This window comes from Tachyglossus aculeatus, chromosome 9 (assembly GCF_015852505.1).
Source record: "Tachyglossus aculeatus isolate mTacAcu1 chromosome 9, mTacAcu1.pri, whole genome shotgun sequence".
NCBI classification, from domain to species: domain Eukaryota; kingdom Metazoa; phylum Chordata; class Mammalia; order Monotremata; family Tachyglossidae; genus Tachyglossus; species Tachyglossus aculeatus.
Genome location: NC_052074.1, coordinates 22,768,734 through 23,033,915, shown reverse-complemented (window position 1 = coordinate 23,033,915; position 265,182 = coordinate 22,768,734). Strand labels below are relative to the sequence as shown.

The window sequence follows — 265,182 nt, the reverse complement described above, 5'->3', positions numbered from 1 at the left end:
TGTGCCCCGGAAGCATGTTTTCAAAGCTTTTCTGATCTGAATAATCCAGGTTTTGTTTTTTAGGTCAATTTTACCATTCCCCCCTTTAAGTTGACTTTCCACCCTCTCATTTCAAGGAACACTTGCTTTGAATAACTGATCGCCGTTGATTTCTGTGTATAAAGCTGGAGATGAAAGAAAACATTTGAGTCTCTCAGAGGCATCAGAACAATGGCACTGGCAAGAGTGGGAAATGGAACTGAGGATTTGGCAGGAGGATAGACATTTCTGCAGAACAGAGGCTTTTTTTGATCCCATCTGCAAGGCTGACGAGTAATTCAATACATAAACATGAGGAAATTTTGTAAAAAAAATTAGATTCCCAGGGGATGTTCCTTTGCTGCTGCTGAAAGTTTCCACTGTAAGCCATTTACCCTGAGGAATGGATGCGGTTCAGCTGGTTCAGTGATTATTCCCATTTTGCTGAGACTCACCGCTGTCTGGGACTTGCTCGAGGGACCTCGGCCCATTCACTGACAGTGAGCCCAGAGGGAAGCTCCCTTGCCTGGTCCTGCAGTGAGTGCCTGTTGACGCCCAAGGATTTGGGATTTCACCAAACTGTCAGGGTACAGTAAGTGTCATGGCATGGCCTCGCCTGGTCCAGTGGACCATTTTGGGATCCCTTGAGCATTGCTGCTTTTTAGTTTGAGATGGAGGCAGGGGCCTGGCTGAACTGAGACCAAGATCTTTTGTTAACAGGATTATAAACTCCTCCTCAAGGGCAGGATTCGCACCTCCCAACTCTTCTGTACTCTTCAGTGATTGAGCCTATTCACTCTTTGTGCTCTCCCAAATGCTAAATACCAACGATTGAGTGAGGGCAACCAGAACTTCCCAAAAGTCTTAGCATTGAAATGTCAAGTCCCCTTGTGGAAGGAACTGAGGGCAGGCAGATGTCAGCTGTATGGCCTAGCGTTGTCTACCGAGACTCAGCCTGCTTGCAGAAATAACTGAATGATGATGGTGATGTTGATGATGATGGTATTTGTTAAGCGCTTACTATGTGCCAACCACTGTTCTAAGCACTGGGATAGATACAAGGTAATCGGGTCGTCCCACATGGGGCTCACAGGCTTCATCCCCATTTTACAGATGAGGTAACTGAGACCCAGAGAAGTGAAGTGACTTGCCCAAAGTCACACAGCTAAGTGGCAGAGGCAGGATTAGAACTCATGACCTGTGACTCCCAAGCCCACGCTCTTTCTACTAACCCAAGGTTGAGTGAAATTTGATGAACTATCATGGAAAATTTTCATATGCTCAATAGACTTGGGGCTACTGAGGCAATAGCTAATTGTTGAACTCTTTCATTCAAAAAGTTCAGTTTTTCTAGGTCTGTTTCCCCTTTAGGTTATAAATTCCTCGAGGGCAGGGACAGTTTTATTTATGGTCTGTCGATTTTCCCCAGGCAACTGGGATGATGCCCTGTACAGAACAGGAGCTCAGTTGATGATGACTAAGAGCAGGATGATGCTAGAAGATTCTGTTCAATATATCAATCGATTGATTGTATTTGTTGAGTGCTACCGTGTGCACTTGGGAGAGTATAGAGTAACGATATAACAGTTGATAGACTTGTTCCCTGCCCACAGCGGGTTTACAGTCCAGAAGGACTGCTCCTGGTTGTCTGGACACATCATCCCCATTGCTGGGCCTGAGGGAAGAGGGATGCTTACAAGATATTTCTTGTCCTCCTGGCAGGGAATATGGAAAGCTGGAGAGGTGTTATGTAATTAGAGATAGAAAAAGTGAGAATCATAACCATAGACCTAGGTCCCAGTGTAATGGGCAGGACATAATACCCAGATGTTACTTTTTTTTTTTTTTAGAAAATAGACCCTGGTGATTTTTGTGGATCCGATATTAATGAGGGCTAAAGTCCTTAAGACAGGTCAATATTATATGCTAAATGGAGCCCTGAGGTTCCCCAAGCAGAAGATCCTATGCCCACAAAATAAACCCTCAGAAATAAATACCACACACTGCTCCAAAGCACCTGATCAGGAGTTTTGTTTTAAGTTGTTGGGTAACCTCTAGGCAGAACTGCCTCCCTGAAAGGTAAGTGTCTATCCAGTTCCTAGGGGAAGTTTTCATTCCTCTGAGGAAAGCTTAGACTTGTGAAATGCCTTGTCCAGGGTCCCAGAGCAAGTTTGAGGGGAAAAACAAGGAAAAGAAGGACAAAAAAATGATAAAAAGTATAGAACAACGGTGCTCTCACTGCAATAGCACGGTTCTATTCCTTCGTCTGCCACATCTCTTTTGTTTCTTTTTACATCCTTGAAAGCTTCTTGTGCCCTCTGCTTAATTGCTCTTTGTTCTCTTCATCAAATTTTCCCATTCCCGATTACGACCTGTCTCCCGCTCTCTTCCTTCCTGCACCCGGCCACTGTTTTGTATCTACAAGTAGCTGTTTCTGAGCGGTGCTTTCAGAGCTGGCCAGAGTGGTGAGGGCGGAGGTAGGACCCTTCTCCTTCGCCCTCTGTAGCAGAGTTTGGGGTGCAGCTGGGGCACTTCCACGAGAAACTCCCAGCTAAAAGTTCAGCTGCCCTGGGCTGGGCAATTTTCCCAGCAATTTTCCCCCAAACTGAACTGTCCAAGATCAAAAGGTAATCCCGGGACAATCCATCAAAGATATTTCCAGCTACCGTACCCCGAGATTATTGGGGCGGATCAATACCACCAACCTCTGTGTTAAAATTCACATTTGCCATTGGCCTGCCCTCTCTCGCCTTAGCCTGTCCCTCCCCACGGTGGCCTATCCCACCCATATGTTCAGGGATGCAGGTGACTAAGGGGAGTATTTCTCACCTGCGGCCCAAACCTGGTCTGATTATACCCCACAGGAAGATAGAGCACCCTTTGCTGTTTCGACCTCGACTTTTTGGCAACCTCAGGGGAGTGGAGTGGTGGGGGGAAGGGGGAGGGAGAGAGATCTCCCTTCTGTGGAATTGACCCTCTTGGCCTTATTCAAGCCTGAGAACTCTCTGTTTAGTTAACAGGAGAGAAATGAGCAGAAGAGGGAGAAATGTGGCTGCTGACCATTTAGGGTCATACCCTCCTGCAATGTACAAACTGTGAGACAGACTCTCCTTCTCCCTCTCTTTGTCCCTTTCCCTCTCCCTCCTCCTCTCCCCGCCCCCCTTCTCTCCCTCTGACCCTTTCTTTTCTCTCTGTTCCTCTCTCATCCACCCCATCTTTCTCTCTCTCTCTCTCTCTTCCCAAGGAATCCCCTCCAGAGAGAAAGCTTTGGCCAAAAAAGTGTAAATAACAACAAGTAGCACAGCTAATGTCCCTAATCCCGAGAGAGAGCGTTTCTGCAAGGAAAACAGATTCTGAGAGCTCCCGGTTCCCGAGAACTGAACAGGGGTGAAGTCAGAGAGAGCAGGGCCTTTGGGCACAGCTACTTCTCCACTGAGCAGCCATCTGTCTGGTGCCTGATCCTCTCAGGTTCTATCCAATACCCTTGGTCGCGTGCACTTGCGTTATTCCTGCTTTCTGTGCGGCTGAGCCCATCACCCTTCAGAGGAAGGTTTGGATTCTAATTCTCTTCAGCCGTGCCCCGGCCCTGAAGCCACCACCTGACCTTAGCCGAGCTTCCCGAAGAGATAGGACTCTCGGCCCACTCCCAACCCTTGCCTTTTCCTTCTTGCTCCCTGAATCTGGAGCGGTGGGATGGGCTGATCCGAAGGCCGTCCAGCCCTGGTGGTTGTCTCCTGTTAGGCCATTCCAAGAAGACCCCCTGGGGACAGATTTGTCACCCTGCCGCCCAGAGACACTAAGGTTAGTGGTACTTCTCAGTTTAAAACCAAAACCAAACCAAAAAACTTGTCCTACACACTTGCGAAGCAGCATGGCCTAGTGGAGAGAGCATGGGCTTGGGAGTCAGAGGACCCGGGTTCTAATTCTGGCTCTGCCACTTGCCTGCTATGTGACCTTGGGCAAGTCCATTAACTCCTCTCTGCCTCAGTTTCCCTGCCTGTAAAATGGGAGTTCAATACCTGTTCTCCCTCCTACTTAGATTGTGAGCCCCGGACTGTGTCTGACCTGATTAACTAGTACCTGTCTCTGTGCTTAGAACAATGCTTGACACAGAGTTAGTGCTTAACAAATACCATAATCATCATTATCATTATTGCTTGGCTGTTTAAGGTGAGTTTAGTTCTGAGCCAACTTGTACTTCCCAAGCACTTAGTACAGTGCTCTGCACACAGTAAGCGCTCAATAAATACGATTGATTGATTGATTGAGCCAGAGTGGTCAGACATTGCCCCCTACAAACTCTCTGGGAGGCAGCGTGCTCAGATGGTTTATAGGGGGCAAACTGCAACCAAAGAACTGTGTAGAGGAACCTTGTATCATTTATAGAAGAGATTTTTATTTCTGATCAATTCTACCCTGACAAACTGGCCACTCTGTTGGGGAAAACACCACCGATTCTCTCCTTGGCACCACCCACGAAGGACCAGTTCAGAGAAGGAGGAGGGAGTGGCAGCTCCAATCCTAAACCTTGTTCCTTTTTCTGTGGGTGCTGGATTTGGAGTGACTGACCCTCTGACCACGAGTCCCCTCTGGGAGGGTAACCCTGGTGTTTGAGAGGAAGAAAGAGAGTTATGGGGACGGAGGACAAGCTTTTTCACTCATGTTTTTGGACTGTGGCTTCTCGCTCGTTCCTGCTACGATTGGTTCAGGAGCTGCTCTAGCTGGGGCAGACCAAACTCTGGCCCGAGTGAAACTGAGGAGCAGACTGGTTTCTTTTTCTTTGCCACAAGCTGAGATCACTAGAATGGCATCTGCACACTGCAGATTTTCCATTGCTGCTGTTCCCCTGCTTGGCAGAATTTCCTTCTCACCTCTCCGATAGTGCTCTGGGCCACAGTGCTCACCATCCTCCTCTTACTCTCTCAACGGGAAATGAAGGCAAAGACAGGAGAACTGACGTACTTGACCTATTGTCTTTCTTCCCAGAAGCTCTGAGCTTTGAAGAGCTTTCCACAAAGGATGAGGTCAGTGTTTCTCTGCCCTCAGTTTTGGAGGAGAACAGATAGAGAGCTCTTTTCCCCACTGCTGAAGGGATGTGCATTCCCCGGGGGCAAAAGGAAGAATCGGGAGTAGGAATAGGATTTATTAAGTGTGGTATTTTGGGTGAAGCACTGTACTAACCTCTGGGAAAGAATACACGGGCAAGAATTAGACCCTCAAGGGGTTCACAATCTAAGAATGAAAGACTGGCACACATAAGGGGAAAAAACCAAGAACACAAAAGGGGTATCGCCTGCTACCTCTCCTTATTCTTGCTGATACTTCCTGTTTGTGGCCAGAGTCTGGTCTTCTCAAACTGTGAGCCCATTGTTGGGTAGGGATCGTCTCTGTTGCCAAATTGTACTTTCCAAGTGCTTAGTACAGTGCCCTGCACACAGTAAGCGCTCAATAAATACGAATGAATGAACAAAACCACACAAAAGATATGGCTAGTATTATTTGATTGCTACTGTCCATCTCTAGTGGTAGTGACTATTGATTATAGGTGTCATGCCATTTGTTGGCCTTTCCCTCTAGACTGTAAGCTCGTTATGGGTTGGGGATGTGTCTTTTTATTGTTGTATTGTACTCTTCCAAGCCCTTACTGCAGTAAGTGCTCAGTAAATATGATTGACTGACTCTCCTAGAACCGTAACTCCCTAGGACACCAGCTTGTCTGCTTACTTGGGGAGGAAGGGGTATCATCTACTACCTCTCTGTATTCTTTCTGACACTTCCTCCTGTTTTGTGGCCAGAGTCTGGTCTTCCTCCTGCAACCTCTCTGCTCTACATGGTTCTCTTCCTGTCTAGGATATGAATATGCGTTGATGTCTCTGTGACATCATCCTTTGCAAATAGCATTTAGTGGCTCAGTAATCAGGATCAATATTAACGGTATTTATCGAGTGCCTTCTGCACTTCTGTTAAGGGTCACCTTGACAGACATAAACTGATGTCCAACTGTATAGACACATCATCATCAATGGCATTTACTGAACACTTACTGTGTTGAGAGCACTGTACTAAGTGCTTGGGAGAGTACAGTATAAAGAGTTCTGCCAACAACAAGCTACACACACAGACATGTGCCACATACAGCCACCCAACATTAGTGACAAAGACCCTGAAGTTTCTTCGAAATCTTTCTCGCATTACTGGCTCTTCAAAATCTGTTCAGACATCGCTCATCTTAGTCAAATATCCTCAGAATTTTAATCTTCAGTCAACCCAGTCATTGTGGGAAATCTGGCAAAAGCAGTCCCAGCAGGACTAAAGTGGAGGAGTAACTTGTGGTATAACTTGCTTCTTCCTCATAAATCAACCAATCAATCAATTGATCCATCAGTTGTATTTATTGAATCCTTACTGTTTTAAAGTAGTTTAGTTGACTGAAGGGTGGACTAAAGGAATTAAGTAACAGAAGACATAACAATTAGCACTTAAAAAGCACAGGCACTGCCCTTCCACTGGTTCAAGGATAAATGAGCATAAAAGAAAATCCAGGATCAACATGTAGTGTCCTTAGATATTTTCCTAAAATTCAATTGTCAGACACTTTAGATTAATTGAAAATTCACTCAGCCTATGCAGTGTCCTTTGTAGTCTGTCTCTCTGGAAGTGTTGTTGGTGCTGCTGCCCCTGTATGGCCATTATAATTAATATTTTAAAATGCTGATATTTGTTAAGCACTTACTATGTACCCTGTACTGTACTAAGGGCTGGGGTCGAACCAAGATAATCAGGTCCCACTGGGGGCTCACAGTCTAAGTAGGAGCGAGAACAGGTATTGAATCTCCATTTTGCAGATGAGGAAACTGAGATACGGAGAAGCAGACAAGTGGCAGAGCTGGGACTGGAACCCAGGTCCTCTGAATCCCAAGCCCACCCTTTTTTCCATTAAGCCACACTGCTGATACTCCTAACTGAATATGGTAGCTGGGTGTCTGGATGTGTTTATGTAGAGGGAATTTCAATCATCTGACAGTTGTACTCTTCTGCCAGCCCAGTTCTCTTCTGCATACGTATTAAACTCTGACCTTGGACAAGGGGAGGCGGGGAAGAGGAAGGGGAAGGGAGTAACAATTGGATGGAGGAACAGAATTGGGCACGGATGTACAAGAGATCCCAGGTCTCTCCCACCGGTGTGCTTCTGGGTCTTGGGATAGATTGCTGGGTTTGAGAAGTTAGGAGGGACTGGAGTAGGCCAAACTTTGGTATAGACAAGGTGGGGTTGGGAGTAAAGGGGTAAAGAAGACTCAAGTCAAAATATTGTGAACACCAGCTACTAAATTTCCTGAAAATCTTGCGAGTGCTTCTTCTCTATGATTTGTGTCTAATTTGAGGGTGAAAACTTCCTGAAATGAAGGTTTGGACTCCAGGGATCAGTGAGACCAAAAACGAAGGAGCGCATTTTTTCCAAGCTGAACAATTGAACGGTGTTCTCAGCCATGCTGCGCAGAAAAAGGAAGTATTTGTGGAGAAAAATGAATGCAGATAAATTAACTCTGGTCATGCTCAGTAGGAATTGGGTACTGACCCTTCAACATTTCCAAATCTATAGATGTTTACTAATCCCCCCCACAAATGCGTACCACTCTGTGCTCACCCGATGTCACAAATTCTGGTCTCCACAAAGGAGAAATTCAAGTATAGCAACACCCTTTCCTACTAGCTCAGAGTCATCTGCATTACCAGTTCCACATCCTTAGGCAGGTCATTATTTCCAAAGCTGCTTCATTAGAAAGTCAGATCACTAACTCACAAACTCACTAACTCACGAACGAACTCTTCTTTCTATTGAAATAATCTTAAGCAAAGAGCCTGAACCTCTCACCTTGGTTCTGACATCTGGTCTTCTGCTAATTCTCTTATATTATACTCTCCCAAGCGCTTAGTACAGTGCTCTGCACACAGTAAGTGCTCAATAAATATGACAATGAATGGATTGATTCTCTCTGGGTTAGGAGCAGTGTTTTTAGGTGTTCTCTACAGCACTTTTGAGTTCTGAGGAGATTCACAAATGCTGCATAGTTTAAAATTGGAAACACTATGCCTTTAAACATGATATTTTTTTACTGAACACAATTTTCAAGTGAAATAAAAATTAATGGATTGTGATATTGAATGATAATAAAAATGAAATAGTAAGGGGAACAAAAAATCATTTTGGCATCAACATAGAAAAAACATTTCCTCATCATTCGGAGCAGGGGTGAAAATACAGAGGGCATGGTTTGCCACATGGAAGGTCTCCACCATAATATTAGTAATAGTTCTAATGACAAAACCCATCCAATGGCCCATTCTTCTTGGATTCTCTTCAAAATCTGTACCGATGCAAACTTTCACATTCTCGCTGTTATTTAGCTTTTGTTTAACCCCAGTATCATAACTCATCAATGGTTATTTCACTTTGGAATTGGAAAAAGAGTTGATTTGGTCCATCCTCTTTTGAAGTATGGCTGAAGGCATTACAGCAAGAGGTTTATTCAAATTGCAGCAGAATTTATTTAGGTTAGAGACCAGTGAGAATAGCTCAGTTGCAAGCCTCGCGAGTCACTGGAACAGGATATCAAGGGAGCCTGTGGAGGCAGAATTGACCTCCACTGGAGGTTGGGGTGCAATCGAGCCCTTCTTGGAGGGCCATTAGAGAGTAGAAGTTTCTTTGATTTGGAGAACTTCGGAGCTAGTGTTACCTCATTCCCACTGCCTGCTGAGCCCAGGCTTAACTGACCTCGATGTCACATTGGGAGAGAAAGTGAAAAGAGCAGCGTGTCCTGATTTACGCTAGGCATGATTCTAGAGCTGTCTTGAAATATAGATGAAATCAGTCCATCATCTGAATTGGCCACTAATGAGCCATGACAACCCAATCCATAATTAAAGAAGGATGATGTGGCTGTCCAGCAGTAAAGGAAGAGAAAAGGGAAATTGCCTTGACAAACTCGTCATCTTCATCAACTGCCCAGAGGTTGGGAGGATGTGTGGCTAGGATGGACAGGAGAGCAGGTTATTTCTTTGAGGCCACAAGCAGGTTGAATAAGTTCATTTCTCTGGAGATCTGCCTTTGTCCTCCTGCTCTTACATGACTCACTGAATCCTTCCCCTTTGCAGATTCATTTTCTTCCTTATTGTGTTTATCCACTCAGATAGGGGCCAGCTACACCATGGCTCCTGAAGCACCTCAATCGAGCAGTTGATCCTATTAGAAATCCAGGGGTTCTGGCTATTTTAGTTGCATCAAGGGGTGAAGACCAGAAAGAAACTACCAGACTAAAGCTCAGCTCATTCACACCCAACCTTGCCTTGGTTTCAAGTTTCCTGTAGCAACTTATGGCCCAAATCTTCTTCTTTATTCTAGGCGGAGGAGCTAAGAGAAGCCCCTAATACTACTAATAATAATTGTGGTATTTGTTAAGCACTTACTATGTATCAGGCACTAAACTAAGCACTGGGGTAGATGCTGGGTTGGACACAGTCCCTGTCCCACATGGGGCTCACAGTCTTAATCCCCATTTTACAGATGAGGCACAGAGAAGTTAAGTGACTCATCCAAGGTCATACAGCAGATAAGTGCCAGAGTCAGGACTAGAACCCAGGTCCTCTGACTTCCAGACCTGTGTTCTTTCCACTAGGCCATACTGCTTCTCCTTCTCAAAAGTGTTTAAACTCCCTCTGTTAACAATTATTTCAAATTAAACCTCTTTAAGATCCACCAGGTGTAAAGATGCGTGGCTCAGTGGAAAAAGCCCGGGCTTTGGAGTCAGAGGTCATGGGTTCAAAACCCGGCTCCACCACTTGTCAGCTGTGTGACTTTGGGAAAGTCACTTCACTTCTCTGGGCCTCAGTTACCTCATCTGTAAAACGGGGATTAAGACTGTGAGCCTCCCGTGGGACAACCTGGTCACCTTGTAACCTCCCCAACACTTAGAACAGTGCTTTGCACATAGTAAGCGCTTAACAAATACCGCCATTATTATTATTATTATTAAAGATATTCCTTTGCTGAACTGTTGCCCTTGCTCTGAATGAGGGTCACAGTTTAAGAGGGAGAACAGGTATTGAATCCCCATTTTATAAATGAGGAAACTGAAGCACAGAGAAGTTAATTGTCTTCCCCAAGGTCACACAGTAGACAACTGGCAGAGCCGGGCTTAGAACTCAGGTCCTCTGAGTCCCAGGCATGTGCTGTTTTCACCAGGCCACACTGCTTTATAAATTACAATTGCTTTGAAGACCCACAGTTTGGTCTGAAGCTTGATATCCCATTGTTATAGTGTCAGAATCCTAAAAAGCCCCTGTTTCTCAAAGGGCAAACTGGTACTCTTGATTCAGTTTTCCACTTCTTGATCTCCCCAAGAATGGTAGCAGAATTTAACCCAGCACACAGCACTGATTTGCTGATGAAAATCTTGGGTTGTCAGTAGGGCTTTTGTGGTGCGGCTGATTGATAACTGTAAAGAGAGCTGCTATGTACCTCTGACCATGCTCTGGAAACCCAGAGATAAGATGACACAACACTACAGACTAACAGTGTGTTGGAAGAAAACTGAGGCGGTCATCAACCAGGGTCTCCTAGCTGCATTGTGTACTGAAAGGCATGTAAGGAACCATTGCATGTGGAGCCAAGGTGATTAATTTAACAATGGAAAGATGGACAGGTGGCACATGGCACATATTTGTCTAATGAGTCACTGCAGATCAGTTATTCCAGGAGATTAATATAGGAGCCAATCAGAGTCACCCGACTCGGTTGTCTCGGGGCTACAAATTGGAGGCTAGAGTTGGTGGAAATCAGCATTTCCACCCAAATTTTGAGAAAAAGTGGGGATCTAGCCACCTGCTCTCTGGGAGGACAGGAATCTGAACAGACAAGTGAGCATTTTAGAAAGTGGGTTTCTAGGGTTCTAAGGATGGATTTAGAGTATATGATTTAGGGCTTTGATTGGGAGGATGCAGTCTTGAATTGAGGACTTGGGATGAAGCAGTGGGGTTTTCTTGTTTCTTATTCAAATTGCAGCAGAATTTATTTAGGTTAGAGATCAGTGAGAATAGCTCAGTTACAAGTCTTGCAAGTCACTGGAACAGGATACCAAGGGAGCCTGTGAAAACAGAATTGAAGAAAACCCTTGTGGCTTTATGTTTCTCCCCCTGCTCACTCTCTCTTTCTTATCTGCTCTCTTCTCCTGTTACTTCCCACCCCATGCTCTTTGTTCCTCCTGAGCCGATCTTAATCTACCTTGTTCTTGACTCTCCCACCTCTTAACCTTTGCTCTTCCCCTCTCTCTTCTTCCTTCAGATTTGCCAGCCACAACACCCTCCTGTAATCCCACCTCTTCCAGGAAGATTTCCTGGATTAATTTTCTAATTCCAAGGTCATGTCACCCCAGCAGCCTCCCAGCTCACTTATTCAGCCAACCATAGAATAGGGAGCAAATTTAAGTTCTCTATAAATTCATTTGTCTGTCTATACTCTTGCTTATCACTAGGTTCCTTCTTGTGTCTTTCCTCCCATTTTCACTATTTGTACACAATTTAGTATCTGCCTATCTCCTCGGTTAGATTGTAAATCTCTTGAGAACAGGAACTGTCTTTTACTTTTATTGTAGTCTCCCAAGGGCTTTGTACAGTGTTTGCACACAGGAGGTGCTTTACATCAGTACTGATGTAAAGGGTGACCCTTTAGTGAGCAGCTCAGGAATTTGTTGATTTAAGACATTAATTCATTCATTCAATCATATTTATTGAGCGCTTACTGTGCGCAGAGCACTGTACTAAGCGTTCCTACCACCTCAATACTTTAACCTTTCCTTATGGGGCCAATTTTCCCCTCCTCTCATCACTTCTTTGTTCTTTTCTGGACCCACTTGATCCTTCGTAAATCACAGAAATTCACAAAAAGGTATGCCTTTCTAGAGCATACGGCAACTTCCGGATGCCTGGAGAACTCAAGATGATGCAAGTAGGTTGCTGAGTTAGAAAGAGTTCCCAGGCAACTGGAAGTGTATTCTGGAACCATAGTGGTCAGGAAATATAGGGAGCGCTGAGAAAGGTGTGTCCGTTTGAGCAGATACAATTAATTCGGGAGGCACTACTAGGTCCTGCATCCCTGAGATGAGAAAGGTGGATGAGTCAGGACTTTGTAGAACCGATTAGGTGAAGAAAGTGGAATCCCAGCACTTCTGAAATCTGGTCTGCAAAATAAGCACAAATTAGTAATTGGGTTAAAAACTACCTATGAATGCATATGGAATATAGATCAAGGGACTCTATTCATATCAAAAGCTACATTCAAGCAGTAGTTCATTAACTTAAGCAGTGAGTCTAGTTTAAATTATATCAGTTTGAACTCATTTAAGCAGTTTTGTTATCGTTTGGCCAGCATTTATTTGTGTTGTGAGTGTCAGGGCCAGGCCCTAGGTATTTTCATTACAGGGACACAGCCCTAATTGCATGTTTCCAGTCCTGTACTCTGCACCTCCACACTTCATACCTTGTACTTTTTATTAGCATGCTTTTGCTAAGCTGAGTGCTCAGATGGGGGGAGGGGGGGGTAATGTGGCAGGAGAGAGAGGGCATTGGGTGAGCTGACTGCGCCGGGAGTCTGTACCCCTGACACCACAGTTACTTTCACCCACACCTTACCCTCCAATTTGTCTATCACTGCACAAGCCAAAAGAGGGCCCACGGAAGTGTCCTTTTATGTCCCAGCTATGTGGCAAGTTTGGCATTCACTACACTTGCAAAAATGAAACTGTGGCTCTATGGAGTGTTATGTAGTAAGTTTTTCATTATCATTGGGAAGAAGCGTGGCTAAAGCACAGGCCTGGGCGCCAGAGGATCTAAGTCTTAATCTCGGCTCTGCCACTTCCCTGCTGTGTGACCTTGAGCAGGTCACAACTTCCTCGTGTCTCAGTTTCCTCAACTGCAAAATGGGGATTCAATAGCTGTTCTCCTTCCTACTTCGATTGTGAGTCCCATGTGGGATAGGGACTGTGTCTGGCTTGATTAACTTGAATCTGCCCCAGTGCTTAGAACAGTACTTGACACATGGTAAGTGCTTAACAAATGCCACAAAAAGAAAAAAAAATATCTAGCAGACAACTGAATAATGAATAATTGAATGGGATTCTATCATGGCCAACTCCTCTATGAAGAAAGATTATCTGAGGGATGGTAACCAGCTAGGTAATCTCCAACTCTAGTGATGAGAGAATGTGGGAACAGTTAAGATTAAGATCTGGATGGATTCCTCAGAGAAGTTGTGAAAAATCCTTTCCCTAAAAATTGATTGAAAGGAAGGTGATTATCCAGACCTCTGCTGTGATTGTGCTTGCTGAGTTCTGCTCAGGGTCAGGGAGAGGATGGGAGACCTCAGAAAAGACTCCTCAAAGCCTTGGATGTCAAAAACTCCACGGCGCCAATGTAGGATTCCGGCTAAGCTCTGGAACAGATTCATTAGCCTGTTCCCATGGGTCAGCCGGGTTTGGGAGCCACACAGATGGAAGTCTCATTGTTCCCTAATCCAGGTGGAATGGGGAGGAAATGGAATGGAGTATTACCATGGCAACCAGATAACGTGGTGTGCAGAAACCTGGGAGAAGGCTCTGGGGGGAGGGCGCAGAGGCTGGGGTGGCGTGTCGGTTTCCAGGAGGCAACTTACTGACTTGGGGGTGGGGAAGAAGTGGTGGGCTGCCATGGGTATGTGCCTGAGTTCCTCGATGCACTGGGAAGACTTAGAGGAGTACCAGGTGAGTGAGCTAGATTGGGAAGCCCGTTGTGTCAGGCAGGGATTGTCTCTCTTTATTGCTGTATTGTACTTTCCAAGCACTTAGTACAGTTCTCTGCACGCAGTAAGCACTCAGTAAATATGATTGAATGAATGAATGATGGTCAAAAATGCTTTCTCTAAAAGGCCACATCCCATCCAGCTTCTTGAGTCCCCTCCCACCAATGAGCAACTTAGGCTTACTTACTCCTGTGTCCACTGGCCCTATAGTTGTTGTTCCCAGCCACTTCCCTTGAGTCCTGTCCTTGTAGTTCCATCACTGTTCCTGCCTTAAATTTTGGGGGACTACCTCTCCCTCTCTTCCCGGATCCCAGTCCTGTGTGCTAATCCTTGAATTTTTGGAGATTTCTCCCTGTCCCCTGACTCCAGGTGGTGTATCCCGGTCCTGCCCCCAGTCTTCACCCAACTCAAGCCCTAATCTTCTCCCTCTCGCCCCATCTTCCTCCTTTAAAAATGCAGCTGTCCTGGCTTCAGATGGCTAGTAGATGTGTAATAGGTTTGAGAGAAGAGTTACTTTCTAGCTGTTTCTTACCACGTGACCGAGATTTGATTTCATCACCTCTTGATGTTTCAGTTTCCATATCTGTGCAATGGGGAGAAATACCCCTCATTTCTGCCTCTCAGAGGCCTGGATAGCCTAAGGGAAAGAAAAGGTAGAATTATAGTTAAGGGTGGGGCAGAGAGAGAGAGAAAAAAACCTGGGGAGAAAATGATCAATCAACATGAGAGTAGACTCAGGGCGGAATCAAGTCAGTAAAGGGAAACCTTAGGGATACATAATAATAATAATAATGGCATTTGTTAAGTGCTTACTATGTGCAAAGCACTGTTCTAAGCGCTGGGAAGGTTACAAGGTGATCAGGTTGTTCCACGGGGGGCTCACAGTCTTAATCCCCATTTTACAGATGAGGTAACTGAAGCACAGAGAAGTTAAGTGACTTGCCCAAAGTCACACAGCTGACAAATGGCCGGAGCTGGGATTTGAACCCATGACCTCTGACTCCATGCACTTTCCACTGAGCCACGCTGCTTCCTGCCATCAGGAAGACTTGTCAGCTTATGTTTCCCTAGGAGATTTCAGTTGCTGTTTTGTTAAACCAGGTTTCTGGTGCAGGTTGAGCTCCCTGAACTATCATGTCCCGTAGACCCCATACCCTAGAGCTGCCCCAGTCTCTCCAGAAAACCTCAAAGCTGGGATGGCCCAGGCTGGTCTTGATTCTTGGTGTTCCCACAGTGGGGACTCCCCCCCAACTAGGGATCCTTGTCCCTCCCCAAGAGAGAGTAGGGGAGCTGGGAGAGGGAGAAACAGTGATGATGATGTTGATGATGATGATGGTATTTGTTAAGCGCTTACTGGGGTAGATACAAGGTCATCAGGTTGTCCCACGTGGGGCTCACAGTCTTCATCCCCATTTTACAGATGAGGTAACTGGGGTCCAGAGAAGTGAAGTGACTTGTGCAAAGTCACACAGCTGACAAGTGGTGGAGTCAGGATTAAAACCCACGACCTCTGACTCCCAAGCCCATGATTTTTCCACTAAGCCACACTGCTTCTCCCATCCCCTTACTGTAGGGGTTCCTCAAGGGTCAGTCCTTGGTCCCCTTCTGTTCTCTATCTACACTCACTCCCTTGGTGAACTCATTCGCTCCCACGGCTTCAACTATCATCTTTACACTGATGACACCCAAATCTACATCTCTGCCCCTGCTCTCTCTCCCTCCCTTCAGGCTCGTGTCTCCTCCTGCCTTCAAGACATCTCCATCTGGATGTCTGCCCGCCATCTAAAACTCAATATGTCCAAGACTGAACTCCTTATCTTCCCTCCCAAACCCTGCCCTCTCCGTGACTTTCCCATCACTATTGACGGCACTACCATCCTTCCCATCTCACAAGTCCGCAACCTTGGTGTCATCCTCGACTCTGCTCTCTTGTTCACCCCTCACATCCAATCTGTCACCAAAAACTGCCAGTTTCACCTCCGCAACATCGCCAAGATCCGCCCTTTCCTCTCCATCCAAACCGCTACCCTGCTCGTTCAATCTCTCATCCTATCCCGACTGGATTACTGCATCAGCCTCCTCTCTGATCTCCCATTCTCCTGTCTTTCCCCACTTCAATTTATACTTCACGCTGCTTCCCAGATTGTCTCTGTGCAGAAACGCTCTGGGCATGTTACTCCCCTCCTCAAAAATCTCCAGTGGCTACCAGTCAACCTACGCATCAGGCAAAAACTTCTCACTCTCGGCTTCAAGGCTGTCCATCACCTCGCCCCCTCCTACCTCACCTCCCTTCTTTCCTTCTCCAGCCCAGCCCGCACCCTCCGCTCCTCTGCCGCTGCTAACCTCCTTACTGTGCCTCGTTCTTGCCTGTCTGGCCGTCAACCCGCAGCCCACGTCCTCCCCCTGGCCTGGAATGCCCTCCCTCTGCACATCCTCCAAGCTAGCTCCCTTCCTCCCTTCAAAGCCCTCCTGAGAGCTCACCTCCTCCAGGAGGCCTTCCCAGACTGAGCCCCCCCGTTCCTCTCCCCCTCCCCACCCCCCTCATCTTACCTCCTTCCCCTCCCCACAGCACCTGTATATATGTTTGTACAGATTTATTACTCTATTTATTTTACTTGTACATATTTACTATTCTATTCATTTTATTTTGTTAGTATGTTTTGTTTTGTTCTCTGTCTCCCCCTTCTAGACTGTGAGCCCACTGTTGGGTAGGGACCGTCTCTACCTGTTCCCAATTGTACTTCCCAAGCGCTTAGTGCAGTGCTTTGCACACAGTAAGTGCTCAATAAATATGATTGAATGAATGAATGAATGATCCACAGCCAATTTTTAGCTTGTGGTCAGCACTGGGATAGGCCGGGTCTGAGCTGGGGGTAACATGACTGTGGTTAATTGCAGGCCCTGACCTTCCTAACCAGAAATGAGATCCTGTGGTGAGTGTAATGTGCTGTCTCTCTGTACCCCTCTCCCCAGTCCCGTTTCCCTAGAGCAACTGCCGATCTGTGAGTGTGCTTGGAGCTCACCCTCCAGGCAGGCTCTAGCCACAGGCAAACCTATGAGAGATTCCTGGTCTCTTCCCTGCACCTGAATGCAGTGTGTCTGAGATGCTCAGAGGTCCTGCTTCTTGTCCCATTATATGTGGAGCTCCGAGGGGGTCAGATTCCTGGAAGAGACCCCATCTGGGGCTGGCAGAGGATTACAACAGGATTGGGGTTGGGAATCCCAGGGGTATAGCAGAGCTAGAAGACACAGTCGGGAGGCAGCGGCAAGGTGAAGCTCAGGAACTGTCTCACTTAGAGAATGTGCATGTGGATGGCACGTTTCTCTTCATCTGAGGGTGAGGCTAGGGTGAAAATAGCTGCCTCGGGCTGTTGATTAATATCCAGCTGGGCTGTGCAAGCTTTTCAAATGACTTTGACTTTTGAGTCCATTAGTGATGAAAGAGTGCAGCAGATATCCATTTAGCACCCATTGATACATATTTGGATGAGCGGAGTGTGCTGCAGCAGAGGGAGATGCATCACAGCTCAGACACTGCTCTATTAATTCTCAGACTGAATGCATTTCTCTTCAGCCTGGCAGAAACCAATCACATGGCTCTGTATTGTCCCTTCTAATGGTCGCCCTGCGGAAAACCTCATGCCCATTTGCCCAGGGGGCCACTTGAGCAGGTGGCACATGACCACTGCCTGAAAACTTGGGTAAAAAGTTTTCATTCTCCTTCCCTTCCTCCACACAGTCCTCGCCTCCAGCCTCCCTAAACTTCCTTTTCCCTCTCCCACTATCGTCCTTCCCCTCAGACCTCCCACTGCAATTGATGAGACCACTAAGGAGAGCGAGAGAGAGAGGGAGAGGAAGAGAGATGATTTTTTTGTCCTAGCCCAAATTCACAGCTGTCTAGAGGTGAGCGCACGTTGAATGAAGAAACAGCCACTGCCACCTGCCAGGCTAGAGTATGCAGCTGCCAATGCTGAGCCAAAGGTTTTCTCTATTTGCTCTCCAGGCCCAATCCAAGGTTCTTAGCAACAGTGGCCAAACTGAAGCTCACAGATCAAATAGAGTTTTCAAAAGAGCAGCTCAGCGCATTGGGGAGTACACACAAGTCAGTTCTGGAGAAGGGGAGGCTCAATTCTGAGATCTAGGATGAGGGTGTCCGGCAAGATCCTCCCCCGCCTCGCAATCGATCAATCAATGGTATTTATTATGAGCAGAGCACCGTACTAAGCAGTTGGGAGAATTCAATTCAACAATTAACAGACACATTCCTTGCTCACAGCAAGCTTACAGTCCAGAGGGGGAGTCAGACATTAATTATTATTATTATTATTATGGCATTAATTAAGCGCTTACTATGTGCAAAGCATTGTTCTAAGCGCTGGGAAGGTTACATCGTGATCAGGTTGTTCCGCGGGGGCTCACAGTCTTAATCCCCATTTTACAGATGAGGTAACTGAGGCCCAGAGAAGTGAAGTGACTTGCCCAAAGTCACACAGCTGATAAGTGGCAGAGCCGGGGTTTGAACCCATGACCTCTGACTCCAAAGCCCAGGCTCTTTTTCCACTGAGCCATGCTGCTTCTCTACTAATAATTTATTTATTAATATAAATAAATAATTTATAATATTTGATTTATCACATATAAGAAATAAATAACCTGGGAATTTTCACTGTTAGCCCAGGAAGGGGTATTCCCCAATCTCTGGTGCTCCCAATCTTAGAGAAGCAGCGTGGCTTAGTAGCAAGAGCTCTGGCTTGGGAGTCAGAGGACATGAGTTCTAATCCCAGCTCGGCCACTTTGCTGTGTGACCTTAGGCAAGCCACTTAACTTCTCTGTGCCACAGTTACCGCATCTGTAAAATGGGGATTAAGACTGTGAGCCCTACGTGGGACAACCCGCTTACCTTGTATCTACACCAGCGCTTAGAACAGTGCTTGGCACATAGTAAGCGCTTAACAAATACCATCATCAGTATTATTATAATTAAAAGGGATCCGTTTCTGACTTCAGGAAAGGAGAAGGCTGCTCTTGTATAAAGTCTGAGGTGAGCTCTTTGTGGTTAGGGATTGTGTACATTGCTTTTTATGTTATTTCCCAAGTGTTTAGTAGAGTGCTTTCTTTCCATTCAGTAGGTACTCCATAAATACCACTGATGGATTGATTGATTGATTGATTGATTGATTGAAGGAAAGATGTCCAGGAAATTGAGAAGCTGATTAAACTACAAAACTGCCTAACGGAGTTTTAGGAAAACTGAACCGGGCAACCCATACCTGCCTTTTTCCTTTTCAGTATCCATGACACCTTCCGCAAGCTGTGTCAGGGGAAGTATTATAAGGAGGCAACATTAACTATAGAACAAGTTAGCTCTTTACCAGCTTTACGGGTAAGTGTGTGGTTCTCCAGAACAGAACCTTCTAACCTGTTTGGGGTTGAGTCCCAGTTCTGGCCATAGACCCTGGGCAGGGTCTTGGGTAACCCTGCAAGTAGGAAACAGGATAACCTGAAGTTCCACAGACCCTGGACCACGATAGCTGTGAACTGTAACACAGAAGCCATCCCCCCACCCCGACCAAGACACTGATGGGGCACGCATTGCCATAGAACACCTCTGCTCCTGACCTTGAATTCTAGGGTGGCTCTATGCATCCCTTTGCCCATTTTCTGCCATCACGCTTGGACCAAGTTTTGGCCTTAGCTCTTCCCAGGGGAGCGACTCAGAGTCGGGAAGGACAAGTTAATTCCAGAGCCTCTCTTGTCCTGAGGCACCGTGGGGCAGACTAGGCCAAACTCTAAGTAATAATAATAATACTAATAATAACTGTGGTATTTGTTAAATTCTGACTTTGTGCCAGACACTGTAATAATTGCTGGATAATCAGGTTGGATACATTCCCTGTCACACCGGGGGCTCACAGTCTAAGTGGAAGGGAGAACAACAGGTTTTCAATCCCCATTTCACACATGAGGAAACTGAAGCACAGCGAAGTTGTTTGCTAAAGGTCACCCAGCAGGCAAAAGGCAGGTCTTCCTTTGTCCTCTCTGATAAAGTGAAAGGGTGGCCAATTATGAATGGGAATGGGAACCCAAAAGCTTTGAGGCAAAGTTGAGGCCTGGCCCCTGAGAAGGAAGGATTCTGGTTTTCATCTTAGGGTGGCCCCAGGGCAGCGAGCAGAGGGGCCGCTCCTCATCAGCTTGTCCGAGACCTGCCCCCAGCCTTTGGGTTCTGGAAAAAGTGACATTCGATTTGTGGTGGAGGTGGCAGGTAATTGCTGGTAGAGGTCGTGGGTATTGCGGTCCCCATCTGAAAACTGAGGAACCAATCTTCTGCTCCTGGTGGCTTTCCCCTAGCCCCTCGTCTCTTCTCTGGGCCAAGCAAGTCCTAGAGTTTGCACCAGTATGCTTAGAATGAGGCCCTTGGACTTAATGATGTGTGAGAAAATGGCAGGGATCTTGGGTTGATATGATCCGGAGGACAGTTATTCTGTGGGCACTTTTGCCCCATTGATGTGGTACTTGGACTGAAATGATTGTGGTATTTGCTAAGCACTTACTATGTGCTATGCACGGTATTTAGTGCTAGGGTAGATACAAGGTAATCGGGTAAGACACAGTCCCTGGCTCATATGGGTTTTACAGCCTAAGAGCAGAGGAGAACAGGTAATGAATTCCAGTTTTACAGATGAGGTGCAGAGCAGTTTTAAGTGACTCACCCAAGATCACAGAGCAGGCAAGTGACAAAGCCAGAATTTAGAACCCACGTCCCCTGACCCCCAGGCCCAAGGTGTTTCCTATTGGCCTCATTTCTTCCCTGATCTTTCACGTCTTGTAAAGAGCCGCCCGCCACCTCCATTCCCTAGGTATTTATTCATTCATTCATTTAATCTTATTTATGGAGCGCTTCCAGTGTGCAGAGCACGGTACTAAGTGTTTGGAAAGTACAATTCAGCAGTAAAGAGAGACAATCCCTGCACACACTAGGCTGGGTATGGTGGGACGCTTAAGGAAATCCTGGGTGATCAGCATTATCTTCATCCGGCCACTGTGCCCTTCCCCCACTGCAGTCAAAGGGAGCCATGAGTCAGACTTGAAAAACTCCCCAGATTACCCTTGAGATTTTAATTAAAATTGGGGAAGTAAATAGCTATAGCTTCCCTGTCAGTTTTGATGGCAGTAACAGAGGTTTTTCTACTTTTCATTCCAAACATTTACATTCGTAGCTGTTCTGAGTGACAGTCTGAATTCATCAGCGTGGAATAAGAGATCATCTCCGTTACCGCTTGTAATAAATACTGTACCTGATCCCAGATTGGCTGCAAATAGGGATGGAGGAAAAGAGAGTCGGCATAGACAGGGAGGCGGGGATCCTGAAATTGGGCAACCAGCCTGGATTTTAGGGCAAGATAGCACAAGGGGAGTGAGCTCCTTGGCGTCTTAAAATGGGGCCCTCTCAGATGTAGCATCCACTCACAATAATAACGATAATTGTGTTTTTGGTTAAGGACTAACTATATGCCAAGTGCGGTGGTAGATGGATCAATCAATCATATTTATTGAGCGCTTACTAAGTGCAGAACACTCTACTAAGTGCTTTGGAGAGTACAGAGCTGATGGACTTGTTCCCTGCCCACAGTGAGCTTGAGGTCTAGAGGGGGAGATAAACATTAATATAAATAAATAAATTATGGATATGTACATGGGTGCAGTGCGGCAAAGGGAGAGGGACTAAAAGGTTCATCCAAATGCAAGGGCAATGCAGAAGGGAGTGGGAGAAGAGAAAGTGAGGTCTCTTGGAGATGTGCTTTTAATTAAGTTTTAAAAGTGAAGAGAGACTATCTGTCGGTTATGAAGAGGGAGGGCATACTACGGCAAAGTGTGTAGACTGGGTTGTAGTAGGAAAGCAGCGAGGTAAGGTAGGAGGGAGCAAGGTGATTGAGTGCTTTAAAGCCAACAGTAAGGAGTTTCTGTTTCATGTAGATATAGTGCAGTCAGATTGGACACAGTCCCTATCGCACATGGGGGACTTACAGTCTACATGGGAGGGAAGTTAGGTATTAAATCTCCATTATACAAATGAGAAAACTGAGACACAAAGAAGTTAGGTGAATTCTCCGAAGCCACACAGCAGGCAAGTGACAGAGCCAGGATTCAAATCCAGATCCTTTGACTCCCAAACCAGTGCTTTTTCCATGAGGCCACCCGGCTTTTAGTAATAATAATAATAACGATGGCATTTATTAAGTGCTTACTATGTGCAAAGCACTGTACTAAGCGCTAGGGAGGTTACAAGGTGATCAGGTTGTCCCATGGGGGGGCTCACAGTCTTAATCCCCTTTTTACAGATGTGGTAACTGAGGCCCAGAGAAGTGAAGTGACTTGCCCAAAGTCACACAGCTGACAATTGGTGGGGTTGGGATTTGAACCCATGACCTCTGACTCTAAAGCCCGAGCTCTTTCCACTGTGCCAGGCTGCTTCTTTGTTCATGCACTCAAACAAAGAGTCTCCTCCTGCTTGATGCCCCTCCGTGTCTCTCCAGGCCCTTAGATGCCAGGAAAGTGTCATTGCTCCTAGAGGACAATCATCTGCCATTTACCGGTTCTTCTAAGGAATATTCCCCTGTCCTGAAGAGTGAAGGGGTTTGTGCTTAGAGTTGAGGACCCTGCATTCTACTCCTCAGTTCCTTCTAAGTCAGCTTCCATGTGCTTCCAAGTGCCCTTGGATGAGTCCCTGCCCTCCTTTGGGCCTCAGTTTCACCTTTATTAGAGGGTCAGTCAGGAGTTTATAAGACATTTCACTTCTCCTAAGGGCTTTTCAACCACCAGAGGGTTATTCTGATGGTTGCCACTGTGCAGTTAGAATTCCCCTGACCCGATTGGAAAATATATGAGACTCTTTTTCGGCCTACTCCTCCCCTCCCCATGAGTCATGTGGATTCAGGGCAAAAATTCTGGGGCAGAAGTTAACTGGGATCCAGAAGGAGATACATCTTTCACATCTTGTTGAAATCCAGGCAACTGGGAACCGTGCTTCTCCCTTCAAAGGGAGAAGATTTCCTAGTTGTCACCAGTACAGAGTTAGCAAGAATCTGGGGAATGGCCCTTTCATGGTATTTAGGGGCTAGGGTAGACCGACCATACATGGAATAGGAGAATCTGTTTAGGCATGTTTCTATTGTGAGAAGGCTCCTATAGTTTTCTATTCCTCAGGGGGTATTTTTGGGGATGCCAAGGGGATTACTTTTGTGATGTCTCTCCTTAACACAGGAGCACAGTAGACAAGCTACAATCCCTTAGGAGACACACAGTCTGGGAAAATAGACAAGAACAGTGGTACTTGCTGAGCAGGGATGTTTGTGGGAGGAAGGGCTATTCTCCTCCCTCTCTTCTGCCTACCCACTTCCCCCACTACTGGAAAGGCCTGTGCCAACTGAGAAGCTTCAGAAAATCATACTCAGTGACTGTTGGCCTGAGTCCATACCCTCATCCGGCAGTTCCTTGCTGCCAGCCAGGAAGGTGAACCGTGGTGAAGTCACAGGCTGCTCTGCGTTGCCCAAATGGCCCTGTAGATGCCATCCATTCACACACACACACCCCCACACACACCCCGAAGGATCAGAGAAAATGGGTGACTCATGCCACCCATAGCATGATTTGGGAAACTTTTTGTAAAATAAAGCTCCAGGGAGGCTGGGTACTGCTGTAACTTGGCTCACAGAGAGTTAGCTGCCTGAGGGGAAAAAAGCCTTTATTTTCTTAATCTTTCCCTTTCCCATTCCCATTTCTTTCCATTCTCCCCTCCCCCTTCATAATTTATTACCCTTTCTTTTGCCCCATTCTGTTCTTCCCCCTCATCCCTCTTCCTCTCCTATTCCTCTCTTCTCCCACCAACCCTTGACATTTTCTCTCATCTCCTTTTTTTAATGGTATTTGTTAAGCGCTTACTTTGTGCCAGGCACTGTCCTAAGCACTGGAGTAGATACAAGTGAATCATTTTGGCCACAGTCCAACTCCTTCTCATCCTGGCTCCCCTAGAATCTGAAATGGAAACATGAAGGTGGAATCTGGGGTCTGGTCTGCTCTACCAGGTTCAGTAGTGGCCTCGGGGTGGGCCCTGGGTCTCTGCTGCATTGGGAGCGAGCTGGCTGGAACTGAAAGAGGCCCAGGACTCACTTCCAGCTTAGTCTGACTCAGAATAACTCTGAGGTGACTCCTGCCCCACTCCTTCCCCTGAGCCTGAAATGGGGAACTCGCAGCGAGACCAGGTTGGGTTATCTCTGGGTCAATCAGACCCAATCCAAGGGGTTCTGGGTCCCTCAGGATTTGAGAGCCAGGCGGGGCCAAGCAGGACTCTCTTCTCCCTCTCCACTCTCCTTTCCTCTTCCTTTATTCTCCAGGTGCTCTTCTTCCCTCCATCACTGTCTTTCTCTCAAACTGTTTTCCATTGTAGTTAGGGGCTTTAACCAGGTGTACGTCTAGCCAAAGACAACCTAATGGGATTATGGAGGAAGAGGAAATGAGGAGTGGAGGGGGGAAGGAGAGACAGAATCACCTTGGGCCTGTGCCAGGGGAAGTTAGTGTGATTAAATTCAAGCCTGTTCAAAGACCATCATGGGAAGCTGCATTTAGCCTGCCTTCCAGAATCAGCCAAAGCGCTGGAGGCAGAGAGCAGGAAAGCTCCTTCTTTAGCTCTGAGCAAGCTACCTTTGAACCTGGGTCATACTCACGTATGGGGTAGACTGTCCAGTTAGTTAGGGCTGACAGTAGACAAGAATAGGGCTAAAAGCAGGGTGGCTAGGGCTGTAGAATTGAGTTTATTTTTCGGGCAGCCACGTCCCATCCTGTTATTTGTATTGCTCAATTGTTTAAACATACTGGTAAAGTACTACCCGTCGCTGCAGATGAATCCTTATTGGGATCCTCACTGTGATGGGCACTGTGCAGAAGTATGTTTATTGGGGTCAGAGAGGACTCAGAGCCTAGAAATGAACCCTTTAAATCCTCAAAGAGGAGCAGAGGTAGAGATAGGTGTGTGAAGAGAAGAAGCTCTGCAATGAGAAGCAAAGTGGCCTATTAGAAATAACATGGGCCTTGGGAGTCAGAGAACCTGAGTTTTAATCCCAGGTCCACCACAAGTCTGCTGTGTGACCTTGGGTAAGTCATGTAACTTCTATGTGCCTCAGTTCCCTCATCTGTAAAATGGGGATTAAGTCTGTGAGCTGCACGTAAGGCATGGACTGTGTTCAACCTGATTATCTTGTATCTACCGCAATGCTTAGAACAGTGTTTAGCACATAGTAAGCACTCAAAAAATTAAAAAAAAACAAAAAATGGGCTTGAGCCAAGGGAAGATGGAAATTTTCCCGTAGCCCTTTGTGTTATGTCCTCAGCATCTAAGAGTAGTGTACAGTCAACTCTAATGAGTGGTACTGAAGACAAGGGCAGCACAGATAAATTTGATCTACTGGTCATCCAAATTATTTTAACCATTATAGCTACAATCTCCACCCTCACCTAAACATATGCCATTAGCAAGCAAGTAAACAGCCAATTTGCCGTCATTCCTGTTCTCTTCCCCTGCCCTCCACCTTCTTTTTCTCTAGTGGGAATGCTAATAAGCAGTAAAATGCCACAGGGCAAGCTGAAAAGGGGGGATGACGGTCCAGTCTGTGCATAATCAAGAGTTGTTGGTACAAACAAATGATGTCCTTTCCCACTTTGTAGCTGAGGGGAAATGGGAACGGAGACATCATCGTGGCAGGTTACACAGCAGTCACCAGCAGATCTGAAAATTTAATCTTGGTTCCCTGATTTAAGCCCCTTTCCTTCCCCAGGGGCACGGCCTGTTTAACTCCCTTTTGGAGCCTTTGGGAAAAAACAGTTCCCACTTCCTCTTGGTAGTCCCAAGGCACATGTTCAAAATCGAACTCATGTCAATTCTCGAAAAGATCAAAGTGATGGGGAGAAAACTCTGGAGAGCTCTAACAGGCTTCAGCCCCAGGATCAGAGCCTCAGCTCCACAAAAGCAAAGGCTCCCACACTGCCACCCCACCCTCAGCCAGGGCCTTGAATAAACAGTTTAGCCTTTCATTATGCTCTGAAGGTCAGGACTATTATTGTCGAAGAAAACTTGCAATAAATAACTTGTGTAGTTATCAAAGGGCCCCAGTGCTGTTCCAGAAAATAACCAGCCTCCAAAACTGTTTATCGATTCGGAGCTCTGCCTCCATATACAAAGATTTCTTCAGCAGAGCCTGGGCACCCCCTCCCCGTGCCCCCCACCAGGCCCGAGCGATGGGCGCTCTGCTTGTTTGTCCAAGCCCCTCCCTCTGAGAGCTCCCGGGGCTGGATGGGGAGCTGGTATGTGCCTGGAGTCGTGGAGGGAAATTAGTCAGCTGGCATGCACTCAGCGTTTTCATGCACCATTAGATCTTGCCTTGACAACTTCATCTGTTAGGAGGGTTCAAAATATGCAAAAGATCCTTATTTAGAAATTCAGCAAATCGGGGATTAAGAGGCAACGCACTTCAATCAGCCTGACTGTGGCAAGGAGGATTGCAGGCCACCTGCTTCTCTCCATCGGCTGGGCCACGATTGGGTTGGGCCAGGTGCTGCCTGGTCTGATTGAATGAATGAATGAATGAATGAATGAATGAATGAATGGTCCACCCCAGACTCAGCGGTGATGGAGCCACATCCTGTCCCCGGGTTCTCTGACTGTTCTGGCTAGAGATGGGGCAGGCAGACAGGCTAGAGCCAGTGAGCCAGGGCTTGAAAATCCCAAGGATTTTCACCACCCTAACGGGGGGTAGCGTGACTCAGTGGAAAGAGCCCGGGCTTTGGAGTCAGAGGCCATGGGTTCAAATCCCGGCTCCGCCACTTGTCAGCTGTGTGACTTGGGGCAAGTCACTTTGCTTCTCTGTATATATGTTTGTACATATTTATCTTTTAGACTGTGAGCCCACTGTTGGGTAGGGACCATCTCTATATGTTGCCAACTTGTACTTCCCAAGCGCTTAGTACAGTGCTCTGCACACAGTAAGCGCTCAATAAATATGACTGATTGATTGAGGTAGAAGCTAGAATGGGGAAAAAGTGTTTCACGTTCCCTCTGGCTCCCAAGAGAACGACGGGGTAATGAATTCAAAATAATCTGAGTGAAACAGAGGTGCGACACCAGGAAATGCTTATGAACGGTGAAGATGACATACAAAAGAAAATCTTCTTAATAGATGAGTAATCATCCTAAAGTTCCAAACTGCTCTGGGGGATCTCTCTCAGAAAATCAAGACAAATTACCTATCAGTGCTCAGTGAGCAGTGACCCTTGCTGGGAACCCCAGAAGGTACCACAAAACCTCTTTCCCGTAGAGTTCTGTGAATCAGCTCCACCCTTTCTTTCCCTCCCTGACTGCCGTTGTTTTTCTGTCACCTCACTGTCTCCCCAGTACTCCCATATGCCCCCTCCCTCTATATGACATTTATTCTTTTAACTTAGCTATTTTTAACAGCTCCAACCCCTGCTGGATTCCACTAAGAACCTCACCAACCCTGGTCCCACCCCTGCTGCTCTGGATGTTTATGTGGCTGATGATCTCCAGTTCTGAGGTTGCAAAGGTGGGAGACCAGGGGCTAGGGTTGGACCAAGATGGGATGGGGGAGAGCAGGTGGAGGAGATGGGGGGAGAAGTCCCTTCCTCCCCCTCTTTCCCTGCTCCTGTTTGTTCTCCCGGCATTTCACCCTAATCCAGCCCCAGCTCCCGGTTTTGCAACCCCAGAAGGCAGGGACTCTCAGCTGTGGAAGCGGTTGGGACAGCAGCAAACATGGCAGGATCAGGGTGGTCCCCAGTGGACTCTAACAGCACTAGAGCTGTTAAAAAAATTAATCCATCAAAAGAATAAATAGAGAAGAGAGTTGAGAGAAGGCAAATAGTCTCGGGAAAAGAGCGCAGGACTAGGAATCAGAAGGCCCGGGCCCTAATGCCAGCTCCACCACTTGCCTGCTGTGCATTCATTCATTCATTCATTCATTCAATCGTATTTATTGAGCGCTTACTGTGTGCAGAGCACTGTACTAAGTGCTTGGGAAGTACACGTTGGCAACATATAGAGACGGTCCCTACCCAACAGCGGGCGCACAGTCTAGAAGGGGGAGACAGACAACAAAACAAAACATATTAACAAAGTAAAAGAAATAGAATAGTAAATATGTACAAGGTAAAATAGAGTAATAAATCTGTACAAACATATATACAGGTGCTGTGGGGAGGGGAAGGAGGAAAGGCAGGGGGGATGGGGAGGGGGAGGAGGGGGTTCAGTCTGGGACTTCAGGCAGCTTCAGGCAAGTCACAGAACTTTTCTGTACCTCAGTTTCCTCATCTGTACAGTGGGTAGTTAATGTCTGTTCATTCATTCATTCAATCATATTTATTGAATGCTTACTGTGTGCAGAGCACTGGACTGAGCGCTTGGAAAGTACAAATCAGCTACATATGTATGTATTATGAGCCTACTGTTGGGTAGGGACCATCTCTATATGTTGCCAACTTGTACTTTCCAAGCGATTAGTACAGTGCTCTGCACACAGTAAGTGCTCAACAAGTATGAATGAATGAATGAATGAATTATATCTATATATGCATTCATTCAGTCGTATTTGTTGAGTGCTTACTATGTGCAGAGCACTGGACTGAGTGCTTGGAAAGTACAAATCAGCTACTTATATATAATATCTATGTATATATTCATTCAATCGTATTTACTGAGCGCTTACTGTGTGCAGAGCGCTGGACTGAGTGCTTGGAAAGTACAAATCAGCTACTTATAAATGTATTATATATATATTCATTCAATCGTATTTATTGAGTGCTTACTGTGTGCAGAGCACTGTAGTAAGCGCTGGGAAAGTACAAATCAGCTACATATATATGTATTATATCTATATATATATTCATTCAATTGTATTTATTGAGCGTTTACTGTGTTCAGAGCACTGGACTAAGCGCTTGGAAAATACAAATCAGATACATATGTATGTATTATATATAAAGGCATTCATTCAGTCATATTTATTGAGCGCTTACTGTGTGCAGAGCACTGGACTGAGCGCTTGGAAAGTACAAATCAGCTACTTATATATGTATTATATCTATATATATATTCATTAAATCATGTTTATTGAGCGCTTACTGTGTGCAGAGCACTGGATTGAGTGCTTGAAAAGTACAAATCAGCTATATATATAGATGTATTATGTCTATATATTGAGCGCTTACTGTGTGCAGAGCGCTGGACTAAGCGCTTGGAAAGTACAATTCAGCTACTTATGTGTTATATCTATATATATGTCTATATATATTCTTTCAATCGTACTTATTGAGCACTTACTGTGTGCAGAGCACTGGACTAAGCGCTTGGAAAGTACAAATCAGCTACTTATGTATTATATCTATATATATATGTCTATATATATTCATTCAACCGTACTTATTGAGCGCTTACTGTGTGCAGAGCACTGTACTAAGCGCTTGGGAAGTCCAAGTTGGCACCATCTAAACTCCTTGTGGGCAGGGGTCACAACTACACTGTGAGCCCGCTGTTGGGTAGGGACTGTCTCTATGTGTTGCCGACTTGTACTTCCCAAGCGCTTAGTACAGTGCTCTGCACACAGTAAGCGCTCAATAAATACGATCGATTGATCGCTCTACCAGCTCTGTTGGAGTGTACCCTCCCGAGCGTTTTGTACGGGACTCTCCACCAAGCAAGCGGGCGCTCAGTACATACCAGAGATCAATCGATAACCATCGATAGATAAGCAATATGGCATGGGGACGGGGCACGGGCCTGGGAGTCAGAAGGTTTGCTGCCATTTGTCTGCTGCATGGGGATAGGGCACGGGCCTGGGAGTCACCAGGTTTGCTGCCATTTGTCTGCTGCATGGGGATCCGCCAAGCTAGCTCTCTTCCTCCCTTCAAGGCCCTACTGAGAGCTCACCTCCTCCAGGAGGCCTTCCCAGACTGAGCCCCTTCCTTCCTCTCCCCCTCTTCCCCCTCTCCATTCCCCCATCTTACCTCCTTCCCTTCCCCACAGCACCTGTATATATGTATATATGTTTGTACATATTTATTACACTATTTATTTATTTTACTTGTACATATCTATTCTATTTATTTTATTTTGTTAGTATGTTCGGTTTTGTTCTCTGTCTCCCCCTTTTAGACTGTGAGCCGACTGTTGGGTAGGGACTGTCTCTATGTTGCCAACTTGGACTTCCCAAGTGCTTAGTATAGTGTTCTGCACACAGTAAGCGCTCAATAAATACAATTGATTAATTAATTGATTGATAGAGCACGGGCCTGGGAGTCAGAAGGTTTGCTGCCATTTGTCTGCTGCATAGGGTTAGGGCACGGGCCTGGGAGTCACCAGGATTGCTGCCATTTGTCTGCTGCATAGGGATCCCCCAAGCTAGCTCTCTTCCTCCCTTCAAGGCCCTACTGAGAGCTCACCTCCTCCAGGAGGCCTTCCCAGACTGAGCCCCTTCCTTCCTCTCCCCCTTGTTCCCCTCTCCATCCCCCCATCTTACGTCCTTCTCTTCCCCACAGCACCTGTATATATGTATATATGTTTGTGCGTATTTATTACTCTATTTATTTATTTTACTTGTACATATCTATTCTATTTATTTTATTTTGTTGGTATGTTTGGTTTTGTTCTCTGTCTCCCCCTTTCAGACTGTGAGCCCACTGTTGGGTAGGGACCGTCTCTATATGTTGCCAACTTGAACTTCCCAAGCACTTAGTATAGTGCTCTGCACACAGTAAGCACTCAATAAATACGATTGATTGATTGATAGGGCACGGGCCTGGGAGTCAGAAGGTTTCCTGCCATTTGTCTGCTGCATGGGGATGGGGCACGGGCCTGGGAGTCACAAGGTTTGCTGCCATTTGTCTGCTGCATGGGGATCCGCCAAGCTAGCTCTCTAACTCCCTTCAAGGCCCTATTGAGAGCTCACCTCCTCCAGGAGGCCTTCCCAGACTGAGCCCCTTCCTTCCTCTCCCCCTCATTCCCCTCTCCATCCCAGCATGTTACCTCCTTCTATTCCCCACAGCCCCTGTATATATGTATATATGTTTGTACATATTTATTACTCTACTTATTTATTTATTTTATTTGTACATATCTATTCTATTTATTTTATTTTGTTAGTATGTTTGGTTTTGTTCTCTGTCTCCCCCTTTTAGACTGTGAGCCCACTGTTGGGTAGGGACTGTCTCTATATGTTGCCAACTTGCACTTCCCAAGCGCGTAGTACAGTGCTCTGCACACAGTAAGCGCTCAATAAATATGATTGATTGATTGATTGATTGATAGGGCACGGGCCTGGGGGTCAGAAGGTTTGCTGCCATTTGTCTGCTGCAAAGGGTTAGGGCACGGGCCTGGGAGTCACAAGGTGTGCTGCCATTTCTCTGCTGCATAGGGATAGGGCACAGGCCTGGGAGTCACAAGGTTTGCTGCCATTTGTCTGCTGCATAGGGATCCCCCAAGCTAGCTCTCTTCCTCCCTTCAAGGCCCTACTGAGAGCTCACCTCCTCCAGGAGGCCTTCCCAGACTGAGCCCCTTCCTTCCTCTCCTCCTCGTCCCCCTCTCCGTCCCCTCATCTTACCTCCTTCCCTTCCCCACAGCACCCGTATATATGTATATACGTTTGTACATATTTATTACTCTATTTATTTATTTTACTTGTACATATCTATTCTATTTATTTTATTTTGTTAGTATGTTTGGTTTTGTTCTCTGTCTCCCCCTTTTAGATTGTGAGCCCACTGTTGGGTAGGGACTGTCTCTATATGTTGCCAACTTGGACTTCCCAAGCGCGTAGTACAGTTCTCTGCACACAGTAAGCGCTCAATAAATATGATTGATTGATTGATTGATAGGGCACGGGCCTGGGAGTCAGAAGGTTAGCTGCCATTTGTCTGCTGCAAAGGGTTAGGGCACGGGCCTGGGAGTCACAAGGTTTGCTGCCATTTGTCTGCTGCATGGGGATCCGCCAAGCTAGCTCTCTTCCTCCCTTCAAGGCCCTACTGAGAGCTCACCTCCTCCCGAAGGCCTTCCCAGACTGAGCCCCTGCCTTCCTCTCCCCCACGTCCCCCTCTCTATCCCCACATCTTACCTCCCTCAGCACCTGTATATATGTATATATGTTTGTACATATTTATTACTCTATTTATTTATTTATTTATTTTACTTGTACATATCTATTCTATTTATTTTATTTTGTTAGTATGTTTGGTTTTGTTCTCTGTCTCCACCTTTTAGACTGTGAGCCCACTGTTGGGTAGGGACTGTCTCTATATGTTGCCAACTTGGACTTCCCAAGCACTTAGTACAGTGCTCTGCACACAGTAAGCGCTCAATAAATATGATTGATTGATTGATTGATTGATTGATTGATTGATAGGGCACGGGCCTGGGAGTCACAAGGTTTGCTGCCATTTGTCTGCTGCGTGGGGTTAGGGCACGGGCCTGGGAGTCACGAGGTTTGCTGCCATTTGTCTGCTGCATAGGGATCCACCAAGCTAGCTCTCTTCCTCCCTTCAAGGCCCTACTGAGAGCTCACCTCCTCCAGGAGGTCTTCCCAGACTGAGCCCCTTCCTTCCTCTGCCCCTCGTCCCCCTCTCCATTCCCCATCTTCCCTCCTTCCCTTCCCCACAGCACCTGTATATATGTATATATGTTTGTACACATTTATTATACTATTTATTTATTTATTAATTTTAGTTGTACACATCTATTCTATTTATTTTATTTTGTTAGTATGTTTGGTTTTGTTCTCTGTCTCCCCCTTTTAGACTGTGAGCCCACTGTTGGGTAGGGACTGTCTCTATATGTTGCCAACTTGGACTTCCCAAGCGCTTAGTACAGTGCTCTGCACACAATAAGTGCTCAATAAATGCAATTGATTGATTGATTGATTGATTGATTGATAGGGCACGGGCCTGGGAGTCAGAAGGTTGGCTGCCACTTGTCTGCTGCAAAGGGTTAGGGCATGGGCCTGGGAGTCACCAGGTTTGCTGCCATTTGTCTGCTGCATAGGGATCCCCCAAGCTAGCTCTATTCCTCCCTTCAAGGCCCTACTGAGAGCTCACCTCCTCCAGGAGGCCTTCCCAGACTGAGTCCCTTCCTTCCTCTCCCCTCGTCCCCCTCTCCGTCCCCCCATCTTACCTCCTTCCCTTCCCCACAGCACCTGTATACATGTATATATGTTTGTACATATTTATTACTCTATTTATTTATTTATTTATTTATTTTACTTGTACGTATCTATTCTATTTATTTTATTTTGTTAGTATGTTTGGTTTTGTTCTCTGTCTCCCCCTTTTAGACTGTGAGCCCACTGTTGGGTAGGGACTGTCTCTATATGTTGCCAATTTGGACTTCCCAAGCGCTTAGTACAGTGTTCTGCACACAGGAAGCGCTCAATAAATACAATTGATTGATTGATTGATTGATTGATTGATAGGGCACGGGCCTGGGAGTCAGAAGGTTGGCTGCCATTTGTCTGCTGCATAGGGTTAGGGCACGGGCCTGGGAGTCACCAGGTTTGCTGCCATTTTTCTGCTGCATGGGGACAGAGCACGGGCCTGGGAGTCACCAGGATTGCAGCCATTTGTCTGCTGCATAGGGATCCCCCAAGCTAGCTCGCTTCCTCCCTTCAAGACCCTACTGAGAGCTCACCTCCTCCAGGAGGGCTTCCCAGACTGAGCCCCTTCCTTCCTCTCCCCCTCGTTCCCCTCTCCATCCCCCGATCTTACCTCCTTCTCTTCCCCACAGCACCTGTATATATGTATGTATGTTTGTACGTATTTATTACTCTATTTATTTATTTATTTTACTTGTACATATCTATTCTATTTATTTTATTTTGTTAGTATGTTTGGTTTTGTTCTCTGTCTCCCCCTTTTAGACTGTGAGCCCACTGTTGGGTAGGGACTGTCTCTATATGTTGCCAACGTGGACTTCCCAAGTGCTTAGCACAGTGCTCTGCACACAGTAAGCACTCAATAAATACGATTGATTGATTGATTGATTGATTGATTCATAAGGCACAGGCCTGGGAGTCAGAAGGTTTGCTGCCATTTGTCTGCTGCAAAGGGTTAGGGCACGGGCCTGGGAGTCACAAGGTTTGCTGCCATTTGTCTGCTGCATAGGGATCCCCCAAGCTAGCTCTCTTCCTCCCTTCAAGGCCCTACTGAGAGCTCACCTCCTCTAGGAGGCCTTCCCAGACTGAGCCCCTTCCTTCCTCTGCCCCTCGTCCCCCTCTCCATCCCCCATCTTACCTCCTTCCCTTCCCCACAGCACCTGTATATATGTATATATGTTTGTACATATTTATTACACTATTTATTTATTTATTTATTTTACTTGTACATATCTATTCAATTTATTTTATTTTGTTAGTATGTTTGCTTTTGTTCTCTGTCTCCCCCTTTTAGACTGTGAGCCCACTGTTGGGTAGGGACTGTCTCTATATGTTGCCAACTTGGACTTCCCAAGCACTTAGTACAGTGCTCTGCACACAGTAAGCACTCAATAAATACGATTGATTGATTGATTGATAGGGAACGGGCCTGGGAGTCAGAAGGTTTGCTGCCATTTGTCTGCTGCATAGGGATCCGCCAAGCTAGCTCTCTTCCTCCCTTCAAGGCCCTAATGAGAGCTCACCTCCTCCAGGAGGCCTTCCCAGACTGAGCCCCTTCCTTCCTCTCCCCCTTATTCCCCTCTCCATCCCCCCATCTTACCTCCTTCCCTTCCCCACTGCACCTGTATATATGTATATATGTTTGTACGTATTTATTACTCTATTTATTTATTTATTTTACTTGTACATATATATTCTATTTATTTTATTTTGTTAGTATGTTTGCTTTTGTTCTCTGTCTCCCCCTTTTAGACTGTGAGCCCACTGTTGGGTAGGGACTGTCTATATATGTTGCCAACCTGGACTTCCCAAGCACATAGTACAGCGCTCTGCACACAGTAAGCACTCAATAAATACAATTGATTGATTGATTGATTGATTGATAGGGCACAGGCCTGGGAGTCAGAAGGTTTGCTGCCATTTGTCTGCTGCAAAGGGTTAGGGCACGGGCCTGGGAGTCACAAGGTTTGCTGCCATTTGTCTGCTGCATAGGGATCCACCAAGCTAGCTCTCTTCCTCCCTTCAAGGCCCTACTGAGAGCTCACCTCCTCCAGGAGGCCTTCCCAGACTGAGCCCCTTCCTTCCTCTCCCCCACGTCCCCCTCTACATCCCCCAATCTTACCTCCCACAGCACCTGTCTATATGTATATATGTTTGTACGTATTTATTACTCTATTTATTTATTTATTTATTTATTTTACTTATACATATCTGTTCTATTTATTTTATTTTGTTAGTATGTTTGGTTTTGTTCTCTGTCTCCCCCTTTTAGACTGTGAGCCCACTGTTGGGTAGGGACTGCCTCTATATGTTGCCAACTTGGACTTCCCAAGCAATTAGTACAGTGCTCTGCACACAGTAAGTGCTCAATAAATATGATTGATTGATTGATTGATAGGGCACGGGCCAGGGAGTCACAAGGTTTGGAGCCATTTGTCTGCTGCATAGGGACAGGGCACAGGCCTGGGAGTCACCAGGTTTGCTGCCATTTGTCTGCTGCATAGGGAACCGCCAAGCTAGCTCTCTTCCTCCCTTCAAGGCCCTACTGAGAGCTCACCTCCTCCAGGAGACCTTCCCAGACTGAGCCCCTTCCTTCCTCTCCCCCTCTTCCTCCTCTCCATCCCCCCATCTTACCTCCTTCTCTTCCCCACAGCACCTGTATGTATGTATACATGTTTGTAAATATTTTTTACTCTATTTATTAATTTATTTATTTTACTCGTACATATCTATTCTATTTATTTTATTTTGTTAGTGTGTTAGGTTTTATTCTCTGTCTCCCCCTTTTAGACTGTGAGCCCACTGTTGGGTAGGGACTGTCTCTATATGTTGCCAACGTGGACTTCCCAAGTGCTTAGTACAGTGCTCTGCACACAGTAACCACTCAATAAATATGATTGATTGATTGATTGATTGATTGATAGGGCACAGGCCTGGGAGTCAGAAGATTTGCTGCCATTTGTCTGCTGCAAAGGGTTAGGGCACGGACCTGGGAGTCACAAGGTTTGCTGCCATTTGTCTGCTGCAAAGGGTTAGGGCACGGGCCTGGGAGTCACAAGGTTTGCTGCCATTTGTCTGCTGCATAGGGATCCGCCAAGCTAGCTCTCTTCCTCCCTTCAAGGCCCTACTGAGAGCTCACCTCCTCCAGGAGGCCTTCCCAGACTGAGCCCCTTCCTTCCTCTCCCCCACGTCTCCCTCTCCATCCCCCCATCCTACCTCCTTCCCTTCCCCACAGCACCTGTCTATATGTATATATGTTTGTACATATTTATTACTCTATTTATTTATTTATTTTACTTGTACATATCTATTCTATTTATTTTATTTTGTTAGTATGTTTGGTTTTGTTCTGTGTCTCCCCCTTTTAGACTGTGAGCCCACTGTTGGGTAGGGACTGTCTCTATATGTTGCCAACTTGGACTTCCCAAGCAATTAGTACAGTGCTCTGCACACAGTAAGCGCTCAATAAATATGATTGATTGATTGATTGATAGGGCACGGGCCTGGGAGTCACAAGGTTTGCTGCCATTTGTCTGCTGCATAGGGATCCCCCAAGCTAGCTCTCTTCCTCCCTTCAAGGCCCTAATGAGAGCTCACCTCCTCCAGGAGGCCTTCCCAGACTGAGCCCCTTCCTTCCTTTGCCCCTTGTCCCCCCTCCATCCCCCTGTCTTACCTCCTTCTCTTCCCCACAACACCTGTATATATGTATGTATGTTTGTACGTATTTATTACTCTATTTATTTATTTATTTTACTTGTACATATCTATTCTATTTATTTTATTTTGTTAGTATGTTTGGTTTTGTTCTCTGTCTCCCCCTTTTAGACTGTAAGCCCACTGTTGGGTAGGGACTGTCTCTATATGTTGCCAACGTGGACTTCCCAATTGCTTAGTACAGTGCTCTGCACACAGTAAGCACTCAATAAATACAATTGATTGATTGATTGATTGATTGATAGGGCACAGGCCTGGGAGTCAGAAGGTTTGCTGCCATTTGTCTGCTGCAAAGGGTTAGGGCACGGGCCTGGGTGTCACAAGGTTTGCTGCCGTTTGTCTGCTGCATAGGGACAGGGCACGGGCCTGGGAGTCACCAGGTTTGCTACCATTTGTCTGCTGCATGGGGATCCGCCAAGCTAGCTCTCTTCCTCCCTTCAAGGCCCTACTGAGAGCTCACCTCCTCCAGGAGGCCTTCCCAGACTGAGCCCCTTCCTTCCTCTCCCCCTTGTTCCCCTCTCCATCCCCCCATCTTACGTCCTTCTCTTCCCCACAGCACCTGTATATATGTATATATGTTTGTAAATATTTTTTACTCTATTTATTAATTTATTTATTTTACTTGTACATATCTATTCTATTTATTTTATTTTGTTAGTGTGTTTGGTTTTGTTCTCTGTCTCCCCCTTTTAGACTGTGAGCCCACTGTTGGGTAGGGACTGTCTCTATATGTTGTCAACTTGGATTTCCCAAGCGCTTAGTACAGTGCTCTGCACACAGTAACTGCTCAGTAAATATGATTGATTGATTGATTGATAGGGCACGGGCCTGGGAGTCACAAGGTTTGCTGCCATTTGTCTGCTGCATAGGGATCCCCCAAGCTAGCTCTCTTCCTCCCTTCAAGGCCCTACTGAGAGCTCACCCCCTCCAGGAGGCCTTCCCAGACTGAGCCCCTTCCTTCCTCTCCCCCACGTCCCCCTCTCCATCCCCGCATCATACCTCCTTCTGTTCCCCACAGCACCTGTATATATGTATATATGTTTGTACGTATTTATTACTCTATTTATTTATTTATTTTAGTTGTACATATCTATTCTATTTATTTTATTTTGTTAGTATGTTTGGTTTTCTTCTCTGTCTCTCTCTTTTAGACTGTGAGCCCACTGTTGGGTAGGGACTGTCTCTATATGTTGCCAGCTTGGACTTCCCAAGCGCATAGTACAGTGCTCTGCACACAGTAAGCACTCAATAAATATGATTGATTGATTGATTGATTGAAAGGGCACGGGCCTGGGAGTCAGAAGGTTTGCTGCCATTTGTCTGCTGCATTTTTGTCTGCTGTATAGGGATCCGCCAAGCTAGCTCTCTTCCTCCCTTCAAGGCCCTAATGAGAGCTCACCTCCTCCAGGAGGCCTTCCCAGACTGAGCCCCTTCCTTCCTCTCCCCCTTGTCCCCCCTCTCCATCCCCCCATCTTACCTCCTTCCCTTCCCCACAGCACCTGTATATATGTATATATGTTTGTACATATTTATTACTCCATTTATTTATTTATTTTACTTGTACATATCTATTCTATTTATTTTATTTTGTTAGTATGTTTGGTTTAGTTCTCTGTCTCCCCATTTTAGACTGTGAGCCCACTGTTGGGTAGGGACTGTCTCTATATGTTGCCAACTTGGACTTCCCAAGCGCTTAGTACAGTGCTCTGCACACAGTAAGCACTCAATAAATATGATTGATTGATTGATTGATTGCTTGATTGATTGATTGATAGGGCACGGGCCTGGGAGTCAGAAGGTTTGCTGCCATTTGTCTGCTGCAAAGGGTTAGGGCATGGGCCTGGGAATCACAAGGGTTGCTACCATTTGTCTGCTGCAAAGGGTTAGGGTACGGACCTGGGAATCACAAGGTTTGCTGCCATTTGTCTGCTGCATAGGGATCCGCCAAGCTAGCTCTCTTCCTCCCTTCAAGGCCCTACCGATAGCTCACCTCCTCCAGGAGGCCTTCCCAGACTGAGCCCCTTCCTTCCTCTCCCCCTCGTCCCCCTCTCCGTCCCCCCATCTTATCTCCTTCCCTTCCCCACAGCACCTGTATATATGTATATATGTTTGTACATATTTATTACTCCATTTATTTATTTATTTTACTTGTACATATCTATTCTATCTATTTTATTTTGTTAGTATGTTTGGTTTTGTTCTCTGTCCCCCCTTTTAGACTGTGAGCCCACTGTTGGGTAGGGACTGTATATGTTTCCAACTTGTACTTCCCAAGCGCTTAGTACAGTGCTCTGCACACTGTAAGCACTCAATAAATACGATTGATTGATTGATTGATTGATTGATAGGGCACGGGCCTGGGAGTCAGAAGGTTTGCTGCCATTTGTCTGCTGCAAAGGGTTAGGGCACGGGCCTGGAAGTCACAAGGTTTGCTGCCATTTGTCTGCTGCATAGGGATCCGCCAAGCTAGCTCTCTTCCTCCCTTCAAGGCCCTACTGAGAGCTCACCTCCTCCAGGAGGCCTTCCCAAACTGAGCCCCCTCCTTCCTCTCCCCCTCGTACCCCCTCTATCCCCCCGTCTTACCGCCTTCCCTTCCCCACAGCACCTGTATATATGTATATATGTTTGTACATATTTGTTACTCTATTTCTTTTACTTGTACATATCTATTCTATTTATTTCATTTTGTTAGTATGTTTGCTTTTGTTCTCTGTCTCCTCCATTTAGACTGTGAGCCCATTGTTGGGTAGGGACTGTCTCTATATGTTGCCAACTTGGACTTCCCAAGCGCTTAGTACAGTGCTTTGCACACGGTAAGTGCTCAATAAATATGACTGATTGATTGATTGATTGATTGGGCACGGGCCTGGGAGTCAGAAAGTTTGCTGCCATTTGTCTGCTGCAAAGGGTTAGGGCACGGGCCTGGGAGTCACAAGGTTTGCTGCCATTTGTCTGCTGCATGGGGATCCCCCAAGCTAGCTCTCTTCCTCCCTTCAAGGCCCTACTGAGAGCTCACCTCCTCCAGGAAGCCTTCCCAGACTGAGCCCCTTCCTTCCTCTCCCCCTCATCCCCCTCTCCCTCCCCCCATCTTACCTCCTTCTCTTCCCACAGCACCTGTATATATGTATATGTGTTTGTACGTATTTATTACTCTATTTATTTATTTATTTATTTTACTTGTACATATCTATTCTATTTATTTTATTTGGTTAGTATGTTTGGTTTTGTTCTCTGTCTCCCCCTTTTAGACTGTGAGCCCACTGCTGGGTAGGGACTGTCTCTATATGTTGCCGACTTGTACTTCCCAAGCGCTTAGTACAGTGCTCTGCACACAGTAAGTGCTCAATAAATACGATTGATTGATTGATTGATTGATTGCAAAGCACTGTACTAAGTGCTTGGAAAGTACAATTTGGCAACAAATAGAGACAATCCCTACCCAACAACAGGCTCACAATCTAGAAGGGGGGAATAATAATAATGACAGTATCTGTTAAGCGCTCACTATGTGCCAAGCACTATTCTAAGCACTGGGGTAGATACAAGGTAATCAGGTTGTCCTACATAGGGCTCATAGACCTAATCCCCATTTTACAGGTGAGGTAACTGAGGCACAGAGAAGTAAAGTGACTTGTCCAAAGTCACAGAGCCCCCTTTTAGACTGTGAGCCCACTGTTGGGTAGGGACTGTCTCTATATGTTGCCGACTTGTACTTCCCAAGCGCTTAGTACAGTGCTCTGCACACAGTAAGTGCTCAATAAATATGATTGATTGATTGAAGTGATGGAGCAGGGATTAGAACCCAGAACCTCTGATTCCCAAGCCCATGCTCTTTCTTCTCCTTCCCTATTAGACTGTAAAAACTATGTCTAATCTGATTGTAGAATATCTAGCCCAGTGCTTAGTATAGTGCTAAATGCTTAATAAAATGATGATGATGATAATAATAATAATATCATTAGTTGGAGACATTGAGGCCTGGGGAGGCGGGCCAAGAAAGGGAGGAAAGACAAGCCAAAGGCAAGGAACAGGGGAGGGGTGGCCAACAGAGGGTGGGAGCAGGAGGGAGAGGCGTTACTTCCCTGACAAATTTTCAAAAGCAGAAGCCAGAGTGGGAGTCAGTTCAGGAAGTGATTTCCACCCGGTTGAGGAGGAACCGTCAGCCACTATCAAGCCACTTTCTCCATTCCCATCAGACATCTCAAGGGGATTAAGTTCCGTCCGATAAGGAAGGATCTCAAAGTAACCACAGGGACATCCAGTCACTATTCATGGCTCAACTGAGCTTATCTACCTCTCAAAACAAGGCAGTTTTCATTCCTACCTAGTTCGAAAACCAGATCAAAAGAAGTCAAGAAGATCTAGACGTTCCAGCTAGACCTGGGGATTCTTCTCCATCGTCAAACTTTTCTGTTGCCTTCCTTGAGCAAGTCAGAGGCCGCGGTAATAAGAAGGAAGGGATAAGGGTTGCAACAGCACGAGCTTATTTCTTGTGTTGGGGCTGAACTATCTTTTATAGGCTCCACTCCCATAGGAAAGCATTACTCATCTACTCTCTCTGTAACCCGAATCATCTGAACGGGACAAACCCATCATTAAGTATCCAGCTAGCAGAGTCGGGGGGCGGGGGGGGTGCTCCACCAGGACTGATTATTTTTGGAGTCATATATACCACCATCCCCCGCTCTGAGCCTGCACTGGTACCCCTGCCATCAGGACATAGAGTATGTCAGATTTTCCTGGTCACCCCTCCACCCAGCCCTCTTCCCCTTCTCTTTGCCAGCCTCAGGGCAGTCTCCAAGGAGGCGGGGGGTGGGGGGGAGACAGAGCATAGAGCAGCTGGCACCTAAACTGGGCAGACTCCCGGGCACCTTCAAGGAGGCAAACTTGGTGCTACCAACATCCTGAACTCTGCCAAGCTGGACTGCCACAGAAACTTCCCGGATTAAATCCTCCTGGTGTACGGTAGCTAGTGAGGCAGAAAGAGTTAGTACTCTGGAGACACAGTCCAAAGCACTGAATCTTTTTGAACCCACCTTCTTGCCCCATGCAGGTGCCAATAGGGCTTCTCACCAGCTAAAAGGAAATACTGGTCCAGCCAGATGGTCATCCCAGTGAGAAGGGAATCTTCCCGGGGGCCGGGACAGAGAGGGGCCTTGCCAGAACTGTATTCCAGCTTTTTTTTTCACATCTCTGAATCCCATCCTCCAGCTGGGGGAAGCGAAAGGGGGGTTGCTAAGTGGGAGTCCGAACAGACATAGGAAGCACTCAATAAATACCACTAATGGAAAAGTAGGTATTCAACCCCATCATCGTGGCATTTCCCCTTCCAACCAGCACCACATTAAAGGGCAATAACAAAAAGCATTTTTGTGTGAAGGTGACAAAGGCCACTGATGCTACCAGACGCCCCCCAACCTCTCCCCCGACCCCCCCCGACAGGCACACTTCCTTCAGGAGATTGGAAAGGGATGTGGTATCTTGAGGGCAAAAATGCAGCAGCCTTGCCAGGCCCCATTCAGGGATCCCCTCATTCAAATATAGTTTGGGTCGTAAGCTCACTGAATTCTTTCTTAATAACTTTTATTGGAGTCCAGGATTTGGCTATTCTTTTCCCCAGCTTTTTCATATGTAAAATTCTTATCTATGTTCAGAACATTGTACAAGACCATCCCTGATTAAAACCTGTTAAACAAAAAGCCTGGACTAAAACAGCTACCAGTTATCTCACCAAGCAGAGGAGGGCATAATTTAATTGCCCTAGAAATACATTTAAGAGTTGCTCCATCCCAACAGTCCTCAAAATCTCTGAGGGTTCTTCAATAACAAAGACAAGAGGGTGCGTCCTTTTCCCTTTCTTTAACTTTAATTATCCTAAAACCCGACTGCACCTAGTATGGAGTCATAACTGCAGCAGATGCTCAATAAATGTGTATTTACTTATGAAATTATGCTCCTTATGACACAGTCCCCTTGGAATGGAAGTGCAAAAGAATAGATATATGTGTGGGTATCTGTGGGTATACATACATGGAGGAGGGTTGCAGAGTCAAAGATGATGTTATAGACGTGAGATTTTTATTGGCGTGTGCAAGAGTGACTCCTAAGACTAATACATAACTGATGATCCCATCCACATCAGGTGCACACGAAGATTTCCCCTTGCTGGGCTGTTGCCTCGGTAGCAAATAATCGATCAATCCGACTACATCCAATTGAAGCAGTGACGCTTCGCATTCAGGGACATTGACTACTCATTTTAAGCATGAAGTTAAGGACTTTAAACTCTCCACCTGGCTCTGCGTATACCTTCCCCACCCGTTTTTGTGTTTGCGCATTTCCCAGCTGGATGGAAATACTCAGAATAGGCGGGGGGTAAAGATAATATAGTAATGATGATTGTGGTATTTGTTAAGTGCTTGCTATGTGCCACGCGCTGGACTAGGCACTGGGATAAAAACAAAATAATCAGGTCAGACACAGTCCCTGTCCCACATGGGGCTTACAGTCTAAGAGAGAAGAGGTATTGCGTTCCCATTTTATGATAAGGAAACTGAGGCCCAGAGAAGTGACATGACTTGCCCAGGGTCACACAGGAGGCTAGTGGCGGAGCAGGGATTAGAACCCAAATCTTCTGGCTCCCAGTCCTGTGTTCTTTCCACTAGACTAGGCTGCTTCCTAAGGTACTTGGTTGCTTGCTTGTTCTTGGTAGTTAGAATTTGAAAGTGCCCGGTACCTTCTGTACCGCTTTCCCCAGCTGGCCAGTGATGCCCTGAGTGAAGCTGGCGGGGTGGGGCATCCAAAAAGAGAGGGGACAGCATGGCCTATTGGAAGGACTGGAAGCCAGGAGACCCAGGTTCTAACCCCAACTCTATCAATGGGTAGAGCACCGGCCTGAGAGTCAGAAAGTCATGGGTTCCAATCCCAATTCTGCCACTTGTCTGCTGTGTGGCCTTGGGCAGATCACTTCACATCTCTGTGCCTCAGTTACCTCATCTTTAAAATGGGGATTGAAACCGTGAGCCCCACATGATACAGGGACTGTGTCCAACCAGATTTGCTTGTATCCGCCCCAGTGCAGTACAGTGCCTGGCACACAGTAAGTGCTTAACAAATACCACAATTATTATTATTATTACTGTGTGAACTTAGGCAAGTCACTTAACTTCTCTGTACCTCTGTGTCCACACCCCTTCCTCTTAGACCTTGAGCCTCATGTGAATCAGGGACTCAATCTGACTGTATTGTATCAACTCTAGCACTTATTTCTTGGCCCACATTAAGTATTTAAATGCCACTGCAATTATTATTCGGGGGCCCATAATATCACCAAGAATGGGAGGCAAATAATACTCTCATCTATGTTACCCGCCACAAAGCTGGGATATTGTTAGAATGAATAAAATGAGAGTATAGCGAGAGTTCTGGGAGTACTAAAAGCCAACAGCTGAAATAGGGTGAACCGAGAATTCTGCAAACACCCTGCCTCCAGCTCTTTGAAGATCAGTGATTCTCAAACTTTCCCATGGACTCTCCAGGCCCCTTGCCCCTCTTCCTTTTAACTAAGAAGCCAGGAAGTAGGTACAGTGCAATCTTGCATCACTGGAATCAGATGAAAAGGAGGCTTAGCGCTGGGTGTTGGTGATGAGTTGATGACACTGGAAGTGAGTTAGAAAAGAGTCCACTGGGACTCCTCTCTCCCTCACCCCCCACCAAGGGATGACCTTTCCAGGGGTGAGCATTCTTCCAAGACCTCTGGGACCTCCTTAGGAGATGGGAATGGATCCTCTGCACTCTTCCACTCCCAATTGCTATTCTGTCACCCGGATTCCCAGGTCCGGGCCCAAGGTATGATGCTGGATTACTTGTGCCACACCTTGGCTTCAGCTGGACAGTAACAGTCTGGAAACGTGGGTCATGAATAAACAAAGCCTCTGCCATTTTGAGTACTCATTGGCAAGGGTCTCGGCCCTGGAGACTTTCCCAGTCTGGTTGCCTGGAGGCCTTTTCTGATCATGTCTTTTTTGATAACTTCATCCCTGCCCCAGAGACCTTGGGCATATTTTTTAAAATAGAATAAAAAATAACATTACCAATGAAAACAATTTGCTCCCCCTATCCATTATCCTTGTAATGTGTGTGCGTGTGTGTGTGTGTGTGTGTGTGTGTGTGTGTGTGTGTCTCCCACCCTCCCACTGGGCCAAGTCCTGTAGTTTTATATGGCCACAGCTCTCCTTGGCTTCGTCACGCCCATCCAGAGTTTACCAAGTGAGTGAAAGCTCACTGACTTCTGAGAGCATTACTGGTGTTTCCAGCTGGTTCCCAGCTTTTTTCCCACCCTTTTCAATGCCAGGAATAGTCTTCAGAGGACCTCAGCTGGGTTTGCTTTGCGAGCCTCCCTTTTCCCAGCAATAGGGTGTCTGTCAAACCTCATCTGGAGCTTCACAGCCTTGCACCAGGCATCTAAGAACTAAGGCTTATGCGGCCTGAATATGGCATAGCGAGCTCAGGTGGTCTTCTCACAGTGGGACTGCTCAGCCCAGCTCCTGGAGGCAGGGCCTATTGTTTTTCAGTGAACCAATCCCATCCTCCTTCAGGCAGTGGGATCTAAGGGACAACAAGTAGAAATGATTTTTCTTCCTTCACCCCCATGTGCCCCAGAAGAATGGGCAGTGCTATTCTACTCATGAGGGGCTGGGCTCTCTGGGGCCAAGGGTAGGGATAACACGGCAGTGGAATTTCTGCTTTAGTATTCCTCTTATTCTGAACCCGGAAGCAGTGTGGTCTAGTGGAAAGAGCAGTGGCCTGGGAGTAAGAGGATCTGGTTCTAATCCTGGCTATACCAGTTTGGCTTTTTGATAGTATTTGTTAAGCGCCTACTGTGTGCCAGGCACTGTACTAAGTGCTGAAGTAGATACAAGGTAATCAGATTGGACACAGTCCGTGTCCCACGTGGGGCTCACAGTCTTAATCCCCATTTGACAGATGAGGTCACTGAAGCATTAAGTGACTTGCCCAAGATCACACAGCAGACATGGTAGAGCCATGATTTGAACCCAGGTTCTCTGATTCCCAGGCCTGTGCCCTTTACACTAGGCCATGCTGCTTCTCAGTTGCCTCCTGTGTGACCTTGGGCATGTCACTTAATTTATCTGTGCCTCAATTTTCTTATCTGTAAAATGGGGAGTAAATACTTACTCTCTCCTGTTCTTAGACTGTGACCCCTAGGTGGGATAGTGATAATAGTGATAGTGATAATAGTGATAGGGATAGTGGGATACCTGATAATTTTGTATCCATACTGGTGCTTAGTATAGTGCCTGGTGTAGAGTAAGCATTTAATAAATACCACGATTACCATTATCATAATATCAAATTATCAAAATAATAATAATCCCCACCAAGCCCATATTTCTGCCAGAGTTCATCAGGAAGGAAAGGTTTGTCTTGGCAGCTACGCTGGAGTGACCAAGTGATTACTATAGGGCCTGGAGTCATAACATACCCAGAAGACCCGACACAATCAGGAAAAAAGATCAATAAGGTAAAATGGCCCTAATAACCAGCCTGAGCAACCATCCCAGTCCCGCAGACTGACTTTATGTGTATCCAAAATTGATACCCTTTCCACCCAGTTCCTAGGAATCCTGAGCAATCAATCAGCCAGTAGTATTTACTGAGCACATGCTGTGTGTGAAGAGCACTATACTAAGTACTTGGAAGAGTGCGGTATAACAGTTTGGTAGATATATTCCCTGCCCACAGTGAGCTTACAGTCTAGTCCTGGTCTCCAGAGACTGCATCTCTGTCCCCACTATAACTCCAAGAAGTTTCCCAAAGTGTACCCACCTGCTGCTATTCCCAGAGTGGCTTCAGCTTCCTAAACATTTATACCCCAATATAAAAAAAAGCCCAAGTGTTTGCATGTGCTCTGGAGACTCTCCCAGTAACCTAGAATTCCAACCATCATTTCTTGTTGGCCTGGATTTCCAAAGTTTTCCCCAGCCCCTCCTGTATGTCCACTGTCTTGTATCTATCTCTCATCACCCATAAAGCATCTGCAGCCCTAGCCAAGCTTACGTAGATGAATGGGTGGTTTGGCGGTGATAAAAGTATTTTTAAGCACCTGGCAGAATGCAAGGGTGGGTAGAAAAAGGCATGATATGGGGAGGTATGGCAGCAGGTGGTGGTTGAGGGGGAAGACTAGATTTAAGCTGCAGACAATAATTTAGGGGTGACAACAGGCTGGTATAACTTGGGGTAGGGAAGCTGAGGAACCAGGAACTGTCTTTGACCTGAAACACTTAGGAAAAATGATCAAGACAGGTGAAGGGAAATATAGGGGTGAGTAGACTATAATTCAGTGAATATGAACTGTGATTTTGACCAAGAGCAGACCATTCCCACTTTGTTGTTTGTAATATTTACTGAGCCTTTTGACCTCATTTGTGAGAATCCCCTAAAAAAAACAGGCAACTTTCACTCCACTCACTTTCAATAGATCGACATCTACTGATCCCTAATCTCACACTCCAGCTGTCAATAAACACTGCTGTGCATGTCCATGACTTCACCAGATCCAAGGCCCATCTGTCTTTCTATTGCTTACCGTCACTCCGGTAAAGCTCAGGGAATGGCCACAATGTTCCCACTGTCACTGGGCTGCCCTTGGAGTGATCCATGCTGGACTGGCCTTGAACCCTTTCAGAGAACCAGCTCCAGATAAGAAGGAGCCTGTCAAGGTTCATCCCTATGTAGATTCTTTGAAAAATCCACGGAAAAGAATCCAGACTAATAGCTAGTTTATCGGAGGTGACATCCAGCAACAAACAAGGTCCCCCGCTGTCTTGGTTTTCCCAAACTAACAGAGGCATTGTTACCACTGAATCAGGGGAAGAAGCAAGGAGACCCCGAAGGAACTCGGGCAGGATTGGGTCACGTTACTGGAGGTACAGGACTGACTTTCATCACTTCTTAGAAACCTTTTGAGGCTAATATACACCCAGCTGGATGTGAATAGACAGTTTTCAATCGGTGGGGTTTTGGGAGTGTACAGTGTAACAGAGTTGGTAAACATGTTCCCTGCCCATGATGAGCTTAAAGTTTCTAGGGGGAGGCAGACATTAATATAAATAAATACATTTTGGATATGTACATATGTGCTGTGGGGCTGAGGGAAGGGTGAAAAAAGGGATCAAATCCAAGTGCAAGGGCGATGCAGAAGTGAGTGGGAGAAGAGGAAATGAGGACTTATTGGAGGAGATGTGTTCAATAAGGTTTTGAAGCTGGGAAGAGTAATTGTCTGTCAGATATGAAAAAGGAGACAACTCCAGGCCAGCGGCAGGACGTGGGCAAGAGGCCGGCAGCGACATAGACAGGACTGAGGTACGGTGAGTAGGTGAGCCTTAGAGGAATAAAGTGTGCAGGCTGAGTTATAGTGGGAGAGCAGTGAGATGAGGGAGAAGAGGGCAAGGTGATTGAGTGGTAAGGAGTTTCCGTTTGATGCAGAGGTGGATAGGCAACCACTGGAGGTTCTTGAGGAATGGAGAAACAGGGACTGACCATTTTTGTAGAAAAATGATCCGGGCAGCCGAGTGAAGTATGGACTGGAGTGGGGAGCGACAGGAGGCAGGGAGGTCAAGCAAGGAGTCAGATGCAGTTATCATGATGGGATAGGATAAGTGCTGGTATTAACATAGTAGCAGTTTGGATGGAGAGGAAAGGGCAGATTTTAGCGGTAACTGAGTAGGCCCATTTTTGACTTGAGACAATTGAGGGATATGACAGACACAAAGCTGAGAATACCAATCAATTGTATTTATTGAGTCATACATCAGTTTATTAAGCACTTGCAAGAGCAATCAATCAATCAATCATATTTATTGAGCGCTTACTGTGTGCAGAGCACTGTACTAAGCGCTTGGGAAGTACAAGTTGGTAACATATAATGACGGTCCCTACCCAACAGTGGGCTCACAGTCTAGAAGGGGGAGATGTACTAAGTGCTACCTTAGTGCAGTATAACAGTATGCAATGCTGTTGGAAAGAGCAGATGTCAATAACCAGTGCTTAAAACAGTGCTTTGCACATAGTAAGCGCTTAACAAATACCATTATTATCATTAATAGGAGTAGGCATCTTAGTTTTACCATTTTGTACAGTAGTAAGGTCCTTATTAGGGCATTGTACCTAGTTTTGATTACGCTCATTCTGTTGAGAAGCTGTGGCAGGTCCATGGAAGAATAACAAAAATGATTACATGGAGGACAGATAAAAGGAGTTGAGGTTTTTAGCCTAGAGTGGAGATTGCTAAGGGGGTGAGTTGGCAATTGCCATTATTTGCCCAAAGACTTTTTATGAGCTGGACACAGAGACAATAGAAAATAGGCTTGAAGTATATCAGGGATGGTTTTGGCTGGACTGTAAACTCTCTGTGGGCAGGGAACGTGTCTACCAACTCTTATACCATACTCTCCCAAGTGCTTAGTACAATGGTGTGCACGTAGTAAGAGCTCAATAAATATGATGGATTGACAGAAAGAAGAACTTATTTACTATCAGGGTGATAAAATCCTGGCATGGACTGTACCGAGGGAGGTTGGGGAAATCTCCATCTCGAGAGAGCTTTAAGAAAAGGAGAGACAGCCAACAGACCTAGACAGTTTAGCCATTCACTTGCATCAAGGCGAACTCTTTAATTCTGCAATCATTTTTCTGACGGGTTGCTGGGCAAGGCCTTTCCAGCTTCATCTAGCTTCAACCAGCTCCTGGCTGCTGCCAGAATGCTCCACCTCCCCTGCCTCCCCCGAGGCAAAGAAGGGGATTCAGGGAGGTGAAATTTTTTTTGCGCCCGTTTTCTCATAAGGCTCCTCTCTCCTCACCCCTCCCTTGCTCTGCTCCTTGGGGGCCACCAGGTCCACCACACTGCCAGAGAGACTGGGTCTTGCCCATGAGCCTGAAGGAACAGATGGGGAAGGTGTGTCGATGGAATAACAAATTACCGTGGGGCCCCAGTTTCAGTGTCGAGGCTCCAGAATGCTCAGCACCCCTCCAAAGAGCTTTCCTGCCTGTGGTGGATTCCCAAGAAAAGGTGGGCTCCTCAAAAAGCCTTGAAATTGTTTTTGGCAAATTATTGCCTCCCAAACTGCTTATTTTTATAAGCTTATTATTAGCGCATTTGCTTAAGCTACGGCCCTTCAGAAAATAAACTCCCACAGATGTAGCATTGGAGTTGCCACCTGGGTTTGGGTTATTCCTAGCTAATAAGACTGAACAGTGTGGCCTAGCGAATAGGGCCTGGGAGTCAGAAGGACCTGGGTTCTAATTCTGACTCTGCCACTTGTCTGCTGTGTGACCTTGGGCAAGTCACTTCACTTCTCTGGGCCTCGGATTCCTCATCTATAAAATTAAGATTAAGACCTGGAGCCTTCCGTGGGACAGGGACTGTGTCCAAACTGATCTGCTTGTATCTACCCCAGTGCTTTGTATAGTGCCTAATACCATAAGGGAACAAACGTAGCTCTAACCAGGGAGACTTTGATTCCGCCTGAGTCACAATGCAAGCAGGGATGCCTTCTTGGGGTGGGGAAGAAATTGGAAATAGACTGGGGATCTTGGCTATGGCTTCGTTAAACTATTTAGGTACTATATAAGTCTAGCATAAGTAACTATCTAGTTAGGGGAATTAAGAAATCCTAGAACTGCAATCCCCTTTGTTCCCCATCTCCTCTCTCTACCCCCACATATTCAGGGCTGAGATCCCCGAGACCAGGGAACTCAGTTCTCATCTTTATAATAATAATTTATTTATTGAAGGCCCATTGGGTGCAATACATTGTAATGAGTGCATGGGACAGAAAGAAGCAACATGTCGTCTGCCTACAAGTAGCTCGTGGGCAGACAACCCAAGTGTTGAACACTTCTTACCATCCCCTGAACCAAGGCAGGATGACGTTTTCCTGACGAGCCATGTGGATTAATCGGCCACGGGTAGAGTTGGGCCCTGATCCAACCTGGCCTGGATCCTCCCTGGCCCTGACATTTCCAAAAATTGGGATCCAGCCCTCCCAAACCCCAACTTTAAAAACAATGCCTTCGGTAGGGTCGATGTTTAAAGGAAGCATGGTCCCTGTAAGTGTCTGCCAGATGCACACACAGCCCCGTGTGATCTTTGCATTGGAGTGGCCAACTAAGGCCAGCTATGGCCCCGCCTGGTGATAGAGCAGGGGCAGAAGCACTAAGCAGGAGGAAAGCACAATTAAAAACCTGCTCAGGGCTATAAAACCAAAACAAAGAAGGTAACCTTCAATCTGCCTGCTGCTGACTTCCTTGCCCTCCTTCTTTCCGGGGACTCTGGCAAATGGAGAAGGGGGAGTGTATAGAAGCTTACTCAAACTCCAGGGTTACACCTCAATTGGGAATTGGGTATCTGGGAAAAGATTCAGAACCTCTCTGGGAGGTTGTTGGCATGGAAAAGATCAGGTCTGGATGGACTGCAACTTGTTGGAAGGGGGCTCAAGGGGGAAGAACAAGGAGCCGAGAGTCTAGTAAAAGCTCAAGGGGCTATGTCAGGCAGCTGGGGGGAGGCGGGATGCGGGGGGTACAATCTTATCAGACTCCTGGGGCCAGAAGTTTCATCAGCCCCTGGCCCTGAGATTCCATCACTCCGGGATGAGCTCCAGGAGACGGTGCCAAGGAGAAGTGTTCAAGTCATTAATGGACCTTCCTCAGAGCGGTTATTGTTCCCAAGGTCGGGAGAAGCTGCTGTCTGTGTATAATTCTGAAGCATGACTCCAATGCTATTATTTCTCCGCTGTTTAATAATATTTAGTTTTGCTGCTTTTTTCCAGTATTTGTTCCATTAACAAAATGACTGAGGTGGCCTCCCGGCAGCAAAGCAAGATGTACCCCCCGACTGCCCTCCCCAACCCATCTGACACGTGGGAGATGGTGCCTGGGTGGTGTTTCTGTTTTTAAACTCCAGGAAGTGGAGGGATTCAAAAATACAAATTATCTTCTTTATATAATGGTAGGGAAGCAGCATGGCCCAGTGGAAAGAGCACTGGCCTGAGAGGCAGAGGACCTGGGTTCTAATCCTGGCTCCGCCGCTTATCAGCTGCCTGACCTTGGGCAATTCTTTTAACTTTTCTGTGCCTCCGTTACCTCATCTGTAAAATGGGGATTCAATACCTGTTCCCCCTCCTACTTAGATTGTGAATCCCATGTGGAACCTGATAATCTTGCATCTACCCCAGCACTTAGTGTAATGCTTGGCACATAGCAAGCATTTAACAAATACCATAATTAGAAATTATCATTATGATTAGGGAATGAGTCATTCCTGTGTTTAGTCGGTAGAGTGTTTAGTTGGTAGAGCTCCCTATGGCAGAGACAGTATTTAAACCTAAAATAACGTCATTTCCCTCCATTAAAATTTCAGTGCTCCTCCAGGCTGGTAAATACGTGCATATACTGTGTGATGCTGATCCTGACTTAAAAGCATGTTTCCGGGAAAGGGAGAAAAATGCTTTTTTCTCCACGGTGACTGCAGCGCAATACTGCCCCTGCCAGGCAGTCAGTTTGTGGCTGAAGTACCTCTGCTCTAAGGTTGTCAAGGACAGAGTGCACATGAAAACCATTCCTTTCAGAAGCCTTCTTGGAATCCTTCAGTGGTGCGGGGAAAGGAGAAAAGGAAATGAGAGGAGGCGAGGTTGGAAGTTTGAAAGTCTTTGGATTCTGTGGTTTCCCTCTCTCAGATCTGGAGCAGAGCTAAGAAGGAACCACCAGGCCTGGTGGGCCTAAAGAGAAATGTAGTGTTGGATATCCAATAGTAGCTGGAAGAAAGTTACAGGTTTTGTTTCATGCCTTAAACACAAAGACTAACAGGAAGCCTCCTTGCCCTTCTCTGGGAGAGGATCCTGTGGTGGAATAGGTTCCAGCTTAACTTCTTCCCTAACCCTAACTTAGCCAGCTTCCCTTCCAAGCTCTCCCACACCTGCCTCCCAGCACTGCCCACCTTGGGGACCGAGAGTTCCAACCCGGAGGGCTCTGGACCACAGGAACATTGGCTCAAAGTCTGAAACAATTAAGGGGAAAAAGGGAAGGAAATCCCCAAGGAAATGAGGCAAGCCAGGACAGTGTGGAGAGAGGAAAGAAAGTGGGGTTGACCATTTAGGCATTTGTACAGTGGCTTGCAAGGCAGCCCTTCTTTTCTAGGTAGCAGAGGAGGAACTGACCCATGAATTCTGCCATCTGGCCAACATCCAGCCCTCTGGAAGAGTCTCACCAATATCCCACATTTCCCAAGTTTAGATTGGTTGTCATGATACCACTGAGTATGAGAATCTAGTGCTGGAAGATAAGAGTAGGCTTACCCAAGGCCTACGAACAACCCAGTTCTTCGCTCCCTAAAATTTCTGTCACCATCCTGGGTCCCACCGTTTAGAAATCCCACCTTTTAGAAACCAGAGCCAATTTAGCTACTTCTTTGTCTCAAGCCTGGAACTCAATTCCAGTGAAGGAAAAACTTCTTTGCCTGACAGATCGATCACCTTTTCCTCCTCTTCCAACAGGTTAACCCTTTCAGGGATCGAATCTGCAAAGTGTTCTCTCATGGCGATGTATTCTCTTTTGAGGATGTGCTGGGCATGGCTTCTGTGTTCAGTAAGAAGGCCTGCCCTAGCCTAAAGATTGAGTATGCCTTCCGCATTTTTGGTAAGACCTTTGGAGAAGAAAGGAAAGGAGGGACTCTGGGGATCGTTATCCTGTAGCACCTCTGTATGATAAGCTTCCTAAAGGAATGAGTTTGCAGAATCAGAGGCAGTGTTTGCGGCCCGTGGCATTGCAATACTGAGATTAGAGGGTAACTGTACTCAAATCACATGATAGAAACCCTTTCTCTGATGGGGAATGAGAGAGAGAAAAAGGAACAGAGCACTTACAGAGCCCTCAGAGAGTGAGGGAAGGAGCCAAGATTGCAGATGAAGGGCTGGAAATCTGGGACAAGGATTATAAGAAGGGAAAAGAGGCTGATCAATGGGAAGTGAATCATAAGCATGATATTTAGAGATCTCACTGCCTGAGTCCGAGAGATGGAGAGGCCAGTAATAGTGGGACAGACTAGGACAAGCTGACAGAGGGCCAAAATGGTGGTGGTGTCCCCAAGGAGACAACATAACTGTAACTGTGGTATTTGTTAAGTGCTTACTATGTGCCAAGCACTATATTAAGTGCTGTGGTAGATACATGATACTCAGGTTGGACAACACAGTCCCTGTCCCACATGGGGTTCACAACCTTAATTCCCATTTTACAGATGAGGAACCTGAGACACGGAGAAGTGAAGCGACTTGTCCAAGGTCACACAGCAGACAAGTGGCAGAGCTGGGATCAGAACACAGGTCCTCTGATTCCCCAGGCACGGGCTCTTTCACTCATTCATTCATTCAACTAGGCCATGTGGCTTCCCTAATTACAATTACAATATGCTTCCCACATTACAATAATGTTGGAAGCAGTTCTTTCCTTGGGAGACAAATACGGATCCTTAGGGAAAAAATCCTAATGTTTTATGCCTAAAATTAATGATTTTAAAGTATCTCTTTTCCCCAGGCCCTGACCCTTTTCAGCAGGTAGACTTGTCCCAGACTTGAAAATATGATCAACAGGAAAATATATGCAATCAGCTGAATGGCTGCTTTTCTTGCTATATTCCCCAAGCTGGTCCAGTTCCATCTGATCCTGGGGGTTTAGACTGAGATTAATTCCAGCCTTGGATTGTCTTGGGAGCCCACGCTTTTCAGGAAAAGCCCTGGGTTTCCACCTTATCATTAAAGGGACTTAATCCAGCCCCGCCGCCCCGGAAGAGTGTTTAGTCTAGGTTCCCTTTGCCACCCACAGTCGTAATAATAATAATAATAATGTTGGTGTTTTTTAAGCACTTACTATGTGCCAAGCACTGTTCTAAGCACTGGGTTAGGTACAGGGTAATCAGGTTGTCCCACATGGGGCTCACAGTCTTCATCCCCATTTGACAGATGAGGTCACTGAAGCACAGGGAAATTAAGTGACTTGCCCAAGGTTACAGGGGGCGGAGTCGGGATTAGAACCCTCGACCTCTGACTCTCAAGCCTGGGTTCTTTCCACTACACCATGCTGCTTCTCCCAATGGTACCTAATGGTGAATTGAACCCCCAGGTATGTGGGGTCCTGAACAGTCCTCATCTCTCCCTGAGCTATTTAAGGAGCCACAGAGATGCCTTGGGCCTAACTAGTCATGATCAGAGGGATCTGGCTGAGACTAAATTAGCCTCAGAAGAGCTGGCAGCCCAGAGGCACTTGCTACTAGGACTTTACATTGCGCAGGCATTTGAGAATGGACAGTTTATTGGCATCAGAACTGGCACACTTCAAACACAAACCGTCAACACTCGGTGAACAAGTTTCTTTGTGCAGACCACTGCTCTAGGCCCCTTTGGGAATTTGAAAAGGAAGAACGTGACATGTCCCTGCCCCTCTAAGACTCTTAGCATATAGTCCTCCACTTACAATGTATAGCGGTGTTAGATTTCTCTGATGGCCGACTCTTCACCCTTCAGCGCCACTAATCCTAATCAGTCAATCGTATTTATCAATTGCTTCCTGTGTGCACAGCACTGTACTAAGCACTTGGGAGGGTACAATGTAACAATATAACAGACACATTCCCTGCTCGCAATGAGCTTACAGTCCAGAGCTTCAGTCGTACAACATTTGGCTCCTCCTACTTTCCCTGGACACTGGCTGTGTCCTCCCAGATATGACTGCAGCACCGCCTGGAACTTGAGATGACCTAAATTGGTGCTGCTGCAGGGATTAGTAGTCCTGTAGGAGAGGAGAGGAAGCCATCGCCCCTCCTTTTCATTCTATTCATTCATTCAATCGTATTTATTGAGCGCTTACTGTGTGCAGAGCACTGTACTAAGTGCTTGGGAAGGACAAGTTGGCAACATATAAAGATGGTGCCTACCCAACAACGGGCTCACAGTCTAGAAGGGGGAGACAGACAATAAAACAAAACATGTGGACAGGTGTCAAGTCGTCAGAACAAATAGAAATAAAGCTAGATGCACATCATTAACAAAATAAATAGAATAGTAAATATGTACAAGTAGAATTTGAACACTTATTGTGTGCAGAGCACTGCACTAAGTGCTTGGGAAGTACAAATTGGCAACATATAATAATAATAATAATAGTAATGGCATTTATTAAGCGCTTACTATGTGCAAAACACTGTTCTAAGCGCTGGGGAGGTTACAAGGTGATCAGGTTGTCCCACGGGGGGCTCACAGTCTTAATCCCCATTTTACAGATGAGGGAACTGAGGCACAGAGAAGTGAAGTGACTTGCCCGAAGTCACACAGTTGACAATTGGCAGAGCTGGGATTTGAATCCATGACCTCTGACTCCAAAGCTTGTGCTCATATATAGATGGTCCCTACCCAACAACGGGCTCATAGTCTAGAAGGGGGAGACAGACAACAAAACAAAACAAGCAGACAGGTGTCAGTACCATCAGAATAAATAGAATTATAGCTAGATACATGTAATTAACAAAATAGAGTAATAAATATGTACAACTATTCAGGAACTGCTTCCTCCCAGCAGATATCAATGAGAACGGTTTCATCGATGAGGAAGATCTCCAAATCATCATTCAGCGATTGCTTAACAGTGAGAACCTGGGAGCAGATGAACTGACACAATTAACTAATCATGTGTGTACCCAGAGAGATGGTATTGTGTTCTCACTTTCCTTGCACCAATCTACTGGTGGTATTTATTGAACACTTACTGTGTGCAGAGCACTGTACTAAACACTTGGAAAAGTACAATATAACAGAGTCCGGTTCCCTGCCCACAATGAGCTTACAGTCTAGAACCCATCACTGATGGGTTGGGGTAGCTCTCTCTGACTTCAGAGCACACGTGGGCTCCCCAGAATCAAGGTTCAGGTGTAAGTGGTGCTAGTAGATATGTATTAAGCAATATCCTGTAACCAGGAAAGCAGGCCCTTAAGTGGTTTTCCAATAGTGGTGATTGTTTACGCTGAGCTGTCTACACTCATTCCCACTCTCTGGATCCCCAGTGGCACAAGATTTCACATTCGACATAGTCCAATGAGGAAACTGAGGCCCAGAGAGGTTAAATGAGTTGCCCAGGTCACAAAGCAGATCAGTGATGAAGCCAAGAACCCAGCTCTCATGACTCCCAGTCTTGTGCTCTTTCCACCAGGTTACCGCCAGTAGACCTGGCCTCCCAACCTATTCTTGGCCCCGAAGTCTTGGCCGATGGGCCATATTGAGGCTGGAGACAGCAGAGAGGAGTCCTCCAGGGAGCTTGGCAATTAGGCCCCTTTCCATTGCCTCCGGGCTCAGCTCAAGCCTTTAGGGTTATTTTTAGCCCTGGAGCCGTAACAGAGGCCTGAGGTTGGATATTTTTAGCCTGTCGAATCCAGCCTTTTCTGTGGCTTCCAGATCTGATCCCCCAAACCCTGTCCATTTTTAGTTCTGAAGCCCGTTGTGGCAGGTTTGACCCGGCTGTAGAAAAGGGGGAGAGGGTTGCCTCTTGGCCTTCCTTAGCCTGGCTTCCGAACTGCCAAGGGGCTTGGATGTAGGCCTGCCTAAATGAGCCCAGTCCAACTTGATGCAACCTCTCCCGGCCCCAGAATTGTGGGCTGGCTGTGTCTGGCCCGATGGTGATGGCTTGTATTTGCTCCCAAGCTGTTTGAGAGGAGCTTCCCTCTTCCTGAGAGATGAGAAGCCATTCGTGGTGGATCACCGATTGTTTTGCTGCAGCAGATTTCATGGGCTCTTGCTTTCTCCCATCTGCTCATTAGACAACGGGAGACCATCACAGGACCGACTCTACCCTATAGGCAACTGCCGAGGGTGTCGTTGGGCCTTTTTCTCCTTTTGACTCCGTTTCTTGCCTGGTGGTTCACTTGCCTTCCACGTCCTTCCTTTCCTCTCAGGCACCAATGCTTTAGGTCAGCGCTGGCCTTCATTCTCTGTGGCCTTGACCCCTTGTCAATAGTGATGCAGCTCGGGCTCTCTAGTGGCCATGGGCCTTGCTAGTGGTTAGGGCATTATAGCGCCGAGACTCTACCAGAGCCTTGTAGAGAGTTGGAGGAGAAGCTGTTGGTGACTCCAGGAAGGCTGTGACAGCTCCCATCTGGGATGGGGACTCCCAGAGGATGGAACAGAAGGAATTTCCATTTCCTTAAAGGCCTTTTATCCCGTGATAAAGTGAGAAATCCAGCTTGGAGTCCATACTGGGGCTCTCTCACAACTTTTCACCCAACTCCCCACGGGTGAGGATTCCTCTTTCCCAGAGTGCCCAGCTGGATCCCCAGGATGTAACAGGGGGTCCCTAGCTTCAACAAAGGGGTGAAGACACAAGTCCGGCAGCCCTGGGCTCAATCCCTTCTCTAACATCCTGTTTCCCCTCCCCTGCTTCTCCTCCTCCTGTGCCTCACATAGATCCTGGCAGAGGCTGATCTGGACAATGACCACATGCTGTCATTTTCAGAGTTTGAACACGCCATGTCCAAGTGTCCAGATTTCATGAGGTAAGAAGCTTCCTGCGGCATCTCGAGAATGGACCAGCAATTGATCCAGGGCCTCAGACTTTACCTAGCAAACCGTGAGGTTCCCTTGAAGCCCCTCAGGGGCAGAAGTATCAGGAAGGATGGTCCCATTCCAAAGGGAGTTTTTATTTGAACTAGGGAGCCTGTAAAGGCTGTAAAGCCTGTAAAGCGTGGCAAGGGGAGGATTGGAATGGAGCTGACTATAAACACAGCACTGTTTCCAGGCACCCTGAATTGGGGGAGAACTCAGTGTGGTCTGTACACTTGCTAAATCCAGATCCTGTTTCCTCTTCAGTTCCTTTAGGATTAATTCCTGGTGCATTTGATGGAGGAGTCGCTGTCTTGCAAACACCCTTACCAGATTGAGGTCTTTGGCGGCCACAAGGACCATCTCTGGAATCTAATCCAGTTCCCATCTCTTGGCATTAGGGGAAAGGCCCTGACTAGAAATATATTTCTTGCTCTGGAAAGAATAAAGCCGCAATGTGGCATGTTTCTTTACTATTTATATTGTTCAGGACAATCTTTTTTTTTTCTGAAGATCGTTTTTCAAAAGGAAGAAAATCCATTTGTCTCCGAGTCTGCCCAGGCTAAGACTCATTAAAAGCATAGTGAATATCTCGGATTGTGCCATGCAGACAGGATGACATTTTCCCCCACTATAATCTACATGTCTATCTAATTAACTGAAAGGATTCTGACCTTTCTTTCAGCCCTATTCCCAACACTGCTGCTTCCCTATGAAACTTCCAGGCGTACCCAGAATCCAGGCTGACTTGCAGTAGAGTGAGAGAGAGGAATGCGGCCACCGGTACCCCTGAGCAGCAGCTGTCAATCAGTCTGACTCCCATGGCAACTGAGAAATGCCCACAAACTTGTAATTGCATGGCCAAAATACGCTTTCCACAAAACATATCCAGCCCTACCAGTTGACACTGGATAATGTGTACTAGTAACAAACTTCTCATCACTAGCTGCCTGTTGGTCAGTTAATGTTAGAACACAGAGTCCTTGAAAGTCTTTTGACCACCCCTTCCATCTCCTCTATACAAGCGTGGCTTTTGTGAAACTGGCTTAAAATTTGAACACTATAGAGGTCATTATCATCATCATCATCATTGACCTCTAGACTGCAAGCTCCTTGTGGGCAGGGAACATGTCTACCAACTCTGCTGTATTGTACTCTCTCAAGCACTTAGTACACTGCTCTAAATACCACTGATGATGGTCTTCAGTATTCATTGAGTATCTATTGTGTGTAGAACTAGGTGCCTAGAAACAGAGATCAAAAGTAGAAGAGATGGACCCTACTTTTGAGGAGGGACGCATCACTTTTGGACACAAAAACAAACTGAACAAAATGGAAATTCAGTTAATTCTATGTGCAGAACCTTCCCTTTGTTAGCACCTCAAAAAGGAAGAAGTGAGTACAGTTTTCCCCCTTCTGGGAAAGAGAAAATGCTCCCTTAGACTTTTGAGTCCTATCTGGGACAAGGCCTGTGTCTGACCTGATTATCTTGTATCTACTCCAGAGTTTAGTACAATGCTTGGCACATATAAGAGCTTAACAAATGCTACAATTATCATTGCAATCATAATAATAACTGACCCCCAGACTTTGGGAGAAAAATTATTTCTGACTGGATCCTGTGAATGCCCTAAGCATGTGTCAACTTTAAATTATGAGGGCAGTGGTGACAAGGGGCAGGACTTTTAAGGAGGAGGCAATTTGAATGGAATTTGGGAGTGATAGACAGGCTTTGAAGAGCTAATAGGTCAGAGAGACTTCATTTGGAAGTTCTTGGGTCCAAATGAGGACCAAATGCAGATGAGGGAACTGAGGTACAGAGAAGTTAAATGACTTGCCCAAGGTCACACAGAAGGCAAGTGGCAGAGCCAACCCATGCTCGTTTCAGTAGGCTATGCTGCTTCTCAGTCCTATATGTAATTAGCAAATGTATCAGCAGGGAGCAGAGAGATAACGGCAGGGCAAAAGGTGAATATGTCTCCCAACTCTGTTATACTGTATTCTCCCAAGTGCTCAGTGTGGTGCATTGCTCGCAGTAAGCACTCAGTAAATATGATTGATTGAAAAAAATGAAAACACAAGCCAAAGACAGTAGTCATAGGCAATATTTGTTAAGCCCTACAGATAAATAAATACAAGCATTTTTTTTCTCTTTCATTTCGACTTGTTCAATGCAATATAAGCCTACTTCCCCTTCTATGTCAATTTCCTTTACTGCCTCTTACTTTCTTGGTAATGACTGTATCATCCGCCCCACTTCTGATTAGAAATCTCTCTGATTCTGTTTGAGGCCATGAATTTTCAGATTGGGTCTCACCAGACCTTGTTTGTTCATTAGGTCACCGTTTTTGAAAGCTAAATCAGGCTGGTTAACATTTACTTGGGTAGGAACCATCTCCATATGTTGCTGATTTGTACTTCCCAAGCGCCTAGTACAGTGCTCTGCACACAGTAAGCGCTCAATAAATACGACTGAATGAATGAATTTACTTGGCTAGTTTCCCGTATCTGTACAGATAACAGTGCTGTAAGAAGGTAACTTTCCAAACTGGTCTTTGAGGTGTTGAACCTCTCTGTCCATTATAATGTTCTCGACATTTACTCCTGAATTTTTCAGCCGGTGTCATAGAATGATGATTCATTTTTTTCCCTATCCACGAACATCATCCAGAGAGGAAACTATACTTAGGATGCTACCAAATAGTCATTGTTGTGTGACTTTTAAAACAAGTTGCAATTTAAAAATTGCAATTTAAATTTCAAAGTTAAAATTCCAAATAAAGTAACCTTCATTGGTACTAAATACATCTATTACTGCCAGATTCGAAGCATAGGAATAAAATGTTTCAAAAGGAAGAGGGAGGGCTTCAAACTCAGCAAGTGTAGGAGGAATTTTTCTGGACATGGAGGGGAGAACATAAGTACCTAAAGGATGCCATTACTGGTCAAACCGACGGCCTGGACCAGAGGTAAAAGGACGCCCAGAGGGATCAAGTGGTGGTTGCCTTCCTTGACATCGATATTCACATTTAAGGATATTCATTCATTCATTCAATCGTATTTATTGAGCGCTTACTGCGTGCAGAGCACTGGACTAAGCGCTTGGGAAGTACAATTTGGCAACATATAGAGACGGTCCCTACCCAACAGTGGGCTCACAGTCTAGAAGGGGGAGACAGAGAACAAAACAAATTAACAAAATAAAATAAATAGAATAAGCATTTACAAGTAAAATAAATAGAGTAATAAATACGTACAAACATATATACATATATACAGGTGCTGTGGGGAGGGGAAGGAGGTAAGGTGGGGGGGATGGGGAGGGGGAGGAGGGGGAGAGGAAGGAGGGGGCTCAGTCTGGGAAGGCCTCCCGGAGGAGGTGAGCTCTCAGTAGGGCTTTGAAGAGAGGAAGAGAGCTAGCTTGGCGGATGTGCGGAGCGAGGGCATTCCAGGCCAGGGTGATGATGTGGGCCTGGGGTCGACGGCGGGACAGGCGAGAACGAGGCACGGTGAGGAGATTAGCGGCAGAGGAGCGGAGGGTGCGGGCTGGGCTGGAGAAGGAGAGGAGGGAGGTGAGGTAGGAGGGGGCGAGGGGATGGAGAGCCTTGAAGCCGAGGGTGAGGAGTTTTTGCCTGATATATCAAGAAGCAACATGGCCTAGTGGAAAGAACATGAGCTTGGAAGTCAAAAGACCTGAGTTCTAATTCCGGTTCCACCACTTGTCTGCTGTGTGACCGTGTCTCAGTTTCCTCATCTGCCCACTCGGGATGCAATACCTGTGCTCCCTGCTGCTTAGACTGTGAGCCCCATATGGGACCCCAGTGCTCAGTTCAGTTCTTAGTACATAGTAAGTGCTGAACAGATACCACAATAATTGATTATTATTTATTATTCTAGCACTCCTGTTTTTCCCCCTCTAACAAACATGAATCTACTTAAAATCTCTTTGAGCCTTTTAACATCCCTAACTTTCTCTCTAGTAGTCTGTTATGGACCTCTTGTGTGACTGAAGTGACACGCTTGTCTGGGGTATGACTAGCTGGCTGACTGGGGTAGGAGTGACTCTCCTCAAAGCATGGTCTTTTCCACCAGTATACATTCAAGTGATAGCAGTAAATAGCTATAAAATGGACACCTTTTCCTCACTGGGCAAGAAAGTCGTACATTTTTTCCAGTTCTCACTATATGGCAGAAATCTAACAGGACTGATTAAAGTCATCCTGTCAGCCCTGGGCCACGGTACTCCAGCTATTTCAGTGTATAGAGTGAGCAGCAGCAGAGAAGTGGCTGCCATTTCTGCCCTCTCCTCAGAGTTACTACTTCTTGGGCCCTTGAGAAGGGACACCTACAGCTCTGCTCTAGGATCTCTGGGATGTCAGCAGTGCTGATGGCTGCACTCAGCCACTGTGAGTCATTTCCTCAAACTGCTGCTTCTCTGGACTTCACCCATGCCTGAGTGAATATCTGGGAGTTTGTGTTGAAATATTTGGGCCTGTCTGTCTGAGTCCATTTGCCTGTGTGTCACCCCTGTCTTCCTTTCCCCCTTTTCTCTCTCCCTCCTCCAGTTCACACACAAACGGACCATTATCCCTGCCCCTGGATGCCCTGAACTTTGCCCCGTTTTGAGCTCCGGAAGGTCTGATTACCTACTATATATAAATGAAGAGTACCATTCCACTTCACTTCAGGAGAGCCTGAGATCATCTTCATTACCTGTAAGTGGACTTGAAATATTCGGCTCAGTATGGCCTGTTGTCTGCACATTTCGCTCGCTTTTTTCGTCAGTTGAAATGATCCAAAGGTCCCATTTCCTTGTCACTTTCGCTTCAAGCACCTCCTATTCAAATCATTTCAGTTTACAGAGCTACACGAGTGCTGAGTAATCAGGAAGATGAAGACTGAGTGTTGGGGTGTGGGTGGAGGAGGGTTGAGTAGTGTTGAAGGAAGTAGCCTGGTTTCGATGAGGGAAGCGAAAAAGCATTCTAGGTAGGGTGGAATGTGCTGCTCTAACCACTGAGCAACTGTATAACTGCCTGGCCCCCCGCCTGCAAGGAGTGGCCATTAGGTAGCTCACACCAGCTGTTGGGGATTCATGGCCATTGGGGGTAGGGGGTACCCATCATGATTGATCAGTCATGGAGAAGCAGCATGGCTCAGTGGAAAGAGCACGGGCTTTGGAGTCAGAGGTCATGGGTTCAAATCCCAGCTCCGCCAACTGTCAGCTGTGTGACTTTGGGCAAGTCACTTCACTTCTCTGTGCCTCAGTTACCTCCTCTGTAAAATGGGGATTAAAACTGTGAGCCCCCTGTGAGACAACCTGATCACCTTGTAACCTCCCCAGCGCTTAGAACAGTGCTTTGCACGCAGTAAGCGCTTAACAAACACCATCATTATTATTATTATCATCAATCACAAGCCCCCTGAGGCACCTTTATCTCTGATGTAGCTTAAAAATAGCCCCAGCAGAGCCAGGGAAGGAGGATCCTCTGTAAGCTAGGAGAGTATGTGCTCCAGAGGACCTTGAGAACCTTATCTTGAGGAATCCTTGTTTTTTTTCTGCCTTACACTCATTCAAACATGAGGGAGAGGAATGTGTGGCCAACTGCAAACATTCACAGTTTTTCCCCCTTTTCCCTTCTATCACTATCACCCTATCACTACCGATTTTCCTCATCTCTACTCTCACAATCTTGGTGTCATCTTCAACTCCTCTCTCCCTTTCTCCTCACACCTTGTCTGCAAAATGTCCTCCCTCCATAATACTTCTGCTCCTTCATCAGTGTCCAGAGGCTCAGTTCGAATGTAAGCCCTCTTCACTGCCCCTCTGGATTGCTGATTTTATTGCCTCATGCGTCTCCTCCTTCCAAATCCATCTTGCACTGCAACAAGACTCAATTTCCTGCATCATGCCACTCCATTTCTGCCTCTCAGTTTCTTCTCGGAACTATTTAAAATGCCTGACTATGGGCTTCAACTCTCCCGGGCATTTAGCACAGTGCTCTGCACATAGTAATCCCTCAATAAATACCATTGATGGATCGATTTCCCCACCAGCTGACCTCACCCCCACCACTTAACTGCCCTCAACTTCCAGCTTGTATTCTAAACTACAACCAAGCAAACTTGCTTATTGTCCACCACGTTACTCTCTGCTCAGTTAGTGTTAAGTATTTGTTTTCCATCTATTCCTGTCTTCTCCCTCATTGGTAACTGCTTACTGAACTTGGTACAGTACTGGGCACAGAGTAGATACTCTAGAAATACTATCAGCTGTGGGCACGGCTGACTGATAAGGATGTTCAGGGCCCAGCCAAGGCATAAATTCCAAATGGATCATGCTCACCAGGGGACATCCCTAACACAACATTCCAGAACCCGAGCCAGTTCCAAGAACCCCAGAATCATCCTGTAGCTTCCCCAGGGCTGCTTCAGAGAGTTGTTCTGGGTCTAGGTGGGTCTAAAGGATTCTCGGGAGATCCTGTTTACGATGCTGAGAATGAGGGACAAGGGCAGATCTTTATGGAAGGATTTCTCCTGCAGGCTCGCACCTCTGCCCTCCGCTCTCCCAGACTCCTCCCCAAACTCTACTGGACCCCTTCCCGGTCCCTCAGACCTATCGTAGGCCTCACGTAATCATAGAAACTTCTCCCTTTCCAGCCTGATTCTCCTATGTGAAATAATCTGGTGTGGTCCCCATGCCCCCTCTTTATTTCCAGGGCCCAGGGTGTGCCAGCCACAACTGAGGAAATGTCCTCAGTGGTGTCTAATACCTGGATTCCTGGAGTTCTTTCCTCTGGATTCCATTTTCAGCCCCTACACCCAGGTTGAAACGGTCTTGTCCCAATCCACTTGCACTCAGAAACCGGGAATCCTACAGCAGCTCTTCCCAGCTGTCGCAGCACCAACAGAGAGTGGACTAGAACAAGAAGGTGGTACCTCCCTCCGCTCTGATCCTTTGTCCTACTTTGACCTGAGTTGATCCTGCTGGCCAATTACTTGGGAAATTCCTGTGGAGAGACAGGAGTCCTGTCCTCTATGGAAGCAGCTCCATTTGTGTGGAGAAGCAAGCTAGAGGGCTTCCCTGGCTAAGCGCTTTATTACTGGGAGAAACATGCCTCTTTCCGGTCTCTGTCTCATGCTCTTTTTGGCATCGATCACTTCGCCTCATGCCCTGAACTCGAAGAAGCTGTCTCGCACTCTCCTCTCCTGCGGGGTGACCCTCTTCCCCGAGGGGAAGGTCTGGTATGTTCTCAGATTCTTCGGGGACACCCTAAAGAGGTGCCACTTTGTCTTCAAATCCAGCGGTGGCCTGGAGAGCAGGGGGAGGGGAGGGAAAAGAGTCACGTTGAGGTGAGAGAAATGCTTATCCATTCGCTGTAAACCGCCACCGTGGTCTGTGCTCCAGCCATTTGGAGCAGCCACAGCCAACCCTGCCTCTGACGTTAACTTTGACTTTTCAGCTGCGGAAGCCTTGATTGAAGGTGACACTGGAATTTGAAGGCAGATCCAGACTGGGGGAACTGGCAGTGATAACTCATTCACTGCCTAGAGGCATAGAAGCCTCAACCCTCGGGGCTGGGGGCAATGGGCAGGAAATTTCCGATGAAGTGAGCAGGGCGCGGGCCTGAGAGACTGGAGTCTCCCTTTCATCTGCAATGTGGAAAACTTGGATGACCCACGTGGGGCCTCCAACTGAGCTTAGACCCTCCATATTCATTCATTCACTCAATCAGTCGTATTTATTGAGCGCTTACTGTGTGCGGAGCGCTCGGAAAGTACAACTGGGCAACAGATAGAGACAATCCCTACCCAACAACGGGCTCACAGTCTAGAAGGGGGAGGCAGACAACAAAACAAAACAAGCAGACAGGCATCAATAGCATCAAAATAGATAAACAGAAATTGTAGATAGCATTAATCAAATAAATAGAATAATAAATATATACAAATATACACAAGTGCTGTGGGCTCTGTAGCTGGTCCTAACTGGGGTCAGTCAGTCAGTCAGCCAGAGAGTCGTATTTATTGTGCATTTCCTGTGTGCAGAGCACTGTACTAAGCGCTCGGGCGTAGTATAACAGTAAACAGACACATTCCCTGGTCCACAAAATCTACTTTCCCAGTTGAGAGAGGGATGTGTCACAAACTAATAATGAAACTGTGATTCAGTTCTCTGAAGGCACGTCTGCTCAGTCCTGGGCTCCTCATGCCTTGATCCTTCCTTCCCCACCTAGAGCTACTCCGGAGCTCAGCCACACATATTATGTTGCCAACTTGTACTTCCCCAGCGCTTAGTACAGTGCTCTGCACACAGTAAGTGCTCAATAAATACGATTGATTGAATGAATGAATGAATGAATGAATGACAGAGGGGCATCTTTGCTTGCATGAAAGAGCTTCAGCCTGGGACTCAGAGGACCTAGGTTCTAATCCTAGCTCTGCCATTTGCTTGCTGTGTGATTTTGGGCAAGTCGCTTAACTTCTCTGTGCCTCAGTTTCCTCATCTGCAAAACGGGGATTAAATACCCGTTCTCCCTCCTCCCAAGACTGCGTGCTCTGTCTGGGATGGGGACTGCATCCGACCTGATTATCTTATATCTACCCCAGGGTTTAGTGCAGTGCTTGGGATAGTAAGTGCTTAATAACTACCAGAATTATCGTTATTATTATTATTATTATTATATATAAGTTTTCCCTGCTGAGCCAAACATCCATCTGGCTCTGGACACTAGGGGGCATCCACAGAACAGAAAATAAAGGGGTCCAGCCAACACCACAGGTTTTGTTTATTGTCTGATTCCCTGGCCAGCCTATGGCCCCTTAAAATAATAATAATAATAATAATAATGACATTTATTAAGCGCTTACTATGTGCAAAGCACTGTTCTAAGCGCTGGGGAGGTTCCAAGGTGATCGGGTTGTCCCAAGTGGGGCTCACAGTCTCCATCCCCATTTTACAGATGAGGGAACTGAGGCCCAGAGAAGTGAAGTGACTTGCCCAAAGTCACACAGCTGACAAATGGCGGAGCTGGGATTTGAACCCGTGACCTCTGACTCCAAAGGCCAGTCTCTTTCCACTGAGCCACGCTGCTTCAGTTCTCTACCCTCGACACCTCCATAACTAACCTGTCCTGGTCGGGAAAGTGGCCGCGGGGCTGAGGAAACAATCTGTGCGGTTTTATAAGACGCTTAAATCACCTCAAAATGATATGGGCAGATTAAGCACCTGCATTTACGACTGACTGATTGGGTCTGATGCCAGAAGCCATGATGGTAGAGAGGCAGAGCACTGAGGAAGCCCATGAGGCAGCTCTAGGTTTCAGGCATCATCATCATCATCAATCGTATTTATTGAGCGCTTACTGTGTGCAGAGCACTGTACTAAGTGCTTGGGAAGTACAAATTGGCAACATATAGAGACAGTCCCTACCCAACAGTGGGCTCACAGTCTAAAAGACTCTAAAAGGCATGAAGACTCTGTGACTGGTGTGCATGCAGTCAGGAGTCACTGTGGATAAGGAGGGACCAGGGGCCACAGTGATGCAGAGTCAGACTAGTTTGGAACCAGTATTCTAGAATCCCATATAACACCTCAGTTTACACAGCTTAAAAAGGGAAGGCCGGGGCCAGAGGGATGCGGACCAACAAAAAGGAGGGACCTGTGATCTGACCTGGGGGTGGGTGCTGCCAGGAATTTGTGGGTATGAGTTCATTTCACTGCACTAGCTGAAATGATTTATGTCATTCCTATTTCAGGCTCCTTTGGGGTCCTTGAATGAGAGAGGGCAGGCAGGGAAGCCAGGTCATTAATAGGTCCCTGGTTCTGTAATCTCTTCCTGTTCCTGGCAGGAAGCACCATCTCCATGGTTTGGGGCAGTGGGTGGGGAAGGATCAAGGGGAAAAAAAAGAAGAAGAAGAAGAAGAAAAGCGACATTGATGTCCCAGCAACATATTTTAGATGCCTATCAAGGTCAGGTCGTACTGGGCCAAGTTCTTAAAATTTTGTCCCCTGTAAAATAAAATGGCCATTTCTCTGGAGCTTAAAGTGGGATGGAAATGATGCTTTTGAACAGGGGCTGGATTCCACGGGTCCAAGAATAAAAGGGAAGGGAAAGACAGGAAAGACAGATTGTACATGGAAAGAGACACAAAAGAGATTGAGAGGCACAGGGACATAGAGCCAACAGGGGTGGCAAGCCTATCGCACATAATTCCGGCTGACTTTTTCCCTATGGGAAACAGCAGCAGGTAAGGAAAGAGAAAGAGCAGCTAAGAGATAGATCCCTTCCATTGTTTGCCCTACTCTGGAGTTGTAGCTGCTGCTGTTGCTATTGGCTTTTTTTATCAAAGGTTTCCTTGACAGGTGCCTGGTCGGGTAGGGGCAGCATCAGCTATCTCTTTTCCTTTCTCCACTTGTCTACTGGCATTCTCTTGCCCTGAACTCCCAGCTACTGCTACTGGGGTCACCACTTGGAATAAAAGTGGGGCTTCAGAGGGTGTCACTGGCTGACTTTCAAGTTGTGGGAAAGGGGCCTGAAATTTATGACTGAATGATGTGCCACTTCAGGTCATGTTAACATAAAACTTTCTAGCTGGTTCACCTCCCTCCCCCTCCAGGTGACTTTAAATTTGCATAATTTTTTTTCTTTATTTTGGAAAAAATGCAGCCTGGGGTATTTGGGTGAGCAGTATACATCATCATCATTATCATCAGTGGTATTTATCGTATAAAGTAATTTTGGACTTGAGGCTATGCGTGCTGCAGTGGGGCAGGGGTTGGGGGGATGGCCCCTTCCCCTCCCCAGTGAGCCCCAGTGTGGCTCAGTGGAAAGAGCACAGACTTGGGAGTCAGAGGTTCTGTTTTGTTGTCTGTCTCCCTCTTCTAGACTGTGAGCCCGTTATTGGGTAGGGACCGTCTCTATATGTTGCCGACTTATACTTCCCAAGCGCTTAGTACAGTGCTCTGCACACAGTAAGCGTTCAATAAATATGATTGAATGAATGACTATTTATCGAGCACTTACTGCTTGCAGAGCACTATATTAAACATTTGGGAGAATACGACAGAGTTGGTAGTCACAATCCCTGCTCACAAAGAGCTTACATGTTATTCCATTACATGGAATAAAAGCACAGGCAGATTAGATGGAAAGAAAGGGGAATTGAGAGATTGAAAAAAATCTTGGCCCCAGGTTTCTCGGAATAATAAATATTTCTTTCCCCAGCCATTTTAGGAAAAGATTTATTAGTGTTCTCTTGGTGTGTTTCGCCTTGAGCAATTCTTTCCCTGAATGTGAATCTAAGACTTAGGTCCCAGGCCCTAAGGGAAATAGACCCACAGACAATATCTTTTTTGGCTCATTTGCCCTTCCTGCAGGAAGACCTGGAGCTGGTGTGCTGCTCTGCATGCAATGAGCTCTCAGAAAATGTTACTGAACGATCAAGCGCAGCCCCTCCTATTTCTCTCCCTCAAGCAGAAACTGCACCATCCCTGCAGTCGTTGGGGTTTGCATCTTCTTTAAAGTCCAAATCTCAAATCCCAGTTGCTCTTCCTCCCTTAAAGGGTGCCATGCTTTAGCAGGAAGACTCATCAAAGCTCCATCGGTGAGCAGGGATGGAGGAAGATCATCCCTGGCTGCCAAAAGGAGCTAAGGTTTAGGTACCCTGCAGGAATGGAGGATGTGGCTACAGTCAGAGCAATAAGAATAATCCACAATTCACAGTTCTGAGGGCATGAGGGTACCTTCAGACTTCTTAGTAGAATTCACTGAGGGCCTACTCTTTGCAGAGTACTGATCTAAGCGTTTGGGAGAGTGCAACGGTTTTCCGGAACATGATGCCAGACCTCAAGGAGCTTATCCAATCCTTTCCCATTTACCTGCAGACTTTAAGCTTGTTGTGGGCAGGAAATGTGTTTACCAGCTCTGTTTTATTGTTATTATTATAATAATAACGGTGGTATTTGTTAAGCACTTACTATGTGCCAGATGCTGTACTAAGTACTGGGGTAAATACAAGCAAATCAGTTTGGACGCAGTCCTTGTCCCACATGGGGCTCACAGTCTTAATTCCCGTTTTAGAGTTGAGGTAGCTGAGGCACAGAGAAGTGAATTGACATGTCCAAGATCAAACAGCAGACAAGTGCTTAGTACAGGTGCTCTGCACACAGTAAGCGCTCAATAAATATGATTGAATGAATGAAAGTGGCAGAGCCGGGATTAGAACACTTGTCCTTTTGTCTCCCGGGCCCGTGCTCTATCTACTCTGCCATGCTGCTTCTATTGTACTCTCCCAAGCACTTGGGACAGTGCTCTGCACCAAGTGCTCAATAAATATGATTGATTGATTGATTCCCAGGCAATCCAGGGGGCAAACAGGCTGTCTCCCAGAGGTGTTCATTTGGCAGCTCAGTCTCAGCACAATATCCATTCCCCAGGAGAGCCTGGCAGGTGGAGGAGGAAGGAGATCCCCTCCACGGCCTGGTTATTATTCATATCAATCAATCAATCGTATTTATTGAGTGCTTACTGTGTGCAGAGCACTGTACTAAGTGCTTAGGAAGTACAAGTTGGCAACATATAGAGACGGTCCCTACCCAACAGTGGGCTCACAGTCATATCCTCTTCAGCATGCTCCTGAGGCGAAGTGCTTGGGGTTCATTTTCTCATTTGTTTCCCCACCCTCCTCCACGCGCCCAGCAAGGTGGGGTTGGTACCATTCCCCCAGCAATACAAAAGGGAAAACCGAGGTCCAGAGTAGAAAGAAGGTGTGCCAGGTATGCCAGCAGTGGGCAAGGAGTAGCCCTGGGATCCAGCCTCATTGGCTCAGGTTCCAGAGATTCGATATTTGAGTCCCAAGGTGCTGCCTCTCCCTAGCCCAAACCTCGGCTCTTTCTCATTTCCATGTGATAAAAAGCATTCTGAAGTGGGAGGCAAATGAAAGATGCTTGGGCAGAAGAGTGAGGGGGCACTAGCTAGCAGGAGAGAGAAAAGACGTAGGTGTTCAATTCTTTTCTCATGCTCTTCATTGCTCTGATCTGAATCGTTTCAAAGAGTCTTCCTTAGAGCCTCCAGACTGACTCCTCCTCATTTCGGCTTCACTTTTTGAACCCTCGTGAAGACCAAATAACATAGCGGTCTCCATAGAATACAGAAAGTTGCATGTGATTTTTTTCCAGTGGGCTTCACCATCATCCTTGTCATCAGTGATATTAATTGAGCGCTTAGTCTGTGCAGAGCACTGTATGTTCCCAACCTCCAAGTTTACAGATCCTAAATTACACACACTCCCTGTTGTACTGAGGATGGGGCCATCAGTGTAGTGATGTGGTGCACACATGGGAAAGTGGGTATCAAAATTCAGTGCCCAGCCTGGTCCTTGCATCTGCCTCTCTTCCGTGTCCCACTACTCTGTCTCTGGGCCATCTTGGGGACGGGCCAGAGGCTGGGCTCCATAGCGAGGCAGACCAAGACCTTCCTGTGGTGACAGGGGATTATTTTGTCAAGGGAAGTTCCCACCCCGCACTGCTCAGAGCCATAGAGAAAGAAGTGAAGTCACTATGGGGAGGCAAGATGATGAGGTGAAAGAGCATCACCCCAAGGAAAAGGGGAACTGATGAAGTGAGAGAAAGAGGACATTAGAGAATGAGGCAAGGAGCAGAAGGGAGGGAAATCACTACTCAAAGGAGAGGAAAGTGGGGAAAAAAATGGTGATCCAGGCCAAAGGGTCAGACTGAGTCCATTCTGCTCATCTTTAGGGCTGCCAGAAGAAGAGCTTTTTGAGAGGTCATTTTAAGGAGAGAAAAGAGGGGGCTTTTCCACACCGGATATAACTCTGGGAAGCCTCCTGTTTCTCTAGCTCCTGGTGCAGCTCAGAGGCAGCATTCAGAAAGCAGCTGTTACTACACACAGCGGCTATGAAGCCAAAGCGAGAAAAAAAAAAATCACACACACGGGAGTCATTCAGCCTCCTTGTTCTCTATTTAATCAGCACTTCTGGTCTGTAGAGATACAACCATGTCTACACAAATCCAATTAATGGGAAGGAGGGCTTGATTACAGAATAAGCGGCAGCATTAACTAACTACTGCCTCAGCAGCCCTCTCCTACCTCCCCTCTGAGAAGTGGAGTTTTCCTCCCACCAGCTCATTCTACAGGACGACTGCATCCAGTTACCAACACATGAATTTGAAGTCTCTGCGCCAGAGCAGAGGGGAGTTGGTTCCTGGGTGCATTGATTGAAACTCACACTGCAACACACCAAATCCTATAATAATAATAATTATGGTACTTAGGTGTTTTCTATGTGCCAGGCACTGTCCTAAGCGCTGGGGTGGATACAATTAATCAGCCTGGATGGTAGGGACCTGTGGGGTTTGGAGAAGCTTTGGGGCTTTGCTGGGACACTATGGTCTGCACTGGTGAGAGGGCCTGGGGCTGGCTACCTTTCTAGAGGAAGGTAAAATGGAGTTCAAAGTGGACTTGTGGAAAGTGAGAATGATGATGATGATGATGATGATGGCATTTGTTAAGTGCTTACTACGTACAAAGCACTGTTCTAAGCGCTGGAATAGGACTCAGAGCAGAGCCTCCTACTGCCTCTCTCTGAAAGAAGTGAATCTATCCTTTCACCACACTCACTTCTTCTTCAGAGTCTTTTATTTGCTTGTTTTTATGGTATTTGTTAAGTACTATGTGACAGGCACTCTACTGAGTGCTGGGATAGATACAAGCTAATAAAGTTGGACATTGTCTCTGTCCCACACTGGACTCATAGTCTTAATCCCCATTTTACAGATGAGGTAACAGGCGCAGAGAAGTTGTCACCCAAGGTCACACAGCAAACAAGTGGCAGAACACAGGTCCTTCTGATTCCCAGCCTGTTCTCCAACCACTAGGCCACCCTGAGCTGTGGGGCCTGGAGTTTCTCAGGCAGGCACCTCAACCTGATGGTTTGGGGGCTGTCTCTCCAACATCATCACAATTAACTGACCACCTACTGTGAGTAGAGCACTGTACTAGGCCCTTGGGACTGTGAAATACAAAAGTATTACACGATCCCTGCCCTGAAGGAGCTTAGAAACTTCCAGGAGAAACAGAAAAACACACATAGTACATATACAAGGGAGCAAAAGGAAAACCACTGATATAATTGAAACCACAAACGTAAGTCAAAATGATTAAATAAGCGGAATAAACTAATATTCACATAAGAGGAAAGGGTTGCTATGGGGTGATGATCTGTGGAGCTGGGATTAATTGATGAAAGGCTTCTGAAGGAAGTAGTTTTTTAAGACAGTTTTGGCGGAGGTTGTTTGGCAAAGGGGGGATTTAATTAAAGTATTCATTCAATCGTATTTATTGAACGCTTACTGTGTGCAGAGCACTGTACTAAGCGCTTAGGAAGTACAAGTTGGCAACATATAGAGAAGTCCCTACCCAACAATGGGCTCACAGTCTAGAAGGGGGAGACAGACAACAAAACAAAACATGTGGACAGGTGTCATCAGAATAAAATAGCACCAGCTAGGTCAGCAATAACAACAAAAAAATACTAAATAGCTGTCTACCCTGGTCATTCTGAGAGGGATGTGGGTGTACACAGATGTATTAAGTATGATATTTGTTCAGTGCTTACTATGTGTCAAGGACTGTTCTAAGGTAATTACGAGTAGATACAAGTTAATTAGGTTGGATGCAGCCCCTGCCCCACATGGGGCTCTCAATCTAAGTAGGACTCTAGACTGTAAGCTCATTATGGGCAGGAGATGTGTCCACCACCTCTGTTGTACTGTACTCTCCGAAGCTCTTAGTAGAGTGCCCTGCACTCAGTACGTGCTCAATAAATGATTGATTGATAGGAGGGAGAACCGGAATTGAATCCCCACTGTACAGATGAGGAAACTGAGCCCCTGAGAAGTTAAGTGACTTGCCCAGGGACAAACAGCAGGCAATTACTTTTACTCCCAGGCCTCTTTCTACTAGGCCATGCTGCTAGGAAGCGGGAGTCTATTCAGGGCATCTGTTGATGTTGAAGTAAAGCACACAGAGGAGGGAAGGGGCAAGATACTCACAGGTCTGTTGGGATGGGGTACCGATCGTGCTCCTTCCTGGGCAGCACAAAGTAGGGGACTGGGTGTACAGTTCCTGTCTTGTCCCAGTAGTATTCCCGGTGCTTCTGGGCCAGCTACATATACAACCAAAGAACGGACAACGGCGGGGTCAAAGGGCACGTTTGGCTAGAGGGACCCACCGCCCTTTGCCCTCCTGGGCCGAAGGAAGCTTCGCCCAGGGACTTTGCAAGATGCACTGGCTGGAAGGGGCCCAAGAGGAGCCCCCGTGGCGAACAGAAGGTGGAAGAGCCTCTCCATGGGTAGGGAAGCGGCATGGCATAGTGGATAGAACACAGGCCTGGGAATCGGAAGGTCATGAGTTCTAATCCCAGCTCCGCCACATATTTGCTGTGGCAAGTCACTTCGCTTCTCTGTGCCTCAGTTACCTCATCTGTAAAATGGGAATTGAGACTGTGAACTCCATGTGGGACAGGGACGGTGTCCAACCCAATTTGCTTGGATCCACTCCAGTGCTTAGTCCAGTGGCTGGCACACAGTAAGTGTTTAACAAATACCATAATTATTATCGTTATTATTAGGGTGCAGTGGGACTTTGATGACCTCCAGGCCTTGTCCAGACTCTCCCTCTAGACTGGAAACTCGCTGTGGGCGTTGAATGGTATTGTACTCTCCTAAATGCTTAGTACAATGCTCTGCACATAGTAAGTGCTCAGTAAATATGATTGACTGACTGATTTGAAAGATCTTTCCCAAGACAGTCCAGTCCCTGGCCACTGTCCCTCCCACTCCTGCAGCCCATGGAATAAATGTCCTGGCACTGGAGTCTAAATACCTGACTCGACTTCAATCAATCGGTTCGTATTTACTGAGCACTTACTATGTGCAGAAAATTGTACCAAGCACTTGGGAGGGCACAACACAAGAGAATTAGCAGACACGTTCCTTTCCCATCCTAGGCCTCCCCTCACCCAAATGAAGGAAGGGGGGAAAGCAGACAACTCACCCGGTAGAACTCCTTCAACTCCTCAGAGCGGTTTTGGTCGAGGTTGAAGTGGGAGTAAGAAGGCGTGCGCGGCCAGCGGTTCCAAGTGAGGGAGCGGCTCCCGAGCACCAGGGAGGGATCTCGAGAGAAGATCGTGGGGAAGAATCCCCCCCTGCTGTAGGGGCTGCGGCTGCTGTCCATGGCTGCATTGCGATAGTCCTGGAAGTACTTGAGCGTGGCGTTGCCGTAAGTGTCTCCGAAGGAGAAGGCCACATTCGGGACGGAGCCTTGGTACCTGAGGAGGGTGGGCAGTAGGGAGCAATAAACCCATTACTGAGATAAGACAGGCTTAGGGAATGCTGCTGAGTCCTTCACATGTGAAGAAGGTGCTGTCCCATCTTTGGGATTCCTCTAGCAACCTCCCAAAATGGTGTTCTCCGTTTAAGTGGTGTTCTCCGTTTCTAGACTGTGAGCCCACTGTCGGGTAGGGACTGTCTCTATATGTTGCCAACTTGTACTTCCCAAGCGCTTAGTACAGTGCTCTGCACACAGTAAGCGCTCAATAAATATGATTGATTGATTGAAGTGGAGAGCAAAAATAGATGATAAACCTTATTGCTATATTGTACTCTCCCAAATGCATAGCGTGGTACTCTGCACACAGTAAATGCTCAATAAATACGATTGAATGACAATAATAATAATAATGGCATTTATTAAGCGCTTACTATGTGCAAAGCACTGTTCTAAGTGCTGGGGAGGCTACAAGGGTGATCAGGTTGTCCCACGGGGGGCTCACAGTCTTAATCCCCATTTTACAGATGAGGGAACTGAGGCCCAGAGAAGTGAAGTGACTTGCCCCAAGTCACACAGCTGACAGTTGGCGGAGCTGGGATTTGAACCCACAACCTCTGGCTCCAAAGCCCGTTACCCTTTCCACTGAGCCACTCTGCTTCTCTGGGACAGGGATCCCAGCTCCTTCCCATAGTGTTGCAAAGGATGCCGGGACTACTGAGTGACTGAAATCCTTTCTCTTGCCACTTCCCTTTCCCCCAATAATGGGCAGTGGAGGAACTTGGTGGGGCGGGGGTCACTTCTCTGTGCCTCAGTTACCTCATCTGTAAAATGGGAATTTTACAGACCTTTACAGACAAATTTACAGACCTTTAGCGGTTCCGCTAAATCCTCCTAACAGCTCCAATCCCCCAAAAGAGTGGCTGCCTAGAAGCGCCCCAAGTCCATTCTTATAGGGGGCCAGTACAGGTTCTGTCCATTAGCTCTTTTCCTGAGTGTCTACTCTCTGAAGATCTGTGTCAGTCTGATGGGCTAGCTGCTTTTCTAATCCTCTCCCCCTCGTCCCCCTCTCCATCCCCCCATCTTACCTCCTTCCCTTCCCCACAGCACCTGTATATATGTATATATGTTTGTACATATTTATTACTCTATTTATTTATTTTACTTGTACATATCTATTCTATTTACTTTATTTTGTTAGTATGTTTGGTTTTGTTATCTGTCTCCCCCTTTTAGACTGTGAGCCCACTGTTGGGTAGGGACTGTCTCTATATGTTGCCAACTTGGATTTCCCAAGCGCTTAGTACAGTGCTGTGCACACAGTAAGTGCTCAATAAATACGATTGATTGATTTTCTATACTGGCCTGCCAATCTCAGCTGATCCGGTCTTGCCAAAATGCTCCTACTTGATGATCTCCCTAAAGCTTCAATCTCTTCCACGTCTCTGCCCTTGGGAAGACTTCAATGTTCATCAAAACTTACTGCAAGTTAAAGGGGCTATTGCTAGAACATTATGATCCGAAGCAATTATTGTTCTAGCAATAGCCCCTTTAACTTGCAGTGAGTTTTGATGAACGTTGAAGTCTAAGGTCCCAGAAAGAGCCTATCATTGCACCCCTCTTTGAAAAACGTGGATTGTTCAACCCATCGGTCACATTTATTGAGTGTTTACTGTGTGCAGAGCACTCATCTTGGATGAGTACAATACGACTGAGTTGGTTTAAACGATCCCTGTCGATGAGGAGCTAACAGTCTACAGTGGGAGACAGACATGAAAATAAATTACAGGTAGGAGAAAAGAGCTTTTGAAATACGAAGTGTTATTGTTAATCGTCTTCTAGCCACCCCCAGCTCTCAGTCCTGCTCCTCCTCCACATTTTGCTTTTCTACTTTGATTGCTGAAGCATTTGCATCCAAATAGAAGCTTTCTCCTCCGCAATCCCTCTATTGCTCTGGCTCCATCCACTCCAGGATTTGCTAGTATAAAATGAGTGTGTGTAATAATCACCAATGAATATTTATGAAGAAACCCTGGTGGTTTCTCAGAGACCAGAGATGGTTCAGTGTCAACCTGTGGACGTGTGAGGGGCCCTTTGTCCCGAGATGAGTATATGCAGCTGTTTAAGTCTAAGTGGGTTCCTGCACCCTTCAGTTTCTTTGAGTGCATATGTGAGGGTTCGGCTGTTTGCAGAAAACCCATTTAGTTGGAGAATATATCTTCTCAAAAAATCCAACTCCAGAAAAATCATCCTTGATACAAGCTTGTATTAGGAGTTGTAATCAAGGAGGTGGCGGCCTTATCGTGTGCTGTGCAGATGCCCAGTGCTCTGCTGCAGGTGCACAGTGTATGACAAAGGAATATATTGATTGGATCAAACTGATCAGGGAAAACTACTCCAGGAGACCCTCCCCCATTAATTTCTAATCTCCCCACTGTATTTCGCTCAACACTTTCATGCCTCCTAAGTATCTGTGAACTCACAGCTCCCCTATGCCCACAGCACTTTTGTACATATCTTATAAAACTTTATTACTTCCCCTTGTATGTAATATACTTTAGTGTCTTTAATCCCCCAGTAGATTGTACCTTCTTGAGGGCAGCAATCATGTATATTAACTTTGTTTTTATCTCCTAATAATAATAGTATTTGCTGAGCACTTCCTAGGTGCCAAGCACTCTACTAAACAGTACAGTGCTTTGCACACATGCATTCAATAAATACTATTGAGTGACGACAAATTAGAGATAAATCAAATGCTACAAAATTCTTTCTTTTACAGAAAGAAAAGTCAAAATATCAAAGCGATGCACAACAGAAATTGGAGGAATTCAAAATGAGCCAGTATTAGAAGTAAGACCACACTCCGGACCGGAAATAGTTGGGTCCATTTTATAAAACTGACAAATTAAGCCTAATCATGTACGGGTTGTCTCTAATGGAAAATTTAAGTGGGTGCACGTATCACAGTTACGTAAATAAGGTGACTAAAGGTGTTCTTTCCTGTTTTGCTAATTATAACATCGACAACTTCTTTGGGACCACGCCCATTACAATTGGTGACTTCCTGTGACTGTAAGCAAGTCACTAAACTTCTCTGTGCCTCAGTTTCCTCATCTGTAAATAGAAGAATTAAATACCCATGCTTCTGTCCTCTTGACTGTGAGCACCTTGTGGGAGAGAGAATGGGTCTGATCTAATTGTGCTGTATCTTCTAGACTGTAAGCCCACTGTTGGGTAGGGACCGTCTCTATATGTTGCCAACTTGTACCTCCCAAGCGCTTAGTACAGTGCTCTGCACACAGTAAGCGCTCAATAAATATGATTGAATGAATGAATGAATGGATCTACCCAGCGGTTGACACACATGGTAGGTTGTTGTGGGCAGCGAATGCTTTTTTTTATGGCATTTATTAAGCGCTAACTATGTGCAAAGCACTGTTCTAAGCGCTGGGGAGGTTACAAGGTGATCAGGTTGTCCCACGGGGGGCTCACAGTCTTAATCCCCATTTTACAGATGAGGTAACTGAGGCACAGAGAAGTGAAGTGACTTGCCCAAAGTCACACAGCTGACAATTGGCAGAGCCGGGATTCAAACCCATGACCTCTGACTCCAAAGCCCCTGCTCTTTCCACTGAGCCATGCTGCTTCTCTAATGCTTCTGCCAACTCTGTTGAATTGTACTCTCCCAGGGGTTTAGTACAGTATTCCCCACACAGTTTGTGTTCAATAAATAGCACTGATTAATGGGTAAGACCTTGCATGGCCTAGTGGCAAGAGCACGGGCTTGGGAGTCAGAGGATACGGGTTCTAATCCTTCCTCCACCACTTGTCTGCTGTGTGACCTGGGACAAGTCACTTAACTTCTCTGTGCCTCAGTTGCCACACCCGGAAAATGGGGATTAAGACTGTGAGCCCCACGTGGGACAACCTGATTACCTTGGGTCTACCCCCAGCGCTTGGTACATAGTAAGCGCTTAAAAAATACCATAAGAATTACTATTATTCTGAGGGCATCAGTTGCCTCCTTTCCTGTCTCCGTGCTCCCTGAAATGTGGAGCCTCTGCCCGTCCCGCTGCTTACCCGGGCATGAGGCTGGGTGGCACGTAAACCGCGTTGCTGGTGGTCAGCAGGGTCCCTGCGCTGCGGGATGCCATGGTGCCACCTCCTTGCGATGCGCTGGTCCGGAGGCTGCTGGTATCCCGGGGGAGCGGGCCGGCTCTCTCCCTGCCAGGGCCTGCCCACCGAGCCGGGCTTCGGCCTTCCTATCTGCCCGGCTTCCAGAGAGGAATGGTAAACACCTCCTCGGTAACCTGGCAACAGCACCCGGGACCTTGGCAACCGGGACCATTCGTTCTTTCAATCGTATTTATTGAGCGCTTACTGTGTGCAGAGCACTGGACTAAGCGCTTGGGAAGGACAAGTCGGTAACATCTAGAGACGGTCCCTACCCAACAACGGGCACACAGTCTAGAAGGGGGAGAGGTCTTCCCAGACTGAACTCTCCCCCTTTTAGACTGTGAGCCCACTGTTGGGTAGGGACTGTCTCTATATGTTGCCAATTTGTACTTCCCAAGCGCTTAGTACAGTGCTCTGCACATAGTAAGCGCTCAATAAATACGATTGATGATGATGATGATGATGATGATGAACCCCCTCCTTCCTCTCCCCCTCTTCCCCCGCCTTACCTCCTTCCCTTCCCCACAGCACCTGTATATATGTTTGTACATATTTATTACTCTATTTATTCATTTATTTTACTTGTACATATCTATTCTATTTATTTTATTTGGTTAATATGTTTGGTTTTGTTCTCCGTCTCCCCCTTCTAGACTGTGACCCCAGTGTCGGGTAGGGACCGTCTCTATATGTTGCCAACTTGTACTTCCCAAGCTCTTAGTACAGTGCTCTGCACACAGTAAGCGCTCAATAAATACGATTGATTGATTGAACAAAACAAAACAAGTAGACAGGTGTCAATACCATTCTTTCAGTCAGTCAGTCGTATTTATTGAGCACTTACTGTGTGCAGAGCACTGTACTAAGCGCTTGGGAAATACAAGTCGGCAATATATAGAGACGGTCCCTACCCAACAATGGGCTCACAGTCTAGAAGGGGGAGACAGACAACAAGACAAAACATGTGGACAGGTGTCAAGTCATCAGAACAAATAGAATTAAAGGTAAATGCACATCATTAACCGAATAAATAGAATAGTAAATATGTACAAGTAAAATAGAGTAATAAATCTGTACAAACATATATAAATGGAATTAGAGCTACTTACACGTCATTAATAAAATAGAGTAATAAATATGTACAAATATACACAAAGGACCGGATTGGACCTTCTGTCGCTGCTGCCGAGATGCCCTCCGGACTCCTTTACTCCCACGGGATCGGTCGCTTCGTTCCCTTGGCCGGTCCCGGACAACATAGAGAAGCAGTGTAGCTCAGTGGAAAGAGCCCGGGCTTTGGAGTCAGAGGTCATGGGTTCGAGTCCCGGCTCTACCAATTGTCAGCTGTGTGACTGGGCAAGTCACTTCACTTCTCTGGGCCTCAGTTCTCTCATCTGTAAAATGGGGATGAAGACTGTGAGCCCCCCGTGGGACAACCTGATTGCCTTGTAACCTCCCCAGCGCTTAGAACGGTGCTTTGCACATAGTAAGCGCTTAATAAATGCCATTAAAAAAAAACATAGGGAGAGATGGTCCGCAATTGCTTGACTGAGGCCTGTCTACTTGTTTTGTTATCTGTCTTTCCCTTCTAGACTGTGAGCCTGTTGTTGGGTAGGGACCGTCTCTAGATGTTGCCAACTTGGACTTCCCAAGCGCTTAGTACAGTGCTCTGCACACAGTAAGCGCTCAATAAATACGATTGAATGAATGAACTTTAACATGCCCCCGCCCCTCATCCTCCCAGGCAGGGCCCAGGCCTCGTCCAGTCCAGCTCCGCTTCTCTCCTCCACCAAGGGCCTCCCTTCCCTCCCCCCGTGCACCCAGAATACCAGGACCCCCGCCCCCCAACCCAGCTACTCCCCTCCTGAAGCCTGCCTCAGCCCACGAATAGCGCTTAGAACAGTGCTTTGCACATAGTAAGCGCTTAACAAATACCATTATTATTATTATTATCACTGTGGCATTTGTTAAGCGCTGTTTGTGCCGAGCGCTGTACTAAATGCTGGGGTGGATACAATCACATCGGTTGGACACAGTCCCTGTCCCACGTGGGGCTCACAGTCTCAATCCCCATTTTACACATGAGGGAACTGAGGCACAGAGAAGTGAAACGCTTAGTACAGTTCTCCACACTCAGTAAGCACTCAATAAATATGATTGACTGGCTGACCTGGGTTCTAATCCTGGCTTTGCCATTTATCCGCTGTGTGACCCTGGGTGAGTCACTTCACTTCTCTGGGCCTCAATTACCTCATCTGTAAAACAGGGATACTGTTGAATAACATATTCATTCACTCCTATTTATTTTGTTAATATGTTTGGTTTTGTTCTCTGTCTCCCCCTTCTAGACCGTGAGCCCACTGTTGGGTAGGGACTGTCTCTAATGTGTTGCCAACTTGTACTTCCCAAGCGCTTAGTACAGTGCTCTGCACACAGTAAGCGCTCAATAAATACGATTGATTGTGCAGAGCCCTTGGAAAGTACAGTTCGGCAACAGATAGAGACAATCCCTACCCAACAAGGGGCTCACAGCGTAGAAGGGGGAGACAGACAACAAAACAAAACGAGTAGACAGGCATCGATAGCATCAAAATAAATAAATAGAATTATAGATATATACATATCATTAGTAAAATAAATAGAACAATAAATATATACAAATATACAAAGCGCTGTGGGGTGGGGAAGGGGGTAGAGCAGAGGGAGGGAGTAGGGCGACGGGGAGGGGAGGAGGAGCATAGGAAAAGGGGGGCTTAGTCTGGGAAGGCCTCCTGAAGGAGGTGAGCTCTTAGTAGGGCTTTGAAGGGGGGAAGAGGGCTAGTTTGGCGGATGTGAGGAGGGAGGGCATTCCAGGTCTGAGGTATCAAAGGGACATTAAGGACAGAGTTGTGGTAAAGTCTTAGTTCTTCCTTCAAAAGAGAATATATTCGTAATTTTGAGTTTTCACAAATTTGATAAAAAAAGGAAATCTCCCCTTTTTGGTTTTTACCTAATGTTCTTTACTGTAAAATAGGGCTCAAGACCGTGGGCCCCATGTGGGGCATGGACTGTGTCCAACCTGACTAGTCTGTATCTACTGCAGTGCTTAGTACAGTGCCTGGCACATTGTAAGGACTTAAAAAATACCACCAAAAAAAGTGACTTGCCCTGTGTCACACAGCAGACATGTGGCAGAACCAGAATTAGAACCCATGTCTTTCTGATTTACAGGCCCACGCTATATCCATTACACCATGTACTTCCTATTAGCATCTTCCTCTCCTTCTCTCCTTCTCGTTTAGCCCAACAAACCCCTTCTTCATTTTGAAGCAGCTTCTCGCTTTACCCAGATCACTGCACCAACACACTGTAAGAGGACGATAACCACTGAAAACGGAAAACACAGGTAAGGTTTTAAAAATAATGTATTAGGTGTTCTCTTTTGCATTCAGTGGATACCCCAGTATAAATATTTAGGTGACACTCCGTCTTTTTTCTGCTGTTCTGTTCTTCAAGGGTGGCCCTTACGGTTCCTGTTCTAAATTGTAAACTCCTTGTGGGTGGGAGTGTCTCTTTCTGTGGCTCTCCACATGTTTAGGGGCAAGTCCAGGGTGAACCACTCAGTGAATATGTATGATGGTGCTCTTCAGTAGGAACACGGCGGGAGTAAGAAGGAGAAACGGACCTGAGAACATGAGGGGACGTCACTAAGAAAAAAGACTAGTGGAAATAACTGCAATTGATATTGAAAGACAAAGCTAACAGACATCGTGTTCAATCTAAGACTGTGGCCCCAGCAGGGATCCTTAAGTCTGAGGGAATATCATCATCATCATCAATCATATTTATTGAGCGCTTACTATGTGCAGAGCACTGTACTAAGCGCTTGGGAAGTACAAATTGGCAACATATAGAGACAGTCCCTACCCAACAGTGGGCTCACAGTCTAAAAGGGGGAGACAGAGAACAAAACCAAACATACTAACAAAATTAAATAGAATAGATAGGTACAAGTAAAATAAATAAATAGATAAATAGAGTAATAAATATGTACAAACATATATACATATATACAGGTGCTGTGGGGAAGGGAAGGAGGTAAGATGGGGGGGATGGAGAGGGGGACGAGGGGGAGAGGAAGGAAGGGGCTCAGTCTGGGAAGGCCTCCTGGAGGAGGTGAGCTCTCAGTAGGGCCTTGAAGGGAATAGTCAGGTGCCTTCCAGTTTTGGTAGTATCTCTGGCAGCTTGGAAAAATCTTAACTTACAAGATTTCCCCCTGCATCCTTGAAAGTGGGCTGTACTCAGGCCCAGCCTTGCCTGAGCCTGCACCCAATATAAACGCACAAGTGCCATCCTCCACCCACTGGAGGATAGAACTGAGTTAGCCAGAACTTCTAGACTGTGAGCCCGTTATTGGGTAGGGACCGTCTCTATATGTTGCCGACTTGTGCATCCCAAGCGTTTAGTACAGTGCTCTGCACACAGCAAGCGCTCAATAAATACGATTGAATTAATCTCTTCTAAGATTCAAATATTTTAATGTCTGTGCTTTTGCGTGAGAAATCTGTCATTTAAACCTGAGAAGCTCCCCTATAGTGGAAAAAAGAAAAGAAAGAATGGGACAGGTGAAATCCAGCTATGGCAATGGAAATTTACCAGTTCCAGCTGATCATCCTTAACTGGAATATATTTCTCAGATCTCTGCATCAAGCCACGAAGTTCAGGGGAAGGAAATATTTGTTTCCTCTTCTCTAACCCTAACAACAGCTTTTCTGCTACCCGCTAACCCTGACACTGCTTCCCTCTTCACCCCCAGTGTAGCTCTAAGTGGCCAGAAGTAGACTAGAAATGGAAGTGGGGAACCAAAGCCTCTCACCTCAGGCAACTTGTGAGCCTTAATATATGTATGCTTCATGGTAATTGGTAAGAGCTATGTGTCGTGCACGGAACTAATTTATTCAATCAGAGGAGGGTTTTGAATTTAAATTCCCCTCCTTTTCTCTCCTCATTAGAAATGGACGACGGCTGGTTGGCGTCTATATATTGTTAAGGAGGGACACCGCTTTTCAATTTGAGTAAGGGGCAAACTCGGGTAGGGCACTAAGGTGATCCCCACTCCCCTCATTGGGTCTGCACAAAACATTGCCTGGAAAAAGAACACAACTCGTGGCCCCGGGCTTGGGAGTCAAAGGATGTGTGTTTTAATCAATCAATCATATTTATTGAGCGCTTACTATGTGCAGAGCACTGTACTAAGTGCTTGGGAAGTACAAGATGGCAACATATAGAGACAATCCCTACCCAACAGTGGGCTCACAGTCTGAGGGGGAGACAGAGAAGAAAACCAAACATACTAACAGAATAAAATAAATAGAATAGATATGTACAAGTAAAATAAATAGAGTAATAAATATGTACAGGCATATATACAGGTGCTGTTAATCCCAAATCCACCACTTGTCTGCTGTGTGACTTTGGGCAAGCCACTTAACTTCTCTGTGCCTCACTTCCCTCATCTGTAAAATGGGGATGAAGACTGTGAGCCCCACGTGGGACAACCTGATTACCTTCTATCTACACCAGTGCTTGGCACATAGTAAGTGCTTAACAAATACCATTATTATTATTGGGGGGGTGTCTAACAAAGCACCCACTGGATACTGTAATGAGCCTCAACTGGGGCCCAGAGTCCACTGGAGTTAAGAGGAGGGTTTCCGAAGCTCGGGGGGCCTGTCCCAGAAATGGGGGAGTCTCTGACTCAGCCCTGGAATTTGGCAAAGGGAAGAGATGCCTCCGGCTCTTGTTCATAATCCCCAGGGGGCCAAAGGACAGGAGAGAGTGAGGTTCATCCCTGAGGCCCAGTTAATAATAATAATAATAATGGCATTTGTTAAGCGCTTACTGTGTGCCGAGCACCGTTCTAAGCGGTGGAGTAGATGCGAGGTAATCAGGTTGTCATTCATTCATTCAATCGTATTTATTGAGCGCTTACTGTGTGCAGAGCACTGTACTAAGCGCTTGGGAAGTCCCAGTCGGCAACATATAGAGACGGTCCCTACCCAACAACGGGCTCACGCTCTAGAATGGGGAGACGGACAACAATCAATCAATCAATCGTATTTATTGAGCGCTTACTGTGTGCAGAGCACTGTACTAAGCGCTTGGGAAGTACAGGTTGGCAACATATAGAGACAGTCCCTACCCAACAGTGGGCTCACAGTCTAAACCAAAACATGTAGACAGGTGTCAAAACCGTCAGAATAAATAGAATTATAGCTATGTGCACGTCATTAATAAAATAGAGTAGGAAATATGTACAACTAAAACAGAGTAATAAATATGTACAGATATAAATATACATATTTGTAAATATACAAATAATAATAATGATGATGATGGCATTTACTAAGTGCTTACTATGTGCAAAGCACTGTTCTAAGCGCTGGGGAGGATACAAGGTGATCAGGTTGTCCCACGTGGGGCTCACAGTCTTCATCCCCATTTTCCAGATGAGGTAACGGAGGCACAGAGAAGTTGAGTGACTTGCCCAAAGTCACACAGCTGACAATTGGCAGCATGGGGATTTGAACCCATGACCTCTGACTCCAAAGCCCGTGCTCTTTTCCACTGAGCCACGCTGCTTTTTTTTTCTCTCTCTCTCTCACATATATATATATATATATATATATATAGTCCCACAGTCCTAAATCCCCATTTTACAAATGAGGTACTGAGGTACTGTGCATTTAGCTTTAATTCTGTTTGTTCTGAAGACTTATCTGTCCACATGTTTTGTTTTGTTGTCTGTCTCCCCCCTCTAGACTGTGAGCCCGTTGTTGGGTAGGGACCGTCTCTATATGTTGCCAACTTGTCCTTCCCAAGCGCTTAGTACAGTGCTGTGCACGCCATAAGCGCTCAATAAATACGATTGAATGAATTCCCAAGCGCTTAGTACGGTACTGTGCACGCCGTAAGCGCTCAATACGATTGAATGAATTCCCAAGCGCTTAGTACAGTTCTGTGCACGCAGTAAGCGCTCAATAAATACGATTGAATGAATTCCCAAGCGCTTAGTACAGGGCTGTGCACGCCGTAAGCGCTCACTAAATACGATTGAATGAACTCCCAAACGCTTAGTACAGTGCTGTGCCCACCGTAAGCGCTCAATACAATTGAATGAATTCCCAAGCGCTTAGTACAGTGCTGTGCACGCCATAACTGCTCAATAAATACGACTGAATGAATTCCCAAGCGCTTAGTGCAATACTATGCATGCCGTAAGCGCTCAATACGATTGAATGAATTCCCAAGCACTTAGTACGGTGCTGTGCACGCCGTAAGCGCTCAATAAACACGATTGAATGAATTCCCAAGCGCTTAACACGCCGTAAGCACTCAATACAACTGGATGAATTCCCAAGCGCTTAGTACAATGCTGTGCACGCCGTAAGCGCTCAATACGATTGAATGAATTCCCAAGCGCTTAGTACAGTGCTATGCACGCCGTAAGCGCTCAATAAATACGATTGAATGAATTCCCAAGCGCTTAGGACGGTGCTGTGCTCGCCGTAATTGCTCAATAAATACGATTGAATGAATGAGAAGCCAGGCGACTTGCCCTCAGCCACACAGCTGATCGGTGGCGGACTCGGGATTAGAACCCACGCCCCCTGACTCCCAAACCCGTGCTTTTCCCCCTAAGCCCCCCATCTTACCTCCTTCCCTTCCCCACAGCACCTGTATATATGTTTGTACATATTTATTACTCTATTTTTATTTATTTATTGACCTTACTTGCACCTATCTATTCTATCTATTTGATTTTGTTAGTATGTTTAGTTTTGTTCTCTGTCTCCCTCTTCTAGATTGTGAGCCCGCTGTTGGGTAGGGACTGTCTCTATCTGTTGCCGACTTGGACTTCCCAAGCGCTTAGTACAGTGCTCTACACACAGTAAGCGCTCAATAAATACCATTGATTGATTGATTGATTAGGCCGCGCTGCTTCCCAATCAGTTGAATGGAGAACGCCCTTCCGACTCCCGCACGGCCCGCACCTGGCGAGGGATGGGGCGGCCTTCCTCGCCATCCCGGGCCATCCCGTGCCAACCCGTGCCATCCCTTCCCATGGCTCAGGACACCCCCGGGACCTGCTGTCCTCAGAAGTCGTACAACAACCGTGACCCCGGGCCTGCGGTAAGTCGGAAATGGGGGGGACAGCCCGAAAACCGCAGGAGAGAAACATGCGCGGCCCCCCGCTGCCCCCACCTCTCCCCAAAATCTCACCCACGAGGGAATCAATCAATTGTATTTATTGAGCGCTTATTGTGTGTGGACTAAGCGCTTGGGAAGTCCAAGTCGGCAACATATAGAGACGGCCCCTACCCAACCGTGGGCTCACAGTCTAAAAGGGGGAGACGGACAACAAAACAAAACGTGGAGACAGGTGTCAAAACCGTCAGAATAAATAGAATTATAGCTATGTGCACGTCATTAATAAAATAGAGTAGGAAATATGTATAAGTAAAATAGGGTAACATATGTACAAATATAAATATTTATAAACCCGATCACCTCTGTCCCTTCAAGACCCTACTGAGAGCTCACCTACTCCAGGAGGCCTTCCCAGACTGAGCCCCTTCCTTCCTCTCCCCCTCGTCCCCCTTTCAATCCCCCCCATCTTACCTCCTTCCCTTCCCCACAGCACCTGTATATATGTTTGTATATATTTATTACTCTATTTATTTTACTAGTACATATCTATTCTATTTATTTTATTTTGTTAGTATTTTTGGTTTTGTTCTCTGTCTCCCCCTTTTAGACTGTGAGCCCACTGTTGGGTAGGGACTGTATTTGCTGCCGACTTGTACTTCCCAAGCGCTTAGTACAGTGCTCTGCAAACAGTAAGTGCTCAGTACGATTGATGATGATGATATATTTGTAAATATACAAATAATAATAATGATGGCATTTATTAAGTGCTTACTATGTGCAAAGCACCGTTCTAAGCGCTGGGGAGGATACAAGGTGATCAGGTTGTCCCACGTGGGGCTCACAGTCTTCATCCCCATTTTCCAGATGAGGTAATTGAGGCACAGAGAAGTTGAATGACTTGCCCAAAGTCACACAGCTGACAATTGGCAGAGCAGGGATTTGAACCCATGACCTCTGACTCCAAAGCCCGTGCTCTTTTCTGCTGAGCCACGCTGCTTTTTTCTCTTCTCTCTCTCTCTCTCCTATATATATATATATATATATACACACACACATATATATATAGTCCCACAGTCCTAAATCTCCATTTTGCAAATGAGGTACTGAGGTACTGTGCATTTAGCTTTAATTCTATTTGTTCTGACGACTTATCTGTCCACATGTTTTGTTTTGTTCTGTGTCTCCCCCTTCTAGACTGTGGGCCCGTTGTTGGGTAGGGACCGCCTCTAGATGTTGCCAACTTGTCCTTCCCAAGCGCTTAGTACAGTGCTGTGCACGCCGTAAACGCTCAATAAATACGATTGAATGAATTCCCAAGCGCTTAGTGCAGTTCTGTGCACGCCGTTAAGCGCTCACTACGATTGAATGAATTCCCAAGCGCTTAATATAGTGCTGTGCACGCCGTAAGCGCTCAATAAATACGATTGAATGAATTCCCAAGCGCTTAGTACAGTGCTTTGCACGCCGTAAGCGCTCAATAAATACGATTGAATGAATTCCCAAGCGCTTAGTACGGTGCTGTGTACCCCGTAAGCGCTCAATACGACTGAAGGAATTCCCAAGCTCTTAGTACAGTGCTGTGCACGCCGTAAGCGCTCACTAAATACAACTGAATGAATTCCCAAGCGCTTAGTACAGTGCTGTGCACGCCGTAAGCGCTCAATAAATACGACTGATTGAATTCCCAAGCACTTATTACAGTGCTGTGCACGCCGTAAGCGCTCAATACGACTGAATGAATTCCCAAGCTTTTAGTACAGTACTGTGCACGCCGTAAGCGCTCATTAAATACGATTGAATGAATTCCCAAGCCCTTATTACAGTGCTGTGCACGCCGTAAGCGCTCAATACGATTGAATGAATTCCCAAGCGCTTAGTACAGTGCTGTACACGCCGTAATTGCTCAATAAATACGATTGAATGAATGAGAAGCCAGGTGACTTGCCCTCAATCACACAGCTGATCGGTGTCGGACTCGGGATTAGAACCCACGCCCCCTGACTCCCTAACACGTGCTTTTCCCACTAAGTCGCGCAGCTTCCCAATCAGTTGAAGGGAGAACGCCCTTCCAACTCCCGCACGGCCCGCACCTGGCCAGGGAGGGGGCGGCCTTCCTCGCCATCCCGGGCCATCCCGTGCCAACCCGTGCCATCCCTGCCCATGGCTCAGGACGCCCCCGGGACCTGCTGCCCTCAGAAGTCGTACAACAACCGGGACCCCGGGCCTGCGGTAAGTCGGAAATGGGGGGGACAGCCCGAAAACCGCAGGAGAGAAACATGTGTGGGCCCCCCACTGCTCCCACCTCTCCCCAAAATCTCACCCACGAGGGAATCAATCGTATTTATTGAGCGCTTACGGTGTGCAGAGCACTGGACTAAGCGCTTGGGAAGTCCAAGTTGGCAACATATAGAGACGGTCCCTACCCAGCAGTGGGCTCACAGTCTAAAAGGGGGAGACAGAGAACAAAACCAAACGTATTAATAAAATAGAATAGAATAATGTACAAGTAAAATAAATAGAGTAATAAATATGTACAAACATATATACAGGTGCTGTATGTGTGGGGGCCTCCAGGCCAAAGTGCTAATAGCTCCATTAGCCGTCACCCCCTCCTCCTCAATCAAGATTCCAATCGTTAAAAATAATAATGGAATGTCTTAAGCGCTTACTATGTGTGAAACACTCTTGTGCTAATAGCTCCATTAGCCGTCACCCCCTCCTCCTCAATCAAGATTCCAATCGTTAAAAATAATAATGGAATGTCTTAAGCGCTTACTATGTGTGAAACACTCTTGTGCTACTAGCTCCATTAGCCGTCGCCCCCTCCCCCCCAATCAAGACTCCAATGGTTAAAAATAATAATGGAATGTATTAAGTGCTTACTATGTGCGAAACACTCTTGTGCTAATAGCTCCATTAGCCGTCGCCCCCTCCTCCCCAATGAAGACTCACTCAATCAATCGTATTGAGCAATTACTGTGTGCAGAGCACTGTACTAAGCGCTTGGGAAGTACAAGTTGGCAACATACAGAGACTCCAAAGGTTAAAAATAATAATGGAATGTGTTAGGCGCTTACTATGTGCAAAACACTCTTGTGCTGATAGCTCCATTAGCCGTCGCCCCCTCCTCCCCAATGAAGACTCCAATGGTTAAAAGTAATAATGGAATGTGTTAAGGGCTTACTATGTGCGAAACACTCTTCTAAGCGCTGGCACTGAAGCCAGCGGGGACTCGGGACGCAGTTAAACCGGTGGAGGACCCCAAATCCCCCAACACCAGGCAAACGAGGGCGTTAAGGTGGGCCTGCCCGCACCCCGACTATTTTGGGTACCCCCGGGCTCTTTAGAGTCTCTGTGAATTGGGGATTTTCACTACCTCAAGCCTCTGGAAAGCATGAGACTGGTATTCAGAGTACTTGGGTGCAAAAGCCTAGGTTCCCCCCCCACCCCGATATTATGGAAAATTCTAGACTTGCTACTTGTCAATCAATCAATCAATCGTATTGAGCACTTACTGTGTGCAGAGCACTGTACTAAGCGCTTGGGAAGTCCAAGTTGGCAATATAGAGAAACGGTCCCTACCCAACAGTGGGCTCAGTCTAGAAGGGGGAGATAGAGACAGAGAACAAAACATATTAACAGAATAAAATAGAGTAAATATGTACAAGTAAAATAAATAGAGTAATACGTACAAACATATATACATGTGGAGCACTGTACTAAGCGCTTGGGAAGTTCAAATTGGCAACATATTCATTCGTATTGAACGCTTGCTGTGTGCAGAGCACTGTACTAAGCATTTGGGAAGTACAAGTTGGAAACATATTCATTTGTATTTATTGAACACTTGCTGTATCCAGAGCACTGTACTAAGTGCTTGGGAAGTACAAGTTGGCAACATTCATTCATTCATTCAATCGTATTTATTGAGTGCTTGCTGTGTGCGGAGCACTGTACTAAGCGCTTGGGAAGTACAAGTTGGCAACATATTCATTCACTCATTCAATTGTATTTATTGAGTGCTTGCTGTGTGCAGAGCACTGTACTGAGTACTACTACTACTACTACTATTGTTATTATTTGAGTATGGTTGGGCCTTAGCAACCAAGAAATTGTGGACACCAAAGAGCAGTGATGATTACCTTGAGGTTTCAGGCTTCATTCATTCATTCACACGTATTTATTAAGTGCTTACTGTGTGCAGAGCACTGTACTAAGCGCTTGGGAAGTCCAAGTTGGCAACATATAGAGACAGTCCCTACCCAACAGTGGGCTCACAGTCTAGAAGGGGGAGACAGACAACAAAACCAAACTGCACATCAGTATCTGTCAGTAAAATATGCCCCTGGCCTAATTTTCCCTGCAGTGCTTTAACTTTCTGCAATTTGTCTCTAGGCAGATTTCTTTCACCTCAATTTCAAACCCTTCATCATTAGGGCAATTCCCCTATCCTACCCTTCTCCCCAAGCCTGGACTGTGAGCCCACTGTTGGGTAGGGACCGTCTCTATATGTTGCCAACTTGTACTTCCCAAGCGCTTAGTACAGTGCTCTGCACACAGTAAGCACTCAATAAATATGTTATGAATGAATGAAGCCTGAAACCTCAAGGTAATCATCACTGCTCTTTGGTGTCCACAATTTGTTGGTTGCTAAGGCCCAACCATACTCAAATAATAATAATAATATTGGTATTTGTTAAGCGCTTACTATGTGTTAAACACTGTTCTAAGTGCTGGGGAGGATACAGGGTAATCAAGGTTGTCGCACAGCTGGGGAGGTTACAAGGTAATCAGGGTGTGCCACTGGGGGCTTGCAGTCTCAATCTCATCCACCCCACGAGCCCTGATCCATTTCTTCTCCCTCAGTTGCTTTTTTATAATAATTGTGCAGCTTCAACACACTGGCCCTGATCATAGAAAATGTCTAATTTCCTCACAGAGCCACACATCCCCAGATTTAGACACACTCAAGCATTCAGCTTCCTCCTCCCAGTTGAGCCTTTTTGTCGTGGCAGTGGCTCCCACCAGATGTAAACTCCAGTGAGTTGTGAGGAGAGGAATAGCTCCAATCAATTAATCAACCAATCAATCGTATTTATCGAGCGCTTACTGTGTGCAGAGCACTGTACTAAACACTTGGGAGCCACGACTAGCAAAGATGAGGGTTGGGAATGGGGGGCAGGCTGGTGAAGAGGGCAGCCCCACCAATCAGTGGTATTTATAAAGTGCTTACTTGAGCACTGTATTAAGTGCTTGGAGAGTATAATGCAGCAGCAGAGGTAGACGTGATCCCTACCCACAAGGAGTAGCGTACATATATAATCTACCCTGTGGATATTTGGGGATCTATTGTATTGTACAGTAGCTCTCGGAGGGGTTTCTCTGTTGATGAAGTATCTTTTTCTGTGTAGTCTTTATTATAAGGTAAGCTTTTTGAGGGGTGGAAACATGATTGATCTTTGATTTGAAACAGGAAACTTGGGTTCTAGTTCCAGTTCTGACTGTAGCCAACTGGGTAAAGACAATGTGTTGTGTTCCCCCTCTCCCCCGCCACCCACCTACTGGCTGTTGCACTCTGCTCCAGCAGGAACACGACTGGTGGGTTGAGAGGGTAGAAGTAATAGCATTTGAGTGCTTCCCGAGTGCAGAGCACTGTACTAAGCGCTGGGAGGTGGAAATTCAAAATGGTCCCTGAGAGTGTGAATGGTGCCTCGCAGGTCTTCGGTTCTGGAGTCTCGGGATCGAAACTCATTGGCCGTCCCTCCTGGGAGACTCCATAAAATGCTTAGCACAATCAATCAATCAATCAATCGTATTTATTGAGCGCTTACTATGTGCAGAGCACTGTACTAAGCGCTTGGGAAGTACAAATTGGCATCACAAGGGCTCTGCTTACTGATTTAGTTCCATTATTAACATGACTGTGAAATTATTGAGCAGTGGCAGGTGCTTCACGGAGCACAAAACCAAACAAGGTTTTGACCTTCATTCAGGGGTGTATAATCCTGGCCCTCTGCACTTCCATGGGGGAATAAGAAAGATGACAAAATCGGTGAAGCTGTTTGTCAGGAGAAAGGCAGATCTTCCTCAATATCTCCTCAGAAATGTGAAGTCGTTGGCATCGTGGCCTAGTGGCAAGACCATGGGTGTGGGAGTCAGAGGACCTGTGTGCTAATCCTGCCTCCTTTTGCCTGCTGTGTGACCCTGGGCAAGTGACATCTTCTCTGCCTCAGTTTCCTCATCTGTAAAATAGGGACTCAGTGCCTCCCTCCTACTTAAACTGTGAGCCCCATGTGGGGAAGGGACTGGGCCCTACCTGCTTATCTTGTATCTACCCCAGTGGCTGGTATATAGTAAGTGCTTAACAAATGCTATCATTATTATTTTATTAACATTCAGGTCACAATAGAGCAGCGAGGAAGTTGGAATTCCTAAATTGTCTTGTACCTGGCTCACCCTCTCCTCTTTCCCACCCCCTAATGGGTCATGAAGTGGTTTAAATACTTAGACCTCTCACCGGAAAGAGGTGCAGTATCTATACAGTTCCCCAGAGTTATCATCCAGGCTGAGGAGGCAGTTTGTGGGGCTAAGGCAGCAGTAGCAGCAATCCAGGAGTACAGAAAGGATGCTGCATAATATCCCAAGGAAGGAAAGCTTCTCCTGGTCAGAGAGGCGAAGTCCCAGTCTGATTCAAACTGCCCTCTCTCTAATCATCATCATCAATCGTATTCATTGAGCGCTTACTGTGTGCAGAGCACTGTACTAAGTGCTTGGGAAGTACAAATTGGCAACATATAGAGACAGTCCCTAACCTCTAATGGCTTTGTCTGTAACACCTGGTGAAGACGGGAGAAGACATCTGAAGCCAAGCCTACCCTTCTCTGGGAGAAAGCTGATCCTGAATAATTTACGGACTTCTTGTCAGGATTCTCAGCTGAGCATACACACAACACACACACACACACACACACACACACACACACACACACACACACACACACACACACACACACACACAATCCCCACTCTGAGAGCTAGGGGCTCTGAGTTAACTCCTCAGAGCCCTGGTGGGGGGAGGAGGCTCCTCTCTCTGTGAAACAGCAGCTCCTGTTTCTGTGTCTCCGTGGGCAGCAGCGAGAGAGCAAAAGAGAGAGAGGCGAGCAGGAGTGTGTGCAGGAGTGTGAGAGCCAGCCAGGCTGCATCACAGCACTACCCACCTCCTTCCTCCTTCCCGGGATACAGCCAACATACCAAGCCGAACATGGCTCTCATAGTCCAGGTCAAAACCGTCACAGATCTGAGAGGCAAGAATGACCGGATCGCCAAAGTGACTTTCAGAGGTATGGAGCAACACTGAATCTTCTTTCTGGGGGAACTGATTTGATCTGGGGGGAAGCATCCACAATATACAGTGTGAGCTGAGCAAGATTCAAGTGAGGCTCAGGAGGATGAGAAGGGAATTGGTGGAGAAAGGAAAAGTTCTCTCCGTGCCAGACAAGGTCCTAATTGTTTTGGGGCAGCGACTGGCTGTGCTGGTTAAAACACTAGGCTTTCTTGGGCCATTCAGGTTCTCTCTGCCTTTTTCTCTAGGACTCTCTGGGTCCTTTTCTCTGCTTCTGTCTTTCTTTGGCCCTGCCTCTTCATTTGTCTCTTCCTGTGGGTTTCTGCATTTGCTAATTCTTGGTTCAGATAAGTATTCATCTTGGTTGCTGCTGGTTTTGGAGATGTAAGGGTGAGTGTGTGTCCCCAGGGGTCTGGATCTTCCCACTGTTTCCCAAGAGTCTTGCCCTGAATAGAATTGAGAGAGGCGACCTGCCCCTCTTCCCCAGAGGCTGATTCAGTCCTAGGACTGGATGTCTGACCTGACCCCAATCTCCCACAGTCCTAAGGAGCACAGGGAAAGCAATGCAGATCTCTCTCGTTGCCTCAGACCCATTCTTTATAAAGGAGATGAGGGATGGAGGCGAACAACAGGATCCACAGTTTGTCTACTGAGAGAAGAGCCAGACCTAGAAGTATGGGTATCATTTTGTCCTGCAAAAATGTCGAGACCTACCTCTACAGTTGCCCCAGGGAGAATAAGGATCTCCCTCTCTACACTGTAAACTCTTTGTGGGCAGGGATCATGTCTACCAACTCTGTTGTACTGTGCACTTCCAATCACTTCGTGCAGTGCCCTGGACACAGTAGGCACTCAATATATATCATTGATTGATTTTAAATGAGGGAAAGAGGGTCAGAAAAGGGAAGTCAAGATGCTAATCTAGCAGTATCCTCTTCAGGAATGGGGGAAAATAGAGGAGGAGCTTCATTCTGAAGCCTAGCTGGGCTACATACTAGATGTTCCCCCCTCATCACTCCTTTCTATAGCACCTTGTATGACTTGATTTAAAAATTAAAAAGTACTTTAAAAAACTCATTCTGCAATAGCAAGCTACCCTCACCCTTGTGACCGTGCCCTGATCCCAGCAAGTTTTGTTTCCATTTTACAGGCAAGAAAACTGAGGCAGAGTTAGGAAAGGCCTTGCTCAAAATTACCCCTAGGATCAGTGCAAAACCCTGGCAGTAGTCCTCCTGCAAGTGCAAGCTAGTTGCTTTTTGCTGCTTCTCCTCCACTTGGCTTGTTTGAATCTGAGCCCCTCCACCCACTGCATCAACCAAATTCCAGTTCCTCTTGGCTCCACCTGCTCAGAGCACTTTCCTTGAGAAGACCTGGGCTGGGAGGGGAGAATGTGTTTGTCTATCTCTTGTATGCAAAGTGAAAATGAAAAACAAAATTGAAGGCAAATGACCAAAATTTCTTCAAGCCCCTGAGTCAGATTGACTCTTGCTGGTCAGTAAAGGGAGCAAATCCAAGGGCAAGGATGATGCAGAGGGAAGGGAAGCTCCTCTTGGAGGAGATATGCCTTCAATATGGCTTTGAAGGTGGGGAGAGTGATTGTCAGATATGAAGAAGGAAGGTGTACCTGGCCAGAGGCACGGTGAGAGCGAAATGTCAGTGGTGAGATAGATAAGATTGAGTCCATCCAACAACCATTAAATATGTACTCATGAGGCTTTTGTCACTATAGGAAGTAAAACAGGCCTGGTGTCTCCCCCCTAGAAGCTTGCATTCTAAAGTATACCAATGGCATGGACATCTAAGCACTGTAAGCACCATTCTTCCTTCCTTGTGGAGAGAGGGAGGACATGGTCTCCATAAATTCCTTCCCTCTCCTTGGCAAGGTCATTCCTAAGGCAGGGGCAATCAATCAATCAATTGTATTGAGTGCTTACTGTGTGCAAAACACTGTACTAAGCGCTTGGGAAGTACAAGTTGGCAACATATAGAGACAGTCCCTACCCAACAGTGGGCTCACAGTCTAAAAGGGGGAGTTGAAGCAATTATCATAGTCCCTGTTCCCAAGGGAGAACCACTCTTCCCCATAAGTAGGGCTCCAGAGAACTGCTGCATGGAAGTATGGGGGAAGTTAGAAATGGTCACATGGTTGAGCCACTGTTGCCTTTTTAGTTGAGCTTTGAAGATAGGGAGAGCAGTGGTCTGCTGGATGTGAAAGGAGAGGGAATTCTAGGAAAGAAGGAGGGTGGAAGCAAGAGGTCAATAGAGAGAGGAATGGTGAATAGACTGGCATTGGAGGAGCCAAGTGTATAGGCTGGATTGTAGTAAGAGAGGAATGAGAAGTTGGAGAGAGAGAGACTCCTCTCTCTCTCAATCTGCCGGACCTATTGGACCTTCTCCAGAAGGAGTTCTCAAAAAGGTCAAAGGCACGGGAGAGTTGCAGCACAGACCAGATCCCTTGCACCCGGCATCCACTCTTCTGGTCTTGTAATGTCATTGGGCAAGAATGACTAGAAAGAGCCACCAGGTAGGTTGCTTAAACCCAAGAGTGTGCTGGGGAATACACAAAGGAATTCATTCAATCATATTTATTGAGTGCTTACTGTGTGCAGAGCACTGTTCTAAGTGCTTGGAAGGTATAGTACACCAATGAAGAGAGACAATCCCTGCCCACAATGGACTTACAGTCTAGAGTCGGGGAGACAGACATCAAAACAAGTAAACCGGCATCAATATAAATGAATAGAATTATAGATATATACATACATTCATAAGTGCTGTGGGGCAGGGACGGGGGGAAGGCCAAAGGGAGTGAGTCGAGGTGACGCGCGGAAGGTAGGGGGAGCTGAGAAAAAGAGGGGTTAGTCTCGGAGTTACACTCCAAGCCTCCTCGGCTCCATCCTCACCACCACATCACTGGGAGGGCCAGAGTAGGCATCGCCCCACATGGGGCCTCAATTTCCCTGCTGGTGAAATGGAAGCATTCTGATGACAATTGAGCTAGCTCTTTTGGCAGCATCTAGGGAAAGGGCCAGAAATGCACCCTAGCTGGATGACTGTGATCTGTCTCTGGGTCTCCTCCCATTGGCAGATGAAATAGATGCATGTGAAACTCTCCTTTGTGGTTTTTAGATGGGGGTGGCAATGTTGCCATCTCAGCCTAGGCTACTGAGCCACATGGCTACATCCCCACATCTTTGGGCAGGTTCATGGATCTCTGGGTCCAATCTAGGGCTTTGGGGCAGCCCCAAGGACCTGCTCCAGGCTGCAGCCTCTCCCAAACAGCTTAGATTGATCCCCCGGGTCAGGGATACCACTGCCATCTTCCCCCATGGCTCCAGGACTGCGACAGCTCTGAGGACATCAATCAATCATATTTATTGAGTGCTTACTGTGTGCAGAGCACTGTACTAAGCGCTTGGGAAGTACAAGTTGGCAACATAGAGACAGTCCCTACCCAACAGTGGGCTCACAGTCTAAAAGGGGGAGACAGAGAACTAAACCAAACATACTAACAAAATAAAATAAATAGAATAGATATGTACAAGTAAAATAAATAGAGTAATAAACATCCCCCTCACCCCCACAGAATGCCTCCTCCCAAGGGGTCGACTTACCTGAGGCAACAAGACCTAACCTTCAGCTAACCGTCCCAGGAATGGGAAACCCATTCCCATTCCTGGGACGGTTAGCTGAAGGGTACCCCAAAGATGCACTGGGGTTCAGCATTCGCCCAAACTGGAACCTAAGGGCAGAGAGACTGTAAGAAAACACTGCCACTTACCGGGTGGCCCATGTATTAGATTTAGTATTTTTGTGAGCATCCAGGACTAATTCTCTGGAGAAGACACTAATGCTAGGAAAAGTCCAGGGAAAACGTGGAAGAGGCAGACAACAGCTAGATGGATAGAGACCATAGCAACGATAACAGAAGAACCATTAGAAAGGTTGCGGATTATGGCAGAAGACAGGACATTCTGGAGAAAGTATATAATTATAATGGCATTTATTAAGCACTTACTATGTGCAAAGCACTGTTCTAAGCGCTAGGGAGGTTACAAGGTAATCAGGGTGTCCCACTGGGGGCCTACAGTCGTAATCCCCATTTTACAGATGAGGTGACCGAGGCACAGAGAAATTAAGTGACTTGTCCAAAGCCACACAGCTGACAATTGGCAGAGCCGGGATTTGAACCCATGACCTCTGACTCCAAAGCCTGTGCTCTTTCCACTGAGCCACACTGCTTCTCTAGAGTCGCTATGAATCGGAAGTGAATTGACGGCACTTAGTGATAATAAAGCTCGGGATTGTTTTCTGTCCAATGGGCCTGCCAAGACAATGGGAGCTGGAAGCTTATCTTGCTCTGTTTTTCCAATAGATCGGGACAAGCCCCCCCAGCTTCTGTGTATTTACATCTGCAGGAGTAGCTTTCTCTCTCAGCTGTGCCTGCGTCTCTGTTTCTGGCCCAGGGTTATTAATCCTCCTCCTGGCTCCTGTGGGTATGTGTGTACTTAAGCGCAGCAGCCATGGGGGAACTGAAGCAGATAATGTGGAGTTTATTAAAACAGCCTCTGCTGAGACAACTCCCTGTAGGGTGATGCTGGCAGGCGGTGACGGTATTCTGAGTGAGCCCACAGCCAGAGGAATGAGAGCCAGCTTTCCTTCCTTCTCCTTGCATCACAGCCCCAGGAACCTCACGCGCAAGTACTCCAGCCCCAACCCACCCAGCAAAACAACATTCCCACCAGGATACAAAAAAAATAATCTCAGTGACAGTACAGCCACACAGGCCCTGGGAACACATTCTCCTTCAGCCATGTGAATAGTCTACCACTATTCTGCTCAACTGCGTGGCTCAGTGGAAAGAGCCCAGGCTTCGGAGTCAGAGGTCGTGGGTTCTAATCCCGGCTCTACCACTTCTCAGCTATGTGACTTTGGGCAAGTCACTTAACTTCTTTGTGCCTCAGTTCCCTCATCTGTAAAATGGGTATTAAGACTGTGAGCCCCACGTGGGACAACCTTGATTACCCTGTATCCCCCCCCCCCCACAGTGCTTAGAACAGTGCTTGGCACATAGTAAGTGCTTAACAAGTAGCAACGTTATTGTTATTATTAACTAAAATTTGCCTTGCCCCTCACATGTACTAGCTACCCCCCACTTTTATGACCAAGTGCTGCTGATGTCCATAGCCCCAGCATTGCTGCCCGGGAAGCCACCACCCCAGAAATGCCAGGGGTGGTGGAATTGGCAATAATAATTATGGTATTTGTTAAGCTCCTACTCTGAGTCAAGTGCTGTTTTAAGCACTGGAGAAGATACAAGATAATCAGGTCGGATTATGTAGGAATAATAATAATTGTGGGATTTGTTACATGCTTACTATGGGCCAAGCACTGGGGTGGATACAGGCAGATCAGGTTGGACACAGTCCCTCTCTCTCTTGGGGCTCACAGTCTTAATCCCCATTTTACAGATGAGATAACTGAAGGACGGAGAAGTTACACAGCAGGTACATGGCAGAGTAGAACCAGGATTAGAACCCAGAACCAGGCCTGTGCTGTTTCCACTAGGCCACGCTGTAGCTCAGTAATAAGATAGTAAGAGGCAGTGTTGCATCTCTGCCCCAACAAAGCTCCCTGCCTGCTGTGGTTTAGAGTCTGCCGCTTTGCCCGAGTGATGACCAAGATGCCCACAGAACGAGGGCTAAGGAGTGCTACTGTGAGTTTCTCAAGAAAGCAGCTCTCACTGGGCACCTAGCAGGGAGGCACCAAGGAAAAAGCAGCGGCCTTTTATCAGTATAGGATACACTCAGTGTAACCTGTGCTTACCACAACCCTGTTGACACATCCGGGGTTCCAACTCCGGGTCCGCTGTTCTTTATTCATAAAAGAGGTACATCATAATGATGTTAAAGAGAGATCCTTTCTCTTGCCAAGTGAGCTGCAGTAAACTCTTACGTGGTACCCGCTGCCCATTCTTGGTTCCTCCCAGAAGTTTTGAGCCACTTTGGACAGGCGAGAGTGGGGTGGGATGAGCCCTTGTTTGATTCAGATATCCCTGAATCTTCCCCAGAGTAGCTCCGAACAGCCAGGGAGTCCCAGAATTGACCCTGTCGCCCAAGGATTGTCCAGCTCAGGATGGAATGGAGCCCTTCTTCCCTTTCCCTCCCTTTCCCCAAACCCCAAGGCAGCTGAGGCCAGAGCAGGTGCCTTCAACCTGCTTTTGGCCCCATCATGGACTCTGAAGCAGACTCACGTATCCCCAAATCCACCATTAAGTCCGAGGGAAGGGCAGGCACCGCCGGGTACCTCTCTAGCCCTCGGATAACTGGACCTATTGGACACTGGTGGTACCAAAGGAGAGCAGATTAAGGACACTGAACTGATTTTAAATATTAAAAAGAGCCACAGAGACAGAGCATCTGGCCTACAATCCCCGAAGCCCTAAACACACACATTTTTACCAAGATGTTTTCAACAGCTTTGATTCTAAAGCTTCCTTTCTCCCTCCCACAGGGCTTTCCTTTTTCTCAAGGGTGTTGGAGAACTGTGAGGATGAAGCTGAATTTGATGAGGTAAGATGCTTTCAATGAGCAGGATGGTGCGTTTTGGCCCGAGGGATTCCCTTTTCTAGGTGGTCTCTCTTCTCAGTCAGTGAGCTTCAAAGAGGGTCTCTTTCTGGAGGATCGGGGAGCCTAGAGGACCTCAGTTCCCATCACGGAGGTGCTTACTAAATGAGCTGAGGGAGGGAGGGATCGTGCCAAAAAGGAGCTGTTGCTAGGACTTGGGAGGCACTAAGGAAGCCAAAATGCCTGTTGTCCTATGGAGTCCCGCTGACAGGAATGTGCAGCACCAGAAGCTGAAGGAAAGCCACGTTCTTCTTTGGAGAGATTTTCCAAGATCTTCTAAGAATACAGATTTGGGAATCACCGTGCCCTCCCCACCTGCTTAGAGGCTTCTGCTAAGATGGATAGAGATGGGACCAAGTAAAGGTGGACGTGCCCAGATATCCTGACTCCCAGCCTCTATAAGAGCTCTGCCCAACGGTGTTCTCCCAGAAGGGCTATTGTGGTGACCGACTGTTCTCCATCTCCTTTAGGAGCAGACTTGGCAACTCTCCACAAATTAATGCAGCTGTGGCCACAGTATCTTCCACCAAAAGTGAAGTGGCACATTGCAGCCTGCCACCCCTTCTGGGTTTACCAAGATCAATATAGTTTCATGGGCTTCTGGGCATGACCAATATTAGCTTCTTTTTACTGACAGTCTGTGAATTAGTAGCGCTTCCAGCGACAGTCACAGCTGTGGCAGTGGGCACATTTGAGTGAACCTAAGGATGACTGGCAGTCCTGGAAAGATATTAGACTTGGGGGGAGGAAAGCAACAAGAGACCCCATGTGGGCTGCCGCTCCTAAACACAAGCCTCAGAGTAATGGCAGCCTGTCCTTACTTGAGTCTACAGCCCCAGAGAGTCGACTCATGACTCTACCATGTGAGTAACAAGATAGCTGTGGGGTCATTGAAGGGCTGTGCCTAGGACAGCTGTTGCTTCCCTTTCTCATCATCACATTTTTGAACACCTGACCCCCAAGTGTTGGGAATCTAGTAAAGTTAATTATCATCTGTGTCCCTTCCCCTTCCCAAACAACCATGTGACCAAATCTCACAAGGTGGAGGAGGTGGGGGGAAACTAGGGTGCTGAAGTGGCCGAAGATGAGAGAAAGAAGGTCAGTTCAGAACCAAGGTGGGTGCCAAGAGGGCATGGAAATGACCAGAGATAGCCTAAAGTCAGGCACCCAGAAGTGACCAGCTGAGCCCAGGGTGGGGCTCCAGTTCTAGTTGTGCCCTTGTCTTGCCAAATACCATAGGGAAAGTATTTGTCTATGCCACAGTTTCTCCCTCAGACTTGGAGGAGAGGATTATTGTCCTCTGGAGAATCTCTAAATTGTTTGCATTTATTAGATTAGGGAAGCAATAATACATTGGTGTCCCACTGACTATAGTTCTGGCGTGGAGCCTGATGAAACTCATCCCAGAGAAGAGAATAAGGCCTGTGGTCGGTTCTGCATCTGGGCCCATCTCTCGTCCACTTGTCTTTCTGACCTCCCCGTCCCCAAGGCACTCTGGCTACCCCCAGGTGAAATGGCTCGAAAGAAATAGAAGATTGAAAAGAAGCAGGGTACCAAATTGTGCCTGATATAATGAAGCTGAATGATGATGATTAGGGTATTTGTTAGGCGCTCACTGTGTGTCAAGCACTGCTGTAAGCACTGGGGTAGATACAAATTAATCAGGTTAGACAGAAAACCCTGTCTCACATGGGGCTCACGGTCTGAGGAAGGAGTATAGGTATTTAATCCTCATTTTAAGTGAGGAAATTGAAACCTATAGAAGTTAAGTGACTTGCCCAAAGTCACACAGAAAGCAATTGACAGAGCCAGGATTAGAACCCAGGTCATCCGACTCCCAGGCCTACTGCTCATTCCACTAGGCCATGATGCCTAGGCCTGATCAGGGCATAGCTTAATCTACCCCGGCATATAGCACATCATAAATGCTTAATGCATTCGTAATTCCTATCTTAAGTCTGTCATAGGGCTTGGTTAGGCTGACAGCTTGTCCGGTTTGGTAGAAGAAGATGTTGGGTGGCATGCTCCTATTCCTCCCGTTCCTAGACTCTGGCTCTATTGAGAAAGGAACCTCAGCTATAGCACAGCTTCTCTAGGTCTTGTAATTCTTCACGCCTCAGTTTCTCCCTCTGAACAGTGAGGGAAAGAAGATTCAAGCAGTCGCATTTGAGCCCAGATCCCAGAAATGCGACTGATCCTCAGGTCGGGCCAGCGAGTAGAGCCTGCCGAACTGTGGATTCTAGGGAGTAGATAGAAGGGGTGATGAAGGGACAGGGCTGGGGGGCTTCCACTGTCAAAAGCCTGGGAAAACGCCCTTAGAGGCTGGAAACTATGAACACACTGTGCCCATTTAGCAGCTGGTAGTTTCATTTTCCAGAAGACTCTGTGGGCCAACTGAGGTGCACATTGGGATGAATGGCCTCCGGTATCCCCATGTCCGGAAGCCAGAGTAGTCTGGAATAGCCACGGGAGTTCAAATCCAGCTAGATCCACCCTGGAGCTTATTTGGGAGTGGGCCCAATTCCCCCCAGTAAACTAGAGGTGACATGGGCCCAGTTGGCACTGAGTGAAGCAGATCTCCTGGGGTGGTCTAAAACCTTGGGTTACCATTTACATCCACCTCTTGTGATACACCCAGGAGGAAGGTCCACTAATGCCTCCCTTAAAGCTCCTGTTTTTTAACCCCCAGAGAACCTCAAGATGTGTCCACTCTCTCCTGGATCAAGCAATCTGTATTTATTGAGTGTTTACTATGTGCAGGACACTGCACCAAGCACTTAGGAGAGTACAGTACACCAAAGTTATCAGACACGTTCCCTGCCCACAACGAGCCCAAAGTCTAGAGGGGAAGACAGACATTAATATAAATAATTTACAGTATGGACATAAGTTCTGTGGGGTTGAGGATCCACAGCAGACTCCTAAGGAGTGGTGGCTCAGGGCCAGGATGGGGAACCTGAGTGAGGAAGACCCTGTTGTGGTGGAAAGACAATTCCTACTACAACAATAGATGAAAGCAGAGCCCCTGACAGGGTATCTCCTTTCTGAGAGGCCAAAACCTGAGATCTTCAGGTTGACCTGCACCTTCCAACCCAGAGGCTGTAGAACTGGAGGAGAGGGGAGAGTGGGAAAGAGAGAGATATATATGGGGGGCACCCTATATTGTATATTTGTTACTATATGTATGCATTTGCGTGTGAATGGGGTGCATATCTGAAAAATATATTTGTGTGTGCAACAGAGTGTATGTGCACAGCCCTGTCTGTATAGGTGTTTGTGTGGCCAGACATGGTAAGCCCTGTCAACATATGCAGCTTTCCTTTTAACAGACTCATGGGAGAGTCTCAGAATAATAATAATAGTTGTGGTTTAAACACTTACTATGTGCCAGGCACTGTATTAAGTGCTGGGGTAGATACAAGATAATCGGGTTAGACATTAGTTCCCTGTCCCACACTGGGCTCACAGTCTTAATCCCCATTTTACAGATGAGGGAACTGGGCCACAGAGAAGTTAAGTGATTTGCCCAAGGTCACACAGCAGACAATTGGCAGAGGCGGGATTAGAACCCAGGTCCTTCTGATTCCCAAGCCCTGGCTCTTTACACTGAGCCACACCGCTTCATTCATTCAATCGTACAGCCCGTGCTGTATCCCCTAGGCCACACCATCCGCTTTGTGTGCCTGAATGGAGTTTGGGCCCCAAATTCTAGTGCCCACTGAGGAGGGTAACTGGTTTCACTCTCCCACCCCTGGAGAATGAAAAGAATTCCTTAAGCCCTAATGGGGTGGAGGTAGAGGAGGGACTTGAAGCAGGGTTAGTAGTAGCGAATCTATGTATCCTCCACCATCATGGCTGAGGCCTTCCTGGCACATTCTCAGACACTGAGTTTCCTCCCCGCTTGGATAGCGTGCAGTTCTCTAGGAGACAGGGGATGCAGTGACTCTGCCCTGGAGGGATCTAAATGGGGGAAGGAAAAAGGCCTGGCAGAAACCCTCCCTCCAGTAGGGGCTGCCATGGGACCTCATAAGAAATAATAATAATAATAATAATGTTAGTATTTAAGCGCTTACTGTGTGCCAAGCACTGTTCTAAGCGCTGGGGGGATACAAGGTAATCAAGGTTGTCCCACGTGGGGCTCATGGTCTTCATCCCCATTTTACAGATGAGGGAACTAAGGCCCAGAGAAGTGAAGTGACTTGCCCAAAGTCACACAGCTGACAAGTGGCAGGGCTGGGATTAGAACCCATGACCTCTGATTCCCAAGCCCTGGCTCTTTCCACTGAGCCACACCGCTTCATTCATTCAATCATATTTATTGAGCACTTACTATGTGCAGAGCACTGTACTAAGCACTTGGGAAGTACAAGTTGGCAACATATAGAGACGGTCCCTACCCAACAGTGGGCTCACCGTCTAGAAGGGGACTAGGGGACTGCTTCACCTATAGAGCTTAGAAAGTATGGTCCTCCTGATCATATCCCAGCTTTGAACCAGTTTTATGGTTTCATGTTTTCCAGTGTATCTCTAGATGGAATAGCCACAGTCACACTCTAGAAAACAGACTATCCATGGGCTGTGTGGGAAAGAACCCATTCAACCCTTGGTCCCACCCAGAAAGGAATAATAATAGTGAAAAAACAAATGATGATAATTTAATTGCTTACTATATGCCAATCACTGTACTAAGCACTGGGGTATGTACAAGATAATCAGGTCTGGCACAGCCCCTGTCCCACATGGGGCTCACAGTCTAAGTAGGAGGAAGCACAGGTATTGACTCCTCATTTTACAGATGAGGAAACTGAGGCACAGAGAAGCTAAGTGACTCACCCAAGTTCACACAGCAGGCACGGGGCTTAGCTGGGATCACATCCCAGGTCCTCTGACTCCAGGTCCAGGCTCTTTCCACCAGGTAATGCTGCCAGGAGTAGCATGTTGTTGTTGATGACGATTATAAGTTGATGACTATGAGAAGCCAGCTTGGTTCCTGGCCAGAGTTTGAGAAGTCCTTGATCTTCAAGTTTTGGGGAAGATGCCCCTCTGTGCAGAACACTATCCTAGTTCCTCTCCTTCCCTGTCGCCCCCTCACTTCTGCACGATTATCAAAGCTAAATGCGGCTGCCTACTTTTAAGAACCATTAATAACGATTGAGTCATAAGCGACTCGTAATGTAAAACAGCTATATACAATTTTAAGACTTTCCCCAGTGGAAGATGACGCATCACTGGAGATTAAATTGTCATTTTTATCACTCCATCTCTCTCCTCCCCACCACCCACCAAAACTGCCGCCCTGTGTGAATGCATGCTTCGTCTTCAGTCAAGTAAGTTCTGCCTTGGTCATGTTGGCGATTTTGGAGGTTCAGTTGCTATACCCAGGCTCTCACTTATTTTTCATAACTCATATGCAAATACTCATCTAGGCGTAATTTTACTTCAAAATCATCTTACACACGGATTTTCTGTTGGTTCAGTGAAAATCGCTGCAGCATAACTACTGTGTATTTAAGTATCTAATTTAACTTTCTTTCATAATCTGCCCTTTCCCTATCTTGTTCATGATTGCGATTTTGGAGGTTTACTTGCTCCCAAATTTCTTTGCGGACTCTACCAAAGAAGCCTCTTTGGGATGACCTGCCCCTAACACTGGCACTGCTACTGCATTTGGAATTTTCAAACTTTGCGCTTACAATCATTCTTTTTTAAATCCCCATATGGTCTGTCTTTGATGATAAAGTCCCCCCCCCCCGCCATCTATGGTAACTGAATTCGGGTCCCGACGAAGTCCAAGTGAGTAGCTGGGCCCAGCCTGACAACGCCTAGTCCGAGCCGAGTCATAGGTCAAAGATCCAGATCAGATTTGATCGGAACTAGAAGGAAGCCTGGGCCTTGTTGTTTTTAGTTTCAGCAGTGTCCTGGAACAGCTACATGCACGGAGACATTATAATCCACTACTTTAGAAGGGGAAAGGAGGAAACAGGAGAATAGCCTGGAGTGAGTCCAGCCCACGCCCTGATGGGTTTTAATAATAATAATAATGATGATGTTGGTATTTGTTAAGTGCTTCCTATGTGCCAAGCACTGTTCTAAGCACTGGAGCACTGTTCTAAGCACTGGGGACCCACAGGGGCCTAACCAGAATCCAGAATGGGGGGAGGTGGGGAGGAATGCATATGAATGAGGTTCCAGTATCCCTGCTGATGAAAAGAAAAGCACCTAAAGAATGCTCCTTAAACGCTATGTCAACAGTATAGGAAGGCAAATACCTAGGTTAAGAAAAAATAATAGGAGGGAGGAGGGTTTTGTTTTTTTTATGAGACCCAGTCTCTGCCATCACCAAACAGCTATTCAGAGTCTCCTAGCTTTGATCTCCAGGACCAAATTTTTGAGGACTCATATCTCCTCACCTCCTGTGGTCCTTCCCCCCCTTGAACCTCCTCCCCATTTTCCCCACAACCACTCAATCTCAAAGCTGAGCTGGGCCCCAGAAACCAGCTGTTTTTGTATGTTAAAGGAAAAAAGCACAGGCTACATCCAAAAATGTCTGGGCCACCATGCACAAGCCAGTCACCTATTCTGGGTTCCTCTCCCTCCACCTCCTGCAACACCAAATGTATAATGGACATATCTTGGGCTCACTCCTCCTGAACTGTGACCTCCAATATCAACTCCACCTGGGCTTATTTTTCATAACTCTTACACAAATACCCATCTAAGCATAATTTTACTTCAAGATCACCTTATACACGATTTTCCTGTTCAGTGAAAATCCCTGCAGCATAACTGCCATGTATTTAAGTATCTCATTTGACTTTCTTTTTAAATCTGCCCTTTTCCTTATCCTAAACCTTTCTGTCTTTTAAAACAATCCCGCTTGAAGTAAAGCAAATGTATCTACCATCTTTTGCCCCATCCTGTTTTCTGTTTCTCAATTCGAGAGAGACCAGAAAACTTAGAACGTAGAAAAAGCTTTGGGTTTCCTATTCCCCGGATCCTTTCCCACTATGGCATATCAGCCATCTTTTCATGGAGTTTGTCTTATTTCCCCACAGCACAATAACATCATCATCATTAAGGAAATTACTGTACAGTCCTCCTGCTGGTAGCTCACTGAGCTAATCGGCAAAACCCTTCAGGCCTAGAAGCTGTTTGATGAGGTGCAGGCTCCCGCAGAGGGGTACTTCCCAGACTTCCAGAGTAGAACTGTCTAATTCCCCTTCTTAAATTTTCCCCTTTGCTTCAGAATCCATCTTGAGGGCTTTCACCAGCTTGCTAACGGTCTTCTTTTTCTCCCCTATTAACCAGACTAGAGTTACCCCGTGGATATAGAAAGTGACAAAGACTCTTTGCCTTGAAGCAGGGGGTCCAGTGACTTAACCCTCATCTTTCTTGGTGGCAGAGGTGAGGGAGTGGGGGAGAAAGGAACCTCCTGGAATATTCCCCAACCTAACTGGATAGGAGGTTTGAAAATAAGTACTGGGGACGGGTGTGGGAAGTAGGACACATAAAATGCTGTTGAGAAGCAGCATGGCCTAATGGAAAGTCCATAGGACTGTGAATACAGGGACCTGGGCTCTCATCCTGGCTCTGCCTCTTGCCTGCAGTGTGTTGTCCTTAGATACTTCTCTGTGCCTCAGTTTTCCCCAAGGGCAGTGTGCAAACACTGGCAGAGTACCTCCTGGGGGAAATCCCTGTCACAGTGAGGCTCCTTAAAGAACAGCCTGTGCCCCAGAGGGGTACAGTAATCCTTTGGTTCCAAAAAGTCCTTTCCCTTTCCCTAAGAGCACTTAGTACACTACTCTGTACACAGTTCAATAAATATCACTGATTGAGAGGCAGCTAAGCCTGATGGAAGGAGCCTGAGCCTGGGAATCAGAGGACCTGGGTTCTAATCCTGACTCTCCACTTGCCAGTTATGTGAGACCTTGAGCAAGTCAGTTACCTTCTTTGTGCCTCAGTTTCCTCTGTAAAATAGGGATTCCATACCCATTCTCCTTTCCCCTAGACTGTGAGTCCATGTGAGACAGGGACTATATCCAACCCAATATGCTTGTATCCACCCCAGTGCTTAGTACAGTGCCTGCACGTAGTAAGTGTTTAACAAATACCACAATTAATATTATGGGAGGACAAGGCATCAAAAACCTAAACTGCAGGAAAAGCCCTGGGACAAAAGGCCTAAAAACATACCCCAAGACTTAGTCTCTACCCCAAAAGATCCCATCTTGTCATTCCTATCCCGGATCATCCTAACTCCTCCTGTCTCCTCCAGACCTTCCGATGGCCAGTCGCCAGCAACATTGATGGCGATGAGTTGCTGGAGATACAGATATTCAACTACAGCAAAGTCTTCAGCAACAAGTAAGTATGGATGGGCGTAGGAGGACAGGGGGACTCTTTGCGTAGGGTCGGGGCGGGGAAGTGTGGGAGGTTAGGATGAGGAAAGGGCTACCTAGAACACGTATGTCAAAGCCCTTGGACTGGTCATTGAAGCTTCTGCTGGAGTCAGAATGATCCTATAGGCAGATCTGTGTTAACACTCTTAGTGGATATGTTGGGGGGTACCCTTTCCTGAAATAATGATGACATTGGAGCTGTATCTTGGTTTTAACTGATTAGAGTTCTGCTAGGAGCCTCCCCCATCTCCAGTCTGGCTCCCCCGTCCCAATTGCCGATATTGATCCTCCCTAGGTTATAAACTCTTTATGGGCAGGAAACATGTCCACTAATTCCAGTGTATCCTTCTCTCCCAAGGGCTTAGTACAGTGCTCTGCACTTAGTAAGAGTTCAGTAAATACCATTGATTGATAATTCAGTGGTTCAGAGCTCGATAAACACCATTGATTGCTCAATCAGTGGTTCAGCCTGATGTTCCTGTTAACAATTGCTAATTGTGTGGCTATTTGTTAAGCACTAATGACGCTATTAGTATTTCCGTTGGGGCAGGTGCTTTTGTCTAGGGCTTGCCCAGGTCAGCTTGGTTGCAGCCAAGGATTTAGAGAGGACAGGTGAGGGAGTGATCTTCCGCCCTCCCTTCTCTCTCTGCAAGCCTAAGGGCTCTCTCCCCTTTCCAACTTAGCAACTTAGCAAAGCTGGACCAGGTTGGCTATCATCATCATCATCATCAATCGTATTTATTGAGCGCTTACTATGTGCAGAGCACTGTACTAAGCGCTTGGGAAGTACAAATTGGCAACATACAGAGACAGTTCCTACCCAACAGTGGGCTCACAGTCTAAAAGGCTGTGGCTGAGACTCCTCCAGGCCTCTGTGCTGGCAAACAGACCATGACTGCAGGGAGGGGAGTGGCTTCCATCACGGGAGGGCACTCAAGCCAGCTGTCGTGCGGGTGGGGATTGGAGCCATGGGGGGGGGGGGGGGGCACACATTTTTTTTTTTAATGGCATTTGTTAAGCACTTACTATGTGCCAGGTACTGTACTAAGAGCTGGGATAAGTACTAGCTTATCAAATTGGACACAGTCCGGGTCCCACATAAGGCTCACAGTCTTAAACCCCATTTTACAGATAACTGAGGCACAGATAAGTACGTATCTTTAAATTGTATATTATGCATTATATTAGTGCCTGACCCCCACTCTAGACTGTAAGCTTGTTGTAGGCAGGAAATGCCTGCCAACTCTGTTGTATTCTACTCCCTCAAGTACTTAGTATAGTGTTCTGCACACAGAGTAAGCACTCAAATACTGATGATGATGATAAAGTGACTTGCCTAAGGTCATATAACAGGCAAGTGGCAGAGCCAGGATTAGAACCCAGGTTCTCTGACCCCAGGGCCTGTACTCTTTCCACTAGGCCATGCTGCTTCTCACTGTAGGCCGTTCACTTAACCTGGGGCCCCAGGCATCAGTGTCTTGAGCCACTGAGTTTATCCAGCCCTGTCTACGGGTAGTCCAAGGATACTGGAGGGTTGGGGGTGGCTACAGGCACTGGAGAGGGAGGGAGCATGTCCTGAGTGGGAGTAATTAGAAATGATGACAAAGGAGGAGAAAAGTTTGAGTTGAGAGGAAAGGGAATAAGCAGAAATAACTCGAGGCAGGAGAACTTGAAGGAGAGAAAATCTGAGGAAGTTTTGGGTGGGAGCAGAATGCAGGATTGGCAATGGGGCAGAAGTGCAAGATGAACTGGTCTGGAGTTCACTGGAAGCCAAAAATTTGCCAAGCTACATTGTGTTCCCTAATAAAACCATCTTCCCTGGGCCTAGGGAGGGAAGAGGGTGAGGTTAGAGTGACCAAAGAACAGGGGAGCTTGAAGAGTTTGGTTGTGGGTTGTCTCCTATAGCCCCCTCTTCAGATCTGGGACAAAAAGCTGGCAGTGTGTCTTATGCCACCTCTGAAATGCGGAGGGTGGGAAGGGCTGAGGTGGTAATGGGCAACCTGGGGATGTACCTTGCTGCCTTACTCCAACTAATGGGGGAGACTCTACCAGGTACAGGATAGGAGAGGTATGTCAGGCCCCGAAACAACTCATGATTGTTTAGTTCCTCTCCAAAGAGGACAGAGGGAAAATGCGACAGAATGAGACTGACCTTGGAACCTAAGTAAGGGAACCGAGGCATAGATTAACTCTCCCACAACCACATCGGGGACCTGAGAGCAGAGTTGGAAGCGGGACCCAAGAGACAGGGCCCGCGGTCATATGATTATCCTATCCCATGCTCAAAGGGAAGACAGTAGAAGGGAAGGGAATGGAGAAACCAGGTTCCACGGGTGCCAGTGGGTCTATAAACTTATTCATTCATTCAATCATATTTACTGAGCGCTTACTGTGTGCGGAGCACTGTACTAAATGCTTAGGAAGTACAAATCGGCAACATATAGAGATGGTCCCTACCCAACAACGGGCTCCCCAACCCCAGTAGTCCTGCACATTGCCATGGGGGACCCTCCTATCCCTGACAACTCAGAATTCCCATTGCCTCTGAGTATCCGCTCCTGAACTAGGTAGGAGTCCCAGGCAGAATGCCCAAGGCACAAAGCGGTCCAGCCACAGACATTCAATACTAACTCCTTTAGGAAGCAACCTGAATTATTGAAGCCTCCATGGGGCTGGGTTGCAACCTCATTGTGGTGGGTCTTTTTTCCAGCCTGATTGCCTTAAGCATCGCACTCCACCCGGCTAATAATCCAGGAACCTAATCGCCTCTGGGCGTCTTGCCCTTTGTCAGTCACTTTTCTAGGCAGGCGCTTCCCAGGCTCCTCTCCAGAGAGACTGAGAAAGGCAAGGGGTTTGGGGGGAATGAGGCTAAGAGAGATCATCATCATCATCAATCGTATTTATTGAGCACTTACTGTGTGCAGAGCACTGTACTAAGCGCTTGGGAAGTACAAGTTGGCAACATATAGAGACAGTCCTTACCCAACAGTGGGCAGGGATGATAGATGATCAGAGAGATGATACTGAACTAGCAGAGTTGTGAGGAGAGAGTGGAAAGCAACATGGGGATTAGCCTGGGCTGCTTTTGGGCAGGAGAATCTGGTATGAGATGAGAGTTGAGTGACCCCAGATTCTGTCAATCAATCAGTCATGTTTATTGAGCACTTACAGATCACTTAATCATATTTATTAAGCGCTTATTGTGTGCAGAGTACTGTACTAAGCACTTGGAAAGTACAATTCACCAATAGAGACAATCCCTGCCCACACTGGGCTTACAGTCTAGATCATGGAACTAAAGCACTTGGAAGAGTACAATCTAACAGAGTTGGTAGGCACATTTAGAGGGCAACAACCGTGCCAGCCCCAAGTCAGAACGTCAGTTGGGGGAGCCCAATGAAGAGCCCTGCATTGGCCAGAAATCTGAGGCCCAGTTCCAGATCATGGCATCTGAGGCTGACTAGAAATGCCCACCGGCTGAACTGAGGTGGGTCTGGCTTCGCTTCTTAACGGGTGATGCCTCAGCCTCTGTGAGGCAGCCATTCTGCGTGAGGGTAGGGGGCCCCTGAATCTGGCCTGAGCGCATTTGGGTCCAGTTCTGAGCTGGCTCAACCCAACTGTCTTAGGGTTTGAGGATTCATCAGACCCGCAAGATTGGTCCAGCTGGGACCGGGGGCTGCCTTCAGAGAGCCTCAGCCCAAAGGGAGAGGCCAAGAAGGGCAAAACGCCTATCTAGATCTGTCCCTCAACTGGAACGCCGAGACAATTTTGTTTTTTCCAATCGTGTCTCCTTTTTTGGAGAAAGTTTCCATGATTCAAAATTGGAAGATGATAGTTCATGAGTGCTATAGTACAATGGGGCACCGTAGTTTCTGCCCTCATGGAAATGATCATTTTCAAGATGGGGAAGCAAGGTAAGTATTTGCTGTCAAGATCGCTCCATTGGTATTTTGATGGTGAAGCCAAATCCTGCTGGCAGCATGTGCAGGGAAACGTTCCACACTGTCCCTGGTGCTGTCCTGCTCCACTGCATTTCCCGTGCTGCCCTCTCCTTTTACCAAGGGACATTTTACTACTGTGAAATGGGCTTCTGAAAAAAAAAGTTCTTCTAAAAGTGGCCTTTTAGAAATAATATCAGAGGGAAGTCTACCAAAGTTTATGCTAGTGTATAGTAACAATGTGGCCTCAGGCAAAGAGCATGGGCCTGGGATGATGATGATGGTATTTGTTAAGCACTTACTATGTGCAAAGCACTGTTCTAAGCCCTGGGAGTGAGAGGACCAGGGATCTAATCGCGGCCCTGCCACTTGCCTGCTGTGTGACCCTCGGCAAGTCACCTAACTTCTCCGTGCTTCTGTTTCCTTATCTGCTAGATGGGGATAAAAATCCTGTTCTCCCTCCCGCTTAGACTGGGATCCCTTTGTGGGGCGGGAGCTGTGTCCAATCTGATTATCTTGTTTCTACCCCAGCACTGAGTACAGTGTTAATTTTGAATATTAATCGCTTCTAATCTGAAGCAGCATGTACAACTCCCAGCTTGTTCCCACCCCACCTGCTACCCTTTTACATGCTACCCTTTCACAGTCTTCTAGACTGTGAGCCTGTTGTTGGGTAGGGACCGTCTCTATATGTTGCCAACTTGTACTTCCCAAGTGCTTAGTACAGTGCTCTGCACACAGTAAGCGCTCAATAAATGCGATCGAATGAATGAATGAATACCCAGGATTTGAGGGCACTTTTGAGGTCATTAGGACGGGGTGTTTTTGTCCTTAGAGTGGGTCCTTATATGTACTTCCTGATGGACCCAGCCAGCTGTTGACCAAAGGTGCTCATAAGTCTGCACTGCTCCCCTCTTTAACTTCTGTTGGCCTCCATGAACTCTGGAGACTGTTGGGGATTGCCCAGGCAGACAGCAGAATAGGGCTGTGGGTGTGGAAAAGCCCAGAATGCAGGCTGTTGATCAGATAGCCATGCTGACTTAAGCGGCAAGAACAGTAGACTATTACTCCATAAACATTGGTCCTGTCTGCCTGGTGCAATAAAGATTTCTAACCCTAAGTGCCACTTTTGCGCATTCTGAAAAGAATAATTTTCTATAGAAAAAAATCCTTTTAGGAAATACACCCATTTCATGCAGCTACCACAATTGTTTAAAGTGATCAGATTCTGGGAGCTCAGAGTTGGGGGAGGAATGGGGAGGAGGAGACTGAAAAGGCAAGAAAGAGAGTAGGATGCACAGAGTAGACAGTAAAAGAAAGAGAGGATGGCAGATTCAAAAAGGGTACAGAGAAAGGTGGGAACATCTACCCTTCCTAGCTTCCTACCAGGGGACATCCACCATGCTCAACTCTCCTGTCTTTCTTCCTCGGTGGTGGTTGAGTTTCAGTGTGGTATAGTTAATAAATCCTAAAGGACATCAGAGCCACCATCCCCAATGAGGTCAAAGCATCTGGCTGGCTCTCTTCTAGCCTCATCACAACCTGAAGTAGCCTCCTGTCCACATCTGACTCAAACTTCTTTCTCTCCCCAGGATCATCGGGACTTTCTGTATGGTGCTGCAGAAGGTGGTGGAGGAGGGCCACTTGGAGGTGACTGACACTCTGATTGATGACAACAACTCCACCATTAAGGTAGGCCCTTGCCTGTTGCTCACTAGCATTACTTTTGCAATTAAGAAAACAAACACGTGGGCCTCCCTCCTCCTTCCACCCTTGTCACCAACTCACCATCTCTCCGTAAGGTTGCCACCAGATTTAGATCCCTCTCCGTCCTCCCCTTTGACATTAGGCCTGGAGGAAGGAGCAGCAGGTTTGCTTCTGTTGTTCTGGTGAGGAAACTGAGGCCTGGATTAAGGGAAGAACTTAACCGAGACCTCAAGGGAAGTCAATGGCAAAATCCAAAAGAGAACCCAGAAGGCCCAGCTCAAGTTATTGGAGTCCAGGGACCGGCCCGGGGCTTGGAGCAGTATTCCGTATTAAAGGGAAAGGATGGCACATTTCCCAGGGTGCAGTCAGTTGACCTTAGAGCTTTCTAGAGTTGATATGGCTAGAAAAGGGAGACTGCAGCAGCATCTCCCTCAAGGCGCTGACTCTGTACTTTGTCTTCTCTGGGATATTAATGACAATATGAACCTTGACTCAGGGGAGAGCCTGTGCAGAAATCCAAGCAGACAGGCATCTCAGCTGCTCGCAGAAGAGACAAGAGAAGCAAAAAATAGTTTTCCTGGGAGGGACGTTGGCAGGATCGGGCCAAGAGCCTCACAAGGCCTGGATGGTGGCCAGGAACGTCGTTTGGAGGAAGATGGGCTTGGGGTTGGTGGAAGAAGGAAGTCTTCCTCCTCCAGTTGCTTTATACACCCTTCAGGAGGTCTTCTTGTGGCTTGGTGAAGTTCTCGTCTGGCTGAAGAAAAGGAAAGGAGGCTTAGGAGGAGGCGGCAGAGGGTGACCAAGAGCAAGAAAGAGAAGAAGGTTTAGGGTGAAAAGATGGGAAAGCCAGGAGATTTGGGGCAGGAATCTAGGGAGTAAAGCCAATTCCCTTCAAGATTATACCTTTCTCCCTGCCCCCAGAGACAAGCCCAGCCTGGGCATAAGTGGCTGGAAGGGCAGGAGGGTTCATTATTGGTTTACATTACTGTGGTTCTCTGCCTGTAGCTGGAGCCCCTGCTGAATATAAAGGGGGAAATAGAGTGAAGAGCAGAGTCTCCCCAAAGGCATCAGAGGAAGAGACTGAGGATGGCTAGGAAACATCTCAGCCCTTCTGCGAGGGGCTGGGGTCATCTCCTGAATCACGGTTAGGGACCATGAAGGTCAGAGAGAGGGGATTCTCTCAGACAATCAGTGGTATTTATTGAGTGCTTACTGATGCAGAGCTCTATACTAAAGTGCTTGGGAAGCAGCGTGGCTCAGTGGAAAGAGCCCGGGCTTTGGAGTCAGAGGTCATGGGTTCAAATCCCAGCTCCGCCACTTGTCAGCTGTGTGACTTTGGTCAAGTCACTTCACTTCTCTGGGCTCAGTTCCCTCATCTGTAAAATGGGGATGAAGACTGTGAGCCCTCCCATGGGACAACCTCATTACCTTGTAACCTCCCCAGCGCTTAGAACAGTGCTTTGCACAGAGTAAGCACTTAATAAATGCTATCATTATTATTATTATTGGGAGAGTACAATACAGCAGAATTGCTAGACAGTTTCCTGCCCTCAGGACGCTTTCAATTTATAGGGGGAGGTTAGATATAATTAATAAATTATGGATATGTTCATAAATGCAGAGGGTGGGGTGAATATCACATACTTAAAGGGTACAGATATAAGGGCATGGATAATGCAGAGGGTGTAGTGGGGAAAAGGGGCTTAATCAGGGAAGGCTGCTTGAAGGAGATGTGATTTTAATATGCCTTGAAGGTGAGGAGAGTGGTGCTCTGGTGTAAATGTAGTCGGAGGGAATTACTAGGTAGAGGAAGGATGTGAGGAAGGGGTTGGCAGCGAGATGGATGAGGCACAGCGAGCAAGCTGGAGTTAGAGGAGCAAATTGTGGGCTGGCCTGTAGCAGGAAATCAGCCAGGTAAGATTAGAAGAGGACAAGCTGATTGAGTACTTTAAAGTCAATGGTAAGGAGTTTCTGTTCGATGCAAAGGTGAATGGGCAATCACTGCAGGTTCTCGAGGAGAGGGGAGACATGGACTGAAGAGTTTTTTGGCGTTTTTTGTTGCTTTTTATTTAGAAAAATCTTCTGGGAAGCAGAGTGAAGTAAGGACTGGAGTTGGGAGAGAGAAGAGGCGAGGAGGCTGGTGCAGTGGTCAAGGAGGGATAAGTGCTTGGATCAGCATAGTAGCAGTTTAGCTGGAGATGAAAGGGTGGGTTTTAGTGATGCCAAGATGGTAGAACTGACAGGATTCAGTGACAGATTGAATATGTGGGTTGAATTAGAGAGATGAGTTAAAGATAGTGCCACGGTTATGGGTCTGTGAGATGATGATAATAATGGTACTTGTTAAGTGCTTACTATGTGCCAAGTACTGTTCTATGCACTAGGGTAGTTACAAGTTCATCAGGTTGGACACAGTCCCTGTCCCATATGGGACTTACCCTCTTTATCCCCATTTTGCAGATGAGGTAACTGAAGACCAGAGAAGTTAAGTGACTTGCCAAGGTGACATAGCAGACAAGATTGGGAGGTGTTGTCTGTAGTGATGGGACAAGCAGGGGACATAAGCCAGATTTGAAGCCCATGGCTCCTAAATCCAGACTCCAACGCAGAACTTCACCCTGCCCTGAAATCAGATTCCAAATTGGACAGGCAACCAGCTTCTATAAATGTTCTACCAGGCAAAGAGGAGAGAATGCCGATCCAGGACTTTATTCCCAGTTTACCTCCTAGATGGAGAGAGGGCTAGTGGGGGAAAAAAAACTGGTGAATTGAATTATTTGGCAAGTTGGCCCAGGACACTTGGAGCTGAATGTTTGGGATGACTCTCTGATGTTTAGCACCGAGGTTAGATAACTCTAAAGTTACCTTGAGGTAATCAAGGAGAGCCAGACCAAGCCCAGGGAATAAACTGAGGGAATAAAATCGAGAAACCCAGTCTCTGCCTCTTCTCCTGTGTGCCCACTTCACCAGCCCTAGGCAGGGCCTCAATGAGTCTGAACTGACAGCACTAGTCACCTGTCCTCCCCAACTTCATTCTTACCTCTGCCACCATTTGGGATAAAAACAGCTCCGGCCATCCTAGGGGATCAGGTTGTGTTCACACTGAGGTTGGGGGGTTCCTTCTTTGAGGAAGGAGAAAATGTTGGCCTGGGGCAGTGTCCTAGGCTTTCACTACCAGCAAGGCTTTTCCATGGGGCTCCAGAGCTTGAGAGAAGTCGGCCGGGTGGGCAGTTGACCCATGGAGTCTGAACACCATAAGGTCGGGGGTGGGGTAAAGCACAGGGAAGGAAAGAGAGGGAGGGAGTCGTGATGAATGGAACTACATTCCAGACCAGTGGTCCTACCCTTAACACCCCTTCTCCCCTCAAGGACTGAGGTGTTGGAGCCATTGGTTCCAAGGCTTATTTGGCTCTGCCACTGGGAGGGATGGGGCAGGGACCCCGGTGCCTGGGGCCAGCAGGGCTGCCCTGGCTATCCGAACTTTCAGCTGGGTTCTTTCAGGGTGTTTATCGTCTCTCCCACTTCTCTCCTTCCAGACCAGTATTTGCGTGGAGATCTGGTACCAGCCAGCAAATGGCACCATGGGCTCCTCGAGTGATGGGGAATTCCTAGGGGATGGGACCTCCCAGGGAGAGGGAAGAGACGGCTTGGCCCTGGAGACGGATGGCTTACTTCCAGGATCCCACCACAGCTCTCGCCAACGTGGGGAAAGGAGCTTCCGGAGGTAACAAGACGGTGGCTTTCCCAGGGAGCCTCCCAGCTCAGGCATTGGGCCTCTGGGGATCTGGTTGCCCAAACTGAACCCAGAAGTGGGCATCTTTGTTGGGAGGATGGAAATATGGAGGAGTGGGGAGGGTGAAGTATCTGTATCACAGCAGCTCTGGGCAGTAGCCAGTGAAGTCAGGGGAAGTGGAGGGCGGGAATGATGGGGCCGAGAAGGAGAGGTGACTTTCTGGGCCTATAAGCCGCTCCTCCTAGTACTACCCCCCAGAGCCTTCCCTATTCCTGTGGGGATCATAACTATTCCCAGAAGAGAGAAGGAACCTGGGATCAATTGAGAGCCAGAGAACATCCCACCGCCATTTCTCGCTGGCAGGTTGGGGGACCTACCCTAATTGCTGCACCGTCATTCGGCTCTTAATGCAACATGCCTGAGAGTAGCTGATTGAAATGCCCAGGAAGTACCAGGCCCAGGAAGGGTTCTCCATTTCTTCCAAGTTGATTCAGTGTGGTGTGGACCAGATCCAGAGTGGTCCCACCCAGCAGTCTTGAGAACCCAGTTCAGAAGTTGGAGGGGGAACCGAGCTGCTTGACCAGGACTACAGTGTGCTGCTCTAGGATGTGGCTTGTTGTGGCAGTGACTGACAACCCACATGCTGGAAGCCTCCAGGGACAGCAGTTTGGCACCCTTCACTTCCAGTGAGATGAGGCCAGTCCAGGGAGAAACCCAGATAGTGAAGAGGTGATCGAGGATTTGTGTGGAGGATTTAAGGGGCTTCGGAGGAGACCAGGGGGACAGAGAACATTGTCCCACAGCTGGGGGATGTAACTGGGAGACCATAAGAAGTGAGCCCAAGATACACGCAACTCAGAGACTGGATGGCATATGGCATTTTGCTGGGCAAAACTCCACTTGGTTAAGGGTTTATTGCTTGAGCTTGCTAGCCTCTTCCCAGTATCTGAGTTTAGGGGTAATTGCGGACACCCAGATCAAATATAAGGTTCTGGGCCCAGTGTCCCCTGGCCCACAGGGAACCCTTTTTGAGGAAAAGGAAGTCCCCATTGGTCACTCTTTTCTGAGACCTTCCCACATTGGACCCCCGAGCCCCAGTTTGGGATGGAGCTACCTGGGTTCCTCCCCTTAGAAGAGTACTGAGAAGGCCCCTAGGACCAGCACCACCTCCCTAGGTCTCTGAAGCCTGAAGATGACTTGCAGTTGGTCCCGACTCCTGCTAATGAAAGGAGAACTGCCATGGGCTCCGGTCAGGACCAAAATGGCTTTTTGACAGAAGACTGTAAACAGTTCAGTTTTGGATCAGATCAATAGTCCACCCAGCTAGGATAGTCTACTTCCAAAAGGCACTTGGAGAAACAGTGAATTGATTGGTCTTCTTGATGCCATATCAGTAGGTGTCTTAGGTGGCCATTAGAATTCTAGTTTAATTTTAAAACTAAGACTAGCAGATAAAAAAAAAATCGGTCTTCAAATGCCAACCTAGAATAACATTTGAAGTTTTGTCCCCAGATTGAAGGCCCAGATCTTGGGCCTCTGTTAAACTATTTAGGGGAGGAATCAGAAGAGCAAGGACTATGAAACTTTTATTGTCAGCTGCCTTACCCAGCAAAATTCCCATTAGTTGCCCTGAATGGTAGAAAATGGCTGCTTTTTCCAACATTAGTCTATAAAGACTAGAAGAGGACTGTGGCAGAGCTCTCCCTAGAGGCTTTCTGTAACTGCCAAGTTTTTCATCTCTAATGTGGACCTAAGCCACAGAGAGGAAAGAAGAGAAGGATAGTGGAGAGAATAAGGACAGTCTAATAATCAATCAAGGATATTTATTGAGCCCTATGTGCAGAGCACTGTACTAAGCTGAGTTGGCGGTCACATCCCCTGCCCACAGTCTAGTCACCTGTCTCAGGTGAACGAGTTTGTGACTACCATCTCTGATAGAGTGTATTTTCCCAAACGCTTAGTACAGTGGTCTGCATACAGTAAGGGCTCAATAAATATGTTTGAGCGAGTGACTGTGTATGTCCACCTAGGGAACAGAGAGATAGTCTTGGAGAGGAGAGGTTGTGAGGTTTGGAGCACCCACCCTGGCGCAGAGAGGGAAATGGAAGAGGGGGAGAGAGATGCTTTGGTTGTTAGTATAAATGACACAGGGAAAGGCAGCAGGGAGGTCACAAGGGTCAAATTGAGATTGATAGTTGCCTTGTGGGCAGGGATCGTGTCTACCAACTCTATCATATCGTACTCTCCCAAGAGCTTAGTAAAGTGCTCTGCACACAGTACATGCTCAATAATACCACTGATTGATTCCAGGATCTCCATGGTAACTTTTTCAGAAAAGCTGCTGGTTCCACCTAGGCAGCCACCCAGGGCTTTGGGGTGTAGATGAGACAATGATCCCGGGGGCGGTTAGATGCATTAGTAACTGAGGGACCTTTTGGGACAGATGGAATTTATGGGGAGGGACAGACACCAAATGAACCAAAATGGTACCTGGCTACTGACACACAAAAAATAACAGATGGCAGATTTTAGGCTCTGACATTCTTGCTTCATGAGATTGGAATTGTGGCCATCATGTTTTTAGGGTGAACCAAGGACAATACATAATTAAAAGCTCCAGCCAAGATCCATTTAGCGCTCCCTGAAGGCATAATAATCATGGCCGGACCAGAATCCTAAGCAAGATAGTGACTAAAGTTGGGGTATAATTTGCACTAAGGAAAGGAGAGACGGGCAATAGAAAGACCAAAATGGAGGTCTAGTCTAAAACTAACCCCAAATTAACTCCCCTAGCTTCCTTTTTGCCCCAGGTTGAGGTTAAGCAGAGATCAGCTACCACATGGAATTTTTATAGTGTGATATCAATCAGGAGTTGAACTCCCAAACACATATCCCAGGAAGCTCCAACTGAATTTCCTCTCCTAGTTCTCCCCAGGGGGAACTCATTCCCACCCCAAAAGTGTGGCGCTGTAAAGGAGCCAGTACCTCCCAGAATGCCCCAGTAGTATCTGGGAAGTGTAAGTGAAACCGGTCCCTAAGCAATCAATCAATCAATCGTATTTATTGAGCACTTACTGTGTGCAGAGCACTGTACTAAGCGCTTGGGAAGTACACGTTGGCAACGTATAGAGACAGTCCCTACCCAACAGTGGGCTCACAGTCTAGAAGGGGTTTGTAGTCCATGCTCACTTCCTTACAATTCTACCTGCCCCGTTTTGAGTTGTGAGCTCGCTCTCTAACTGAGCAATTATTAAATTAAAAAAAAACCAGGGGAAAGCCAGGAAATACAGAAAAGCGCTAGATGCCAAATCTGGTAGGGTGGTGACCCAAAGTCTAGGGAATGCTGGAGAGTCCAAAGGAAATCAGATGGAACATTGGAGGAAATGACAGTGGCAGATGGATTAGATTGCCCATCTAAGAAGAAGCTGGCAGATACGCAGATTGGCCAAAACGGAGAGCCAAGGCATACAAATGTTCCTACACCAATGAAAGAAGCCTGCCAAATCACTGGTGGCTGCTGTGGAACTTGACATAATTAGCACCTCTGAAGTGTAATGAAAGGAAGAAAAACAGTGGGGAAACAGTGCTGCCAAGATATTCATTTTTTAGAAAAGACTGAGGTGGTGGCCCAGTCAAGACTGAAACACTATATGTGAGGAATGACTTAAACTGGTCAGAGGACCTGGATCAAACTGTGGCGACCATACAGGAAGTTTTAGAACAAATTTATGAAAACAAATTTCTGGGATGGAACATCTACCCAAGCATCTTGCAGGGGAAAATTCAAAACTCCAAAGTATGTGAGAACTCCAAATCTATCACTAATAATAATAATAATTGTGGTATGTATTAAGCACTTACTATGTGCCAGGCACTGTTCTAAGTGCTGGGATGGATACACAGTCCCTGTCCCACACTGGGCTCACAATCTTAATTCCCATTTTACAAGTGAGGTAACTGAGGCACAGAGAAGTTGTGACTTGCCCAAGGTCACACAGCAGGCATGTGGTGGAGCAGGGATTAGAACCCAGATCCGTACGTATCCAGAGTACAAGATGACAGAATTGGTAGACACATCCCTGCCTTCTACAAGCGATATATCAGAAGAATCTCTTTTAGAATGAGGGAGCACTTGAAAAATTGTAACCTTTCGGGGGAAAGACCATACGGAAGGGGGAATCGTGTCTCATTTAGCCGACTGAAGTCTTTGAAGGAGTCAACAAGCATGTGGAGAGAGAGGAATCGGTAAACCTAATTTAAATTATTAGAATGCCTTTGACAGGATTCCATACTAAAGGAATAAAAAGCAAACTGAGTAATCATGGGATTGGAATGAATTCTCTGTCATGGATAGAAAACTGGTTACAAGGTTGAAAACAAATGTATAAACAGCAGTTTTTCAGGAGAGAGAAGGGTAAAATAGAAAAGTCCCTTAGGAATTTCTACTAGGCCTGGTTTTATTTAACATCTATCAATCAGTGGTATTTATTGAGTACTTAACTTTGTGCAGAGCGCTGTACTAAGCACTTGGGAGAGTATATTAAGTGATCCAGAAGAGGGAATGTGCAGTGAAATCTCAAAATCACAAAGCTCATTTGGATGATGGAATACCATATAGATGGGGATCGATTCCAGGAAGACTTCACAAAGCGGGGCTTCCATGTGCTGTATCTTGGGTAAAATGATCCTAATTATAACTGGAGGGTGATGGGCTTTATTGGCTTTCTTTGAAATTATTGGTCCAATATGTAGTAGCATCCAAAAAGTGTATCATTAGGAAGGGAATAAAAAACAAAACAGAAGGCCAAGTTAAAACCATATAAAACCATGGCACATCAGCCCCTGGGAATGCCTGGTCATCACATTTTAGGAAGGACATAAAAAAGCTAGAGAAGGTTCAGACAGGATGGGTAGGCAATGTGCCTGTTTATTGTACTCTCCCAAGCGTTTAATACGGTGCTTTGACCACAGTTGGTGCTCAATAAATATGATTGAATGGATGAATGAATGAATGAGTGACAGGACCATCAAGAAGATCAGAGGAATAAAGAAGCTTCAGCCAATTAATCAGTGGTATTTGTTGAGCACTTAACTGCATGCAGAGCACTCTACTCAGCACCTGGGAGAGTACAATACTTCCTTAGGAAATGGACTAGGGATCTTGGTCTGACCCAGGAATGAGCATTTCTTTGGTCTCATATTCTGATGCTCTTATTTGCCATCCTGAAGATACCAGAGGTAGAGATTGTCCCAGAGAGGAAAGAGACAGGGAGACTCATGACTGCTGTTTAATACTGATTCGTTTTCATGAAAGCCTGATGGAGGGTAAGACGTTCTAAAAGATAGTCAAAAGCAATACACTTCGAACACGGGTGAAGCTGGCAAACATATCAGCAAACTCCCAGACCCTCCTTCCTCCACTAGCTTTCTGTAAACTTCCATCTAGAGCTGTTTTTTTTATGGTATTTAAGTGCTTACTACGTGTCAGGCACTGTATTAAGCTCTGGAGTAGATACAGACTACTCACGTTGGACATAGTCCATGTCCCACATGGGGCTCAAAGTATTCATCCCCATTTTACGGATGAGGTCATTGAGGCCCAGAGAAATTAAGTGACTTACCCAACATCACACAGCAGGCAAATGGTGGAGCCAGAATTAGAACCCAGGGCCTTTTGACTCCCATACCCATGCTCTAAGTGAAAGCAGGTAGTGGCACACCAATCCACACTAAGGCAAATAGTGCCAGAGGGAGCCATAAAGATGCTCTCACCCATATGTCGGAATCATTTCTTCAAAGATCTAAATGAAGTGGTCCCAAATCAGAGGCCTCACTTCACCTAATCAGCGTCAGAGACTTTTCCCTTTAAGAAGAGTGAACTTAACTCATCACTTCACGAATCTCTACAGCAGAAAAGTGCCACATTACCATAAAGCCTTTATGACGCTGTGGAGAGCCACTCGGTGAGTCACTCCACCCCAGAAAATAGGTTTAAAAATATAAACTCGAGGACCAGCTGACAAAAGGAAAGTATTCCAGCTCACCCACCCACTTCAGACGGAGCTTTGAACATCTTATTTCTGCACTTGAAACAAGATGGAAGGTTACGGAAGGGTAGACTCGAGAGCGTTATTCCTGCTGAGCAGCATGTCCCTGCTGCCCTCTCCAGCCAGGCACCAGCAAATAGCATCGGAGGCACCGGCTTTTCCACAACTAGGGCCCTTGAGCCAGATGGTATTTCTCCCTGGGAGAGGAAGGAGCTTCCGATAGTCTGAATGGTGATGCTGCTTTAGCCGGGGGTATCACCAGTGCCCACATTGGAAGCAGTGTGGCCTACTGGAAAGAGCACGGGCCCAGGAGTCAGAAGAATTAGATTCTAATTCCAGCTCCACAACTTGCCTGCTCTGTGACCTTGGTCAAGTCACTTTATTTCTCACTTACCTCATCTGTAAAATGGGGATTCAAGTTGTGAGTTGTGACTGTGTCCAACCTGATTAGATGTTATCCGCCCCAGTGCTTAGTATAGTGCCTGGCATATAATAAGTGCCTAACAAATAGCATAAAGAGGGGCAAGGGCTGGCCTCCTATGAAAAAAAGAGGGACGGGAGAGCTCTTTTGGGATTAGTGGAAACTCGAATACATGTGCGTGGGGAGGGGAGCCTCTGAGCTTCACTGGTGGATCAGAGCTCCAGCCCCAACCTGCCCTCCTCCCACACCTGCACCCTCAATTTCCATCTGGCTACTCCCAGGGGAGAAGAGGAAGAGGAGGAGGAATTTTATCCCAGTGACCACCAGCTGGGAGAGGGTGACAACACCAGCCAGTGTTCCTTGACCTCCAGGTACCATTCCACCCCCAGAGGTACATGTGTGCCTTCTCATGAGTGTGTGTGCACACAAAGGCGGGCATGTAAACTCAAGGATGCCAAGTTTCAGGACCGTAGACGAACCCAGTGCATCGGTGCTAGAACTATCTTTTTCTTCTGCATCCTGACCACACCCCAACACCCAGGGAGTACCCTTAGCCTGAAGGTGTATGGGGTGTCACAATCAGACCCTCCCCAGGGTTCAGTGGACCCAACCCCTTGTGTTTGGCTGGGCAGTTGAGCCAGGAACTCCGGGTAGATTTCAGCTGCTGGGGAGAGCTCTGGGTCGAGGCAATGTCTTTGGGAAAAGGGATAGTGAATTTTTGGCAAAGCTGTGGGGACTGTGCCTGGAGGTTGGGAGTCGAGCTGGGAACGATGGTCTTTGTTGTGTTTTGCTGTGATTTGAATTGAACGATAGCAAGTTTAGGGCCAGAGAATGATGGGTGAAGGGACTGCCCAGAGTCACAGGGTTGTCACAGAGGGTTCATGGCAGATTCTCTGGCCCAGTGACACCATTAGTTCTTTGTTTCTTTCGCTGGGAGAAGTTGAAGAAACCAAGCTCTTTAGAGTCCTGAAGAAAGCAAATCATCTTCAGAGTTCTTGAGGATCTCCGTTCAGCCTGAAGGAGTTTCAGGGGCTGGAAAGTGGTGGGGTGTCCTCAGACTCACTGTGGGTTGGAGAAAGAAGCTCTAGATAAGGAATCTGCAGCCACAGAGTCTCCAACTCTTCCCCTGCGCTTCCTCCCCGTGCTCCTTCTCCATTCTCTCCCAAAGTCAGTCAGTCTGAGAACCGCAGCTGCCCCAACCATCCCTCCCCATCATGGGGAACTCAGACATCCAAAACCCATGAGGCTCCATCCACAGCTATCCATAAATTTTGTGGAAGTGAACAGTTGGCCGGCCAGAAAATGAGTGGGGATCCAGGCATCCCAGTTTCACCCAGCCCCTAACTCCGCTCAGCTGGAAGGTCCCAGGAGGTAAATCTTTGTGCCTCAGTTTCTTCTCCCATAAACGAGTCCTAAAAGGCCACTGAGGCAGGGCTAGCATTCATGCTAAGAGACCTTGGGTGGAAGTGACAGAAAAGTGGCCCTTGGGGGAGTTGGAAATTCTTCTGAGTCTTCACTCAGCATAAATGGTCCTTGTTGTGGTTTGCCTTCCCTTAGTCTGGACAGCGAGACGAGGCTGATTGGGTAAGTTTCTCTTGAGGTGCCTCTTCCCCTCCCCATTGCCACCTGGCTGGGGAAATTTGCTAACCAGGAAGCTACTCATCCTTGAGTTAGGTTTCCTGTGGAGAGAGAGCTGAGAAAACCCTTCTCTGATTCAGTCTCTGTGTCCACCTCCATTCCTGCCTCTTTATGCATGGACTGGGGTTGCAAGGGCTCTGTTCTAATCTCTCCACTATTCCCGCTGACCGTGACAAAATTAATCCAAGTTTAGTGAGCTTTCTTTGTCAGAAATATTAAAGCCCTGGGAGTGGGGTAGCCATGACATGAACCACATGCATATATGCAGATGCCTGCATTTATACAACCATAACACCTCATTCTCTCTCACTACCATTTCTGGCCCTTAATTACTCGGGTGGCCTTCCCCATTTCAGGGCACCCCTGAAGTTGCTGGTCTTGCAAGGTGCCTCTTCTGGGGATAATCTTTATCTTGTGCTTGGTGAGGCCTGGAGCTCCCTGGCCTGCCCTGCGTGGATAAAGGATTGTTAGGAACCACTCCTAAGCACCCTATCACCTTGCCATCCTGTCTGTCACCTATCTGCCTCTGCTTAGAAGTCGCAACTTCCTAATCCCAGCTCCTATTTTACCCTCTTATTCTTGCTTTCACCTCCCTTTCTCCTGAGCTTTTCCCACTTCTCAGACTCCCTGTACCTGTTCCTTCCTAGCCCTGCTCTTGTCTCCTCCGTTTTCCCAGCTCCCTGAGAGTGCAGTGATTTCTGCTGTTCCCTCTGCTCCTGGGAACAGCTGAATGGATCCACCTTTTAGGCTGGGATCATCAGGCTTGAGTGTGGGCTTGTGTTTTCCCCTTATTCCTGTGGTCCCCTCACTGATAACCCTTTTGTTCCAGAGTGGACCCTCCAGATTCCAGGTACCTCAGCTCCTATCCTTAGGGCCAGGGGGAGGCTGGGCATGTGTGCATGCGGAGGACATGCTCAGAGAGACCTGTCTCTCTGAGCATGGGGTTCTGTGCAGCATTGGATAGGAGTGCATGAAGATGTGTGCTCAGGCATGTGTACCAAAGGAGGAGTGCCTGGGAACAGGCTACCTGGTAGGTCCCAACTTCGGCCAGAGGCAGAACTTCAAAGGTTCACTACTGTGCTACACTCTGGACCACCTGGGCCCGAAGGAGGGGCTCAGTGCCAAACCAGGACGGGAGTCAGTGTGAGTCCAGCCGTGAGGACAGGGCTGGTATCCCAGAGCAGGGCCGAATTAAGGCCCCAAAGAGGCCAAACAGGAGTACAGGGAGCAAAAGGGGAGGCAGACATACAGGAGTGGAATTTTCTTTGTATTGAAGAACCACTTGACCTGAAGCAGCTGACTCTGGTACACGTGGGCCCCTCCCAGAGGACCCCTAAAGATGTGGAGCCCAAAACAGTTGCTCCGTTGGGTCAGTGATGAGTCAGTCAGACGTTGTGCTGCTCTTGTCCAGAGCCAGGGTGGAAATGGTTGGGGCCTCAGTAGGCTGGGTCAGGGGAAGTTTGGGGGAATTTTTAGTGACCAGGAGGCGGCCTAATTGATCTCTGCAAAAATCTGATCCTGAGGTCACACCATTTCCATTCCTGGGCATCCCCCGCCCTAAGGAACTTCATGCCTCCTCTCAAGGACAAGACATTTTCCCGGGTGCAACCAAGGGGAAGAGAGAACAGACACAGAGGCAGGCAAAAGGAGTGGAAAAAAAACAACACAATGTGAAGAGCTGGGGGAGAATCAGAGCAACAAAACTGAAGCAAATTGGCAAGATGGAAAAGTGAACTAAAGAAAAGAAAGATAAGGATGACAGGAAATACCCCAAAGAACAGGCCATATTAAAAAGAAAAGACTAGGGCCCAAAAATGAAAGCTTCCCAAAAGAAAGTCAAAATGAGGAACATCAGAAGAGCAAGAAGGATTAGGAGAGGAGAGAAAGATTTGTGAGCTTGCATGTATTGGTAAGTGGAAGGATGGAGGCGAGTGGGGAAAATGAAACAGAGAAAATGAGGGTGGGGACAGAGGAGTGGGCCACTGGAAATGGGAGAGGTGAGGGAGAAAGTGTTACAGGGGTGTAGTAGCATTAGGTAATCAGCAAAGTGACCACAGAATGTTACTATGCATTTGATGGCTCCAGAACCAGTGCTATCATAGTTCTAGTGGAACGTTACAGCTAGAGGAGATGGGTTTTTGTGGGATTCCCTGAGACCTTGCATTTATCTCTGTGAATTTATTACCTAACTCCTTCCTTTTGATTATTCCACCATTTGTTCAGCTAAATCTACAGTCATTAATTAATTCATCTTTACAGCATGGTCTAGTGGAAAGAGCCTGGGCGTCAAAGGACCTGGGTTCTAATCCCAGCTTGGCCACTTGCCTGTTGAATGACTTTGGGCAAGCCACTTAACTTATCTGAGCCTCAGGTTCCTCATATGTAAAATGGGAATTCGATACCTGCCGTTCCTCCTACTTAGACTGTGAGTCCCATGTGGGACAGGGACTGTGTTTGACCTGATTAGCTTATACCCACCCAGCGCTCAGTACAGTGTTTGGCACATAGTAATTGCTCAATGCATTCCACCAAGACCCCCACAATGTACCATAATTGATTTTTGAAGATGTCTCTGTTTCAAATCCAACTTCCTCTCATCCTCCATGAAAGTCGAAGGATAAAGCTTATCCCCTGGAAATTTTGCCCCAGGAAGTCCCACCCAGTTAGTGCCAATGTGCTTGGTCTGTCCCCTGCCCCCAGATGATCTGTGGGCATGTACTGGGAGACTTGTGTATTAGCATCTACTGTTCTGGGAGAAAAGAGAGAGCAAAATCAATCAGTGGTTTGTATCGAGGGCTTACTGTGTCCAGAGAGCACTGTACTAAGCGCTTAGAACCTGTTTCTGACCTCCTAAACACCTCCCCGTGATGTTACTTGGGACGATACCCTGGAAGTTGGACTTGGAAGCTCCTCTCAGTGGTTTCGAACCAAGGGAATTTGCCCAACCTTCCAGGTGTGGGGTCACCTGACCCTGCCAGTCCCCTGCCTCACTGAACAGTTTAGGGATGATGGATTGTTCCCCATCTCTGCTCTCATCTCCTTGGACTGGTCCCCTGAGGCCTCGCAGCCCTTCTCTTCCTCCCCCTCTCTATTCCTGTCATGCTTTGGAATAAGCCAGCTGTGGGGCCAACCGTGGGTAAGGGAGAGAGCTGTGTGCTTTGGGGAAGGAAGAGTATGCTGTGTGCCTGAAGGTGGGAGGACAGCAAGGGCAGTGTGTGCTTAGCGTTGGGGGCATTCAGTGGGATGTCTGTGGTTGCGGTCCTGTTGCTACCCTGATCCCTTCTGTGATTTCAGAATGAAGCCCAAAGAGAAAAAGCATCATATTTTATCATTCAGGTACCCCTGGCATCTGCCCAACCCCTCTGGCTCCTCTAGTAGGACACATTCACCTCTCAGGGGCCTGTGAGTTCAGTCTGGGGCGTTCAGTACTCCAAGACTTAGGGCTCCGGGGCCTGAGCCTTTCAGTGCTCAGAGGCCTGGGCCTCTGGGAACCACAACAGTATTATAGCTTAGTAACTGCCAATCGTCCGTGTTGGCTGGAATTTCTATTGTCTCCTTTCCAGGATCCAGACAACCCTGGCTAGACTGGTTTGGGTGTATATATGCAGGGCACACGGACCTAAGCTCTTGGAGCTACAGGGCCCTGCCAGCTGGGACAGCCTCTAGGGAGGCTGGAATGTTTCGGGCTCTTCAGTAAGTAGTGGCAAGTATGTAGGTATACTGAGTATACATTTGTGTGAGATTAAAGGGGAAAATATATGACATTGAAAACACATTTGAAGAAGTGTGCTATAGATGAACTCTATATAATGTTTCTTCATATATGCATATATATTCACACACAAAAGAAGTTTCTGTTTTTTCCAGAACTCCCTTTGTGGAGCTGCTGGTTAGCAGGATGGTGGAAGGGAAAAAGGCTGAGCATTTGGTCATTAAGGACCAGTCAGAGGGACCCATGGTCCAGAACTGTGCTTTATGCAGGTAGTGCCAGAACCGGGGAAGAGGGGGGCAAGGCAGAGAAGTTCCTTGACTTTTAATTGGTACTGAACAGCTGTTGCTTGCTTGGAGCTTGGCATAAGCAAGTAGACACTCAGAGCCTTAAATGGTAGACACAGGCCCCGGAGGCAGTGGCCTATCAGGATTTTTCCAGTTTCCCGGTTGGCCAACGCTGCTCTGCCAATTGGTATCTAAACTTGTACAAAGCTAAAGCTATGGTGATGTATCCTAGGGTTTGAGGCGCGTACCATATGGCTTGTTGGGAAGTACCACTAATTGAAAAGCATGGTTGTAGGGTTTAGGGACTCTGCTATGGGCAGCCCAGCTTCATAGCACACAGAGATGGGGGCCGGTAATGAGTGTGTGGAACTGGCTGCCCTCCCTTAGTGCCCAGGGACCTGGAGTCCAAGGATACTAGACCCAATTCCGCTCACGCATTCATGCTTCAATTCCCCTCTTGGTAGGATGAGGAAAAGAGGAAGAGAGGGGTCTAAAGGATGAGGGAGAATTCCTTGGGGTGAGAGAGAGGGGAAAGGCTGTGGTCCTAATTGGCTTTTAACATGTGGATTTGTGTGTGTGTGTGTGTGTGTGTGTGTGTGTGTGTGTGTGTGTGTGCATGCGCACACCCCCTTGTTTCCTCACTGCTTGCTTCCCGGGACAGCAAAGGCAAAGAGAAGACCAAGGGAGGCCGAGACGGAGAGCTAAAGTAGGTGGCCTTGGCATCTGACAGCATCTAGTGGGTGCCATAGTGTAGCCCAGTAAAGCTAGCTTCTGATATTATTTGATTCCTCTGACTCATGAAGGGTTAGCGATCAGGGAAATCCAGGTTGGGTGAGGGGTTGGCTACACTGGGAAATTCCCTTCAGGACTCTCCTTAGATGTGGGCAACAAGTGCCAGGGGTCGGCCTGTCTGGGGAGAGAATATTTCGGGACTACATTTCCAGCTGTCCTGTAATTACTGTCTGTCCTCTCTATGCCTTGTCCTTCCCCCTGCCTCCACCTCTGCTGTGGCTTTTCACTCTCCCATCTCTGCTTAAAGTCTTGGGGGTGGGCTGGTCCCTGGACTTACTGGAGGAAGAGGGAGACAGAGGGATGGGACAGGAGGTGCCAAGGAGTGCCAATATATACAATGGGCTCAGAGATAGTGGGCACAGGCCCTCCCGTGTTTGCCAGAAGCTAGAATGGGAGAGACTCAGGTGTCTTTCAATACCTTTCTGGCCAGTTGCTGGAACAGTGGAGGTTCCCAGAATTAGTTTTATTGAAGGAAGAGGTTGCTAAGATGTGGAAGGGGGCAAGAGTAAGGCTGGCCAGAGAGAGAGGGGAGTGAGGTTCCAAGTTTAAGAAACTCTGGAGAGTGGAGGTAAGAGACGGGGCCAGAAACAATGATCATTCGAGGGAGACAAGGTATTGCAGGTTCCCCATATCACTGTACTGGACCTTAAGGAGTCTCAAGATCTCAATTTTGATTTTGTGTAGTGAGGGTGAGGGGAAATGAAATTCCTAACTGAGAGGAGAAGGTAGGGAGTTGAAAAACCATGTGACTTACTTAGTACATGCCCCAAGTCTGTCTAGTTGCAGCCAAATCCCAAGTGTTTGGATCCAGGCTGGTGAGGATCAGAGTAGATCTGGGAAGCACACTCCTGTGGGCAGCAGATAATAACAACAACAACAAAAATAATAATAATAACAGTAGTATTTAAGTGCATACTATGTTTTTAGCACTGTTCTAAGCACTGGGGTAGGTACAAGATCATCACATCCCACATGGGGCACTCGGTCTAAATAGGAGGGAGAACAGGTACTGAATCCCCATTTTGCAGATGAGGAAACTGAGGCACAGAGGAGTTAAGTAACTTGCCCAAGGTCACAGAGCAGGTAAGTGGTGGAGTCGGGATTAGAACCCAGGTCTCCTCCCAGGCCCGTCCTCTTTCCACTAGACCACACTGCTTCTCTCTGTGCATCAACCTGGCCCCGGAAAATCCCCCATTCCCAAGACTCCAGAGAGTTGGGTCAGTTCCAGGGACTCGTTGGAGTTGAAACCACTAGCCCAAGGCACCTAACTGAGCTCCCAAGGCTAATCTAACTTGACCGGAGCTTTCTGAGGCAGCCAGATCTGGCCAACCAAGCCTCCTCAGGGGGTGATCCAGGGCTAGTGCAGACCTCCCATTCCAGGCTGTCCAGATCCGAACTCAAGGCAGTTCGAGCCAAACCTTAGGATTGTCTGTTTAACCCACTATAGTTTACCACCTGTCACTCAACAAGAAAATTTTCCCTCAGCTGGAAAAGGGAAGAGAAGAATCTGAGGCTGCAAAATAGAACCCAAGGGGAAGTCTATTAGCCTGGAGAAGAGAAGGTTGTGGGGAAGGGCGAGAGTTAATGATAGTCTTGATGTCTCCATTGGGTTTATGTCGTATGACAAGCAACTTATTTTCGATTTCCAGCTGAGGACAGAACAAGAGGATGGGTTTTTTTCCCCCCAAATCTGGAGAGATTTAAGTTGACATAAGAAAGACTCCCTGACTGGAAGGGTTGAGTCACTGAAATGGATCACGAAGAATTTGGAATCTCCTTCCTAAGATGATATAGTCGATTCTTAGTCCCTGGAATGGAGTCCCAAGGAATCTGTTTCCTAGATATCTTTCAGGAGGACTACGTTTTTTTCATGGTGTTTAAGAGCTTACTATGTGCTAGGAATTGTACTAAGCGCCAACCTAATTACAAGCAAATCAGGTTGGGTACAGGCCATGTTCCACATGGAACTCACAGTATTAATTCCCATTTACAGATGAGGTAACTGAGGCACAGAGAAGTTATGTAGCTTTCTCAAGATCACACAGCAGACAAGCGGCAGATTGGGATTGGAACCCATGTCCTCTGACTCCTAGGCCACCCTGCATTTTACCTCTCTTAAATCAACTGGAAACATCCTTCTATCGCCCAAGCTATTTCAGAATAGAAGAGTATTCTCATTGCAAATCACCACCAGTTAAATGGTTTTCTCACACTGTGGCACTCAATTTCTTGATCTCTGAACTATCAGTAAAAAAAAGTCTTATTTGCACCATCAACCAATAATTATATCTGGCATGTTAACCCAACAGAGTTGAGTATAAGAGCCTCCTGAGCTTGTTACAAAAGGGCTGAGGAGAAAACCAACCTAGTGGACAGGGAGATGGTCCCAACTCAGGGGATCCCATGTGAGAACAGATTTCTCATTAACCTTCCTTTCTCTGCCAAACTTCCCTAAACCAGCACTCTCTGGTTCAATCAATCAATCAATGATATTTATTGAGCACCTAACTGTGTGCAGAGCACTGTAGTAAGTGCTTGGAAGAGTACGATTCAATACAATACCTACAATGGAGTACATATGGGCTCTGCCCACAAGGAGCTAAATAACAGAGACCCCTCTCCCTCTTCATCACCCCCAAACACACCCGCATGTTACACACACACGTTTTCTTGCCCCTGTCATTTGATAATTCCTTTAGACCTGATCAGTAGAGTCTGAGTTAAATGAGGCAAGGAATCACTAAATCCATAAATGAAGAGACTTGTTACACTTATAGAAGTTTTAAAGTAAAATCTTTATAAGGAAACCCTTTAAAATCCTCAGTATATGTCTCACTTTGAAGTGCTATTTTTGAGTGCTTCAGGTTTGAAAGCTGCCAACACATAAAGTGACTTAGTTAAAAACCATGGCAATTTTCCATATTTTAGCATTTACAGTGTATCATTCAGTCAATCACACCATTTTCTTCCCATCCCCTTTCTCTCTCCTAAAAAATACAACAAAAATGCACTCATTGGGTACAAGGAATCCAATCACATAATCCTTAGAAAAACTCTCATCTAAGTTGCCCACATGACCTCTTCTTTAGGGGCTATCTGCTCCCTCTTTTTTATTTCTTCCCCCTCTTTATTATTTTCCCAATTGACTCTGCATCTCAAGAAGCTACTTGACAGGAGTAAATGATCCGTATTTCAAGTGTGGGACGAATTTGTCTGTTGTGTGATCTTGGGCAAGTCACTTCACTGCTCTGTGCCTCAGTTCCCTCATCTGCAAAATGAGGATTCAATACCTGTTCTCCCTCCTACTGCACCTGATTATCTTGTATCAACCCCAGCACTCAGAACAGTGCTGATCATATAGTAAGCACTTAATAAATACGACAATAAATAGAGGAAGTGCCCACCTTTCCATAATGTATTTAAGGTCCTTGCTACCCTAGACTCCCTCCTCCTTCCTTATCACCTCCCTTGAGGTTGGAGGAGGAGAAGGGCCAGGGTTTGAAGGGTGGATATGGGCAGTAATAGCTGGCTTCTATAGTCACCAGACAGGATGCCTGGGGCAAATGGATTGCCGTAGATCTTTTGCCATGGCTATCTTGTTTTCCTGCTCTGCATGAGGTCAACCTGGAAAAACCACCCCTGGCCATAGTCTCTTATGGTTGCACATGTGGTCCTTCCAACACAGAACTTGGGTGTTTTGCCAGAAAGCAGGAGACCAAGCCCTGAACTGTGGTTCTCTGAGGTCCGATAAATCTCGCTCCCTGGGCCTTCTGTAGAGAAAGTGGGTGGGGGGAACCATCAGAAGTTAATCTCCATGGGAGTCTCAAAAGCTACCATCTTTTTTTATTCTATCTGTCCTCTCCTTCTCCTCAGTTTCCCTCCCCTCTCTCCACAACTCACAGCTGATATTGACTTTGTAGGGAAAAGGGAAAACTAAAATGATATTTTTAAAGCGTTTAACAAATTGCCTCTGCAGGTCCACAATCGAAGTCTGTTACTCAGAATCATGATCCTGTTGAGCAGGGAGTGGTGATTTATCTCGGGGTTTTGTGTCGAAGCCAAAGCTCCCTGAGTATTGCGCTGTTAAATTTTTCAGTAGCACCCTTTGCCTGATCTTCCTCAAAGCTGTGTTGGGATTCTTCTGCTTTCCTGAGAAATCCCACCGGAGCGACAAATCTGATCCCCACCCCTCCAAGGGGCCCAGGCTCTGCATCTGTTTCTGTGGATCTGAGGGGCTGACGGGTCCTGAACTTCAGTCCTGAACCAGGACCCCCAGGGCTAGTAGAACTATGACCCAAATCCCCAGTGGCCTCCCCAAACCTCTGGCCTTGCAGCTGTCAGACCTGGAGTTTTCTCAGACCTGACTCCTTTTCCTGGGGTTCAGGGTCCATGGAAGCCGGCCCCTAAGGGATGTCACAGGTCGGTCCAATCTCCAAGAGTTCAGGTGAGCTAATCCAGCCCCAAACCCCAGCAGAGAAAATGACAAGCTGATGCTGACAGCTTGCCAATTGCATCTTTTTGGGTTGTAGCTGGGTTTGGAACATTGCGGATGTAGGAAGTTGGGGGAAAGAAGAGAAGGGACCACGGTGTCTGTGTCCTGAGAGAGAGAGAGAGAGAGTGATTCTGCTTGGATCCCCAGTCCGTATCTAAGGGCACAGAGAGGGGTGTGCTTCCCCCCGCCTCCTCTGCAAATTAGCCAGGAGGAAAGCCCAGCACTTTGGGGCTGGAAAACTTCCATCCAGAGCCAAGTCCAATTTTAGAGGGAACAGTTGGTCCCATCTTTCACCCCATCTGAAAGGGCCCTAGCTCCTTCGCTCCTAGGACAGGCTCAATTCTCTTGCCTTCCCCCCTATGATTTCTAAGGGTCTCCAGGTGGCAGAGCCATGCCCCCGGACCCTAGGGAGAAAGGAAGAGGGAGGGCAAAAGCTCAGGTATCCATCTCCTGCAGTATTGATAAGGTAATAAGATCCTGCCCCTCACCACCCTGCTGTCCTTGCTCCTGCTTCCCGCTGGATCCCGGGAGACTGCTAGCAGCAGGGGACACCAGGGTCTCCATCTCCCATAGTCCTGAGACCCAGGCCCCCTCTCCAGGGATAGGGAAGCCTAAAGGAAATCAGAAAGAGGTAGGAGCTCCCTATTCCCCTAATCCAGCCTCGGGACCATTCTGGGAAGCAAATGGAGGTAAAGGAAACATAGGCGGGGGGAGGGGGATAGGCTTGGGGATCGTGTAACTTCATCCTTAGAAACTAGGAAATGGGTCAGAAGTAGGGGCCAGGAGTGACCAGGAGAGAAAAACAATCTTCTGCTTGCCTTGGCTAAAGATGCTTGTGGGCCCCCTAGCTCCCTCCTAACTCCTCCCCATAAGTTTCCCTCTTGCCCCTTCTAATTCCCTCACCTTTCCGGCTCTTTTACACTGGTTTTCCACTGTCTTGTTTTCTCCTTTCTAGCTGGTGAGGCTGGGAGGCCAGGGGATAGAGGAATTGGGAGTTGGGGCCTAGAAAGTGCCAAGAACCGGGGGTGACTGGAGGCTGGGGACCTGTGGACTTCACTAAGCAGGGACAGACGCCACCCAGGGTCCAGATGGCTTCTGGTTGCTCGGTGAATGGGGCAGAGGCAGGGTGAAGGGACCGTCTCTTTGTGAGGGGTGGAGGAATGGGAGGAAAAAGTGGGCAGCCCAATGGCATGGATGATGAATTTCAAATCTGGGGGATTTGGCCCCACTTTGACTCAGGAGAGCCGGGGAGAGAAAGGGAGGGGAGGGGAAGGAACTCTGAAAACAGTCTTACCCTCTCCCATTCCTTTTGACACCTTGCGTTTCTCTGTCTTTCTCCCTCTCTTCCTCTCTGTATGTTTGTGTGCTCCTTTCTCACTGGTCGCAGAGCCGGAAGGAGTGTTTTCTCGGCCATGAAGCTGGGCAAGAACCGATTCCACAGGGAGGAGCAACGACGACAAGGTACCGCTGTCTGGCCCCGGGCCCCTGCGATCCGAAACTCCTACCCACTCCCACCCACCTCACATAGGCCCAGTTTCTGCCTTATCCTTTTTCTAGTACCTTCAGGCCCAGGAAACTGTGTTCCAAATTTGGACTTAGGAAGATGTGAGACCTACTTCTTTCCTTTAGGATCAGTTTTAGAGGATTGATTAATTAATCACCAATCTTGGGGATTAAGGCTGTGAGCCCCGCGTGGGACAACCTGATTACTTTGTATGTATCCCAGTGCTTAGAACAGTGCTTGGTACATAGGAAGAGCTTAACAAATACGATAATTATTATTATTAATCCATCTAAAGCCTAGTATGGGTGACGCTCACTCAATTGGCTGGACGAGCAATAAAAGCAGGGATGGGATTTTCTCTCGGGGAGATAAAATTCTGGCAGGCAAAGTCTTGGGGAGCGTGAGGCAAGGTTTCCACCGGATTTCACTCCCCTCCAAAAACTGAAATTCCAGATCCACCAGTTTGTATATTACCCTTTGGCCTGTAGCCCTCCTCCCCTGCTTCCCCAGCCCCCAAAGTTTGGCCCAGCCTGGCTCAGTCATGGTGTTAGTCACCACACAGCTACCTGTCAGTGGGAGAGCAGAGGTGAAGGAAAGGCTTGTATGTCTTAAATGTTTCTGGAGCTCGTGGTTCCCATAATCCTTGTCTTAGGGCAGTGAAAGATGGAGGACACTCATTCATCTGGAAAGGCCCAGAGCGCATAGTACAGCGCTCGGCACAAAGTAAGAGCTCAGTAAATACGATTTAATGAATGAATCCCACATACGTGTAGGACTGGGCAGTATGTCTGCGAGAGAAATGTGGGGTATTCCTAGGATGTTATTAGTATGGTAACTTTTTCAGTATCCCAGGCCGTGGCTCATGTCCACAGTGGCTCATGGCTCCCAGTTTCAGACAGTGGCACTGCTACACCTAAAGTGGCCTTGAACTCGCTTCCCCGAGCAGCTGATGTGCAGGTGCAGTCTCCCCTTCCTCCTCCTTTCAGTTACAATGTATAAGTAGCAAAGTTCCCCTTGGGGGTTCCATTTTAGCTCTTGGGACCTGTCGTTATTCATTTAGGACCAGTTATTTCTCCTTCGGGCCCAGTGATTACTCTTGAGACCAATCAGTTCTCTCGACCGGATTTTCACCTCCCCAGATGAACCAGCCATCCTGGAGATGGAGGACCTGGACCGAATGGCTATGAGGCTGGGGGACGGTCTGGATCCTGATACTGTCTCCCTGGCATCAGTCACTGCACTGACCACTAATGTGTCCAACAAGAGGTAAGGCTAGGACCCCTCCAGTCGCATCCCCCATCAGAAAATCTACCAAGTTTGTCCAGACCCCCCTCACCCCCATCTTTTCTCGGACTGTCCCAAGGCAAGGAGGACTGAGAAGATGGGTGGGGCTGGGAGGGGAGGGGGGTGGTCAATGCCCTACAGCCCCACCATTCGAAGCCCGTTATCTCAGGGGCTTGATCTGGTAAGATTCCCTCCTATCCTGGTCCCTGCCAAACACCTTCCCCGCCACTCTCCCTTGGAGTGCATGTTTTCCTTCTTCAGGTCCAAGCCAGACATTAAGATGGAGCCAAGTGCTGGGCGACCTATGGATTACCAGGTAGGAGGGGACCTGGACCCCAGGCTGTGTGCAAATATGATGGTGCTTCTGCAGCTGATGAGAAGAATCAATCAATCCGTCAATCGTATTTATTGAGCACTTACTGTGTGCAGAGCACTGTACTAAGCGCTTGGGAAGTACAAGTTGGCAACATATAGAGACGGTCCCTACCCAACGGTGGGCTCACAGTCTAGAAGGGGGAGACAGAGAACAAAACCAAACATATTAACAAAATAAAATAAATAGAATAGATATGTACAGGTAAAATAAATAAATAAATAGAGTAATAAATCTGTACAAACATATATACATATATACAGGTGCTGTGGGGAAGGGAAGGAGGTAAGACGGGGGCGATGGAGAAGGGGATGAGGGAACATACGAAAGGTTAAGGAAACCCACAGTGCTGGGCCAGAAACACTGCAGTCTCCAGTGGGAGAAGTCTATTCACCTCCCTGATTTCTCTTCTGTATTAGTTAGCCTTCGGTTCCAGTTAATAATAGTGTCATTTATTAAGCGCTTACTATGTGTCAAGTACTGTACTAAGCGCTGGGGTAGATACTAGTTAATCAGGTCCCACATGGGGCTCACAGTCTAAGTATCATTATTCTTACTAGTATTATTTAGAAGGGAGAATGGGGACTGAATCCTCATTTTGCAGATGAGGGAACTGAGGCACAGAGAAGTGACTTACCCAAGGTCACACAGGAAGCAGCGTGGCTCAATGGAAAGAGCCCGGGCTTTGGAGTCAGACGTCATGGGTTCAAATCCCAGCTCTGCCAACTGTCAGCTGTGTGACTTTGGGCAAGTCATTTAACTTCTCTGTGCCTCAGTTACCTCATCTGTAAAATGGGGATTAAAAACTGTGAGCCCCCCGTGGGACAACCTGATCACCTTGTAACCTCCCCAGCGCTTAGAACAGTGCTTTGCACATAGTAAGCGCTTAATAAATACGATCATTATTATTATTATTATTATTATTATTATTATTATTACAGGAGGTAAGAGGAGGAGCCAGGATTAGACCCCAGGTCCTCTGAATCCCAAGCCTGTGCTCTTACCACTAGACCATGGCAGCCTAGCCTAGCCTCACATGGTAGGAAGAAGTTGCTGGGGGAAGAGCAGAGGGTAGGAGAGGTGGAAGAAGAGGCAGACCAGAAGAGGCAGTGAGCAGAATAAAAAGTATGCCACAAGTATCTAGAGTGATGATAATGGAGTTTCTGATGGACAATCCTCGGTCCAGATATTGATCTTAGTGTTTGTTGTTGAGGCCTCACCTCCGGTCCCCTCTCGTCCCCGTTGATTATATTCCTACCGGAGCAGGGTGGCACAGCATATTGTGCCACCAAAGTGTGCCATATAGCCCCACAGACCAGTAGGTCATTGCCAGAGTGGCCACCTCAGTAACCGCATTAGCTACTGCTGCTTACATTAGCCAGCCATTTTCAGGATTCCTGCTGAGCCTGTCCACTGCGCAAGGGTGGTTCTTCACTACTGGTGGCTTCGCTCCCCCAGGAATTCCCCTACTTCTGCCTGCCCCCTTGACCCCCTTGGAGGGGTGGGTCAGACTTTGGGCAGGGAGTCTGGGTTAAAAGGCAGGGTTTATGGAGGGAAAAGTGCCGACCTCCTTCTCTGCTCCTAGGTCAGCATCACGGTGATTGAGGCCCGGCAGCTGGTGGGGCTGAATATGGACCCGGTGGTGTGTGTGGAGGTGGGAGATGACAAGAAGTACACATCCATGAAGGAGTCAACCAACTGCCCCTACTACAACGAGGTCAGTGCTCTCCACCTAGTGTGGTGGAGGGAGCCCAGATCCGCTGTTTCCTATGCGGCTTCCAGAAGGAAGCACGTGCCTGTCCTGTTTCTGGGAGATGTGACTGCCGCATCTGGCCAAGAAATTGATCGGGTTTGAGGAATTCCGATTGGAAGACTCCCAAGGAGGGGTTGATAGGCCAGCCCCTCCTTCCCAACATATCCCCCAGAACACAAAGCCACAAATAAGGAGGGCCAGCACAGACCCTCCACCTCTCCAGCCACTGAGAGTGGCCCCTGGTGACAGGTTCCTCTGCCATGCCAGCACTCCTCCCAGGGCCTGGCTCCTTGCTCCAGCTTGAGGGAATGAAGGGATGGATCATCATTCCCTGCATCTCATGACTTGTCCTTGCTTCCAGAGACAAAGCATGGGTTCCTTCTTCTCGGGGCTACCATCCATGATTCTCTGACTCCCCTCAGAGAGGTATCATCCCCCTTTTAGACTGTGAGCCCACTGTTGGGTAGGGACTGTCTCTATATGTTGCCAATTTGTACTTCCCAAGTGCTTAGTACAGTGCTCTGCACATAGTAAGCGCTCAATAAATACGATTGATGATGATGATGATGCTCCTGGCCTCTAAGGGCGGGTGGTCTGGGAGAAGGGATGGAATTACTACGTGACCCCACCCCTGGCCTGACTACGTCCCCCAGTCTTGGCTTTGATTCAGCTCTGGGCCTCCATCCGAGCCCCAGGCTTAGTGGGTTTCACGATTTGAGAGCCAGAGGTGCCTCAAATGTCTATCGCTGCCTGCTCTCGTTCCCCGAGGAAGGTCTATTTCAGACCCCCGGAGCTGGGGGCAGAAGAATGGCTGCAGAGAGAAGGAACGTTCTTCACCTTTAGATTCCTCTGCCAGTGCTCAGGCCCTGAGGCAGAGGTGACCTCCCACTCCCCTCTGCCTTAATAAGGTCCCTGTCCAGATGCGAGAAGCAGCGTGGCTCTGTGGAAAGAGCACGGACTTTGGAGTCAGAGGTCATGGGTTCAAATCCCGGCTCCGCCAATTGTCAGCTGTGTGACTTTGGGCAAGTCACTTAACTTCTCTGTGCCTCAGTTACCTCATCTGTAAAATGGGGATTAAGACTGTGAGCTCCCCATGGGACAACCTGATCACCTTGTAACCTCCCCAGTGCTTAGAACAGTGCTTTGCACATAGTAAGCGCTTAATAAATGCCATTATTATTATTATTATTATTATGTGAGCCCCCCCCCACTTCCCTAATCTCTGCTCTCCACCGGGCCTGGAGCAGGAGCTGGCCCCAAACCGCAGGCTACCCGGCGTGAGCCCTTCCCCTCTTACGGCCTAGTGGATGGACCACAGGCCTGGGCGTCAGAAGGACCTGGGTTCTAATGCTGGCTCTGCCACTTGTCTGTTGTGTGACCCTGGGCAAGTCACTTCACTCCTCTGTACCTCAGTTACCTCATCTGTAAAAGGGTGATTACTACTTTGAACCTCGTATGGTACCTGAACTCTGTCTAACCTGATTAGCTTGCGTCTACCCCAGCATATAGTACAGCGCCTGACACCGAGTGAAGCGCTTAAAAAATACCATAAAAAACAAATAAAAGAAATCCTTGATCCTAGGAGAGGCACGGGTCCAAGTCAGAGTTCTGGTTGTCCCCAGGTGAGAGGCAGCGCTACAATCAGCAGGGACAGAAATTTCTAGCAAAGCCCTTCCCAACCATCAGTCACCACCGAACCCAGAGCCGGAGTCAGGATGACCTTCCTAGGCAGGCTGCAAGCTCCCAGACTCTTTCTCCAGAGCTGAGATCCCATCAGCTGCTCCCAACCCGAGAAATATATGCTTTGGAACTAAATCAAATGTGCTTTTCTTAAATGTGCAGCCCCTGTACTCCACTTTCCTCTCCCGACCCTCAAAACAAGCTCCCTGCAAGGCAGCCAGAAAGGGGAAAGTCTGTTCCGGTGCTGCTCTCTGATGGTGGAGAGCAGAAGCATTCAGTTTTTTGCCTGAGCAGCCTTTGGGCAGGCCACCTCTGCGGTCAATCTCTCATCCCCAGGCCTTAGAAGTCATTTGTTCAGCACTCCCGCTAGACAGCCAAAGTGAATTATATATGAGCAAACTTGAATAGCCCTTCGAAGCAGCCCCTGGATTGGGTTTGTCTTCGTTGCCAAGCTGCCTGTTAGTTCTTACGATTATGAGAAATAGCTCAGTCATCAATCTTCCCCCTCAGTCTTCCCCCTCTCCATCCCCCCATCTTACCTCCTTCCCTTCCCCTCAGCACCTGTATATATGTTTGTACATATTTATTACTCTGTTTAACTTGTACATATCTATCCTATTTATTTTATTTTGTTAGTATGTTTGGTTTTGTTCTCTGGCTCCCCCTTTTAGACTGTGAGCCCACTGTTGGGTAGGGACTGTCTCTATATGTTGCCAATTTGTACTTCCCAAGCGCTTAGTACAGTGCTCTGCACACAGTAAGCGCTCAATAAATACGATTGATGATGACAATGATGATCAATCAGTGGTAGCTATTGAGCAGTCACTACGTGCAGAGCACTGTACTAAGCGCAGGAGAGAGTACAGTAGAGTTAGTAGACACGGTCTCTGCCACTCCACGTTACCTTAATTTAAGTCTGTTTGGGGTTGATGGTAGTGGCCTGTTGTACAGGAGAAATTCCTGAAGCCTGCATTGGTAAATTGTAAAGTTGCAGGGCCCTCAAGGATCAAGGTGTATCTGCATCAGGCTCCCAGTTGGAGAAGCAGTGTGGCTCAGTGGAAAGAGCCCGGGCTTTGGAGTCAGAGGTCATGGGTTCAAATCCCAGCTCTGCCAACTGTCAGTCACTTCACTTCTCTGGGCCTCAGTCACCTCATCTGTAAAATGGGGATTAAAACTGTGTGAGCCCCCCATGGGACAACCTGATCACCTTGTAACCTCCCCAGCGCTTAGAACAGTGCTTTGCACATAGTAAGCGCTCAACAAACACCATCATCATTATTATTATATTTTCCTCCAAAATGCCTAGAGAGGAATTTTTCCCTCCATCAATTAGCCCTCTTTGGCCAGACTCTTTGTTAGCCGTTTCTCCATCCCATATCGCCTCCCTGAACTTGAAGGTGCCATTGGTGTCAGCACTAGAAGAGATGGGCTTTTGTTCATCAGGAGAGCATTTCAATTAGTCGCAAGGATGGGCTTTCTGTGACAGGCTCCACTAGGGGTTTGGAATCTCTCTCCCTAGGGATGTGAAGAGGAGATGTTGGAAGCCGGGGATGGGCTAGGCGCAGTGTGGCATAGGATGGGAAGCAGTCAAAAAGGGAAGAGGTAATGATGGGATTTGATGCCATCTATATATTGATGAATATTATTATTACGATACTTGTTAAGTGCTTACTATGTGTATTGCACTGTCCTAAGCACTGGGGTAGGCGCAGATTAATCAGGTTGGACACAGTCCCTGTCCCACGTGGGACTCACAATCTAAATAGAAGGGAGAAGGATTTAATCCCCACTTTATAGTTGAGGAAACTGAGGCACGGAGAAGTAACTTGTCCAAAGTCACAGAGACAAGTGGCCGAACCGGAATTAGAACTCAGGTCCCTTGACTCCCAGACTCTGTGCCCTCCCCCCTAGGCCACACTGCTTCTCACCTTCAGGTCTTCACTCCAGCAGACCACATAGGTCTCCTGTCCCTGGATGCTTTGTATTATCGGCTGATCCTGCAGAGAATCCCATCCACCTTCCCTGCTTCTCTCATCTCTGCCTCCCCAGCAGTAGTGACCTATCAGAAGTTTCAATCAATCAATCGTATGTATTGAGCGCTTGCTGTGTGCAGAGCACTGTACTAAGCGCTTGGGAAGTACAAGTTGGTAACATATAGAGACAGTCCCTACCCAACGGGCATCCCTCCTCCTCCCCCCAGGCACCCATGAAAGAAAGGATGAGAAACCCTAAAATCAGCACAGTAATTTACACTGTCACCACCCCAAGGCAGTCGCTGTCTTACCCACACGCGCACCTCCTTGCACTAAATTCTCTGTTCTAGGACTCTCAGTTGGGGCTCGCCATATGAGCCAAGTCCCTCCTGGGAACTCCTCTTCCCTCAGAGTTGCCCAGCGCTCTGGATATTGGCTGATCCCAGGGGTCTCTGGAGCCAACAGGCCCAACCTTCTTCCCATGCCCTGCAGAACTGTAGCGCTTAGTACAGTGCTCTGCAACACAGTAAGCACTCAATAAATAGAATGAATGCTAGTAAAAAAAAGTCAGGCCAACCAGTCACACATACAAAAGGACCTATTGCCCTCTGCATCTCACCTCATATCTGTCATTAGGGTGGTGGGCTCACCTATTTGTTTCTTTATGCCTCTACCTGCTGCATCTCTCTGTGTCTTTGGCATACCTTTATCTCTTTCTCTCGCCGAGTCTCTGCTCCTGTACTGTAAGTCACTTCTTGCTTATGTTTTTGTGCCTCTCCGTGTACCCAGCACATCTGAGTCTCGTCCGTGCAGTGTGGCGTTCTCATGCCTTCAGGTATCCCGGCTCTCTTCCCCTGCTGTCGGCCTAGGCCTAGTCCCGTGGCCCAGGGGCTATTTCAGATTGGGGGAATCTTACCAGGGAGGGGAAATAATCTTTCCAGCAGTTCAGGGGAGATGGCAGGGGCTCTTCCTGACTTCTCAAGTCATCCCTGGGGGCGTGGACAGGAACTGCCAGGAAGAAGGGGCTGGGCACTGCTTCTCCAAGCGGGCCGCCTTGACCGTCCGGTGACGTGAAGGCCTGGGTCCTTCACCCCCACAGTGCTTCGTCTTCGACTTCCACGTCTCTCCTGACGTCATGTTCGACAAGATCATCAAGCTGTCGGTGAGTGACGGCCTCGCCTTATGGGGGTGGGGGCCGAGGGGGCGAAAAGAGGGCGAGAGGCTCTGGACCAGAAGGGCTTGGGAGCAGAGGCTGAGACCGAGCTGCTGTGAATGCCCCATCCCTGCTCTGCCGATGCCCCTGCTGCCTCCCTCCTGCCCCAGAGCTCCTCCCACCCCCTCAGCCCTGGAAACCTTCTCTCCATCCTCTTGCATCCAGCCTTGCCCCCTCAGCCAGCAGATAGGGCGTGATTTAGGCAGAACTCCCAAAGTCTCCCATAGGGTCAAGGTTGGAAGTTTCCCTATCCCGGTGAACCCTGATCCCACCCAACCTCTGCGGGCGGCCCAGCCTGACGAGAGGCTGCTGCTTCTGCCCGGAAGGTGATTCACTCCAAGAACCTCCTACGCAGCGGCACCCTCGTGGGGTCCTTCAAAATGGATGTAGGAACCGTGTACACGCAGCCTGGTGAGTAATCGTGTCCACCCAGCCCGGTAAGTTACCATAAGTACCCAGTCACGTGCCTACTCACATGTACCAATCTGGTGATACAGCGTGGTAAGTAACCTTGTTACAAGCAGCCTAGGATCATGAGGGCACGTGTACACAATCCAGTGAATAACTATAAACAGGGCTTAATGATTAACCATGTTCATTTTATTGAGCACTTACTATGTGCAGAGCGCTGTACTCAGTGCTTGGGAGAGTACAATATAACCATAAACAGACCCATTCCCTGCCCACAACGGGCTTACAGTCTATAAAACTGCGTAAACACTCTGCTTGAAGCAAAATTTGGGGAGTAAAAGGGTAATAATAATTGAGGCATATGTTAAGCGCTTATTGTGTGCCGGCATTGTTTTAAGAGCTAGGGTAGATACAAGATAGGTTGGACACAGTCCCTGTCCCTCAATCCTAATTCCCATTTTACAGATGAGGTAACTGCGGCACGGAGAAGTGAAGTGACTTTCCCAAGGGCACACAGCAGGGAAGTGGTGGAGCTGGGATTAGAAGCCAGGTCCTCTGACTCCCAAACCTGTGTTCTCTTCATTTAGGCCATGCTGCTTCTCAAATAGTATGGGCACCCAGCCTGTTGGTAACAGCCGTGTGCATACGCATAATGGCACAGTTCAGTAAGTAAATCAAGCTTAGTTGAGAATAGGGATTGCAGTTACAGAATTTTCGCAATAAAGTGGAAGAGACTCCCCCAACGCTTACGGCATGGCAGACTCAGCCACGGTTTACCAGGTGGGTGAGGGCACAGTGATAGCTGCTTTGCTGCTGTTGAGGATGCAGCAATATCCTGTTCTCTGCCTGTGGACGACATCCATTCTCCCGAACCTCTGTCTTGCAGTACTTGCCCCTGAGTTCGGGAGGACTGAGGGAGAGTGAGGATGGCTCAGCACAAGTCCATCGCTACTATAAGAAGTTCTTGGACTTGCACAGTTATTGGATCCCTAAAGCTGGGTCTTAAGGGGAAATGCTGTAAATCAGGACCAATTTTTTCAAAAGGAACAATTTTATAAGGGGGGGTGGGTCCTGAACCAAGGTCAGGTACCCTATTTTTACCAAAATTAATCAATCAATCATTTATTGAGTGCTTACTGTGTGCAGAGCACTGTACTAAGCACTTGGGAAGTACAAGTTGGCAACATATAGAGACAGTCCCTACCCAACAGTGGGCTCACAGTCTAGAAGGGGGAGATGGAGAACAAAACCAAACATATTAACAAAATAAATAGAATAGATATGTACAAGTAAATAAATAAATAGAGAAATATGTACAAACATATATACATATATACAGGTGCTTTGGGGGAACGGAAGGAGGTAAGATGGGGGGAGAGGAAGGAGGGGGCTCAGTCTGTGAAGGCCTCAGGATTCTGTACTCACTCAAAGATGAATAAGGACTTTGTAGTGTCAGTATTGCTAGTGATTTGATATAATTGATATTGATATGATAGTAATACGGAAAATACAATAAATGTAAAAAATACGGTTCCTAAAAAGAATTGTGCAGAGCTGTACTTACACAGTCCTTACCTACAAATCCCCTAAAACACACAGAAACTTGCAAAACCCTTGATTTTTTTTTTAAAGGAATGAATGGGGTGATTGATAGGGTAGGTTTGCTTGGGTGATTTTCACAAGAGTTTTGAGGTGATTTGGAAGGACTTTTTGGCATTTTCTCAGGGGTCTTGGTTGTTTTTCTTGGAGATTTGTTTGCATTTGTCAGGGTTCCATGACAGAGGCACAGTCATTGGCAGGACTATGTGTGGCATTTTGCAGGATTTTACCACTTTGGGGAATAAGAAAGTGGGCGGGGAGCAGAAAGAGAAGCTGGGGACGCTGTCCACTGGCTTTACCCATTAAACAAGCTCGTTAAGGGCATTCTCTTTGAGGTGCCCCCACCACAACTTCAGGGTCTCACTCTTCCGAGCCTCCTCCCTGGCTTTCTCCCAGGGCAGGGGGCTTCCGTGGAGGGCAGGGAAGAGGTTGGGACCGGGGTCCCCCACTGCACGGAGTAGGGCATGTTGCAGAGCCAGAGTGTGTTCTGGAGTTGGGGGCGTAGAGGGAGGGGAAGCAGCGGTACTCCAGCTTGGAAGTGGCGGAGGGGATGAAAGCCCCTTCCTTCCTCTCCCCCTCGTCCCCCTCTCCATCGCCCCCCCATCTTACCTCCTTCCCTTCCCCACAGCACCTGTATATAGGTATATATGTTTGTACATATTTATTACTCTATTTTACTTGTACATATCTATTCTATTTATTTTATTTTGTTAGTATGTTTGGTTTTGTTCTCTGTCTCCCCCTTTTAGACTGTGAGCCCACTGCTGGGTAGGGACTGTCTCTATATGTTACCAACTTGTACTTCCCAAGCGCTTAGCACAGTGCTCTGCACACAGTAAGTGCTCAATAAATATGATTGATGATGATGAAACCCAGCGAGGAAACTGCCTCCGCCCAAGAGACAAAGCCACTTCCCCCTCCCAGGCCCAACCCAAGCAGTCGACAGGAGAGGCAGGAAGGGGCCGCACGATGACCCCCACGGCTTCTGTGGAGCCAGTGGAGCGGTTCAATCAATCAGTCAATCAATCAATCGTATTTATTGAGCGCTCACTGTGTGCAGAGCACTGTACTAAGCGTTTGGGAAGTCCAAGTTGGCAACATATAGAGACAGTCCCTACCCAACAGTGGGCTCACAGTCTAAAAGGGGGGAGACAGAGAACAAAACCAAACGTACTAATAAAATAAATAGAATAGATATGTACAAGTAAAATAAATAAATAGAGTAATAAATATGTACAAACATATATACACATATACAGGTGCTGTGGGGAAGGGAAGGAGGTAAGATGGGGATGGAGAGGGGGATGAGGGGGAGAGGAAGGAAGGGGCTCAGTGTGGGAAGGCCTCCTGGAGGAGGTGAGCTCTCAGTAGGGCCTTGAAGGGAGGAAGAGAGCTAGCTTGGCGCATGTTGGGAGGGAGGGCATTCCAGGCCCGGGGGTTCCCGCCGGTAGCGAGGGAGAAGCAGCGTGGCCTAGTAGATAGAGCATGGCCCTGGGAATCAGAAGGACCAGGGTTCTAATTCTTCCTCTGCCTCTTGTCTGCTGTGTGGCCTTGGGGAAATCACTTAACTTCTCTGTGCCTCAGCTACCTCATCTGTAAAATGGGGAATCCCACGTGGGACAGGGACTGGGTCCAACCTAATTACCTTGTGTCTACCCCAGTGGTTAGAACATTGCCTGGCACATAGAAAGCGCTTTAAAAAATACCAGGAAAAAGGGGGGCCGTGGAGTGACCCCCGCAGCTGCCGCAATCAATCAATCAATCATATTTATTGAGCACTTACTGTGTGCAGAGCACTGTACTAAGTGCTTGGGAAGTACAAGCTGGCAACATCTAGAGACAGTCCCTACCCAACAGTGGGCTCACAGTCTAGAAGGGGGAGACAGAGAACAAAACCAAACATACTAACAAAATAAAATAAATAGAATAGATAGGTACAAGTAAAATAAATAAATAAATAGAGTAATAAATATGTACAAACATATATACAGTCACTAACACCACCCAGGCCGGTCTCCCTGCCTTAGCGGCCCCGCAGGAGATCGGCAAGAATGACATTAAGCAGAAGGGCAGCCGATGGGCAAGGAGGGAAAACGAGAAGCATTAGCATGGCGGGCTGGGGAATTCCTACCTTAGGAGCCTGGTGTCTTCAAGTTAGATGTGTAGATGCCATTTATTCTAACTCAGAGGGTCTCATATATTGCAAAGACAACTCAAGCATGTATTCTTCTGATGGTGGGACATTCCTTGCCCCCCTCCACCACTGGTGCTTGAGCAGTGCGCTCCAAAATGGCAGGGGCCACACTGCCTTTTCACGGACAAACTGAGTCACTGTGCAAGAGATTCTCTCTCCAAGGCACTTGCACTCCTGGGGGCAGTTTCACCATCAGCAGCATAGCCTGTAAACCAAAGGACAACTCACATGAACATGTAAGTACGAACGTTTGTTCACTATCCCAGACCGTAGATCCCAGTAAATGTGTTTACCCACACCAGTGAAAAAGCATGTGCATGCGGGTAGTAATAGTTACACATTACACTCAGGAGTAGGTAGCAGCTTTCAGATTTGAATGTGGACAGATCATTGGGGAATGACAGCTGTGTGGGACTTAAAAGAGAGACGGGGCATAACGAACAGTTCTTTCCACATGCCGTTTATGTAGCTGCAGCTACTTGTTGGAATTAATAGTTTCCATTAATGCCAAACTCTCCCCACTCCCTTTGCTAACTCTTTTCGGAAGTTCAAAAGAATGGTGTTTCTATTGCTTTCCCTTTACTACATAAGGTGAAAAGTTTCGAGAACCGTCGGTGCACCCTGTAGAGTCACCCCTGCAATTCTTAAAGTTTTGAGAAGTGAGACAACTGTCAAATTGCAAATCCCTCACTTGAAATCTGTCACTCCAGAAGGGAGAGTGTGGTTGGCCTGTTTCTCTAAGAGCCGTCCTTCAGCAGAAAGCTTTTTACCCCAGACAGAGACCTGAATTCCATATCTGGACAAGTCGCATGCGACTGTGTTGTTCTTTCTGGGTCACTATCATTTGCAGCAGTCTTGTGGGCTGGCTGGGCTGAAGTCGGGCTCATCTGGAGCATCGTTTCCACCTTTTCCCCCTGGAAGTGAGCATTGTGGTCCTAATTAAAGCTACTCAATTCTCAGAGTTGGGGCCGGGCAACTAAACTTCTGGACCACCTTTCTGCACAGAACTTTGGGGAATCCTATTGACGGGGGACATGTGCTTGACTTGTTTTCCCAGTAGTGCCAATGGCTTTTGCCATGCTCTTTCTGATGGCTTCTCTTGGGAAGTGGGAGGCGTAGCATTTAAAGGCAGCTATCGCAGGAAGGATGCGGTTCAGGGAGCTGGCCCTCCCCGACCCGGTGAACTGTAGGTGTAGGGGATCATCTGATTTGCGACCCAACCCATTTGAATCTCTATTTGCCAGAAGCAAGGATGTTTGGGCTGGGTAAGTACAGAAGGTCGATTTGCGAGAGGTATAAAGTGGCCCAGGATAATAATACAAATTGAATCCTGGACACTAATCATAGTTCAGACATGAACCAAGCATTCTCTTCACATTGGCCGGCTTGGGGGCAAGCTCTTATTGCTCTGTCTACTCAAGGTTGAGGCGCAAGCATATCAGAGCAATTAGATGATAACTCGCATCAGTTCACCTTAACACAACTTCCTGCTGTTCATCTTCCCCAGAGTCACTGGAGTATCCTGACCCAGGGTGTCTAAAGTGAGAAAGTAACTGTGGACATGGTCTGAGGAGTACATGGGTATTCAGAATAGAGTAGCCCTGTGTGTGTAGCTGAGTGAAGGGCCGTGAGGAACCGGCTGAGTGACCGTGTTCCCGTAGCCTAGTTGGTAGCTAGGCACAAACCAGCTCCAAGTTCACTCCACCTGAGATTTGGTTCAAAGGCAGGAATGGTTTTGGTCCCTGGCCTGGCTGTGTGTGAGTGTCCGGGGGAGGGGAAAGGGGGTGGAGATTGTCAAGAGAGCAAGAATCCCCCAGTTTTCATTCATTCAATCGTATTTATTGAGCACTTACTGTGTGCAGAGCACTGGACTAAGCACTTGGGAAGTACAAGTTGGCAACATATAGAGACGGTCCCTACCCAACAGTGGGCTCACAGTCTAGAAGGGGGAGGCAGAGAACAAAACAGAACATATTAACAGAATAAAATAAATAGAATAAATATGTACAAGTAAAATAAATCAATAGAGTAGTAAATATGTACATACATATATACAGGTGCTGTGGGGAAGGGAAGGAGGTAAGGCGGGGGGGATGGAGAGGGGGAGGAGGGGGAGAGGAAGGAGGGGGCTCAGTCTGGGAAGGCCTCCTGGAGGAGGTGATCTCTCTATAGGGCCTCAGGGTCTGGCAGAGGACCATCCCCTTAGGTGGGATGGAACTTGGCCCATTGGCCAGGGCAGAGCTGGCCGATGTTTTGGGGGAGGAGAGGAAGTGGTACCAAGCCTGCCCACCTCCCCTGCAGAGCACCAGTTTCACCACAGATGGGCAACTCTGTCCGACCCGGATGACATCTCGGCCGGGCTGAAGGGTTATGTCAAGTGCGACATCGCTGTAGTGGGCAAGGGAGACAACATCAAGACCCCTCACAAGGCCAACGAAACTGATGATGATGACATTGAGGGGTAAGGGCTCCAATTTTATTCCACCCACCCAGAGCTCCCAACACCTGATCCCTTCCCAACTCATCTCCTCCAGGAGGCCTTCCCAGACTGAGCCCCTTCCCTCCTCTCCCCCTCGTCCCCCTCTCCATCCCCCCATCTTACCTCCTTCCCTTCCCCACAGCACCTGTATATATGTATATATGGTTGTACATATTTATTACTCTATTTATTTATTTATTTTACTTGTACATTTCTATCCTATTTATTTTATTTTGTTGGTATGTTTGGTTCTGTTCTCTGTCTCCCCCTTTTAGACTGTGAGCCCACTGTTGGGTAGGGACTGTCTCTATGTGTTGCCAATTTGTACTTCCCAAGCGCTTAGTACAGTGCTCTGCACATAGTAAGCGCTCAATAAATACGATTGATTGATTGATCTCTGTCTCCACTTGGGGCTACCTTCTCTGAATCTGGAGGCGTGCTCTCCCCATGCAGAGCCCAGGCCTACCCCTGAGCATCTAAAATAATAATAACCATAATAATAATATTTAAGGCCTGGATGCCGTTTCTTCCCTACGGCCCTTCTGGAATTTGGTTCCTCATTTTCTGCGTCAAGGTAGGGCATGGAAGAGAGGAATTAATTTGGGAGAGTCCTTCTCCCTCCCTGTAGGCCCCAGCCGTCCACGAGCTCCTCCTTTTAACTCTATACTTCAGTCACGATTCAGTTCCTGGGTGGTGGAAGGGAAAGAGAAAAGGCCTTGAGGGCTTGCAGATAATTTGGTTCCTCACTCCGCCTTGCTGTGTTCCTTACGTTAAGGACAGGGCAGAGATAGGAATAAGGGAAAATGATTAGTAGTGGCAGCATCTGGGACCTGGGTCTGGGAACACTGTGGAATCTGGTGGTAAGAGCAGGGTCTTGGAGACCTGACGTTTGAATTCAGGGTCCAAGAGACGGAAAAGAGTTGAACAGGTCAGGACACCTGGTTTGAGAGAAGATGGGAGTTCCCCTCGTTGGCATCCGTATTCACGTGGGCTCCATGTGCCCACAGGAACTTGCTGCTGCCAGATGGGGTTCCCTCCGAGCACCAGTGGGCACGCTTCTACGTGAAGATCTACCGGGCAGAGGGGCTGCCACGCATGAACACAAGTCTGATGGCCAATGTGAAGAAGGCATTCATTGGGGAGAACAAGGACCTCGTCGACCCCTACGTCCAAGTCCTCTTTGCTGGACAGAAGGTACAGGGGCAGTGGCTGAGGGGGAAATTGGTCAGAATGGTGGGAGGGGGAAAGTAGGGGCTGGGGGGCCAGAACACTTGGGTTTGGGGCCTGGATTTAACAAGGAAGGGCAGGACAGGAGCCAGGGCCCCTGCATTTGGGCACTTGAAAGTGCCTGCATCTTGGTGGGGTGAGAATCAGAAAGGATTGATTGGCTAGAGGGCTAGGAGTAGAGGAATGAGAAGCAGAGTGGCCTAATGGAAATAGGACGATTCTGGAGACCTGGGTTCTTATCCCAGCTCTGCTGTTCGTCTGCTGTGTGACCTTGGGCAAGTCACATAACTGCTCTGTGCTGCAGCGTCCTCATCAGAAAAATGGGAATTAAATACCTGTTCTTCCTCCTACTTCGACTGTGAGCCCCATGTGGGACAGGGACCATATCTGACCTGATTGTCTTCCATCAACCCCAGTGCTTAGTGCAGTGCTTAACGTAGAGAAAGCGCTTAACAAATACCACAGCTAATAAGAATAATAATAATGATGGCATTTATTAAGCGCTTACTATGTGCAAAGCACTGTTATGACCAAAAAAGTCAGAGCTTTGGGAAAGGGAATATTTGAGATGTGAAAACCAAAAATCAAGGAAGATGGCAGCATAGAGGAAAGGGAGAACAGATGAATGCAATCTCTTGAGAGAGGATAAACTGTTACAGGAAGGGGGCTATCCAGAGCAGACAGCTGTCTCTCTGTCGGCCTCCCTCCCCCATGACCACTCCCTTCTGGACAGGGTAAGACCTCCGTTCAGAAGAGCAGCTACGAACCACTGTGGAACGAGCAGATCGTGTTCACGGACCTGTTCCCCCCGCTCTGCAAGCGCATGAAGGTGCAGATCCGGGATTCAGACAAAGTCAACGATGTGGCCATCGGCACCCACTTCATCGATCTGCGCAAGATCTCCAACGACGGAGACAAAGGTGAGCGGGCTGGGGGCTGTCTCCCGGCCTGGGGGAGAGTGCAGCTGAGCCACGTGGACAGTGGGGCCTACGTGTTTGAGACGGCAGGCTACGCGGGAATGGCGGTAGCCTCCCGTCCTTTTAAAAGGAAAACAAGCCCAGCGACACTGTGGCCGGTTCAGAGAAGTAGGTGTCCACCCTCCGACCCCCAATCCACTTGTCTGGCTAGGGCAAGGGGCACAAGACTCAGGAGCTCACTAAAAGGGATCAGGTGTTACTACTAACCACACTGGGTGCTGATCAGACCTCAGGAATCACCCGTAAAATAGGCCACACCTGGGCTGGGAAGATCAGTAGCGGAATGAAGGTTTGAAAAGAGCGACCCTGTCCCTGCTGAGCCGTTTTTTGTTATTCCCCCAGGACCAACAGTGTTAGGTATTGATGAGCATCAGCGGTATATAGTTAACGTCTCTTGTGTGCAGACAGTAATCTGTTCCTCACATTCTATCATCATCATCAATCGTATTTATTGAGCGCTTACTGTGTGCAGAGCACTGGACTAAGCGCTTGGGAAGTACAGATTGGCAACATCTAGAGACAGTCCCTACCCAACAGTGGGCTCACAGTCTAAAAGGGGGAGACAGAGAACAAAACCAAACATACTAACAAAATAAAATAAACAGAATAGATATGTACAAGTAAAATAAATAGAGTAATAAATATGTACAAACATATATACAGGTGCTGTGGGGATGGGAAGGAGGTAAGATCGGGGGGATGGAGAGGGGGACGAGGGGGAGAGGAAGGAAGGGGCTCAGTCTGGGAAGGCCTCCTGGAGGAGGTGAGCTCTGCCCTGCCTCTTACGGCCCCGCCCCCATCCCCTTTTCCACCCTGCAGGCTACCTGCCCACACTGGGCCCTGCCTGGGTGAACATGTATGGCTCCACCAGGAACTACTCTCTCCTGGACGAGCATCAAGATCTGAATGAGGGGCTGGGGGAGGGCGTCTCCTTCCGAGCGCGCCTGCTTTTGGGCCTGGCCGTGGAGATCCTGGACGCCTCGAACCCCGAACTCACCAGCTCCACCGAAGTGCAAGTGGAGCAAGCCACGCCTGTTGCTGACGTGAGTCTGGCCCTTGGCCATGCCCCCCAGGCCGGCACGCAGCCCCACCCCAGCTGTGCTGCAGCCGGAGACCTAAAGCCATCCACCCACCTCTTTCCATGCCCCTTCCTGTCACCATCTCCCTGATGTGAAACTTGGCCTTGGGCAAGTCACCTCACTTCTCTGTGCCTCAGTTACTTCATCTGCAAAATGGGGATTGAGACTGTGAGCCCTGTGTGGGACATGGACTCTGTCCAACCTGATTAACTTGTATCCACCCCAGCTCTTAGTGCCTGGCATATAGTAAGTGCTTTTAAAAAAAACACACCATTTTTTAAAAAGGGGTGAGGGCGGAGCTTCATGGCCATCTACTATACTACTGTTATGTTCTGTGGCATTTTTAGGTCCAGAAAAGCCCCTTCCTCTAGCTTGGGGAGGTTTTCTTCTGGTTTCCCCCACAAATGACCCCCTCCCAAGCTTCTCTCCCTAGAGGATCCTAGGGCGGAAACTTGGAGACCTCACAGTGCCACCCCCTCGTGAGAAGACGGACCTCGTAGGTGACCGCTCCGTGACCATTGCTGTGCAGGGGGATGCCCATACAGTGCTTGCTGTTCAAACAGAGGCTGTTTATAGCCCCTGAGACTTCAGTTTGCCTAATCAGGGCTGTGGCTGGGAGCAGGGACCGTTGAGAGTGAGTTCCATCTCAGTCAATCATACTTAGCGAGCACTTACTGTTTGCAGAGCACTTGTACCAGGAGTGTGGGAGAGTGCAACGTAACAGAGTTGCCAGACATGTTCCCTGCATACTATAATCAATCAATCAGTCGTATTTATTGAGCGCTTACTGTGTGCACTAAGCGCTTGGGAAGTACAAGTTGGCAACATATAGAGACAGTCCCTACCCAACAGTGGGCTCACAGTCTAAAAGACTGTGTGAGTCTACTATAAGCCTAGTCTACTATACACAGTCTACACAGTCTACTATAAGCTCACAGACTAGAGGGGGAGACAGATATGTAATAAATTACAGATAGGTGCCTAAGTCCTGGGGGATGGGTGAATAAAGCGCTTAGTACAGTGCAAGCGCTTAGTACAGTGCTCTGCACATAGTAAGCGCTCAATAAATACGATTGATGATGAATAAAGCCTGCAAATCCAAGCGCAAGGGTGGTGCAGAAGGGAGTGGGACAAACAGGAAATGAGGTCTCAGTGGGGGAAGGCCTCTTGGAGGAGATCTGCTTTTAATAACGTTTAAGGTGGGGAGGATGATCGCCTGTCAGATATGAAGAGGGAAGGCGTTTAGGCCAGAGGCAGGAGCAAGATCCAGGTACAGCGAATAGGCTGGCATTAGAGGAACCAAGTGTGCGGGCGGGGTTGAAGTCGGAAAGCAGTGAGGTAAGGTAGGAGGGGGCAAGGGGATTGAGTGGCTTAAAGCCGGCCGATGGTATGGAGTTTCCATTTGATGCGGAGGTGGATGGGCAACCCCTGGAGGTCCTTGAGGAGTGGGGAAACCCGGACTGAACAGTTTTGTAGAAGACTAATCCAGCAGCGGCAGAGAGAAGTAGGGACTGGAGTGGGGACAGACGGGAGGCAGGGAGGTCAGCAAGGAGGCTGATACAGTAATCAAGGCGGGATAGGGTAATCAATCAATCAATCGATCGTATTTATTGAGCGCTTACTGTGTGCAGGGTGCTGTACTAAGCGCTTGGGAAGTACAAGTTGGCAACATATAGAGACGGTCCCTACCCAACAGTGGGCTCACAGTCTAAAAGGGGGAGACAGAGAACAAAACCAAACATACTAACAAAATAAAATAGAATAGATATGTACAAGTAAAATAGAGTAATAAATATGTACAAACATATATACATATATACAGGTGCTGTGGGGAAGGGAAGGAGGTAAGATGGGGGGGATGGAGAGGGGGATGAGGGGGAGAGGAAGGAAGGGGCTCAGTCTGGGAAGGCCTCCTGCTTGCTTGGATTAGCAAATGCAAATCCAAATGCTTGGATTAACATGGTAAATTTGGATGGAGAGGAAAGGGTGGATTTTAGCGCTGCTTTGGCCCCCTTTTCTGCACCTGTTTCCCCTTGAGTGCTTGGGGGAGAGATCCTGGCCCTGAGGACTTAGATCTCCAGGCTTGGATATCAGGGGGAGCCCCCAGGACTCCTGGTCCTTAGACCAGGCTGACACTCCAGCTTAAAAACCTTGGCCCATTCATGTGGGGAGGCCAAGGGAGCTGCCCCGCCTGCCCATCCTGGGACTAAGGGGCTGCCTTTCTGACTTCCTCAGAGCTGCACGGGGAAGATGGAGGAATTCTTCCTTTTTGGAGCTTTCCTGGAGGCCTCCATGATCGACCGGAAAAACGGGGACAAACCTATCAACTTTGAGGTTACCATAGGTCGGTGTCGTGGGGGGCCACAAACTCCAAACCTCCCATCCCAAAGGCCTCACCCTGAGCCACTCAATGAGACCTCTTCCCTTTCCTCCCCTCTTCCCCAGTATCACATGCTTCTGGCAGGAAAATGCGCACTTACTGGGAGGGCTGGGACCCTAGAGGAGTTTAGCCGGGAGAAGGGATGACTCCCTAGCCGGATCCCCACAGATCAATCAATCAATCGTATTTATTGAGCGCTTCCTGTGTGCAGAGCACTGTACTAAGCGCTTGGGAAGTCCAAGTTGGCAACATATAGAGACGGTCCCTACCCAACAGTGGGCTCACGGTCTAAAAGGGGGAATCTGGAGTTTGGATTAGGGAATCCCAGGCAGGGGGTGTTCACGGCCTCATGTCTCCCCCGCTGCTCCTAGGAAACTACGGGAATCAGGTGGACGGGCTGTCCAGGCCACCGAGCCGGAAGAAGAAGGAGGGCGGGGAAGAGGAGGAGGTGGAGCTGATCCAGAACTCCAGTGAGGACGAGGTGGATGAGGAAGGGGACCTGGTGTCCGTCTCCACCTCACCCCCGATGCGGCCCCAGGTCACAGACAGGTAGAGCCTGGAGGTGGTGCCCACTGAGGGGGCTGGACTGGAGAAGGGGTGGAAGGGCTTTAGACTCTCCTGCCGCTGGGCGGAGGACTTTCAGCCTCTGCCTCCCAATCCCCCTGGCTACGGGATGATTACTGCTGCTCTTCCAAGAGGCCTCTTTTCTCCTTCCCCACCTCCCTTTGCCTCTCTCTCTCTCTCCCTCTCCCTCCCTCCCCATCTTATGCTCTCACCCCACCTCACCCAGGAACTACTTCCACTTGCCCTACCTGGAGCGCAAGCCCTGCATCTACATCAAGAGCTGGTGGCAGGACCAGCGGCGGCGCCTCTACAATGCCAACATTATAGACCACGTTGCCGACAAGCTGGTCCGTATCTTAACCTCAAAGAAGCCGCTGGAGGGGCGGGGAGGCGAGAGCAGCTATTCCCTGGCCCTTGGCCATTCCTCATGCCCTCGTCCCCGTGCGAGGATGGAAGGGGAGGCGCTTGGGCAGACCCAGGGCCGTGGCTGCTGGTCTGTCTCATGCCCCTTTGGCAGAAAATGCCAAAATGCCCCTTTTCAGACCCCTTTGGCAGAAAATGGTGTCCTTGGGTGGGGGGTGGTCTAGTCTGTTCTATATCTGGGATCCTAGGAGGTGGTAGGAAGGGGAAGGGAGGCTTTAAGGGGAGGCTTCCGCGGGTTGTGTCAGGTAGGCTCCTGGAAGGACATGGCTGGGGTTTGCCGAAGAGCATGAATGGGGAGGATCAGGGACATAGTGAGCGGGAAACTTCACGGCAGAGAGGTTGCTGGGCAGCGTGGCAGGGGTGCTGAGGGCATGCCAGGGGGTGGTTGGGCCTGGCTGATAGAGGGTGGTGGGGTTGGAAGGGAGGAGGCTCCCTGGGGAGTCGGAACCAGCATCCTGGTTCCAGCTCAATCCCCTCCCTGCTTTCCTGTGTAATGAAGAAGGTTAGTGCGGGGGAAGATGGATGGGGATGGGCTTTGCCGTCCTACCTCCTGTCCCCTGCTCCCTGCTTCCCAGGAGGAAGGCTTAAATGACGTCCAGGAGATGATCAAGACGGAGAAGTCCTACCCCGAGCGCCGACTCCGGGGAGTCTTGGAAGAGCTCAGCTGCGGCTGCTAGTAAGACCCGCGGCGGGGTGGGGCTGGCCGGCGGCTGGGGGATTCCGGGGCAGGAGAGGGACGGGCAAGGGGCTGTCCTAGGAGAATAGGGAGGGGGCGGTGAATAGGTGCAGTGGACAGGCCGGAGTGGTGCCGTGCGGCTGTGCGGTGGGAGACGGAGAGGGCAGAGGGGATAACCACGCGGCCAGCAGCACGCTTTGGATGCCCCGGGATGCTCTCAAACAGGCGGAGATGCTCTAATTCCCTAATGGACTGGGAGACGTCCCCGGCCCACTGGCTCTCTCCCCCACAGCCGCTTTGTCTCGCTTGCCAACAAGGACCAGAACCAATCGTCCCGCACGCGGCTCGACAGGGAGCGGCTCAAGTCCTGCGTGAGGGAGCTGGTGAGGGCCACGCGGCAGGGGGCCGGGGGAAGGAGGGCTGCTGGAGGAGGAGGAGGAGGAGGAGGAAACGGGAGGTGGTAGGACAGAAAACCATCGCAGAGAAGGAAAGAGAGGAAGGGTGGTTGGGACCCAGCTTGAGGGCGCCAGGCCCTAGGCTGGGGGTGAACAGGAGCAGCTGGTTCTGTCAGGGAGGACTAGGAGGCCCAGAATTGTTTTTTTAAGATATTTATTAAGCACTTACTATGTGCTTAATACACTGTACAAAGCGCTGGGGTAGCTACAAGCTAATCAGGGACTCACAGTCTTAATCCCCATTTTACAGATGAGGTAACTGAGGCACAGAGAATAATAATAATAATGGCATTTATTAAGCGCTTACTATGTGCAAAGCACTGTTCTAAGTGCTGGGAAGTGAAGTGACTTGCTCAAGGTCTCACAGCAGACGTGGCAGAGCCAGAATTAGAACCTGGGTCCTGCGATTCCCAGGCCCGTGCTCCTTCCACTAGGCCACACTGCTTTACAGTTGAGCCTCTGGCCTGCCCCGGGCCTTTCCCCACCCTCCCCCGGGCTCATTTCCTCCGGTCCTTTTTACTCCTCCATTCTCCCTCGGGCCTTCCCGGACCTCCAGGGTCTTGGGGGTGGGGGGGGTGTTCCTTCCTGCAGGAGAGCATGGGTCAGCAGGCGAAGGCCCTGCGGGCCCAGGTGAAGCGTCACACTGTGAGGGACAAGCTGAAGCTCGGGCAGAACTTCCTGCAGAAGCTGCGCTTCCTGGCCGACGAGGTACGGGAAGCGAGGTGTGGGAGGGAGGGGGTGGTGCCAGTTGGAAGAGAATCCTGCCTGGGAGAAAGTGTAAGATCACCTGGCCCACTCCCCTTCCTCAACCCGGGCTGAGAGGCAGGGTGGAGCCGGGGCAGAGCTGGGAGAATGGATTTGGAGCAGCACAGCTGTGGCAGGTTAGTCCGAGCCCGGCTTGGCCCCGCTCCAAAGGATTCCAACGAGGTCGGGTCAGTCCCGGGTCTATGGATGCCCTTGCGGACTCCCAGCTCCTTCGGGCCTGCTTCCCCTTCCTTGTCCCATCCCCAGCTCTGCCCCTGCTGTCCTTCCCCCAGCCGCAGCACAGCATCCCCGACATCTTCATCTGGATGATGAGTAACAACAAGCGCATTGCCTACGCCCGGGTCCCCTCCAAGGATGTGCTCTACTCCACCGTGGAGGAAGAAGCCGGCAAGGACTGCGCTAAAGTCAAGACCCTCTTCCTCAAGGTGCCGGGGCAGGGGAGGTGGCGGCCACGTGAGCTCGAGGGGTTGGGCGGATGTTGGGGGTCGTCAGTCAGCCGCATCTTTTACATCTTTTACAGTCCCTGACCGGTTACTGGTCCACCCAGCGTCTCCTGGGCAACTGTGCCGTGACTCACGGGGCGGGAGGGTCTTTGAAAGATGAGGCAGGACCCCTAGTGAGGCCGATTGGGTTGAGTATAGTGCCCTGCATGTAGTAGGCTCTCAATAAAAGTAAGCTCCCCAGGGGCCTGGCAGGTCAGGCTTTGGCCCAGACGGGAAGTAACAAGAGGTCCCCTTGGTGCCGAGGGAACTCACGGATCTGCGTGACCCACCTTTAAGGCAGGGAACGAGGAGGAAGTCTCTCAGGAAGAAGAGATGGGAAGCAGCAGGGTGATAGTGGGAGGAAGAGAAGGGCATGGGGGAAAGCGAGTGATGGATGGATGGAGAGGGTGTCCGGGTGCTCCATTCTTACTCCCAGCTCAGCTGCCCTAGCAGCTGGGTATTAGCGTTACGGACAGCGTAGGAGGAGGAGTCCTGCACCCCACGGGGAGCCCGAGGGGCCGGCCGAGCTGCTGGGCGGAGTGAAGGGAGTGGTGAGCCCCCCGGTCACATCCTCCGTCTGGTTTCCTTCCCCCCCAGCTGCCCGGCAAGCGTGGCTTTGGCCCGGCCGGCTGGACCGTGCAGGCCAAGCTGGAGCTCTACCTCTGGCTGAGCCTCAACAGGCAGCGCAAGGACTTCCTGTGCGGCTTACCCTGCGGTTTCGAGGAGACTAAGGCGGCCCAGGGCCTGGGCCTGCAGTCCTTCCCGCCCATCAGCCTCTGCTACACCAGTGAGTTTGAGCTCAGCCTCCGCTACAGCCGTCCCATGGTTTCCACAGCCCGGCACCGCCCACCCAGGCTTCTCCCAACCTCCCCTAGCACGGGGGGCCAGTCCCTGACCGGTTACTGGTCCACCCAGCGTCTCCTGGGCAACTGTGCCATGACTCATGGGGCGGGGGGGGTCTTTGAAAGATGAGGCAGGACCCCTAGTGAGACCGATTGGGTGGAGTATAGTGCCCTGCATGCAGTAAGCTCTCAATAAGCACTCCAAGCAGCGTGGCCTAATGGATAGGCATGGGTCCGAAAGTCAAAAGGATGTGGGCTCTAATTCCAGTTCCACCACTTGTCTGCTGTGTGACCTTGGGCAAGTCACCTGACTTCTCTGTGCCTGTTACCTCATCTGTAAAATGGAGATTAAGACTCTGAGCCCCACGGCGGGGCATGGACTGTGTCCAACCGGAGTAACTTGCGTCTACCCCAGTGCTTAGAATAGTGTCTGGCTCATAGTACGTGCTTAATAGTGCTTTTGTTTTTTTTAAGTTAATAATAATAATGGTATTCATTAAGCGCTTACTATGTGCAAAGCACTGTTCTAAGCACTGGGGAGGTTACAAGGTGATCAGGCTGTCCCATGGGGGGCTCACAGTCTTAATCCCCATTTTCCAGATGAGGTAACTGAGGCACAGGGAAGTTAAGTGACTTGCCCGAAGTCACACAGCTGACAATTGGCGGAGCTGGGATTTGAACCCATGACCTCCGACTCCAAAGCCCGGGCTCTTTCCACTGAGCCACGCTGCTTCTCTAAATTGGGGTGGTCATGCCATTAGACAATAAGTAAATGAATAAATACCAGTGTGCCCAGGATCCAAGCAAGCCTGGCACCTTGAGGTCTCCCCCCTGTTCTCCCTTTCCAGAGAAGCAGGTGTTCCAGCTCCGGGCCCACATGTACCAGGCCCGGAGTCTCTTTGCAGCCGACAGCAGTGGCCTCTCTGACCCCTTCGCCCGTGTCTTCTTCATCACCCAAAGCCAGTGCACCGAGGTAAACTCATCCAGGGGGGTTCCCTCTTCGTCTCTCCAACAGACCCCTCCCCTCGGACCGGGTGGATCAAGAATGGGGGGTGTTGGGGGGCTGATGGGGCTCGGGTTTTGTTAGCAAACCCCAGTGTCAAGTGGCTCCCCTCCCCACCACTGCTCTGCCTAGGTGCTGAATGAGACCCTGTGTCCCACCTGGGACCAGATGCTGGTGTTTGACAACCTGGAGCTGTACGGAGAGGCCCACGAGCTGCGAGACGACCCCCCCATCATTGTCATCGAGATCTACGACCAGGACACCATGGTACTCGCCAGGGAAACCACGCCACCCCAGCTTTTGTCTTCCTGCAGCACTGTCACCACACCCACCTCCGGGTCTTAGAAGTTCCATTCCCAACTTGAATCCCCACCCAGTACTTAAAAGTGACTTCTACTGCACGGTATAGTTAGGGCACCCAGGCTCCTGCCCATTCAGTGCCAAACTCCAAACTCTTTAGGAGCAAAAGAGACTGGAGAGGGTGCTCCTCACAGCTTTATCTGTGAGCAGTGGGGATGTTTCACACCCACCACCACAACCTGGGGCTTAAAGCTGGGGGGAATCTCTGCACCTCTGATGATTGTCCCTACCCGGTCACCTGTGCACGATAATTCATTTATTCAGTCATATTTATTGAGTGCTTACTGTGTGCAGGGCACTGTACTAAGCGCTTGGAAAGTACAATTCGGCAACAGATAGAGACAATCCCTACCCAACAACGGGCTCACATCTAACCAATTCCCCCTGCATGTCAGGGGCACTCACCCTGCCAGAGGCCTATCCCCCGACACTCAGCCCCCACCCCAGGGAGCTAGCCTTACAGTCCCCATTTCCTGGCCTGCTTTCGGGGCTTCCCCAGCTCTGAAAACAGAGGAGTTGTCACTAGCCAGAATCCCGTGTCAGCTTCCTCCTCCCCAAGAACAGCCCCAAATGCTAAGCTGCCACCCACATTTCTCCGTGCTTCTTCCAGGGTCTGACCCCAGTCCCTGGGGGTGGGATGATAATCATAATAATGGTATTTGTTAAGCGCTTACTATGTGCCAAGCACTGTTCTAAGCGCTGGGGGGATTACAAGATGATCAGGTTGGGAACTGAGGCACAGAGAAGTTAAGTGATTTGCCCAAAGTCACACAGCTGATAAGTGCTGGAGCTGGAATTAGAACCCATGACCTATGGGGAGCGAAGATCAGGGGAAAGAGAGAAGGGGTGAGTGGTCCCTGGTGGTTGAGGGATGGATCTTGACTCTCTTCTTTCCTCTTCCATCACAGGGCAAGGCAGACTTCATGGGCCGGACCTTCGCCAAGCCTTTGGTGAGGATGGCAGATGAAGAGTACTGCCCACCTCGCTTCCCTCCCCAGCTTGAGTATTACCAGATCTACCGCGGTAACGCCACGGCCGGAGACCTGCTGGCTGCCTTTGAGCTACTCCAGGTGAGAGAGAAAGAAGAGAGATGGGGAGCACTGAGGAGAGGGAGGAGTTTGGGAACCTGAAGCGGAAGAGGAGTGTGAGGGCGGGGGGGACCCAGGACAGGCAGTGGCTTGCTCTGAAGATCCTGGGCCAAAGAGAATGGGGGGGCCCGATTAGATGGGGTAGAGGCACTGGGAAGTAGCTGTATCAATAAGGTCCCTAGGGACTGATCCGGGGAGGGGAGAGGCAGCATGGCGTAGCGGGAAGAGCACAGGAATGGGAGCCGGGTCAACCGGATTCTAGTCCCAGCTCTGGCACCAGCCTGCTGGGTGACCTGGGGCAAATCACTTAACCACTTTGGGCCTCAATTTTCTCATCTCTAGAACGGGAAGATTGTGAGCCCCTTGTGGCCCAGGCTCTGCGTCCGACCTGAGAGTCAGCACTTAGAGCATAATAAAGTGCTCAGTAAATACCAGAATGATTATTGGCGGTGGGAGGGAGGAAACCTGTCTGAAGGTAAAGAATAAGGTTCTGGGGATGGTAGGAGAGGTCGTTTCTGAACATCCCTATGTTGGTGCTCAGATCGGGCCCGCGGGGAAAGCAGACCTGCCCCCCGTTGACGGGCCCATGGACATGGAGCGTGGCCCCATCATGCCCGTTCCCCTTGGCATCCGGCCCGTGCTCAGCAAATACCGTATCGAGGTAATTTCTACCCCCGACCCAAACCTCTTACGAGAACCCCCAACACCTTCTAAGCTTGCAGCCTCCCCTCTCCACCCCAGCCCTCCAGCCAGCCCAAGGCAAGACACCGCCTGCAGCTGGCAGCTGACTGACCTTCCCACTGGGGCCGGCTCTGCGGAGCCACGGCCGCTGCATCCGCTCCTCACATCCGCTGCCGAGCCCGCCGGGATCCTGTCTTCTCTCCCCGCCGTTTCACCCAGGTGCTGTTCTGGGGCCTGCGGGACCTGAAGCGGGTGAATCTGGCCCAGGTGGATCGGCCCCGCGTGGACATTGAGTGTGCCGGCCGGGGGGTGCAGTCCTCCCTGATCCACAACTACAAGAAGAACCCCAACTTCAGCACACTCGTCAAGTGGTTTGAAGTGGTGAGCGGGGGAACGAGGGCTGGGCACGGGGACGGGCACCCCTTCCTCCAGGGGCTGAGCCCCCCTCCCCGCCCCCAACTCCATGCCCACAGGACCTCCCCGAGAATGAACTGCTTCACCCGCCCCTGAACATCCGGGTAGTGGACTGTCGCGCCTTCGGCCGTTACACCCTGGTGGGCTCCCACGCCGTCAGCTCCCTGCGCCGCTTCATCTACCGCCCTCCTGACCGGTCCACGCCCACCTGGAGCAGCACAGGTACCAGCCCCTTGGGTCCCGGGCGGGCATCCCCTCCAGGAAGCCCCAGCCCCAGTACCGCGGGAGGATGGAGGCAATGGGAATTACTCCTGGGTCGGCCCCCAGCTCACTGGTTACCTTGGGTAAGGCCACTCTCCTTTCTGGCCTGTTTTCCCTCAAAAGCTAAATAGGGAGGGCTTTCTTGCCCCTCTAGCTCTCCCCTCCACACCCCCCTTTTATTCCCGCTGCTCGCCTCTTTCCCCTTCAGAGCCGCCAGTTGCTCTCTCCTCCTGCCTTCATTCCTGCTGCTCCTCCTTCTGTCTTGGTCTGTGTGCGTCTGTCCAGTTAGGCTACTCAGGGGGCGCCGGGTGCTGCCCAACGGGGGCCCCTGCTCTTACCCCGCAGGGGAGATTGTGATCAATACGGAGCCAGAAGTGCCAGTCAAGAAACTGGAAACCATGGTCAGACTGGATGCGGTAAGGTCTTTGGGTGCAGCTTGCCGTGGGTGTTGTGTGTGTCTCATTCTACGATCGTTGTGGAAACCACCCTGCTAGTATTGGCATTCCAGTGAGCTTGTTCTTTCCTAGTGATTTTTGAGATCAGCAGGCCCTGGAATTGTTCTGGTCTCCCCAGGAATCTCATGTCTGTGTTAACCTGGAACAATCCGGGCCCCCGGGGTAAGCCGGAGAGAGAGCAGGAATGCCCTGGAGGTGATAGAACATCTTTAATTGGGTGTCCCGCTATCCGGGCTTCTAATAATAGAGAGAACAGGAGCATGAGGGAGAATTCCTAAGACAAAGTCGTCGTCACAGTAGTAGGTGGTAGTAGTGGTATGTGAGCATCCCCTACGTGGCCCAGCGTTGTTTTGTGTTCCTGGGAAAATAATAGCAAAAGCCCAAGACGCATTCTCTCCCTCCAAGGAATTTAAACTCTAAGAGGGGTCGAGTCTAGTATCCAAGAAGATCACATGAGCCTTCTTTCTAAGGGGCTATCTAGGAACTTTTGCAGAACTGCCACACACTGAACAGCCATCCAATTACTATGTTAATGTTAAAAGCATGGGTGCATGTGTGCTTGACTGCTATCTTAATGTTTTCATATCTGTGCCCAACCTCCTCCTCTCCCCACCCCCTCATCGTGTCTGTGCTAAACCCTTCCTCCACCTTGGATCCATCCCACGTGGCTGACTTTGACTTTGTCTCCCTCCCAGAGTTCTGATGCTGTGGTCAAGATAGATGTGGTGAGTCTGAAAACCGGGACACTGGTTAAGGGGTTAGGGTGGAGCGAACTCTCAGATCAGCAATTGGGAGTGCTAAACCCCAAGGCTGAGAGGCACAAGAGGCTCTGGGCACAGTGGGGAGAGGGATGTCCCGCGTTTCACTCATAAGGAAACCCTACCTGCCATCTCAGGTACTTAGAATCTCTGACCCCAGGGAACAGAGTGTAACTGAGGGAGGCTGGTTTATCCTTCAGGCTAAGGGAGGAGGGGAGTAGGATGACCACCGGGGAAGAAAGTGAAACTCCAAAGCCCCACCAGCCCTATCTTTCTCCTACCCCGTCTAGACAGAGGAGGAGAAGGAGAAGAAGAAAAAGAAGAAGAAGGGGTCAGCTGAAGACCAAGAGGAGGAGGAGACAGATGAGAGCATGCTGGACTGGTGGTCCAAGTATTTCGCTTCCATTGACACCATGAAGGAGGTAAGAGACTCTACAGAAAGACTGACGGAGGCTGCTGGGATTGGCCACAGGGTGAGTGAGGCTGCTGACAGCACTCAGGAGAAACTCCAGGTCCCTCTCGCTCAGCAGCACTTTTTCCCGGCAGCAACTGAGGCAGCAGGAGGCAGCAGCAGCTGAGGCCGAAGACAAGGAGGAGACGGACGCAGCTGAGGGTGAGGTCCCTGCCCCTCATACCATATGCAGAGCCCAGAGCCAAGCACTTGGAATAGTACAGGAGAGATAGAGACACGATCCATGCCCACAAGAAGATTACAATCTAAGAGGGGAGACGCAGGGTATTGCTTTCTAATATCTGTAAATTAGGAAATAGAATATGTAAGTCAATATTGTACAAGTGCAACAGGAGGTTGTGATGCCAAAGAGCAGAGGTTACAGGAGGCTGTAAACTGAGGGGAAGGAAAACTGAGCAGGGAAAGTTTTCTCGGGGAGGTGGGGATGCCAGAAGAGATCTGAAGATGGAGAGAACTGAGGCCTGGTGGATCGGAAAGAAGGTAGGAAGAAGGGCATGAGCCTGGGGGCGGGATAGTCGGGAATAGTCGCTTAGTACATTGCCAAGCGCCTAGTACGGTGCTCTGCACACAGTAAGCGCTCAACAAATTGATTGATTGAATAAGGTACAGCGAGAAGGTGACCTTAGGAGGGGTGAAGGGTATGAGCTGGGGTGGAATAGGACAGTAGAGTGGAGTGAGCTGATGGACTGCCTTAAAGTTAACAGTGAGGAGTCTGATCCAGAGAAAAATGGGTAACCACTGAAGATTTTTGATGGAAAGAGAGGTGTGTGCAGAATCTGACCAGCAGAGTGAGATGGGAAGAAACTAGAAACAGGAAGTCCAGTGAGGAGGCTGATATAGTAATTGAGCTGGGGTAGGATGAGCAACCGGACTGGGTGAGGAAGGAAAAGGGGTTCCTGTGGATGAGAAGGAAGAGCGGGTCTGGAAAATGTTGGGGAGGAAAAAGAATGTGAGACCTGAATGAGAAGGAGGAGTCCAGAATATCATGGTTGTGGGCTTTGGAGACAGAGGGTGGGAAAGCTTGGAGAAGGAAGGTTGGAGAGGGGAGAGCAGTTCTCTGCACCATATTCCTACCGGCACTTCCCCACCCATAGCCTGGCCATTTATTCTTTCCTGCCAGGTTCCAAGGGTCACATGAAAGGGAAGGAGAAGGCCAAGGCCCCCAAGGAAGACAAGAAGAAAAAGGGGCAGAACCAGGGCCCTGGGCAGGCGTCTGAGCCCCTGGAGAAGAAGAAGCCCAAAATCGATGAACTTAAGGTAAGGGATAGCCCGGGGGCCGGAAAAATTGGTGGAATGGGGATGTGGCAGCAAAATTCCTAGAGCTGTGCGGCCTGGGTGGGACTTGATGGGAAGAAGGGGCAAGCTGGAGACTTACCTCTGTGTGGCTGGCAAAATTGCCACATCCTCTCCAGAGTTAGCTGCGTGTTGGGGGCAGCTGCTAGCCTGGCCTGGGTGCTGAGGTCAGGGGGTGGGGTCCGACCGCTCCAACAGGGCTGGGGGCCGGGGCCGGCTTCTGACTCTGGCCATTCCCTTACGGTCCATATGCCGCGCAACCATGGAAGTCGAGCCAAACCCCCGCACCTACCTCGAGGGCTTCTCCTTTTCGCACTCCCCTCCAAAGTCCCAGTTCAGAGGCGTGGCAGAGGCCAGGTGCTTTGGAGTTTGCGGCGGCCGCCTTCCTCGCGTCCTCCTCCTCATCAATCGTATTTATTGAGTGCTTACTGTGTGCAGAGCACTGTACTAAGCACTTGGGAAGTACAAGTTGGCAACAGATAGAGACAGTCCCTACCCAACAGTGGGCTCACAGTCTAAAAGGGGGAGACAGAGAACAAAACCAAACATACTAACAAAATAAAATAAATAGAATAGATATGTACAGGTAAAATAAATAGAGTAATAAATATGTACAAGCATATATACATACATACAGGTGCTGTGGGGAAGGGAAGGAGGTAAGATGGGGGGATGGAGAGGGAGACGAGGGGGAGAGGAAGGAAGGGGCTCAGTCTGGGAAGCGTCCTCACTGAAGCGGCAGCTGTGTTGTGCCCCAGGTGTACCCTAAGGAGCTGGAATCGGACTTTGACAACTTTGAAGACTGGCTGCACACTTTCAACCTACTGCGGGGCAAAATCGGGGACGACGAAGACAGCTCCACCGAAGAAGAACGCATCGTGGGCAGGTTCAAGGTCAGGGGCCCGGGCCTGCCCAGCTCCCAGCCCCCGGCCTAGTCCCGCATTGCTACTTTTCCCCTCCTGCCCTTTGTCCATCCTGCTCCTCGTCCTTGGGCCTCTTGCCTGGGCTCCGGCCGGTGGTCTGCTTTCTTTTCTAGAGAAGCAGTGTGGCTCAGTGGAAGGAGCCCCGACTTGGGAGTCAGGGGTCATGGGTTCTAATCCCGGCTCTGCCACGTCTGCTGTGTGACCTTGGGCAAGTCACTTAACTTCTCTGAGCCTCACTTACCTCATCTGTAAAATGGGGATTAAGACTGTGAGCCCCCTGTGGGACAACCTGATCACCTTGTATCCTCCCCAGCGCTTAGAACGGTGCTTTGCACATAGTAAGCGCTTAATAAATGCCATTATTATTATTATTTTCTAGAGAAGCAGCGTGGCTCAGTGGAAGGAGCCCCGACTTGGGAGTCTGAGGTCATGGGTTCTAATCCTGCCTCTGCCACATCTGCTGTGACCTGGGGCAAGTCACTTAACTTCTCTGAGCCTCAGTTCCTTCATCTGTAAAATGGGGATTAAGACTGTTGAGCCCCCTGTGGGACAACCTGATCACCTTGTATCCTCCCCAGTGCTTAGAACGGTGCTTTGCACATAGTAAGCGCTTAATAAATGCCATTATTATTATTACTATTTTCTAGAGAAGCAGTGTGGCTCAGTGGAAGAATCCCCGACTTGGGAGTCAGAGGTCATGGGTTCTAATCCCGGCTCTGCCACATCTGCTGTGTGACCTGGGGCAAGTCACTTAACTTCTCTGAGCCTCAGTTACCTCATCTGTAAAATGGGGCTTACAACTGTGAGCCCCACACGGGACAACCTATCACCTTGTATCCCCCCCAGCGCTTAGAACAGTGCTTCGCACATTGTATGCGCTTAACAAATGCCATTATTGTTATTTTCCACGCCCAGGGTTCCCTGTGCGTGTACAAGGTGCCTCTCCCCGAAGAGGTGTCGCGGGAAGCCAGCTACGACCCCACCTACGGCATGTTCCAGGGCATCCCGAGCAACGACCCCATCAACGTGCTGGTCCGAGTGTACGTGGTCCGGGTGAGTCTGGGCCTCCCCAGCTTCCTCCTCCAAAGCGAGGCTGAGACGGGCCCGGGGGTCCTGGAGAGGGAGAGAGGTGGAGGGAGGGGGTGGAGCTTAAGCAGCGCCCCGTCGGCCCCCGCTAGGCCACGGACCTGCACCCCGCAGACATCAACGGGAAAGCCGACCCCTACATCGCCATCCGGCTGGGCAAGACGGACATCCGAGACAAGGAGAACTACATCTCCAAGCAGCTAAACCCCGTCTTTGGGAAGTAAGGTCCTGGCCCCCTTTGCCCCCACTCAGCCGCTGCCCCCGGCCCTGGCTGACCCGCCCCCGTCGTTCTGCCTCCCCTCGCAGATCCTTTGACATCGAGGCCTCCTTCCCCATGGAGTCCATGTTGACCGTGGCCGTGTACGACTGGGACTTGGTGGGCACGGACGACCTCATTGGGGAGACCAAGATCGACCTGGAGAATCGCTACTACAGCAAGCACCGCGCCACCTGTGGCATCGCCCAAACCTACTCCATGTGGGCCTGGGGCTGTTGGGAGGGGAAGCGGGGAGGGGTACCGGACCGGGAGCGGAGCTGGGGACTGGAGCGGGACTCGGCCTGAGACTGGGCTTTTCAAATCTTTCTTAATTTTTTTAAACGGGGCATTTGGGCTAGCCTACCCTGACGGTTTCTACCCCAGCTAAGAACCGACTCACTCGCCCTCGCTGGCCCTGAGCCCCCATGGGCTCCTGGAGGAGCCGATGATTCTGCAGTCTCTCTCGGGGAGAAGGGAGGTGGTGGGAAATTCCAGTGATGAAGCTGGGGAGTGGCATGTGGGCACAGCAGAGGGACAGCTGAGCAGGCGGCCCTTGGTACCCCAGCCATGGAGGATGGTGCTGAATCCTTCTGTCCTGGCCTCGGCTCCGTCTGCTCTGGCTCCAGGCTCACAGAGCCAACGTGTGTCTCCTCTGCAGCCATGGTTACAACATCTGGAGGGACCCCCTGAAGCCAACCCAGATCCTGTCCCGGCTCTGCAAGGAAGGCAAGGTGGACGGGCCGCACTTCGGCCCCCCGGGCCGCGTCAAGGTGGCCAACCGTGTGTTCACCGGCCCGGCCGAAATCGAGGACGAAAACGGTACCAGGGGCAGGGCTGGTGGGAGAGATTGCAGGGGCCGGACCCTACCTCCCTCCTCATCTGGGGACGTGGGAGTGCCCTCTTCTCCGAGATGGGGTGGGAGTCTGGGGTCCGCTGACTTTGAAGAGGACATGGCAGAGCCCCAGGGGTGAGGCAACTGGGTAGCCATGAAGCCCGTCCTGAGGAGAGAGATGCCGAGATCGACACTCCCACCCAGGGAAAGGGGGGTGGGGGCATGGGGTGTCATGGCCTCCTTCCCTCGAGCCACAGCCTATAACCCCACTCCCCAGGAAGGTGTGGGGGTGGCGGGAGGGAGAGTGGCAGGACACAAAGAGACTTGGAGCAGTCCCCTGTTCTCTTGCCTCTGGTAGGAAGGGAGGCAAGGAGAGCGTGTGAGGTGGACTTTTGTCACCTGCTGAGAAAGTCCCGCATCCAGCCCTCCCTGCCAACTGAGAGAAGGGCAAGGGCCCCACCTCCCGCTTCCAAGACGTCTTCCGACACTCCCCAACTCCCCTGCTCCTTACCTTCTCCGCGGCCTCCTCCCCATGGCTTCCAGGGCTCCGGTCTGAGGGCCGTCCCTTTCCCCTCCCTGTCGGCCCTGCAGGACAGAAGAAACCGTCGGATGAGCATGTGGCACTGGCTGCGCTGCGGCACTGGGAGGCCATCCCCCGGGTGGGCTGTCCTCTGGTGCCGGAGCACGTGGAGACACGCCCACTCCTCAACCCTGACAAACCCGGGATTGAACAGGTGACACCGCTGGAGAAGGGAAGGAAGTTGGGGTGCCTACAGGGAGCGAGGGGAGGGAACAAGGCCCGGCTCAGGGGGGCGAGGTTCTGGCTGGCTTTCTCCCTCTCCTCTCTCCATCCTGTATATGTTTGTACATATTTATTACTCTATTTATTTATCTTACTTGTACATATCTATTCTATTTATTTTATTTTGTTAGTATGTTTGGTTTTGTTCTCTGTCTCCCCCTTTTAGACTGTGAGCCCACTGTTGGGTAGGGACTGTCTCTATATGTTGCCAACTTGGACTTCCCAAGCGCTTAGTCCAGTGCTCTGCACACAGTAAGCGCTCAATAAATACGATTGATGATGATGATCCCTCGGCCTCCATTCCTCTGTCTTTTCTCCTTTCCTGAATACCACCTCGGGGAAATTCCCCATGGAGACTGGGATCACGTCTGCCCAATGCTACTGTATTGTACTTTCCCAAGCACTTAGTACAATGCTCTGCCCACAGGAAGCACTCACTAAATACCACTGATTTGCTCCTTGGGCTGGAGGAATCTAGGGCTCTTGTGTTCTGGAAGAGGAAGAGGAGGAGCCCTGGCTTCTTGGGACTAGGGATGGTGAGAGGTTGGGATACAGAAACCATCCTGGGTGGTTCATTGCAAAAGCAGGAGAGGGGGGATGGGGAGAAGCCATAATAAATGTGCTCCTGTCCTCAGGGTCGACTGGAATTGTGGGTGGACATGTTCCCCATGGATATGCCAGCTCCTGGGACTCCTTTGGATATCTCTCCCCGGAAGCCCAAAAAGTAAGTTCCTCAAGACCCCTAAACCCCCTACCCCCCCGGGCCTTACCTTTCCTGATATCTCAACTTTCCTCATGACTCCCAAGTCCGTTAGCATTTAGGGAGTGTCTACTTCAGGCAGAACCGGGAATGCAGCCTGGTGAGAAAGTGACAAGAGAAAAACATTAGAAAATATGGTGCCTGCCTTCACTCTAATGGGGGAAGCAAGAGAAAGCCAGAGAGGCGATCTAGACCGTAAGCACAAACACCACTGACCAGAGAAGGTCCAGAGAGAGTAACTAGGCTGGTTAGAGAGATGGTAAAAATTCCAAATGGAGGTTGACTGAAAACATTTAGGACTCTTCGGTCTAGACTGAAAAGACAGGAATGAAGTCTATAAAACTGTGGGGTAAACTGAGTGAATGCAGGATTCTTGCTCACCCAATCCCACAACACGGAAAGATGCTGCCGTCCTTGAAACTGGACGGCGCTCGGTTCAGAACGAGCAAAAGGAAACTCCGCTTCTGGGTGGTAACCATTAGGGAAGTCATTATGGTGAGAGGTTGCGTGGGCCGAAAACAGAAAAATGTTGAAAGACGACTAAAACAAATCCAGTTGTAGATTATTGTAGGGAAAGGTTAGAAGATGGCCCTCAACACCTGGTTCCTCCCAGCAGCCTACGTTGACCCTGAAGGAGACCGAAGACTGTCTTCTCCTTCATTAGCCCTATAGCAACCACCTAATACCTAATCATCATCACATTAGTAAATTAGACTTGCAACTGTTCCTCATGGTCACTCTGAGTACCTTTACCACGGTATTCCTTGCTGCTGCCCCGGCCCCACCCCTGACTCTCCCTGTCTCTCTGCCCAGGTACGAGCTGCGGGTAATTGTGTGGAACACGGATGAGGTGGTGCTGGAGGATGATGACTTCTTTACCGGAGAGAAATCCAGCGACATATTCGTTCGGGGGTGAGTAGAGCTGGGACCTGGGAAGCGACGAGAGGGGAGAGGGGAACTAGCAGCAGTTGGGTGACTGCCAGATGCCTGGGGGTCCTTAAACTACACTGGCCTCTCAAGAAGGGAGAATAGGAGGGCAAGTAGCCCTGGGGCTTGGGGCAGCCACCCCAACCTTTCCTCTCCCCTGCTGCCCCACCCTCAGTCCAGCTGAGAAGTACTGGGGCGGGGGGGGGGGGGGCTCACAGTGGCTGCACAAAAGATGTAAATAATAATAATGATGGTATTTGTTAAGCACTTACTATGTGAAAGCATAAGCGCTGAGGAGGATACCAGGTGATCAGGTTGTCCCACTGTGGGGCTCACAGTCTTAATCCCCATTTTACAGATGCGGTAACTGAGGCACAGAGAAGTGAAGTGACTTGCCCAAAGTCACACAGCTGACAAGCAGCGGAGCTAGGATTTGAACCCATGACCTCTGACTCCCAAGCCCGTGCTCTTTCCCCTGAGCCACGCTGCTTCTCTAAGTGGCCTAGGGAACAGAGCACAGGACAGGGAGTCAGAAGGACCTGGGTTCTAATCCTGGCGCGGCCACTTGCCTGCTGTGTGACCTTGGGCAAGTCACATAACATCTCTGCGCCTAAATTACCACATCTGTAAAATGGGGATTAAGACTGTGAGCCCCATGTGGGACAGGGACTGTGTCCAACTTGATTACCTTGTACCTACCCCAGCGCTTAGTGCCTGGCATGTAGTAAGCGCTTAACAAATACCATTTTAAAAAAAGGCATGGGTTTCTTCCACATTTTTGGGGCTTGAAGTAGGGGGGGAGGAGATGTTCCGCTGCTGAGCCCTGCAGCCTCCTGTCAGCCATCAAGGGCCACGATGCACAACTGCGGTTCCAGCCGGCTGGGCCCCGCTGAGGGGTGGGAGGGCCGGAAAGTCTTAGTGCATAGGAGGAGAGAGAAAAGATAGAGGAGGTGGGTGGGCCTCTAGGCGGGAAGGGGCGGCGGGGAGGTTGGAAGAGTGGGGTTGCCCTGAGCCCTCCATGACCCTTCCTACAGCTGGTTGAAGGGGCAGCAAGAGGACAAGCAGGACACGGACGTTCACTACCACTCGTTGACTGGTGAGGGGAACTTCAACTGGCGCTACCTCTTCCCCTTTGACTACCTGGCGGCCGAGGAGAAGATTGTCATCTCCAAGAAGGAGTCCATGTTTTCCTGGGATGAGACCGAGTACAAGATCCCCGCCCGGCTCACCCTGCAAATCTGGGACGCGGACCACTTCTCGGCCGATGACTTCCTGGGTGCGTCACTTCACGGCTTCCTGCACGACGGGGGGGGGGGAGCAGAGGAGGGAAAATTGGGGTGGGCAGAGACCAGGACAGAGCGGTAGGGGAGAGAGACTGGCCCTGAAGCAAGAGAGAAAGCCCCAGGGGTGAGAGCAAAGGAAAGAAAAGGCCTGACTAGAGAAGAGTAGAGGGTGGGACATAAGGAGGGAAAGGGAACTGTGCAAGAAGGGGTCCGCCTTGCACTCAGGGCCATCTTAGCTGCTAATCCCACCGATCTGCTTATATCCACTAAAGTGCCTGGCCCCCAGTAAGCACTTAAATACTATTATCATCATCATCATTGTTAGACATAGAAAGTATATAACCTAGACAGAGGGGAAGCCCCTAGGTCGCTCCACAGCAACCCGGCCCCTTACTGTTACCGTGACAGGTGCCATCGAGCTAGACCTGAACCGGTTCCCGCGGGGTGCCAAGACGGCCAAGCAGTGCTCCATGGAGATGGCCACGGGCGAGGTGGACGTGCCGCTCATCTCCATCTTCAAGCAGAAGCGGGTCAAGGGCTGGTGGCCACTGCTGGCCCGTGATGAGAACGATGAGTTTGAGCTCACTGTGAGCACTGCTTTGGGCGGGGGGGCTGGCCCTGTAGGGCTGGGGCAGAGGGTGGGGAGGAGAGGAAAGGGAAACAGAGAGAAAAGGCTAGGAGGGGAAGGTGGGGTGGAGGGCTTACAGGGCAGGTGGCAATTCTGGGGCTGGCTTGGGGTGGACTATGGGGCCCCTGTGCTTGTAGGGGAAAGTGGAGGCGGAGCTGCACCTCCTGACTGCAGAGGAGGCAGAGAAGAACCCGGTTGGCCTGGCCCGCAACGAGCCCGACCCCCTGGAGAAGCCCAAGTGAGTAGCGCCTCCCTTCCCTCCCCACCAGTGCCAGGGGCCTGGGGAACGCCTCCATCTTTCTGCCTCCCCTCCTCCATCACCTCTTTCTTTTCCTCCTCCTCATCCTTCTCCCCCTCCCCAACTTGTGCCCCTCCAGCCGGCCTGACACAAGCTTCATTTGGTTTCTGAACCCACTCAAGTCCGCCCGCTACTTCTTGTGGCACACTTACCGCTGGCTGCTCCTGAAAGTGCTGGTGCTGCTGCTTGTCCTTCTCCTTGTGGGCCTCTTCCTCTACTCCGTCCCGGGCTACCTGGTCAAGAAGATCCTTGGGGCTTGAGTCCAGTTTCCCTCTTGCCACTCTGGGTACCTTTATGTCTTTCCCTTCCTTTCTGGTTTCGTCTTCTCATCCACCTTCGCTGTGTCACAGCTGGGTCCGTAAGGCTAGGGCGCAGGCCCAGGAATACTCACCCCCTCACTGGCCCTAGTCGAGCAGCTCAATCTTCTCTCCTCCACGTCCACATACTTGAGTGCGAGAGAGGGGTGGGCCTCCTGCCCCCCCACCACCACCTACCATAAGCCGCGCTCTGGGCCGATCCTCGAGCTGGCAGCGTCTGGGGTGTGAAGACGAGAGAGGAGAACTGGGACAGGGAGAAGAGCCGGGAGGGAGGGAAGGGTGGAGGGCTGGAGCTCCCCTTCCCCCGAGCTGGGCCCGGCCCCCTTCGCTTACCTCTCCTTGCCCCGTCCACCAGCCGCCCGGACACAGCCTTCGTCTGGTTCCTGAACCCGCTCAAGTCCATCAAGTACCTCATCTGTACCCGCTACAAGTGGCTCATCATCAAGATCGTGCTGGCGCTGCTGGCGCTGCTGATGCTGGCGCTCTTCCTCTACAGTCTGCCTGGCTACATGGTCAAAAAGCTCCTGGGGGCTTGAGGTCCGTCCTCCCGCTGCTGACCGAGTTCTTAGGATCCAAACTACGTTTGTCTTCTTCCCCGAAAGAGAAGACTGGGGCTCTGGCCACGTCCTGCCTGAGTCCCGCCTCCCCCTTACCTGTCTGGCAGTGTCTGTTTTCTCATTCCTGTCTCCACTCAGCCACTCCCCCCAGGTCAGGTCGGCTAAGAAAGGCAGCATGGGCCTTGCTGAGGAGAGGGAGAGAACGGCACAGTCTGCCGCTCTTCCTTGCTGAGCTTCTACCCTTCCTTACTTCTCGGGCTAGGTGCGAGTGAGTTCCTAACTTACTTGTGCTCCCCGTGGCCCAAATCCCATGTCCTACCTGCAGATGCTTTAGGAACGGGAACTCTGGGCCGGCACTCAGGACTGCAGACTGGATCCAAGGGAAGATCAAAAGGGGCTTAGAGACACCCCACAGCTGCCATGGGGGAGAAGGCTAAGGAGGGAGCTGTTCACCTGACCACTCGGCTCCCAGGGCAGGGCCCAGCTTTACTGGGATTTTCTACTCCCCGACCCTCTATCCCGCTGCTGCTACTGCCTTGGCCCTGCTGCCCTTCAGACTCTTCCGAGGCCTCAGCAAGGCAGGCCAGCTGGCCCCTGGTGAGGAAGGAGAAAGGGTGGCCACAGGCCAGGGCAAGGAGAATGCCTCAGGCCTGGAGGAGCTCAGCTTTGCCAAGGAAGGGCCAGGAGGATCTTCCTCACTCACCTTTGATCCCACCCTGAGGATGCTTCCATCTGGCCATGGGCCTGGGCTGTGTGCGTGTGTGCTGCCTTGTCTCTCTCTCCCCCTTTGGCATTTGTAATTCTTCCTCCAAGATGGCCCAGTCTGGGACTTCTGGGTTTGGAGTGAGTGAGAGTGAGTGAGTGTGTGTGTGAGAGAGAAAGAGCCCTCTCTATGCTCTCAGTACTTCAATCCCTAACCCTCCCCCTGTTCTCTCCTCCACCTGCCCTGCCCCAGTCCCAACACCTGCAGAAATTCAGCTTCTCCTTTACGTCACCCTGCTGCTGGTCAGAGTCTGAGCCTGAAGCTTCCCTCTCTGGTTTGGTTTGCTGCGTTCGAGGTTTTTTTTTTCCCCCCTTTTCTTTTTTGGGGTGTATCCTCTCAATAAAAGAAACTCAGTACCTGGGCTGCCCTGGCTGTAGAAGGAAGGCAAGGCGGGGACAGGAGCTTGGGTTAAGGGCCGTGGGCTAGCCCAGCCGGGCCTGAAAGCCGGTGGGGACAGGGAAACAAAATGCTGTGACCACAAACTTTCAGGACGAATCAACAAAATTCAAACAGCAAATAGAGAAGACTCACTGTATAGTTTATCACGTGTTCAATCAATCACCGGGCCTCTGTGGCTGCCCCTGTCCCCCAGGGTTTCAAAAGCAGGACCACTTGCATGGTGTGGGGGCAGAAGAGCCCTTCCAGATCAGGGCCCTATGTTGCAGCAGCACACCGGAGCCCATTGCCATCCTGGGCCACCCACTGCCTCACCCACTAGGGCCTTGCTTCACTCCCAGAACATCCCCATGGTCTTGAAGCCCTCAGGCTGGGGATGAGCTGTGAGCCAAAGGGCCAAAGCTCCCCCGCTTCTTCTGCTGCACAGACCAGTGGGCCTGGGGCCTTCCAGGGCCAGTCCAGACCTCTAGGACTGGTCTAGGCTTGGCAAGGGTTCCAGGGGCAGTGTGCTGCTTACAGGGGGCCAAAGGGGAACTCCAGGTTGGCTCAGGTCCCGGAATGCACCCAGCATAAGCGTAGGGTTGGGAGGTGACTAAACTCCTGGGGGAAGGTGGGGATGAGAAGACGACATAAAAGGGAGCCACAAAGAGACCCAGCCAATGCTTTAAAGATATTCAGATTTACTGCACCATGCCAACTCACCTCTCACTATCTCACTCCGATAGAAACAAGTGGAAGGAAAAAAACCACTGCCCAATTTTCCCAAACAACCCCAGAGTCCCTCGCCAGGTGTCCACCTCTGGCTCCAATCCTAGCTCTACTTCATCTGCAGCGGAAGCACCTGAGTGGGAGGGATTTGCAATTCCAAATTAACCTGGAAAAGGGGAAATACTGCCCATCACCTTTGGCCCCCGAGTTCTCCTCTACACCCCCTCCTGATGTCACCAAGGAATAGCTAGGTGCCAGGGACCCCCCAGGTCAGACTTACCTTGGAATGAATGTACTGCTGCAGCAGCATCTGCAACTCCGTATTTTGCTGTTCGAGGCTGTCCGTCTCCACAAGCAGCTTGGCCCGCTGGTTCAGGACGTAGCTTTCCAGGTGGAGGGGGGAAAAGGTTAGGGTTTGCAAGCTCTCAGGACCTCCTCAACCCAAGGAGACCTGTGAACTCTTCCTCTGACCTTCAGGCACCCCGAGAGAGGAGTGGGGGATGAGAAAGGGGAGACACTCCATTTAAAGGACTCAGGCCGCGAGTGCTGTTGGGGGGCTCTGGCTTTTTACTCCACTAGAACCACCCTCTTGGGGGTGCCGAAGATGCATGGTCAAAAGGGAACTTGAAAGCCGCACCAAGACAAACTACCAAGAGTCAGGGCAAAGAAAAAGCTACTTTCCTGACAGAAACATCACAACTTTCCCCGTTCTCACCACCCCTGCACACAATCTGGCAGCATCTCCAGGTCAGAAAGGAAGGTGAGAAGCGGGACAGCTGGGGGGTCATCCTCCCAGCCCCAAATCCGAAGCAGTGGCTGCACCCTCTGCCCCACTCCCTTCTCCAGGGCCCGAGCACTCACTGGTACTTCTCCAGGGCAGCAACCAGCCCATCCCACAGCTTCTGTTTTGCAGCGGGGATGACCGTGGGCAGGGCTTCCCAGTACTCCGTGTCCTTCACTTCATCCCGCTCCTTTGACTCGACCTTCACCGGTGTCCATTTCTCCCTGAAAGCAAATGCCCAAACCTTCATCCTCATCACTTAGGGTTCACACTTGGTCACTGCCTCCAGAAAGCCGGCAGCCTTGACTCCCCCCTCCCTCCCCCTACATGAATCTGCTTTCTTCTGGTGGGGACAGGTTCTGTACTCATTGGAGGGCTGACACTGGTGGGGGTTTCCTGTCCCTGAATGGACCCTGGTATCGCACTCCCCAGGCTCTCCCCCTAGTATGAGCCCCACTTGGCAGCCCACAGCTCGCTGAGAGTCAATTCTGGCAGCGGGTCACCACCAGGAACAACAGCTTCCCCTGTGGACCTCCTGCTGGTCAGGCAGACTCCAAGGAGCACTTATTCATTCAATCATTCAATTGTATTTACTGAGCGCTTACTGTGTGCACAGCACTGTACTAAGCGCTTGGGAAGTACAAGTTGGCAACATATAGAGACGGTCCCTGCCCAACAACGGGCTCACAGTCTAGAAGGGGGAGAAGGGGTATGATGTTCATCATACCTTGGGGAAGGGTGGGGAGAAAGGGAAGGGTCCTTCAGCTCTAAAAAAGGCAGGAGCAGACAGAATCTTCACCAATATGGGGAGTCCCCTGGCCCTTGTGCTTGTGAAATTCGGGCCACTTCCACCAGGCAACAGTAGCCTGGGGCGGGAAGAGCCCCAAAGGTCCTGTGATGCTGGTGCGGGGGGGGCACCACGGCAATACCTGACACTAGGCCGACTGTGGAATATGCCACCCCATCACCCTCTTCCCTGGAAGTTCTGTGCCTGGCCAGACTCCTGCAGGGTCTACTGTATTCTTCTCCACTTCAGGAGGACAGTTTTCCAGCCCATAAAACCACTATTCGACTCAAAGTCCTCCTGCATCAATCATATTTCTACCCACTCCCCTGGCCAAAGCCACAGCTCTTAGCCACCAGGCACCTTTCCCAACTAGCCAGACCTCCCACCCGTGTGGCCCACCCCCCAGATATACTGGTTCTTGCTCCACCTTTGACTCCCCAACATCGTCCTCACCTGGGTTTCTGCAGGCTTATGACAAAGGCCTCAAGGGCCTTGAGAACATCATTAGGGTGGATGAGCTCAGAGGATGGCAGGGCCTCTCTGTCGTCCTGCCTCGGAGGCACAGAATCGTCAGATTCTCTCTTCACCTCTGCAGTCTCCAGAGCCTCACAGACCTGGCCCTCTCCCTCTCTTTCCTGCAGACAACAATATCTGTGAGGAAAAAAAGGGACTGGAAAAAGCTGTAAAGTCATTGAGTGTGGAAGAGAGGGAGGGACAGACGGGGAAGAGAAATAGGAGGCAGGAAGGAGGGGAGTAGTGGAAAGATTAGGGTAAAGGGATGAGAAAAGGGTGAGAAAGTATAAGGTAGGGGAAAGTAAAGAGATTGGGAAAGAGAAGGAAGAGAAGCTAAGAGGAAGGGGAGAGAAGGGGGAGAAAAGGAAAGAGGGAGAGAGGGAAGAGGGGAGAGGGAGCAGTAGCAAAAGCAGAAGGAGGAAGGGGAAATTGGGAGAGGGGTTATGAAAATGCCAAAAGGCTAAAAGTTGAACAAGCGAAATAGGTAAAGTCACAGTTAACGGGGAACCAGGTGTTTTGGTAGCAACAAGGACCAACCCAAGGTGCCTGGAAACAATGTTCTTCCCAAAAGGGATTTTGATAAGTTATCAAGCGAAAGATGGAAGCTGGAAAGCCACTGAGAGGTAAGAGATATTAAGGACATTGATGAACTGGCTTCACAAGTTCAAACCATTTAACCCAGTGTCCCACAATAGGATCAGTTGGGGCCACAACAGTTTTGGACACCCCATCTGGAAGAGATTCCAGACCCTAGGAGAACAGGAGGCAGAGCAGTCATTAATAGGAGGAAGGGTCTGAGGATCCAGCGCTTAGAACAGTGTTTGGCACATAGTAGGTGCTTAACAAATACCATCATCATCATGAAGCCTACCTTTTCTAGACACTCTAGCCATGAGCAATTCGGTCCCACAAATGACAGTTAAAGCTACCTACTGCAGAGGAATTTCCCATCCACCAGAAAATTGCTAAATTTGAATAGTGCTGTAGCTAAAACCTGCACACCTTAAATACTATTAATCACTTTTTTTGATATGTAAAAAAAAAATTTTAGATTCATTCATTCAATAGTATTTATTGGGCGCTTACTGTATGCAGAGCACTGTACTAAGTGCTTGGAAAGTACAATTTAAATGAATGATTGCCTAAAAATAGCGGCAAGGGGATGGGGGTGTAATGGAATCTAACACTCTCAGAGATCACACTCAACTAATTCTGCAAACTAACAATAACAACTTCAAATCCTAACTTTTAAGCATTAGCTGGGGGCAATTCAGACTAATGCAACCCCCACCTTTCTCTCTCTCTCTCTCTCTCTCTCTCTCTCTCTCACACACACACACACACACACACACACACACACACACACAAAGTAAGCAGCACAAATGCATTTTTAGAACTGAAAGCAATCTCTGAACAAGTAAACGTCTCTCTTCAGTTTAGACTTTATATTTGGCACATCCATTTGAATCTGTGGGAGAGAGGAATTGCCAACTATCCTACTGGATGGGAGAGTCAACCAGATGGGGAGATTCATATCTCAGTTCTGCCACTGACTGACCCGCAACCCCATTCTTAAGGCCTTGACTTCTTTCTCCCAAGCAGGATGGAAAGGACAACAGCAGGCAGCTTCTAACTGCTGAGGAAAGGCAAGGCACTCTGTAAAGAAAGTGCTACAGAGCCTAGTGAATCACCAACCACCTCAATTACCATAAATAACCTGTGTTGAGTGAAACAGGTAATAATAGGCAGAGGGCTGGCCCAGATGAACTATGAAGGCCTTTTCTGCTCTAGGATTCAATGGTCATCTCCCCCTCAGGAGGTGACCAAGATTCCTCCATTCACCTCCAGGAGATAAAAGAGAAACATCTCTCCCCCACCACAAACTCACTCCACCCTCACCTTACCTGGGTGGGAGCTCGGTATTTGAGGAAGAAGTTCACCAAGTTATATACATCGTCTTCGTTCTCAATCCCAAGTGCCTGAAGGGGAACAAGACACCTGTTCAATTGCATTCGGCCCACAGAGTAGTTCTGCCACATGTCACAGTGGAGTGTGGAACCAAGGCGTTTCTGGGAAACATGAGGGTTTCTAAATCCACCAAGTTGAATGGGAAGAGAGGGAAGGAGAGGCAAGACACAGGGAAGTCAATCTGCTCCAGGGGCACACAGGAGCCTTCCTCTTAGCAGCCCACAAAGACCTGGTTTCTTCCCATCTGGCTACGACAGGGCTGTATGGAATTCAGATGTCACAGGGGCGTGTCAGACAGGCCAAGGATCCTCCTTACAATCTCGGTTATAGTTCAAAGAATTTGTCACAGAACTTGCGATGGGTATAAAATGGGAAATTTTTTTTCCCTTAGAAAATCTTAGGAATTGTTCCCTTGCAAGAAGCTGTAGCGGGAAACTACAGCAGGAGCAACCACATCATCAAACCATTGCCTTGCCAAAGCATATGATCCAGCAGACAGTTGATTGGGTAGGTGGTGCAGTCTTTGCTGCCTATGTGAGCCAGCTGTTTTTTAAGACTCCTGCTGGCCCTGCCTGCCTCATGGATTGTCACAGGTGATTCTTCGGTCAGAAACCTTCACCACGGCCCAGCAGCAGAAGCTGACACCAGAACACAGGTCTCCCGATTCCCAGAGATCACTCTTCCCACCTGACCAACAGCAAGGCCCTGAAATATCCCACAAAACTGAATGGAAAGCTGGGGACATGGCGCTGCCAGGGTCTTTGATGTGTCCAATATGAGACAAATTCTGGGGTGTTGAGAGAAAATCAAGCCTGGCACAGTCTCAGAGTGTTGCAGCCTAAAAAGGGGCAGTTAACAACTCAATCTATTCCAAGTGATGTCCCTCAGAACTCACTGCAAAGATGGCATCCAGTTTCAGTAGGCAGCTTTCATTTCTCTCTAGAGGTAGGAGGAGGCCCAGAAGTTTGCTTTCAATTAGGAAACCCTGAGGAAGAAAGAATGGCATGACCCAGGTAAGAGATTGGTTTCAACCACAGGCGATTCAGAAGAAACTCATGTTACTCACATCTCATTGCTCCACAACCATAGCAAAGGAATGAACAGTATTGAGACAGACAAGAATAAATGAATATGCCACTGTTTTGACACTATCATCTTAAAGAGTTCAGAAATCCAATAACTTGGAGTCCCGGGGCCACCTCTTCTCCCATTAGCCTTGGCAGGAGTAGAGGTCAGGCAGAAGCTTTATTCCACTTATTTAAAACGACTGGAAGACTTGTGGGGTTTTGGACCAGGCCTGGCCCTGCCTTGGAGCAGTGAGAAGCCCAAGGACTATTCTCTCCCAGTTGAGATGCACTGCTGTTCTTATACTGTTTCTGTCCATATTACCCTGACACTCTTTCTCTATAAATCTTCCCCACTTCCCAGACTGTGAGATTCTTTTGGGACAGGTGTAGTGGCTGAATCAGTGTCCTTCTGTTTCTCCCCAGGACTTAGTACATGGCTATGGATACCTAAAGCTCTTAACAGGAACTTTATTCTAAAATTGTGCAGTTTAGCTTTTAAACACTAGTTAAAGACCTGGCCAGGCCCAAACACTACTTATTTCATTCGTTATTTGGGTCTTCTAAGTAGGTATACCTTTGTACAAAATGTCACCAACAGCCCAGATGGAACATATGCAAGGAAGGAAAGGCAATGGGGCCCCTGGCTTGTACCAGATCTGCCAAGGGTATGTGTGTGCTAGGGCCCTTCCTCTTGGAACCACTGCAATCAATTCCATGGGATCCACAGGTGCCAACATTTCATTTTGAGTGGGGGGACGAGGATAAAGCTGGGGCAAGGTCTGGGATTAGGCAGGCCTCAAAGGTTTACCAGCCAAGAAAGCCACCATCTCGGGTTTTCTCTGTCCCAGTGGGAAACTTCCAAGTCTATTCAGAGATGGGGATGAATGAGACTGGGAATCTGTTTTAAAAAGATGTGGGGCAAATAACCCCGTGGGGCTGGGGGCTTTTCCATTTAAGTTCTTATGTATCAGGAACTACACTAAGCGCTGGAATAGATATAAGGTTGGGAACGGCCCCGTCCCACATAGGGCCCACAGTCTGAATCCCCATTTTACAGATGGAACAACTGATCCACTGGGTGGTAGGGAAAATACAGAAGAGACCTGGAAGCTTCCTCTCTCAAACAATGCTCCCTCACCATCTCCCTCCTACCACACACACACACAAACGGACCCCATTCCAGAGGTTAAACTCACCGACTCATCACACACGAGCTCTAGGATTTGTTTGATGGTCTTGGCTGACAGGTGTTTTGGAAGCTCGAGCCACTCGCTATTTTTTTGGTCTTCTCCTTCCTCATCTGAAAAGGCAGGGGGAGCAAAAGAAAAGAGTGTCAGAAAGACTGAGATTTTTCTAGGTGCCTCTTTTTCCATCTGTGTTTCAATAAACGGCAACATCTTTCACTTTGAGAAAATCAGCATCTCCTTATGCCAAAGAAGAACACGAGCTGTAAAAAGGACAATATGCTGTTACTGATTAACTCTCATTTACCTGCTCCTATTGTCTCTTCTGCACTTTCACATCATCCACCTAGGCATTGGGGTACTCATGTTCTAAGCACTTGAGTACTCCCCCAGTAGCACTTATGTTTATATATCTTTAAACTTCATTGCTTCTCATTACCTGTAATTTATTTTAATACCTATCTCCACCTTCCTCAACCCCCTACATCTACACAGTAAGCTCCCAGAAGGCAAGGATCTGGTCTTGCATATATGTTTGTACAAATTTATTACTCTATTTATTTATTTATTTTTACTTGCACATATCAATTCTATTTATTTTATTTTGTTAGTATGTTTGGTTTTGTTCTCTGTCTCCCCCTTTTAGACTGTGAGCCCACTGTTGGGTAGGGACTGTCTCTATATGTTGCCAACTTGGACTTCCCAAGTGCTTAGTACAGTGCTCTGCACACAGTAAGCACTCAATAAATACGATTGATTGATTAGTCTACTAACTCTTTTGTTCCCCACTGTATGGATATAATCTGTGCTTGTGTCCCAGCTGAATGTAAGGTCCTTAAGGGCACGGACCCCATCGTCTACTTTTATTTAACACTCCCAAGTGTTCTGTTCGGGGCTCTAACCCACGGCAGGTACTCAACAAATACTATTGATGAAGAGAAGCCAATTGAGTTGTCTTCAAAATAAATGTGTTCAGGACATATATATAAAAAAGGAGAATCCACTTGGGATTCTCATATATACACAACTCTGTACATATCTGATGCTGATTTTGAGAGAAGCAAGAACAGACTTTTATAAAAGTTCAGACACACAAAAGTCTGTTCTACAGTGTGGCCTAGTGGAAAGAACACGGGCCTGGAAATCAGAGGACTTGGATGCTAATCCCAGGTCTGCTGCGTGACCTGGGCAAGTCAATCAATTAACTGTATTTATTGAGTGCTTACTGTGTGCAGAGCACTGTACTAAGCATTTGGGAGAGTGCAATATAACAGTTGGTAGACACGCTCTCTTCCCATAGTGAGCTTACAGGCAAGTCACTCTCAGTTATCCTAGCTGCAAAATGGGGATTAAGACTATGAGCCCCATGTGGGACGGGGCTATGCCCAACCTGATTATCTTGTATCTATTTCTGGGCTTAGTACAGTTCCTGACAGAGAAGTGCTTAATGAATACCATTAAAAAAATACCCAACAACTCTGCCTGGAGAGGGGTACGGAAAGGTCCCAGTTGGAGCAATAATAAACTATTTTCATGGGGATATACAGGTCCTAATGGGGATATACAGGTCCTAGGCAAAGAGATCCCCCACTGACCACAATGATTAGGACATTTGAAGCAGAAAGGATTTTTAACATAATTCAGGCCAGAGTCTCAATGTCTGGTGACTCTAAACACTCTAAAAATAACAAGGGCTCTCCACACCAAATATAAAAAGACACCCAAAATGGTTCAAAAATGGAGGGGATTTCTGGGCTTGCCTAATATATTATCTTCTCATTCAACTACACTCACTTAACCAATCTTTCACTTCCAAGACCCAGGCCTGGGAGCCAAGTCTAACACAGTTGTTTTCTTAATCTATTATGCTGGGTCCCGATTTGTCCAGCTTGTAGAACTCTGTAAGCGCTCAATAAATACGACTGAATGAATGAATGAATGATCTAAGGCCACAGTCCTTTGCCTTTGGAGTTCCACTCTCATCCTCCACCTCCCCATTTATGTTGAAGCAGATGCTGCCTTTTTAACGCTGTTCACAAGAGTGAATTCCCAGGGGCAAATGCTAGTGCCCCTAAGGATAAGAACGGCCACGGGGACACTCACTGCTCACCTGCCAGTAACAGCACCTCTTCTACCACCTGGGTGGCAGATTTCTTCTTTTTGTGCTGAGAAAGAGGCCCCACATTCTTCATGAACCAGAAATCAGGCATGGCCCAAGGAAGCCCCAGCTGCTGTTGGAAGATTATCTTGTCTGCATCAAGAGCTTTGCCCATCAGCTCCTTTGCCTCCTCTTCATTCATCAGCCAAATCTCATGAAATTTCCCTTCATCAACAACAGCAAAATGCCTGCGTGGAAGGAGAGCCTCAGTTGTCGGAGCCCTGAGCCACAGCGACTCTGGGTGGGTGGCTCGTGACTGTGGTTAACAGGTTTTACGTTAAGAACTCCCTTCCTCCCAGCATCCTGGACAAAATGCCTTGCACTATTTCAGGCTCCCCTTCCGAAAGCACAGCAGCCAAACGGAAACGTTCCTTGTGCTTTTCACGGGACGGACACCCAACTTCAGCCAAGAGGAAGAAAGACACACATTCCCGAATGCTTGGGCTGGGATAGCTTGCCACCCCACCTAAAGCACCTAGCCAAGTCATATCTAGTCTAAAAGACAGCCAGAGAATGAACTTGGCCAGAGAATGAATCCCCGAGGCACCTCATGGTTTTCTGCAGATCCTTGAACTGCACCACAATGCGCTTGTAGTCTGCGGCTAGCGCCTGGTTTTCCTCTCGATACTGCTTTATCTGCTTGGCGAGTTTTGTCCTCAGGTTGTTAACAACATCATGCAGCCTGAGTATGCAGAAGAAAAGATGAGCTTGTCAGTGAGCTATTGGCAGTGGCTTGCATGCCAGCACAAACCATACCTCTGGGTGGTCCGGATGCAGCCTGTGTTCCTCTTCAGAGCCACAGACCTTGGATCCAGCACTACAATCAACCCACCTCACCTGTGCACCCAGAAATGCTGCAAAGACTTCGTATCGAGGATGGGAAGCTGGACCAAGCTGCTTTGGAGTCTCCCCAAACCAAACTTTCAACATACAAAAGTTTAGGCCGCAGGAGGGCACTTTGGCCAAATCCCTAGAATCCTGAAAGGAGGAAATTCAAACTAACAGCCCTTTCAGGCTCAATAATCACAGCCAAGGCCACCCGTGAGCCAGGGGGGCAACCTGCTTCCCAGCCACCCTGTAAGAGCCAGTGGAGTGGGTCACAGCAGAGTTCCCGAGTCCTCTCCTGGCAGGCACCTGCTCCCTCAACCACCAATGAAGCCACTGGAATTAACAGCTTCTGGCCAGTCCTTCCATAGAGTCAAGAAGCCTTGTGGGACCTGCTTAACCACTCTGAAAGGTCCAGCTAAGGTTTACAGGCCTAACAGATGAGAAGGCCACACCACAGACACCTTGTATTACTTCAGGATAAACAACTGAAGAAATTGTAAAAATAAAAAAATAACCTAAGCGGCAGGACCCCCTCTCTCCCCATTAGGGGATCCAGGGAAATCCAGCTTCAGCTACTGCTAACAAAGCTGGCCCCTCACAACCCGGCTATCTCTGCTTTTACCATCCCTCAGGATCCCAGAGGGAGCCAACTGTATTCTACCTTACCTATTGATCTTTCTCTTTTGCTGAGATTTAATGATGGTGTTCTCCTCGTCTCTTTTCTTCAGCACCTGGAAGTTGTACTCCAGCTTCTCTTGGTTTAGCTGGTATGTTGCTTTCATCTTCTGAAGTTGCTGTTCAAGTATCTAGAATTAAGACACAAAATAACCGGCCTTTGGTCAACTCGGGGAATCTCACGCCAGAAGAGCCTCTAAAAGTTTTGGGATGGTGGTTCAAGGGGTCTGTAGTGTATTCAGCCATCTACAAAAATCAAGCATCATCCCTGAATTCTAAAGAAGGAGGCTGATTTGAGAGTTAAGGGAAAGGAGCATACCAGAGTCAGGTTACAAATTGAAAATGTAAGAAAGTCACCAAGTTTTGCTCCCTTCACCCTTCCCTGGCATACTCCAGCCAGCTGAGTAACCTCAGGGCTACAAATTCCTTAGCTGTGCCATTTCACAAGAGTGTATTTTGGATTCCTGACTTTACTGCCCCACCATGAACACTTTAGCATTTAGCTATCCAGGGACTTTTTAAGAGGAAAATGAACCTTATTCTTGTACTACTTAATTGTGCATAGGGAACTGGTTTGATTCCCTGGATGAGTGAGAGTTTATTGCTAGGAAAACAGTATGGCCTAGTGGTAAGAGCACAGGATGGATGTCAAAAGACCTGGGTTCTAATGTAGGCTCCATCACTTGTCTGCTGATTGATCTTTGGCAAGTCACTTAACTTTTCTATGTCTTAAATTTCCTCATCTGTAAAATGGGGATTAAACTCCCCTTAGACTGTGAGCCCGATGTGGGACAGGAACTGTTTCTGATCTGCCTATATTGCATCTACTCCAGCATTTAGCACATAGTAAGCACAAAATACACACCACAATTTTGGCTGGGTAAGTGATGGGTGAGGTTAGAAAGACACTCACAGGATGCTATTTTTTTTTTTTAAAGAAAAAACATTTTGTTCGGATCGTATTTCTTAGTACACAATAAACCTAATATGCCAGAGCAATAAGACGGCTTTGGAAACCTGAGAGTGAGTGAAGGTAATACTGCTGATGATGTCGTCCTGATATTCAAAGCCTTGCTACTAAATGTGCCAAGATCTCAGGAGGGCTTAGTCCTGAAAACCTTAGCATGTGATTCTGCATAGCAGAGATAAGACTGAAAGAAATAAACTACAGTGGAGGAAAAATACTATATTATTACTGTCAGGAGTTTCCTTGTTCATCTGAATGGCTGGGAAACTGTTGACCTAAATCAGTGAGCTACTGTATGTGGAACCCTGGGTTCTTTTGTTTGGGGACTAGTATATTTCTAAAAGTTCGTACATTATCAGTGGTATCTAGAATCTTTCTTATCTTATCCTTTACCTGCAATTACCAGGGCCAAGACCCACTCCTGCAGGCAGATGAGCAAGGAGCCACTGCCCCAACCCTGTCCTCTCACCTACATTTTCCTCTGTGATCTTCCTGACTGGAGAAATGACTGGAGGGGGTGGGAGTGGCTGGTGAGCCAGGAAGAGTTGGGGAGCTCTTCTCCCTTTTCTGGCAGGGAAAGGGGAAAGTGGGCAGAGGGGTGAGGGGCAGGGCAGTCTTTCTGGATTCTAAATGCTGCCTGGAAGCCTTGTAAGGTGAAAGTGGGGTAACAGGACACGGCTAGGAAACTGCCTGAAATGCCTAGGCCCACGAGACAGATGTGCTGGCTTCAGGACCCCAGAGTGCCCGGGGAGGTGGGATGTGAGCTTCATCTATCCTGCATAATCCCAGTGGTGTTGGGCATCAGATGTGGCTTGGGCAAATTTGGGCCCAAACTCAAATTTTCTACTGAAAGACAGTCTCCCAAGAACACATCTGTACCACAAAGCGGAGTCTACAATTGAGAAGGAGCAGCAAAAACCGTGTGAGCTGGTGAAGATTTTTTTTAAAATCTCTTCGTATGGTTACAATATGCATTGGTTTCAAACCTGAAGTAGCCCAGCTAACTTTAGGGATTAATAACCTCTTGCATTTATACGGGGTTTTTATTATTCCAAAATACTTTCACGTCAGTTATCTAAGTTTATCTTCACAACATCCCTGTGAAGCTGGGCGAGGCAGTCAATATCAGCTACACTTTAGATGACGAAACTAAGGCACAGAGCAATTAAGAGGCTTCCCCAGGTAATAATAATTTTTAAGCACTATGTGCCAAGCATTGTACTAAGCAGTGGGGTGGATAAATTACAATCAGATCAGAAACTGACTCTGTCCCTCATGGGACAGCTATTTAGTTTTCATTTTATGGATAAGGTCATTGAGCACAGAGAAGTTAAGTCACTTGCTCAAGGTCACAGAGAAGGCAAGTGGTGGAGCCAGGATTAGCCAGGTCACCTGATTCTCAGTCATCATCATCAATCGTATTTATTGAGCGCTTACTGTGTGCAGAGCACTGTACTAAGCGCTTGGGAAGTACAAGTTGGAAACATATAGAGACAGTCCCTACCCAATAGTGGGCTCACAGTCTAAAAGGGCACAGTCCTATGCGATACCCAATATACTGAAATCACTGAAATTTGTACCCAATTTCTTGACTAGGAAGGGTCAGGTTAGGTCTTTATGCATTTCCTCAGAACTGATTTGCCTCTCTCAGTACTATAAATTGTGCAATGGTAGTATCATGTTTTCTATAAAATCTCTAGAGCACCTAGTAAATTGCACGTAAATTGGTAATTAGCCATAGATCTTCTCTCTTTGCTCCTAAGGGATGGCCTTCCTACGTCCCATGGATCTATTCCCATAGGCTCTCTTTCTCACGCCAAATCCAGTCAAACCTGCACATCGAGCTCCAACTTGATCTTGACGATGTTGTACTCTTCGGTGTCCTGCCTCCGCAGCTGGGCTAGCTGCTTTTCATGCTCCTCCACTTTCCTCATGCGGGTCACCAGGTACTCCAACTAAGGACACAGAAAGGCAAGAGGAAAGTCAACAACTTACTCACTGCAGCCCACGACTGAGTTCATCTGAAGGGATGTCTGGTGGGGGGCCTGGCTGAAATCTAACTGGAGAGAGCTGGAATTTAAGGACACTTTCCTCTTGTCTTTTAGAAAGCAGACCACTGGCAGACTATAGTTATCCCCCACAGTCCTGATCCCTGAACTTTGCAAACAAAACATCCCGGAATTCTGACTTCTAATTTGTGATCTTGAGCACATCATTTCCTTTGCGTCTAAGAAATGGACAGAAGAGTACAGACCCAAACCATAAAATAAGCAGGACAATTAACTCAGCATGGAATTGCCCGAAGGCACCTGCTCGGCCCAAGCCCCAGTCTCCTGGCTGGGACAGCTAGCGAGACGGGGACAGGGTTTTGTGGATGTGAGGGAATGAGTGGTACAAAAGCATGCAGAGGAGGGACCAAACGAGCACAGCAGCAAGTTGGCAAAGTGGATGCTTGCAACCACCGGCGAGCAGGCGACTCCTATCTGCACAGCCATCTTGCACAACTCCTTGCTTAACAACTGGTGGATACGATGGCAACTGTATCCTAGATACGGAGGTCTTGAAGGCAAAACGTAAGGGACAAAAACCAAAGCTCAATCCTTGGCAGCCCTGTTACCTCTTTAGCATTGTGAACCTGCATCGCCTGCTCCCACTTCTTCTTGTTACAGGTCAGGAGCTCTTGTCGTTCCAACTCAAATGCTTTCTGTAACCGACAGAGAATCAGAAAGGGTTTTGTGTTGGGATGTAACTTCGGGATTTAGATGACATCCAGATGCTTCCACAACATACCCTGAAATTCAGAATTAAAGTCAGCTCTGGACTAGACGATGCCACAACCTCGACTTCTTCTCCACAGGGAGAGCCCCAAAAAGAGCCAGAAGTTTAAGAAATCAACCAAAACAAGAAATTGAAATCTGAGGGCTAGACACAGGTACTGCTTGGCCAGGATAAATGTCAACAGGAGTTGGAAAGGCTGAGGAAAAGACAAGAAGTCACTGGAAACGAGAGTAAGAATACTCACCCGTCCAGTCATAAAAGATAAATTCCAACTTCAGAACACGGTACATTTGTGGGAGAAAGGGCTGAGGTTTTGGCTAGGGAGAGTGGGGAAGCAAAGAAAGGAGAAATCTCCAGCCAGACCCCTTACAGAAGGGTTCTTTATACGGGTAAAAAACCCCACTTGTGTGCTAATGTAAGCCAGGACTGCTTTTTGCCTTTATGGTGGGCTTGGGTTCTTTTCGGGGGAGGCTTTATGGTTTAAATTAAAAACTTTCACCAAATTGTCAAAACTACAAAAAAGGACTCTCAAACCTGAGTATGACTAATACGAACACAACATTTAATAGCCTGGGAAACAGACAGGGTCTCAGAGATATATCTTTGCCAGCCATCTCCCAATGCAAGCAGTTGGCAACATAGGGGGATGGAGTGAGCTTGGATGGTTCAGTGCAAACCATCAGCATTACTGCAAAAACAACGCCAAAGCATATCCTGCTAGCAAGATGCTATTCTTCCTCCTCCCCGAAACCGCAGCATACAAAAATGGCCAGCTGAAGAGTAACACTGCCATTTGGCAGCACCCTGGAGGTCAGAGCACTTCTACTAAGTGCTCTCTCAGTGGAGTCGAGGGATAACAATGTGCCTTGCTATATTTCCAGTGTACAGCTTTACCTAATAACACTCACACACACTGATGGGTTCCAAAAGGTAGCAGCATGGACTTGGAATGTGAAGGCAGCTACAGAAGGAGGAACCACGTCTCTGGCTGGGCTTGCAGGAAGCCAAAACATGTTCAAGTACACACATGAGGAGGCTCTCATGACAATGGGGTGGGCCTTCTGAGTTTCTCCTGCAGTCCAGGCCCAGGGGTAGTCTACATTCCTGTGGCCCCGAGCCCATTTCCCTCCCCATGACATTCAGGCCGGGCCCTGAAGAGTGCCTCGGCTACCCCACCCCACCCTAAATCCCACTGGTTTAAATACTCCTTAAAGAGTGCCCATCCTGGAGCCTAAGCTGAATCCAGGGCACTAATTATGGTATTTGGTAAGCACTTACTATGTGCCAGGCACTGTACTAAGCGCTGGGACTACTGACAGATGGTGGAACCCCCCCAGAGCATTAAACAGCAAGCAGCATGGCCTAGTGGACTGAACAAGGGACAGGAAGTCAGAAGGTCGTGGGTTCTAATCCTGGCACCGCCACTTGTCTGCTGTGTTGCCTTGGGCAAGACTTCACTTCTCTGGGCCTCAATTATCTCATCTGTAAAATGGGGGTTGAGACTGAGAGCCCCACATGGGACAGGGACTGTGTCCAACCTGATTTGCTTGGATCGCCCCCAGTGCTCGGTCCGGTGCCTGGCACATAGTAAGCGCTTAACAAATACCATAATAATAATAATTTTATTATTATTAAACCAGACACAGCCCTCTTCAGGGACATCCTCCGGGAGAGGAAAAGGGGTTGGCTTTGGGGAAGGACACTTGAAATCATCTGTTTCCTTTTAAATCCACCTTTCCGACCTCAATCTGCAGGAGTTCCTGACGGAAGGTCTTGATTAAGGTCTTGATCTGTTCTTCCATCCTCTCCAATAGCAAGTTGATGTCATCACCCTGCTTTTTCAGGTCCTTCACATATTGGTCATCTTTTCCTTTGAGCTCCTAGAGGAAAGAAGTGGATAAGAAGGGACCAATGGAGTCAGCCACGAGCAGAGTCCCATCTGCCAATCTTGGGGGAGTCTGCGGCACCATGCACCATGGGACATCTCCTGACCTAAGCCACCACTTCTCTTTGAGGCACATGATTTATGGAAGAAAACCAAATTCCTTTTAAATATCACTGAAAATAAACGCGGGCCAAGGCTTTAGTGAAGTCACCAGGGCCATGACAGCGCAACTCCATAAAAGTAGTCTCAAATGCCAGCTTCCCCAGGCTTCTCCAGGCACAACCTTGCCAAACTGGCTAGACAATTACTCAATTTTCCTATTCACTTGTACTGCAGAGAACCAGCCTCCGTATTACACTAGTTGAGTGACTTCCATTTTATGGCCCAGTTTCCTTGTCCCCAAAGAGGGGTAGCAAAGCAGTGTGTCAGTCTGGGTGCTGGGCAGGCAAAATTGGTTTCAAAAAAACAGAAATCTACTGAAACAACTCATCGACACTGGCAGCCTGAAACAGAGACCTTAAATACTTCGGCCAATTTCATTCCATGGAAAACCAAGAGTGATGGATGGGAATTACTCAATAGCCCCCCATGTGCCTTCCCAAGTAGACCCCATACCCACTCTCTCCTCCCAAGGTCTGGGGTGGGACACTCCTACCTGCTGCAGTTCACTGATGAGCTTGTTCTTCTCTTCAATCAGCTGGGCACAATGCTGCTGTTGGGTGACGAGCACTTCCCACAACTCTTGGGGTATTTTTTTCTTCTTGCCTTCCCCCCACTTGGAGGTGATTTCCTCAAACTTGTAATGACTGGTTTTGGCTTCGTTCTCCAGCTTCTCAATCCTGCAGACAGCATATGATATGGCTCTCAGAACCACAGTTGGAAAGGCCCTGAGTGCTGGTCCAACCCACTCTACTGAACCAGGAGGGTTCTCTGGAGCCCAGCATCAGTTTGGAAAACCAAACCAAAAAAGTGAATATCTAATATCTAAAGCCATATTTGTTGCAAGCCTAAATACACAGAGAGACTCTCCAACAGGTAACAGTAACACAATGCCCAAGGGCAACAAAGGCACATGTAAAACACCATTATATGATAATCGTGGTATTTGTTAAAAATGCTCAATATGAGCAAAGCACTGTACTAAGCACTGAAGTGGAGACAAGATAATCAGGTCCCATAATCACAGTTTAAATAGGAAGGAGACCAACTATGGAATCCCCATTTTGAAGATGAGAGAACTGAGACAAAGAGAAGTAACTTGCTTAAGGTCACACCACAAGTATGTGGCAGAACTGGAATTAGAACTCAGGTCCTCTGATCCTTGGGCCTGTGCTGTTTCCACTAGGCCATGCTGCTTCTCAGCGTGAGTCTTGATAAAGGCTTAGATGTGCCAAAAGTCTATAAATTCTCTCAGCTGTGCCCACCCACACCTGCTGCCAAAAAAACCAGAGAAGTGGCACAGTGGAGCCCACGGGGACAGAATGGACAACCTATCCAAAAGGGACTGTGGGCATTACGGTCCCAACTCATTCTGGCTCATTTTTTTTTTACAAACTGTAAGCTCCTCGTGGGCATGGATCTTGTCTGCCAACTCTACTGTCTTGTACTTTCCCAAGAGCTTAGTACAGCAGGCACTCAATAAACTGAGTTAGAAGTAGAGTGGCCTAATGGAGAGAGCAAGGGCCTAGGAGTCAGAGGACCTGGGTTCTAATCCCGACTCTGCCACTTGTCTGCTGGGTGACCTCGGGTAAGTCACTGAACTTCTCTGTGCCTCAGTTAACTCATCTGTAAAATGGCGATTAAGACTGTAGGCCCCTTGTGGGATATGGACTGCGTTGAACCAGATTAGTCTGTACCTATCCCAACACTTAGTACAGTGCCTGGCACATAGCAAGCACTCAAAAATGCCCTCAAAAAATAAATAATTTTCATTGATTATAGACTACCATGAAGTTATAGACAGTTGGAACCACAGTTCCTTGGTGGTGGGAGGCATGAGTGTAAATTTTGCTACAGAGCTCCCCACAGAGAGGACTGAAGACTGTAGTGGTGCTGGGCAAGATGATAAGATTTAGCATTCTCCAATGGGCGCCATGGCAAAAATCCTCTATTGCCTCCCACCAGGACTGCCACTCTCAAAGCTTCGCACAGCTGGAGCAGCAAAACATCGGTCACACTTGCCAACCTCATAAAGGTGTCCTGGGTCCAGCAGCTGCATTTGGGCCCGAAACAGTATGGATCCCCTCCCTCTCCCAGAATTTGGGGTCTCCAGGTGAATTTCTTCATTACACTAAACTCAGCTGGCAACTTGCTCTTTTCCAGAAATCAGGAGCAGCCCTCAAACACTCCCTTAAGTCAATCAATCAATCAATTAATCAATCGTATTTATTGAGCACTTACTGTGTGCAGAGCACTGTACTAAGCGCTTAGGAAGTACAAGTTGGCAACATATAGAGACAGTCCCTACCCAACAGTGGGCTCACAGTCCCGCTAAGAGTCCTCTTGGAGCAAGTCCTGGCAAGGAGATCTACAAATGTTTTGGGAGAACTCACGGTGGCACAGGTTAAGCAAGGGACACACACGTCTTCATATCCATAAGACTGCAGACACGAGACTGGGGTCTCTCACCTCTGCCGCTTTACCTCCTCTTCCTCTACTCTCCTGTGGGTCTCTCGGATGTCTGTAGCCACCTGGATGTTTGTCACTAACTCAGTGCCACAGAGCAGCAGGTTAGCCAGCCTCTGGAAACACAAGAGTGCACACGGATTAATCCAAATCTACTCTGCACATAAAGCCACATTGGTTCCCCAGTTCTGCATTTCCCTTTTTTGGAAGACCAACTCATCACCTTAGCCTGGCCTCATTCTACTCCTCCACTATCCCGTGACCATTAGCTGATCTATGTTTACTACGATCTATTTGGCTAAGTTCGTTCATCAACTCTATTTCGGCCATGTGGAATTTTTTTCAGTACAACAGCGGCCAAATAAGGTTCAGTGTAAGAATATTCAACTGATTTCTCCAACAACCCAGGCATATCTCCCCACCCCAAAAAAAGGAATATAAACATCATGATTTTAGAATGTGAATTTAATGGAAATAATCCAATAGTCTATTAAACGACTGAAGATGCAGAACAAACCCTGGATACATTTTTAAAACCTGGCCATAACCACAGCACTGGCAAAAAAAAACCTAAGTACAGTTCCCACAGAATGCATGATTCATTCATTTAGTTATATTTATTGAGCGCTTACTCTGTGCAGGGCACTGTACTAAGCACTTGGGAAAGTACAACACAACAATAAACAGTCACATTCCCTTCCCACAACCATCATAGAGTGACCCTGAAATCTCCTTCCTTGGAATAGGAGAAACACTAGCCGGTGAAACGCAAGATGATGACAGCCAGAATGATGAGCACTAGTGCTGTCAACTTTGATACCACCCTAATGAGGCCTAGTGGAAAGGGGGCCAGCCTGGAAGTCAGAAGACCTGGGTTCTAATCCTAATTCTGCCACTTACCTGCTGTATCAATTAACTTCTTTGTGCCTCAGTCCCCTCATCTATAAAATACCTGTTCTTCCTCCCCCTTATACTCTGAGTCCTGAGTGAGACAGAAACTGTCAGATCTGAATATACTGTACCTACCCCAGCACTTAGCCCAGTGCTTGGCACATAGTAAGCGCTTAACACATACCACAATTATTATTATAATTATTATTATAATAATTATTATTATTATGCTCCGGAGAGCATAGGCTCCTATAAGATGGAATTCTGGATGGCAGAGCCCCCAAATTTTAGGGAACAGCATGGCCTACTGTAAAGGGCATTCGCCTGGGGTTAGAGGTTCAGGATTCTAATGCCAGCTCTGCCATTTGCCTGCTGTGTGCCCTTAAGTCACTTAATTTCTGTGTGCCTCAGTTTCCTCAACTGTACAGTGGGGATTCAATACTTGGACTTTGCACCCTATGTGGACCTGGGACTTATGCCCAACCTGATTAACCTGTATCTATTCCAGCACTTAAAACGGTATTTGACACCTAGTAAGAGCTTAAATACCATTAATTTTTTCAAAAGGTACATTTGAGAGGTCTCCAAGACAAAGTGGGGAAGTACTGTACTGGGCTACATCAATCAATCGATCGATCAGTGGTATTAACTGAGCTCCATGTTCATAGGCGACACAGAAGGGCTAGGGATTGGGGAAGTGGTGGCTTAGTCAGGGAAAGCTTCTTGGAGGACTGCTAGGGGTTCCTTTCAGCCCTCTGATTCTAATAGGCATTAGTAAGATGCCAATAAGCCTAACTGGTCCATTTTGCCATCCAGTTTAGTCCATACCAGTCTGCTCTCCTCCTTCTGTTTGTAGCTCCTGCTTTGGCCTTCCTCATTCTCTTTCTTTCTGTCTGCACGTTCTCCAAGTTCTTCCCTGTAGGGAAAAAGAATAGAGTCACTTCTAGCACTCAGATGCTGTACAAATACACCGATTCTGGGAATCCCTAGACACACGCATGCCAGGAAGACAGGCCAAGCCTCTTGCTGATAAACCCCAGAATAGGTAAGTTCTGATATTATGCCTGGTAACTACAGGTAAATTTATTCCCTCCTCATCTCTTCCTCCTGAGGTTCCCTTCCCACTTTCCCCTGACCCCGGCAGTTTTCCTCCCCAACTCCTGTACCAGGAACTCATTCTCCCTATATCCTGTCTTTCCCCCCATTCTCTTCAAGACTTCAGTACTTTGCTGCACACCCACGGTTCTCCCACACTCCCACATTCCTCCCCTTCCGACCTGTAACTTCATTTTCCAGTCCCAGCCGGGGAAACAGGGACAGACTGAGGCAGGATGGGGCAATAGTGGTTGTTGCGGAAACAGCAACCCTCACCCTCTCCTTTCCCATTCCCAACCTGTTACTGACCCTGGAGGTGGAGCTACAAATGGGAATTGGGAGGGGAGGGAAAGGGGACAGGTAACATAATGGCGCTGCCAGTTCTAGCAGTTCAAATCAATCGATCAGTGGGATGTATTAAGTGCCTACTGTGTGCACAGCACTGTACAAAGTGCTTGGGAGAGCACAATGCAGCGGAATTGGAAGATGCAATCCCTGCCAACAAGGAGCTTGTACTACAAACACACAAAGGAACAAAAACTACAGGAGGATGAGGATGATAGGAGAGGAGGAAGAAGGAAGGGGCTGAGTTCAGGGAAAGTGGAGCTGAAGTGAGAAGGAAAATGGTTTACAGTGTAATTTTTCATTACATACATAGGTTTCTGCTATCATGTGAAGGATGAGTCTGAAGTAATAATAATTATTATGGTATTTGGTGCTTATTACGTGCCAAGCACTGTTCTAAGCACTGGGGGAGGTACGAGATAATCAGGTTGTCCCATGTGGGGCTCACAGTCTTAATCCCCATTTAACAGCTGAGGTAACTGAGGCACAGGGAAATTAAGTGACTTGCCCAAGGTCACACGGCAGCCAAGTGGCGGAGCCAGAATTAGAACCCAAGTCCTCTGACTCCCAAGCCCATGCTGTTGCCACTAGGTCATGCCGAATTAATTGTGAGAATGTCTACAAGAAAATGTATCCTACGACACCACCACATTTTAGAGGAGCATAACCCAGCTACAATGTGTGATGTGCCCATTTTTCAAAAGGAGATGCCTTTCTCCATAGAGGGGGTAAAAAGCAATGATCCCAAATGCCTTTTCTTGCCCTTGCAGACTTCCTTCTTTGGGCACTGAAGAAAGGCCTCACAGCAAATCTCACACAGAATGATGTGAAGAATGAAAGCCAACTGGCTGCAAGAAGCAGTCAACACATAGAAGGAAGTTGGTCACTAAAAAGAGAAAACTGCTTGAAAATTAGGAATTTAGACCACGAGCTGTCCCTAGCAAGTGGGAAGCAGGAGAATACTAGTAGCCAAACACATACACAAGCATTTATTTTCAGTTTTCAAATTCACAAATCCAACTAGTAACCCAAACTTGCATAATCCAATTACCGCAATCCCTACAAAGACTTCCTTCTGAAGAATTCTTCACTCTTTACAGACATTATCTCATTATACAGCAGTGTCAAGGAGGAAGGCAGCCTACACGTTACTTAATGGCAAGTGGAGAAACTGAGGTACGTCACATTTCCTCCCTCTGTTAAACTCAAAGGTGAAAATTTTGAGTTGAATAAAACAAAAATCCCTAAAATCAACAAATAAAATTGGGGGAAAAGGAGATTCATTCATTCAATTGTATTTATTGGGTGCTTACTGTGTGCAGAGCACTTTCCCAAGCGCTTGGGAAGTACAAATTGGCAACATATAGAGACGGTCCCTACCCAACCACGGGCTCACAGTCTAGAAGGGGGAGACAGACAACAAAACAAAACAAGTAGACAGGTGTCATTACCATCAGAATAAATAGAATTAGTTATATACACATCATTAATAAAATAAAGAGTAATAAATATGTACAACTATACACAAGTGCTGCGGGGAGGGGAAGGGGGTAGGGCAGAGGGGGGCAATGGGGAGGGGAGGAGGAGAAGAGGAAAAAGTGGGGGCTCCATCTGGGAAGGCCTCCTGGAGGAGATGAGCTCTCAGCAGGGCTTTGAAGGGAGGAAGAGAGTTAGTTTGGCAGATATGTGGAGGAAGGGCATTCCAGGCCAGAGGTAGGACGTGGGCCGGGGGTCGACGGCGGGACAGGCGAGAATGAGGCACAGTGAGGAGGTGAGCGACAGAGAGCGGAGTCAAGGATCTGTGAGACAGGAATGATGGTGGTGCCATCTACAGTGATGGGAAAATCAGGGAGAAGACAGGGTTTGGGAGGGAAGATACGGAGCTCAGTCTTAGACATGTTGAGTTTTAGATTTTACATTTGACATAACATCTGATATTGTGTGGGTCTACCATTTTGCATAAATCACAAAACTCAAGAAAATCAATTAGTTCAATATCACTTTAGTTTTATTTGGGAAAGAAATATCCAACTTTGCCTTATTATGGAGATTAGAATGAATGATCCCGCTCACATTTCCACACTGTTAATACCCCCAATCCCCATCTTCTGCTCTTTTGAACAGACTACATTCCAGACTTCCTTCTCCCTCTATACAGTAAGCTCATTATGGGCAGGGAACACATCTGCTAATTCTGTTGAATTGTACTAAGAGCACATACTAAGCATTTAATAAATACCACTGGCTGATCGATTTTGAAGAGCAGCAGAAGGGGCCATGAGGAAGTCAGAGGGAAGGAGGGGTGTGCTTTTACCTCTCCTGGTGCCAGGCCAGATGAAATACTGTCAAAAGGCATAGCATGATAAAAAACAGTCAGCATCATCTTTACACCCCAAAGTCAAAAGTATTCATTATTATAGGGCTGTCCTATTTCTGGCTTTCCTATATTTTTCCCTGAGTTGCTACGGCCAGCTGGAGAGGAGGTGAGAGACTCCAAATCCTGAGTTGCTGCCACTGTCAGAGAACCCCACTCCACCTCCAGCAAGAGGGAATAATAATAATTAATAATTACGGTATTTGTTAAACACATGTGCAAGGCACTGTACTAAGCACTGGGATGGATACAAGCAAATCGGGTTGGACACAGTACCTGTCCCAGGTGGGGCTCACAGTCTCAATCCCCATTTTACAGATGAGGTAACTGGGGCACAAGGAAGCGAAGTGACTTGGCCCAAGGTCACAAAGCAGACTAGTGGCGGGGGCCAGGATTGGAACCCAAGACCTTCTGACTTCTAGGGAAGTCACAGCCAAGCAGGGAAATCTTGCACCGTTTGTGCCCCAGGATCTGCGGGGCCATGTGGCCCTCACCGGGCCCTGCAGCTTTAAGACCAAGATCTCTCCTGCACAGGAGTGCAAAAGGAAGAAACTGAAGCCGCAAAATCCCTGTAACAAAAGTCTGAATGCTGCAAAGGCCAGCTGGATTAGAGGCAACCCTGCTGGACAAGTAGAAAGTCCAAAAACTGTTTATTTGGCAGTGATTTATAGCTGCTCTTACTGTTTCTGTCCTTGTGACTTTGCTCTGCCATGTTATGTCTTTCCTCCCCAAACCTTTGACTGCTACCCAATCACCATGTCTAATTTCTTATAATAATACTAATAATGATAGCATTTATTAAGCGCTTACTATGTGCAAAGCACTGTTCTAAGCGCTGAGCAGGTTACAAGGTGATGAGGTTGTCCCACGGGGGGCTCAGTCTTAATCCCCATTTTACAGACGAGGGCACTGAGGCCCAGAGAAGTTAAGCGACTTGCCCAAAGTCACACAGCTGACAAGTGGCGGAGCCGGGAACTGAACCCATGACCTCTGACTCCAAAGCCCGGGCTCTTTCCACTGAGCCACGCTGCTCTTCTTATCTTTGTGCATTTCCCACACAGGTGAGTGCTGTGCCCAAAGAAAGTACTTAACAAATGAAAATAATTATCATTCATTCATTCAATCGTATTTATTGAGCGCTTACTGTGTGCACAGCACTGTACTAAGCGCTTGGGAAGTACAAGTTGGAAGTACCCAGAAATGGTTCAGAACAAGGCACTAGTACAACAATAAATGCCAGTGTGCCCTTTTGGGTTTGAATGATTTTTTTTTTTTTAATGGCATTTATTAAGCGCTTACTATGTGCAAAGCACTGTTCTATTTCCCAGGGGCTGCTTCCCACCGCCAGCCTGCTGCTCAACTTCAAGCCAAGGTGTCCGAGCTGGGACACCAAAGTGGTGTAGGGGATGAGCGGCCCCTCACAGTGTAGCGTGTGCCAAGGAGTAGACTTAGCCCGAATGTGGGCTAACCCCCGACCTGAGGCTGTGGTGCAGTGCCCAAATTGCAGTGTGTCAAGCACCCAGCCGGCCCCTGGAAGCCACAGTGCCATCTGCTCCTGCAGCGAGCTGGCGTGACTCCAGGCAGTGTGGAGGGGCCGCTCCGGGATGGGACAGGAGAAATCCAGTCTAAACTCCCGCCCCTCTTTATTTTTTTAAGGTATCTGTATCTGTTAAGTGCTTACTAAACTCCCGCTCCCTCCTTATTTTTTTAAGGTATCTGTTAAGTGCCAGGCACTGTACTAATCATGCTGAACACTGTCCCTGCCCCACATGGGGCTCACAATTTTAATCCCCATTTTACAGATGAGGTAACAGGCACAGAGAAGCTCGGAGACTTCCTCAAGGTCAAACAGTAGACAAGTGGCAGAGTCAGGATTAAAACGCAGGCTCGTGTTCTACCACTAGGCCATATTGCTTCTTAAGTGTCTGTTAATCAGGTGTCTGACCTGATTATCTTGTATCTTTCCCAGCGCTTAGAACTATGCTCAACACAAAATAAGTGTTTAACAAATATTATTATTAAACAGGCACCCAATTAACTCCCCTCATTTCTTTTCAGTTCCTTTTGCTGTCCTACTGTGGCCCTTTGGCGGGCTGAATGAAATAACCAATCTCAAATGCTTTGTTCAATGTGCTCAAGGTCTCACCTTTCCGCTGATCCTACCCCGGCACCACAGAGGGCTTAATGAAATAACTACCCTCATCTGCTTTGTCACTCTTCTGCTCCTATCCAGACCCCGTGGTGGTCTTAATGAACTAACTACCCTCACCTCCGTCCTGCTCTCACCTGTCTGCTCTTAACTACACGCACCTGCTTCACAATTCTTATTTCCCCCTCTTCTTGCTCGTTGTTACTTAACCACCTTCAAGCACTGATCTGCTTTCACTGTTCTGCTCCTCCTATACAGTACAGTGTTTGACACATAAGGCCCATCTTCCCAGCCGTATCTCTAAAGGAGATCTCCTGCTTTCTCTAAAAATCCACTCCCTCCACCTGTGCATCTGACCCCCATTCCTTCACACATTATCAAAACACTTGCCCTCTTCCTTCTTCCCTCCCAAACTGCCAGCTTCAATTGTTTGTCCTCTAATGGCTTCTTCCCCATAGCTTTCAAACATGTCCATGTCTCTCCTATCCTAAAAAAACCCTCTCCCTAGACCCCATGGCTCCCTCCTACCATTTCTCTCCAAACTCCTATAAGCGAGTAGTCTACACCCGCTGTTTCATATTTCTCTCCTTGACCACCCCCTCCAATCTGTCTTCCGTCCCCTTCACTCCCCAGAAACCGCCCTCTCAAATGTCACCAATGACCTCCTTCTTGCCAAATCCAGCGGCCTCTACTCCATCCTAGTCCTCCCCAACCCCTCAGCTGCCTTCAACACTGTGGACCACCCCCTTCTCCCGGAAACATTATCCAACCTCAGCTTCACTGACACTGTCCTCTTCGGGTTCTCCTCCTATCTCTCTGGCCACTCATTCTGCCTCTTTTGTGGGCTCCTCTTCTTCCTCTTACCCCTCAAGGTTCAGTTCTGGGTGCCCTTCTTTTCTCCATCTACACCTACTTTCTTGGAGAACTCATTCACTCACATGGCTTCAACTACCACCTCTTTGCAGATGATACCCAAATTTACAGCTCCAGGCCTGGTTTCTCTCCCTCTCTGCAGTCTAATATTTCCTTCTGCTTTCAAGACATCTCTTCCTGGATGTCCTCCAATCAACTCAAATTTAACATGTCAAAAATAGAGCTTCTTTTATCTTCTCACCCAAACCCTGTTCTCCCACTCACTTTCCCATCACCGTAGATGGCACCCCATCCTTCCTGTCTCACAATCCCATAACCTTGGCATGATCCTTGACTCCTCTCTCTCATTCAACCCACATATTCAATCCATCACCAAATCTTGTCGTTTCCACCCTCACAACATAGCTAAAATCAGCTCTTTCCTCTCCAATCGCTTATCCTATCTTGCCTTGATTACTGTATCGGCCTCCTTGCTGACCTCCCTGCCTCCTGCCTCTCCCCACTCCAGTCCGTACTTCACTCTGCTGCCCAGATCATTTTTTTTTTCCCAAAAACATTCAGGCCATGTTTCCCCAATCCTCAAGAAACACAAGTGGTTGCCCATTCACCTCCATATCAAACAGAAACTCCTTACCATCGGCTTTAAAGCCCTCAATCACCTTGCCTCCTCCTATCTCACCCCACTACTCACCTACTACAACCCAGCCCGCACACTTTGCTCCTCTAATGCTAACCTTCTCACTGTGCCTCGATCTCATCTATCTTGCCACTGACCTCTCTCCCAAGTCCTACCTTTCGCCTGGAACACCCTTCCTTCTCAAATCCGACAAACACTCTCCCCGCCTTCAAAGCCTTATCGAAGGCACAACTCCTCCAAGAGGCCTTCCCTGACTACGCCCTCCTTTCCTCTTGTCCTACTCCCTTCTGCTTCGCCCTGACTTGGTCCCTTGATTCATCCCCCAACCCCAGCTCCACAGCACCTATGTTTTTATCTGTCATTTATTTATGTTAATGCCTGTCTCCTCCTCTAAATATGTGTCTATTTATTGCTGTACTGCACTCTCCCAAGTGTTGCCAACTTGAACTTCCCAAGCGCTTAGTACAGTGCTCTGCACACAGTAAGCACTCAATGAATACGATTGAATGAATGAATGAAGTGCTTAGTACAGTGCTGAACACACAGTAAGCATTCATTAAATACAACAGACTCTCTGGCTGCTTAACATATGTGATTATAATGGAATGCCATAATCATTATTTGCCATTGCTTGCTTTTCCTCTTAGATAACTCCTCTTTTGTTTTCTCCCTTTTCTGACTTTCCATTTGATTTTACTTTGGCATTAAAGTTGTTGGTGTCCAACCCAGAGCTCTATGGCCTAGTAGATAGAGCATGGGCCTGGGAATCAGAAGGCCATGGGTTCTAATTCTGACTCCGCCACTTGTCTGCTGTGCGACCATGGGCAAATCACTTCACTTCTCTGTACCTCAGTTACCCCATCTGCAAAATGGGGATTGAGACTATGAGCCTCACGTGGACTGCGTCAAGCCAGATTTGCTTGTATCCACCCCAGCTCTGGCACATAGTAAGTGCTTAAATGCCCTAATTACTACTACTATTAATACAGACCAACAGTTCTATGCAATGATTCTAAGCACTTAACAAAAGCCATAATTATTATTAATACAGACCAACAATTCTATGCAATGATTCTAAGCACTTTACAAATACCGCATTTACTATCATCATCATTAATACAGACCAACAATTCTATGCAACAATTCTAAGCGCTTAACAAATACCATCTTCTAGATTTGAGCCCGTTGTTGGGTAGGGACTGTCTCTATCTATTGCCAAATTGCACTTTCCAAGCGCATTTATGGTGCTCTGTACACAGTAAGTGCTCAATTAATGCGATTGATTGAATGAATAATTATTACTATTATTATCATTAATACAGACCAACGATTGTATGCAATGATTCTAAGCCCTTAATAAATACCATAATTATTACTATTATTGTAATTAATACAGACTGACAATTCCATGTGCTTAATAAATACCATAATGATTACTATTATCAAAAAATACAGACCAACAACTCTATGCAATGATTCCAAGCACTTAACAAATACCATAATTACTATTATTATTATTAATACAGCCCAACGATTATATGCAATGATTCCAAGCACATAACAAATACCATAATTATTCCTATTGTAATTATTAATACAGATCAATTATTCTATGCAATGATTCCAAGCACTTAACAAATTCCATAATTACTACTATTGTAATTATTAATACAGACCAATGATTCTATGCAATGATTCTAGGCACTTAAATACCATAATCATTATTATTATTATCATAAATACACACCAATGATTCTATGCAACGGTTCTAAGAGCTGAACAAATACCGTAATCATTACTATTATCAAAAAATGCTGACCAACGATTCTATGCAATGATTCCAAGCGCTTAATACCATAATCATTACTATTATCAAAAAATACAGACCAACGATTCTATGCAATAACTCCAGGCGCTTAACACTATAATCATTACTATTATTATTAATACAGCCCAACGATTCTATGCAATGACTCCAGGCGCTGAACAAATATCATAATCATTACTATTATCATAAATACAAACCAACGACTCTATGAAATGATTTTAAGCGCTTAACAAATACCATAATCATTACTATTATCCTAAATACAGACCAACGACTATATGCAATGGTTCTAAGCGCTGAACAAATACCATAATCATTTCTATTATCAAAAAATACAGACCAATGATTCTATGCAATGATTCTATGCGCTTAACAAATACCATAATCATTACTATTATCCTAAATACAGACCAACGACTATATGCAATGGTTCTAAGCGCTGAACAAATACCATAATCATTTCTATTATCAAAAAATACAGACCAATGATTCTAGGCAATGATTCTATGCGCTTAACAAATACCATAATCATTACTATTATTATTATCGTTAATGTGGCCCAACGATTCTGTGCAATGATTCGAAGCGCTTAATATCATAATCATTGCTATTATTATTAATACAGTCCAACGATTCTATGCAATGATTCTAAGCGCTTAACAAATATCATAATTATTAATATTATTATTGTTAATGCAGACCAATGACTCTACACAATGATTCTAAGCGCTGAACAAATACCAAAATCATCACTATTATTATTAACACAGCTCAACGATTCTATGCAATGGTTCTAAGCGCTGAACAAATACCATAATCATTACTATCATTATTATTATTAATCCAGCCCAACGATTCTATGCAATGGTTCTAAGCGTTGAACAAATACCATAATCATTACTATCATTATTATTATTAATCCAGCCCAACGATTCTAGGCAACAGTTCTAAGCACTGAATAAATACCATAATCATTGCTCTTATCATAAATCCAGCCCAGTGATTCTATGCAATGATTCTAAGTGCTGAACAAATACCATAATCATTACTATTATTATTATTAATCCAGCCCAATGATTCTATGTAACCATTTTAAATGCTTAACAAATAATTACTGCTATTATTATTAACGCATTATTATTAACGTGTAGGTCTGAGCCCCCTCCTTCCCCTCCCCACAGTACCTGTATATATGTATATATGTTTGCACGTATTTATTACTCTATTTATTTATCTTGTACATGTTTATTCTATTCATTTTATTTTGTTACTATGTTTGGTTTTATTGTCTGTCTCCCCCTTCTCGACTGTGAGCCCGCTGTTGGGTAGGGCCCGTCTCTCTATGTTGCCAACTTGGACTTCCCAAGCGCTTAGTCCAGTGCTCTGCACACAGTGAGCGCTCAATAAATACGATTAAATGAATGAATGAATACATACGATTGAATGAATGAATGATGATAATTAATAATAATACAGACGCAGGATTCGAGGCCCCCAGCTGGCTCCCCCCGAGGGCGTGTAGGCCTGAGCCCCCTCCTTCCTCTCCCCATCCCCCCCTCCCCACAGCACCTGCATATATGTTTGTCCATATTACTCTATTTTACTTGTACATGTTTATTCTATTGATTTTATTTTGTTAATATGTTTTGTTGTGTCTCCCCCTTCTAGACTGTGAGCCCGTTGTTGGGCAGGGCCCGTCTCTGGATGTTGCCAACTTGGACTTCCCAAGCGCTTAGTCCAGTGCTCTGCACACAGTGAGCGCTCAATAAATACGACTGAATGAATGAATACATACGATTGAATGAATGAATGATGATAATTAATAATAATACAGACGCAGGATTCGAGGCCCCCAGCTAGCTCCCCCCGAGGGCGTGTAGGCCTGAGCCCCCTCCTTCCTCTCCCCATCCCCCCCCTCCCCACAGCACCTGCATATATGTTTGTCCATATTACTCTATTTTACTTGTACATGTTTATTCTATTTATTTTATTTTGTTAATATGTTTGGTTCTCTGTCTCCCCCTTCTAGACTGTGAGCCCACTGTTGGGTAGGGCCCGTCTCTAGATGTTGCCAACTTGGACTTCCCAAGCGCTTAGTCCAGTGCTCTGCACACAGTAAGCGCTCAATAAATACGATTGAATGAATGAATGAGTGAATAAATACGGTTGAATGAATGACTAATGATAATTAATAATAATACAGACGCAGGATTCGAGGCCCCCAGCTGGCTCCCCGAGGGCATGTAGGCCTGAGCCCCCTCCTTCCTCTCCCCATCCTCCCCCTCCCCACAGCACCTGCATATATGTTTGTCCATATTACTCTATTTTACTTGTACATGTTTATTCTATTTATTTTATTTTGTTAATATGTTTTGTTGTCTGTCTCCCCCTTCTAGACTGTGAGCCCGCTGTTGGGTAGGGACCGTCTCTCTATGTTGCCAACTTGGCCTTCCCAAGCGCTTAGTCCAGTGCTCTGCACCCAGTGAGCGCTCAATAAATACGACTGAATGAATGAATACATACGATTGAACGAATGAATGATGATAATTAATAATAATACAGACGCAGGATTCGAGGCCCCCAGCTGGCTCCCCCCGAGGGCGTGTAGGCCTGAGCCCCCTCCTTCCCCTCCCCACAGTACCTGTATATATGTATATATGTTTGCACGTATTTATTACTCTATTTATCTTGTACATGTTTATTCTATTGATTTTATTTTGTTAATATGTTTTGTTGTCTGCCTCCCCCTTCTAGCCTGTGAGCCCGCTGTTGGGGTAGGGACCGTCTCTGGATGTTGCCAACTTGGACTTCCCAAGCGCTTAGTCCAGTGCTCTGCACCCAGTGAGCGCTCAATAAAAACGACTGAATGAATGAATACGATTGAATGAATGAATGATGATAATTAATAAGAATACAGAGTTGGGATTCGAGGCCCCCAGCTGGCTCCCCTTAGGCCCCTCCATCCGTCCGTCGGTCCGTCCCCCGCCCCTCTCACCGCCTGCGGGCCTCGTTGCGGGCGGCGAGGCGGAGTCTCCTGGCCAAAATTCTCTCCTGCGGGTCCTCAGAGTTCACCGAAGGCTCCATCTTCGGGGCCACCAAGGCGGCGGCGGCCTCCTTCTCCTCCTCCTCCTCCGCCGCCTCAGCGGCCGCCATAGTCACCGCGCTCATGGCGGCGTCGCCCCCGTTGCTAGGGCCGCCGCGTTGCCAGGGAAACCCGACCACGTGGAGGCGCGCGCCGCCCCGACTGCGCCTGCGCCGGGCGAACGCGGCCGTCCGCGCGGCCCCCGCCCCGCCCTCGGCCCCGACTGCGGCTGCGCGCGGCCCCCGACTGCGCCTGCGCACACTGCCATCTACGAGGTTCGTTCTATGTATGTTTGTATGTATCGGGCGGTTACTGTGTGCAGAGCACTGTACTAAGCGCTTGGGAAGTCCAAGTTGGCAACATCTAGAGACGGTCCCTACCCAACAGCGGGCTCACAGTCTAGAAGCGGGAGACAGACAACAAAACACATTAACAAAATAAAATAAATAGAATCAATATGTGCAAGTGAAATAAATAAGTAGAGTAATAAATATGTACATTCATTCATTCATTCAATCGTATTTATTGAACGCTTACTGTGTGCAGAGCACTGGACTAAGCGCTTGGGAAGTCCAAGTTGGCAACATCTAGAGACGGGCCCTACCCAACAACGGGCGCACAGTCTAGAAGGGGGAGACGGACAACAAAACATATTAACAAAATAAAATAAATAGAATAAGTAGGTACAAGTGAAATAGAGTAATAAATATGCTCATTCATTCAATCGTATTTATTGAGCGCTTACTGTGTGCAGAGCACTGGACTAAGCGCTTGGGAAGTCCAAATTGGCAACATCTAGAGACGGGCCCTACCCAACAACGGGCTCACGGTCTAGAAGGGGGAGACGGACGACAAAACATATTAACAAAATAAAATAAATAGAATAAATAGGTACAAGTGAAATAGAGTAATAAATATATATTCATTCATTCAATCGCATTTATTGAGGGCTTACTGTGTGCAGAGCACTGGACTAAGCGCTTGGGAAGTCCAAATTGGCAACATCTAGAGACGGGCCCTACCCAACAACGGGCTCACGGTCTAGAAGGGGGAGACGGACGACAAAACATATTACCAAAATAAAATAAATAGAATAAGTAGGTACAAGTGAAATAGAGTAATAAATATATATTCATTCATTCAATCGCATTTATTGAGGGCTTACTGTGTGCAGAGCACTGGACTAAGCGCTTGGGAAGTACCAGTTGGCAACGGAGAGAGACGGTCCCTACCCAACAGCGGGCTCACAGTCTAGAAGGGGGAGGCAGAGAACAAAACCAAACATACTAACAAAATAAAATAAATAGAATAAATATGTACAAGTGAAATAGAGTAATATGCTCATTCATTCAATCGTATTTATTGAGCGCTTACTGTGTGCAGAGCACTGGAGTAAGCGCTTGGGAAGTCCAAGTTGGCAACATAGAGAGACGGTCCCTACCGAACAACGGGCTCACAGCCTAGAAGGGGGAGACAGACAACAAAACAAAACATATTAACAAAATAAAATAAATAGAATAAATTTGTACAAGTGAAATAGAGTAATAAATATGTATATTCATTCATCATCGTATTTATTGAGCGCTTACTGTATGCAGAGCACTGGACTAAGCGCTTGGGAAGTCCAAGTTGGCAACATAGAGAGACGGTCCCTACCCAACAGCGGGCTCACAGTCTAGAAGGGGGAGACAGACAACAAAACAAAACATATTAACAAAATAAAATAAATAGAATAAATATGTACAAGTGAAATAGAGTAATAAATATGCTCATTCATTCAGTCGTATTTATTGAGCGCTTACTGTGTGCAGAGCACTGGACTAAGCGCTTGGGAAGTCCAAGTTGGCAACATAGAGAGACAGTCCCTACCCAACAGCGGGCTCACAGTCTAGAAGGGGAAGACAGACAACAGAACAAAACATATTAACAAAATAAAATAAATAGAATAAATATGTACAAGTGAAATAGAGTAATAAATATGTATATTCATTCATTCAATCGTATTTGGCAACATCTAGAGACGGTCCCTACCCAGCAGCGGGCTCACGGTCTCAAAGGGGAAGACAGACAACAAAACAAAACGTATTAACAAAATAAAATAAATAGAATAAATATGTACAAGTGAAATAGAGTAATAAATATGTATATTCATTCATCAATCGTATTTATTGAGCGCTTACTGTATGCAGAGCACTGTACTAAGCGCTTGGGAAGTACAAGTTGGCAACATAGACGGTCCCTACCCAACAACGGGCTCACAGTCTAGAAGGGGGAGACAGACAACAGAACAAAACATATTAACAAAATAAAATAAATAGAATAAATATGTACAAGTGAAATAGAGTAATAAATATGTATATTCATTCATTCAGTCGTATTTGGCAACATCTAGAGACGGTCCCTACCCAACAGCGGGCTTACGGTCTAAAAGGGGGAGACAGACAACAAAACAAAACATATTAACAAAATAAAATAAATAGAATAAATATGTACAAGTGAAATAGAGTAATAAATATGCTCATTCATCCCTCCCCAGGATCCAGCCTTAGGACTCCCGCCCCCTCAAGCCATCCTTGGAGGGACATAGTGGATACAGCCGGGCCTGAAAGGCATATGGCCCCGAGTTCTAATCCTGATTCCAGCACTAGTAAGCTGTGTGACCTTCAACAAGTCACTTCTCTATGCCTCAGTTTCCTCATCTGGAAAATGGGGATTGAGACCGTGAGCACCCCCCGTGGGACAGGGACTGTGTCCAACCCTATTTGCTTGTATCCATCCCAGTGCTTACTACAGTGCCTGGCCCATAGTAAGCACTCCACAAATATTGTTATTATCGTCAGGCAATGATCTTGCCCCACCTCCAATTCTCAGGGCTCCTCCAGCCAACCCTAAACCCCATTTTTCTACCAGTGAGCCAATCTGTCTTCCTACCGATTTTCAGTTATTGAACCAGTTGGGTATTTCATGGCCCTTTCGTTGCAAGTCACACGATTGCCCAAAATTTAGAGAAGCATCATGACCTTGTGGAACGGGCACAGGTCTGGGGGCAGGGGATCTATAATAATAATAATTGCATTTATTAAGCACTATGTGCAAAGCATTGTTCTAAGCGCTGGGGAGGGTACAAAGTGATCAGGTTGTCCCACGGGGGGCTCACAGTCTTAATCTCCATTTTACAGATGAGGGAACTGAGGCCCAGAGAAGATAATAATAATAATAATAATAATTATAATAATGGCATTTGTTAAGCGCTTACTATGTGTGAAGCACTGTTCTAAGTGCTGGGGAGGATACAAGGTGATCAGGATGTCCCACTTGGGGCTCACAGTTTCAATCCCCATTTTACAGATGAGGGAACTGAGGCCCAGAGAAGATAATAATAATAATTATAATGGCATTTGTTAAGCCCAAAGTCACACAGCTGACAAGTAGCAGAGCTGGGATTTGAACCCTTGACCTCTGACTCCAAAGCCCGGGCTCTTTCCACTGAGCCACGCTGCTTTTATGTGCCAATCTGTGGCACCTTCCTGCTCTGTTGACCTTGGACAAGTGGCTTTAACTCCTCAGTGCTTCAGTTTCCTCATATGTGAAATGGGGATTATATATACCTGTTCTCCCTCATCCTCCGACTGTGGGCCCCATGTGGGGGACTGTGCTGACTTGATTACCCCAACTCCTGGTAGTGCTAGGCACAGAGTAAAATACTATGCCACAATTATCATTGCAACTGTTCAACCCAAAATGTCCCCACCACTCTACATTATCATCAACACAACACACAATACACATCCACAGACCACATTGAAGATACGACTCTTTCACCTCAAACATACATCAATACCGTAAGCATTGCAAGCACACACAAATGTATCCACACAAACATCCTGGGCTCTCCTTTCTCGGCACACCAATAACTCCAACTCTCCATAATCAATCGCTTAACTTCTCTGGGCCTGTTTACTCAATACAAATGGGTATTAAATACTTGTTCTCCCTCCGAGACTGTGAGCCCCATGTGGAACAGGAATTTTGTACAACCAGATTACACTGTATCTACCCCCACACTTAGTACAGTGCTTGGCATTTAGTTGTGCTTAACATCACAATAATATTACTAGTGCCCAAAAATTGATAGCTGGCTGCTAGCAACTGAGGGAGGACAGACTGTGACTAGACTGTGAGCCCACTGTTGGGTAGGGACCGTCTCTATGTTGCCAACTTGTACATCCCAAGCGCTTAGTACAGTGCTCTGCACACAGTAAGTGCTCAATAAATACGATTGATTGATTGATTGATTGACAGGTAGAGGGCAAGTTTACATTTCATCATGGCAGTTGTGCAGCCAAAACTTTCCTGACTCCTTTCCCTCTTGTCAATAGAGGGAAAATACAGTCTCGTTGGCAGTTGGACTCTAGACTCAAACTGACTTCTTGGCACAATTTAAGAATGAGCAAATAATTGTGTTTGGATGGATCTTTGGTACCTGGAAGGCTTCTCTCATGGGGCAGACCAAATGAAATAACTGTTGTTTATGCCCTCGTCTAGGAATACTACCCATATCACAGAGACAGGAGGATTTAAAAATGTCATTCTCTAGTTTAGCTTAACTTTCCAATCTTCCATCTTCAGCAGAACTTGTTCTCATCAACTATACAATGTGTATTGAGTTATGTTATCATCATCATCATCAATCATATTTATTGAGCGCTTACTATGTGCAGAGCACTGTACTAAGCACTTGGGAAGTACAAATTGGCAACATATAGAGACAGTCCCTACCCAACAGTGGGCTCACAGTCTAAAAGGGGGAGACAGAGAACAAAACCAAACATACTAACAAAATAAAATAGAATAGATATGTACAAATAAAATAAATAAATAGAGTAATAAATATGTACAAACATATATACATATATACAAAGGATATATGTTATATTGTTATCAAAGGAAATTATGCAGCTTGGCTTAGTGGAAAGAGCCCGGGCTTGGGAGTCAGAGGTCGTGGGTTCTAATCCCCGCTCCGCCGCTTGTCAGCTGTGTGACTTTGGGCAAGTCACTTCACTTCTCTGGGCCTCAGTTCCCTCACCTGTAAAATGGGGATCAAGACTGTGAGCCCCAAGTGGGACAACCTAATAGCCTTGTATCTATCCCAGCACTTAGAACAGTGCTTGGCACATAGTAAGCACTTAAATACCAACATTATTATTATTACTATGCAACCCAAATATATGCACAAATTCAAGAGGGTTTGGGATCAATTCTTGGAAGAACAATCCTAATGGGTTCCCAGAGGGAGAGCCTGGAGACATTAGCTTTCCAAGTGCTTAGTACAGTGCTGTGCACACAGTAAGTACTCAATAAATACAACTGAATGAATGGATAAGACGGTTCCTTCCTAATCACTAGGATGTTAAAGGATATTTTCTCTGTTCTTTTTTGCTTCGTTGAAGAACTTTTATGGGTTGGATTACTTACATCTGCTTTCTAGTTTTAGTTTTGCTGTCCCTAAATGTCCCTTGTATTCTTTATATGATCTGGCCTGATTTTGAAATTTTACCTGACTTCAGATCTCTGTAGTGCTCTGGGTTAGCCTGGGTATCCTCAAGCGTGGCTTTGTGAATTATTTCTGTTCAGTGTTTTGCACTCGGTAAACGTTCAATACCATCGCTTATCAATAAATATAAATTCTAAAGTTACCACAACACTTAAAAGACTTTGAAAATTTTATTTACCGTTCGCTTTTATTTTTTACAATAAATATTTACTGACAATAGCAGTCAACAGTTTGCAATTAAAACCCACCGCGGAACCTTTAGGTTCTTAGCAGCAAGAACAGGGATCTTGATGAAACGTAAGGGCTTCTAAGAATCCAGTGATGAGATCAATAAATATGAATATGTGTGGATGGTACACATATCCCATAAAGTCCCACGTCACATGACAGGGAATATCAGAGGTGGAGGTGACAGCCCAGGGGAATGTCGGGGAGGAGTGGCAGGGGGTGCCACTCACTAGCCCGGGATGTTACCTTGATCAGACTCTTCTGCACACGCTCAGAGGCTTCTGAGTCAACATCCATTCTACATTAATATAGTAGAAACATACATATACATATATATCATGTATGTACATACCCCTATAAATAGCCCAATAATAATACACAAAAATGCTGCATCAACTTGTCTGGATAGTATTGGTGCTGCCGGGCTAATCAGTAGCCATGTTACACCACTAGCTCTGCAAACTGCCTTTTAAAAGAAAAACCAGAGTTGTACTGTTCATTGTCATGCAGTGATTCCACCTTCTTTCCCACTACTTTCCAAACACAGTTAACACTGCTTCGTGGTTAAAAACAGCATGTTATAGATGGCTCAAAACAGACTATTTCTATAGCAAAAACAATTGGCTTGCCACCTATTCTCATTCCCACATCTTGAGAGCTTACTAGTGTTCAATAATTTGATAGCTGGCTGCCAGCTTGGCATCTGTTCCTGCAGACTAAGGGTGGGACCAGAAGAGGGGAAGGTTATATTTCATCTTGGCATTATGCAGGTAAAATGGGCTCACCGCCTTTCCTCTTGTCCAAAGAGGGAATTTGTCAGCTCACCCTTGAAATCTGGAGTCTAGCCCCAAACAGATTTCTTGGCACAATTTAAAAAGGAGCAACTGATTGTGTTAAGAGAGATCCCTGAAAGGCTTCTCCTCCAGGCTGTAAGAATGAATCAACTATTGCCTAAGAGAATGGATTATGTCACACTGCCCTAATCTGGGAATAATATCCAGGTCGCAAAAACAGACTGCACCTGATCCGATGGAGCAAGCGAGTCAGACTGAAATTGCGGGATGAGCACCATCATTCCCAGTTGAGATCCCTTAAGAAACTAAATCTTCTACAAGCCAAGTCCTTATTTGCCATTTACCTTATTTAATTATTGACAAGGATTCAGAAACCATTTGTGAATTCACCCTGAAGCATTCAGAATTTATGACCAGTAATGGTACAAGGTGAACAATAAAAAAAACTCTAAATTTTGGTATGAACACCTTTCCAAAGCCACTAAAATGAAAGGCCAAGGAACTCCAGATGCAGCCAAGATGCTTACACCCTTTTCCCCTTTATCATCCCACCCCTTCAGTGCTTCCCCATCCTAAGCAGAATGAGCAAATATAACATGCTAATCAATTCATGCTAACCAGCCTCCTTTGGACAGATAGACTGTCCAACCACCTTGGCTACTGCAAGCAGTAACTTGCTTATAGTTTGTGCTAAAAAGTAGCCTCTCCTGGCTAATTATCTGGTCTCACCATTATCTGTTTAACACTGCACTTTACCATCATAAGCCAGAGGAGAAGAAAAAACATTCATCATGGAAATACTGCCAGTTTCTTCACCAAGGAATCTCTTCTTCACCAAGACTTAACAAGCCCCCCTTAAAGGGATAAGTTAATCACCCCGCCACAATTGATTTTTAGTCCCACATTAAAACCATTAATTGTATTGTCCTCTCAGCAATTACATAATATCACATTACCAAAACTGAACATTTCGGTGTAGAAAGCAGTCACTGAGGTCACATCATTTAAAAAGTTTAAAAAGGAAAAAAAAAAAAATCACAGAATTAACAAAGCTTCCTAAAAAGCAGAGCGGTTCACATTCAATTAATACAATTGACAAAAGCTGTATTACCATAAAGAGGGTCCATTTTAAATACCACATGCAAAAGTGCCTTAAATGCAGTCAGTTCTCATATAAAGCATGTTTTCCTTTACACGTTAACGCTTCTGGAGAATTAAGGAATGTTCTTCTGACAGAGCATGTGTCTGGGTAGAACGGGATGTGGTGCTGGAAGAAATGGCCAGGAAGGGGAAGGCTGGAACTGTAACCTGAGTTTTCCTTCACATAAGACTCTTCACTCCCATGTTGTTAGACAACTGTGATTAATATGGCAGGGCTATTCTCCCATGGGGTGTTCAAGAAAGACTTTCTGCAACACAACACACCTCATCGGCCACCCTCCCCTTTCTCGGATTTTCCCTGAAAATCCAGTTCAGGCTGTCAACACAAAATTCAAAGCCTCTAGATCAACTACTGGCTCCTCTTGGGAGCAAAAGCCATAAGAGTTCACCACATGCCCGGCCTGCTCTGTTGCCGTTAGGCCGTGTAACGTCCTACACAGGACACCTGCCTTTTAGCTGAAGAGATAAAGCCCAACGGGAAGGCCTAAGAAGAAACGCTTCAAAATGGCCATTGAAGGGGGGCAGGGGAGGGAGGAAAGGGAGAAAAGGCTGCTTGGCACGGATAAACTTCAAGGTGACACAGGAAATGGAGATGAACAGGGTCCTCTGAAAGACCAAGGAGCTTGATTAGGCTTCTAGCTAAAACAATGTCTTGTAGTTAAAACACCTCCCTATGATTTAAAAAGAAATTACTGATGTTTCCCTCTCTACTCAGGGCCATTTTCAGATTGCAAAGTGTGTTCAAGAGGGTGTGGCCCACCTAAGAAATCTTTTTGGTTTGTTTTCAACTGAGCATCTAAGCAGCCTGCATCACATAACACCTAAGTACTCCTAACACTGTGGATCACAGAAAATCCTAAAGACTTAACACAAAAGTTAATGAAAAGCCTATATCATACATTTCCCCCCCTACACTGATTCCTTTCCAGTTTCTCTTTTTGGCCAAACCATCGTTTTCCCCATTTACACTGATATAATCTCAGAATTGAAACCAATCGCTTAGTTTCCATTCCAGTTTACAATTACCTAGAACAATCTGCTTTTTGAGTGTTGGGTAAAATTTCAAAAGAAAAAAAAAAAGGATCGTCTTGTTTCAAAAAGGAAAACTTGTGTGCTGTACACCTAACCCTCATTACCCTATTCTGTGAAAAACCGACCAGTTTGTAATAACGTCTGTGATTCAGGGAGTTAGGAGCCAATCTTATGCTGCCACCGCCCCCCGCCAACCCCATTCTGGGATTGCTTCCATCTTTCCAAAAACCACACCACTTTCTGTCAACTGGCTTCTATTACAGGATGCTTTCACTGATGAGGCATCACTGCTGACCTAAGCCATGGCTGTCCCTGTCCCCTGGTTTGGCATGCAGAGGGAAAACCTTGTTGATGCCTGACCAACTTGGAAAGTAGGGTCACAAAAAGTACTCCTGACTAGTTAATTAATGGCAAAGCATATGTAGCAAGAAAGCAACCACAGCCTGACTTTTGCTCCTGACTCCCCTTGGGGTGTGTATTTACCAAACACAAATAGGTTGGAATTCAGGAGTCACCTGCAACATTGCTTTCATGAGATCAAAATGGGAGAGTTGTGAAATTAGCACACAACCGCCGTATTCACTCGAAGGAAACTGCCAGCGTGTCCACGTCACCTTAATAAGGAGAAAAGACACAAAGCCCAGGTTTCAGTGATTAAGGGCAAATCCCTGGCCAGGCTAAGGCACTCAATTCTGAAGGGCCCAGAAAACTGGTGGAGAAGAACCTTACTTCCAACAGATAGCACTAGCGATTATGCTTCTGACAATGGTAAATTGGAGAGAGAAAATTTGAACATTTCCACTTTGATCAGTCCCTAAAACAACATGTGCAAGTTGAAAAAATGTTAGTCGAGCTTTGGAAGCTGGCGTACAATCACAAAGCTATTTACAACTAGGTTCCTCTTCAGTTGTTGAGGAACAAAGAATAAATAGGTGTCTTCCAAGGTTTGATTCCAACCAGAGGGACGGCTGACCGTAATCAGAGAAAAGATCAGCAGAACAATGGAGACTCGTGAGTTCACTGCATCTTGACTTGAGGCTTCTTTTAACCTTGCTATCAGTCAAAACACTTTATCACTAATTCCCATGGAACTGATGAGTTTTTTTTTTAATGTTACAGGAGTAGGTCCCTTACAAGCAAAACGCAATATAATTTTTAAAAGTTTTGTATTTTTGGAAAGACTCAAGATGCATTTTTGAGCTAAACACCATAAAATGCTCCATGCCTTAAAAACCAGATAAGGGAACACACTGGTGCTCTGCAATTTAGTGGAAAGAACAATTACGTTCCAGACTTTCCCACTTTGTATTCAAGTTCATCGGTTCTACTTTTCAATGTAATATTTTATGCAACTCTACAATTTCCTCTACACAAACGATCTGCTTCTATATAACAACACACAAACAGTGGCTGATAATTCAAGCACTTTCCAACTCCTCTCCGCTAGCAATTTTTTTGTACAATGTCAGTAAACTAATAATTGAACTCAAAGCAAAGCCAGGCCCTCCTATTTCCAGATCATCAGCCTATCCGTTTCAGGTAGCAGACAACATATATATGATCAAATAAAAGAAACAAACGTAATTTCAGCTAATCAGGATCTCCAACCACCACGATGAAAACAATGAATCACTAGCTACATTTTCCTGCAATGATTTGTTTCCTTTCCATGCAGTGTTCCCTTCTGTTTTATATGTTATACATGTTATATATGTTAACAAATATAACACATTTGTGTGTTATACACACAAATGGAAATTAAAGGATAAGGTCATGGGGGAGCCTCTGGATTCCACACTTCTAATAACCCACAGAAGACGGACACTGCAATTGAGCTAGTGATGGACTAAATTATCTATGGATAAAATGATTTTCCAAGTTTAATTACATATAAACACAGTCGTGCCCTTTCTCTCCAAGTGCAACTTTTCCAAAAAAATGGGTTTAAGATGCACTCTTCATTCAAGCACAAGCTTCATTCACTGGGAAGATAAAGAAAATCGGCATGTAAAATCCTCACCACCACCAAACTGAAAAAAGGGAAAACTGAAAAAAGGTTTTAATACAAAAAGGTAAAAATACACCTGAAATGCAAATTGTTGGAACAATTATATGGAAAAAAATTATTTCACCTGTACACATCCAAATAATATTCTCTATACTCCCCTATCTCTGAGCTACGCGTGCCCAATAAGGCAAATTACATTCATGTCTTGTCTAACTTGTATAGGGGGATGGGCAAACATTTCCTAATGTATACCTGATAGATTAAGCTGAAGTCAAAAATCCACACAATAGGTCTCAAAAGACTCACTGGATATTTGCGGTTGACCTATCCTATTTCGCAAATCCAAAATGAATTTTTCCTAAAAGATACTTCATCTCTATTCCTCACTGAAAGCAAATATGTGGTCTCATAATCAGGCATGTCAAATGCAGTCATATAATACGTGGTCCACAAGAACTCTTTTCAAAACTGTATCCAAGCAGCTTGCACCTGGGAAAGATACAACTAAAAATGTCTTAAATTATAAAATTAAATACTTCTTGGTTATCAATCCCAAAATAATTTTTTTTAAAAAAATTATAAAACCATTTGTCTCAACCTACTCCAGAGGAAAGAGGTGGCATGATGTCAAGGAATCAATCAAATGTCAGCTGAGACAGCATCAAGACAAGGCATTTCCATGGGAAAGAGGAGCCAGTATTGGCAGCTGTACAAGTGACTTGTGGTTCCGGTCCTTCGGGAATAATTTGGCATCCTTTGCTGAAGGTGATCGGCTCCTGTGACTTAGCTTTCAGTTACATTTGGAGCCACTGCAACTCATTCTGCAGATAAGTAAAACCCATTAAGTCACTAAATATAAAAACGCACTGTTTTATGAATGCTAAACCAGCTTGTCATTAAGAAAAAAAGATTCAAAAAAAATTCACGGCCATTTCTGAACAAAAATTAGTAAGTGGATGCCCCTGGAAGAATTCGCTGGTCTAATAACATATTTTAACATAAAAAGGAGACCGCCGTCATCTGGTTTCATCAAAAACATTTTTTGAGGGGGAGTGGAGGAGACATGGTTGACAGAGGGGAGTCCTGATCATATGCTCTGTCCCAACTGACCATGTCTGGAGCCCCCGGCATATTTCGTTCCCAAGTTTGTTCGTCCAATGGATAGATTTAGTTCTGTGGTGATGGTTGAAGTATTTACAAACTACAGCAGTCAACATATTTACAGTTGTTCTGCAGACTGCAGGCTGATTTTCTCCTCTTCGAGGCCTAGTCAATCTGAACTTGGTTTCCTTAGTGAAAAGGGCAGGATCTTAAAGTGCTTGCTGAGCTGGTTTACCTGTGGAAAGAACGAACAAGACGGTGAAAGTTTGCAGCTGATTTTGAGAATGTCAGGTGAAACCATCCTCAAGATGTACACCTCCTTTCTGAGATCCAGGCTCCAACAAACTCAGGGCCTCTGTTTTGTAAAAGACTAGGAAATAACTGAAACCAAACCTCATCCAATCCTCTCACTTCCCCTACTGCCAAACCTCATTCCTCCAACTTGTCCTTTTCTGGAAGTTGCAAAGCGTGGCACTGTCCAAGCAATTTCCCAGATATTCAGTGACAACAACATGCAGCGGGGATGGACCATTTGAATACCTCTGGAAAAGAAGTTGGTTACCGGCTCTGGGAAGCTAGGAAAGCCATGCTGTTTTCAGGCTGTTATTTTCACGCTTGGAAAAATATCTTTTGAACTGACACAACCATCATTGTCATGCTTTTGCTAAATGATCCAATTAAGGCCACAGGGAAGAAACATAGTCCCAACTAAACCAAGTTCACTGGATATAATAGATGCTGAAAATGGCCCAGGATACAGTCCAGGGAAGGTCATGGACTACTGTGTCCAAGGACAATTTGACTGGAAGGGGCTCAGGTCTCACTTCCACGCACACATAGTTGTCTCCATGAGTTATAGTCCCTGAAGCCCAAGATAACTGTGAATGTGTAAAATACACAGCCACCTCAAGTGAAGCTCAAAGTGCTCATTTATCAGAACACCTCAACTGCTGATGCCGTGGCCACTACAACCTAATAACAACAACTGTGGTATTTGTTAAGTGTTTACTACGGCCAGGCACTGTATTAAGCACTTGGGTAGTTACAAGAAAATTGGGTTGGACACAGTCCTTGGCCCATATGGGGCTCCCAGTCTTAATCTCCACTTTTACATATGAGGTGACTGAGACAAAGAGAAATGAAGTGATTTGCACAAGGTCACACAGCAGACAAGTGGTGGAGCTGGCATTAGAACCCATGTCCTTCTGACTCATTCATTCATTCATTCAATTGTATTTATTGAGCGCTTACTGTGTGCAGAGCACAGTACTAAGCGCTTGGGAAGTACAAGCTGGCAACATATAGAGAGGGTCCCTACCCAACAGCGGGCTCACACCAACCCCAGGCTCTAGCCACTAGCCAACGCTGCTTTTCAACCTGAAATTTGAGTGGCAAAAGGGCATGGAAATCCTGCCAGAGCCTGGCTGGATTCAATGTCAGCTTTCCCCCACTGTTCAGGAACCCCTTCATGACCTGGGTCTAAGCTCTGATTAATTTAATGGGCCATAATAGAGCCAGGCCAATTCCATTTTACTACACTCCTCCCAAGCCTCTTTTCTGAATCTAGGTACCTCATTTTAGAAAATTACATTAAGGATTTGCAGGGCATTTCCTAAGATTCCCTTCTTTTGTACAATTATGCGCAACCCTAGAAAATCTGAGGAAAAAGGGACACGAATAAAGTACACAAAAAAAATCCAGAGAATTCAAAAATTTCATGTCAGTAAACTTCCAAGCCTCAGCCGCTTCTCGGTTCTTTCACCCCTCATCCCGTTTCGCAAGTCTCTCTTCCGGGACCTCTACTGCATCCTGAACTTTTCATCTTCTCGTCTAGATCTCCTCCTCCCAACTTTCCTGGCTCTTTCAAAAGCATCACCATCCTCCCCCTGCCCTGTAGCCTGCAACCGTGGTGTCATCCTAGACTCCTCACTGTCACTCAGTTTTTGCCCCCAATCTGCTGCTGAGTCCTGTTGATTCTCCCCCCTAAATATTTCCTGGATCCATCCCCTTCCTCTCCAATCAATCAATGGTATTTATTGAGCATTTAGTGTGCCCGGTGCACTGAACTAAGCGCTTGGGATGACACAATATTACCAAGTTGATAGACACAATCTTCACCCACAAGGAGTTTACAACAGCCACCACTTTAGTTCAATCGAAACACGATGGTTAGACTACCCACTGGTCTTCCTGCCTCTTGGCTCATTAGTCTGTGTTCCAGTCTGCTGCCCTGATCATCTTCCTGAAACACTGCTCAGCACACTTCTCATAGATCTCCAACGGCTGCCATTTCCTTCCACATCGAACAGAAACTCCTCACCAAGGCCTCTACCGCACCTCTCCATTTTACACATCAGCTCTCTTCACCCATTCCTCCCCAACTTTCACCCTTGGCTCCTTCCAAGCTCCCATCCCAATAACTGGGCTCTGCTCTCATCTTCTGCGGGGGGAAAAAAGCCTTCTATTTCCTATTATCTAGTGTTTAAAAGCCCAAATAAATCCAAGTTTACTTCCAAAGTTCACTCACCACTCGAATCCCATAATAGACATGTGCCACAGTAACAAGAGCAGTCAATGAGTAGAGAAGAAAGGTTTCACTGTGCGGAGCTAATCCTGAGTGTACCACAAGAATGACCAAGGCCAGTGGCATAAGCAACCAATTCAAAGGTTGGCACCGGGTGTTGCTCATCTGACAGACAATCAGCTGGCACTGAAAATGAGAAGATAAAATTCAATTAGGTCTGCATGTCACTTCTAGAATTCTAGCCACAAAATCTGAAACATTTAAAATGCTCTCCATCTTCTGGATCAGCACAAGACAAGCTTCTTAATACGTGAACCAGGTGCATTCATTAATTTAATACGAGTTTTAAAGAAGAAAACAGTTTCCAAAAGAGGGGATTTTTACAGATGAGGCTGGGGTGAACTTTAAATCACGCCCATTTCCCTGACTGTAACAAGAGTATCTGATCCTAAGAATGAACCAGTTGGAGCCGATGAAGAAAAAATACAAAACCTTAGAACACTTGTGTTTACTCTCTGCCGAATACTGAGCTAAGTGCTGGGGTAGATGCAAGGCAATCGGATCAGAGACAGTTCCTGTCCCACCCAGGGGTCTCAATCTAGGGGAGAGGGAGAACAGAAATTTCATCCCCATTTTATAGGTGAGGGAAACAAAGCACAGGTAAGTTAAGTTACTTGTCCACGGTCACACAGAGGCAAGTGGTGGAGCCAGAATTAGAACCCCACATCTACTGACTCAGTTCTCTGCACTTTTGTTAAAACACCCCAAAGCCTTAGTAATAATAATAATAATAATAATAATTTTATTAAGCGCTTACTATGTACAAAGCACTGTTCTAAGCGCTGGGGAGTTTACAAGGTGATCAGGTTGTCCCATGCGGGGCTCACAGTCTTAATCCCCATTTTACAGATGAGGTAACTGAGGCCCAGAAGTTAAGTGACTTGCCCGAAGTCACACAGCCGACAAGTACCCCGGGGGACTGTCACCCAGGGCAACCACGAGGTTCTGCTAGTTATTCCCTACATCCAATCACTTTGTCAGCTTCCTTTTCTTCCCTTTCTTCCTTCCCTTCTTTTTTAATTCTTTCTTCCCCCCATCTTTTTCTCTCTATTGCCCTTCATTCTCTTCTCCCATTAGTGCCCTCTCTTCCTTCCTTCCTTCTCCACTAACTTTCCTCACCCCTTCTCTTTCCCTTCCTCTCTGGCTCATCCTCTCTCCTCGGAGCTCAGTCTCCATGGGTTCAACATGGTTTGGTCTTGTTGGGTCAACATTATGTCACGTGTTGTGTATGAGACTTTGTCCCCTGTCTCTGGGACAATTTAGAAATCATATTTATGTGCCCGTTCTTAGGGGTGTGCCTTGTTTCTAGTTGCATTCTAGTTATCTTCTGGTTATCCAGTACAGCACCTGCCACTGGCTAGCTGGAATTCAGCTGTCAAGTGAGTGACCAGCTCAAATCCCAGGGTGGTTTCAGCTCCTGACATGAGTCAGGTCCAAAGCAGATCTGGGAGAATCATCGCAGACACCTACTATTTGAGGAAACCTCAAGGTGTTAGGTCAGTTCTGGACTGCCCTTGGAGGAGCCTAGATTGGAATTGGATATCCCCTTCCCTCCCTGGCACCGCCATGAGAAGATACCAGTGCTTAGAACAGTGCTTTGCACATAGTAAGCGCTTAATAAATGCCATCATTATTATTATTAGAACCCTCAGGAAGGGTCTTGGACCACCTTTCAGTTCTGTTAAGAACAGATGCAGGATTGTCAGGCAATTCTGTTGTCCCCACTGAGGTTTTGGTTCATCTCTATAGCTCAGTGTGTCCCTGTCCTTGTGTAATCAGAGAAGCAGCGTGGCTCAGTGGAAAGAGTGTGGGCTTGGGAATCAGAGCTCATGGGGTTTAATCCCGGCTCCGCCACTTATCAGCTGTGTGACTTTGGGCAAGTGACTTAACTTCTCTATGCCTCAGTTACCTCATCTGGAAAATGGGGATTAAAGACTGTGAGCCCCATGTGGGACAACCTGATTACTTTGTATCTCCCACAGAGCTTGGAACGGTGTTTGGCACATAGTAAACACTTAAATACCAAAATTATTATTATTATTCAAACTCGCCCCTTACCTCACTAATTCCACTACAAATAAGCCCACACAATTCACTCCTCTAATACCAATCTACTTACTGTTCCTCAATTTCATCTGTCTTGCCGCTGCCCCCTCCCTCTAGCCTGGAACGCCCTTCCTCTTCATATCCAACAATCCACAGCTCTCCTCACCTTCGAAATCCTCCTAAAAATCTCATCCACTCCAAGAGACCTTCCCTGACTAAGCTCTCATTTTCCCTAGCTGTCCTCCCTTCTGCCTAAAGCACTTGGATCTGTTCCCACTAAAGCACTTAATATTCACCTCACCCTCAACGCACTTATTTACATATGCTTACACTCCATTATTTCCCCTATCTTTAATTTATCTTAATGCCTGTCTCCTGAAACTTGACAGTTCCTTGTGGGCAGTGATCATAATCATTAACTCTACTGCACTCCCAAGTGCTTAATACAGTTCTCTGCACATAGAAGTGTTCACTGAATACCACTGATTGATGGCTTGGTTAATATCACTTGCTCCTGCTGCAATTTTAATTTATTCCCTCTTCTTCAGTAGTAATAAGTAGAAGAATAAGTGGTAAGAATTTCGCATAAGAACCTTTAAAATACTCTGTCAATTACTGAATCACTTTTTAAGTGCTTAGTACAGTGCTCTGCACACAGTAAGCGCTCAATAAATACGATTGAACGAATGAACTTGGAAAAGAGGTCAAGTACTGATCCAGTAATTTACTCTAATTCCTTTCACATACCTGCATAAATTTCGTTTCTATTGATTTTCTCGGGACCTTCTCTAATTTCTCCAGGCTGGACATAATATTCTAAGAGCCTGACCAACAGAGAGAGCAGCAAAATAATTACTTTCAAAATCTCATATTGAGGGAATTGGTTTTTAGGGTTTTACCAGTTTACTTGTGAGCACACACCAAAAATCTTGGATCACCTTTCAGATCTGATAGGAACAAATGCAGGAGTGTTTTTAACTTTTTAAATGGTTAAATTTTTCTTAAACCTTGTGTGAAAAAACCAGACTAATTCTGCCAATCTATTTAGTGTATATGTAATGAACTGTTCATATCCCTGTCACCAATAGAACTGACATGCATTTTGGAATATGATAGCAGGGCAGTTTGATCCTTTGGATACACTTCAAATGTCTTTTCCTGAAGGCCAATTTTTCCTTGTCTTGGCATGTCATCAATCTCATTATTCCAATTTAGAGCCAAGATTTGGATATTGTTGTGTTGTGGGATGGATCTTGGAGTCCAAATACCTCAAACAAGTGATCAACATTACGTTGCCTGAATAAAATTTAAAGACTCCCAGGAGAAATGCATTGTTTGCTAAATAGCTAGCAGACCATTAAAACAATATAACACGTTTGGGGGTGGAATTGGGTTACATCAAGGTATTCCACAGAGTTGCTAGAGCTACAAACCAAACCAAAGGACAATCTTTGGTGTCTGTGGAACAAAAATGCATGCTCCTAGTCCCACCTGGCACTCTTCAACCCCACTGATTCATTCAGTCAATTGTATTCAATGAGCGCTTACTGTGTGCAGAGCACTGTACTAAGTGCCCAAAACGAGCTTACAGTCTAGAGCTTACACTCACATACATGAAAACAATCCTGCCAATATATGAAGGCCGAGGACAAGTGTTAGGCTCCTACAAGCCTAGCCTTGAATTTTCACCTTAAGAAAAAACCTCAAATGTTGATATTGATATGAAGCCCTGGCAACCTAAAAAAAACCAACCAAAACCCACCACACTCCAGGATTTCTGAATTTTGTATAAAACTTTGACATCTGCAGTCAGTATAAATGATAGAATCCAAATTTAATTCTTTGTACTATACAAACATTCTTACTGTTATGTTGGCAAACAATGTTCCAACCATGAAGTAGAACAGTCGAGGATGAGTCTCTAGAATACTGGATGGTGATAAGAAAATCCAGGTTGTAGAAAGAGTGAAGAGTAAACACGGAGACACAAATGGAAGCATCATTTCGTAGACTGAATTGTACTTCAAGGTGTTATTTCTGTAGGCTCTAAAATCAATTCAGAGAAAACACAAATGATTAAACAAGTGTCTACAGGCACTTAATCCAAGAAGGTTAGTGACACAGTTAGTGACAATGTGAGTTAGGTGGCCTTATGAAGTAGGCCAGTCAATATTGGGTGAAGTTAGCAAACAAAATTATGTGTCACTTTAAGAAAGCAAGATTGGGCATGGTTCTGACACCAGGTTCTTTAAATTTAGAGAAGAGTATCCCTTTAATTCTCCCCAGACTGCTACATTTTACATCAGCCCTCCACAGAAAAGCCACTCTTTCAAAAAACTTTCTGAGAAATAAAACCAACTCTCATTTTCTGAAGTTACCCCTTCCCTTTTTCAAAACTGTCAATTTACAAGGAAAAAGATAATAATATCAATTAACTAGTGAATTCATTAAAATACGTTATCTCCCATCCTCAACATGGATTAAAAAAATACTTACTTGCAAAAATTATATAAACTCATTGGTAGAGTCACAGTTACTGCACACCCTAAAAATGAAAAAAGTCTAAATTACTATAAATTTGAATACAAGTTGGAAGCTAGTTTCAATATACCCTCTATTTAAAAAGGCCTGAAAGTAGTAGTTGTAGTAGTTACTGAACAAGGCACTTGGGAAATACAGAATAACAAAGTGACAGGAAAGGATCAATTCAGTAATTTTTTTTATATTAGGGTTCACATCCTTAGCTGAATATCTTAGCCTGCTCTACTTTGAACAATATATTAGAAAATGCCAAAATGAGATGGATAATCTAGGATGCCAACATTTAGAGCAGTAGACCACAGTATCACTGACACTTCAGTTAGTCTTTAAGAAAGCAGCCTAAATACAGCACATCTCATAAGACATCTTTGGCTAAAACAGAGTAGGTAGCTCTGCGGTCTTCGGGAACAAACTAAAATGAAAAATTAAAACCTTCAAAATTGAAAGGCACTTTAGGCTCATATGGGTCTTACTGACTATAAAAAAAAAGTCTTCTTAAGCAGAACAACCCCAAGGGACAGTGTGCACCTGTTGATATGTGCCGGTGTAGATCAGTTTGGGGGCTTCCCCATAATTCTAAACTTGAACATGAACATAAACAGGGATCATTTTTACTAGAGGAGATGTAGCTCTTAAGTGTCAACAACAGACCCATTATTTTCCAGTTGGATTAACACCTAAAAAAGGCAGTTTACCAAACCACCAGAAGCTCAAACTAGCTCTTACTTACATGTCATCCATTTCAAAAGCTCACTTATAAAAACATCTTCCACACATGCTAGAAAGCATGTAGATTTATGAAAAAGTCACTTCAAATAATTTCTATCTAACAAAACGTCTCAACTGAGCCTGGCTTTCAAATTTTGAAGAGAATGCAAGTTCAGTGCAAGGGGCTGTGTGTAGCAAAGGTGTTTTAAACGGGCACATGTTGGTAACTGCTGATTTGCATGCTTATGTCATCTTTCCTTCATTCAATCCCAAGGAACCGAATTTACACACCCTTCAAAATACTAAAGAATCAAGCCCAGTGTGATTTAAATCTGGAGGAATTTATATATGCTCTGAGTACTGGCATTTGGTGAATCAAATTTATGCAACATTTGTTAGGCAAAAATGTTATCTCAGAGTTAAGAGCAGGCAGAAAATGGACGGAATTAATCAACCAAGAATGTGCCAAATGTGAAAGATCACTATAGATCTGAAGAGACACTGCATGCACATTGTTTTCCCTCGTAACTGTAACCAGGAGATTTTCTCAGAGAAATGAGAGAGGTGTAGGCTCATTATGGGAAGGAAATGTGTTGGTTGTTATATTGTACTCTCCCAAGCATTTAGGACAGTGCTCTGCACATAGTAAGCATTCAATAAATGCGACATTGAAAAACAGCAGTATAGGTGTATGTACGACAACAGAACTAATATTTTCAGTAGGGTGCTACAGATCCAGTTTTGTCTACTTGACGGCATTTGTTCAACATTTACCATGTGCTAAGCATTGTACTAAGTGTTGGGGTGGATAAATAATCAGGTTGGACATCGTCCCTGTTCCACACGGGGGGCTCATGGTCTAAGGGGGGACAGTCAAAACTACTCTGCCCAAAGGCACACAGTCTAGTGCAGCTAACAGCCAATCTAGATGCTGCCCAAAGACCAATCCCAACCTGTGAATTTAAAAGTGACATATAAAATTTTTAACCAGGCCACCAGTCTAAGCAGCACTGTTTACATTTTCTTACCAATTCCCTTCAGTTCCTAACAGTCGAATCTAATCAGAAACACAACACAATGTCCACCAGGCAGGAAACTGGATGACCTGCCATAGACTTCGGGTGGTCATCCGTGAAAAAACAGAGAAAGTCCAAAGATGGTCAGTGCAGCTTAGGAAGTTGAAAAAGCCAAGGGGCACACTGAACAGGTGATGATACAGGCCTACCATTAAATCAGCCAGGTTACACACTAGCAAGGTAACCAAATTATGGCACAAAAAATTTTTATCATCAAAATCTAGGGGATTTTATCCTCTGGAAAGCAGCTGTTCAAGATGACCTAGGCTGGGAAAGGTAATTGAGTCTCTGGCATGTCCTGAGGCTGAGAGTCCTGCATTCGTAGAACTGACACATCATCACAGCTTTGATATTTTTGTGCTCTGCCTAAAAACTGGAGTGACTTGCTCCATATCTGAAAGCTGAGCCTAGGCTGGACTGATTACCTTTAGTCAAGGCTCAGAGAAACGGGTCAGGGATATGCCTCTCTAACTGCCTATAGTGCTGTTTTTGCAGCCAAACGAACCAGCTCCGGACTTTCTTCACATTGGGAAGCAGCATGGTGTAGAGGAAAGAGACTGGGCCTTGGAGACAAGAGGACCTGGATTTTAATCCTGGCTCAGCCACTTGACTGCTCTAGGACCTTGAGCAAGTCACTTAACTTCTCTTGTCCTTCAGTTTACTCTCAACTGTATAATGGGGATTCAATAACTGTTGTCTTTCTTACTTAGACTGTGGACTCCTTGTGAGCCAGGGCCTGTGTCCAAGCTGATTAACTTGTATCTGCCCCTGCACTTAGAACAGTGTTTGACATATAGTAAGGACTTAGATACTATTATTATAACAATTAATAGTAATAATAATAATAACCACCACCGGACATGGCATAACTGCTCCCCCATCCTCCCTTTCCTCCCTTCTCACACCCCGCCCCCCATACCTTCAACCTAGGTGCTAAAACTTCTTCTTAGTGATGACTCCTACCCAATTTTTGGTAAGAGGCAAGGGGAAAAAAATGTGGATTCAGATTAATTTAGGGATGGCTGTGCAGAACTAGCAGAACGGAAATAAAAACATATTTTCAAGTCCGGGCTAATCTATTCCAGGACAACTAAAAATACTTTTCAGTTTCGGGAAAAATAGAGATCATGCCCTAGATGTATCTTAATCACACCTCACCAACTTAGTCCAAAATTGGACACAAGTCGTTAAAAAAAATGAAAGTATTCTGTGCCTCCAGACTTGCTGCTGGGTTAAAAAAAAAATGCACATTCATAAAAAGGTTTTAAGATCCTGGGGAATTCTTACTGAATTTTTACCGTACATTTCCAAATATACTCTGCTAAGTTTGTATGGAGCAAGCAAAATTGTCAGGCTGTTCGGGGGGAGGGGATGGTAAAAACCCTAGTGCAGGTAAAAAATAGGTGATCGTTAAGGTAGGCTTCAACATGGAGCTTCTTACCAATAATCATTGTAGTGAATAGGTCTCTATATAAGAAATTAAACAGGAAAGGTTCATACCAGGCCTCAACTCCCACAACCGCAGTCACTATGTAGACAATAGAAATAGTCTGAAAGGGAAATGCAGAGAAAAGCACACAAAGACGTTAATGGCTGGAAAGTCTAAGGACTTCTCATTGCTTTCTACAATCAGGTGCCCTTAGATTACAATCTAATCAGGTGCCCTTAGCGATAGTAAGTGTTGAATCTTACATCGACATACTGTCACAAGTCTTTCATGCCTTCAAATAACTCATGACAAAATGACGAACAGAAATGAAACTCTGGTGGTTGCCAACATAATGCACACCCCCGTGAGCTACTTGGGGTATCCTTGTTGTATACAGATAAGCCACATTCTCCTCTAACCCACATTCCCATCTCCAACTGCGTTAGAACAGCGGGTGGAATTGGACAGGGTCCAAGGAGAATGAGCAGGTGAACAGGCATGCTCACTGCAAGCCTGTTATCAGACAAGAGAAACGGACCTCTTTGCTCAGTGAAAGGCCAGAGAAAAAGCAACAAAGCCAGTATCCAAACTGTATTAATTAGAAGCAGCACAGGTAAATGCTACACTTGAAAACATATTGCTTCGTACTACAGAGCAGACAATGCAAAAGAAAAACAAGGACTTGCAGTTTTAATTACAGGACAGCTGAAACTGTTGAAATGTCAAAACGTATACTTACCACCTGACTCATGTCATATCCCCAGGGCAGAAAGAGAATCCCTGTGTTATACTTTTCCCAGTGGGAAAGGATGAAAGAAAACAAGACCACCCATAAGAGGAGATAGAGAACAAAAACACTGACGCCAGTCCTTCCTCTGCCAAAAATGGAGTACACAGTCACTACAAAGTAAACACAGGCCCAGCTATCTAGGCCATGATCAAAGAGTTCTCCTAAGGGGGTGCTGGAATTGGTTCTCCGAGCTTGCTTTCCATCCACACCATCTGGAACACAAATACACATACCCCAGAAAAAGTCAATATCGCCATATGCAAGAAGCCCCCTTCCTTTATGATGCCTGAAACTAGAGACATCATTACAGCATTCATAACCTATGCAACTCACCAAACTGTACCGAAACAGGCAATTTTAACTAATACGAAACAAAAGATTGAAGAACACGCCTAATATCATTACCCCAGAGGTCGGAAAAAACCCAGCCTAACTGAACTGCAAGTGGTACAAAGTCCTCGCCAAGACCTATTTATTCCCAAATGTGCAAACACCACAGAAAAATGGGCTAAAAATGCTCCCCTGGCAGCATGGTACTCCTCAGTCTTTTGGACTGTGAGCCCACTGTTGGGTAGGGATCGTCTCTATATGTTGCCAACTTGCATTTCCCAAGCGCTTAGTACAGTGCTCTGCACACAGTAAGCGCTCAATAAATACGATTGAATGAATGAATGAAAAGGCACTGGGCTATAAAGGCCTCCTTTTCCCAATCAATTGGTAGATAGGGACATGCAATTTCCTAACAGCCAGAAGTCAAATAGGCCAGACTTTCCTTTCCCCTTAAGGACCCAAACTTTTGGCTAGCAAGCAGCCAACTAGATTGTTTTGCAGTTCCCATTCTATCTAGAGTTGGTGGGGCAACACAATTTAATAAAAGGGCAGAATAACAATTACCTTGTTTAAGATTGGAATGAGCGCACTTAAAAAAATCTTACCTAATGTGTAGGCTGTGAAATTGAGGATGCCCACAACAATCCACACCCAATCAGGTACATGCTTTTGACCCGGAGCTGCAAAAAGAACCACCACTGCATCTTTAGCAAATGACCTCTGGGCTTACTCTCATAAACACATCCTTTCCAAATGAATGGTTTCTACACTTTAAGTAAACATGCCTGGATATCCAACTAACTTATCTTTCAAAACCAAAACCTTGCAACAAAGTAAATGTGTCTAACTTCTTCCCAATTTGCTTCTGCACAAGGGGCTTTCTCTTTGTACCCCACCTCTTGACCCCTCCCCACTTGAACAGGCATTTATCATTATTATTTTCTCATCATAAACTTATATCTTCATGAGGAATCCACCCACTTCAAGGCACATCTCCTTCAAGAAGCCTTCCCTGACTAAGCCCTCCTCTCCTCTCACTCCCTTCTGTGCCAGTCTTACTTGCTCCTTCATTCATCCTCCCTCCCATCCCCACGGCACATATGTATATATCTGTAATTTATTTTATCTACTTATTTATTTATATTAATGTCTGTCTCCCCCTCTAGACTGTGAGCTCGGGGGCAGGAATGCGTCTGTTATTATATTGTATTCTCCCAAGCGCTTAGCACAGTGCTCTGCACACAGTAAGCACTCAATAAATATGACTGAATGAGTTAATTAATTCTCAACCAAGCTGTATGTACCTGTCTGGAAAAAACAACTTTCCTGGAATTCTGGGCCTTGAAAGGCAAGGACCTCCAAATTCACAGTCCATTTCTCTGCCTTTGATTGAGCAGATATTGTATTGCTTTGTGGGGATATTACATTTCTCCTCCTCATCCTTGCTGCTACTCAATGAACTAATTTATTTTAAAGCTATCTCCCCAACTGGGCTGTAAGCAACACTCAACAGAAGGAATTGTAACTACCAAATCCACTGCATTGTGCTCTCCCAAGTTCTTAGTACAGTGCTCTGCATACAGAAGGCACTCAAATACCATTGGTATCATACGCTTTAGCCCCTATTTCACAAGTTCAATTCTTAGAAATTAGAATTGTGAGATTATTGAGGTACTATTAATGACCTTAAATATCGCAACCAAGTGGATTTTCCAGTACTGCAATCTCATTTTATCATCCTACCCTAGGAGCAACTGCTCTGTCATATTTTGCCAAGAGACAAAAATGTGTAGGCTTCAATCTTTCACTTTTTTCAATCTTGGCTGTCCAAAAATCTCACTGACCAGTTTCCATATTTTAGTCTGAATCAATCAATAAGCAAAACCTCTGGACAACTGAAAAGGAAGTCCCTTAAAATTATTTCATCAAATTATAATTTCTAAGAAGTGAACATGTGAAATAGGGGCTAAAGTCTATGACACTAAAGAATTAAGTGGAGGCAAAAGGCTTGTTCCTAAAGGTGGAAGGAGGCGATAAAGTATGCAGCAAGAGGGAGAAAAATGAGAGCCGAGAGAAGAGGTTACAGATCTCCTGTCACTTAGCCCCAACCAGAGGACATCAAAAGCCCTTTCTTTCCAGTGCTCAGGTGGGACATTTGTCCCTTGGGTTAGAACCTCATACCTTAGGCAGCCTCTTACTCATTGGGATGCTATCCCCTCGGTAACAACATCCCACCACAAGGCACCAAGAGAAGCTGGAGGGAGATGAGAATCTGCTTATCCATTTTCACTGATATTTTTAAAAATGAGGTGGGAGCAGGTAGGCAAAGGAGGGAAGAACTGTGTTTGTGTCAGGAAGGATCCAGCTGGGGGTACTGAATAGAGTTAGCTCTCAATACATTAAGTCTGTAAACCTCGCCCAACTGTTGGAAAATGAATTCCCTCTATCCCTTGCAAGGTTCTGTTCCCGTCCTGCCCTATTCTGAACTAAGAGGGAATTAATTTTTCAACAGTTGGGTGGGGTTTACAGATCAGTCAATCAGTGCATGTTTTAATGCACTGCAAGCCGACTTTATTTAGCAGTCCCAGATGGATTTTTGCATAAACCCAAATTCTATGGCCAAGCCCAATCTGAGTCAAACCCAAGGGGTGTGGGGCCTGTGTCTGACTTGATCTGACTAGATTGTGTGTGTGGGGGGGGGGGGGGGGTACGGAGGCCATCACCTTTACACAATGAGTCACAGGCAATCTGCAGATCTGTATTCTCTTTCCCCCAATTTGTCTGTGACTCACTGGTAAGGTTAAGACCTATTCTACCTGAAGCTGCTCAAATTTATCCCCTCTAATTTTCCTTCTGTTTTGAGACACTCATTTTCTGTATTCTTCTTTCTCTCATCCCTACTGCTCCCACCCATCCCTACTGATAATATTTGAAAGTGCTCCTTCTTTAAAAGTTACTTGGACACTTTGAAAGAAAAATAATATAGAATTCTTTCAATTATCTCTGCCAACAGAGAATAGTGGCGTGCATTACATGAACAGCATTCACATGTACACCCTCTTCTGGGCCTTGTGGGCTGCAGCAAATATTCTAACATAGAGTTGACCATCTTTTCCAGCAAGGCAGTGCCTGAACTGAGCAAGAGTGAGATGGACAGGATCCCCAAGACCCTTTTAATTCCCCTGAGCCCATCTCAGTTCAGAGGAGCAACAGCCCTCGGTAGATGAGGGAGGGAGGGAAGGAGGGCAAGGAAGGGAAGGCAGAGTGCATGGAAAACAGTGAAAGGAAATGAGAAAAGGGTATAGATTTCAAATCCGCCCTTAGCTTGACCCCATCTAACTTTCAATACCCTCCCCCATTACTGGCTATGGTCTTGAAATCCAGAAATGTAGAGATGGGAAAGTGGGGCAATTTCATCTAAAGAAGATAGAAGGCATTGCAAAGCAGCAGAAATCGAGCATTTGGGGAAACCAGAGATCACTCAGGGCATTCAGAAGGGAAAGGCAGCACTGTTATACTGCTAACATCCAATCAGTCCATCAATCAATGGTATTCATTGAGGTTTAGTAGAGTACATGTTGGTAGATACATTCCATGATGTCTGTCTACAGGGGGGACAGACAATAAAATACATTACAGATATGTATGTATGTACTATGGGACAAAGGGTAGGGTGAATATCAAGTGCACAAAGGATATAGCTCCAAGGGCATCGGTGACACAGAAGGGAAAGAGAGTAGGGGAAATGAGGGCTTAGTTGGAGAAGGCTTCAGGTGATCCACAAATGGATAATTAGGAGTACACTCCAATCAACAATACTCATTATGTGACCTGAGCTCTTTAAAGAGACAAAAGTAGTCACAAAAGGAAATTCTGATCATTACTTTAGTTTTTCTAAGTGGAGTGATGAACTCTGAACTCTTACCATAAAAAGATATTACGTGATTGTCATAATAAAGTGCACTAGGCAATGACTTTTTAAATTGCTCAATTACAAAACCCTCAATAGATAACTCATCCATTATATCTCAATGACACCAGTTTCTTACTATCCAAATACTCTAAGACTAGAGTCAAAAGATATAGTCTTACCTGATGCATAGAAGTCAGGGTCAAAGTATGCCATGAGTAAGAAATTGAATACAAGCAGCAGAAAACCAGAAAAAGTGATCAGATTTGGAGCCAGCCACGTAGGGAAAATCTAAAATGAAAAAATGATGTAAAAAAATGTATTATGAGAAAAATCTGCCACCTCCTTATGCATAAATTAAAATTAAAGAGTTTTCCCAAGAATTAGGGGAATTATAACTTTTAAAAACAAACTGTACAGCTCCTCTGCATTCCAGGTTTTTGCACAAATTCAGGAATTTTCACACTTCTCATATGTTGGAGTTCAGCCATTCAATGCTAGGGCCATGGATGAAGTGAGAAGCAGCGAGAAGCAGCGCGGCTCAGTGGAAAGAGCACGGGCTTTGGAGTCAGAGGTCATGGGTTCGAATTCTGGCTCCACCACATGTCTGTTGTGTGACCTTGGGCAAGTCACTTAACTTCTCTGAGCCTCAGTTACCTCATCTGTAAAATGGGGATTAAGACTGTGAGCCCCACGTGGGACAACTTAATCACCTTGTATCCCCCCAGCGCTTAGAACAGTGCTTTGCACATAGTAAGCACTTAACAAATGCCATTATTATTATTATTATTATTAAGTGATTCAGACTTTTGTCTGAGGTGCATAAGTAAACACTAAATAAGTACCACTGATTGATTGATAAGGTCCAGTCATAATTAGCCTCTCCCTAGCCTCAGGAAGTCATGATATGACTGAGCCTCCCTACTGAACAGTTCCCCCATCCAGAGTGGCCTCAGACTTCGGGAGGGAGAGGAATACAGGTCGCAATCTCTAGCAAGAAAAACAGGAACTACATAGCTCTTCTTAAAAGTTTTGTCATGCTGTGCTACGTATTAATGAGACTCACCTTGGGCAGGGCCAAAACCTGTAACCCACAGCTGCTATGCACAGTGCAATTCCCTGGGAGAATTTGTCGTTAATCATAAATGGTAATGACACTGATTTTGGCTGAAGGACACTACATTTGCACTGCATTTTTGTGGTAACCTCTTTCTTCTGAATGAGGAAAGCCTTCCCAAGTGAATAGTATTAGATCTTGAAAACTGGGCTTCCTCGTATGACGCAACAAATATGCAAGTCATTTTTCATCTTTTTGTATTTTCATTTGCTAGCAGATTCTTCTGGACATTTGATAAGTTGCTATTCAAAATAATTGTCCGGGCAATCTTGTAAAATCTCTGGTGGGACAGAATCCCCCTACCACAAATTACAACAATCACAAAATATATTTTTAAATCTTACCTTCACTATAGTATTCCAAAATGGGTGCATTACATAGAGAGAGAGGGGATTGGTGTCCAAAGCACTGTACTGTTAAAAAGAGAGAGAGAGGGGGGGAAATTATATTATTTAGAACTGAGCTTCATGGGTTCTTTCTCCTGGTGACATAGGGGGCTGGACTCAAGGACCTTGCCCTCAAACTAGCCTGCAGACAGCAGTTTGGGTCAAAAATTTCTAGTATCTCATGCATGAATAGATTCCATGCACAAAATATATCAATCAAGGTGAAAAATCCCATTTTAAAATAAAGTTACTTTACAACCACCAACTGTCATAATATAACAGCTCGCCTTATTTCCACAAACTGAGTGATCAGGACACTTACTCTTTTGAAATCCCATGTTCATTCACTCAATCCTATTTATTGAGCGCTTTCTGTGTGCAGAGCACTAAGCGCTTGGGAAGTCCAAGTTGGCAATATATAGAGATGGTCCCTACCCAACAACGGGCTCACAGTCTAGAAGGGGGAAACAGACAACAAAACAAAAATGTTCTGGCTACCACAGAAAATAATATTTTTACATTGATTCAATTTTTCACCCAATATGTTTTATGAGTGCTAAACAATCTACAGGATTAACTAGTTCAAATTTCATTTTATTGGTCCTCTATTTGCCCTCCGGTGGAGGTGTTAAATTAGATGTCAGGAAAAGAAAAACAAAGATCTTGGATATTCCACACTGAACGGACAAGCCCCAGGAGTTAGTGATTAATCCAAGTAGTTTGGTAGTTAGTTTATGCTGTCACACCCCAGGGCTTTAACCTGAACATTTCTATGAAATGTTAATGATCTGGTGCCACAGTCTCACCCTTTCTAATGAACTGCTCCTTTCTGCTCTCCAGAGAGCCAGGTCTAACAAAGGCCTTAAAATTAAATTACTGGCCTCAAAAACCTGGCCTATGTTCACCCCTAGTGACACACACAAGCAAGAGTTCAGATCTCCCAAATAATAAAAAACAATCAGTCCAAGAAGAAAAGAGTACCTTGTTTCAGTCAACAGGCATTGGTGGGTTATCTGAAACGCTCTAAACACTCATTTTAAAGTTGGCTTCTGCTTATCCTTTCCAAGTGCCAATAAGAGCTAACAGACAAGTAGGTATGATCCGACCCCACAGGATCTTGTTTTACTGCTCAAAATTTACCTTTCATTCATTCATTCATTCATTCAATTGTATTTGAGCACTTACTGTGGGTAAGGTACTGATCATTTTGTATCTTCCTCAGCACTTAGCAGGTAGTAAGTGCTTAACAAATATCACTATTACTAAGCTCTCTAAAGGAGAAAACATGAGAAATAATAATAATGATGATGATAATTATGGTATTCATTAAGCACTTACTAATCAATCAATCAATCGTATTTATTGAGTGCTTACTGTGTGCAGAGCACTGTACTAAGCGCTTGGGAAGTCCAAGTTGGCAACATATAGAGACGGTCCCTACCCAACAGTGGGCTCACAGTCTAAAAGGGGGAGACAGAGAACAAAACCAAACATACTAACAAAATAAAATAAATAGAATAGATATGCACTAATAAAATAAATAAATAAAGAGAGTAGTAAATATGACCAGACACTGTACTAAGTGCTGGGGTGGAAACGAGCAAATTGGGTTGGACATAGTCCCGGTCCCACGTGGGGCTCACAGTCTCAATCCCCATTTTACAGATGAGCTAACTGAGGCCCAGAGAAGTGAAATGACTTGCCCAAGGTCACACAGCAGACAAGTGGCCGAGCCAGAATTAGAACCCATGACCTTCTCACTCCCAGGCCCGTGCTCTATCCACTTCGCCATGATGTTTCAATCACCTTAGAAAACCTTTCACATTTTGGTTTCCAAACATTACTGATGGTTTTACCTTTGCGTGGGTAAGCTTTTGCAATTAACCCAGAAACGTAAACAAGGCTGAGGGTAATATAAATCCAGACCTGATTTACTAAAAGTCGTTTTACGGCTTGGATTTGCAGGTTAACAAAAAAGAGGTGGTGGGAATCAAATCAACGATATCTACTTTGTGCCTAAAATAGAAATAAGACACTCTTTGGTCTCAAGGAAATTACAATCTGAGGGGGTGAAGGGGAAAAGACATTATTTCACACCAGAAGGGAAGAAAACAGATAAGAAAACAAGCAAGAGCTTAGAGCGCTGGTACAGTGAGTGCTCTGCCCACAGTGAGCACTCAATCGTATTTATTCATTCAATCGTATTTATTGAGCGCTTACTGCGTGCAGAGCACTGTACTAAGCGCTTGGGAAGTACAAGTTGGCAACGTATAGAGACGGTCCCTACTCAACAGAGGGCTCACACTAGAATACAATGATATGTACAAAAATGCTACGGACATTGAATGCTAAGGCTGTAACTGAAGAGAAGAAAATTAACCAGGGAAGACCTCTGTAGGAGGTGGGATTTCAAGAGAGCTTTGAAGGTAGGACAGAGCTATGGAATGGCAGATTTGAAGAGGGAAGGAAGTTCCCGGTTCAAAAGCAAAAAGAGAAGCAGGGTGGCCTAGTGGAAAGTGCATGGGGCCGGGAGTCAGAGGTCCTGGGTTCTAATCCCAACTCCACCACATCTCCGCTGTGTGACCTTAGGCAAATCACTTACGTTCTCTGTGCTTCACTTACCACATCTGTCAAATGGGATTAAGACTGGGAACGCCACGTGGAACAGAGACGGTGCCCGTAATGATTACCTTGTGTCTGCTCCAGCGCTTAGTACAGTGCCTGGAAAATAGTAAGCACTTGCATTCCCAGAGTCAGGGTAGCCCTAGAACACAATCTGGCACAGAAAACACATATTTACTGCACACCCAATAGGAGCAAATATGCCCAGAAAAATGTAAAAATCTCACTATGGTTTCCTTAGAAAAACTGTAAGCGGGCCTGGGTTCTGAAAATTAAGCAAGTTGACTGCCCTGAAAACCAAGGTCAAGGTGCCCTCCCCAATCAATCCTTACCCCACTGCTAATCAATAATACAGAATTGTGGAATCAAGACAAATTTATGTGAAATCATTTGAACAGCTGCATTATGAGGATGCAAGAAAAGATTTGGAAGTAGGGGCTAGAATTCAAAGCTTTCTAATTGCCATGCAAATTTAATTGTCACAACTATTCATTCATTCATTCAATCGTATTTACTGAGTGCTTACTACGTGCAGAGCGCTGTACTAAGTGCTTGGAAAGTACAATTCTGCAACAGAGACAATCCCTACCCAACAACGGGCTCACAGTCTAGAAGAGGGAGACAGACAACAAAACAAAACAAGTAGACAGGCATCAATAGCATCCCACACATCGTGCTATACAGCAAAGTACAGAAAAATAAAGAACAGTCAGCTCTTCTCTCATGCATTCTGGATTAAAGCGCTATTAGATAATTAGGAAACATTCTACCCATTATGCATAGCTACCTCTGGATAGAACACAATGAGGCAGTATCTGTTGCCAAGTCTTCCACAACATTTCCATAAGCCACCTTTTTATTCCTCCATTCAAAAGGCCTCCACTGGGCGTCCTGACATTCATTAATTCATTTGATAGCATCTATCGACCGCTTACTTTGTGCAGAGCACTGTATTAAGCGCTCTGTCACATCCCAGGATCCGGCATCAACCTCCTCCCAGATCTCCCTGCCGTTCAGTCCTTCTCACTCCGTCCAATACTCTGCCACCAAAATCAATGCTTGTCACCCCTGATAATGAATAATAATTGTGGTGTTTAAGCGCTTACTTGTGTCAAGCACGGTACGAAGCACTGGGGTAGACACGCGATAAACAGGTCCCACATGGGGCTTACAGTCTCAACGAGGCAGGAGAACAGGTATTGAATCCCCTTTTGCAGATGGAACAGGCACAGAGACGTTAAGTGACTTGCCCAAAATCACACAACAGGTGTGTGGCAGAGCCGGGATTAGAACCCAAATCCTCTTACTCACAGTCTCGTGCTCTTTCCACTAGACCACACTGCTTCCCCTGTAGTCATTCACTGTACTCTCCCACGCACTTAGTACAGTGCTCTTTACCTCAAATATAGATACATCCCCATTCCTTCTTCCTCCCATCTGTTATTTAGCCTTCTAATATTTAGCCTTCTAATTATTGTGCACCCTCCCAAGCACTAGGTACATTACACAGAGAAGTCACTCAAAAAATGCCAGTGGTCAAGGTTTCAGCAAAATTGATTCTGTGCTTGCTTGAGAGGTGTGCGCACTCTAATGAAAGTTTTCTGCTCCATGAAGTCCTTCAGGAACACAATCACAACGTTACAGAAGAACTGGATGTTGGAGAAAACCATATCAAGAAAGCCTGAATATCCTTTGGGAGAATGACCGAGAATCACACAAAGCAAAGACAAAGCAGTTGTGATGATGTAAATCACACTTAAGGCGGACAAAGCAGTTGTGATGATGTAAGAAATGCTCTATTATAGCAAACCAGTGGTCTGCCAAAGCTCAGTATCAACTCCAACAGTGGAATCAATAGAGATATTACACAGTAACTGCTCTCTCATCAACCACTCTCATTGTTAGGGATGTACCTTTTAGAATCTTACCTTTCCGCTTTATAAAACTCTTCATGAATTTGAATTAATCTATTGCCTGGACCTTTTTCTGCATAAAAGCACAATTCCACCTGATATTTAACTCCTTGGGTGGGGAAACTGTGTCAAATCTTCTAGCTGTGAGCCCTGGCTCTTCCAGATGTTGTCTTCCAATTTCTAAAGTGTTTCCTACTTGCTTAGCATTAGCAAGAAAGAATCAAACAGGATAAATGGAAAAAATTTAGTACATGACTATCAGGCAATGCCCCTTCCCCCACCCCTTTACTGAATGAATGGCAGCAGAATACCCAACAGCTGCTGTATGGCAATATGAAGTGGGAGGAGATTGTAAAACAAGGAAGGTGTTATAAAGATATAATGAAGCACTGACTAAAGTTTAGGCTGGGGAAGGAAAACCATCTGGCCCAGTGGAAAGAGCCCGGGGTTCTAGTTGACGGTGTGACCTTAGGCAAGTCAACAGCACTTCTCTGGGCTTCATTTCCTCATCTGTAAAATGGGAATTCAATGCCTGTTCTCCCAATTACTTGGACTAGGAGCACCATGTGGGAGAGGGATGAAGATCTTTATGGGCAGGGAATGTGGTGCGTTTACTGTTGAATTGTACTCTCCCAGGTGCTTAGTACAGTGCTCTGCACACAGTAAGTGCTCAATAAATACGACTGAATGATTAATATGTTCGACAATATCTTGTATTTACTCCAGGGCTTAGTAAAGTGCTTGGTACATAGTAAGCACAAACACCACGACTATTATTACCATTATGCCAACATACTGTAACTTATTCTAGACTGTGCGCTTGTTTTGGGCTGGGAACACAGCAACTCTGTTATACTGTACTCTCCCAATCAATCAATCAATCAATCGTATTTATTGAGCGCTTACTATGTGCAGAGCACTGTACTAAGTGCTTGGGAAGTACAAACTGGCAACATATAGAGACAGTCCCTACCCAACAGTGGGCTCACAGTCTAAAAGGGGGAGACAGAGAACAAAACCAAACATACTAACAAAATAAAATAGAGTAGATATGTACAAGTAAAATAAATAGAGTAATAAATATGTACAAACATATATACAGGTAATACAGGTATAAGTAATACCTGTGAAGCCCTGAAAATGCCAATCCCATGTAATAACATATTCTCCAGGTAGTTACAAATATCCTTTTTGTTAGTTGGCTCAGGAAAGTGTCCCAAGCACTTAGTACAATGTTCTTCATACAGTAAGCATTCAAATACCATTGACTGATATAGCCATTTCTCCTCAACACCTTCCTGGATCAGAGGCCATTAGGAAATCACACAATCTGCAGTAGTGAGATTTTTTTTTTTCAACATTTGGCTGTTACGACACTCAGTCGATTGATTCCTTGCTGTTATAGACCTAATTTCTACTTTAGGAAAGAGCACTGTTGCTGGTAAAAATAGCTTGTTTCTGTGGGCTTTATGCCAGAAGCAGTCTATGAATGAGGCTATACAACAGTTGAGAAGGAAGACGGGACTTCTGAGACTTCTAACCAAATCCGCCACTTATTTACACACACAAAAAAGTCACAGACCTGACCTACGCTGAAATTCACAATTTAGGTGGGTGAATTAGCTTGTTAAACTCAAGCTGAATAAGTGTAGCTGAATTAGCTTGTTAAATTTACAGAATCATGAAGTTAACAACTAAAAACATGGATTGTATGTTTTTGAAATAGCTGCTGAATGTGCCAGCTGCTTTGTTTTTCCCTGTTTTTTATACCAGGGAACTCTGGTTTAGAGTCTAGGAAATAATGCTTACTTCAGAAAGAGAGGAGCTCTACATTTTCCCCCAAAACAAAAGGGGGGAAACCAGAACACCTTAAAACCAGGAAGGCAGACCTCTGGTTCAAGTGAGCCAAGTAATTATAGATAATAATAATAATGATGGCATTTATTAAGCACTTACTAAGTGCAAAGCACTGTTCTAAGCGCTGGACTGGGGTGAGGGTGGCTGGTGACAATCCTACTGCCTATAATAATAATGATGGCATTTATTGAGCGCTTACTATGTGCAAAGCACTGTTCTAAGTGCTGGGGAGGTTACAAGGTGATCAGGTTGTCCCATGGGGGGCTCACAGTCTTAATCTCCATTTTACAGATGAGGTAACTGAGGCCCAGAGAAGTTAAGTGACTTGCCCAAAGTCACACAGCTGACAGTTGGCAGAGCCGGGATTTGAACCCCATGACCTCTGACTCCAAAGCCCGGGCTCTTTCCACTGAGCCACGCTATATAGTCCCTTTTCACCCACTCTGGCCACATGCAATCCTGGGTGCCCAGTGTCTGGATTCCTCAGGTCTAGACCTGCCCAGATTCCTCCAAGATGATTATTATATTTTGGGGGACAGAAGAGAATTGAATTTTCTAAGAAGTGTTAAGAGAAACTCAAGAATGTTTCTGCAGCCTAGTGGAGCTCTGTATAGGTCAGATTTTTAGGAACCAATCTGAACCAGCAATCTTAATGAAGTCCTGGATCTGGCCCACTAGAATCCTGAATTTGTAGAAAAATTTTAAAGGAGAATAATCCTTAGGTTACCAAGAGCTGCTACACATGCAAACCTGTTCTGGGGTCGGTATTTAGCAAGTGTCACCGGAGTGACTATCAGTCCTAGGTTATACTGCCCTCCACAATCAATGGTATTTATTGAGTGCTTACTGTGTGCAGGCACTGTACAAAGCACTTGAGAGAGTACAACACAACAATATAACAGACATATTCCCTGCCCACAACGAGCTTACAGCCTAGAGGATGGAAATATAAGGGTTTCTCTTTGAACTGGGCCAGACCAGACCAGCAACTGCACCATTCTGAAGATCAGTACTGATCAATACTTGGATGGATGTCCAAGTTCTGCCCAACCTTGACAGGGTTAGTTTTGGTGCCAACCCAAATCGGTGCTGCAGGACTAGGTGGGTACCCCGACGTGGGCAGGTGTTCTTGCTCTTAAACAGGTATGGGCCAGACACACCTGATTAAGAAGAATGGATGGGGAAATAGGACCAGAACCTCTCTGGAAGCATGCATCTGCACCCCAAAGACAACTGATCTTTCAAAATAACACAGGTTCCATCTTAAGGGAGAGTAGGGGAAACTAACCAGGGGAAAAGCATAAGAAAGTTTTGGGATGCATAGTTCATTCACTCGCTTTGTCAGGACTGTTCTGTATTATGGTTAACAAAAATCTGGTTATCAGCCCAAAATCTACCTTTTACCACATACTTGCCTGGCCTTAGCACAGAATTAGCAGCCCAAAACGCTCAAACCAATATCCAGATCTTCCTGACCTTAGGTTTTCTATCATGGGCTGGGAATGTGTCTATCAACTCTGTTATATTTTTATATTGTACTCTCCCAAGCACATAATACAGTGCTCTGCACATATGTGCTCAATAAATATGACTGACTGCTCTGCACATATGTATCTATCTATCTTGACTGATAGAGCCAGCACAGACTCAGCTCCTGAGCTAAACACCTGATTGCAGAAGCTTCTCCGCATTCATTCATTCCATCATATTTATTAAGCACTTACTGTGTGCAGAGCATTCATTCATTAAATCGCATTTATTGAGCACTTACTGTGTGCAGAACACTATACCAAGCACGATACAACATTCCCTGTCCAAAACAAGCTTACAGACTAGAGTGGGGGAAGACAGACATCAACACAAATACATTAAGTTACAGATATATACATAAGTGCTGTAGGGCTGGGGGTCAGGGGGGAGAGCAAATGGAGCAACTCACGGTGATGCTGAGGGGAGTGGGAGATGAGGAAAAGTGGGGCTATATTCAAAGCCATTTCTGATTAGGTCTGGCCTTATAATACTGTCTAGGATGTTCAGGATTAAACAAGTATATTTTCTAATTTTATTTACTTCCCTGTGCTCCAAGTGTAGAAAATTGTTTGATCTTTCACCTACCTTGGTCTACTGAGGAATGACACTAATACAGGAGGCAAAAGGGTCAATTATCAATTATAAACCCTCCTAACCCTTACCCCTTCAGTCAACAACCTTCTCTTATCTCTTATCTCATCTCCTGGTTGAGATAAAAGCAAGGCAACTTCACCACCTAACCAGCTCTTTATCAACTAAGAAACCAAGGCTCAACCTAGGAGGCATTTTCTCTTCAGACCAGGCCAGGTTTTCTGTCAGTAAACTTTGTTAATGAGGCTGTCTAGTAGAGTTGTCCTACAGTTTGAAGATGACACTGCTGACAGTAGAGCTGCATCCATGAGTGTCTTTGAGACTTGGTTCCATGAACACACAGTAATTCACCTTTTCAGGTCTTTTGATCATCATCATCATCATCAATCGTATTTACTGAGCGCTTACTGTGTGATGAGATTGTAATGCCAAGTTCTACAGACGGGCTTCACTTCATTCCAAAACTTGAACATTAAAGATGAAGAAATAAAAAGGCAGAGATCATGGCAGCTTTGATCAACAAAGTGCTTTATTCAAACACGAGATTCCTTTAACAAGCCCAAGTCTCATCTGTGGCAGCCAATGAGTTTTAAATAGGGCTCTCCAGTCACCTAGGTATCACAATTTCAACATCCCTTTCTGAAACTTCTCTTAAACCCTGATATTTGATACCCTAAATGTTTGCCCATGAGCCAGGTGGTCTTCAAATAAGAACAACATGTACCCAGTTTTTCTAATACATAATCAGCTAGATTACTAGAACAGAAGCGGTTGCCAATTATCTAGTAATACTAAGCAGCTTAATTGCTAAACCCCATTAAAACACCCAAAACTATTCCAATGCTATGGAATGGTAATCTTGGAACAAAAAGGAGGGATCTGACCATCTCTATTGTTCAAAATGATGCATATTAAAACTACAGCAAATATTGGGGAACCACAAAAGTTTCACTCTCCATGGGTTTCTAATACATTCTGCAGGTACAAGGTATCATTTGAAAATGCTTCCCAATTTACTTCGCCGTTAGAAAATTAAAATAAACAAAAAAACCCTGGAAGCACTTAAATCTCCCTCTAAAATCCCAGAACCTACACTGATAATTAACAAATGTGATTATACTAGGAGTTGCATAGGGCTGTTGAATAGGACACCCATAAGGAGCAGGAAGTACTATCTTGTCCACACTTCAAAAAAAAAACACTTACTCGTCTCTGCCTAAGGGTACTGATATTTTCTGTGGGGACACCAAACGCTTTCTTAAATCTTTATCCATTAACGAATTCTTGGCTCTGTGCCATCTGGAATGAGATTTAAAACTATTTGGAATGTAAGCCCCTTACCTATGATTTCTGCTTTGGTTCCAAAGGTCACATCTCAACCTAATTTTCTGCAGTGTGGAATAGGGAAGTTGGCAGCAGTGTTGGCATCCAAGGAGAAACTACCTTCACCTCCTTCTCTTTCCTCCCACCAACAAGATGCTGAACTTCCAATGACCGCTGTCAAGTTAAAGCACATCTGACAATGGACCCTCCTGGATCCTCTCTGTAGCTCTTTCTACTGACGGCCCTTTCTCATCTTTTCTTAGTTCATCTAGTGACAAAAACGTTGCCAATCTTGGCAAAGATTTTTTGTGAAAATAGCTATAGTACTGGTTAAGCACTTACATGCACTAAGCACTGGAGTAGATACAAATATAACAGATAATAATAATTGTGGTATTTGTTAAGCACTCACTAAGTGCCAGGCACCAGGCCCGTGCTCTATCCACTATGCTGCTTCAATCAAGCTCTTCCCTTTCCACAAGAGGCTCGGGGGGTACAGACTGATGAAGAAAATGGTAACAGTGAATTATAAGGACAGGCAAAAGAATCAACACGCCAAGAGCCAATATTAAGACAAGTAAAAGAATAAATCTTGGAGGTAGTTCTCAGACTCTCAAAGAAGCAAAGGAAAGAGCACAAGTTTGGGAGTCATAGGACCCGGGTTCTAATCCCTGCTCCACCCCTTGTTTGCTGGGTGACCCTGGGCAAATCACTTAACTTCTCAGCCCTCGGTTTCCTCATCTGTAAAATGGGAATAAAACACACCTGCTCTCCCTCCCTTAGACCATGAACCCATGTGGGATAAGGACTGAGACAGTTTCTCTAATAGTATATCAACTCCCCAGCTGCTGACACCTACCAAGCTCCTAACCGCATTGACTATTACTGCTCCAGGCAAAACAGTCCTTAATGAGTACGGCCCTGGGATAGATACAATAATAATAATGATGGTATTTGTTAAGCACTTACTATAAGCAAGGCACTGTTCTAAGCGCTGGGGGGAATACAAGGTGATCAGGTTGTCCCATGTGGGGCTCACAGTCGTAATCCCCATTTTACAGATGAGGGAACTGAGGCACAAAGAAGTTAAGTGACATGCCCAAAGACACACAGCCGACCAGTGGCAGAGTCAGGATTAGAACCCATGACCTCTGACTCCCAAGCCCGGGCTCTTCCCACTGAGCCATGCTGCTTCTCTACAAGATAATCAGGCTAGACACAGTCCCTAGGGAGGGTTTAATCCCCATTTTACAGATGGAGGCACAGAAGCGAAGTGACTTGCCCAAGGTCACACAGCAGGCAAGGAGCAGAGGCAGGATTAGAACCCAGGTCCTGACTCCCAAACCCATGCTCTTTTCACTGGGCCACGCTGCTTCTCCTTCCTTACCTAATACCTTGGCTCCAGAGCTGCTATGCTCATGAGGTAATGGGGACAATTGAGCTCTCTGCTTTTTGAGTTAGACAACTTTGCTCATCCCAGATCCCAGAAAAAACCTGAATTTCCAAATAGGATAGAAAAGACCCCTGAAGGTGGATTATTTTGGCTTGTCAGCTCGTCAAAGCCTCTTGCCCCTCTCAATTCCCATCTTCCCCTGAGATCCCTGCCCTACTGTCATCACCACATTCAAAATAAAGAGTTGGCATATATGCTATGCTTGGCTACATGGCCAGATTTATGGCAATAACCAGTCGGTGGTGTTCACCAAGCGCTTATTCAGTGCACTGAACTAAGCACTTGGAAAAGTACAACACATCAGAATTGGTAGATGCAATTCCTGACCACAAGAAAGCAGATTGAGAGGATAAAGACAGGAAATGAGATATTTTTTTCCCTTTTAATTCCTGCTGCCCTCCCTTGCCCACTGTGATAGTGTTAATATTTATTGAGCACCCACAACGTGCTAGGAATTTGTAAACTGTCCCCATGGAAGTGGGGTGTGCAGGTGGTTGAGTGTTGGGTAGGGACTGTCTCTATATGTTGCCAATTTGTACTTCCCAAGCGCTTAGTACAGTGCTCTGCACATAGTAAGCGCTCAATAAATACGATTGATGATGATGATGTGGACTCAAATGACTGTTCTGAAATGACCTTTTCCTTGCTCATGTTTCGCAACATCAACTCCAAGCCCATGCCCACCCACTTCAAATCTAACAAATCCCTACTCTCCCCAACTTCAAAGCATTACTAAAATTATGTCTCCTCCAAGAAGCCTCCACTGACTAATCTCTTACCTCTCCATCCATTTTCCCTCCTTACTGCATCACCCAAACACTGGAGTCTATACCCCAGAAGCACACGGGTAATAGTAATGATGGTATTTCTTAAGCGCTTACTATGTGCAAAGCACTGTTCTAAGCGCTGGGGAGGTTACAAGGTGATCAGGTTGTCCCATGGGGGACTCACAGTCTTAATCCCCATTTTACAGATGAGGGAACTGAGGCCCGGAGAAGTGAAGTGACTTGCCCAAAGTCACACAGCTGACAGTTGGCGGAGTCGGAATTTGAACCCATGACCTGACTCCAAAGCCCGGGCTCTTTCCACTGAGCCACGTGGCTTGGGTACTAACTCCAACCCCCATCCCAGCAGTTGCTTACAATTCTTTATACCTTTTTACGGTATTTGTTGATTGCTCACGATGTGCCAGGCACTGTACTAAGTTCTGGGGTAGATGCAAGATAATACTTAGGTTGGACACAGTCCATAATAATAATAATGGCATTTGTTAAGCGCTTACTATGTGCAAAGCACTGTTCTAAGCACTGGGGAGGTTACAAGGTGATCAGGTTGTCCCACGGGGGCTCAGTCTTAATCCCCATTTTACAGATGAGGTAACTGAGGCACAGAGAAGTTAAGTGACTTGCCCAAAGTCACACAGCTGACAACTGTCTCGGCATCACCCCAGGGCAGGGAGTCCTCCAATACTAAAAAGAGGTAAACAGCTGGCTTTAGAGTATTTGAGAAGGCAGACTGGGAGGGAGGGATTTTTTTAAAAGTCCAATAATCATAATAATGGAATTTGTTATGTGTTTACTCTGTGCCATGTATTTCACTAAGCACTGGGATAGATATTATTATTATTACATGATAATCAGAGAGGACACAGTCCCACATGGAGCTCAAAGCTTAAGCGGGAGAGGGAACTGGATCCCCAGTCTCCCCGTGGATCCCATTTTACAGGTGAGGAAACTGAGGCACAGAAGTGACTTACCCAAAGTCACTTAAATAAAGGAAGATATTACACTATATCTCAAACACAAAATGAGAACGACTTGAAAGTAGAACTTTGAAGCATTTGCTACTCTATTTATTTATTTATTTTACTTGTACATATCTATTCTATTTATTTTGTTAGTATGTTTGGTTTTGTTCTCTGTCTCCCCCTTTTAGACTGTGAGCCCACTGTTGGGTAGGGACTGTCTCTATATGTTGCCAACTTGGACTTCCCAAGCGCTTAGTCCAGTGCTCTGCACACAGTAAGCGCTCAATAAATACGATTGATGATGATGAAGAAACCTAACAAAGAAACTAAAAGTACAAACAAGCAGAGGACCAACGTTTAAAGGACGAACTTCCTCTCTGACATGACAAAATCCCAACACTGAGCCATGGCACCAATGAGGGAAAATATGCATTCGTTTGCCTAAGAGATAGGAAAAACCAGAACCATAAAAGGAGTAATTTTAACTTGCATTTAGCCCTCTTTCTTTCCCTCTTGCCTAGTCTACAGTGGGTCAGAGGAAGCTGAAGGGGGAATCTGTTTGAGCCCACAGTTCGCCAAACTCTAACTGCATATTGGCACCTGAGATGAAGCTTTGAACAAAAAGACTGCCGTGATAAAATACCTGGATGTCCGGGAGCGCTCCTCCAAGGAACCTCGGCAACTTCCAGACCCGTGATAGCTCACGGAGGGAGCTACTGTCCCAGGTGCCCCCCAAAATACCCCTACTGCCTGAGGAGGACGAGGGACAAGGCTGTGTGTAGAAGGAATCAATCAATCAATCAATCGTATTTATTGAGCGCTTACTATGTGCAGAGCACTGTACTAAGTGCTTGGGAAGTACAAATTGGCAACACATAGAGACAGTCCCTACCCAACAGTGGGCTCACAGTCTAAAAGGGGGAGACAGAGAACAAAACCAAACATACCAACAAAATAAAATAGGATAGAAATGTACAAGTAAAATAAATAAATAGAGTAATAAATATGTGCAACCATATATACATATATACAGGTGCTGTGGGGAAGGGAAGGAGGTAAGATGGGGGGATGGAGAGGGGGACGAGGGGGAGAGGGGGACGAGAAGGAAGAGTCAGCACTGTGGGTTTCTACAGTGGATGCTTCAAGCTGGAAGTGATGCCATTGTCCCCAAAATGCCACCTCAACCCTCAGTCGTAGTCATCAGCTCTTAACAAATGCTATTATTATTATTATTATATAAGTGTGAGCCCCCCGTGGGACAACCTGATCACCCTGTAACCTCCCTAGCGCTTAGAACAGTGCTTTGCACATAGTAAGCGCTTAACAAATACCATCACTATTACTATTAAAATGGGGATTAAGACTGTGAGCCCCCCATGGGACAACCTGATCACCTTGTAACCTCCCCAGCGCTTAGAACAGGGCTTTGCACATAGCAAGCGCTTAACAAATGCCATTATTATTATTATGATAATATAAGCGTGGCTCAGTGGAAAAAGCACGGGCTTTGGAGTCTGAGGTCATGGGTTCAAATCCCGGCTCCGCCACTAGTCCGCTGGGTGACTTTGGGCGAGTCACTTCTCTAGGCCTCAGTTCCCTCACCTGTCAAATGGGGATGAAGACTGTGAGCCCCCCGTGGGACAACCTGATCACCTTGTAACCTCCCCAGCGCTTGGAACAGCGCACATCGTAAGCGCTTAACAAATACCATTATTATTATTATAATATAAGCGTGGCTCAGGGAAAAGAGCCCGGGCTTCGGAGCCTGAGGTCATGGGTTCAAATCCCGACTCCGCCACTTGTCAGCTGTGCGACTTCGGGCGAGTCACTTCTCTGGGCCTCAGTTCCCTCATCTGTCAAATGGGGATGAAGACTGTGAGCCCCCCGTGGGACACCCTGATCACCCTGTCACCTCCCCAGCGCTTAGAACAGGGCTTTGCGCATAGTAAGCGCTTAACAAATACCATTACTATTATTATAAGCGTGGCTCAGGGGAAAGAGCACGGGCTTCGGAGTCTGAGGTCATGGGTTCAAATCCCGGCTCCGCCACTTGTCCGCTGGGTGACTTCGGGCGAGTCACTTCTCTGGGTCTCAGTTCCCTCACCTGTCAAATGGGGATGAAGACTGTGAGCCCCCCGGGGGACAACCTGATCACCCTGTCACCTCCCCGGCGCTTAGAACAGTGCTTGGCACATAGTAAGTGCTTAATAAATGCCATCATCATCATCATCATCATCATCAGTACAGTACATTAGTACAGTGCTCTGCACACAGTAAGCGCTCAATAAATACTATTGATTGATCATCAAATCCCGCCTCCGCCACTTGTCCGCTGGGTGACTTCGGGCGAGTCACTTCTCTGGGCCTCAGTTCCCTCACCTGTCAAATGGGGATGAAGACTGGGAGCCCCCCGTGGGACAACCTCATCACCCTGTCACCTCCCCAGCGCTTAGAACAGTGCTTTGCGCATAGTAAGCGCTTACTAAATGCCATCATCATCAGTACATTAGTACAGTACATTAGTACAGTGCTCTGCACACAGTAAGGGCTCAATAAATACGATTGATTGATCATCAAATCCCGCCTCCGCCACTTGTCCGCTGGGTGACTTCGGGCGAGTCACTTCTCTGGGCCTCAGTTCCCTCACCTGTCAAATGGGGATGAAGACTGGGAGCCCCCCGTGGGACAACCTGATCACCCTGCCACCTCCCCAGCGCTTAGAACAGTGCTTTGTGCATAGTAAGCGCTTAACAAATACCATTATTATTATTATAACATAAGCGCGGCTCAGGGGAAAGAGCACGGGCTTCGGAGTCTGAGGTCATGGGTTCAAATCCCGACTCCGCCACTTGTCCGCTGGGTGACTTCGGGCGAGTCACTTCTCTGGGCCTCAGTTCCCTCACCTGTCAAATGGGGATGAAGACTGGGAGCCCCCCATGAGGGGGGTGGGGGGGGGGACAACCTGATCATCTTGTAACTATTCCAGCGCTTAGAACGGTGCTTTGTACGTAGTAAGCGCTTAATAAATGCCATTATTATTATTATTATTATTATTATTATTATTATTATTATTATTATTCTCGTGGCTCAGTGGAAAAGAGCCCGGGCTTTGGAGTCAGAGGTCGTGGGTTCAAGTCCCGGCTCCGCCACTTGTCCGCTGGGTGACTTCGGGCGAGTCACTTCACTTCTCTGGGCCTCAGTTCCCTCATCTGTAAAATGGGGGGATGAAGACTGGGAGCCCCATGTGGGACAACCTGATTACCTTGTATCTATCCCAGCGCTTAGGAAGGTGCTTTGTACGTAGTAAGCGCTTAATAAATGCCATTATTATTATTATTATTATTATTATTATTCTCCCCTTGACCACGGCTTCGTCCCCGTGGGTCGGGGAAGGGCGAGGCTCCCCAGACGCGCGCGCACGCGCGCCCCCTCACGAGCGCGCGAGCCCCTCACAAGTGCGCGCGCGCGCCCCCCCCCCCCGGCAAGGCGACACGGCGCATGCGCGGGGGGCGCCCACCCCGTCAGCCCGCCGCTCGCCGCTACCTTGTACTTGTCAAACCCGGCCAGCTGGTCGGCGCTCACATAATCGTAACCGAGGGCCATGGCGGACGCGAAGCCGCCCTCTGAGGTGACCAGCAGGCCCGCTGCCGACCCGGACCGGCTGCACAGGGGAGAAGAAGGAGGAGGAGGAGGAGGAGGCGCTGCGGCCGCCCACCCGGCGGGCCTGCAGTCGGGAGGAGGTGCTGCGCACCGCCCACTGCGCAGGCGCGGCCGCCCACCCGGCGGGGCTGGAGTGGGGAGGAGGCGCTGCGGACTGCGCAGGCGCGGACGCCGACCCGGCGGGGCTGGAGTGGGGAGGAGGCGCTGCGCCCCTCCCACTGCGCAGGCGCGGCCGCCGACCCGGCGGGGCTGGAGTAGGGAGGAGCCGCTGCGCCCCTCCGAATGCGCAGGCGCGGCTGCCGAGCTAGCGGGGCTGGAGTGGGGAGGAGGCGCTGCGCCCCTCCGACTGCGCAGGCGCGGCCGCCCACCCGGCGGGGCTGGAGTGGGGAGGAGGCGCTGCGCCCCTCCGAATGCGCAGGCGCGGCTGCCGAGCTAGCGGGGCTGGAGTGGGGAGGAGGTGCTGCGCCCCTCCGAAGGCGCAGGCGCGGCCGCCGACCCAGCGTGGCTGGAGTCGGCAGGAGGCGCTGCGGACTGCGCAGGCGCGGCCGCCGACCCGGCGGGGCTGGAGTAGGGAGGAGGTGCTGCGCCCGTCCGAATGCGCAGGCGCTACTTCCCAAGCGCTTAGTACAGTGCTCTGCACACAGTAACTGCTCAGTAAATACGATTGATTGATTGGTTTTGTTCTCTGTCTCCCCCTTTTAGACTGTGAGCCCACTGTTGGGTAGGGACTGTTTCTATATGTTGCCAATTTGTACTTCCCAAGTGCTTAGTACAGTGCTCTGCACATAGTAAGCGCTCAATAAATACGATTGATGATGATGATGTGAGCCCACTGTTGGGTAGGGACTGTCTCTATATGTTGCCAGCTTGTACTTCCCAAGCGCTTAGTACAGTGCTCTGCACACAGTAAGCGCTCAATAAATACGATTGATTGATTGGCTGGAGCGGGGAGGAGGTGCTGCGCCCCTCCCACTCCCACTGCGCAGGCGCGGCCGCCGACCTGGCGGGGCTGGAGTAGGGAGGAGGCGCTGCGCCCCTCCCACTGCGCAGGCGCGGCCGCCGACCCGGCGGGGCTGGAGGGGGGAAGAGGCACTGTGCCCCGCTAGATGCGCATGCGCGGGCTCCGCAGGTTTGGGGAGCGGGGCGCATGCGCGGCCGCCGCCACCTGCGGGGTGGCGGGGCGCATGCGCATCTATTCTGAAGCCCGGCCCAACCCCGCTCCGGAAATTTTTGATATTTGTTCTCGCCGGCTACCGTGCCTGTAATAATTATTACACAATAATACATAATAATAATAATGGTATTTCTTAAGCGCTTACTATGTGCCAAGCACTGTTCTAAGCGCTGGGGAGGTTACAAGGTGATCAGGTTGTCCCACGTGGGGCCCACAGTCTTCATCCCCATTTTAATGATAATAATAATAATAATGATGGTACTTTGTAAGCGTTTACTATGTGCAAAGCACTGTTCTAAGCGCTGGGGAGGATACAAGGTGATCAGGTTGTCCCACGGGGGGCTCACAGTCTTCATCCCCATTTTACAGATGAGGGAACTGAGGCCCAGAGAAGTTAAGCGACTTGCCCAAAGTCACACAGCTGACAAGTGGCAGAGCCGGGATTAGAACCCATGACCTCTGACTCCCAAGCCTGTGCTCTTGCCACTAAGCCTTGCTGCTTCTCTAGTAATAATAATAATAATGGTATTTGTTAAGCACTTAATATGTGCCAAGCACTAACCTAGGCACTGGATTAGATACAAGGCTATCAGGTCATTCCACATGGGCTAACAGTTTTTTAATCCCCGTTTTACAGATGTGGTAACTGAGGCACAGAGGAGTTAAGTGACTTGCCTAAAGTCACGCAGCTGACAAGCGGTGGTCGGAATTAGAACCCAGGTCTTTCTAACTCCCAGTCCTGTGCTCTATCCACTAGGCCACACTGCTTCTTAATCTGTATCTCACCTGATTGACTTGCATCATCATCAATCGTATTGAGCGCTTACTATGTGCAGAGCATTGTACTAAGCGCTTGGGAAGTACAAATTGGCAACATATAGAGACAGTCCCTACCCAACAGTGGGCTCACAGTCTAAAAGGGGGAGACAGAGAACAAAACCAAACATACTGCAAGTGCTTAGTACAGTGCTTGACCCACGACCTCTAACTCCCAAGCCCATACTTTATTTTATTTTGTTGGTATGTTTGGTTCTGTTCTCTGTCTCCCCCTTTTAGACTGTGAGCCCACTGTTGGGTAGGGACTGTCTCTATGTGTTGCCAATTTGTACTTCCCAAGCGCTTAGTACAGTGCTCTGCACATAGTAAGCGCTCAATAAATACGATTGATTGATTGATTGATGGAATACTCCTTCTGCTAAGCCACGCTGCTTCTGCTGTGAGGAAGGCTACCGTCCCTCCCGGGGCTTCCTCGGCCCCACCAGCCCTTCTGTAGGTTTGCAGTCTAGACTCTAGTCCCCCTTCTAGACTGTGAGCCCATTGTTGGGCAGGGACCATCTCTTTATGTTGCTGTTGTACTTCCCAAGTGCTTAGTACAGTGCTCTGCACACAGTAAGCGCTCAATAAATAGGATTGAATGCATGAATGAATTGATAACATCCCTCCTGACAGGCACTGTGGGCCTCCACGTTTCTCCTCGTTCCGTTCCTTTCAAGTCGGGGCTCTTTTTCCAGGCTCTGCTGGGCAACGGGAGCCTCAGGGGCCAACGGGTTGTGGGGGCACTAGCCTGGTCCTTCCATCGGGATATATATATATATCTATATATGTTTGTACATATTTATTACTCTATTTATTTTACTTGTACACATCTATTCTATTTATCTTATTTTGTTAGTATGTTTGGTTTTGTTCTCTGTCTCCCCCTTTTAGACTGTGAGCCCACTGTTGGATAGGGACTGTCTCTATGTGTTGCCAATTTGTACTTCCCAAGCGCTTAGTACAGTGCTCTGCACATAGTAAGCGCTCAATAAATACGATTGATGATGATGATGATCGGGAGAAGGCCAAAATGATGTCGGGGAAATCCATGTTCATTATCCCCCTTAGACCATGACTAATCAAAGCATCTGACTCTTCGGGCTGCCTTGTGCTAGCACGGACCGGAAACGAATCTCAAAAGAGAAGCAGTCATCATCATCAATCGTATTTATTGAGCGCTTACTGTGTGCAGAGCACTGTACTAAGCGCTTGGGAAGTACAAGTTGGCAACATATAGAGACAGTCCCTACCCAACAGTGGGCTCACAGTCTAAAAGTGTGGCCTCGTGGAAAGAGCCTGGGCCTGGGAGCTGGAAGGACCTGGGTTTTAATTCCGGCTACGCCAAATGTCTGCTGTGTGACCTTGGACAAGTCACTTTCATTCATTCATTCAATTGTATTTACTGAGCGCTTACTGTGTGCAGAGCACTGTACTAAGCACTGGGAAATACAATTCGTCAACAGATAGAGACAGTCCCTACCCAACAACAGGCTCTGGGCCTCAATTACCCCATCTGTAAAATGGGGGTTGACTGTGAGCCCCATGTGGGACTGGGACGGTGTCCAACCTGAGTCACTTGTCTCTACCCCAGCACTTAGAATGGTTGGCACATAGTAAGCGCTTGACAAGCACCATAATTATTATTATTATCACAAGGATCTGAGTTGAAATTCTGGCTCTGCCACTTGTCTGCTGCTTGGGCAAGTCAATTCTCTGTGCCCAGTTGCCTCATCTGTAAAATGGGAATTAGGACTGTAAGCGTCTTGTGAGGTTAACCTAACCTAATTATCTTGTGTCTATACCAGTGTTTAGTACAGTGAGTAGTACATAATAAGCATCTAACAAATACCATAAAAAAAAGTTCAGTAAAGTGCCTGGCATGTAGTGAGTGCTTAACAAAACCCATAAAAAACTATGACTATGGCTGAGATTCAGGAGGGCGATAAAAGGACCCCAGCAGTAGCCGCATGTGCCGTTGAAGGCTGAAATATAGTCATCTTGTTTGCACCATTTGCCTTCCATCAGGACCGGCCTAGTGAACGCAGACAACGAAGATACCATTTGCTCCCTCTCAGCTTCAGAGATAGGTACCATCTTCTCTATAGTTAATATAGTCAAATGTGGTCATTTAGCTCCTCTCACTCTTTTCTCTGAGATAAATAATCCCAGTCCCTCTCACCTGTCTTCATAGGTTCTAACTTCTAAACATTTTAAAACTTTTATGGCTCCTATGTATTTTGTCCGTGCTGAAACTAAACAAAGGTCAGTTTACGTGTTTTTAGTTTCATTTTTTAAATATGGGTTGATCTAAAAATAGCAAAAAGACTGTTCATTTTCATCTTAAATCTTTCTTGTTTTACATCCCTTTTAGACTGTGAGCCCACTGTTGGGTAGGGACTGTCTCTATATGTTGCCAATTTGTACTTCCCAAGCGCTTAGTACAGTGCTCTGCACCCAGTAAGCACTCAATAAATACAATTGATGATGATGATGATGATCAATCAGTGATATTTATTGAATGTTTACTGGGTGCAGAGCACTGTACTAAGTGCTCAGGAGAGTACAATACAACAGAGTTGGTAGACATGCTCCCTCCCCATATTTGCATACAAACCAATCTGTGCTCAATTCTCATGGATTATGAAATCCACAAATAAAGACCTTGAAACAAAAAAATTTGAAGAAAACTTCTAAAAGAAAGCATATCAACAGACAATTATTTAAAAAGCATCCCCGTTTGAACAATTAATCTTAATCTGGGGTCCAAAATGTCCCTTAAAAGTATGTATTATGATGAATGCAGGTAAAGCTGTTCAATAATAATAATAACAATAGCATTTGTTAAGCGCTTGCTATGTGCCAAGCACTGTTCTAAGCGCTGGGGGAGATACAAGGTGGTCAGGTTGTCCCATACTGGGCTCACAGTCTGAATCCCCATTTTACAGATGAGGTAACTGAGGCACAGAGAAGTGAAGTGACTTACCCAGAGTCACACAGCTGACAAGTGGTGGAGCCGGGATTAGAACCCATGACCTCTGACCTCCAAACCCATGCCCTTTCCCCTGAGCCACACTGTTTCTCACGGTGCTGAGCAATGACACGTTTATCTTGTGCAACTGATCATAAACCAACTGTTGCAATTTGAGTCTGCCAAGGGCCCCAGTCTGTAGCAATCAAAGGTATTTATTGATCCCTTATAGTATTTATGCACAGCACTGTACTAAGTGCTTGAGAAAATAAAGCAGATTTGATAGATACATTCCCTGCCTCCTAGGAGCTTACAGTCGGGAGATTATAATATAAATGATTTTTAGATAAGTGCTGTGGGGCTGAGGGTGGGGGGAATACCAAATGCCCAAATGTCACAGATTCAGGAGGGAGCCAGGGAAAAGAAGGCTTATGTGGGGAAGTCCTCTTGGAAGTGTGACTTTAAAAAGGTTTTGAAGGTGGGAAAAGTGGTGGTCTGACATATATGGAAGGGGACGGAGTTCCAGGCCAGAGGGAGGACATGAGAAAGAGGCCAGCAGCGAGATAGTAGAGGAGCGAAGAGTGTGGGCTGGGCTGTAGTAGGAACTGTATGGAACCGTCCTATATTTCCATCATCGTCCTTCTGGACATTGGTATACAGGTAGCTGATTATTTCATTGGGACTTATTTTGGCAACTGCATAAGAGAAAAACTAGGAACTTCTTTTGAGAGAAAATTGTAACCTCTTGACCTCTACTCTCTCCAGGGCCAGGAAAGAAAAAAAAAAACTGCTGGAATGTAATTAAGGAGCAAGCCTTTCCTCCCCTCCCAGGGGCTGGCCTGAGGAACAGTTGAGGAAGAAATCTCCAACGCTGAATTAATCGTTTGGAATATGTTCAGAAAGGGCAGAGGTTGAAATTAGCGCAATTTCCAGGTGTGGCAAAAGTGGGAGTGCTGTGAACAGGCCAAAATTATGCGAACTGGACTCTAGACTCAGTTCCTTGTGGGCGGTCAACGTGTCTACCAACTTTGTCTACCAACTCTGTTATATTGTACTCTCCCAAGCTCTCAGAACAGTGCTCTGCACACTTAATAAATGTGATTAATTGTTCAATTGAACAGGCACCTGGCCCAGGCAGGTCCAATGAGTGTGGAGCTTGTCCCCAACTTTTTGGGGGATTTTTTTTTTTTTAGGTGGCGACTGAGGGGTGTTGAACGGGCCTGGGCCCAATTCTCACTTTCATGGCGAAATTAAGAGAACTGAGGTTATTTAGTATACACACAGAATGATGCATTTCTGTCCCCAGACTCCTATTGGCATTTCAAAATATCAGATTTTAGGAGATAGAATTCGCAGAACCCCTCACCGTGAGGGTGTCGGCATCAAGTTAAATAATTCCCAGGATTCTTCTAGACTCCCTGAACTTGTGTAAAAGGCGGAGGGGAAGGGAGCAGGGGAAGAATGCATAATTTGAAAAGAAAGAGGTACCAGGGTTCAAGTACTGTATGGAGACTCATGCGTGGCAATGCAATGCTCCTATAAATACAAGAGATGTGAACTTCCGATTCCAGAGGTACCAGGGCTGCACCCGGACAAGCTCTGGCTTAAATTAAGGGGTAGAAGAAGTCTTGGAAGACTTGCCATGCCACTGAGGTGTCCCCAAATAGATGTGGCTCAGTGGAAAGAGCCCGGGTTTTGGAGTCAGAGGTCATCGGTTCAAATCCCGGCTCCGCCACTTGTCAATCAATCAGTCAATCACATTTATTCAGCGCTTACTGTGTGCAGAGCACTATACTAAGCGCTTGGGAAGTCCAAGTTGGCAACATATAGAGACAGTCCCTACCCAACAGTGGGCTCACAGTCTAAAAGAGGGAGACACAGTACAAAACCAAACATACTAACAAAATAAAATAAATAGAATAGATATGTACAAGTAAAATAAATGAGTAAATAAATATAGTAATAAATATGTACAAACATATATAGATATATACAGCTGTGTGACTTTGGGCAAGTCACTTCACTTCTCTGGGCCTCAGTTCCCTCATCTGTAAAATGGGGATTAAGACTGTGATCCCCCCGTGGGACAACCTGATCCCCTTGTAAACTCCCCAGCGCTTAGAACAGTGCTTGACACATAGTAAGCGCTCAATAAATGCCATCATTATTATTAGTATAAACAACTACATAGATCATGATGTTGGTGCCCCATCTGGCACTTTGGAGTTACACCATGTCTCTCCCAGTTTGAATAAAACTTTCCACATTTTGGATTCTGTAATTGATAGATTTAAATTGTTTCTTTTAATAGTGGTTTTAGGAGATTCTGTAA

At 47.1% G+C, this 265,182-nt stretch overlaps 5 protein-coding genes across 10 annotated transcripts; 2 read left to right on the top strand and 3 right to left on the bottom strand.

Moving 5' to 3' along the window:
- Positions 1-13,754: 13,754 nt before the first annotated feature.
- On the top strand, positions 13,755-58,858 carry CIB4 (calcium and integrin binding family member 4). Its single transcript, XM_038750837.1, has 7 exons — positions 13,755-13,808; positions 16,745-16,779; positions 19,136-19,229; positions 53,325-53,466; positions 56,401-56,510; positions 58,275-58,363; positions 58,677-58,858. Exons 1-7 carry the CDS (start codon positions 13,755-13,757, stop codon positions 58,705-58,707), a joined length of 555 nt encoding a protein of 184 aa, XP_038606765.1. The 3' UTR covers positions 58,708-58,858.
- Positions 58,859-65,469: 6,611 nt separating this feature from the next.
- FAM166C (family with sequence similarity 166 member C) lies at positions 65,470-80,027 on the bottom strand. Its single transcript, XM_038750835.1, has 4 exons — positions 79,841-80,027; positions 75,485-75,758; positions 74,482-74,594; positions 65,470-65,718 (listed from the first exon to the last, which is right to left on the bottom strand). The coding sequence occupies exons 1-4, from the start codon at positions 79,912-79,914 to the stop codon at positions 65,574-65,576; spliced, it is 606 nt and encodes a 201-aa protein (XP_038606763.1). The 5' UTR covers positions 79,915-80,027; the 3' UTR covers positions 65,470-65,573.
- A 15,284-nt stretch (positions 80,028-95,311) lies between these two features.
- On the top strand, positions 95,312-180,277 carry OTOF (otoferlin). Of its 5 annotated transcripts, XM_038750831.1 has the most exons (47): positions 95,312-95,466; positions 101,982-102,040; positions 110,370-110,458; positions 116,024-116,123; positions 119,675-119,862; positions 132,635-132,679; positions 138,645-138,718; positions 139,901-140,027; positions 140,307-140,361; positions 142,004-142,135; positions 146,924-146,986; positions 147,364-147,448; positions 153,543-153,702; positions 154,728-154,914; positions 155,681-155,867; positions 156,744-156,967; positions 159,239-159,347; positions 159,755-159,932; positions 160,174-160,294; positions 160,946-161,046; positions 161,339-161,429; positions 162,093-162,209; positions 162,539-162,691; positions 163,346-163,535; positions 164,439-164,563; positions 164,726-164,860; positions 165,862-166,023; positions 166,583-166,702; positions 166,942-167,103; positions 167,196-167,358; positions 167,743-167,813; positions 168,548-168,577; positions 168,901-169,032; positions 169,157-169,223; positions 170,203-170,339; positions 171,134-171,268; positions 172,214-172,351; positions 172,477-172,604; positions 172,691-172,861; positions 173,299-173,459; positions 174,064-174,206; positions 174,910-174,998; positions 175,848-175,946; positions 176,996-177,237; positions 177,653-177,831; positions 178,010-178,110; positions 178,843-179,106. In XM_038750831.1, exons 1-47 carry the CDS (start codon positions 95,388-95,390, stop codon positions 179,021-179,023), a joined length of 5,985 nt encoding a protein of 1,994 aa, XP_038606759.1. In that variant the 5' UTR covers positions 95,312-95,387; the 3' UTR covers positions 179,024-179,106. The 5 variants fall into 5 exon arrangements, with proteins under 5 accessions (XP_038606759.1, XP_038606758.1, XP_038606760.1 ...); XM_038750830.1 differs by lacking the exon at positions 132,635-132,679 and having other exon boundaries at positions 167,683-167,813; XM_038750832.1 differs by lacking the exons at positions 132,635-132,679; positions 178,843-179,106 and adding an exon at positions 178,250-178,468.
- Positions 180,278-180,863: 586 nt separating this feature from the next.
- DRC1 (dynein regulatory complex subunit 1) lies at positions 180,864-212,487 on the bottom strand. Its single transcript, XM_038750833.1, has 17 exons — positions 212,315-212,487; positions 200,847-200,934; positions 199,131-199,243; positions 197,158-197,341; positions 196,360-196,497; positions 194,457-194,543; positions 193,672-193,794; positions 190,864-191,003; positions 189,917-190,051; positions 189,322-189,557; positions 187,224-187,327; positions 185,856-185,945; positions 184,897-184,971; positions 182,933-183,114; positions 181,773-181,916; positions 181,192-181,294; positions 180,864-181,077 (listed from the first exon to the last, which is right to left on the bottom strand). Exons 1-17 carry the CDS (start codon positions 212,485-212,487, stop codon positions 181,021-181,023), a joined length of 2,172 nt encoding a protein of 723 aa, XP_038606761.1. The 3' UTR covers positions 180,864-181,020.
- Positions 212,488-218,106: 5,619 nt separating this feature from the next.
- SELENOI (selenoprotein I) lies at positions 218,107-257,945 on the bottom strand. Of its 2 annotated transcripts, XM_038750816.1 has the most exons (10): positions 257,776-257,941; positions 241,155-241,223; positions 239,876-239,984; positions 236,389-236,463; positions 235,403-235,665; positions 234,676-234,784; positions 231,406-231,454; positions 230,775-230,955; positions 226,807-226,989; positions 218,107-224,514 (listed from the first exon to the last, which is right to left on the bottom strand). In XM_038750816.1, exons 1-10 carry the CDS (start codon positions 257,833-257,835, stop codon positions 224,449-224,451), a joined length of 1,164 nt encoding a protein of 387 aa, XP_038606744.1. In that variant the 5' UTR covers positions 257,836-257,941; the 3' UTR covers positions 218,107-224,448. The 2 variants fall into 2 exon arrangements, with proteins under 2 accessions (XP_038606744.1, XP_038606745.1); XM_038750817.1 differs by lacking the exons at positions 218,107-224,514; positions 226,807-226,989 and adding an exon at positions 229,657-229,733 and having other exon boundaries at positions 257,776-257,945.
- Between the last annotated feature and the right edge of the window lie 7,237 nt (positions 257,946-265,182).

Bases quoted from the DNA above. Each gene is read 5' to 3' on its own strand.
- OTOF (XM_038750828.1), top strand. From the start codon at position 95,388: ATGGCTCTCATAGTCCAGGTCAAAACCGTCACAGATCTGAGAGGCAAG. The intron at 116,124-119,674 runs GTAGGCCCTTGC...CTCTCCTTCCAG, and splicing joins ACAACAACTCCACCATTAAG to ACCAGTATTTGCGTGGAGAT. The intron at 177,238-178,009 runs GTGCGTCACTTC...CTGTGCTTGTAG, and splicing joins CTCGGCCGATGACTTCCTGG to GGGAAAGTGGAGGCGGAGCT.
- DRC1 (XM_038750833.1), bottom strand. From the start codon at position 212,487: ATGAGCGCGGTGACTATGGCGGCCGCTGAGGCGGCGGAGGAGGAGGAG. The intron at 200,935-212,314 runs GTGAGAGGGGCG...TTTTCCCTACAG, and splicing joins CGCAACGAGGCCCGCAGGCG to GGAAGAACTTGGAGAACGTG. The intron at 185,946-187,223 runs GTGAGTTTAACC...TTTCTTCCTCAG, and splicing joins AGCTCGTGTGTGATGAGTCG to GGTTTCCTAATTGAAAGCAA.
- SELENOI (XM_038750816.1), bottom strand. From the start codon at position 257,835: ATGGCCCTCGGTTACGATTATGTGAGCGCCGACCAGCTGGCCGGGTTT. The intron at 234,785-235,402 runs GTAAGTATACGT...TTTCCCTTTCAG, and splicing joins GATATGACATGAGTCAGGTG to ACTATTTCTATTGTCTACAT. The intron at 230,956-231,405 runs GTAAGTATTTTT...AATTGATTTTAG, and splicing joins AGTTTATATAATTTTTGCAA to AGCCTACAGAAATAACACCT.
- FAM166C (XM_038750835.1), bottom strand. From the start codon at position 79,914: ATGGCATCCCGCAGCGCAGGGACCCTGCTGACCACCAGCAACGCGGTT. The intron at 74,595-75,484 runs GTGAGTTGTCTG...TTGTATATGTAG, and splicing joins AGTTGAAGGAGTTCTACCGG to CTGGCCCAGAAGCACCGGGA. The intron at 65,719-74,481 runs GTGAGTATCTTG...CCTGCTCTCCAG, and splicing joins TACCCCATCCCAACAGACCT to GCCACCGCTGGATTTGAAGA.
- CIB4 (XM_038750837.1), top strand. From the start codon at position 13,755: ATGGGTATGTGCCTGAGTTCCTCGATGCACTGGGAAGACTTAGAGGAG. The intron at 16,780-19,135 runs GTGAGTGTAATG...TTTCCTTTTCAG, and splicing joins ACCAGAAATGAGATCCTGTG to TATCCATGACACCTTCCGCA. The intron at 53,467-56,400 runs GTAAGACCTTTG...TCCTCCCAGCAG, and splicing joins GTATGCCTTCCGCATTTTTG to ATATCAATGAGAACGGTTTC.